The sequence below is a fragment of the Agelaius tricolor genome, unplaced genomic scaffold (assembly GCF_023055355.1).
Source record: "Agelaius tricolor isolate 1412-34295 unplaced genomic scaffold, bAgeTri1.0.p SCAF_17, whole genome shotgun sequence".
In the NCBI taxonomy this organism is placed as follows: Eukaryota; Metazoa; Chordata; class Aves; order Passeriformes; family Icteridae; genus Agelaius; species Agelaius tricolor.
The window spans coordinates 9639066-9867586 of record NW_027269277.1 but is presented as its reverse complement, the minus strand read 5'-3'; the positions used below and the strand labels follow the sequence as shown (position 1 = coordinate 9867586).

Below are 228521 nucleotides of genomic sequence, written 5' to 3'. Positions count from 1 at the left end.
GACAGAAGACCCTCCCTGTAGGGAAGAATGGCAGCTAGGAACAAGGCTGTCAGGATTGCCAGTCCATAGCTGTCCCAAAAAATCCCTGTATGCATGAATTATCTGAAACGTTAAACTCCTCACAAAGGCACAGAAAGGCAAAATAAAACTGAATTCTTCATGAATTTCTAGTCATCATCTATTCCCAAGACCAAATTCAACCATAAAAAATAGCAAAATTAATGTTAGATTCATAATTAACAAACTGTAATCTATACAAACAATAGATTTTATTTTCTCTCAGATTAAAATATATTCATTATCCTTAATAACACTCAGGTTAAATTAATAAGTTTAATTACAAAACAAAAAACAACAGAAAGCAGCCTTCTGGTTTTTTTTAATGTGAGACTCAAATACACTGATCAAGGAACATCTGGGTTGCACTTTATTTTAAATATTCATACCATTAAGCAGCAGAGATTTGAAAAATAGAAAAAGTAGATAATATATTTCTGTGTATTTAAAACTTTAATAATATGAAAAACTATGTTCTGTATATTCTATATTCTAAACCTTAGTGTGTAGAACTCAAAAATATATACACAGAATGTATCAATAGTTCCACAAAATAAGGAAGTGACATAATCAAGCAGTGATCATAAAACAGCTGTACTTAAATACAAAGCTGTGATACTTTCAAAATCAGAAATGGAGGATCAGTCCAGCAAGAAATAATTTAAATACTTTAAGGTGGCTCTCATTAGAATAGTTCTTAACTTTTAAATTTAAGTGCTGCAAACTGACATGAACAAAAATGAAAGATTTCTAATACTGCTAGGGAATTTTAAAAAAGCATTTTCTAGGAGATAAAGTTTAATCTTCTTCTACGAAAATATAAGTTATGAAGCAAAGTATTAGCAGATAAATCAGTTAGGATGACACTGTGTTACAAAAAAACCAAACAAGAAAAATGTCAAACTAAACATCTTTTTGTGTAAAGGGCAAATTTAAAATGAGCCTCCTCTCACAAAGGGCACAGGGTACATAAAATCTCCTTAATTTCTTGAGTTTCCTTTTAATCAATAAAATTAATGTACATTTTATATAAAGATGGAACTTTGTGAAAAACAGACATCTAAAACCAGCTGACTGAAGACAATTTACACATCTGAACCAGAAAAATAGAATAGGGAGATGGGAATTAAATTGAAACAGACAAACCTAAAATGTAGCAGAAGTAACCATAAGGTTACAGCAGCAGGCTTATGTGTATTGTCTGAATTATGTTACAACCAAAGTTACAGGAAAAAAAAGACTATTTTCAATCCTGCATAATATTTTTAAGAAGCTAAAATCTCAGGTATAATATACATGTATACAATTATATTTTTAATTAACTTATTTACAAATTTTATATAGGGACAGGCTCTTTGTACAAATTCTATTTGCACAAACTTCAGTCATACAGAGTCCTACCAAAGTGAAGCAAAGCAATGATCACATAAATAAAGGTTTACATTACTTGGGCTTTCCCATATCAGGTCTATGAACTGAAATTACAAAATATACATATTTGCCTTTTATACATATTGATTTTTACATACAAAAAATTCACTTAAGGAAAATAAGTTGTAAAGTATTAAAATGTGTAGTTTGACAGCAGAAAATCCAAGTCCTGCCATATGGTTACAGTCTGGAATTAACTGCATTTTTTCCATTATGTTACACGTTTTTAAAGTAATAAAACAGGAAACATTTGCATCCATAGTGCTGTGTATTTCACTAATACAGAAAAATTTCCTGTATTTTCATAATATCTTTACGACACAGAGGGCATTCATTAAGCAATTGAGCACATTCCTTACAGGCAACTAGGTGACCACAGGGAATGAAGACAACAGATACATCCTTATCCATACAGATTTTACAGAGCTTTTCTTCCTGCAAACGTCTTAACTTCTCTTCAGTACTGAGGTCTAAGGAAAATAGACACATAAAAACAAGTTAACATACTTACTACCATTGAATCTCTTTTTTATTTTTTTGTTCTCTTTACACACAAGGACAAGGTGTTCTTCATATGATTTAAAGGTCACACCCTTAAAAAGAACCAAGAAGAACTACAAGAGAGGAATCCTAGCTGCAACATGAAATCCTCTTTTTTTATTTCCCCTTTTTATCCCATTACATCTCCCAGGCCAATGCAAGCAGGGAGTACATCTATCTGTATTGGTAAGAGCTTGAAATACCTATAGAATTTAGGATATGCATATTTCAATCAGGAACCATTCTTTTCACAGACTTCTCTCTGACAAAATTTCCCCAAAATTTGAGCAGAAGGTGAAAGAAAGGCTCATTGCTACTGGTTAAGTCATTTGGATTTTATTTCTTTTTCTGAGTTTTCCCAATGAGAAAATGAGGATTCGACTTCCTTCCCTGTCCCCATTTTCAAAATGCCCATACTTCAAAAAGCTTAAAATCTGTAACACAGAAAGAGTCAATCTGGCACTGTACATGAGCTCTTTATTATTCCAATATGCCCCATTTGAAAATATAAAATCCAGACACCTTCCCCTGCCACTTGGGGGAAGCTCTGCACAGCCAACCACCAAAATAAGGTCCAGTTGCACTGCAAGCTCCTCTTCCCCCATAATGCCCTGTTAAAAATCTTATTAAAAAGAGTGGGTTGGTAAGATCTCAGCTTATCATGCCAACCAGATGGTCTTTGCCCTCCCTATGAATTAACCCATAGGCTTGTCTTAAATTACAGGTCTCCTGAATCAGAACTCCTGCATTTGGTCTATCTGGAGAGTGCACCACAAGAGCTTTCTGAGCATGACTTGCATGTCCCAGCAAAGGTGGAACATAAATAACTCAATAGAAACACCATTTAGATGCACACTTGTTCTTATTGGCCAAGAACAAAAATACTTCTACCCCAAGCAAAATGATATACTGTAAATAAATGCCCCCCCTCTGTGACCTTTTCACATTGAATACACCAAATACAGCAGCGTGTCCCTGGGTCTATTTCACTTTGCCACATCTATAGTTCATCTTATAACTATATTCTTGCTTTTATTTTTAAATATTATTGTCACAACAACTTTGGCTTTTTTTAGCACACACAACCTTTACCAGAAGCACACTAGTCTGTCACTGTTACACACCTGTGAGATACCAATACTACTTATTTTAGAGGTGATATTTATAAATGCTGCTACACTCAAATATTTCAACACTCTGTTTGTTCAGGTTTTGTTGGTTTTTTTTTTAATGTCCCAAACCAAATGTCTCTAAATTTAATTTACAATACTGTAAATTTATCATAGGTAAGACTGGGATCAGAGGGTAGAATAAACAGATAACATTAAAAAATATTTCACAGACTAAAGAACTGATATGAAAGTACACACAGAGGTTTTGTAACTGAATAAGCTCATCTTGCTCAACTGGGATTTCATTTGGTTCTTCATCCCTTGTATTTTCTTTTTGAGCACTTAAGTCTGCTACCAGATCCTCAACAGATGTGTGACTTTCTCCAGTCATCTGCAATCTCTTTTCCATGGTGTTCCTAATCTCAGACAAACTGAAACCCATGGCTATGGCACTTTGTACCAAAGGATTCTGTAAGAGACCATCTAAAACAAGAAATTAAAAACAAAACAAAAACACTTTAAGAACGATGAATCTGATTATCTGACAGCATTGACTACAGTACTCTAAGACACATATTTGCAAACAAATATGTAATCAAAGGAACCATATTTCCAATTTGAGAATTTTGCTAATTGTAAAGACAGCAGATTTGAGGTTTTTTTCTATCCTAGCTTTCCCAGTCTCCCCTCATCTATTTATATTATAGAAATCCTCCTAAATTTGCTATTAAAATCAACTACTTCAAAATAAATAACATGTCTTATATAACTACCATCACAAATTTTGTAGCTGAATGTTAAATGACACTCATCCAAAAAGGCACAACAGATAAGTCACATTACATCAATTTTAAATCAGTTCAGAGAAGGAAAAAATCCTCATACATGTGTTGAGAGAAACCAATAAATAATTTGAATTTATAAAACCAAAACACAGCACCAGCAACAAGCAAGCAGGTTTATCCATGGCAAGACACAACATCAATTTGAGAAACCACTTGTTGGGCCTTCCCCTTCCTTTTACTTATCAACATTGTTCAAATAGCAAAACTTTTGAATTTTTAATTTTTAAAAACAAAAACTTTTTTTTAAAAAAAAGGTTCCTTTGTTTTAACTCTCATAAATGAGCAGTATGGGAGAGATTTCTAAGCAGGTTTTGTGTAGCCACTCTTACTATCAATAGCTCCCATTCCCTGGGATAAAGCTGCTTGACTGGCCTCCTCCTACCCTTTTGACTGTTTTGTCTTTTTATTGCTTGGTATTTGTGAAAAGCATTGCAGGAATGTGTAATTCTGGAAGACATAATAAACTACTTCAGCTTGCTCAGCTTCCTGGTCCTTGCCACTGGACAGACCAACTCTTCCTGCCCATGAAGAAGGGCTGTTTCTGGTCAGTATTTAGTATTCATCCCACAGCACTACTAATTCCATACTTGATGCACACTCATTAGCTCTAAGACTTAAAATTAACCATTCCTGTCACTATACATTCAAATATGGATATTCCAAAACAGGGGGAAGCCGTTTGTTTTAAACAGATACCTTTAGGAATTATTGTCCTTTCAGCAGCTTCAGTCTAAAAGTGAAATATAAAGAAACAAAATTACAATTCTGGAGAAAGTAGAAGGAAATACATACAGTTACAAAATTAAAAAATAGCTATTTGATCTCAAGTTATTTTAGTGACTAAAACTATTTCATCTGCTCTGAACAACATGATCAGTATTTTGTATAATTTTAACCCATCTCTGCAATAACCGTATGTACACAATTCTTCGTCTACAAAAGAATTCTAAAACATTATCAGTTTTACATTTTAGTGACTATACACAAGTTTAACAATGTTCTACCAACAAGAAAAGAAAATGTATCTGCTATTATTCATCATTAACCTTAGGCTCCCAGGCTATAAAACAAATGGCACCTGTTCAGTATCCAATATCCAACGTTCCCAAGGTGCCCTGGCTGTCATCCATAACCCAGGCTAGGGAGAACTGGGAGATGGCTACACTCTGATTGACAGAGCCAAAACACACTGCAATTCTTTCACTTCCTGCCAATCAAAGTGGCAGCAGGTGGATTAAATGATAGGCATGTAATTAAAAGGTAACTTCATATAAAAATCATGTTTATTTTTTCTATTTTAACAAAACTATTAATAAGCAAGAAACTTACTGTTGAATCCCTACATCCATCTTTTAAGTGAACGTTATTTATAAATTCTATCCCCTTTTCATTCCTCACAAATCTGCACCTAAAAATAAGAATATTTAGATTTAATAGAGCTGCATTAGCAACAAAAATTTGTTACATAACTATGGAAGCTTTGACAAATTTCCTACATCATACAGATTGCCTGCTTTTAAAATCTCTAAATGTTTAGTCAACCTCTGTGATGTCACTGTAATATTTCTAAGAACACTTCAACACTTAAGCAATACTCATCTTTCCCACATTTTTGGTGAAAAAGAAAGCTTAAGAGTTGTTGGCCATGACAGCTCATTACGGATTTCTAAACGTAAAGGCTCACTCAAATGAAAAACAAACATGATGTGAAAAAGCTGGTTCCTTTAGTCTTTCACAATCCAAGCAAACAGTCACTGGTGAAACAGGTGCCTTCCATGCTTTTTTTCATTATTTTCCAGCCAGCCTTAGCCACTGGGCAGAGCTCTTCCCTAGCAGAAGATTTAGGGAATGCCATAACTCCTTGACAAGAGTTCTCCAGCTCCAGCAGTTACTTCACCTTCAGGAACAGAGAGCTGCTGTCAGACTGAACCCTGCCACTGAGGCTGATGTGCAAAACCTCAAAACAGATTTTAGACAATATTGGCAGTCTTTCTAAAAACTACTTCTGCTGCTGCTACTACTACTATTACTACTACTACTATTACTACTGTCTGAAATCCTTAATCCTTTCAAATTAGAGAGAACTATATTCTATATTCCATGCCACTAACCCACTTCTTCAGGTTTGTTTGCTCTGTGGCAGCTGTTTAGTCATTTTGTATCTTGTATAAGTTACAAACTTTTACATATACAAAGCTATTAAAATAACCATTACAATGTAGCACTTTGACAACAAGCAAAACCCCTCAGATACATATTGACAAAACCACACAATTCTTGCTGACAAAGCAAACATCAGTTAATCCAGACACATATCTTCCCTTTAATACTGCTACAAATAAGACAAAATTATTTGCATAAATCTAAACAGTATTAAACCATAATCAACCTTCTCAAGCCTTTATTAGTGTGCTCTGTCATTAAAGTGCAATATACTGTAAATAAGACTCAGACACACACAGGGGACACCTTACCCAGGAAACCATTTGGCATGTTGATCCCAAGGGTCTTCATTTTCCTTCCATTCTTGCAATCCTCCACCACAGTGGAAACACACAACATGATCACCATTACCTGAGGAAACACACAAAAATAAAGTTGCATACTTTGTGCAGGCATAATACCAAGTTTTCAACTACAATGTTACGTTAAGAAAAGAAGTATTTCTTTTACTGATTTACAATTTCAATTGAAAATAACTCCATTTTAACAGGGGACAACACACATGAGTTGAAACAAATGTTCAGGGGAGAACTGAGCTTAAAGAAACACAAAGTAAGAGAAACAAATTTCCTGAATTTTATTTTAGTAAGTAATTATACAGATAAAAAAACAAAAGCTGAAAATAATCTGTTATCATGGAGTTCAATCCAATGGTAAACAAGGTCTGAAGATGTCTGCCACAAAGAATGAGAGATGTTTACATGGCTTTTTGTGGTCCTCTATTTCCCATTAAGATCAACAGGCCCTAACCAGCAATAGCAAAACCAGCTGAGGAGAACTGCATCCTCTCTGTTCTAGCACTGTGCCTACTTGTGATCCAAGACTGCCCCAGAAACTGCTTAAATATTGTTTTTATTGAATGAGGACAGCACACATGATGTGAAACAAATGTTCAGGGGAGAACTGAGCTTAAAGAAACACAAAATAAGAGAAGCAAATTTCCTGAATTTTATTTTAGTAAGTAATTATAAAAAAACAAAAGCTGAAAATAATCTGGATTATTTTCACTTTATAATAAATAATTTATTATTATTTATTATATGAATGAGAGGAGGTATGGATAGTGTTTCCACAGAGAGTTAAATTCTTCTCAGGCCACAGGGAACAGTTTTCACAGAAGTCACCTGAAGAGCCATCAGTCTGATAAGCTGGTAGCCAGTTAGTGCAACTCCACCATACAGATCTTTTGGTACTTTCATGAACCCAAGGAGAAATCAATGAAATAGTTCCAGTGGGTACAAATATTGCCCATTTATAACCTACACCGGAATATAGCAAAGATTTTATTTATGGCCACAAGTAAAATAGACAGAATCATACCACAAAGTTCTGAGACCTACTAAGAGAGAGGTCAAGTAGGATGAGAGCAAGAAATTACCCCAGCTAATCCCCTTTTCCTTGTGACTGAGTCAGAGCAACACTTTGCCCTTGTACAGTATCTCTCAGTGTGGAATTTCAAAGGGCTTTAACGGTACTGGGCAATTCCATCTAATTTAGAAACCAATGCACAGAGAGGGTGTCTTATCCAAATCAAACACTACATGTCAAAGAGTAAAAGCTCTTCTACTGGTACCACTGTCTTCATAAAGTAGCCACCAGTGGTATTTGCTGGGTTTGGGTGTCCACATGCCATGATAATGCAAACTCCTGTTAACTAAAATGGCACAACCACCTGGATTCTGGATTGTCTTGTTCACAGGCTTTTGTACAGACCACAGGCCCATTCCTTACACCCAAGGTCTGGAGGACAGCACTTTGTTTCTTAAAAATTATTAACTCAAATAATTGTCATTGTGAAAGACATATTATAAAGGTTTTAACAGGCAAAAAACCATACTTGGTTGTTTTACTGCTAATAAATATATGATCAAGTCCACACTTTGCTAGTAAACACACTCGATACAATGTATGCAATTTTACATAAGAACTGTAAAAAGTAGATAAAAGAGTAAAGAGATTCTGGCAAATTGTTTTGTTGGACAATGCCCTTTTCTGACCCACAGATGGGGCAACTGAGAGGCATTTTAAAGACTTTTATTCCATTTTCAGTCTCATGAGAAGGGTGAGACAATACAGATGTTATAATTCATGCTATCACAATCAAAAGCCAGCTATTTCTTCTTTACAAACCTATTTCCCACATTGTTCCATATATAAATTTTTAAAACTGGGGTTTTTTTCCATAACAAGACACTTCCTCACGTACAATTTCTTTGTAAAAGATATTAGTCATTTCAGGGTCTGGCTTACCTGTGCTATAGAACCCAGCTTCTGCAAGTTGCTCCTTGTCAACAGGATATATCCAAGATAAAAACGTTTGTAAACGTTTTCCATATTTTGCCATAGAGGGATTCCTTGGGTGCTGTGCATTGTTCAGACCACTTATACCAAGGTCAGAAGAAATAGATTCACTTGAAACATTTCCTACATCCCGGCCCAGGACAAAAAGGCATTTGGGAAAATGCCTCCTGTGTTCTGACCAAGCCCTGTCACCGGGTTCCCAGTTCTTCAATTTTCCACCACAACAAAAACATGCCACTTGGTCACCAACACCTGTATAATAAAATCCAGCATTAGCTAATTCCTGTGGTGTCAGCTGGCCATTGAGGGGCCAGTTGTGAAAAGACTTTAATCTTGTTTCTTCACTGCACATAGCAGGATTTTTAGGATACAAACTATCTGACATATCCAGAACCTGCCTAGTTCTCAAAAGGTAATCTGCCTCCACATCAGAGTCATCCAGAGCACACGGGAGGGCTGAATTGCTGGTACCATTTTCAGTTCTATTCTGGTAGTTCTGGGTAACAGGATCCATGTCACTTTCCAGAAAAGCAGATTCAGTAATAAACTTGCAGTTGGGGGCAAGCTGTTTGTGTCTCTCAGCTGGAGAATCCCCAGGCACCCATCCTTCAACAGTTGTATGGCAACTGAAGCACTTCACTTTGTCACCTTCTCCAGTATAAACAAAGCCAGCTTGGGCTAGAGCCAGCACAGAAACAGGACAGTCCTGTGGAAATCCCACAAAAGTTCCCCGTCGCTCCCGTTCCTGTGCCCATTCCTGGGCCCCGTTGGTGTCCGCAGAGGCTCCCGAGCTCTGGGGGACATTACACATCATCTCTTCACAGGCAGGGCTCCCCTGCAGGGCTCCTAAACAAAGAATAGATGTTTGAATTTCCCAGACAGGAGGATGGATCATACCCATATACAACCCTGGAAAATGGCTACAATCAATTACCATCCTTTATGTATTAAAATAACAACTCCTCCTCTTCTCCCCCATTTCACCCTTGCCTGCATTACCTGCCACACAGAGGCAAACACCAAGGTATTAAAACCAAAATAACAAAAAGTTTGTAAAGAAAAGCAGAAAGATCAAGATGTCTTAGAGGCCTTTAAACATTTACCTGGAGAACACACAGGTTTATAGCTTCAAAAGTATGTTCTATTTCTTAAGAAAGATTGCAAGAATGAAATCAACAAAATACTAATAAAAGTTCTGGCCAAAATCATGCCAAAAGGCTTCTGAACCTGAAATACAAAGTTACTAAATTTAAAATACTGATCTGAGCTAGACCATAGTTGCAAGATTTTAGAGCTCAATTCTCAAACACAACTATATATTAACCTCATATGAAGGCCATCACATCCCTGCCCATTACAGGTGGGCAGACACTGGTGAAACAGTAATCAAAAAGAAAAAAGCTTTTTTACTTTTCTTATATTGCAAAGACACACCTCAATTTATATTTTAGCAAAGTATCTTGTGAAATTAACTATCAGATATTTCACTGACCAAAGTGCTGGGCATTGCTGTAAAGATCAGTGTGTTGGGGCTCCCCAGCACCAGTGCTCATGTCCAGCATTCTGCTTCCACTTTTCCACACGCTGCCTACACCCTCTAGAGAAACTCCTGGGCCTCTGCCATCACCCCAGCTTTTCCTCCCTTCCCTACCTGAAGGAATGTCATTCTTCTTAGCACTTGTCACACATTCCTACCCCTGCCTATACTTTTCCAGGGTGAGTACCAACTACCAGTTCTGCCTCATGTCCCTTTTGTGCCAGAAGGCTGCTCAGAGCACTTGGACAAGCCCCATCTTTGCTGAGGATGAAACAAAGCAACTTGGCTACAGCAGGTCTTGTGCAAGAACCACAAATTGACCGAGTCATCACCTTCATCCCAACATGGATGAAGTCAAAGCACAGTAAACATTCATCTCTTGTCCTGACAAGTGCAGTGATACTATTAACTTTAAAAGTCTTGGCTATTGCTGATACACATCTTAAAGTGGTAAATTAAATTATGAGACTGCCCAAATAAACTTCATAGAACAAAGCACTAATAGTTCAGCAATTAGCAAAAGAAAGGCATGTAAGGAAGAACAGAGTATGTACTTAACTGAACAAGTGTTCTTCTCTATTTTCTATAAGAAGCCTGAAATATATCTATTTCCAGTCTGTATAAGGTAGGCCAGCACACAAAAATACAGCTTCCTCAAAACTTGCATTAATATTGATTATACATTCTGGAACGTCAATGCAGATGTCACAATGATTACTTCTATAACACCACATTTAGCTTCTACAAAACCTTTTTCAGGTTTCAAAAAGGGGAGGAGGAAATTAAAATGCCTGTGTATTGCAGGATTGCTGCATCCTCTGCCAAGATGACAAAGATAATTAGGCTATGAGCAGGTGAAGAAAACGTGACATCAGACACCTGGCATGGCTGCTTCATATAATCATGGATCCACAACTGAGCACCAGCCTCAGTTCCTTCTGTCTGTCAGTTCATGACTAATGTAATAACACTACAAATTATACTGTGGCTTTCTGTTTTAGCAAATTCAAAAATAGCATCTGAATAAATTGCACTGACTGACCTACAAATCTGACCTATATGCTTGTTTCGACTTTGAAGGGTAAAGAAACCCAAACCAGGAATTATATTTAGTAATATGAAAGGTGCCATAAAACATGTGTTTTTATATACATACATCTATTGAAAACAATTGTTTTTTTAAAATAAAATCTTAAAAGCTTTTATGTTTATTGTTAATGTTTATTTCCTTATAAAACCTTACTTTAAAGCCTCTAGAACTGTTCCTGTAAAGATCTCAAATGACCTTAAGCATCTATCACTACTACACTGCATTCATGAAAGAATTGGTATTACTCAAAACCAGTGAGCTGCACAGTAATTTCCTTATCTGTGTGCCTGAAAGACTTTCTACAAGAACACAAACAAAACCTACCTCACATCCTTCAAAGACTCCTTCTCAAACTGTCCATTGAAAAAACCAAAACAAATGTATATGGCTTTTGCTGTATGAATAGCAGTATACCTCTATTTCTATTGTATGTATATAGAAACGAGTTCTGAAACAGTGAAAAAAAACTTCCTACTTAATTTTTTTACATTTTGTTTTTTTATTTTATGTACATTAGTTTTTTCTACAATGCCATGAATACTTCAAAAATCCTTCTGTTAACATGGTGAATAAAAAAGAAATTATGCCCTCCCCATGGTGATAATGAAAATATTTGCCACATTTGGATTCTCTGGAGTCAGTCCTCACAATCAAAACAGTATGAAAAGCATGTACCAAGAGAGCAATAAGTACTGACACAGAAGGTACAATCACAACAGATCAATTCCTTAATATGAACTAGCTGCTTTTTCAAATTATATCAACCACATAATTTAATCATGATCACTTGGAGCAGAAAGGTTCAAGTATCATTCTAAAAGCCTCATCTAACTCCTGCAATGACAGAAGCAGGGCCAGTCCCTCCCAGGAAGAGGCAAGGTTTGACAATGCTCCAGCCACACCATGAAGCCTTCCCTTCCAACAGCCCTTGAAACATGGCTGGTTTACATTTCACTGTAGTTTTATCTATGAGAAACATCTTTATCAAGCATTGAGGCAAATTCCTTGCCTGTGTAACTACTGTTTTATATAAAACATTAGTACTACCTTAAATAAAGTATCATGTTCAATTATTTTTATTTCAAACAACTTTTAAAAGCAACAACTCAAAGTGTAAAATTACAGCTAGCTTAGGAAGACTACTTCTGCACATGTTTTTTAGCAGCTGCATAACTCCAGTTAGTTGGAATAATGATCTAGAACAATATCTGGCACCATAACAGCACTCAGACAGATATTAACTGTAGCAGAAAAATGAGTGAGGGTAATTTTTTTAATAGTTTACAGCTAAGAAACATAAACTCACAAAAACCTGCCACCTAAGATGGGCACACAAGACTTTACAATATATACCAGTAGCCAACCTGAGATGAGAGTATACTCCATGCATACTGAAGTTAATGAAGCCATTTTGCATAGGTCTTAATCAACCACATGTGAATTAAAGGTAGAAGCTCCAGAAATGTTAAAGATCATCTTCACTTATAAAAGCTAGATATTTCAACTATTATTGAAGCATTATATATATTTTTATACTTGAGTAAACAAGTCAATTTTAGCCTGAAGGGCTTCCAGAAGCTAAGCCAAGCTTAATCCTGATTTTACACATCTGAAGGCTATTTGCCACAAGACACTTTCAACCTGAATTGGCAATCTATATAGCCTACTGATTATGTTTCAGAAGAAAAAGTACAGACAAAAATATATAGCAAAAATGTTAACTTATTCAAAATGCAAAATTGTACATTGTGGATCTGCAAAACAAACATGTTTAATTCAGCTTTAAAAATATTAAGAGGTATTGATTTTATGCAAAAAATACAACATGATCATATTACCTAGATTTGAAAAGCTTCAAAGGAAATGTACAAAACTCACTTTTCCCTTTTAAGTATATTTCACTAGATGTGATTATTTCCATCCTAACCCCAAACTAGACTGGCATTACAAGGAGTTATTTTTAATTCATTTACATGACTAGCACGGCAGTAACCTCCAAGTCAGAAATCTCCTTGCACAGCCTCATGTTCCTGACCAAAGGGTACATGCTAGTATTTACTGTTGGCTGAATTTTGAAATGTGAGTAGTGCACCGAGTAAATATCAAACAGAACATACTGTACCAGCTGACACACAGATTATGCATATGTCACTTCAATGAACTTCAATTTCTGCTTGCTCAGCTGCAATTAGATCAAGGAAGGTGCATGCTGCTAACTGAACACCTACTTATAAAGATTAAAATTACCACAAACATGATATATTTAAACAGTTTAAAAATTTCAGGGTATTTATATAATTATCAAGAGCCATTTAAAAAAAAAGTTCTGTTTAGATATTTTTGATTTATTTTAGAAAGAGGGTGTGTATCTACAGAATGCCTCCTGACTCAATGCCAAAGCTTACATAACCCTATCAGCTCAGCTTTATTTGTCTGTTCTTCCAACAGGTCCTGCTTAGCCTCCCATCAGGGTTTGTCATCACAGGAAATCAGTCAGCTGCTCAAGGTTCTAGTAGGCTATTATATCCTCCTAATTTTTGACTTAAGTCACAAAGACTTTCATGCTCTCCCTGTCTTCAAAATGTACATAACCAGGCCAACAGGAACATACTATTCTGAGAACTATTTACACACTGTGATTTTCTTCATGAAGAAGTCCTACGGGTATGGAATAGAGAAATAAACAAAAAAGATGACTTCATGGCTGCTAAGGGCGGAGAAAGAAAATCCTTTTGGAGAACTTCCAAGTTAAATGTCATCAGAACTTTAGCTGTATGTATGAGAGGGAAGGAGTAAATACCAGCTTCTATAGGAAAAACTGGCATGCTCTAGCCCAAGTAAGATACTGCTCTTGTGGCTAAGAAACAAAAAAAACCCCACTGAGTCAACAGGGGTTATTAAAAAGAACAGCCATCAGTAAAAAATGCCTATTAGAACCTGCAGTGCCCTGAGATGCACCTTTCCTGATGAACTGAACTATGGCTTTTAGTGCTACATCCTTGTTTCACAAATAATTTAAATTTCTAGTTGAAGAAAACCATGGAAAAAGAGGGCGTTTTTCATCAGGGAGATATTATGATAAGAAACAGCAACATGATTCATGCCACAGCAGAACTGCTGAATCTCCTGGGTTCTAAGGCAAAGCTGGAGAAGCACCGGGCAGGCACCTCCGGCCTCAGCCTCTGGCGAGGGCGTTCCCTGCCCCGCCCGTGCCGCCACCCGCAGCAGCCGCGCTGCGCTCATGGCTCAGACACGGAGCTGCTCTGGGGGAGAACAGCACCCCGATACTCAGCTGTACTGGGGGAAACAGCACCCCGATACTCAGCTGTACTGGGGGACAACAGCACCCCGATACTCACTAGCACTGGGGGACAACAGCACCCCCATACTCACTAGCACTGGGGGAGAACAGCACCCTGATGCTCACTAGCACTGGGGGACAACAGCACCCCGATACTCACTAGCACTGGGGGAGAACAGCACCCCGATACTCACTAGCACTGAGGGAGAACAGCACCCTGATATTCACTAGTACTGGGGGAGAACAGCACCCTGATATTCACTAGCACTGAGGGAGAACAGCACCCTGATATTCACTAGCACTGGGGGACAACAGCACCCCGATACTCACTAGCACTGGGGGACAACAGCACCCTGATATTCACTAGCACTGAGGGAGAACAGCACCCCAATACTCACTAGTACTGGGGGAGAACAGCACCCTGATACCTTCTGGGGTCACAGCAGGAATGCTGCGCTATTAGAATAGGAAGAATCTGCATATATACATATACATACATCCATATGTAAACTGTATTTACACACACATAGCCCTCATCATCTTGTAAACTTGGAAATCTCTCTTGGATTATCCATTATATTTTACTTTTATCCATTATAATTTACTTTTAACTTTGACTTCTAAGGAACACATTCTGGGGAACTAATTCTAATATTTTACCCAAAACAAAATATGAAAGTTGTTCCTGTTGAAAATACTCTGCTTGCCTTTTTATTTAATAAGAAACTCTTCAAATCATTGAAAGGGAAGGGCAATAATCTGCAAGACATGTGCAGCTTCATTTTACATTTGATACGATAGCAGTGACACTCAGTTCAAGCTTTGCAGCATGCCTTCTTCATCTTAACAGCCTTTCAGGCTTCACGCACAGCTATATTTTTCATGTTTAAAAATCTTGTGGTTTCTTGAGCTTGACTTTAAATCATCATGCTCAGAATATCTTGGATTAGAACTCTGTAAAAAAGACCCCATGCTATGAAAAAAAAAAGCAGCAAAGGACTGGACACTGTTAAACAAAACAATACAAAAGGTACTCACAACAGTTTTCCCTAAGGAATTAGTATCCAATCAGACCAAGTATATTAATGGACTAATCAAAGCAGATACTGATTTCATTGCTCTTTTCCACCAATCTTTAGAACAAAGTCCAATATTTACATTCCTGTTGGTAGAAAAAAAAAAGAGGTTAGAAACCTCTTTCACATAACCTTCAGCATTGTTTGTGAAGCCACAACTTCAAAGCTATGCCCAAAAAAACCATTTTAAAATTCTGTCCCTTGGACAAGTAATCCAAATTAAAACAATCTAAAGCTGAAAGAGTCTGAGGTCAGGGAAACTCTGAAATGTTGTTAGATGTTTTACCAAAACTAGTAAGGGACATAAATTGGGGATACTCCTTAACATCCAAAGAACAAAACAAAATCCTGTAATTAAAAACTAGAGGGCAGCAAAAAGGAGAAAAAATGTAAAGCAGACAGTTAAATCCCATGATCCAGACTTCTCTCTCCTAGGAAATTCTGTGTTTGATTATAAACTGGATTTCTGGAACTCTTCAGCTCCCTGCAGCTGTACCACCTATCTTGGGAGGACAGCAACAGAGAGAAGTCCTATCACAGGTACACACTGGCAGAAATGAAATCCATTTTCATACTTCTAAAACTGAGATATGAACACACATTTCCTTCTTTTCTGATAACAAATGCAAGTCTGTTTCATATCAGTGGGAGCAGTCAAAAAAACCCACACCAATCATCCTCATCATCTTTCTTTTATTTTTGCTGCTGACTGCAAAGGGCAAGGTCAGAGGAGATGAAGAACAATCATTAACTTATTCCTTTGCCCTTCTTGGCCCTTGCTGTAGGTGCCAAGCTTTTCATAACAGGAAGTACTTGGGATTCTTTAAAGGACCTCAAAGAAAACTGCAAACCAGTCAAGTAGATAGCAAAAGGAAGCAATTAAAAAAATTAAAAATATCCAGATAAAAGCTTAACCAGCCAATTCATCACACAAAAACTTGCTTTCTTAGAGACAATACTTCACTGTTCTCTGTTACGTGAGTGATTTACTTCAATGAGTAATTACATAAATCTGTACCCTACTGCTCTTTGTCCAGGTATTAGATTAAAAAAAGGTATTTGACAAAAAGGTAAAAGAGGTTTTTTCCTGCAGTTGGTTGCTTTTCCTTCAAAATTGGTCTACTGTAAGATCTTGTAGTTTCTAGATGTTCATTTAGGAAACTAAATTCTCCCAGTTAGCTACATGAAGTATTTGCATTAAAATTGCAATTTAAGAATGTAGCAGTAAAGGGATAATGAAAGTAGTGCTGCAAACACGTCTGCATTTTGCAGTAGGTACAGATTAAAAACAGTGCAAAAATTACCCAAACCAAAATGCATACTTACACCCATTTATAGGGCTTTCAGCAGGAAGACAGAAGCATCAGACAAGTAGTACAGAAGCAGAAATACACTTACTGTTAAAGAGAAATATATAAGCATATAATCAAAGACATTGTGCAAAAGAGAACTGCTTGAACTTAAATTACCACTGAAAAAAAATTACTTTGAATGAACTTGTCCCTATAGAATTCTTAATAACTGCTGTAATCGAACAAAACTGCATTTTTATTAACAAGAAGCAGTTCTAGAAAGTGATCGGCCGAATAAAAATTAAAATAATAAAAGAGTGGGCAAGGAGAGATAATATTCAAATATGTCAAAAGAACCACAGAGACCACAGAAGCGCTTATTAGCATAGAACATTTTTCATCCACTTTTGCCAAGAGCAGCACTGAAGGTTCGAGCCGGAGCACGGCTCGGGACGGGGTCTGGGCTCCGCCGGGGCAGCCCCGGCCCGGCCCGGCCCGGCCGCTCCGGCGGGCGGCGGCGCGCCCGTCCCCATGGCAACGCTTCACCGGCCGGGACCTCCCGCCCGCGCCGGCAGCGCCCGGGGGCAGCGGCGGCCGCACCGGCCCTCGGCATCCCCGGCACCGCCGTGAGGGCAGAACCGAGGGACCGAGCCCCCCGCTCCACGCGGAGAGCCCCGCCGAGCCGCCCGAAGTAGAGAAAGCCCCCATCGCGGACAGCCAGGGAACCCGGCCCGCCTCCGGGTCCCACCGCCGCCGCCCCGGTCCCGCCGCTGCCGCGGCACTCACCGAACGCATCCCATCCTGTCCGGTCCGGTCCCCGGCACCGGAGCCGCTCTCGGCAGCGCTGTCATCAGAAGATGGCGGCTCCCGGCAGGCTCAGCGCCTGGGGTGGAGCAGCGCCCCCTGCCGGGCCGGTGGGGGCACGGCGGGCGGGCTCCCGCCGGCGGAGGGCGGCGCGTGGCGGCAGCGGGAGGGAGTGCAGAGCGGCGCCTCAACCCGCGGCCCCTCAGCACCGCTCCGCGTTCCCCTCAGCCCCCGCAGCCCCTTCGGTCCCCACTGCCCCGCTTCTCATTCCACTCAGCCGCCACAACCCCCTCAGCTTCCTCGGCCCCACTCCTCAGCTCCTTCCGTTTGTCCGTCCGTTGAGTGCCTCACTTCCCAGCGCTCCCGGCTCCGTGCCGGCCTCGCCTCTCCTCCCTCAGCGCCTCCAGCAGCCCTTTCATGTCACACCAGCTTCTCCAAATGCTCATCCCAGCGCTCTCCTTGCTCTCACCTCTTGTCCCCGCAGAATTACAGATTGTTGTGATTTAAATCTGTTAAACCATAATTTTTTTGAGACTTGAATTTTCCAAATCAGACAGAAACCTCAGGCTATTTTCTTTGGTAGCTGTAGCCAAAAATCATCTAATTATTCTCATGGCTAAGACTAAGGTGGTCCTGAACATTAAAATGTCGCTTTAACCTTTTTCTGGTTTTTAAAATCTCAGGTGAGCTCATTGCTGACCCAGCACATTTAACATAGCCAGGGTACTTGGCTGTATGTTGGGGACCTGCTATCCTCAGGAAAACCCAGCGACTTGGAATAATATTCTCAAACTTTTTTGGTTTTCCCCTCATGCATGTCAACAGTAGGAACTCACTTTTTGCAGACCATATATCCCCAAAGACTTGTGGCAGATAGTGTGGACAATTTCAGGAGAAGCAGTGTAATCATACAATGTATTAGAGTGTTTGCAGATTCCAGAGCTTACACTGAAAGCCCTTTTGAGTAAGGATTGCTTTTCACTTTCTTTTCCAGCACCTACTGGGACCACAGTTTGATTCAAAGCCTGTAGTTATTACAAGTAACTATAGTATAAGGTAAGTAATGAAAGAGTGACAAACTCACTTTGATTGATCAGAAAAAACATGTAATGATTATTCAGTAATCAAAAACAATACTTAATAACTTAGGATGCAATTCCACATACCACTTGCTCTTTTTTCAGAAAAGAATGACCTGCAATCTAGAACATAATATTTAGTGATGCAGCACAGTGCTGATGCTGAGCCTATAAGAAATAAAGAGCTCTATTGCAGTACTGAGTCACATCCATCTAAACTTATTCCACATCTGTCCAAAGCCAAGATTATTTATTTAAGAATCTCTGGCACAATAAGAGGTTTGCACCTTAACACTACAATGTGAACATGAATATTTAATCCCCTAAGTCCTTGTCATACCACATTATTAATACATTCATTAGCAGTGATTTTCACAAAGGGCCTTGCTCTGTTGAGGTTTGATATTTGTCCAAATGAAGCAGATTGTTTTCAGAGGTCACAAAGTGGTTTTGCAAGTACCCCTTTTCAGGTTTTGATGTCTAAATCAAGAACTATGGTAAAAATTTAAATTGAAAAGCTCTCACCCCTGCAGGAGCTTGGATTAGATCGCCTCCCGAAAACCTTTCCATCAAAAAATATGAGATAAAAGAACTGAAAAAATCAGATCATACCAAAAGTACAGTCTCTTTGAAATTTTCTTTACACAATCATGCTAAAATTTTCAATCAGTTACAACCTGTTTGAGTCAGATAAACATAAACTGGACTTAGCACACAGTTCTTTGACACAAACTGTTTAGCCAACAATGGGTCAAGAGTCACAGAGGTTCATACGGGAAGCTGTGTTTGTTGCCATAATCCCTAAGAAATTAATGTAATTTATTTCCTACTCATCTAATTGACTTATCAAATGGACCATTAGTACCAAATTAATGAATGGAGTGAAAAAAGCTATGCAATCCAGAGCTGGGATTTCAGAAGTGCAGCAAAGAAGAAAATCAAATATGGAAAAATCACGAAATGACAACTTGACAAGGAACATTTTCTTGTGAATATGACAATAGAAAATTGAGTAACTAATAAGTAACAGATGTCTGAAGCTGTCTTTTCCTTTGAATTATATCCAGTGCTTTCAGTACCATTGGAAGAAGTGATTCAGCCATTTGATAGGAAAGCCATGCATTTCTATGCTGGTCCACAGAAAATCAAATCTAATTCTCTCTTCCAAAACAGTACAACATTCTTTTTCTTTATCCACAGCATTTACTATTACAGCACATTCTTTCTTTCTTTTTGTTGCAAGCAGGTGATAAACGTCATTCTTGTTACATTTTCATGAAGGCAGTGGAAGAGTCTGAAGGGAAGTTTGAGAAAAATAGAGGCATAATTACAGTACAGAAACAGGAAAAGCTGAAAAAAACCTGATGAGCCTTTTCAACTTCAGCAATGAAATCTTATGCAGCACAAACATTCCTATAACTCCCAAATCCATTGTTGTCAGACAATGCAATAAATTACCTTCTCATTAAAACTAAAACATCAAATAATGGCAACAGTACTGAACTTGATAATAACTTTTCCCTGTGGGAAAGTTACATCTAAACATGTAAAAACTGAATCTTCTTTTAATGACAGTATGCTGCTGCTGCTGAAACTACTTCGAAGTTCACTTCAGGGTGATGTCAAATCAGAGACAGACTGTTTACATTCTTTCACAATCCACTGAGCTAAGATAAATGCCAAATGAAGAGGAAAATGCAACTAGTGATTTATCTTAGTTCTGTTTGAACTGATTAATGCAAGAAATAATTATCTAGAACTGGGACTTTGGACTTAGCAAGCATGTGACATATGACTACATGCATGGTTTTCTATTCATAATTCCTTATGCTGGAATATTAGTTCTGGCACATAGGTACTATGTAAGTCTGATATAATATGTAGAAAAATGGCAAGCTCAAGGCAATGCTTGCCTATTCCCTGCATGTTTCCATATGTATGCCCTGACAGGAGAAAAGAGAGAGAGAGGAGCAAAGAGGAATGCTGTGGTTAACAAACATGTCCTTTTAACTGATCACTTTGTTCATTAATTATCCCCACATCCTGTTGATGGTGTCTGAGTTCTTCTATATGTGGGCAACTCAACATGACCATCCAAATCTTAGCAGAGTAAGTTTATTAAATGTTTTATATTGCTGTAGAAACTTAAAAAATATATTCTTCACATGTCAAAGGCAGATGTATTTCATTAAGGATCCTCCAACCTTGAACTCACACAAACTATCAGAAAGAGATGCAGCAGCAGAACAGAGAGCAATGGACAGAGAGCAGATAATAAAGTTGTGCCTTGCCACATGAATTCCATGGAACTGGTTAATACAGAGGAAATGAGCTGTTGGATGTTTTATTTCTTTTGCTTTTGTACATTTCCAGCTCTCCCAATGGATGTCTGTAGCATTTATTTAGAAAACCAAGAATAAATACATTTTTATAAGATCCAATTACTGCTGATATTTTTCTAGCTATGTATTTGCTGGATAATGTACTACATCCTTGAAAACCTTGTATTCACTGTTCACTTAAATAACTTCCTGCTGCTATCCAGCTGTTACCATAGTGGTGACACAGGCATTTCCTTTAATGCAGCTGGGACAAAGCCTTCAGAGTACTTCTTTATTCAGGCAGGAAGCACAGTAGGTGACTTAAGACTGTGCTGTGACATATCCTGCCTTTGCAGGCATCATTCTTCCTTCTTTTCAAAATTTGATTTTATTCCATTATTTAGAAAGGTAAATGTCAACCTGTAGAAATAACAGAAAGAAACACAAAATTGTCGTGGCTTTTAACAAGGTTCTCTGACTCGTTTATACAAATCTTAGGATGCCCAGGATGCTTTTTCTAGCACACAAAAGCCTCATGAAAAGATGAAGAATAAACTATAAAGGCTGTTATAGAGCTAAAATATAAGTCTTATTTCTTAACCTATGAATTCCTCACAATTCAACTAACATCAGGTGGTACTGAGAAACTAATTTCACTATATAAAGATGTCCACCACAAAAGCAAGGATTAGTCAAAAGTAAATATGATTTTATAGCCTGGAACAAAGACTACTCTGGGTCAAAAATATATTATTCTGAGGAGGAATTGGTACATACTTATTTTAAAAATATTTTGCTTTGCCTACATTACTTCATTAAAATGCATGACTGTCTATGTTTTAGAGCTTATATGTCATATACATAATTAATATTAATTAAGTAGAGTATATTTTATATAAATTCTACCACTAAATGTTTTGCATAGTACCATAGAAATACTGTGGATTCTTCTCAGAGCAGATTTTAAAACTGGTTCTGTCACATATATTTCTACATTGCATGTACTATTTTTTATTTTCAGCCTGTCCCAGTCCCTAACTAATATACTTCAAGAAAGAAGTGGTTTAGATTCCTTAAGTAAACTTGGCATTTAACCTGTTGGTCCTGCAATGACTTGATGGCTTTATTCTACTGCATTTCTCCATGACTGTCTCTTCCTCTTGATCATGAAGGCAAAATCTCCCATTTTTACATCCAGACCTTATGTAGCTATTCCTACATACATCCTTGCACCTAATATATTTTGCTAGATTCTTGTTTTCTGTTTCTGTGTCTGTTAGGCTTATATTCTAAATAGACTTATTGCATTTGCTTATAATACCCCCTCATGTTATTCCTCAGGCCTGCAATTCTGTGCCTCTTATCATCCACACATGTTTTAAATATATTTATTGAGTTTTTATTTTTAAAATAACCTATCATAAATAAATTAGGCATTCGTAAACTGAGTGTATCTTCTGTCACACTGCATATGGTATCCTGGAATGTGGTCTGTATCTAATTAAAAATGTAAGTATGAGAAGCAGAGACTCTGCCTCCTTTACTACTTGTGTTAGTGCAGAGTTTAGGGGCTGTAAGGGATCCCCTTGAAGAAGGTGTTGCTCATAGGGCCCAAGAACAGCAGCATCCTGCACAACATACAGCTTGTGGGAACTGGCTGAGAATGATCATTGAAACAAACACTATTCCCTCTCTCAGGCAGAGTTATGCAGATTTGCTGAAAGGCCAGCATTTCTGAGCAGAGCTATTTAGCGAGGGGAAAGCTTTACACCAAAGGCTGGCAAGGTGATTCACTTCAGCGTGGAGAACAGAGCGCAAGGCAGCGAGCACAGCAGGGCTGGTACCGAGCACAGGGGCACTGAGGCCTCACCTTGAGATTTCATTTCAATTTCCCCGTTTTCTGAAGTTCCATCGTATTTGTGAAACAATTTACAATACTAGAGGAGTAGAGGAGGAAGCATGCACAAGACTCAGAAGACTGAGACTTGAGAGGAAAGAGAAATGTCTGAAAAGACTAAAAACATGTGCTGCCCGACGAAATAAAGTATTTCAACCCTAATATCCCAATTAGCAACTGAAGGGAACACAGAACAGCTTGGGGAAACTTAATGGGGACAAGGGATATGTAATAAAATAGGCACAGGCATGAGGGGTGACACGCGGAATACGGCATCCATACAACTGTTTGCCCTAAGTGCTTGTATCGGAACGACCATTTACACGTGTCACAGCAAGTTTTATGCAAGACCTTTTTTAGCCGCTTATTCAAACGCTTTACCGTTCTGTCCACGGTACTCGGGGCTGGCGGCGCCCCACGCACGCGCGCAAGACTCGGCGACCGGAACGCACATGCGCACACGCGCCCCGCTGTACTAACGCACACGCCACACGCGGGGCGCCCCGCCCCACGCCTCTGGCGCGCACACCGCGGCTCCAACGCGCGCGCGCACGCGCGCACACACACACACACACACACACACACACACACACACCGCTACCGCAGGGCTCTAAGGCCCGCGCGCGCGCACACGCGCACACACGCACACACCCACACCGCCACACGGCTCTAACGCGCGTGCACGCGCACACGCACACCGCCACACGGCTCTAACGCGCGTGCACGCGCACACGCACCACCACACCGCTCTGACACGCACGCGCACGGCACCCTACGCCCCCGGGACTTCAGTGCGCACGCGTGGAAGGCGCCGCGCCCCGCCCCGCCCCTCCCCGCTGTTGTAACGCACACGCGCGGCCGTGGCACCGCCCCGCGGCCCCCGCGCGCAGGCGCAGTCCGCACCGCCGCCTCCCCGCACGGCGCGGCCGCGTCCCGCGGTTTCTCGCGGCCCATCCGTCCCCTCTGACCCGGCGCCGCCGCTGCTCCATCCGGGCCCTCGGCGCTGCACGGGGAAGATGGCGGCGCTGCTCCCGGCCGAGTGGATAAAGAACTGGGAGAAAGGCGGCAAGAGCGAGTTGTGAGTGCGGGCCCTCGCCGTGGGGATGGATGGGCGCTGCGGCCTGCGGGAGGGGGGCGAGGGCGCCCGGGCCTCGCCAGCCCGGGGAGGCTGGGGGGCGGCGGGGAGGACGTCGGTCAGGGCTCCGTCCTTGCTGCTGGGCGTAGGGTCGAAGCCATGGTCGGGATGAGGGCCTGGGCCGCTCTCCCGTCCGCTTCGGCCGGGTGCTGCCGCCCTCCGCCGACGCTCGGCCGCCGTAGCTGGGCTCGGCTTTCCCGGCGCCCCGAGCGCCCCCTTCCAGCCTCGGGGCCAGGTTTGTCGGGGGTCGAGCTCATCTTCAGCCGCCCCCCGTGGTAATACGGACCCTGAAGCGCTTCTGTGTCGCTGGCTCTACAGTACTGACCCTTTTGGCAGAGGCCCCAGCCCCCGTTCCCACTTTTTTACCGATTCTGATAGGACTGGCCCCGTATTCTTTGACCCAGGCAAAATACGATCAGGTAGTCACGCTTGTTCTATCCCACAAAGTAACCTTTGTGCACGGAGGGGTCCGGTTGCAACCTCTCAAATTAATCCAGGTGTACCAGAGCTTTCTGTTTTGGGCCTGTGTCTGTTTTAAGCCATTTTAATATGGCAGGTTCACTAAATGTTGTGTTTCAGGAGTACAGCTCTTCAAGGGATATTTCACTAGTTTGGTCATTTCATGTTTCTCTGGTAGTTTAAACAGGGGTGTTCTCTGCACTAACTATATGTTTTTATGTGCTCTTATTTTAATTCTTCCATGTGCTTTTGTTTTTTGTTGTAAGTAACAACAAAACTTCAAATTTTGCTGTTTTAAATATGGATGTTGCAGGAATCACTTAGAGAAACACTTCTTGATAATCGCACATTTTATTATTTTCTTTTGTTCTTGTTTTCTGAATGGTTGTGCAGATTTGCCAATGAATCTTCCTTGTGCATGAGAGAAACGGCAGTGGGTTGGAGATTAGAGAATGTAGAGAATCCTGCACAAAACACTGTTATTTCCAGAGCCACTATTTTGTAATGAAGGGCCCCCCCTTTATGGCCATGTAATTTTTGGTTTGAATTATGCTGGAACCATTATTGTGTTAATATGCAAGCTGAACACGTTGAGAGGCCCTGTGGAGTTTGCAAGAGAACAGACATTTCCTGGCTGATCACAGAATGGCAACTGCACTGTGTTGGTTGGGTTCTCAGCACTCTGAGCTTTGTAAGAGGCAGCTTACATGGCTTTTGACCATGATAAAACCTTCTAGGATTCTTCTCTCCCCTCGGAGCAGTACTTCTTAAACAGGATGGGAGGAGAGTGTTCATCTGCCATGGGACCAATAAAACAAAATGATTAGCTGGATTCCTGTATTTGTGGTACTTGTACTTCATTTGGGAGAATACTTAAATGATGTTCCAGGCATGACTTACAGAGCAGTTTGCAGATGAGGCCATATGCTTTAAAAGGAATGCAGTTGTGTCTGGATAGCAGTTGTCAGGTTTTGCAGTGGTAGCTTTATAAATTCGAGGAATATGCATGAACTTATTTTCTAGAATCTAAGGTGTATACCTGTAGACAATATTTAGAGAACTTATTAGGAAGCCAGTTTTATTGGGAGAGTCTTCAGTGCCTAACTTCTTGTTTCTTTTTCCAAAACTTCCTATCCCCTGACTAATTAGAGGAAAACAGAGCTAGGATGCTATCATTTCAGAATTTCAGAGTGAAACACATGAAATGTTTTTAAGCATTAAAGTAAAAAAGGAATAAATGCAGTAACACTACTTATTTTTATTGAATTATTTGTCTAATACTAGTATGCCCAAGAATAAAAATCAGGTCTAGTCCTAAGTTCACTCTTGGTCTTTGTGGTCAAAGTGAGGACAACTCATTGTAATAATGTTAGAAAAGTGGGGAGGGGAAGGATGCTGCAGAATGGCAAAACTGACATTACTAGCAAATAGAAGAATTACAAAAATTTAGAAGGCTTTTGGTAGGCATTTTAAGGAGATAAAACCCCTTCATAATTACTAGAAAAGATTAGTTCTTATGGGAAAAATATTTACTTGCTGGAGCGTGAAATGGCTTACATGATCTGGCTAGATCAGTTGAGATAGTATTTTGGCAGTAGTGGTTACCTAAATGAAAACACATTTCTGTGTTTTGGGGAAAGAGAGAAGAAACTAAAATTGAGAGAAGAAAATGGTTTGTTTTAATTTGGCATTTCAATTTCTACTGGGATTAATAATGGATGCTTAAGATAATTGCTCTGGGTTTTTTTGTTTTGTTGGGGTTTGGTTGTTGTTGTTGTTGGGGTTGGTTTTTTTTTGAATGGTGTGATATTTTTGTGTGATCAACTAGTCATTATTAACAGTACTATCCAGAAATCAGAAGGTAAGGATTTTGTATGTCTTAAGAATGTCATAATGTTAATTAGTAATGCAGTGGTGACCATTTGCTTCTAAGACATTGTTCAGAGACATTGGTCAAAACTGTACAAGCTTTGAGTTTATTTAATCAAGCTACTAATTTGTAATTGTGTCTAATAAAAATACATAAATGTGGTAGTTTCAAGTGTATGTAGCTGCCAAAACTACATTGGTCAGGATGTGGTCATCTTACGTGTCACTTTTTTGTTCAGATGCTTCTCTATCTAAGTACACTTGACTAAATTGTGTTCATTTGTTTGCTACTGGCAGATACTGGTGTGCAAATGAAGTTGGAGTCTGAGGGTGACTACTTATGCTGCTCAGTCTGGTCTCCTTGTGGACCTACTTGTGTGTACTGTCTTGGTAGGACAATGGTTGTGTTTTCCACAAGATGCTGGTCTATGACTGCAGCCCACGTGGACACTTAGAGCACCCTTAGTAACTGGTACCTTACCTTGTTCTGTGAGACATTCAGCACATCAAGGAGCCTTTAGTGTGGACGGAGGACTTTATTATAAAGTACCTGCCTGGCAGTTCATGCAATGTAGGCCTCAAGATAAACTGAAGCATTTAACATTCTGTGAATGTAAAATTTTGAGACTCGATCTTTCAGGCACTTCCAGCTTGTTTGTTACTTTAACCCAACACTGTAACATTGCTCATGCAAGTGAGGGGCTGGGAATCATCTAGAGAGTTTGGTGTAGTTGTGCCATCCTGACTGCAAAATGCAATTGTTTGTACTTTATCTCAACTAAAGAACTACCTGCATCAGTTAAGGTATGCATATACTTAAATGTGGGCAGGCACGTGCACTTTGTGATAATTACTGCTTTAACCCGTGTGTGGGAGTGGAATGGAGGTTATAGGACATGGTGTATGACTTGGGAGGTCTCAGTTCTGCTGCTGCCTCTGCCATGCAAACTTGTTCACGCTGCTTCAGAATTGGTGTTCTCAGCAAATCTATCCCATCACAATCCAAAATAAATTCAATTTTGAAACTGTGTTTTTTCAAAAGTGATTGTGTGTTATTTTAAAAATATTTTTTACAGTTTTACTTTCAGATGAAGAGATGTAGGTTTTAGTAGAGCAAGGAAGTTCTCCATCCTAAGCTTGTAGCAATGAGCTACCAGGTCAGAGTAATAAGTCAAATGAACACTTACCAGATTGTGTCTGGTGAAGGTGCAGCTGTTTTGATTTCAATTTCATGCACTCAGGTGAGACTAGATGGACTAATCTCTTGTTGTTACTGGAAAGGAGGGTTTCTGCCATGTCTTCAGTCACAGGGTGCCTCTGTGGCCTCCTGAGAAGTGCTTGAACTTGCAGAAGTGGCTTAGACTTGGGTTTTGACCAGTTTTCCACCAGGGTTGTCAGTTGCACTGATGTAACTGATGGGGGCTAAAACTGCTGCTGAGAAGGGAGGAAGTGTTTGTGAATGTCCCATTTCTGCAGTAACAAACCATTAAATCAATGCAGCTGTACTGCCTGGCAGCACCTACAGGAAAGGTGGTCTTGCTTTGAGAGAATGCCTCTAGAAAAGAATAGAATCATAGGAAGAAATACTTCTGCCTTTTGTTTTTTTTTGTCCAGTTTAATAATTCGGGGGCTCTAATTGCAAAAATTAAGCCTGTTGTTTTGCAGATCATCTTAGAGTTTTTTACTGTATTGATCAAACAGATTTGTGTCTTAAAGTAATGTGGTGTTGTTAATAATATTTTAATACTCCTGGAAAGGGAATGGGAAGGTCTTGAAGCTCTGATTTTGCATTAAGATGTACTTAAAAGAACTCATCAATCCAAGCAGACAGGGTTGTTGCTTTTGTAACCTGGTTGAGGATACCATCTTAGGACATAGGGGCCATAGTGTCGATCTCTGAAAATTTTTTTTGGCAGCTGATGTTTCACTTTACTGTTACTAGTATAGAGAATTTAGAAATGAGTGCTTATAGGGTACCTGCTTTATGAAGAAGTAATTAAAATTTAAGAAAATTGATTTTTATTGAATTGATACACTCTTTGGGGACAGCTGGGGGAAGAAATCTATTCTTTAAAAAAACGTTAACTTACCATTAATGAAAAATAAAATACCTATTCCCCTGTTTTGCTGTCTCTATTCTGGTTATTTCCAAATATATTGCATTCTCTTCAATAGTGTTTAGGACATCTTAGCCATATCTTTGCTTTTTGCTGAGGTTCTATGTTTCTGCTGATTGTTATGTGTGAAACTCCCTAGTTTCCAGTTGTCTAAAGGGTGTGTATACCTTATATTTGCTAATTATAATCCTTTGATTGCTAGAACAGCTGTTTAGTCTTGCTAGAGAAGTGATAATCTATATAGGATGCAAATAGAATGAGTAATGGATTGCTACAGAACTATTTTTTACTGTTATTTTTCATGATGAGCCTCTGTAACAATTGCACATAACTGCCTTATTTGAGACAGCTTAAAATGGCTCCCACAGCAAACTGTAGTCTTGCCATCTTATGTAGGACTGAGACATAGCTCTGATACCCTCCTCAGTTTCTGCATGTGAAAGATACTTTGAAAAATATGTAAACTTCTGGCTGAAAATGTGCAAATGTGACAAAAATTCTTAAAATATTCCCTGGTGTCTGTTATGATAAAGATAAATCACTACCTTTGTTAAATACTGTCACTTTTAAATAGGAAACTCCTTTTGAAACCTCTTGCTGGGGTGACAGTGGTGGCAGAGAAGAGGGCAGATCGTTATATCTTGGAAACATGTCCATTTCCAAGCTGTCAGTGTAGTGGAGAAACATTCCTTTTCTAACACAGGGAACTATTAATTTCTCTCATGGCACAGTTTGCACAGTACTTGGAGTGCTTTTTGCATATGGCTCTTTGGTTGAGGGAGCCCTGGGAGCAGCCAGTCACAATGCAACATGACAGGTTTCTGCTTCCTAGAGTGGATTTTTTTAGGGACTAGAATAAAGAAAAATTCTGTCTTACTCTTGGTGAAACAGTGCATGAGAAAATCATGCACATATTTTAATGTTAAAAGTTTTTTACAAGCAGGAGTTTGAAAACTACCATAGTTACAGTAATTCTATGAGAAGCATTTCCTCATTGGATAATGACAGTAGGTTATTGCTGGGACTTCCATGCTTCCACATTGCCTCATGTTCTTACTTTTCTCAATGTTAGGAAGAATATTTATATGTGTATGAGATCTATTTGGAATCTTGTGTTTCTTTGCTGTTGTAAGTTCTCTGAATTAGGGTTTATTTTGTCATCATCCATTTAAACCGCCCAAATCTAAAACTGTTTTAGCCAGAGCATCAAAAAAAAAAAAACCCAAAACATTTGTATCCTAATATCTAATGATTGTTTTTAAAACATTTGTTTTATTTTAGTGTGCAGCTGTGTCGTGCTCTCAGTGAAAACAAAAATCATGATGTGGGTTTCAGAGGTAAGTTGAGTGGTTTGTTTGTTGGTTTTATTTAAATAGAAAACAAGCCTGGAAACAGTTGATTATGGTACCTTTGCATGTATGTGCTTGGAATGTTCATGTATGGTGACCATTAGTGGGTGCTAAAGGTGAATACTACAAACACAAACATCTACTACCAGGATTACTTTCAGACATCCAGGGGGTTTTTTTGGCAGCATTGTCCAATGTTTGATCTGTGCTATAGAAAATGGAATTCCATTTTGCAAACTCAACATAAAATTAGATTTTAATGTAAAAGTTAAATATATGAACCCTATGGTATGCAAGTGTGAAAGTATCCTATCTGTGTTAAAAATAAATTGTTCTAATTCACCCACAGTGGTCTGTAGTCCCACATTACTGATTGTGTGATTTAAGGCATTAAGATCTCTGTAACTTGTTATTGAATTTAGTTTTTTGAGCAAACCACACAGCAAAGTGTGGTGAAAGTACAAGGTGAAAACATTGTTATTATTCATATAGTAAAAACACAACATTTTTGTGTATTATTTAAGAACATTACAGGTTTCTCACAGCTGATTTTACAGCCACCCTGTTTACATTTTGCAAGGTTTTTCTCAACTGGAATACCTCTGTTTAGTGCTTCAGCTTATTGCAAGCATTTTTAAGGTTACATTCTTGAGTTATAGGAGACTTTCCTTAGACAAATGAAGAAATAATCCTTATCAAGCATCTTTTCTTCAATTAAATTTTACTTTCTCCTAGAGAAATGGGTTTTGAGAGTGTATCTGTCATGAGGCATGACTAGAAAGTACTGTAATATTTTCTTATGTGTGTGTAATATGATAATATGTGTGTATAATATGACATTGATGTGAATTAGAAGGTAAGGGTGTCTTTGTTAAGTCACCTATCAAGACTCAGGTCACTGTATGCAGGATGGTAATTTTTCTTCCCATTTTACTGTTATTCCATGGACTCTGCAGAGAAAGTGGATCATCGCTCACTTTATGCTTGTGTGAAATCTTAGATTTTGATGATCAGTTTTAATCTATTATCAATAACAAGGTAATCCCCTTTACTGGTGAGGGAAACATCTCTCCTTTACTTGTCTGATGTCTGCAGCATTACTGTAAACGTTGCTTTAACAGACAAAGGATTAGCTAATGTGTTCCTTCGTCATCTCTTGTCTTTCAACAGATATTCAGCAGGCTTTGTATGAGCTTGCTTACCACGTTGTCAGAGGAAACTTAAAGCATGATCAAGCTTCTAATGTTCTTGGTGATGTCATAGTAAGTATATATTTGTAACAACTGCATACTTACTAAAATCTTTCTTATAAAAGCCAAGATGACATCCAAGCAGGAAAATATTCAAGAGATTTTTCTTTGACATGTCTAAAAAAGTCATTCTTGTCAAATTCTTCATTTGTGTACACTTGATATATATGTAGACTGGAAGGGTTTCATTTTTTCCCCTCTACTTTTCATGGTGAGGAATAGATGTTTCAGCATAAATTGAAAGTTAAGTCACTTTTAAAGGGCACATGAAGACTGAAGTTGTTAATAAATGCTAGAAACAAAAGTTACTTGCTCATGCAGCGCATCTGTGATGCCACCTTCTGGTTTTTACAAGTGTGACAATATTCCACTTTATTGTTGGGATATCCAAGTTCTGTGATGCCCTTGAAATAATGCATTAGACATACTTTTGTTTGAAAAAGATTTTTCTTAAAATGCTTTGAATAAGTGGAGAAAATAAGGAAGAGAGTAATTTCATCTGAACTTTCGATCTTACCAAATATCAGTTAAGATGGTGAACTAGGAAAAATACGTTAAAAAGCTTTTAGAAATGATTTCTTAATTTTGCTAAGTTGCTGTTTTGAGATGTGTGTGGAACATTAAGGAAAAATGTGTTGCAATAATCTAGTGTATCCTTTTTGGTTTTTTTGAACTTGGGCATTGGTGTTGAGGGAAGGCAAGGCTGTAGGGCACCTTGCTGTTGGGGTGGCATGAGAAATGTTGGATCTTTGGTTGCTGTAGGAAATCATAATCTGTTTGGTGCCTGAGAAACTGCAGGTCACTTTCTGGGCTCCTGCTCCTCACACAGAGATAAAGGAGGCAGAGGTGGGCCAAGGAGGTGAAGGGATTAACAAGGTGGTTTTGTCCCTGGTCACAAAATACACTTAAATTACATTTCAAGGTTACAGGGTTTCACTACATATCAATAGTTAGTACAGCACTTACATTAGATATTAGTCACTAATTAAACATCTGCATTATTAATATGAATTATTAATAATATAAATAATATGCATTACTAATTGACCTGAACTTTATGATGAAGCATTATTTTATATAATTCAAACACTTTCTAAGCTTGCATATTGGAATTTCTGCGTTCATTAAATGAGATCTTGTTTCCTAGGAATTCCGAGAAGACATGCCTTCAATCCTAGCTGATGTATTCTGCATATTAGGTAAGTTGGGTTCCCTTCCTTTCATTGCATTGCAACAGATTTGGAGAAATTCAAGTTATGTGTATCTGCTTGTTGACTTCTTCAGGAAATTTCATTAAATCTGTTAAGTATGATTCCTCTTTACAAAGCATGTGTTGATTCTTCCTCACTGTATCTGTACTTCACTTGTTAATGTCTTTTCATTCTGCTTTGTTCTGTTATAGTTTCCAGAAGTTTGCCTATTAAAGGCAGTGGAAGTTGATCTGCCAAGAATAGTTAAAGGAGCTAGCTTGTAAGAGTGTTGGATGTTAGCTAATGGCATCAGTGACTTAGTGATGTTATCATTCTTAAATATTTTTAATAAAAGTTGACTCACTGGTAGGTAGATCCTTTCTCCTCAGAATGTGTTCTGTAAATATTTTTGTCTGCACAGTCAGTGTTAGTGAAATGGAGCTGATTTTCCAGAAATCTAAGGGCAAATGGCATTGAGCCACTATCTGCCAGCTGAGCAGGCTTTAAAGGTTGCATGTCTTATTCTGGTGATAACTTCTGGATTTTTATGTTGTAATATTGATCCAAAGCTGTTGCTCTCAAGTCTTCCAGCTTTAACTGCCTGCAGTTTGTCTTGCTCCATGTCTATGTTTTTCAACAAATTTCAGAAAATTCTTTTGCTGGTCTGCTCATCACAGATCCTGTGTGTTGAGTGTATTGAGGAGTGAGGCATCTCTTGTGCTGTGCTTGCCTGTGAAGAGAGGCACCTCATTAAATTTGCATGTGCAGCCTTGGTTTTGTACATCTGAATGATAAATTTTGACTTTTTTTTGGAATTGTTTCATTCTGTGTACTTGTATAATCATTTTGTAATAACTAGTAATAATTAGTTTTCATAATGCAGTGTTACACTGATGTCCTTTTATAATCTGCATTAGAAGACTTGAATTAGCTGCTTCTTGAACAACTTGAATAACTGAAACTAGTGTATCTGTCTGCCTTTTTCTATTTATTGTTCTTTTCCCTCTTTCTATTAAGTTAGTGTGTAGCCAAATGCCATGCTTTCACTAGTAGCAGAGAATAGTGTGGCTAAGGAGCTGGCTTTCAAACTTTGGGACAAAGGACGTTTGACAATTTCTTGCTTGTTTCCTCTAACTCTGTTTCTACTCTAATCAATATTTGCTACTATCAGGATTTTTTCCCAATTGCATGTGTTTCAGTATATGAGAATTTTGATTTGTCCACTCATCCACATAGGGAAAAAAATTTATTGGAGCTTGTTCTTTGGCTTGGAGTCTTGGCTGCTGAGGTCCAGGCTGATCTGGCTGGTCTGTTGTCTCCACTTCTACCCTGCTACAATCACTGGTTTTCAGTCTCTTTAGAGTCTTCTTTCTGACATATTTGTTGCTGATGTTTTCTCTGTGGGTATGTGTGGTGGGGTTTTTGTTGGTTTGTTTATTGTAAGGCCTGTCTTGCATTCTGTTACGGAGTTTTCTACTCCTTGTGCAGCTCCTTACTTCCTGTAATGATGTGCTTTTTTAAAACTGCTTTCTTTAGAAGATTTGCTTCCCTGGCCAGTGTTCCATGGCCTGTCTTCCCATAGGAGTGAATTGCTTTCAGTAGTTGACAATACAGAAAGCATTAATGGTAATAGAGAACCACAGCTGGTAAGAGACTGCAGACAGACAGTAAATGGTTGTTCTCTGAAGCCACAGGGAAAAAGATGAGAACATTACCTTAAGGCCAGGGTCCTGCAGTTCTCTTCACTGGTTTGTATTTCTGGTTTTGTGCTATTATTCATCTTTAATGGTTGCCATAAACATTATTGCAACAAAGAGAATGGCAAGAAAAATTATTGCAGCATTCTTCTGGTTTCTGTTTTACCTTTTCATGAGACTTTTGGATGTGTGAGAATTGTCATCAAAATATTATATGAACCCCATGGGGGATGAGTGGGTGGGAAGTGGCAAGAAACTGCCATACTATCAATAAGTTCCTTTGCCTTGTGTTATCATTAGTATTTATCAGAATAGTTACTGAAAGAAGAAACTCTCAAAATTTCACAAGTAAAAATTGCTTTCCTCCCCCCATCTTCTTTTGTAGATATTGAAACAAGTTGTTTAGAAGAAAAAAATAAGAGGGATCATTTTACACAACTGGTATTGGCCTGTTTGGTAAGTTATACCTGGAAAAATTGCATGTCAAAATTTGACAAGGAAAATACGAGTATTGAAGGTTGATTTTATTTTTCTCCAGAAAAGACTATAAGAGTGTTTTCCTAATGCCTAAATAATTTAACAATTCATCTCCAAAGTGTTGTGATAGAAGAGTATAGTACAGCTCCCTCTTGAGTTCTTTAAAGAGTTTTGAGAGAACTTAAATTTTTCCACCTGTAAGTTTAGCAGAAATTTTTCTTCTGAAGTATGCCTTGAGTTGCACTTCTTTATGTAACCTCCTCTTGTGTTTAGAGGTAGCATTCCTAAATGCATGGGATAAGCTTGATTTGTAGGAAAGTTCAGCATATGAAAATAAGACTTCTTAAAAAATAAAGAATACTCTTTGTAAATATGCTTTTCTTGGTAGTAATGTCCCTAGATGCTATGAGATGTAACCAGCAAGTAGACTCTAGGGCTTGTTTCTTCAGGGTGCTCTTGTATATAAAATCTACCACTGTAAAATTCCAGTTTCAGTTAATAGTGTGTCAGCTTTGTCTGCTTCTGTGTTTGAAGCAAAATGCAAACTTTTTTCTGTTGTAGTCAGAAAGCACATGCAGCATAAAACAGTAATTGTGTGGTTTCTAGGTCTTTGTAACTGACAGATTTGGTGTATGTTTTTGGTGTTTTTTAGTACCTTGTATCTGACACTGTCCTAAAGGAGCGTTTAGATCCAGAGACACTGGAGTCATTGGGACTCATCAAGCAGTCTCAACAGTTCAATCAAAAATCTGTTAAAATAAAGACAAAACTATTGTAAGTCTTGGGGCAAGGGTTGTCTGGGGAGTGGGTGGGGAGGGGCAATGATGATTAGTCTGGTAATAATGTTTTCTACCAAGTGCTCAGTTTTCTTTGGGAAATATGTTTTGTTGCACTTTAACTTGCCATTGACAAAAGAATTCTGTTTGCCCTTAGTTTTCGAACTCTTGAGAAGTATAAAATCTTTCTCATGTTATCTATGGCTTTTGCTACAGGGATTCCATATACAGATATGTGAATTTACAAAGTATAACTAAATTAATTATTGCTCTTGCATCAGTTAAGAATAGGTTTTGTTTTCATAACTAGGCAAACATAGTTATTTTAGTTTGGGCAACACGGGTTATGTTTTTTTTGGTGTATGTTTGGTTTCTGTCTCTGCATCCAATGTTTCACTGTCAAAGAACATCACATGAAACAGGAATAGATTCTTAAGCATGGACTGCCACAGAGCAGTTCTCCAGAGCAGTGTGTAGAACAAGCTTTCCTGTTAAGTGTAAGTCTAATCTTTTTAATTGTCTGCATTTGAAATAAGAGCTGGATTTGTTTGGAGAGTGCATGCTACATTACGGGTATTCATATACTGCCTTTAATAGTTTTTGCAACAGCTCAGGTTAATAACGAGTTCTTAAAAATGTCTTCAAAATTAGCATTTTGTATAACAAATTGCTAAGAGCATAAGTAAGCTTCACTGGATGGATGTTACACAACAGTATTTAATTTCTCTTTATTTGCAGTTATAAGCAACAGAAGTTTAATTTGCTAAGAGAAGAGAATGAAGGTTATGCAAAGCTTATTGCAGAATTGGGTCAAGACTTATCTGGAAATATCACTAGTGATTTAATCCTTGAAAATATCAAATCTTTAATAGGTAAGGAATTTATTGAAAGAATATGAGCATTGGTTTTCCTGTATGATCTTATGACTACATAAAGTAGATCAGCTTGGATAGAATTATGGTATCTTGAAGTTCCCATTTCTGTGGAAAAATGAATTTTGGGAATGTTGTGTAGGTACACTTAACTTAAAATACTGAATTTATGGTGTAGCCTTAGATATGCATGCTGTGATTTTAACATCTTTCGAAGATGTGCTTGTCAGGTAGATAGGAGCATAACAAAGTAATGCTTTTTACTATTGAATATATCAGTTCAATGCATGAGCATTCTTTTATTCTTGAAGATACTGAATGAGTGATTCCTCGTGAAGAGAAATGCAAAGTAGGAAATGTTCTTCCTTTATCTAGTTCTTTTAGTGGTTTTTCCGTATTTCTAAGTTGAGTGATAAAACAGGAAATACCTGTAATTACCCTTGTTTTACACTTCCTTTTTGAATAAAGAATTCTTTACAATATATTGATGCTTGCACCAGTGCCTGTCTCATATGGTGCCAGTGTAGTAATGAGCAAAAGGCTGTGCTGCCATTTTATTAAAAAAGCGCTTGCTCCCCTTTTGATAAAAAAAACTCTTCTCTCTTTGCTGGCAATAATGCTGAACTGACAGGGCAGGACCACCAGGAGGTTCAGGGTCTAGCTCAAACCAGAACAGCTTTTGGATTGTAAAGTAATTACTAGCTGGCTGATTTGTGACTGAATGAATGTGTGGTAGCACAAGAGAAGAAGCAGCAGCTCATGACTTTTGCTGGCCCTGTGGTGTTGATGAGGTCAGGTTTTTAACTATTAAATGTTCCCTTTAAGCTGTTAAATTCTACTTTTGCTGTAATCTGGGTTGGAAGTCCTGTTTAGTGTTTTTGTGTAGTTCAATATTTGACAAATCAAAATGATTGGTGCTGTATTTATAGGTGATCCAGATTATTTTGTTACTGATAAATCAGGTTCAAGTTTAACTGAGAAGAATTAATTTTAAAAGTTACTGCATTTGTATTTTAGAAACAGAGTGAAGATGAAAATTAAGCTTTTCTGCTCTCTTCTCCACTAGGATGTTTCAATCTTGATCCTAACAGAGTTTTGGATATCATCCTAGAAGTCTATGAGTGCAGGCCTGAGTATGATGATTTCTTTGTACCACTGATAGAGTCTTACATGTACATGTGTGAACCTCAAACTCTATGCCATATCCTTGGGTTCAAATTCAAATTTTATCAGGTAATGTATTTCCATTATTAGTTCTTGGGTTTTGTGGTTGGTGGTTGAACTGCAGTCAGTAATAACAGATTTTCTGCAGCTGTTTGTTTTTTTTGTTTTGTCTTTTCTTTGTTTTTTTTTTTTTGTGTTGGGTTTTTGTTTTTTTTTACACATAGAAATCAGTTTTTAAGTTGAAAAATTCTGGTATTGAAAGCAATAATTTCATTATTTGAGTGGGAGTCTCTTACCATATTTTACAGGAGAATGCTTCATGTTCTCTTAAAAGAGCTGAAAACAATCTTGGTACCTTCCACTTGAACTTGTAGAGTTATGTAAGGACTGGCATGAACAAAGGGACTGTACATTATAAACAGGACTTATCCCCAGGAGTGAGGAGCATGTTTGCAGGAGAGTCATGGTTAATATTTGATAAAATACTCAGGGTTTTTTTTTTTAAATGCATAGTTAGGAATTGCATACAAGAACCATAGGGTGTGAAGGTAAAGGTTTTGTTTCTGAAAATACTGAATGTATTACAGTAAAGTCCAGTGACTTGGAAGTGATAGCTGTTAAATAACATGGTAACAAGGAGAACTGTGGGTTAATATGTTTCATCTGAACAGAAATTGAGTGGTTCCTGTTTTATAATCTTCTGCTGTGGTCTGATTACTTTTTTCTTATATTTTGATGTTGTCCATTTTAGGATCCAAGTGGTGAGACCCCTTCCTCCTTATACAGAGTTGCTGCTGTCCTTTTGCAACATAATCTCATAGATTTGGAAGATCTTTATGTTCATGTAAGTGACAGTACTATGCTGCTAGATGCCAAAGCCAAGGACATTTTAAAAAAAGAAAATCAGATATACTTTATCCTGTTTCTAAATTTTCAAGCTCATGATATTCTGTGTAATACCTGTAAGTGTACAATATTTAGTGATTCTTAAAATTTTCAGTGCTTTCTTTATGCCACATATTCAAATAAGGACACATTGAAGTATAAATGCTGATAAACTTTATTTGAATTATCTGTGTAACATTCTCCAGATTTTCTACCTTCTGGCAGAGTAGGAAGTTGGAGATAAATGCCTAAGTAACCTTTGTTAGGAATTAGACCCATCGAGTTCTGCTTCACAAGATCAGTTTTTGAGAAAACTGCTAGGACAATCAGCTCCAAACATTGTTCTAGTTTAATAGCAGGGTTATTTTTTAAAAATGCTTGCAGGTTCCTGAATAGGCCTCTCATTCTCTACAAGAATTCTGACCGTTTATTAGGTTGAAAGAAGGAAATGAACTTAGGTGTTCACATATAATCAGAGACTTATTTCTTTATAAACCAACATTCCAGTTTGATGAATGGTTAACAGAATGTTGTAGTTATCAAATAAATTTTACATTATATAAGAATTTTTAATTTCAGAATATCCATGGATAGTCTTAAGAAATTAAAGATTCAACTCTTCCACTGAAATCGAGGGAAGAGTTATAGTTACATCTGTGGAAGGTTTGGAATGTAGTCCTGCCATTAATTTGTGTAGCATTTCCTAGCCTTAGTCACAAACTGATCAATATTGACTTGCTAATAACTGTCCCTGGCTTCATAGGATTATTTTGGCTGAAAATGTGTTGGGTGGAGCAAGAGTAGGAGTGCATGTCTCAGATAATTGGTGTGGAGTGAGGAATGTGTGGTGATAAAGCTTGTTTTTAAGAGAACGTTTGTAAGCTTACAAAACATGCTTAAACTTGGGGTTACAGTTGCCTGTGCAATCTCAGCTCAGACTTGTGCAGGTATGGGCATGTTTTATCCCAGTCTCAGGCTCGAGGGTCCCTGCAGTCATCTGCACTGTTCACCTGCATGGTGGGGATTCTCAGTCTCATTCCAGGATCTCTCTGCATGTTTGATGTGGTGTATTTTTTTAAATCTCTTTTCAGTTCAGGTTTAATTTAATTTGCTATGGAAGTTTCTATTGAATAGCATGTAGGTGTTGAGTCTGGAGGGGTGTTCATTGTGTGGCTCCCATAGGAGAGCACTGCCAGGATTATCACTCATATTTAGAATGTTCTCCCCACCTCTGCCCTCCCTGGACTTCCAAGCCTGTAAAAACTGTTCTCAGTCAGTGTGTATATACACACAGCTATATAATGCATGGCATCCTAAAGATACAATTTACCCATTGAAATTCCACACTAGCTGCTTCTTGGTGAAGCTTATTTCTGTGAAATGGAGGAGTTCTTTCCTCCTTCAATGATCAGTTTGAGCAAAGAAAAACCAAGAAAAATCTTCTCTGGTTAAAACCATTAGAAGAAGAGATGAGTGCGTCAAAGAGGTCATGGCTCTGCAGTAAGTTGATTACTTACTTGCAGGGAAAGTGTCATTTTGGTTTCAGGAGCTAAATTGAAGTTTGGCTTTGTCAGAAAAGGAGTTTTTCTTTTGTCTCACAACTTGACCTTTTAATCACTGAGTTTAGGTTTATATTCCTCGCCGTGATTATTCTTAAGTACAAGACTGTGCTGAGGTTTTTTACATACTAGGTACTTTATTTAAGATGGTTTTTAAAGAACATATATAACATGTGTTTAATCCACATTGCTCATAAATAAAAAATTAGGTACACTTTAAATTTATTATTTCTTTAAAATAAATGTGGAATGAGAGTGTGTTGCTAAGTAGGTTACCCAGTTTTCCTTGGTGATTAAATTTTTCTTCCCTATAGATAAGCAATATTTTGAATATTCACTTGGATTAAAGGCTCTGAGTTGTGTTAATGTTATCATGAATTATGTGTGTAATTGTCACCACAAAGCTATAGCTGGATGGTAAACTGAAGGGCAGGGGGGTCACAAATGGTTGTGAAGAAGTAGAGTGGTATTATTTCTCATGAGTCCTTGATTTCAGAATGGTCTGCTGTTAGTGTAATTCCCAGTTTGGCAGCAAGGAAAAGAAGCCAGTACCCTGAAACACTGTCAGATTAGTAACAAGAAGGGCCAAAGTTCTTCTCCAAGCTCAGGTGATCCACAGTAGGAGTTGGTCACTTCAATTTTGAGTTATAATGTTCTGTTTTTTCAGCTTCTACCAGGGGATAATGCCATCATTGAGGAACACAAGCGAGAGATAGTGGAAGCTAAACAAATTGTCAGAAAACTTACCATGGTTGTCTTATCATCTGAAAAGACTGAGGAAAAGGAGAAAGAAAAGGAAAAAGAGGAGGAGAAAACGGAAAAGGTGACTGAGTAGCTTTCTTTTCAGTAATATTATTTGAATTACATTAAACAAAACAATTGTTATAAAAACATACTTAAATTTATTTGAAAAATAGTTACATGCTCCTTGGATGACTTGTTTGTTCTGGATTTCTGTACATAAAATATTCTTGGTTCTATGGCTAATTGATTTCTTCCTTCCCTTTTTGTTGTATCAGCTCCACTAAGTATGCCCCAGCATTTATACACTTCACAGCCTTTAACAGCTGCACTTCTCGGATTCATGATAGCATAATCCTAGTTGATTTCATAAAAATAAGGATGTTAGTTCTCTCAATCAAGAATTGGGACATAAAGAATTGCCAGACTTAGGAATGTTGGTATAATTATCCTGAATTGTAGAAAAAGCTTATAACTGAGGATTTCTACTTGTAACTGCTCACTGTGCTTTCTTTTAAGCCTGTATCTCCATATGTGTAAATTTAACTCTTCATTTAAGGTCCTACTAAGTCAGATTTATGTTGCCCCTAGGTCTAATTTGATTTAGTGTGTCCAAGCCTTATTTAAGAAACAAAGTTATTTGATCTCATAGAGGCTATTCTGTTATCTTCATTTGAGTGCTTAAGTACTTCTTAAACACCTTATTTAAAACATAAAAAAGAAAAATAAATGCTTGATATATGCATTTTTAAGTTGCTTGCTGGAGTGAGGGGAGGGATCCATCAGTCTTGGTGGTTTCTGTTCTTGAATTTCTGTATTCTGCTGTATTCCTTATCAATCTGGCTTGTCTACCAATTCCTACTTCTGCTACACCACCTTGATTCTGGTAATCTCTGACCTCCCTTTCTCCTTTCATTTTGCTTTCCTGGCTTGAAAAATCTAATTCCATTTTCTTCCCTCAGGCACCTGCTGCAGTTGCTGACCTCTGACTCTCAACTGCAGCCACAGCTGCTGCCTATTTCTTTCACTCACTTTAAATTTCTGATCCCTCCCTTTTGCTTACACCACGTTGCTTTGGCCCACCTTCTCTGCTGTCAGCTGGGGCTGCCCAGAATCTTCTGAAGTGTGATTGTCACCCTCTTCTGATGGAAAAATAAACTCTTGATGGGACATGCGGAGTGTATGCATTGCAAGTCATGTCAGAGGAATTAAGACAGCTTTCATGACTAAGCTTTAGAATTAAGAACTAGGGAATTTTAATCTTTAGCAGAAACTGCAGCATTTTTCTGAAGGATTAAAATGACAAAGTCTGTGCCTGTGTGATGGGAAAATTAAGAGCTGTACTTAACAGAAACCAATTTCTGTGACTGCACACACTGTTATGCAATGCATGCTGTTTCTTAAAAAGCTTCTTTCTGTGTTAAAAGTACTTTTGTATGTGCTTAGCTGTGCACTTCATGGCAGTTAGGGGAGTAACTACATGTGAAAGGCGTTGTCAGCCTAAGTTTAGGCACATTGTATCCAGCACATCATTTCATGTTCTATTTTTGATACAGTATCATGGAATAAATGCCTGCATAAGGAAAGCAGTGTTTACAAAGTATTGACCTGACTCTTTTTTAGAGCCACAATGTGCTTATTCTGTGTGGTTAAAATTCATTATTATCTAATGACTCTAATATGAATAATTTAGTCTTGACAAATGTGCTGCCTGCTTTTGCCTTTTAAGGTGCATTTGCCATAACTGTGATAGGACATGCAGACAGGTCAGAGTGTGGGCAGCAGGAGTGGGTTTGACAGCAGTTCCAGACTGACCCCTCTGTGCCAGACATGTCTTGGCTTTTGCCTCATGTCAGAACTTGCTTACCCAGAAGTCAAGCAGTGTGTGAGCTCCATAAGTTCAGCATGAGTAAAGACCTGACTTGGCTTTACTGTGGAGCTTTCCTGTGCATGTTACCATGTGCTGTGCTGTTTTCTATTTTCAAAACTATCAGAAAAATATTTGCCAGTGTTAAAGTTTTAAAAAGGAAAAAAAACCCACTAAAACCATGCAAACTGTAGAAACAAAGGAGTGTCTGTTTTGTAAGCAATTACTGTTCTTGTCAGTCTGCCTTCTCTGCTTGTGTGGTTTAAATAAAATTATACTTTGCTTTAAAATAATAAAACCATTTTGTCCTAGACTTGTAATCTTCCTTCCCTGGCTGTAAATGTCATCTTGGGCTTGTAGTTACTTACAGCTAGTTTTCCTTACTGTTAGTCACTTACAAATAGACTTTTACCTTGGGGGCCAGAGAAAACCAATTTATAACAAGAAAATATATCAATACCATGCTCCTGGAAAAGTGTTTCAAGGCATGACCTTAGAGTCCTGTTTCCTCTTATGCCTGTTTTGCAAAGGGAATTTTGGAAAAACTTTGTATAGACTTGCACTTAAGTCTAGAGTCTCCTAGAATAGGTGCTAATGTGACACTTACTGTACAGGCACACTAGGATGGAGAAAGGGTTTGAGTGTGGCTTAGCTTTTTTTTTTTTAATTCTAATCTGCTTTTGCAAGAGAAGTTTGTGCTTTTAAACTCAGAAAAACACACATTCTCAAGTTGTATTGTTCTTAAATTGTCCTGTAAGGAAATAAGCTGCAATAGATTGTGACAGTTTGAAAAAAGACGTGATCAGACATACATCAGACAACTTCATAAATTTCTGTTTTATTTTTAATTTTTTCTTTGATCTAGATGTTAAATTCTACATGGATTGGTTTATAACTTCTTTTGAAGTTTTCTTACTGCCTAAATGTCTAGCAAAGTTTTATTTTGCATGTGTTTTTATTACAGGGTTGATATCCAAGGCTTTTTCCTCTAGCTGTGGATTGCAGCTGCTTAAGGAGAAGTATTATGGAGATTTTATGAACACGCTTTTTCTTTATTATCTTGCAGCCTCCTGATAATCAAAAACTTGGCTTATTGGAAGCCTTATTAAAAATTGGTGATTGGCACCATGCACAAAGCATTATGGATCAGATGCCTCCGTTTTACTCGACTTCGCACAAGCCGATCGCCATCGCGCTTTGCCAGCTTGTCCATGTGACCATTGAGCCTCTGTACCGCAGGTAAAGGGACAGCCACAGTTCTGCTGCTGCACAGGGGAAAAACAATTTCCTTACAGCCTAATAACAAATACATTTCTAAAGTTTTCTATTTCATGTGGAATGCTGCACATTTTATTTTTCAGAGTTGGTGTACCTAAAGGAGCTAAAGGGTCACCAATTTCCTCTTTGCCAAACAAGAGAGCACCAAAACAAGCAGAGAGCTTTGAGGAATTGAGAAAGGAAGTGTTCAACATGCTTTGTTACCTTGGTCCTCATCTGTCCCACGATCCTATTCTATTTGCAAAAGTAGTGCGCCTTGGAAAAGCATTTATGAAAGAGGTTGGTATGCCATAATAGCTGCTCAAAACATGAAAAATACCAATTACTCTGATGTCAAAAAATGCTTGTCTTGCCAATTGTGTGATATTCAAATGCTGAAACAGAATATGATCTTGACTAAGGACAAACTTGGAGAATCTTATTTTAGTTTTTGATCAGTTTTATGATCTATAAACATCTTTATGAACAACTTAAGGCACTTTAGGTTTATAACCACAAATATTTAGTGATGTTTAATTTCCTGTTATGGTATTCATATTTTAAAATATTTTCTGTGTGTATAAGTAAAAAACCCAACAGACATATGGTACTGATGTCTGGAAGTCATTTACATTATTACAGCAACAATGTAGTCAGCAAGGACTGATGAGCTAATATACGTGCAGTACAAATAATTTCAGCTTTCTGTTCCAGCTGTTAGGTTACTTGGGAAACAGGGGATGTTGCATCCTTTTACTTCATCTTTTTTCCCCTCTTCTGCCTAGTTAAAATGCTGCTGGTATTGATCTTGTGTCAGTGACAAATCTTTAGATGCTGCTAAGGATGAGTTTGATGTGGAAATCACTTCAAGTTGCCAACTTCAGAAATTAACTGATCTCTTGAGATGGGTTACTGTCTTTGACCATGTGTCTATTGAAGGATTGGCAGTATAACCTGTTTCAGAAGGCTGAAAGTTGAATTTATATTCTGAACTCACTTAAAATGTACTCAGTAGTTCAGATTGAGGCTAATGAGTTGTTCTGCTGCTTTGCTGGCAGTTTGCCATTTACCTGGCAGTTTCTGGTTTATTCTCAAGTCAACAATAGGGGGTTTAATTTTTTTTTTAAACAGCAGCTCAAAGAAACTTTGAAATAAATAATTTTTAAATTGCTATTAGCAATGAACAACCAGTCCACCTCCTCAAAACTTAAAAACCAGGGGCTTTGTTGCCCAGCATTTTATTTTAACTTATGACAGAAAATGGGAGAGGTTGATTGATCTAAGTGGTACTGGAGGAGAAGTTTTCTAGTTTATAACTTTTTTTTTCCTTAAAAATATTTTTATTTCAACTGCAACTAACAAATATTGAAATACTCATAATTTGTATACCATCTGAGGGGAGGCTTTCATGTCCAGCTGTACTTGATGATGCAGAGCTAAGAACACAGATAATTCTTGGGATTGAAGATGTTTTTGTTCAAAATAGCTGATTTTGTCAAGAGAATTTATTCTTGTTAGGTTCCAAGACGCTGTGATAGGGTTAGAGACCTACAATAACTTTGGGTTCCATGTAGTCTTTGTAATAAAATCAGGGAAGGCTTCACCTATTTCCCTACTTCCATATCTCTGTATAATTTCTTGGCATCTTCTCATCCGGAATGGTAAGATTTCCCAGTGGTAAATAATCCGATTTCATAGCATGCTCATTTCTTGCTGGCCAGTAAAAAGACTGATATCACTTTAGTGATAGCTATTTTGCACTGACAGTGCAGTTAAGTGGGAAATTACAATTTTAAGGGACTAATGCATTTTATTGCTGTCAGCAGACTCTTAGGACTACTTTGTAATTGAAATATTGAAGGTTTGTGAGAAAGCCCTGTTACTGAGGATATGTACACTGGGATGGAGATTACGTGGGTATAGGAATCTCTTGTGCAGGTTTACTGTAAATATACTTATATGACAGTTTAATGTATTTCTGACAAGAATGAGCAACATTTTAGCTATTTGCTCTAGGTTGGAACTGTGAAGAAATTCGTCAGTGACAGAGTGGTTAAGGTAACATAGGGAAAGTTATTTTTAATGCATTGTTGCCATCAGCATGTTCTAGTTGTGAAACTACATTTAACACATAGTAGAAATACTTGTAACTGAAGGTAATTTGACTCTAAGTTAACCCATACAGTAGTTAAAAAGTTAGACTACTAACATTGCACTGCAGCTTTCATGCTAAAGTGTACCTTTAAAATAATTGTGCACTTACTGGTGTGATAGCTTAATATGCTTTTCATGGTGAGTGGAGCAAGCAGAGAGAAAAAGTAATTTAATAAAGAAGGCTAAAAGCTTAAGAGGGTGTTACTGTGAGAGAAAGATGGGGGAAATAATCTATGGCTGTTGGTAACTGCATTGGAAGTCCTCAGATTTTTTAGGTAGAAGGTTAATGCTTAGGCATTTTTTTCCTCTCCAGTAAGAAAATTCAATATTTCACATGTAATAGCAAGTTTCCTTGTATCTCTAGCTATTATTTCTTTTTGGACAAAATTGTACAAAGCCTCTCTTAATGTAAGGAATGTTTCATCCATGCATTTGAATTTCTGTTTAAAAATACTTTAATGCTGGCAGATATGGCAAATTAAACACTTAAGGGATGCTTGGCCCTTCAGGTTTATGCTTTTGCTGAGTAGCTCTTTTCTGAAACTGTATCTGTTACATTAACTGTGCTACAATTAACATGGTTGTCTTTGTTACAGTTTCAGTCTGATGGAAGCAAACAGGAAGATAAAGAGAAAATGGTGAGTTTTGGAGGAAGGTGTTTTTATGCAAGATTGTAATGGTGACCAAATGTGCATTTTTACTACTTATTTGCTTGGAATGAGCTGGAAATCCTCCAGCTATTTATTCTATAAATACACTACATGGTGGGGAAAAGCATAGAGAAAAGACAAATTGGAAGCAGGAGAGATGTTTATTGGTACAATGATTTTTTCTTTAATTGCTTAATTTATTTACTTCAGAATTTTCTAATTATTATCAAAATTGTTCACAATGAAATCCAAGTGTTCAGTAGAAATCCAACTTACAAAGACAAGTGTTTGGTTTTTTTTAAAATCAGCAAGTGGGTTTTCAATATGAAGTTTCTGCAGTTTTCATTGTTACTTGTTCCTCTTTCTCACTAATACTGATTTCCTGAATTATTGCAGAGGAAATCCCTTTTGGGTTTTGTGTTTTGTTTTGGTTGTTTTTCATTGCTGTTATAGTTATTCTAAAATAGCTCAGTGGAAAAGAGAAAAGTTTAAGAAAGTTTGAGGGTGGTAGGACACTGAAAACATGGAAATTGGAAATATGTATTATGAACATGTATAACACTTTTGGGCTTTTATCTGAAATTTTGAAAATGGAAGTAAAGATGAGGAATACCTTAATATATTGAAGGCAGTTGCCAAAATGAATTTTTTCCTGTGTTGCACTTCATGCAAGACCACACAATATCCATTTTTTAATGGTTTGATTCAAAAATGAGTGCAACCTGCTGAAGATTTCAGCAGCTTTGTTCTAGTATCTTATATAGTATAGGCAGATAAAATATTGACAGTATCTGTAGTCCATAAATTATTTACTGAATTATTTACGATGGGAGATATTTTTAGGTCCTATTAGATTTTTGTTCTGGAAGTCTTAATCTTGTGGTGTACTTGTTTTTTTAGCACCTTTTCCATTTGTATATCTGTGCACTGCATGTATAATGCTGCTTCTGGGGCACTTCCTGACAGTTACCTTGGGTTTTGTCTTTATCCCAGGAAACACTGTTCAGCTGTTTGTTGAGTATTACTGATCAAGTCTTGCTTCCATCTCTTTCCTTGATGGACTGCAATGCATGCATGTCTGAGGAATTATGGGGAATGTTCAAAACCTTTCCATACCAGTATCGGTGAGTAGAATGATTTGTTTCCATCCTTCAGAATGTGCTGCTGAATTGTCAGTTCTGAAATTCCTTTTCCTGTGTAACGTTTCCAGGTACCGCCTCTATGGGCAATGGAAGAATGAAACATACAACAGTCACCCACTGCTTGTGAAAGTTAAAGCCCAAACCATAGATAGAGCCAAATACATCATGAAGTAAGTAGTCAATTCCCATAAATAATTATGAACTGTAGTACAGTCTATTGCATATCACCAGCTGGAGAAAAAAAAAACTTGACAAATGCATTCCCTGTCTAATGACTTAGTAATTTCCCAAATAGTTCTTGTTCATAAAGCATTTAATGTATTGTGGTTAAAAACCAAAAACTTACTGGTGACAAATTTGTCACCAATAAGGGTGTATAATGTCTGAAAAATGTCCCATTAAATGACTTAAAACCTTTTCCATGGGTAAAGTTTTTGATAAATTGCTTTGCTTATGACATGTACAAGTGCTACATATTTCCTCTAGGTGTGGAGGCTCTCCTCCGAAGAGTCTCAAGAATCTTGTCATGTTCTCTGTAGATTTGAATGTATGGCAGTGAGTTGAACAGAATGATTTATTCTCACCCTCAAGTGGGCTCACAGCAATTCCAGATTTACCTCACATTTGATGTCACCATCAGGGAATTAGGTTCTCCATTTGCCAAAAGCAGATGGTGTGGTGTTACAATGTGGATAATCAGAACCCTTCCATATAGGCAAGACACTAATTGTTTCTGGGTAAAAGACTTTGCACTCAGAGCTGTGAAAGCTAGAAAAACTGTTTTGATTCCCTTCTGACTTGCTGCAGACACCATAGACCTTTCCCCCCTTCCCCTGTACAATGGATTTCAGTTGTGCAGGTGAACCACGGTGCTGTCAGCTGTTGAAGGTCAACAGCTATGTGTACAATTTACTGTCAGCTTCAGGTTTCAGGCTGAGCTCAAATCTTCAGTAGGAAATGCTGACAGTGGAGCTGTAACAGAAAGAAATACTGTTTTTCAGTGAACTGAATGCAACAAAAAATGACTGATCTGTGGCTCAGCTAAATTTCCAGTAGCAACTAACAGCATCAAATGGTAGTTTGGTGTATGTGCTACAGGTTTCACAGACAACTTCTGAAATGTTCAAAGTTGAAGCTAGAATATGGTCCATAGTAACAGAGGGACAGCTGGACTGGGTGTACTTTCTGCATCTTGGAGGATTTCTCAATTTCCAGTTTTCAATGGATTAGCATCTCTATGCTGAGATGTCTTGAAAACACATTTGCTAGTCAGAATTTAGTCTCTGAGACTAACAAAGATGTTTCTTCACTGAAACTGACCTGTTATTTTAATATTCTTCTAGCTTGTCTTTTGTAATAAACTGTGTCCTCTTTTACAGGCGTTTAACTAAGGAAAATGTGAAACCCTCTGGAAGACAAATTGGGAAGCTCAGCCACAGCAATCCTACAATTTTATTTGATTACGTATGTAGTTACATGTATTTAATGCTCAACCTGACAACACATAATTGAAGCTCAGAAAGGGGCCTGCAGTTCTAATTTCATTTTTTTTACTTTTTATGCAAATTTTAAAATATAGTAGTTTTTTAATAGTGCACATAGTAAGATACTAAATATGACTTAAAAAAAATTAGTGACATATTAAATGTGCAAACATGTCTTGAATAACCAACTGCAGAAAAAAATTAATTTGAGATAGCAAAGGTGGATCTCAGGTACAGGGATTGCTGATCACGTTATGCAGAATGCAAATTCAGGTTAAGTTGCTCTGACAGCTGTCTGTGAGTAGGGTGGAGAAAGATCAGAGTCTTCCATTTAGAAGAAAACTTAAAGCTTTGAAGTCTGAAATACACTTACGAAGTTGGGAAGGATTTTTATGATTGCTTAGTGCTGCAGAGTGCTGGAGAGGTGTAAAAATGTGTTGATGGGCCTCCACCTTATTCACAAATGTGACCTAAGAGTATGGATTAACCTGTTTTTAGATTGTACTTGAAGAAATTACTGCTGCAGTGTACACACATCTGTGTCATGTACCAAAGAGAACCTCCTAGAACTTGATTAATGCAGTTTACTTGTAGTCTTTCATGACCTAACTTCATGGAGTTGTTTTTTTTTTTTTTTAATAGTCTTTTGTTACTGTATGTAGCAACAGGAAATCCTGCTGCTAAGGATTCTTAAGAAATATTAGGAAAAAATGTTTTTGTTATTTTATTTGCTAATAATTGGAAAGAGAAATTATAAGGAATTGTTTTTACATGTTAGAGACATGTTCCACTGGTATCTTTAAGGTACTACTAGGTTTATGAGCTTTTTACTTTTTACTTTACTTTACTTTACTTTTTTTGAGGCTATTTACTTTGACAGTTGTTTAGGATCTTTGAAAAAATTAATTTTAAGCATGTTTTCTGTAGGTTTTGAAGACAAGTATTGTTAAATGCTTTTATTATGTGAAAGATAAGGAATACTGTCCCTGTTCAGCTGAATGTCTGTTGTACCTTGCAGATTTTATCACAAATACAAAAATATGATAACTTGATAACTCCGGTTGTTGATTCGCTGAAATACCTCACTTCCCTGAACTATGATGTCTTGGCATGTATCCTTTGATTTAAATTACTGCATCACTTATTGATTGAATATGTTATCTGTGAGTAAATATTGCCTCTGTTTTCTCTTCTTGCTGCTTTTTGCTGAAAATCTTCCTGAAGTTTACAAATACCTTTGCACGTGTAGTGGGTCATGGAACCCTCTCTATTATTCTTTCACACTATGAAAATTATTCTTTGTTTTTACTGCTTTCAATCTTGAGGCATAGTGATCTTGTAAATAGTGAGGTAAATACTGCTTTTAGGTTACTATTTCATGGTTTTATATTTTTCAAACCATAGTTATGTTAGTGATCGCTGTACTTTTATATTGTGTTCATATATTACAAAAGCCAGAAACGCAAGTCCTTGTAACTTGTGTGTTTGTAAGTTGAGGAAAAATACTCTCGTTAACTCCACTAAAGATTGTATCATTGAAGCATTGGCAAACCCTGAGAAGGAGAGAATGAAGCATGATGACACTACAATCTCAAGCTGGCTGCAGAGTTAGTATTCTTGTTTTATTTATTACAATAATGTTTAAAATATTTCACCTCCCCCATGATCTATTCAACCATCAATCATTATGATCAATATTTCACTTGCACCTACTGGCTAATATTTTAAGCAACATGGAGAGCTGTCAAGTTTAATCAATAGGAATTTTTTCCCCTTTGTGTTCCAGAAATGCATGTATTGCTAAGATGCCATATGCAGTTTGTTAATGTTTGTTTAATACACAGGTGCAGTCATAGCTGTTTGTCTTTGCTTTAGGTCTGGCAAGTTTCTGTGGTGCTGTTTTCCGAAAATACCCAATTGAACTCGCAGGCCTGCTGCAGTATGTAGCCAACCAGCTGAAAGCTGGCAAAAGGCAAGTATTGCACAATGGATCCTTATAAACTCAGTTTATAGGAAGTGTTATTTAGGTGCTTGCTGATACACAGGCACTCAATGTAGTTGTTGCTCTAGCAGTGGCAAACTCCATGCAGAGCACTGGGAAGGTTAAATAGTAGAAAGAAAGAATGATACACTCTTTAGTACATTGCTTTTCCTCTAATTGTATAGCTGTGACATTCTTGAAGCACTGATTTTTCATCTTTAACTTATTTTAATGGTTTTCTTAACAGCTAACCAGATAGGGGAAAAAACCTTCCAGTGTGTTATTTCATCATACACATTATTGTACATTATTTAAAAAATAAGTATCCATTATATAAAGCAGTGTGACTGTTACAGTTTTTCTTTTCTCATAATGTCTTCTCTGCAGGGATGGCTCTTAACATTTTAATATTATTTAAATACTTTATCCAGTTTATTTAGTGGTAATTGAATTGCTTCTTCATGTGTCAATGTCAATCATAACTCAAAACAAGGTTTCCAATTAGACTTTTCCTTTTGTCTTTCCATTGTCATCACTTAGTATTATTGTTTCATTTACTTACTTAATTTTAATTTTATCACATAGGTGAGTATCAACCTTTTTCTATTAGAAATCCCCATATGGCTACTGAGAGGCACCTTGGTGATAACACAGCATGTTATTTTAGGGTAGTTATGTTGAGAAATGTAGTTTTTTCCCCTTCCCTGCAATGTAGACATTCAGTCTCATATGCTCCTCTGTCCCTACATTTTGTTCTGATGATGGCAATCACATTGAGCTACAGAGGAAGGGTAAGTAATGTTTATTGTCTTTCCTCAAAATCACAACTGTAAGTATTTTGGGGAAAAAAAGCCAGTATAGTACTCGGGATCATAAAAATGAAATGGATTTTCTGGTATGGCCAGTTTCATAGGACTGCAATATTCAGGTATTGGAGCTTATGCTGTTATTGCACAGTTCCTAGACAGAAAACATATTTATGGTTGTTGGAACAGCAAACAAAAATATAAGCCATATGAATTAGTTAAAGATGAAACTTTGTTTTGCAAGGCATGGGTAAATGATTTTCTAAGTTAGTCACACAACTTTCTGGAAGTTAACTGGAAAACATTTCTGCTTTGTGTGATTGGGATATAATTAACTATACTTCTGTTGAGTAAAAATCATTGTCCTTATGGAGTTCAGAGCAGGAAGTAAAACCTTGTCTCTAGGCAGGATGGTTATTGGAATGTTTTATACATTCTGTGGTTTTTTTTACTGTGTTTCAAGTAAAAATAGGATGTTTTCCATGTTTCCAAGTAACCTCTCCAGACTAACTTTGCCAGTACATTTCTAAAGCTGTGTACTATTCTAGAAACCCTTAACAAAATATAAAATACTCGTGAAATAACTATATAGATACAGTTTGAAACATGGAAAGCAACAAAAGGGAACAATAAACTTTGATTAATCTGCTGATACTTAATAGCACCACATTCACTACCATCTTCAAATCCAACTGTTGAATGACTGCATTACTTTTAAGTACAAGTTTTTTACTTGCAATAAAGAAATCCTTGTGCTTGACATACCAGTTTCTTCTTGAAAAAAGAATGAAAATGTTGTTTAGCACTCATTGTGGTGCTGCTTTTGTAATATGTATTGAATGTCATAGCTTCTGGTTCTTAAACAAATTGTCTTGTTTTTACTCCACTTTTCTGTTTTCTTTGCAGCTTTGATTTGCTTATTTTAAAAGAGGTAGTGCAGAAAATGGCAGGGATAGAAATTACTGAAGAAATGACCATGGAGCAGTTGGAAGCCATGACTGGTGGAGAACAGCTGAAAGCTGAGGTGAGCTTGTGTTAAATTTAATAATAACTATTGCGTTTTGGTGGTGGTTCTAAAGACTCTGGTTCAAGAGCTCTGGCAGCACAGCTGAGAAAGGTGTGTGCTTTATCAGAGCTGCCCCCTCTTCTGAGTTTACAGGCCTTGAGACAGGCAGCCAAAGCAGTGTAGATGTGAACCTTAGTTCTTGTGCATCACAGCCTCTCATATTCAGGAGAGTGTTACATGACAGACCTGTGCATTCCAGCAGCCACTGAGCTTGCATGTGCTGCAGGCTCAGGCCTCCTCAGGGGGAACAGCAAAAACTGATTAAAGCAGGCAAGACTGGTTAGTTGCTGATTCTTCTACACATGCATTGAAGTACAGGATCCAGAGAGTTTCACTGCTGGACAGGAAACTCTACTGCTGTTAATTCATCAGTAATTCTGCAGTCAGCTCACACAGATTCCATTCCTGATGCACTGTTTTCCAGCTTGGGTAACTTTTTCTGTCCTGTGCAGGGTGGATACTTTGGCCAAATCAGGAATACAAAGAAATCATCTCAGAGATTAAAAGATGCATTATTGGACCATGATCTTGCCCTCCCACTGTGCCTGCTTATGGCTCAACAGAGAAATGGTGTTGTCTTTCAAGAAGGAGGGGAAAAACATCTGAAGCTGGTGGGAAAACTGTATGATCAGGCAAGTGAAAACACCTGTATTTATGAGGTTCACTTCTAGTGTATCAGCACAATATGTGAGGATTCAGCACATAAGTAACAAAATTATTTATGAGACTCTAGTACAATAAAACAAATACATAGGATTTTTAAAACTAATTGCAGGATTGTTCTATTAAAATATATAGGTGTATTAAAAGTATATTATATAGACAAGTGACCTCTGAGTAGAAGAGCAAAGCATCCTTTATCATAAAAAGTTAAATTCTTATTTTTTAAGTGTCCACTGTGTTTTTCTAATCTTACTTAAATAGCGAAACCTCCTTTTTTTAAAAAATAATTCTGTTGCTGCCTTAGGCAGTAGGAACTAATTGCATTCCATTCTGGTAGAATAGAATGTTCTTGAGTTCTGCTGGTTTTTTTTTAGGTGGGGTTCTTTATTTTATTGTTCTTCCCCAATGAGAAATTTTTTGCTCTACTGTTTGGTGTTAGCATTTTTTACAAGAAACAAAAAGGAAAAAAGGCAAGCTTTGAAACTCTCCCTAACTGAATTGTTGAACAAAATAATAATGTTTGCTAACTTTTTATGTTTTTTACTTTTGCAGTGCCATGATACCCTGGTACAATTTGGTGGGTTTTTAGCATCCAATCTAAGCACAGAGGATTACATTAAGCGAGTGCCTTCTATTGATGTTCTCTGTAATGAGTTTCACACACCTCATGATGCTGCATTTTTCCTCTCAAGACCCATGTATGCACACCACATTTCAGTGAGTACAACTCTTCTATGTGTCTGCTCGTAGTGCTGCTCTGGTACCTGTTACCAGTACAGCTGGCAGGTTCCAGATTAAGTTTGTTGGCTAAATAAAACTTGCCAAGTTTTATTAGTAGAGTTAGAAATAGAAGCTGTGGGCTGGGACAGGTTGTCCTTAATTTTCTTAGGAAATGTGGCCCATGTGTCAACTTGCACAACTGACAGGAGTCATAGCTCATAAAGTCACTTTGAATATTTTGGGTTATCAGTAGGAATTCTCTCCCTCCCTCTTCCCTCAAAGGTGTAAGTTCTTCTGCAGGTGTTTTAGATGGATTTTTGCTGTGGAGGAAAGTGTTGCAGCTGCCAAATGGTGTGCTATCTCAGGAAGTGTCAGAAATGAATTTGTTCCTGCATCTAAAAAGTTTGATATGGAGAGCAGTTTTTACTTGGTGTAGCATAATGTGTTACTATAACAGGTAGCAGCATCAGTGAAAAAAGATAAATCCATCCAGTGAGGATGAAGATTAAAGTTCTGTATGAGGTTCTTCAGTGTTTTATGTACTGACATTTCACAAGCAAATGTTGTGTAGAAAAGTTTTAAATGATATTATTAAATTTAATTTTTGTATATATAGATTACAGTTTTTTATTTTTTTATCCACAGTCCAAGTATGATGAACTAAAAAAAGCTGAGAAGGGAAATAAACAGCAGCACAAAGTTCACAAATACATTACATCATGTGAGTTGGTGATGGCTCCTGTTCATGAAGCTGTGATTTCTCTGCACCTCCCTAAAGTCTGGGATGACATCAGCCCTCAGTTTTATGCTACATTCTGGTCTTTAACAATGTATGACCTTGCTGTGCCACACAGCAGCTATGACAGAGAAGTCAATAAACTTAAAGTCCAGATGAAAGCCATAGATGACAATCAGGAAATGGTATGTTGATATAATTTTGTGGTCCAATTTAAACTTTCTAGCCTTGAAAGAGTTTCTTTTAATGAAGTATTCTCTTGAGCTTGTTTAGATCTGGGAAGTTTTGTCACCTGGTTAATTCATTCTGACTTGCCACATTAACATAATTTGGATTGACTTTCCTTCATAGTTCCCATGTTAAAAGTACTAGTGACTCCACTAAGTGAAAATTACTGAAAAATCAGTTTCAGAAAGCAGTATCTCCTTCAGACACCTGTATCTATGGTTTGTCTGTTCACTCTTAACTATAGCCAGTGTTCATAACATCGGTTGATTGTTAGAGCAGAACATTTTTGACTGAAAAGTTTTTCAAGTATTCTTTAGTATTACCAGGAACTTATTGCTCTGTCTATAGCAAGTTTAGATATAATACTAAATGAGTTATGCTGACATTTTATAGCCTCCAAATAAAAAGAAGAAAGAAAAAGAACGTTGCACAGCTCTGCAGGACAAGCTTCTTGAAGAGGAGAAGAAGCAGTTGGAGCATGTGCAGAGGGTTCTACAGAGACTGAAACTAGAGAAAGATAACTGGCTTCTGGCAAGTAAGTGTCTCTACAGGAAATGATGTGGATGTTTTTGTAGTTGTCAGAACTTCCTTGCACTAATGCTCTTAATGTTTATTTGAAAATTTGGTTTTTTATATGTTGAGGTCTGTTATAGCAAGGTATAATTTTTGTTAGAATGTGATGTGTCTTTGCAAATGCTGAGTAATTGCTTTTCATAGAGAAGTTTTTTTGTTTCTTGTCATGTCAAGACCTTTTAAATTTTGCCCTAATTTAGAAAATAAGTTAGAGATTGACCAATTCAGTGGAAACTTGTAATTGCAAGCTGGCTTGTACTTGCTAACTGCATTTAGAATGCTGCTAAATTAGTATAATTGCTACAGGACAAAAAATAGGCATGTAATGTCTCAATGATTCGTTTGAGTTAACTTACTTTGTTTTAGTCCTGTGATTAGGAGCAATGTTCCAGGGTTTGGGTGGTGGCATAAACCCTGTTCCAATGACAAGATAAGTGTTGTGCCAGCCTAACAGCCCCATGCAGTGAAACAGCATGCACATGTTTCATAGAGCAGATATGCAGCAAGCAGAATCAAGTCTTTTCTCTTACAAAACATCTGTAATGTTTCATGTTGCTTGTGAACTCTGCTGGTATGGTTAATCTGAAATGTTTTTCTCTGGTCAGTTTTCTTCTCTGGATGCACTTTGAGTTTGTAACTGGAAGTAGTAGTTCGTCTGTCCCAAGAAGCCTAGCATAATCCAGTGGAAAAGAGTTTTGTTGTCCAACTCATGTAAGATCCATCCAACTGGCTTAATGAAGAAACACTATTCCCTATAAGTATTTAATGTACTGTAGCAAATGAACTACAAGAAATTACTGGTTGAAAAGTTACTGCCTGATTAAAACTTGGTCTAGAGGTGACTTGGTAGATTTGTCTACTTAAAGAAGCACCCAAAAGTGTGTAGAAAGTAATTTACATAGATGTACATGTAACTCTTTGTGGGGTACTGGGAATAGCTTATTGTTGGCTCTTGTGCTTGGGCTTCAGCTGAAGGAAGTTTCCCAGCTGTATCCAGAGACAAGCTTACTATTTCAGCAGTTTGCCCATTAAAATAAGTAATCTGTAATTGCACCACATGAGCAACTAGAACAGCACATCCACTGTAGTAGTAGGGTTTATTATTATTTTTTAAATAACTGATATTTAATTTATTTTTTTAAGACTGGCTTCCTGTCTACAAACTTTTGGTAGTGTTTGTACCCTTGAGAATAGGTTAATTTTGGCAGAGTTACCTGGTAGCTATAGCAATTGGAGAGTACCTGTTCTGACTGGCTGTTGACTTGCTTTGTTTGTACACTTCTGAAGCAACACACACTTGATTGTCCTATGAACTGTGTTTCCTTGACAGATTTTTTCTTTTTTTTAGGGACCAAATGTTTGTTATAATCTTTGAGGGGTAGATACTAAAATTAAACAAAGTCAACATCAAGTTTTAACAGTCCTTTCTTGAGCAAACTTTATTCCATGAGCATCGCAAAACTGAAGCAAGTAAACCCTGGGTATCATGACTGTGCAAAACCAGCAGTGGCCCTTGTGAGGATCATGACTCTTCTTCCTTTGAAGGCATTCACTGCAGTCTTTAGTTCTGTATTTCCCTCTGACCTTGCCTTCATGCTGTACATTCCTCTCAACTTGTTTTTATGCTCATTGTTGCCATGGGACCAGTTTGGGTATGTGTTAGGCTTTGAGTTTGCCAGCCTGTGGTTGGTCAAACAGAAACAGCTAACTCTTGAACTTGATACAGTGCAGTCTTTCACTCAGTAGTAGAATGTAACTTTCACAAAACGTGTGTGTATTGGGATGGTGGTTTATTGAAGGCTATTCTTTACATTCCTCTATGTGTTTGATTAATTGGAAAAATGATTAATAATGGATTATAGAGACACCATGTTCTTCAGTTTAGAAGGAGGCCAAACTAAAATTCAGCCCCATGCAGAAAGATTAAAGAAGGTGTTCTAGGGAAATAGCAGGTGGTGTTTGCTTTGCAGCTGTGCACAATTTGAGCAGGTGGAGAAGTTTACTGAAGCTTTCCCATAACCTGTTTTTAGCCCCATTATGTGAAAGAAGAATTTTGCTAATAAGAAATAAACATTTGCTCCATCCACCCTGCTGTTCTTTCCCCACCCTCAAACAGTTGCACTTCTATTGACCTTTTCTGATCAATGCCAAGGATGTGTCTGAAATCAAACACCAGAGTATGGATCTGTCATACTGAACTTCTTGGGAAGAGAGTAGCTGAATGATAAAGCATTAATTTACTTTATTTTTCTTTTCTTTTTTCCCTTCTCAACTTTTGTTTTTTGAAGAATCTACCAAAAATGAGACTATCACCAAATTTTTACAGTTGTGTATATTTCCTCGCTGCATTTTTTCGGCAATTGATGCAGTTTACTGTGCTCACTTTGTTGAACTGGTGCATCAGCAGAAAACACCCAATTTCTCCACACTTCTCTGCTATGACCGAGTAAGTAGCTACAATTGTGTTTGTAATTTCATCATTACCACTGCAAACATCCCAAACTAGTGTCTCCCCTGCCTCCCAAAAGAGGTAAACAAGATGCTGTGACAATCAGAGGTTCACTTTTGTACTTCACATCTTCTGACCAAAGCTTTCTTAAAGCTTCAAGGGTTTATTTTCAAGAAATGTTGTTGGTGTTTTACCCTAATGGGTCTGGAGTTTGAGCACAAAGTCATTAGCTGTCATGGGAGTTGTTTTCAGGTTTTGTAACCTTTAAGTAATCTGCATTTCCATGGCCTGCTCTCATCCTCCCATTTTAGCTGTGTGTGACCTTCTCTGTGGACCCAGTTTTCTTACCCCCACCAGCAACATCCTTGGGACCCTCCTGACCCTGGAATTGGTGCTACAGACAGTGGGCTTGTTAGTGTCACTGCACCTGCTCTGATTTCATGTGTCCAAAAGAGCATTTCTACTCAAGTAGCCCTAGCTGATGGACCCGTGTGAGCCAGGGAAAAAAAACTTTTTTGCATCAGCTTGGTTGGATGTTTACTTCTACCAGCTCAAATCATTATTAATTTGAAAATAAAACACTTATGTCAGTGAAGACACTTGAACTATCAGTTTGTCAGCAGCAGCTGTGTGCTTGGATTCTGGGCTAAGTGTGAAGGACCAGCACTTGGGAAAAAAACAGTATTTTATAAGCAGTCTCTGTTGTATTTAGAAACCATCTTAATGGTGGTTTAGATGAGAGAAATTTATAATTTTTGTTGGGTTTTTTGCTTTTGTAATTCAGTAAGGTCATAGTAATGTTTTCTTGCTCTATTCACAGGTTTTCTCTGATATTATATATACAGTTGCAAGTTGCACAGAAAATGAAGCCAGTAGATATGGCAGGTTTTTATGCTGTATGCTGGAGACTGTGACCAGATGGCACAGTGACAGAGTCATATATGAAAAGGTATATGAAATTATTAGAATGAGTTTGCTCATTAGAATGTGTACTAACCATTTGTGTAATTCAGCCCAGTAAAAATGGATTTAGTGAAACTGTTAGATTTAAAAACAGTGTGATTGGATTTTTCTGATGGCATAATCATAAAATTGACTTATATTTTACTATAATTCATGTAGTTTTGGTAGAAGTAATTTTGTATGATGTTAAAAATATAATTTAATTATAATAATAATGTATTTTACATTATATTATAATATATATTTATTATATTAAATACACTTTAACTATAATATTAGTTAATAATATAATTTACTTAAAAAACCCTTTCCATTTCTGATTTTCACATAGCTTACCTTGAAGATAATTTAGGGAGCATATGGAAACTCTCTTACTCCTTGCACCAGCTAGTTAAATTATGAATAATCTTTTCTCTCACCCACAACTAAAATTTCAACATAAATTAGCTTAAAAAAGTGGATCTTTTAAAGTGTGATTGTGTCTCATCCTTTAGAGTTTAGGGTTTAGAATTACTGGTTTTGTTTCACAAAAAATAACTTTTTCCTATTTATTGATGTGCATGTAGGAATGTGGCAACTATCCAGGTTTCCTAACTATATTACGAGCAACTGGATTTGATGGTGGAAATAAGGCTGATCAGTTGGATTATGAGAATTTTAGACATGTGGTACACAAATGGCACTATAAATTAACTAAGGTAAATAGAGATGCCAAAAACCTCATGTTTTTTGAATGCTTTAAAAAAAAAAAACCAACTTCATTAGATTTAATTTATGTTTCAGGCTTCTGTGCACTGTCTGGAAACAGGTGAATATACGCATATCAGAAACATCCTGATTGTGCTGACCAAAATCCTTCCATGGTATCCAAAAGTGCTGAACCTGGGTCAAGCCTTGGAAAGAAGAGTACACAAGATATGTCAGGAAGAGAAAGAGAAGAGACCTGATCTATATGCATTGGCTATGGGGTAACAACAACTTATTTAAGAAAGTGGTTAAAAGTGGATCATGAAAGGCATCTAAAGACTCGGAACTGTTACAGTCCTAACATTTGATTTTTACCTTATCACAGAAGATTTCGCTATCCTGCATCTCGGTGCTGGCAGTGTGAATGAAAACATTCATTTTGTGCTGGATGATCACTAATTTCCTTTACAAGACTCTAGTAAAACCCTTAAAATAGTAAAGATTTCTACTCACAAGAGCATAGCTTAATTTTAGAGAAATAATATAGCAGCAAGGAGATAGGAGGGATAGTAACAGGAGGAAAGCCAAGGGCTATTACTGCAAGACTGTTTAGATATTGAAAGTGCATATGATTCTAAAATGCTTAGTTACATGTTACATCTTCCTGTGGCGAATGTGGAATCATCCTTGTATGCCTGAGGGGCAGTTCAGGTTGCCCGAACAGTTTGAAGTTTTGTCAGCAGTCAGTTTGTTCTGTGTGTTTGGCCAGGGGTGTGTGTGTGTGTGGTGGTGAGAAGAGGATGTGGAGGTAGGGCTGCTTCTGTGTCTAGTGGGTTTGTTTGTTTTTCTTTTTCTTTTGAGCTCATCAATATAGGGGGAAGAAACTGCGTATCAGTTAGGAAAAACTGTGAAATAAATAACAGATGAACTGTTAGATTAGATCCACAGTTAAGATTCAACCCATGTTTTGCTTTATGTTTGTGCATATTTAACAATCTGTGCGACTTGCAGCTATTCTGGACAGTTGAAAAGTAGGAAGCCTTTCATGATACCTGAAAATGAATTTCACCACAAAGACCCACCTGCCAGGAATGCTGTACCTGCAACAGTACAAAATGGGCCAGGTGGTGCTGGGATGCCTACGTCTCTCACAATAAATACAGTTAGACTGGAAGAGGGCGCTACTGAGGAGACTGGTAAACACACCTATGATTATTATATGTTTATTTTTTAGAAGAATTTTTCTGACATTACAGGCTTCTCTCAAAATTTGCCTCATTAAGCTAAAAGAAAAAAATATGAATGTGATGCTAAATAGGATCAGTGTGTGTTCTTTATTTTTACTTGGTTTTGGGAGACAGGATCTGCTGCCTGTTTTAGCTGTTAGCTACATATGACCTGACATGAATATGCTCAGCTACTTGTTGTATTTTAACCAGTAGGTTATAGATTAACTTGTTGAAATAGAGCTGTTCTTTCTTTTTTTAAGCAGATAAACTAAAGGAGAAGTCTCAGGGTGTGGTGAAAGTTATTAATAAAACTGTCAACGCTACACCGAAGGTGACAACAAGCAATGGAAACAGTGCATCTAATAGGTGAGAAAAACTATTCTTACACATTCTCTATTTTCTTCCTTCCAAGCCACAGAAATACACTTGGAAATGACCTGGCTTTTAATTCTAGTTCTGGGTTCTGTGTAAATAGTTCCTATTTCTTTAAAGTTTAAAAAATGACATTATTTCTCTCAAAATACACAGTTTTACTGATAAATGCATTTCATTTTAGCTACAAAAAGTTAAATTAGAATATTTCCTCGTTGCTGTTGTGATAAAGGAACAGCAAATCTGAAATCTTAGACTGTCTGCTCCAGGAAATTTTGTCAAACATTCAGAAGTAAAACTTCTGTGATAAAGCTAGAGCTGTGTTTTGTATCCGTGCTAATTGGCCGGTTTTTTTTGATTCAGCAAAATTATTAAAGAGAAAGATGATAAAGAAAAAAGCGGGAAGGAAAAAGATAAAGAAAAGAAAGACAAGACTCCAGCTGCCACTCCGGAGATGAAGGCACTTGGGAAAGATGGGAAAGATAAACCGAAGGAAGAACGGGCAAACAAAGAGGAGAAAGCAAGAGAGATCAAGGAGAAAACGCCAAAATCTGACAAAGAGAAGGAAAAGGTGAAGAAAGAAGAAAAAGCTTCAAAAGAAGAAAAGTCCAAGACGGTTGTTACCATCATTGAGTCAAAGTCAACTGCAGAAAAGGAGAGAGAAAAGGAGCCATCCAGAGAAAGAGATCTAGCAAAGGAAATGAAATCCAAGGAAAATGCTAAAGGAGGAGAAAAGGTGCCAGTAGCTGGGTCCTTGAAGTCACCTGTTCCCCGATCAGAAACATCAGAATCTGAAAGGGGTAAGCTTGAATATTTAGTTTCTGTTCTTGTCCAGAAAAATAGAATATGTCACTTGAAAATCACTGAATGTCAAAAAATGCTAGAGAAGTTGAGAGAGAATAGTTACATAATAAATAAGATTTTGGCACTGGCTTTTCAATACAGTCAATAGTTAAAGAAGGTGGTCAGAGTTTTTCCAAAAGGCAAACTATGGGAATTGTGTGAAGGTCACACATCTCCAGTGAATGCCTGTTCTCACAAAGCCTGCCATTTTTTTAATGTTAGTCTAAATCGTCTTTTATTAAAATATGTTAGTATAACTGAGATGCAACTTTTGTAAAAGTGTAATGCAAAAACTTTGTATGTAATTTGAGAGCTTCATGACAACCTTTGAATTGGAAGAAAACAGGAAAATGAAAGATATTGGCCTTTACATCCTTAAGAAGGATGCAGAAAGCTTTATCAGTCCCCTCTTACATTAAGGGTGAGCAAATCGTTAAGTTATTATTTGAGGCTATAATGTTGAGTTTTATATTTGTTCTGCTTAAGGCAAACCCCATAAGGGAGAACTGTAATGCTTTTCATAGGGTTCACCTGTTCAGGGTCTTCATAGAAATTCTGAAATTCAGATGCTGACTTCTATAAAATGGAAGTTTGGAGTGAGCATAATTTTGCAGCAGTTTGTTCACAATACGCTTTTGCTGCAACTTTCATAAAGATGGTCAAGGTGTGCTGCTAACTCTAGACAGCTTAAGGAAAACAAAATTCACATAGTGGTAAGAAATCTAGCTGTAATTGTGTTGGTACTTCAGAAAGTTATATTATTTGATTCTCAAACTCTTTAAACTGTTTCAATAATGCCATTGTTCTGTTCTTTCCTCAGAACAAAAACGCCGCAAAGTTGATACACATTCTTCTCCGTCACATTCCTCAACAGTAAAGGTTAGTATAGCCTGAGGAAGGCAGCACCCATGTTAGGCTCACGAGTTTGGGATGCCAGTATTCGACTTCCTTCAAGTTTTGTGCCAAGTATACACTGGAACCACTGGAGGTTTTATGTTGCATTAGAAAATGCATTCCTTTTCTTTATTGGCGGACTGTCTTTTTTTCTATAAAAATATTTTTTAATTAACCAAAATAATGCTTCAAGGACCTAGCACAAATTTTGTAAAATAGTGTTTGGAAATTTCAAGAGAATTTTTACACAGAAGTGCCTCATTGCTTTAAGCAGTCAGTTTTTTTGGAGTGCAATGGTAGCTACAAGCAAATGAGTCTTTGCAACAGAGTGGAGCATATTTTTCTGCACTTCTTTGAAGAATCTATAGCACTGAAGATTCCTGGATGATACGGGATGTACGATACCTCTGAATTCATCAGGCTTCTTGATGAGCATCATACCGATATGTGCCTTCTAAGGAGGAGTCTTGAAAGGAGTTCCATTTTAAAGTCTCCTTGGTGATCAGTTCTCCTGTAGTTGTGTATATTCAGTGCGCATGCAGCTTCTGTTGTACCTTCCCTTCGAGGTTTGTTTATTTCCAATGGGTTCCCACCGTGTTGAGCCCTGCGTTACGATAAAACCAGATGTGGCCACCAAGCCTCCTACCCAGCAAAGAGAAACCCCAAGCACTCAAGCGCAGCACAAAACCATGGGCGTAGCCTACTTGAAGACTCAGGGTAGCCATTCCTTGCTCCATATTTATATTATTTCTAAACCATCTATGTTCATGGAATCTTTGAATTTGCAGTACGTTGAACATTTAAAACTGTAAGTTACCAATACTTCATCGAGAGCACTGTGATGGATTATGTGGGTCTTTAAACTTCACCATCTTACCAGCTTTAGAACAAGCTCTTCTCTTTTTTCTTTTTTTTTTCAAATTACATCTTTTTCTATGTAAAATTTACTTGAAATATTTAACTTAATTTTGGAGAATTCAAATAGCTTTTATTAGTTTTGAGGAAACAGGTGACAGTGATAACTACTCAGTGATGACATTTTTTATAAATAGCAGTGTAAGGTCATTCTAGAGTGACTTCTACCACATTTAACTGAAAGTGGAGAAGATACAGGTTTACAAGTATTTAAAACCTGTTTCACCTCTTGTTCAGCTATATTTAGAGTTGACTACTTTATATTTTTGTCTAGCCAGGAGAGTGTGTTTTCATTGTTTTAGGAAAAATTAGATTATTTTGTAGTTTATTTAACAGCAAAGTCTAGAGAATAGATAAGGACTGTCTTCCCTCCCCCCCTCTTTCTTTTAAAAAAGTATTTCAGTTTCTAGCTTTATTCAAAGTATGGTATTAACATAAGATTTATTCCAGAAGGAGTAGCTGTTTTTTGTTTCAAGGGCACGGCCATGCTTCCCAAAGTCCCTCTGGTTTCTGAAAACTATTCCAGCTCACGTGTCATCTCCGTTCATTTTCTACAGGACAACCTCAACGAACTCAAGGAATCTTCAGCAAAGGTTTGAATCTTTTAGAAACCAGCCAAGTTTATTTTCATGTTTTGTTGCAGAGAGAAGTTATCTTTTGCTCTTATGGCAAACTCCCATCAGAAATTCAAATTGCACTCCAGTAAATACTGGCATAGTAATAGAGGGATGGAGTTTTTTTGTCCTGGTGTGTAAATCCTCTGTACAGGAGAGATGGTGTATAATATAGAAGCAATGTAACAAAAATCCCCTGAATTTACCTTTCTGTCAATATTTTGAAGAGATGTCATATGTCAGTGTCTCTTCTATTCCTCTCTAAAATTTTTGAATACACAGAAATGTCCTTATGATTAAGCCATTTGTTTGGCTGAAGAGCTAATGGAGTAGCTAAAATAGTTCTTAGAATTGTTTGAGGGGTTTTGAATATACCAATTAAAGAACAGTAGTTAAAGAATATTTGACATGCCTCTGGAATATTGATACTCTTTCCCCTTACAACTGTATTCATGTTCTAGTACTACAGTATTGTGTTTCTAAGCATTACAGACAGCCTCCCGAATTATCATCTCTACATATTTGCTTCCTGTAAATTCCCTTCAGTTTCATTATCTTAGGAGAAGGGAATGCTCTCAAGGGTTCATAGAATCAGAATCCCAGGTTGGAAGAGGCTTCAAGGCTCAGCTAGTCCAGGCTTTTTGGCAAAAACGTGGTATAGGCAGGCTGGCCCAGCACCCTGTCTAGCCACATCTTCCAAGTGCCCAAGGTTGGGGAATCCATCACTTCCCTGAGGAAATACTCCAATGGCTGATTGTTCTTGGTGTGAAGTGTTTCCCTCTTGTGTCCAATTGGAATCTTCCCAGGAATAACTTGTATCCATTACCCATTATTTTTCCATGTTAAAAGGGCATCTCCCTTGGTAGCCACCCTTTAAATACTGACACATGGTGCTGAGGTCTCCCCTAAACCTTCTCATGGCTGAGCAAACCCTGTTCACCCTGCCTTCCCTCTCAGGTCAGGCCTCCCAAGCCTGGGATGACCTTTGTGACCCTTCTGTGCACCATCTCCAGCCTGTCCACATCCTTCTTGTACAGCAGGGACCCAAACTGAGCAGGGTGTTCTGGGTGTGGCCTAACCAGACTGAGAATGTTGTATTTTAGACAGATTCTGTAACTATTTTGTTGCTCTTTTTAGAACTCAAGCACATTGTAACTGTGATACGGTAACAGTCACAGGCACTGCACACCTGCTGATACATCAGGGGATGTGACAAATCTTCTAAAGTTGCTGTTACAGTCTTTGGTTACATAATAGGAACCAGAGTGTAACTAAACTGTGCAAAGGTTTATCCCCGGGAAAATGCTGACCATGTGGACTTTTTGGACACTTTTTGGGTTTACCTAGGATTACTTATATACACTTAATTTTAAAATGTGTTATGGATTTCCATATTCTGTATTTACACTGTTGTTTAGTTGTAGTTAGCTTTATGGAAAGTGTTCAGAACACTTTGTACATTTTAAGTCAAAATAGCTAAAATAGCTGTGATTCTTTAATGGACATTGCAGGTGGATTTTTTGTTTTTAATTGAATCTTTCCAATACCAACTGTATCTGATTATGGGGATAGTGTATATGGGAAACATCCTTTAGTCTTACCATGGATGAAACTACAGTGTCTGTAGATTGAATCTAGATACTTTCATAAATCATCAACATATCTGGTATATGTAATTTTTCTTAATTAGAAAAGTATAGTATTTGTCTTGAGCTTACCTCTGCCTGAAGGGTGGTATATGGGAATCTGTAAAAGCTCACTTTTCCCTTCCTTACTGTATGAGTCAAGATTCAGTTGGTTAATTGAAATTTTGCTTATGTTTTCATTCCTTAAGCTAAAGTTTTATTTAAAAGTATTTATTTTACTTATTAGCACATTGATTTAATTAAGCAGGCAGTGGAACTGTTTGTAATCAAATTAACAGCAAACAGCTTTATTTTTCTAGTTAATTTGAAAAGTTATGTTTTAGAACTAGCTGTAATGTGTTTGTGTAGACTTAGCTGGAAGTGTATTGCAGTTGTGTGACCTTTTAATGGATTTATTCTTTAAGTGTTTGGGAAACTGGGGGGGTGTCCAACCCATTCCTTTCTTTTCTAAATGTTCTTTTCTAATCTTTCTCACTTAATGAACTAATCTCACTCTTCAGTGCCGTCTAACAGACTTAAAGCAGTTCATCATAATGTTCCCTGTACATGGTGTAAGACAAGTTAAATGTTCTTTACTTCCATGTACTTATTTGGGGAAGGGATGGGATGTTCAGATGCCTGTAAGATTTATGAGTTCAGTTTCCACTAAAAGTTAAAAGTCTAGTGCTGTTGTCTGCTTACAGACTTTCTTTATTCCTGACTTTGCTCAGTTTCTGGAGCCAGACAATAAATACTGGTTTACACTGCAGGTTATAAAATGAATGGTGCCAGACTTGAGTTAGGGTTTGTTTGTTTTTTTTCTTGCTTTGGCATTTGTCCAAGTTACAAACTGCACCAAAGCACCCAAAATCTGACATGTCATCAGCTGGCAGCAAGTTGATAAAGTCCTTCTGGTAAAGGAGATGGGGGTGGATGGATGTAGTTTTCCAAAACTCTGCATTGGAATGGTAGAGGAGCAGTGGAATCTGTCATGAACAGCCATGAGAACACAAGAAATGGAATAGGAGAAAGCAGAGCCATGAGGTTCTTTTTTCCCCTGTGGAAAGCAGCTCTAGGAGACAACTGAATGGGGCTGTTTAGAGAAAACACATTTGCATGTCATTGTCAGCAAAGAAGAGAGCAGGAATAAATTTACTTGTGGAATGGCATTGTAAGAAATTGAATAAGAAAAGAGGAGTGAGCGAAAAGCAAAAAGAAATACCTAGTGCAAGAAGTATTGAAGGTTCAGTCTGTTATAGGAGAATAAAATTCCAGTGAAATAAAGGGAAAGAGACCTAAATTTTGTCAGTGTGACATTTAACATAGAATCACTAACATCAGGTTTTGGTAAGTTAAACATTTACTGAAACTGGAGAAGGATCCTTGGGATTACTTTAATTTTGAAAGTTGAAACACTGATTGGTTTGGTTCAAGTGTTATCTTGATTGTTTTAAACTAATTTTCCACTTCCCTCTTTTGTTGGTATCCTTTTAAGTAGGGTGTCTCTCTAAAAAGAAATACAGAGCATATTTTAGTAAAGATGTTTTTGTCCCCAAATAAAATTATTAACTTGTGAAACTGGGGAAAGAATGAAGTATACTGATTTAAATCTGGTGCTGGTGTAACTTAAATACCAAGGAAAGTGGTTTTAATTTAAAATGTGCTCTTAATATTTTTTAGATCTAACTATATAATTGTTTTGAAAAAGACACGTATAATTACTGTAATGTGTCCATATTTATAATAACAGATGTGCTGCCTGTTTTATGGAGCTTACCAGAATTGGTTAGAAGAGATAGTGGAATAACAATCTAGAACATATTAGAGAAATGAACAATTATTTTCTATGTTTAGCTGGTTTTTCTTATTTGAAGGTTAGAAATTAGATTAAAAGACGTTATTCAAAGTATTGTCTTAAATACTTTGTTGATAAAGATTATTCTTTAAAAATGAATTATAGCTTGTTTAAGCAGTTGATTCCATTCATTCCTCCTGGGCAAGACTGCAGGTGTTAATTTAGTCCAGTAACCTCCATATCCTGTTTCTTTAGCCCTGTGTCTGATTTGTGTTCTTGCATCCAACAGTCCTGGTGTTGTGTGTATTTAATATAAATGTTTCAGTTAAGAGAAAATATTCTTGAATTGAGTAAATTGTGTAAATAAGCTGTAGGTTAAATTATAGATTACGAGTTTGAACATGTCTTCAATCCCTCTGTTTTGTTAATAAAGTATTTATCTTTAATATTTGATCTAGGTCTGAGATGTTAGAATAAGACTTCTTTTTATTTACATGTCTAGGAATACATATTAATATTTGGTGATGTTGCCTTAATTTAACAGCACTACATAAACCACACTACTCCAACACTGTCCAAGAGTAAGGAGAGAGAAGTGGAGAAGAAAGATTTGGACAAGTCAAGGGAGAGATCCAGAGAGAGAGAGAAGAAAGATGAAAAGGACAGGAAAGATCGAAAAAGGGTTGGTGCCATTTTTAATGAACTGGTTTAGACAGTTGGTTTGTCCTTGGAAAGCTTTCTGTTGCAAGCCCTTGCAGTAATAATTGGCTGTCCAGCCCATTTGAGCAGAAGTGATCTATATCAGAGGTGGCTTTTTTCTTCTGCTACTCTTTCAAGGGTTGGTTTGCAGTAACGTTTTCAAACCTCTGCTCCCTCCAAACTGATCTCCAGAAACTTCACACGAGATGTAACAGCTCAGTTACATTCTAAGTATTCAAAAATGAGTTCTCCAAAAGAAGAATACAAGCAGGTGCTAGTTCAGGAGTATGTTTTAGTCTGCTAACATCTGCATAATTGTATTTGGTGCCAGGATCATTCAAACAGTGACCGAGAGGTGCCCCAGGATTCAACTAAACGACGCAAAGAGGAAAATGGCACAAGTATGTATTTTCCTTCCTGTGTGAGTGTTTGTCAGGCTTTTACTTGTTGTGAATTACAACTTTGTGTTCTGTTTTTAGCTGGTTCTTCAAAACATAGCAAAAGTGAAAGTCCTTCTGATTCCCCTCGCTTAAATGAAAAAGAGAAGGAGAAAAACAAATCAAAGTCTTCAGGAAAAGAGAAAGGTGATTCAATCAAGGCAGAAAAGATGGAGAAGAGCTCCTCTGGTAGCAAAAAGGTAAAATAACCTCTTCTCTTGTTTGTTTGTTGTTGTTGCTCACAGAACAAGCTGGTATTTTTTTCCTAAAACTTATAGCTGCTTTATAGCCTAAATTTAAAAGATGCACTGCGAATGTGTAAGAAAACGCTTCTGAAACTTCTGGGATCTTGTGGTTTTAAATATCTGAGCAGTCACTTCCTGCAGGAGCAGGATGGTTTGGAGGACTAGTTCATTTTGGCAGTAGCCAGGAAAATTCAGAACTTACAGGTTCTGAATAATCTAAAATATTTGCAGACTGCTCTTAACTTACATATAAACTAGCCTGTAATTCAGATTTCCACATGCATGTGTCAGCACAGCTTCTTTTGGTGAAAGCAAGTGTGTTGCAGTTATATTTGTATTCACCAAACTATGGTTCCCACTTGCAGCTCTGCTGCTGGCACTAACCAGGGAACTGGATAAGAAAGATGAAATAATATCAGAAATCACAGAAGCTCAGTACTGTCATTTTGAGTGATTGTTTTGTGTTTTTTTTTTTTTTAGCTGTGTTCAGTTATAATGTTAAATGTTACAGTCTTCCTAAATGTCCTGTACAATGGGTACCATAATAAGCTATTCTCCATATGTGTATTTTTAAAGGAATCAAGACATGATAAAGAAAAAACAGAGAAGAAAGAAAAGCGGGACAGTACTGGGGGGAAAGAAGAAAAGAAACAATATCCTTTTAAACACTGATATTTCAGAAAATTTCTGCAAATGAGCTTCCTTTTATTATATGTAGCACAATACATATTTTTTTCCTTAACAACAAATTTACTCATAAATCTTCAGACAAGCATAGATAATGAAGATTCTTTCAGGAAAGGTAAAAATGTTTGTTATTTAATTTCTTTGATTTGGTATCTCCCATGGGCCCTATTGACTGGTAATGGATATACAGACAAAACAGCCCTAAAATCAGCCAGGATGGTTGGGTGGTGTTTTGGGGGGTTTTTGGTTGTGTTGTGGGGATTTTTTTTTTTTGATTGATGGTGTTTCATTATTTGGGGATTTTTGTGGGTATGGGTGGTTTTAGCTTGGGTTTTTAAAATAGTATTATTATTTATATTTTTAAAATATTATTAGTATTTTAAATTTTTATTACTGCTTGAGGAGAAAAATATTTCCCTGTCATCATCACAGAGATGATATAGATGCTCAGATTATTTTGTTTTTTTGGAAAAAGAAGAGGCAGAGGATGTGGTGTGTCAGCAGTGGTTGGTGGAGTTGCATCTTTGTTGCTTTTTCTAACAAAAGTTACCATACAAAAGCAGAGGTGGATTTATGCAATTCTGATAATCTGTGTGTTACTTAGCAAAATCTTGCCTAATATGTAGCAAACTCAAGTTTTGTATCTTCATCTTGCTTCAACAAAAGCAGTAGCTTTTAAACCACAATGCTGCATGGTGCAGTTGGTCAGCTCATGGTCTCTGCGTAATCTTTTATCTGGTCTGATCTGAGGAACAGGATAAAGGAAAACTTTGGCATGGAAACATGGACTATTTAAAGAAAGAAAAGGAACTTTGGAGTATTTTGAGTAACCCTTATTCAGACTGGATCTTCTGGAAAAATCAATTTTCTTTGTAGTCGATGGGGCTCTGAGTGGTTGGGGCTTTTTTCAGACCTGTGGAGCTATGTGGACACTTAAGTTTTGTATTATGGTTATGAGGGTAGGCATTTTTTCTCTTCTACATTGAACCATTTTAAGAGTTTTAAAGTGTTCTGTTTTCAGCTATTTGGGAAGGAAAGTGTCCCAGAGAACTTAAATTAGTTCACCTGATTTATCCAACTTCTGTCACAGACTGCTGTTAATCTTTATACATAAGGCAGTGTACAATTTTACACTTTAAGGAAAAGAAAAAAAGAAAAAAAAATTTTTTTGAATGTCTGAGAAAAGTCTCCACTCCTGGATTGTGACCTCAGAGCAAAGGGGGCTTATTTGAAAAAGGATCTTGTGTTCCATTTGGTGTCAGGACTCATTCAGCCATGGCAGTTGAGGGCACCTAAGTGAGGGGGTTTGGGTAACAAAGTTTGTGCTGATACCAGATGCTCTTTGGTGGTAAAAAGATGGGAGTTCAGGTTATTGCTTCTTAGTACAATTTCTTTTTATCTGCTTGAAATAATGGAAGATATTTCTGTGAATATTTTCTAAACTGAAAATTATGAGCATTCTCTGGGAAGAATTTGCTGGAATTTTCATGGCTCTTTTTCCTTCATAGCTGTTATTATCTGATCACTATAGAGGAATCCCACCTTGTTCCCTATTCTTTTAAATGCTGCTTTGGAGCAGAAGGAAAAAGGCAGTCTTGGTAAATGAAGTTCACTACTGAGCACTTATAGCTTCTTTAATAATAAAATACAAAGTTTTGTCTTGACTAGCAATTCAATACAGAGTGAGGATTTAAGGATATAAAGTCATTAGTTAAAAAAGCACAACTATGTTCTGCTGAGTGTAAATAACAAGTGCTCAGGTAAATGTCAGTTGTACTGTGGAATTCACATCCAGCTGTGTAATGGGCTGGAGCTTCTGGCCTGGAACACTGACAGCACCCCACTGTGTGCATAGTGCAGTATGAAAAAGTGCTTTGTATAGCAGCACAGTTGTGGAATCTCATCCTGTGCTCCTGCTAAATCTTTGATATCGTTCTCCTTAATGTACAGTGTCTGATTGGCTGCATTTATTTCTTGCCTAATTTAGAGATAGTAAGATTTTGAGGGGGTTGCACTTCTGAAGGAGTTTCTACCCTCACAAGTGACTACTTGTTTGCTATTTGTATGTTTAAATTAGCATTTCACTACTTACAGGGCAGTGTTCACAGTAATGTACTTCTTGCTGTGGAATGAGCTACAGTTAGGGAATGATAAAAATAGTTTTATTCCCCCCTCATTCTTTGAGTTGTGAATGGAATAAAATGTAAAGTTGTGAGATCAGTGTTCATTTGAACATCTAATTCTAATTATGTACACCTTTGTTGCAGGTGACATTGAAATGGGAAGATATCCAGCTGTGACCAGAAATGTATTTTCCAGACTATAGATTGCACAGAAAATTGTGAATGAAGAGGACCCATCTGCATCTCCTTAAATTATTCAGTTCTCTGCTTTATTTCCCCATGCTAAGGACTTAATTGTTAAGTTGTACATTACTGTATTTTTAACTTGTTGCTTAGTTTCTTATACATTTATTTTCAGTACCTGGCTGAAAGTGTTACCTATTCCATATTTTAGCACAATGTGCTGCAAACAAACAGTTGCCATAGTGCAAATGAGGTTTCATGTGTACATAGTTCCACTTTAGTTTGTCAAAAATACTGCCTGAGTGTAGTAATTCTTTCAATTTGAAATTGCATTCTTTTAGATGTTTGAAAACCACAAATAAACAGTTATTGAACCTTTTTGGATTTACCTCATTTAAACTCAGTTTTTATTTATTACTTGGCCTGTTTTTAATATCGGTAACTAAAAAAAAACAAAGTTAAGTGGGAGCACTGTTTTCATGCAATGCTTAGGGAATATTTGTATATTGTGTATAACGTTGACTTGTTTAAAAAAACAATGAATGAACCCTGTCCCATCCCAATCTAAACCTGTGCTCAGTTGTCCCTTGTCACACCTTTTGTTTGTCATGTTGTTTTTAGATTGATTGGAAATGCTCTCTTCAAAACTGAAATAAATTAAGTTTCAGTTACAGCTACAGGAGCTTTGTATTGCTGAACTTTAGTCTGAAAATTTCACAATGACATTTTTAAAAAAAGAAAAAAAAAGAATTTTTTTATCTGCTAAATTCTACCAGTGTAACCTTTTTTCTAAATAAACAATAGTTTTCTCAATGGGTCGTAAATCATTCTCTGTGTGGTCACTTTATTACTTCTCTGGACTATGAAAATTGGATGTTAGTTGGAATCAGGGCGGGGATGGTTCCTGACCCTCTGTCCCTGCCCTTTTTTAGATGCCAGGGGCTGGTTGTGGACTGTGGTGCCTGCTGTGCAGTGACAGATGTGCTGCCCTTGTCCAGTGGTTTCCAGGAGCTCTGGGTTTGCCTTCCTGCATTCAGCCAAGTTTCACCTTTCTTTTGAGCCGTTTGTCCCTTGTCCAAATGCCATTAAAATCTCATTTTTCTATCAAATATTGATACTATTAAACATAGGGACTTGTCTCTTGAATATTTTGGGGTTTTGGTTTGTTGTGGTGTTGGTGGGATTTTAATACAGTATAAAGGGAATTTTGATCAAAAGTTGAGCATCCCTGGTGCTGTATTCTTTCATTAATCTGAGATTTGGAACAGATGCATGTTCTCTTGCTGCGTGTATTTGAAATACTAAATATTAAGAAATTGTAGTGCTTATAGACTTGGTTAGTAAAACTCTCCTGGTTATCTTTGTTCTGATTACTGAGTGAATCATAGAAGATTGCTAATCCTGGCCCTGCAGTGGAAGAAGGACACAGACAAATTGGGAAGAGAATTGGGTAAGAGTTATCCAGCTAATTGGAGGTGAGAAATAATTAAAGAACTAAAAAGAAGAGTAACTAAGCTAAATACTCAGGTCCTTTTAATTACCTCATTGGGGCAGTCTGAAATTAAACACTTCTATCAAAGTCACTCCAGTCCCTGGGCTTTACTGAGATGTGAATGAGGTGGGGCCTTGGGCAGGGCTGCAGGAGCAAAGAAGGTCACTGCAGGGCTCCCTGAATACCGTGTGATCTCTGAAGATCAGGAACCCACCTGTGATCCCAGACACTGCCAGGGAAACGGGACCAGTGATTCAGAATGCAGCTTGGAGGAAGCTGTGCCTGCCCTGGCAGGAGGATTTTGGTGCCGCGGGCACGGCAGGAGCAGCGCGGGGTTCGCACATCCCTGAAGCAGCAGGGGGAGGAGAAGGGGTGTGGGATGTTACACTGACCTGTCGTGGGTCTGGCCAGTGCCCTCAAAAGAGAAGGATTAAATTTTTTTCTGTGGCTGGGATAACTTGGATGTGCTTTGCAATGTCCTGATTTCCTGAGAGGGGGCACGGGAACAGTTTCTGTGGCTGGGATAACTTGGATGTGCTTTGCAATGTCCTGATTTCCTGAGAGGGGGCACGAGTTCATGCCTGTTGGGAGGGTTTTCTCTCCCAAATACATTGCAGAAGACAGCTGATCCTTCTGATCCTTCTTCCTTTTGTGGGTCTCTGCAGGGACTCAGGTGCATTTGTGGAGACAGCAGTGAGGGTTTGGTGATGGGAGTTGTATACAGAGTACAGGCATGGGGAATCAGTGAGGGCTGGAGAAGGCACAGAGCTGGCTGGGTTGTGTGGCTGTGCAGGCCACTGGCACGCCCATTGACTTGGTGCCCAGGTGGCTGAGAATGCCAAGGACATCCTGGCCTTTATCAAGGAGTGTGGCCAGCAGAACCAGGCACTGACCATCCTGTGCTGGGGAGCCCACACCTCAAATCCTTTGTCCAGCTCTGGGCCTCCCATGGCTGAAGTGCTCTCACTGAAGTGCTGGAACCTGTCCAGAGAAGGGCAACAGAGCTGGGGAAAGGTCTGGGGGAAGGGTCTGAGGAGAAACAGCTGAGGGAGCTCGGATGTTCAGAAAGCTGGAGAAAATGGGGCTTGGAGTCAACTTTCTACCTCTCCCTGGAAGGAGATTGTTGCCGGCTGGGGTCAGTCTGCTCTCCCCGGCAACAAGCAACAGAACAAGAGGAAACAGCCTCAAGTTGCTCCAGGGGAGGTTTAGATTGGATACCAGGGAAAGCTTCTGCCCTGAAAGGTTGATCAGGCATTGGAATAGGCTGCCCAGGGCAGCGGTGAAGCCACCATCCCTGGAAGTGTTCAAAAGAGGTGTGAACGTGACACTTAAGGCCGGGTATTAGTGGTGATCACGGCAGCGCTGGGTTAAGGGTTGAACTCAATGGTAAATCCTTCCCAGCCTAAATGTTTTTATGATTTGAGAGGATTGTGGGGAAGAACAGACAGAGCTGGGAAGGTGGGCAAGCAGCCCTCCCCTGGTCCTGGCCCATGGTCCTGCGGGAAAATCTGGTACCCAGGATCCATTAATTAAGCTCTAATGTGATGTTCTAATTGCTCTGTATAATCTGCAGCATATGTGATAGGTCACTGCTTCAGCAATTTCATAAAAAGGTGTTTTCCCTCAACACTGGCAAACGTCCCTTGTTTAAAGGTCAGGGGAATATTAAATAAACACCATTTATATTTATTTGCCTCGGATCAAATCACGGCTCTTACATTAATTTTGGAGGATTTTTTGGGCAATTAGACTGCTCAGGCCATATTTGGAAATCAAATGCAATATTTATCGAAAGGCTTGGGATGACATTCAAAGCCAGCTTCAGCAGAGAGCAGGGGCAGGAGGACGCTCGGCGGGCGGCTGCCGCTGCATGTCAGTGTTGCACCGAGCACGGCAGAGCGAGCCCGCCCCTCCCTCCCCAATCCGCGGCGCTACGGAGCTGCAGGACGCTCTGGGTTCCATGGGACCATGGAGATCACCCCGTTCCAACCCTCTGCCGTGGTGGGGATGCCGTCCCTAGACCAGGTTGCTCCGAGACGTGAGTGCTTCCAGGGGTGGGGCAGCCGCGGCTTTTCTGGGCAGCCTGTGCAAGCGCCTCAGCACCTTCACAGGGAAGAATTTTCCCCACATATTCAATCTAAGCCTACCCTCTTTCAATTTAAAGCCACTGCCCCTTGTCCTATCACTCCATGACTTGTAAAAAGTCCTTCTGCAGCTCTTTTGTGGTCCCTTTAGACTGGAAGGTGCTCTGAGGTCCCACCAGTGCCTTCTCTTCTGTGGGCAGAACAGTCCCAGCTCTGGGGCTGTTTCCAGAGGAGAGTGGCTCCAGTCCCCTGAGTTTCTTTGTGGCCCCTCTGGACTCACTCCAGCAGGTCCATGTCCCTGTGTTGTGACCTCCAAAGCTGGACACCGCTCCCGGTGGGATCTCAGAAGAGCAGAGTAGAGAGAGTACAATAATCTGCCTTGACCTGCTGGCCATGGTTCTTGTGATGCTGCCCAGGATGGTGTTCTGGGCTGTAAGTGAATATAAGTAAGTTATCCCACAGTTATCCCCTTTCCCACACTGCCCTCGATGCCCCCCTCTGGCCCTGCAGGAGGCACCAAGCCCTTGTCCCCTGTCCCTGCTCTCGTGGCCCTGCCCCAAACCTGCCCACACCAACTGGCCCAGGGCCCAGGCCCTGCTCTGCCACACTCTGCCCTGCTCCTGTATTCCTTTAATCAATGTCGGGTGTTCCATCACACCCTTCCCTACTTGTTACAGCATATCAAGCATCTGCCACATGCTCATTAATTGGTCAATTACTTTATTTATGTGCTAAACATTATCTAAAGCACCAGTCATTACCAGCATCGTGGCTTTGGTTTGTGTTGTATATTTTTTACAGGCTTTAAGTGATTTAACTTCTTCTTGCCATGAGGGCTGGGGTGCGTGCCTGTACCTTTGTTAACCCTTTGTGGTCCAGTCACCAGCTCAGAGCCATTCCTGAGCCCTGTGCTGGTCCCCACTCTGAGAGGGCAGGTCAGTAATCACTGCCAAGTTTCCCAGCCCTTCCTCAGAGCCATTTCTCTTTGGATTTACCTTGTTTTCTACTGCTGCCTTCAACTCCTCCCTGCCTGAAATTAGGATGCAGTAAGAAAACCGTGAAATCACAAAATACAGATGATGGGAGAATCCCCCATAACCATCTGCTGGGGCAGGCCAGGTGCCACCACACATCCTGGCTTTGATCTGCTGCTACAAATCAGCTCTGGGTTCACCCTGAGGTCTCAGCTCTGCCTGTTAGCTTGGAGTGCCAACAGCCTTCTCACCAGTGGGAAATGGCTGCAGAGCAGGATCTTGTCCTCTTGCTCTGCTGTAAGATGTGCTGTCATTCTCCAAATGACAGCATAAATGATGGCATAAATTATTAAAGGCTATAACACTTCAGTGATAGAAACAGCAATAAATAAACACTTGGTGTGTGCACCAAGGCTTTGTTATCCTGCCCTTGGTGTCAGCCCATGGAGGCACCACAATCCAGCACATCAGTCAGCCACTGCCATGGTGTCCAGCTCTGCAGGAGCTTCCAGTGAGCTCTCCCAGCTGCACCAGGGAAGGGCAGAGGTTTTATTGCTGCACTGGCTGGAGGCTGTGTGGTGTGTGTGGCAGCTCCTGTGCTCACACTCCTCTCTGGGTGCTGCTCCTTGCCTGGTGGGGCAGCTGCTGCCTGTGCCTGCACCCAGGGCAAGCTGGAAACCATTTCTGTCAATGCTGGTGCAGTGATGATGACATATTACAAACCACCCTCAGTAATTTCTCTGTAGGTAACTGATGAAATAAAGACAAGAAAGCCCAAGCACAGAGTCAGAGCAGGACTGGGATGTTGATGGGCAGATTTTGGTCAAACCTGCCTCTCACAGGGCACACATAAGAGAAGTGTCCCTGTCGTGGTGCTGGGGCTGCAGCCTGGGGCTCCTGGGCGGGGACAGATGCAGCAGGGGGTGCCCTGGCCCCACTGGGGCTGTCCCATGGTGTAATTCCAGCCTGGGCCCTTCCTGTGCTGCAGGAACAGGGTGCTGCTGCTCCTGGGGACACTGTGCTCCCTGATACCAGTTTCAGATGTATTATATTCTTAGTAAATGCTACTATGAAATTTATAATATCCATGCAAATATTATCTCTGTACTTAAATTCTTTAGGTTAATTGAATAGAGCTATCATTATCCAGATCTTGTTTATGTATTGCTGCCTGCAAAATAGAGCCCATTTTCCAGACTGAAATGATGAATATGGGCACCAAAGACATTTTGTAATGTAATTGCAATATCCATGACATAATATTATTTTAATAACCATAAAGAACAATTGTTTTTGAAAAAATAAATGTTACAGTGCTTTGCACAAAACCTTTGAAGGAAAAACTATGCCACAATGATAAAGTATTTATTTTATTTTGTTAGGTGTGGTGTGCCATGGGAAAGAGCTGCTATTGGTTTGGAGTTTTAGGCTCAAACCTGAGCACTGTTGAGGTCCTTTTGCTGCCACTGATGGCTCTTGCAATTTGAAGCTTTACTCTGAATTTTTCCTTGTATTATTAGACCTTCAGAAGTCTAGAACAAGGTCATGCTGGGGTGTGCTGCAGCCCAGCATTCCAGGGGTGCTGTGCAGCCCTGCTGCCATTGCTGTGGTCTGTGTAGCAGCCAGGTTTTGGCCCAAAGTGCACTGCCCTTGTGGCCCAGGGAGGCTCCAGATCAGAGCATCTCCTGCCTCTCATTGAGTGGCCACAGACCCATGTGAGGCCATCCCCCAGCCCATCCCAGCTGGCCAGGCTCTCCCAGCTCACTGGGTGCAGCTGTGCCACTTTGCCACAGCCCTAATTGCCCTGTTTCACCTGACACACATTTATTAGAAAAACTTAACACCCCTGGTAGGGCAGCAGGGCAGTGACTGCTCACTCAGGGCAGAGCTGGCATCAGCCTGGCCCTGGCCTTTGGCTGGGCACACAGAGCCCTCCTTGCAGACACATTTTGGCAGCTCTGGGGGAAGGCAGCACAACTCACCCCCATGGCTGGTGCAGGGCTGTGTGTGGCTGTCAGGCAGCAGGGAGTGGGTCAAGAGAGCTCTCTAGAAAAATGCAATCTGCTTATGTTGGCCTCGATGTTAAGCATGAAATGAAAGCTGAAGGACAGAACAATATTTTTTCCATGCCTCCCTGTGTTTATTGTGTGAGCACTTCACACATAAATAGGCTCATTCAGAGGGGCCTCCCTGTGCCCTGTGGGAAGTGAGGTCCCACATGGAGCCCAGTGTGCTCAGCACAGCACACAGCACACTGTTATCCTGCTTACACCCAGGACAACCTGGCACCTTCGTCCTTGTAGGGTGGTTTAGGGTTGAATGATTGTTGTTTATTGCTCTGATTTACTCATTGCTTATTCCTGAGCTTACCTGCAGTTGCTGAAACCTTGGCTGAAGACCCAGGGTAGGCTCAGCACACGTCCCCCCCTGCACTCATGTACAATGAGCTCCAGTGGCAGCTCCACAGGGATTGGGTTCATAGTTGGGACCCACTGCCAGGCACCAGGTGCTGTTCTGGGAAAGGTACCAGTGACTGCCAGTACATTTTTCCTGTTTCCCTTGCAGCCAGAGGCAGGGCCACAGGGACACTCCAGGCATCTCCTGTTTTGTAGGGTGTGTTTTGGCCAGCAGATACCAAACCACCCAGGTCCATGCCCACCTGCTCTGCAGCAGTGCTACTGCCCAAGACCTCCACTGAGGGAATTTTTATTTTTCAGAGGCTGATCTTCTCATCCCCAGCTGTCCAAGAGAAGCCTGGTGCTGCTCCAGCCCAGCCCCAGAGGCCCTGGGTGCTAACAGCAGTGTCACCCTCAGTGGTCCCTGGAGGGAGCCCAGGGACCTGTTCCTGATGGGGACCATGTGGGTGCTGTGGGCAGGGGTAGCCCCACAGAGGTGCTGGGGTATGGTTTGGGTACACCCCAGTTCATAGTTTGGGGTGACTTGGAAAAACTACACTGTGGGTGAAGCAAACTTAATAAATTAGAGCTGGGATTAGCTGCAATGTTGGGTGAAAGGATTGTTTTTTCCTTAAAGAAACATTGCTGAAAAGCTGGGAATTGCAGGAAAATACATCTGTGAAGAGAATACTTAAGGAATTTATTTGCCTACACTTCTGCCCACTGCAGTGGCAGGACAGAGCCTCTCCCACCCTGGGTGCAGCCCTGAGGCTTCTCCCCTGCTCCTCACAGGGTGCTCCTTGCATCTTGCAGGATCAACCAGTTTCCATCATCAAGAAAATTAAAAATTGGTTGGCTTGCAGGTTACCAAACCAGGAATACCCAGCAGCATCCTCAGTTCAGTGTGGGGGCCCCTGAACTGCCAGGCTGGAAAGGCTTTGAGAAACCTGGTGTAGAGAAAGGGTTCCTGCCCATGGTGGGGCTGCTGGAACTGGGTGATCCTTCCAACCCAAAGCTTTCCAAAGTTCTGTGGTAAACATCTGAGGAGCATCCCAGGCTGGACAAAGGGAGCACAGGAGGGAAGGGCTCTTTCTCCTCTGAAGAAAAGAGAAGAAAGCTCTTTAATTTTTTTCTTTACAGTTTTATTTACAAAATGTATTAAAACTCTTTGTACAACACCTCATCAAAATGAGGCTCAGTAATTGATGTCCACACATGCAGTTTATGCTTTTACAGCCATTAGTTTGCTTGGCAATTTTTCTGCTCACTCAAGTGCAGCTTCAACGACCAAAAATAGGAACTTAAATTACCAAAAAAACAAAAAAGAGGAGAAAAAAAAGAAAAAGGAGAGAACCCCCCCAAAGCCCCTGAAGCAAAACAAATTAAAAAAAATATACCAAAACAAATCATCATGAGACTACTGCCAAACTTCTGATAGCTTGAAGTTGGTAGCCAGAATTGGTAAGCACTCAACACATTTTAGATTTACATGCAAGTTTAAAAAATATCGAACCATTTACCAAACTCCCTTCACTGGTGTGAAGCCTCCACTCTTAAAAATTGATCTGATAAACATACATATTTTATACAGCTTTTAAGAAAAATGTTTGTTTTAAATACAACTCATAACTGCACAGCTTTAGCTCACCCTTGCTGGGGACGTGATCGTGTTCAGAAGTTGAAAAAAAATCAGAGTTTCATGAAAAGAAAATGAAAACAAAACAATTTTTTGTCAATATCTCGTTAAAAACTTGAACAATAAATTATTCTCCTATGAGCTTTTAAAATGATTTTATATTACATTTTGTCGGAAATACATATTTTTAACAAGACTTTTCTTTTTATTATTTTTTTTGTTTTTTGTTTGTTTTTAAATCCTATTAAAAGTTCAAATCTATCATCAGCAAACTAAATGCCTAAGGGTCAGACTGGTTTAAATGAGTTTCTTTTTCACTGTATGTTATTGACGAAATAAAACTCTATCATAAACTACGGAAAATACATATTGTCGATTAGAGGTAATTAGTAAGCAGATATTCCATTGAACATTTCCCATGTGATTGACAATATGTTTAAAGTTTTGTGGATTTTTTTTTTCTTTTTCTTTTTTTTTTTTTTTAATTTTTATTTTTATTTTAGAGATGAAGTTAAGTAGTTTCCAGGCAGAGGTTCAAGGCTGAAATGCTGCTGTCTAAGATGTTGGATGTGAGTAACAGTGAGCTCCTCCTGGAGCGCGGCGTCCTCCTCACAGAGAGGCAGGGACAGAGCATCCTCTCACCAGGCATGAAACAAGAGCTGGCAGGAGCTGATAGAGTATAACAGTACTAGCAGGAGTCATGTTAGATCGCTTACTATTACTCTGGAACTGCAGCTAAACTGGAGTTTCTGTCCTCTTTCCTTGCTTCTGTTTTACAAGGACCGATACTGAGGAGCGTTAGCTGAGCACGGTGCTGGGTGGGAGAACTGGGGAGAAGCAGAAGCAGGCCTGGGAAAAACTAACCTGCCTTTCTCTTGCTTCATTGCTTGATATTAAACAGTGAATTAAAATGCAAATGCACAGCAAGAAAAGATATATATGGTCTGAATTTAAACAGCAAGTAGCTTTTCCTTTTTGTCTTTTAATTTTAAAAGCCACCCAATGTCATTTTAATAAAGCACCTGTAGGTATGCCTGATGATAGAACAAAAAAAAAGGAATGCAATATTTTCTTCCTGCACTTTAGCTACCTTGTCAAGAAATTAATTTACTGATCTGGAAGCAAGACATGCAGTCCCACAAATTACTTTCTTTTGGATTTACAGATTCACAGTCATTGACCTTAATTGGTTTGAATGCACGGATTCTTTCCCTCCTTTTGCTGCTATACAGAATTGCTCAAATTAGCCGGAGAGGTTAAAGTGGCTCAGAAAAAAAATAAAATGACACCACTGTAAGTAAATACTGAAACATCTTGACATCAGCTCATACAAGCAGTGGCAGGCCAGTCCGCGTTTGCACGCAGCAGATTTCTGAGGCTTTGTGTCAGGAGCAGTTTCATAATTTGATACGATTGGGGTGGCTGATGAAACCAGCTGCAGCTGCTTTCAGGACACAAGTTCAGTTACTGTGCAGTGGTATCAAAGAATGGCTTTTGTTGCACTGATCTTTTTTTACAAGAATTTTTTTTTCACATACCAATATCTTTTTACCAGTCCTTTTCTTTTCCCCTTTCATTTGTTTCTTTTTTTCTTTTATTTTTCTTTTCTTTTCCTCTCTTCTTTTACTTCTTTGAAGCAAAGCAAGAATATTTCAGTGATGGTTTGCATTGTTGTGAGTCTCAGAGTCTTCCATAAGGCACTGAAGGAAAAAATACCAGTTTTTCCTATTAAAAGTACATTGCACCATCATCAATGCGTGTCATGCCTGACACCTCGGAGAGAGTACAACTGGCTCAGATGGTCCAAATCCATGAAGTAGCCACATTCTCTGCTGCTTTTTGTCTTGCATGCTGTCAGGGTGAAGATCTAAAATAAAACCAGAGAGATTTCATCACTGCCTGGCAGCGAGGGGCAGGGGAGCTCAGCCCATGGAGAGGCACAGATTGTGGGCAAGGGGCTAACCAGGCCTTTTCAGAATAATTTGTCAGAAATTCAGCTCTACTTTTCCTGCTTTAGAAATCATGAATTCTAGTGTAGAAGGTTTCTTTGTATTGCAAGTTTTTTTTGAAATTTCCTAAAAGCACTTACCTGATCTGATTATAGCTTACAAAACAAAGAGGAAGAGATTGGTGACAAGAGAGATGAGAATTCTGATTATAGTGATTTTTAAAGCAATTAACAAAATACTTTCATTTGAACTCGCATGATGCTGGAGAGAGGAGTTACTCACTTCAGCACAAAGCCAGCTACCTCTGTGTATAAAACAGAATTGTACCTTTCTGATCCTACTTCTGATCAGGGAAGAAATTTAAATGACTCAAAAACTGCCACAAGATGGTGTTTCAAAAGCCTCTTGCAGCAGCCCCTGGTGCACACAACAGAACAGCACAGACAGCTAAAACAAAGGGCAGCAAAAGAACAGGCAGAGGGTTCCTCCCGGCCCGCAGCCGTACCCCTAGATTTTCACACTCTCTGTGCCGTACACGTTGTAGCCTTCCCTGTAGGTAGCATAATTCTGGGTGTTGGTGGCAGGAGCAGGTTTGAAGTTCTGCGTGTTCTTGGTGAGCTTCATTCTCTTGGACTCGGCCCGAGACTTGTAGCAGAACTCGATCAGTGCCACCATCATGGCCAGCCCCAGGCCTCCCACAAGGATATAGAACACGCCCGCAACATTGCTCAGGCTCAGAGCGCTCGTCTTGTCCTAAGAGAAACCAGCCACGCTGTTAGCTCTGCTGAGAGCAGCAGACACACAGACAGACAGACAGACAACAGGCTATTTGCATTAGGCCTAGCTGGAATAGCTACACTCATGGTGCTCAGTGTCTGGCCCACGGACCAGGGCTGTCCCCCCATCCCCGCAGCCTGGGGCTGCACAGCAGTGACTGCTCTGCCCTCCACCCTGTGCTGGGTGAAACCCTGGCTCACTCCAAGGCAATGAGGGTTTTTTGGCCACTGACTTCCCCAGGCCTTTGGTGTCCCAGAGCAAGGTTGCCTATGGCTGAGCAGGTGGCAAAGGCACTGGGGGAAAGTTGTGCTGGTGGCTGCATAAAACAGCAGGATTTACAGAAGGCCATGACAAAACTAGAAAAAGAAAAAGCCAAACCACTACACACTTGGGTTTGGTCAATGTAGGTAAAACTCTTGAGATGCTGCTGAACTTAACTACCTTTTTTCAACAGTTAGGAAAAAAAAAAAACACCTTAGATAGATGGTCAGTTACTTAGAGGTCAAGTAGCAGAGCCCTGAGCTAAACTAGCACCTTCTGGAGAGTGAGTTATTGAATGGAACCAGACAATGTAACACAAAAATCATTGGTCAGGGTTTATCTTCCTTCAATACATGTCAGATGGGGGAGAAGCTTGCATTTTTTAAAACAAGGTTATGGAATGGCATTAAATAGAGCTGCAACCCTTCTGCTGCTGCATGGGTGGGTGGCTGTGGGCAGGAACAGCTCCTGGCTGGCACAGCTGGCTGGGCTGCCACACCACACTGGCCCAGGTGGACGGGCAGGTGCCAAAGAAACTTGTCTGTGCCCAGAGAAGGCACTGCTGACAGAGCTCAGTTAACGATTCTCTCTAGGGAGAGCTGAATTTGCATATAGTCAGAGTGAAATATGATTTACCTTGTGTCTGTGTGTTTCACAGACAGTTTGGATACATGTGATTGCAGCAAACAAGCTGCCATTTACACTAAAGATCTTAATCATTTATACCTCTTTTTGATCACACTTCCCTTTGGCAGCTGCTGTGTATTTAGATATCCCATGATCCCAAATTTATCTGACACAACAGCTACTGGGCTGTGCCCTAAGCAACTTCCAGTCCTACTGAAATCAATGAAATTTTATTATTGGCTTCACCAGAACTTGAAATTGTCCTCCAACACTGAAAGGGTGCTCTGAAATTATAGTTTTCTGTTTGAATGATTACAGAGAGCACTTCCAAAGGCACCAAAGGAGTTAGGCACTCAACTGCGACCGATTTCAGCTGGAGCTGGATTCCTCCTCCTCTTGGTGCCTTTGAAAATGTCCTTCACTTCAACAAGCCCAGCACTTTTACAGAGTTTTTCTCCCCAATGGGTCTATAAGCATAAAAAATAAAAGTCCTTCTTTTAACTGAATGGTGTAAATAAATATTCCCTACAATTTAAATGTGCAGCTACTGGGCCAATGCATCTCAGGGGTGGGACCTGCCCTGGGGTCTACAGTGGTCCTGCATGAGGCTGGACAGCCCCACAGCACAGCTGGTGGATGACAGGACAGTACAGCAGCAAAATGGTTCAAAGCAGTATAAAAAAGAATATACAATATTTAGGTAATGATTCACCATTAGTATTTCTAGATTTTTTTAAATCCAATCAATTTTAAAATGAATTGGCAAATAGGGGAGGAAAGGTTTTTTCCTTATCAGCTGTCTGTCCTAAAAATTTGTGCCCTTAGCAAGCATGTGACCATTTCCCAAACTGACATGTAGAGAACTTAAGTAATAATTTTGAAACAAAAATGGGCTTTTTCAATAAAAATAAGAAAAGATGCTGGCCTGAATAATAGACAGTGACTGTGCTGAAACTTGCACATTTAAATAAAGACACCAGCTTGGGAGGCTTTAGGGGCTTCTCTTAGCATGTTTCTAGCAAAATACTCACACAGAAATATACTTACAACTACAGTCTGCTACTGCACATAAGAAAAATGCTGTCATGTTCTGAGACTTACTTATTTTTTTCTACTCTTTTCTTTCAACCTTCAAAATGTAAATAGCAATTTTTGAAAGTCATTCTTGGTATAAACAAACAGTGGGTCAAAATGTGATTGCTAATCAGTACAAAAAGACCTTCAGCGACTGACCTTACTTCCGGAGTCCTTGGCTCCACATTCACCCTTATCGTACCACCATTTGTTTTTCAGCTTGTCTAAGATGCCTTGTTCACTGAGTTTCAATACTGCAAGGTTTACAGGAGTTCTTCACGTGGGAAATAACATAAATAACATTATATTATGTTATTTTATGTTATTCAATCTTTAAACTACTTTAAAACTATACAAAGCGATAAAGCAGGGTTCCTGGCCACAAAGTATTTACACTGCAGGCAACTGGATCATCCCCTTAAGTTAAGGCTAGAGCATCTCTACATTACCAGGTCCTGCCCATATCGCTTTGAGTAATCGGCACTCACTGTTAAATGAAGGCAGTAGAAACAAAGCAAGGCCAATCTCCCACTTTGGTGTGCCACAGGCACTTGCAGTAGCTTTACACATCTGGGTGGGTTTGATCCAGCAGGACCCCCCTATTGCACTGACAGACAGACAGACAGAAGCCCCCACACCGGCCACTGTGGCTGCCCATGGTGGAACAACGCTTGTAGCCCCTGATCCCCAGCAGCCCCCGTGCCCGGCGGGTCTCTGTGCACATCTGCAAAGCAAAAACCCCCAGGCTGGATCCCTGGAGGGGGATTTCGTGGCTGCCACAGGATTTTGCAGCCATCACAGGATTTTGCAGCCATCACAGGATTTTGTGGCCATCACAGGATTTTGTGGCCATCATAGCCCTTTCCCCCGCGCTGCCTCCTCCAGCTCCCGCGGCCGGCGCTGCAGGGGCTGCGCTCGGAGGCACCACACTCGGCTGCGCTCCCTGGAATGCTGCATCTCCAACTCCCCCAGTCCAGGGAACTGCAGCAGAAAATAAGCAAATGCAGACCTCTATGAAGCAAACTGATGAATATGGAAATGCCCAGGGTGGGAAATGTTGGCAGGATAAATGGAGTTGCTGACTCGTGCTGCCAAGAGCCCACAGCCCAGGGGGGCTGAGCTCATCTGCCCTTCCATGTGGGAAAGCAGCACCTGAGGAGCTCTCAGTTAGGTTTTGTCATTTCCACTTCCTCCTTGTGTGAAGTCTTGGTTTTTTTCCTGCCTATTTCCATCAGACAGGCTCCCTGTGTAAGGGACATCAGCTCCTGCTCCTGGTTGAACAGCTCTGATCCCTGCTCCACGGCCGTACAGGGCTGGGCTCTTATTCCCAGCAATGCTGTGCCACTTTGCACGGGATGGCACCAGGCAGACGTGTGCACAGCCTGCTTTGGGTCCGTTCAGGCCTGCTGTCAGCAGAGGAGACACAGGAGATGCCCACGCCTCCCCCAGTGCCAGCCTCATGTCCGGGTCTTGCTGCTCTCTGCCTTTCTCCCACCCCTGCCCTAAGTGTCTGATTCTCTGCAGAGCAGAAGAGACTCAGGAGAAAGAGCAGCAAGACCTATACAAAACACCTTAAATATAAGCTAAATTGCACACTGGCATTTAGGGAAACATCCCCAGACTGGGAGGGCTCACAACTCTGAGCAACAGGAATGGCTGAGCCCTGCCATGCCTGGGGCAGGGCAAGATGCTGGAAGAAGTAGCAGGTAAAGAAAAGCCCTGTTCCCTCATCTGCCATGAAGCTGCTTTTGGGATGGCTGTGAGACTGTTGGTGGCTGATGCTGGGAAGAGTTGCTCTCAGAGATGCTCCGTGCTCTTTGGCAGGAGGGTGGCAGCCAAGCCCAGGAACCTTGTGGGCTATCATGAGAAAAATGATTGTATTCAGGAGCTCCTGAGCTGAATGCTCCATGGCTGCTCCAACATGACCCTGTGTAGTGTCACCAGGCCAGCAGGGAGGCAAGAGCAGGGGAAAGCCAGCAAGGTGGGGACAACTCCTGGTCCCAGTGGCAGCACTGCCAGCACCGCCTGCGGAGCTGCCTGGCTGTCCAGGCAGAGGCAGCACCGCTCACTCCTGGCCTGCACAGGGCTCAGTTTGACACCAGCCAAGACTTTATTTTTATAAAATGGCTATTTTTAAGCAGCAGCTGTAATCTAATTAAGTATCAATCAGATCTGGCTGTACACACTCAGCTGGACACAGCCAACGGGTGGCAGTGACAAGCCACATGAGACAGACCGTGCCTGCTGGCCCGGCACTGGCAGCAGGCTGAGCTCCTCCACCAGGAGCCAGAGGCATCCTAAAAAGCCAGCTGTGCTGCAGCTCGCCCGCATCCTCCTGCAGGTGGGCTGTAAAACATGAACGGGATCAAAGCACGCCCCGGGACCTGCCACCAGCCCGGGGGCAGGGAACACTCCTGCCCCTCTCGGTCACACCGATGGGCAGCAGCCAGGTCCTGGCCAAGCCACCACCACGGACCCTCCGGGGCAGCTGGGCTGTGCCGAGACCCCCGGTGACCCCCGGACAAACACACTACGAACAGCTGTGCATGCCTGCAATGCCAGCCAGTGAAAACTCAGCGCCTTTACCTTCCCCTTACAAGTCCCAGCAGAGAGCAGGGTGAATTATTGCTCAGAGAACAGTACTCTCATTTTAAATTTCATTTTAAAACTATCCAATTTGGAGAGATTTTATGCAATACATCTCTCAGCTTTGAAAAGCATTGTGCAGCTGAGAATACACAAACAATAGGAAGAAGGTTATAAACACCTTTCCTCCTACCTGCATATTTTATTGTGCAAATTTTCCCCTCCCCCCAGTCCTATTCCAAGGCACTATTTTTAATTTGCATGCCTTTGTAAACCCCATACGGAGTACTGAGAATTTGCATAACATCCAATACATTATAGATTAGCTTTCACAACATTATACAGTATTGGGAAATGAGGAGGCTTAATATGCTAATTAGGGTGCTTTATTTTTTTTAAGCCAAGATTGCAGCTAATTGTGCACACGCAACTGCCAAAAAAAAAAAAAAAAAAGAAAAAGTAGTAAACTAAAATTATCTTAACTAAACAGATGGGAATTTGCCTAAACTGGGGTTTTCATTACCATTTGTCACAGTCCTGTTTGCCAGGTGAGGTACCACATTCCCTCAGCCTGGGTAGGAGATAGGTGATTTGGTTTCATCAAAGTCCTAAGGAACAATTTTGCCTGCTTCCAGGAAATAAATCCCAAAACCTCCCAATGCATGAGCTGTTTCTTTTGCAGCAGGATTTGAGAAAGCTTATAGTGGGAGAAGGCCTGATGCCTCTGCAACCCCTGGTCCAGCACTTCAGGAATGCAGTATGAGCAGGTGTAGGATGGACTCCTCAAATCCCAAATTCCCAAGCTAAGTAGATATATTGGAAAGTGAGCCTTGTTGCTGATACATTTTCCCATTGCTCATCTCTGAGTAGCTGTCTAGCCTGGTTCAATTAAACAGTCAGAGTCAGTCATGGCTTTGGCTGAGATTCTGATGGAAGTGCAGAGAGCCATGTCTGGATCTTGGCATTTTTCACTGAGTGCTCAGCAGTGCCCATGGAACACAAATCCTCTGTGTCACCCTCAGCTCACACTGAGCTGGTCCTTGGGCAGTGCCAGCACCCTGCCTGGGCCAGCCAGCCCAAGGCCACCAAGCTGCAAAGTGTTCTGATGGTTGTTAGAGGGGGAACTGCAAGGTTCTTCCAGGAGTGGTGCCTGCTGGGTCCAGGAAGGGGATTTGTCACTGCTTTTCCTGGGACTGCTTGACTGAGGGGGGATATTTAGAATTGCCTCAGAGGCAGAGGAATGGAGACACTAAATGGCTTGTCTGGGTCCCATGGGAAGGCTGTGTCACCAGCCACCTGCTTCTCTCACTGTCCACTTCAGAGGATGATTTCCTCATTTTCTGGGGCTCTGTCTCAAAGGACTTCAATTTCCTTGTAGTTTTCTTGAGATACTTTTGTGCTTTCCAGTTGTTGTTTTTTTTTTTTTTTTATTTTTTTTTATTATGTTTCTGTTGTTGAGCTGTATGGGATATTCTATGAAGTCCTCAGCCCTTTCCTAGGTGGTTTTCCACTGTTTTTCCATGCTTTAATTTCTGATGGGATTCTTTTTCATCTCCCCTGTGTGGTTTCCAGACCTCTCTCTGTTAGCTTGGTTGCTTTGATAAAAGTAAAATGTTCAGAGGTTTGAGAGCTTGTGTTCTCTTGTTGTGCTCTCTATGCCAAGAAAATGAGATGAGGCCATCTGGATTGGGATGTCAGCATTTTGGATTCCACAGGATGGTATTCTTGTCCAGAAACTTGCAGTCTTTTTCTTCCTTCCCACAACTGAAGGATTTTGTTGTTTCCTTGCTTTTGTTTTTTCATCCAGTATGATCTGAGTCATACAGGCTTAAACCTGTGAGGTTGGTTCTCTTGGGCAGCTTTACCAAACCCTGCTAAGATTTTTTTTCTACAAATGATTGGAAGACTTCAGTTTAGAGAAACAATACCAGGAGCCTCATAAGGGATAGTACTGCCCTTAGAGGGGAATTAAGCCATCTGCAATGATTGTTTCTTTTAAGAGCAGCATGACTGTAAGATCAATGCCCACCTGTTTTATAGGCTTTACAGAGACTGCCACAAACACGATTTTATACCTTGACAGAAGTGGGGTTTATTGGTGTTTCAGCTGTTTTGTTTCTCTGCCACCCTGTTAGGAGACTCCGTTCAGGTGCTGGCAGCATAACCTTCCCCTCTTCAGCCATCAGCTACAGCTACAAAACAAGCTGTGCCAGCCCTTTTCCAGATTTAATATGACACCATCCCAAAGGGGACCTCCTTTTCCTTTTGCTGTGGGGCCCTGGGGCCTCCTCCCTGCTGCACTTCAGCCCATCTGGGTGCAGGACACCAGAACCAGAAGCTCTTTGCAGCCTTTGCTGCTGCTGGTCCCAGAGGACAGCATGATACTGATGGAATGAACTGATTTTTGAAAAACAAACTCATTAAAATCTCACCCCTGAGCTGCATCCCCAAAGTTTCAGGTTCAATTTAAAAACTTGGGCCATCTCTTCCTCAAATTCAGGAGGTGCTACAACACTTTGTCATGCAGGTTGATCCTGTACAAAACATGGCATTGTTTCCAGGCTGAGTATGTTCACCATGCAGATGCTCTTTCTCAGAAGAAGGAGCTGCTATGTGTTTTTTGCAAAGCATTTATTACATTTATATTTCATTATTACCCATCTTCTAGTAATGCAATTAATATAAAAAAGAGAGAGCACAATGACTCAGAGGCCATCCACTCTCTCCTCTTCTCTTGGAGACAGCCTTACCTGTCTGAGGGATTTCTTGGCTTGCCTCCTCTTACCAAAGCCCCAGTTTCAGGTTAGTTGCAGTAAATGTTATCTCCACTGAAAAAACTGGTGGTGTTATAATACTTCTTTCCATTCATTCTGGTCAGAACAAGCTTGAAGTAGAAGACAAGTAATTTAATCATCGACGAAGTAGATCTTTATTAGTCCTGAAAGTGGGAAGGTAGAACTTCTGACCCTCTCAAACTATAAATCATAACAGGTTTTTAGTGGTGTGATTAATGGCTTTTTAGGTTAATTGTCATGGTTTCACCTGCACCTGTTTAAAGAAGATAACCCCAAACCAGATGTTCCACCTACTGCCATCACTAACTTCTACCAGCTTAAGACACATGCCCAGCAGGCTGCAGTCCCACAGATGACTGCAAAGGCTGGCCAGTCTGCTCCTTTTGGCAGGTGGGTTCCAGTTATTGGCCATCATGATTGTGTGCTAGTGCTGTAAACAGGACCCCTTCCTGAAGGAACTTGGACTGCAGTGAAGAATCTGAGCAGTTTCTTGGAAAAGCGCTGTTAATTTATGAAAAGAACATTGTGATCTTGCCAGGAAAGGGCCATTTTCCAGGAAAGATGCCAGTGCCTTTGCAGCCAGTGTTTGGGTTGGTCCTCAAAGTTGCAGCAGGTGATACAAGGAGTCAATGCCCACTAGAGGTGAGAAATGTGAACAGAAGTCACTTTAGGACTTGAACAACTTACCCAATAATCTGCAGACTTTTTTCAGCTCTGTCTAACTGGTGTTTGAGTGGCATGAAGTCTCAGCAACACTGTAGTTATGTTTATTACTTGCAATCTAAAAAAGATTTAAGTGATGATTGGAACAGCTTTGGATAATTCACATCCCATTCCATGCTCTAATGGATGTAATATAAATGTTATACCCAAACCCAATCACTGCCAAGGAGAGTGAATGAACTCGGCAGACGGCACGCTGCTCCTTTCAAACCAGACAAACCATTGCTCAGAATTCATTTACAAGTTTTAGATGCAATCTTTCAGGAAAGCAAGCTGCAAAGTAAAGGTGCAACAAGCAAGGCTCTTCAAAGCACCAGTTAAAGGGCTTCCTCGGGGTGGCACAGGATGGGGAGCGCAGTGCATGGACTGTCCTGGCACCTCTCACTACCTGGGTTTTACAGCTGCAAGTGTTCCTTCACTCACCATCAGCTGGTTCCTGATTTTCTGTAGAGTAACAGGTGTACAGTGTGGCATTTTCACAACAGTGTTGCTTGCAGCATCTTGAGAATCCAAACATAGCTTTTTTGGGGGTAGAGCATAAAGAAATCACCCATGAAGGAAGGCCAGAATAACATTCAGCATTGAGAGCTCCTCTCTGGTCTTGAACACATCCTCTTTTCTTGTGTGCCTGGGGCTGTAGCTCAGGATAGCAGAGCACAAGGTGCAGCAGACCTGATCAGCACTTCAGCCAGGGAGGGATGCCTGGCTGGCTCAGGAGATGTCAAACACTGGGCAAGAACTCCAACCACTGCAGCTTCACTGCTCAGGAGTGGCCCCTGCACAGGAGAGCTCCACAGGCTTCTGCAGGGCTACTTGGCCAGGACATCCATGTCCCCAGCAGCACTGTGGAGGGACGTGGGCCATCTCACCCAGCAATACAGAGTTCATTTAGAGGTGAAGCAAAGCAATTTAAGGCCAGTGGCAGTGGGGATCCTTCTCACAAAAGCAGATGGATGCTGGCTCCAAACAGCAAATATGGTCACCAGAACTGTCCTTGGCTAACAGACCTCCCTCTGTATTTAACACTGCAGCTACCACAATGCACAATCCTGTGTGTTGCCAACATGTCCTCATTCATTTTTCCCAGCAGTACAACAGCAGACAACCAATTCCTCTGGTTAGAGAAGTGTCATGGAAATGCAGGCACACATCCCTTGGGATGCAGCACTTACAGCAAAGCTGTTTGTGATTCCCTGTACTTGGTACTGGTCCTTTGGGTGCACAGGAGAAAGTGAAATCACAGTGCCAAAGACAACCCCGGGCTCTGGCTGTGTCACACTGCATGGCACAGAACAGCTGTAAATCTGCTCTAGTATCTGGCTAGGCCAGATTTATTGCTGATTTGTGGCATCAGAGCAACATAAAGCCACAGGAGGCTTCTGGCAAATCTGTCCCTCCTAAGAGTCCAAATTTGTCCTTCCTAATGAAAGGTGACATCCTCCCTCTGCATCAGAGTTCTGACCTGGCCAAGCCCCATGGTCAGACCAAGGGCTCAGCCTCTGCAAAGGGCTCATTGCCCTCCTGTCCAAATCTCAGTGATGTGAAGGACGTGAGAGCCCATGGTGGTACCACATCTTGATTAGTACATTATAAAGTGGTTTTTTACTTGTTTATCATTAAATAATAATAAACTTGTTTTATAATTAAATAATCTCTGTTGGTTTTGCCTAATCCTTTTAGTTTAGGAATCTGACATATTTGGAGCACTCTCCCTTTTACAGCAAGAAATGTCTTCCTTTGTTCCTTATGACCAGAGCCGCTCCTTATGAACATCCCTGGGATTGCTGACATCAGCTCAACCCAACCAAAACCATTATAACATCAGACAGTTCAGATGTTAAACACTTGGGTTTCTAAAATCCACCTCACAGTGTCAGAGAAAGGCAAGAAGAATAAGGTACAAACAAGTAAGCATTTTCTAAATCCAAAACCCTTCCTAAAATCCTCTTGGACAAAACTACTGAAAACACTGAATTAATTGTTCCTGCTGGTGTCACTGGCTAATCCCCCCTAACTTCAGTGAAAGCACAGAGGGCAGCTTGCTGTGACATGTGGGACACGCCACATTTACCATGCTCTGAGAGGCAAATACCTGAAGACCACAGAGATTACAGAATAACAAAACATTCTGAGCTGGAAGGGACCCACAAGGACCAGTGAGTCCAGCTCTGAAATGAAAGGTCTATACAGGGATTGAACCCACAATCTTGGTCTTATCAGCACCCTGCTTTGACCAACTGAGCTACCCTCAGTGTGACCCTGAACAATGGCACCACTGCCTGGCAGTGCTTCCAGCCAAGCAGAGAAATCCTTCACTCCTACACATCACACAGAACCACCAGTCTTCCCTGCCCTGCTGGCAGGAGGAGAGGAGGTGATGCTGAATGCAGCCTCCAGTGCTGTTGACCGGAGCTGAGTGGGCCAGAAGGCAAGTGGCCACTGCTGCATCCCTGAGCCAGCCTGCACAGGCACAGGGCTGTGCAGGGACTGACAAAGGCAGAAATCAAGTCCAGGCCCTCTGCTTAATTTGACAGGATACCATAAAAAATATCACTAACAACCATCTTGGTATCATTAAAATATAAAGATAGAAACAATCTAGGAAGATACACCAAGTCCAGCACTACTCTCTAGAGGGCATAGCTCGAGGTTAAAGACCCATCTAAATCAAATAAGGCACTTTATTCCCCCAAGCTGTATAAATCCCAGCCTGATCTGTAACTATTGAATGGACTTTTTGTCAGATCTTGTTACTGAAATAACTTCTGAATAGATACAAAACCTGCGGGTGAGTGCATCGTCCAAGGGCTCTGCCCTTGCTCAGATCAGATCATCCAGCTGCCTGTTGCAATTTACCAATTTAGCAATGTCTCTGTGCCATGGCTTCATGTTTTGTGACACACCCACACTGAGGGATGGGGAAGACTTTGCTTGGGCTCGTTATCCAAACCCAGTATGTTTGTTTAAACACTACAGTTGCCTGGTACCTCAAGGAGGAGTGAAGAGCCCTGAAAATACAGGCAAAAACCCACATGGTCAATCCCTGTTCCTTCTTGTCAATCACTACTACCTACCTTCTGTCTCAAAAAGTGATTTTTGGTATTCCACACTAAACATTCAATATTCAATGAAAAAATGCAAAAAGCACTGGGCATTTCTTTTTTAAATAATGAGCTCTTGGTTGCTCTTTGCTATCATTTCAGACCCACACCACTTTTCCCCTGCCCCGTGTTACCAGCAGCTGCACATTTCCAAGAGTCAACATTTGAGGGATTGAAATGCTTTATGGGTGGGCAGAGGAAGGGATAAAAGGGAAAGCCATCTAGCTGGGAAAGACAAAGAGCTTGCACAATTAGAAAATTTAAAACTCAGCACCTCAAGCCCTATATATCCCCCAGCCACCTAAGAAATATGCTGCATGTTGATGACTGGGGTAGTGCTTGGAGGCAGAGCAATAAATCCCCTGGCAGAGGATGCCAGCAGCAGTTCCCTTTGCTCAAGGCCCCGGGGTCCTGAGTGATGGTGAGGAGCATCCTGGGGCTGCAGCTCCCTCGCTGCCAGCAGATGGATTTAACTCCTGCTGAGCACTCAGTAGCTGCAATAGTTGTCCATAACAGAACTTTGATATAGTCTCCATTACTGGGAGGAGTAACCTGCCATTACAGGTTGGAGCATCCAGTTTATCCTTGTGGAATGTGAAGCATTTTTCCTTTGGTCACCAGGTATACATTTTAAATTAGGCTGTTTGAGTGCATGATGTCATTGTATCATCTACAGACACTGTGCACACCTCTACAGAGCCACATGTGTTACCAGCTGAGGCTGCAGGTTCTTCTGCTCTCCGCAGAGTCTGCAGCCTGTGTTTGACAGCAGCAGTGTCTCTATGAAAGAATATTTACACGTTTCACAAATGTAGCTCAAACAAATTAAACTCTGTACTAACAGGATCATAATTTAAGAGAAGTGCCAAGTGCTAATGCAATAATACAGGCTGATTGGATTAGGAAATACAAGCCATAGCAAGTCACTGCAGCTCGTTCACAGCAGTGCCCGATACCTGAGGTACAGATGTGGTGAGAGAATGGAAGAAGAGCAAAGGAGGGCAGGTGCCCAACATCGCGCTCAAACCTACAACATCTGAGAGAGCAGCATGGACCTTTCCTGCCACTGCTTGGGTCTTTTCTAACCTGGATGGTATGAGCAAGAGACTCAACTTACCTTGCATGCTGGCTATCCCCTCACCTTCTCTTTCTCTTGTCTCTAGGCACATCCATTTCCCCCCATCTTTATTTTCCTCTTGAAACGGCTTCTTCTGTGACTCCTGCTCTTGGCTTCTCAGCAGGCTGCAGGTGGGTGCTGCTTAGTCCAAAGGCTAGTCCACAAGACATTCGAGGAACAGCTACGTTGTGTACAAAAGCTAGAGGCATTCAGCCCATGGTTACAGTGCCAGCAGCACAGAGAAGTCCACAGAGCAGCACCAGTGCCTGTGTCCACGTGAGCAGAATGCTGAAACGTTAGAGTCACTTTGAAGAAGAAGAAAGGCATTTACTTTTCCCTTTGTATTTTAAATGACAGCAGCTAGTATTAAAGAGAAACAACCAAGCCCAGACCCCCAGGGAGACATACAAAGGAAGGGCCCTGCTCCTGCTGTTGGGAGCTCCACTTCCAGCTGTTGGGTTTCCTTTTTTCCTTTTCCAGTACCACAAAGCCTTCTGCCTTGACTTTTCCCATACTGATACTTACAGTGCAGGAGAAATGACTCATGTAAACAATCTATGGAAATTAACTGTTAAGCACCACAGATATTATCAAAAGGAGTGCATAATTAACAAGTCTTTAAGATTTCTTGTGGCCATAAAGGCAGGACATGGCGTCCAGGCAGGAGCCCCAGGTCTGCCCCAATTAATGCTGCACAAACAGGTCTCCTTGCACACTCAGGTCTTGAGCTGGCTTTGGCAAGGCAGCAAAGACAGTCTCCATGATGCTAAAGGTTATACTGGCAAAACTAAACAGTTCCAATTCTTGGACACCAGTGGTTCTGACTCCACCAACTCCTTTCCAGCATAGGCAACCTACTCTTCCCAAATTATTGTGCTGCTTCTCCCAGTTCCATCTCCAGGGAAATACCCTCAACAATCTGCACAACAGCACCGCTGTTTCTGCAAACCAGAGCAGGCTCTCTGCCCTCCTTAGCAGTGCTCTGAGATGCTCCAATGAACTCCTAGAGCATTAAGACTTCATCACTGCCACAAAACATACACAGTATTATTTCTTAATATGCTATAAAGTAATAGCTGTCAATTAAACCAATATTCTGGTGTCTTCCTTTTAAAGCATTATTTTGCTTTGTCACTAATTTGCACAATACAGTAATTTCATATTACTTTCCCAGCTCTGAGCATGAATTAGCTCTGTGTTACTGTCACTGGCTCTGATCAGCCATTTTATCTTTTTCCAGCTCATAACACAGGCCTATAGTATGGATGACAAGGAAATTCATGCTGATGAACATAATTTCAAACAAATGGCTCAAATAAATCGTGCTGCATCTTTTTAAGATAGCCATTTCCCCAAATGTTCTCTTTTATGCACGACGTGTTTGGCAATGGTGCTCTTTAGGCATCAGGTATCATCTAAAATAAAGCATAACAGATTTCTTCTAAAAATATGCTACTTAAAAAAATTATGCTGCAAATGCTAACGGCTGTGCTGAAAATGTATCAAACCAAAACAGCACACAGACACGGGGGAACAGATCCCATCTGCTAATGGCCACACTCACAGCTCCGAAGATCTTGGGAATGGGATATTGTAGGAGCACAGCTCTGAGGGCAGAACTCAACTAGCACACTGGAAAAGTAATTCTATGATTAAAAAGAAACAATTGGAAAATGAAATAATTTACATTGTACGTCATTTCTCTGATGTAGTCCAAAAGAGGTATCAGCCTAAGAAAGAATATATTAAAGAAATTAAGTCAAATAATTAGCAGGGAATCTTGGCAGGTAAAGTTGATGAGAAGCTGCATTCAAACATTCTCCTTCCACGTTGATTGTCATTAAATGTTACCATGAAGGTATAAGAATACAAGAAATTTATCAACAGCAGAACTATGGAAATTTATCTTAGCAGGAAATTGTTCCTATGCAACTGAATAATTAGTTTCACTTAAGTCACTCAGGCTGTGACCGCCATCTGCATCCCCTTTTGTCTGATTCTTGTTAAATCCCTATTCAGCCATAACTCAGCTCCAAGATTATAGGACTGTATAATAAACAAAATAATTAGTTTCCAAACTTGTAATACACTGCAACATATTTCCTGGAATATGTTTTTTTTACAACTGCTATTTTGTATTCTCTCATGATTGAGAACTCAGCTTGCATGTATAAGAGCATTTGAAGAGAGAATAATTTTGCCATGAAACTAAATTCAAGCTCATTTAGGAGAGCTAAGTGAATGAGTCTTGATGCATGTACCAGAACGTCTGCATCAGCCAAGTCAGCCCACATGTATTGACATGCATCCCAGAGAAATTAGGTATGGATGGACCATATTCCCCTTCAGACTTGTTAAATAAGGACCACTACTGAAATTGGGTCATTCCCTTTGCCAGGGCAGTACCAACACTGGCACCCTCTGCTCCACACCAGCACTGGCACAGACTGGTAGCACTGAAAACAAGACATATGTCAGCTGAGGCCTTAAAACAAACTCATTAAAATGGCACAATCTCTTCAGTCTTGAATTACAAGTGAATTCCAGGAGCATGGAATGACCACAGGCCTAACCTTGCACTCTGTAAACCAAGAGATTCAAAGTCTGCAGAAAGCCAATTGAATACCTTTTCTTTTTCCCTCTGCAAGACCCAAAATCCTTGTGAAAATGGAAGTCACTGTTTAATTTTCCAGAGGCAGTGAGATAGGGTAACAAGAGACAAACTCACAACTCAGAACGATTCCTCTCAGAGCATGGGCACACCGCATGCCAGAGCGCAGGGAGCACGAGCAGGGGAGGGTGGCCGGGTCCTTTGCAGTACAATGATGGCCACTGGCACAAGCAAACAGGCTCATACTCACCTCTGGCTTTCAGCAAGAGCTAAAGTATCAGTCACAGAGGAACTCAGCTTAAGAAACCGGCACCAGCAGTCTGCCATGACTCACATCTACACACAACCCATTGCACAACCCACTGCCAGGAGGCAGGAGGTGGCTGATTGCCGACTGGGGGCAGCGATTTCCCAAGCCCGGGTCTCTACTGGGGAAGCTGAGAGAGGAGTCTGTCAGCTCAGCCAGTAGAGAGAGCTGCCCCAAGTGAGCAATGGTTGAGATGGAGGGCAAGGTCTGTATCTGCACCTCAGGCACCTTCACCACCCCATCCTGATTCCCCCAGCTGCCACCTCCTTTAAGGTAAAAGGGAAAAAAAAAACCAGTTTGCAGTGACTCCTCTGAATGATCTACAAATGAAGCCGTGCTCATATAAACAATTAACTGGAGAGATGGGATGAGATGATGGGGGCAGCTTCTGGTGGGAGGACAGTGAGGAGAGAGAGGCCAGCAAGACTCTTGGAGCTGCAGTGCACAAGGGGCAGCACCAGAACTCATCTTTCCTGAGAGGGCAGTGGGGCTCCTGCTGGGCTGGGGCAGGGCCTGGCCAGTGATGGGGATGTGCTGCGAAGGCTCTGCCTGTCTGCAGCAATGGAGCCACACTGCAGTCTGCAGGGCTCAGGACCTACAGAACTACCTCAAAGGAAGAGCCACTTTGCAACAAAAAAGCCCTTTGATTTACCACACCTCTAGAAACAGCCACTAACCCCTTCCCCACCTCTCAGCTTAGTCTTCTGCGGGAGGTCTTCTACATCCCATGGTCTCCTCTCTGGGGACTTCTGCCAGCTGAGCTGTGCCCCAAGAGCTGGTGACTATAGCTCAAACAAGTCCTTCACCACAGTGTGTTACAACAAACTGCAGACAGACATCACTTGGGACTAAACCAGCAAAACACACATTATTGTGTTTGCTCCCCTTCCCTCTTCTCTGGGTACCAACTCATGTTACCCCAGACTCCACTCCCTCAACGTTGCCTGACCGGGCCAAGGGCCTGCCAAATAGAGAGCACTGCTCTTTGCAAAACATCTTCCAGCACAAGCAAAAATAGAAGGATGGCCCTGCCCTAATTGTGACCATCTAAAAAGCCCTCTTTAGCTTCCTTAGGGCTGTAAGTGTTATTGGCTGGGTTTAATTCAATGAACTTGAAGCAATGAAGTTCATTGAAGCTGGTTTGTATGAAGAGTTTTTTTTCAGGGAGGCAGCATTAGACAATGAGGTGCTGGATCCCAGGAGGATATTAAACATGTAATATACTGGCAAATATGACATATAAAAATGTTTTGTGAAGGATGAGCAGCAGAGCTAAAAAGCATAAAAAAGCTTGTGCTCATCTCCAGGCTGCTGCTGAGCACTGCAGACCTCCAGCTACTAAATCAATCCAAATTCAAGAGCTTTTCCTTCCTTTAATATTACACAGTGGCTTTTGCTAGCAGTAGACATGACGAGCTGAGCAATTTCCTATGTAGCCAACTGTATGCAACTCTTATGAATAGATTGTAGCAGTAATTTGCAGTAATTGTCCAAAACTGCAGTTTACTGTTATTATTGATTTTGGACCAAATCTGAAGCATTTTTATTGGAGAGATTAGGAGTTATTGCTCCCTAAAGATCTGGTTTTACTAGATGTAGGAGAGTGTCACTATAAAAATGAATTTCAGTACTTTTCAGTATAACAATGTCATTTAAATTAATTTTCTTGGTAATTCCTGCACCCACAGTGACCAACGACACCCAGCCAACTCCAGCTATAGCTTATCCTCGCTGGGTTAAAGACTGCAGAAAAGGACTGCCAGTCCTACAGGGCAAAGTTGGCAGGAGGAAAGCAGACTAGTTAACATTTGCAATACATGAGCTCACTGAAGTAACTTTGTGAAGGTGCAGTACAGGCTGCCTGGAAGGCTGGGGGAAGCCTCAGCTCAGCAGAAGGCAGTAAAAGGCTGGCACGGCTGCCACTGGAGCCAGATTTGAGTCCACATCTGTATCAAAGGCATGTCAAACACAGACACAGGGCTCCTGCACAGGAGCGTGCAGGAGACTGATCAGTGCTGTACAAAAGGTGACGTTTGAATGCTCCAGGCAACATTTCCAAAACCTTCCCAAAAGGCCAAAGGAAACAGGAGCTCTTTCATCCTCAGGTCTGTGGTGGCACAGCTGGTCCTGGCAAAAAAAGTCTCATAAAGCCTTGCTCTCAAGGGTTGGGACAGTGACCAGAGGTGATCACCAGTTTCTTGTACAGTTACCTCACTGACTTACTCTGCGTCGGTCCCACCAACACTAAACTTTCTATCTGTTAGTTAAATAAGGTTTCCAAGCTCGAACAAACCCGCTGATGAAATTAAATAAGACTGTTTCTTTGAAAGAGCTACTGAACAAGAAAACAGAGGTTTTTTTCCCCACCACAATTAGTGAAATAATTTTCATCTGCTTTCTTTTTGAGGTTTTTTTTCTTGAGAAGCAAAATAACAGCCTTGCCGATTACTCTTTGCTAAGGTACCCGATTGTGGTGACATTGAGGCTGACCTTGGAGTCACCTCCCCCGCTGCCGCACTCTCCTTTGTCGTACCACCATTTGTTTTTCAATTTGTCCAAGAGGCCTTGCTCATTCAGTTTTAATACTGCCAGGTTAACAGCATTTCTTGAAACGATAAAACATAACTTGTAAGAAAAAATGCACAAATGCTTAGGAAATCGTAACGTATAAAAAAAGGAGCACAAGAGGACAAATTGGCTAAAATTTCACAGAACGTGGAGCTATCAAAATGTCTGTACAGCAAATACAGGGTTAAATATTGGAGGTGGCATGGAGGATAACATTTGCTCAAAACTGAAGTGTGCGGGATGGGGAAATTGTCTTTGAGAAAAAAAGTAACAACACCACATCATGCAGTTAACATTCGTCACATATGGCAGGTTAACTTGGCTTTTACCATTTAAATTGAAAAAGCCATTGAACTGTAAAATTAAAACAGCAACAAACAATCAGAGAGGACAACACGAAGAGAACACAAAAAATGGATGCATTAAATAAATGAAACCATAATTTACCGTCTTATTTAACTCCATGGAATATTGAAGATTTTAAACTTTTAAGTTACCTCAAAATCCACAAGAAAGAAAATGACAACACAATACATCAGGGTAGGTGGAATACTATAACAACATGGATATTGTTATATTATTCCACCCACCTTAATGCTGAGCCTTTGGGAGTTGCTACACCATAGCCCTTGGAATCCAGGTTGCCTCCAACTTTCATGGTGTCGCAGGGCTTGCGCTGCTCGATGTACTCGTTCATCGTGGACTCCAGCAGGAAGGCAAACTTGCCCTTGGACTTCCTCACTCTGGCCACCCCGTCCGCCGTCGTCTTGGTGAACACCGAGGGCTCGGCCGACTTCATGTACGACCACATTTTCTCATAGACAGCTATTTTTGACCTCTGGGAGAGATGAAAGGAGGGAAATGAAGAGTCATGATGGCAAGACTGAGCTCCTTGGGCTTAGCTGGCTTAGAGGTATAATGACACCCTGTAACTGATTAGGGCTAACAGACCAAAAAAGTCAAGGTAGCGTGGAGACAGATACACTGCCCCCCTGAACAAAGACCAAACCACAAAATGTTTGGCGAGGGAGAAGCAAATCTCAGACATTTATTTACTGATTGCTGAGTAAGTGGCAGCCTCAGAATGAGCAACGGCGTGTGCCCGTCCCAGCCTCGGCTCCTATTCTGTGCTGGGTTTATCCGCCTGTATGCGGCTCTGCTACCGAGCCAGAGGGAGGATGAGAAATCCCAGGTCATCCATCTTGGCCAACAGATGCCAAAGGAGCCCCTCCTCTTCACACAAATCCTCAGCATTGTTTTTTTTTTTTTACACTAACTGCTGCTAGGAAGGGTTGGCAGTTGCTTATTACAAGTTTTTAGCAAGGCAGGAGTGTGTTTTTCACAGTGGCAATGCAAGTCTATGATACAGGAGACCATGACATTCTAGTGGCTGCCAACAGAGATGCTCAAACAAGGGATATAAACAGTGACTACAAAATCTTTTATGAATCAATAATCAAATATTCAAAATTTGGTTTCCCATTTCCTAAAAGACAGCAAATACAAATATGGGCAGTAAGCTGAAAAAATCACTGGTTAACTGCCTGTCAGCCATCCATATTTTTTCCTGATTTCCCTGTTCTGAGACTGAGCAAAACCTAACAGCCTCTAGCTCAGCATACAAGCTTTGTAAACCTTGAAATGTTGAGGAATGTGTTACTTCCCCTTCTCACTCTTTCCCACCAGTAACATTTAAGCCACCCTCAGATCTCAAAGCCACCTCCAGACTGTCATGAATTTGTATCCTGGACTACCGGTTATACTTTCCTGCTTGGTCAACAGAAGGCAGTAATGCCAACTGCATTTCTCCAAAGTCTAGAAATCCCAAAGATTTATATAAGGCTTTCAGTCCAAGTTGTGGGTACCTTGAATTTATGCCTCATATTCCTTGCCAGTTCCCTGTCCACAGCTTTCCTTGCAGAATAGGAATGAAGGAGGCAGTAGCTAAATCTAGTTCAAATTTAGCAACCTTGTGGTGGAAGACTGCTAATGTCCATCAGCTTGATGATCGAGACATGCTTCCTCCTCATCCAGGACAATTTAATGCATTTTGAATAATGTAATGCTTAACAGCCAGCCTCCAAACACTTCACAGGGAGTAAGCCCTGCCTGCACTGCTCCTCAGATTAACATGCTCAGCTGGTGCTGCTACAGTGGATAGAGAGGAGCACGGAGGGCAGCATTTTATTTTATCCTTCCTGATGAACTGAAAAACAACTGAAAATGCAAAGCAATTAAAATCAGCCCATGTGACAACAGGAAATCAGAGAGACAACAATCAAGAGGGGCTGGCTGGGTGGTGGGTGGGTGAAAAACAAGTCAGAGAGAATCTCCTAACTAAAGAGGGGCTGTACAGCTTTGTTTGTTCAGCATCAGGACAAAGAGGATGTAACTGGGGTATGAAATGGTCCTTACACAGTTGAAAGAAGGAATCTGGATTTTCCTGACCTTCCCTGCAACAGCAAACACTGAATAGCCTGAGATGAGGGCAGTGGCTCTGAATTTGAGTGGGGAGTGTGGCAGCTCAGCCCCTGCATGGAGTGCTAAGCCTCAGCTGACTGCAGGACCATGGATCCTGCCCAAGGAGGGAATCTCACTGGGGCTCAGGGCCAGGCTCCCATGGGCTGGTAGCCAGAACACCCTGATAGCCACACCCTGATAATCACTGCCTGCTCAAGGTGCCCTCTGCGAGCACACTGACTTGGTGCTCCTGCTTTTCCAACAACCCACTTAATGGATGTGGGCATTTCCTCATCTCCTGCCCTGCTGGGAGCTGCCCAGGGCACTGCATGGCTCCCAGGAACCTGCCAGAGGGGCTGTGGGGATTCCAGGGATACCAGAAGTGGTGTCTCCCTGTGCCCTGTGGGCAGCAGAGCAGGTGACAGCTGTGCACCTATGCAGGTGGCAGTGCAGGCAGTGTCCCAGGCAGTGCCCCTGGCCAGCCTGCCAGCCCTTCCTGTGCAGCTCTCTTGGGCACAAAGGGAAATAAAACAGCCTGGATGGCCAACACAGAGACTGCAGGAGCAGTGGCAATCCTGGCGTGTCTTAGTTACAAGGTTCTCTTCCTTACAACCTTCATCTTCTTTTAACATAAATAATACAAACACACCTGGCCATTTATATTTGCAAACAGGCACCCAAAGGACAAAAAGAAGGTAGAAAACCATCTTTACTCTTTATGCCTCTCAGCAAGCTGAAGTCGTGTGCCTTCCAAATTGTGCATGCACTACGAATGCTTTTGCTTGTTTTCCTCTGCAGAGTGTGCCTTTAATTATCCAGATAAACCAGAATTTCTTTTCCTTTCAGTCTTTTAACTCACGTGTGAGTACCTGTCTGTCATAAGTTCTTTCATACTCTTTCCACCTGGCCTGACTACCTGAAAGCAATGGCCAGTACATCTGTGCATTGTTAATAATCACAGTTATCTGGTGAGTGCCAACAGCATGCACAGGGCTGCATATGGTCCACAAAGCATGTTCCCTGCTCCAAGGGCAAAGGGTGAATATCATCATTCATGCTTCAGAAAACCAAATTCTACAACTGAAAACCTGCTCTCTTTTCAACTTCAACAAATAGCCTAAGCTTTATAGTCTGTTGCCTTCATTTAACTCTTCTGGATGATGTAGTTAAAAATCAGTTCCCATTTCTACATGGTCATTGCCCACCTCTTCTTCTGCCAAGTGGGATTTTCATAATATCTTGTTATCATCAAATTAACTAAATAAGTATAGCGATCTGACCTAGTAGAAGTAGACAAAAATTCAAGCTAGAAACAAACAAAGCATGTGTTGACTGGAAAAGGTTAATCTAAAATGCATCAGGCATGTATTGGCTGAGGATCTCAGGGATCCTGAGAGAGAGGACCAGGGATGTGATGGGCTCTGGCCATTGAGTCCTGCTTGGTTAGTGCTAATTTTTGCAGCCATTCACCCAAATTCCTAATAAGGTGAAAGTAATTACCTATGATGAGGCTGCTTGGAGAAAGGGATAGTTTTCTGCTCCTAGAGCCATATTTTAAACCTGCTCACTGCCATGAAACTACCAGTTGATTAAAGCTGGTCAAAGATGCAACAGGATGAAATGACAGATGGTAGTTTTAGTAAATTTTTTTTTCCAATTTTCCAATTGCCTCAACAAAACCCAACCACCCCAGAAGCCCCTAAAAGACTTTCAGAAAAGAAAAATGTCTTTCCAAACTATAAAGCTCCAAATTCTGTGTTGAAAGAACATTCTTACCCATCTGTCCCCCTCTGCAGACATTCACACTGCCTCTCCCAGCCCCCCTAGGAGTCTGACACCCATAAAAGGGGCCAGACAGCAGAAGCAACCACAGAGAAAGGATTTACACTCCTAAGTAAGGCAAGGTCTGACAGATCTGCACTGTTGCTAGAGTTCAGTGGCAGTAAAACATTCTCCCTGTCAATAAAGTGTTACTTTTAAAGAGATCCTTAGGAAAAAACCCCAAAACTTAAAAGCAAAGATTTAAGCCAATTCAAAGCCCATAACTGTAGTAACTCCCTGCGCTCTGCAACTCCTATTTCTTTGATATTGCTCTCCAGAAGTCCGCCACCCACATTTCCTCAGGATTTCAAGGGGATATTATTATAATTTTTTTCTTAAAAGCAACATTTTCAGTGTTTCATCTAGGCCCTGAGACACATTAAAGCGTCTTCATTATCGCAGCCTTACTGTAGATATAAATAGAACTGGCCTTTGCTTTGTCAATAATGCTGGCTTTTTTTTTTCTTTATTTGGATATGTTTATGCAGAAATATAAGCCACAAACACCCCAGCCAAGGGTGCAGGCAGCTCCCTTCCATGTCAGCAGAGCCAGCAGCTCTCGTGCCAAGGACTCTCTTCACTTGGCCTGTTACTAATCAGCACCTAAATAGACATTTCTTCTGGGTAGCAATGCACTCATTTGAAAAGAAGATGCCAATCCCATCAGTCCACAATTTTAACACTGTCTTTCATTCTAATTCTCCTAGTTTTGCTGTGTGGTTGACTCCAGCAGTGAAATGAAAAATCAGCCAGAGTGTGTGGTGGCATCTAAAAGAGTGGCCAGTCAGGGCTGGGTGAGTGACACAGGCAAGGGAAGGAGGCAGGTTTGCCTCTCACTTGCATCTATTTCTTCAATCCAGCAACTACAAATGTGGCTCCAGCTGGGCTAGACCTGGTGCCTTGGTTTCACTTTTGCACATTCCAAATCACCTAGAGATCTAGCAGACCCCAGCACACCTTGGACAATTCCTTGACATTGGTTAAATTTAGCTCTAAAATATGAAGCCTTCTCCCAACGACTGAATTCCCTTCCCCCTCTGCAGACATCTGTCTCACACTTCTGCTAAAAGTGACATTGTGTCACCTCCTCCACTACTGAGTAGGGGTGAGGTTGCTGTATTTGAAGGAAGCAACGCTTCTCCTTTCTACTTTAAGTATGTTACAGAGATGCCCTTTACCTATTTTAGAATATTCAACTCTCCCTACCACCTCCTCCACAACTTGAAGGTCTTCTTCAAAATGTCTCCTTGTGCACCCTGTTGGGATATTTTACTAAAAATTACTAAAATGGTCCTTAATTTCTTATGACAGGGACCAGGAAGTGATTTCCCAGCAGTCAAGCTCAAATTGTTCTCCTATAGGTGAGAGCTGTTGATCATCCAGTCATGAGCCACAAATAATCAAATAAATGCTATTTTAAAAATCCAGTTATATATTTTATAACTGTATAACTCTGTTTTATACTTCAAGAAATTTCAGGTAATACTGATTTTTTAACCTCTGCCTTCAAAACTAAGAGGGATAAACAAAGTGTAGCAAAATAAAAAAGCATGTGGAGCATCCTGACTGCAGCACACACATAAAGGTAGGCAGAGACATCAATAAAGGTCCTAAAGCAGCAGACCTACCACTCTCCTCTGCTGCATGGGCCCTATGACCACATTATAGCTCCTTAACAAGGGAGATTTACAGCCCTTAAGTCAGACAGATGTTGCTGATACAAAACACAACGGTCCATACTAAAATCAGTGCAGGTATTTAATGTGAGTAATACATGCTGCCTTTCTACAGATCACACCTCACTTTGTATGGAGGCACACCTCACTGGAATGAACTTGGGCAGTTAAGTGTGAACCATAGCTTCATTATCATCACTCATCGCTTTTCCTCCATGTGTGCAATTAGCTCTTCTGCAGCAGCTAATGAGTCCAGCAGCTTATGAACCATTTAAAAGCAAGCTACTAAACAGGAATGAAAAAACTGCCAAGAGACAGCCTTAGTACTGCTGCTGCTGCCTGGCTTGGGCCCCACTGATATCCACAGGGTTTAGGCAGTTGCTTAACTGAACTTCTACTATGGCAAATTGCAATGGAGTGGCACCACTGTGTTTGCTGTTTGGATATGGCTTTGGTTTGGTGCCTTTCCACTCCCTCTAAGCCTCATGTTGAGTCATCCCTGGCAGAGCTGCCTCTGGGGGGGAGTGAGGGACACTGGTGGGAGCCCTCAGCCTAATCTCACCCCTGGAGCACATGGAGGCCAGCCTAATGATGATGCTACATAAGAACATGATAAATATTATTAGTAAGGTCCCTCTGCCTGAGATTTCCAGGCTCTTTACTGAGAAAGTAAAAATAGGTCTCATGAAGGCCAGAGGGCACCATTAGTCCCCTTTCCCCAGAGAGGACATGAAAGCAGAGATGCCATTTACTGAAGGTCATAGGGCAGAGTCTAATAGATCAATGTCACAGCTTTTAGCCACAGATAACTTGTGATGCCAGCAATTTACTTACCTATATGGACAGAAAAATCAATCCCATCATTACATGAACCTCTTGCTTTTATTACATTCTCGGCAGAAGAAAGTAGGTCAGGGCATTTCTCTTCCAGCAAGGCCAAACCCCAAGTCCACCAATCTTTACCCACAGTTTATGAATTTATGAGATGCCACAGAAAAGCCAGGTTCAAGCATGCACATGTAAACTAGTCTGTATTGTAGGAGCACACAAATCTTTAAGAGTGCATGCACACACGTAAAAGAAAGGGTGATCTGGTGACTAATAATATTTTACAGCCAAGCATATGATGGGAGACATTGTCATGTTGGTTTATTGCTCAAATGATAACTTAGGCTTTAGAAATGGTATTTTTCTTTCCCAGTTGGGTCAAACGAAGCCCAGAGAGCAGAAAGATTAGGCCTGCAAACCCCTGGGCTGCTGCTTTTCTCTAGAATCCTCTATGCCAAGATGCAGACTACCCCTGCATGGGGCTGAGGGATGGGGAGTCCAGCAGGAGGCTGGTGGAGGTGGTGATGGTGGGGAAGGACAGTCCACAGCAGTGCTGCTACCCAAACAGCTGGGGAAGCAGCTTAATAAAGCCCCTCCAGGCTTCAGCACCATTAGTTTTTCCACACCTGACACAGAAAGTGGCCTGATTACAAAAGGAAATGTCTTACAGAAATACTACAATATTTCAGGAGGTGTGTTTTGAGACTTCCTCTCTGTATATCATGGTTCTTTTTAAAGTGTGACCTTTGGCAGCAGGGGGGTGATGTGCTGTAGCTGCTTTTTAACAGGCAGCTCTTCTGCAGCGAGCTCTGCTCGCACAGACAAGCAGAGTCACTCCGGCTGCAGCCAGACGCTGCTGACATGTCAGTAACAGTCTGAGCAGCAGAATGTAAATCAAGGTTTTAAAATGCCCTTTCCTGGCACAACACTGAACTTCAGACTATATTCATCTCCTCACTTTATTGCTGCCTTTACTCCTCCTTGTTGCAATGCTGATTGGGAAATTAAAATGAAAGTCTTTTCCAGAGACAAGCTGCCTTTGTAAATCCTCTGCGACTCAGGGCCAGAGCCAGCGCTCGGGCAGTGCTCGCCCTGGGGAAGCAGTGCTGGGGGTGACAGGGGCTGGGTGGCACATACCAGGGATCTGGACAGCTGTGCTGGGTAAACCTGTCTGTCTGTCTGTCTGTCTGACTGTCTGTCCGGGGAGCAGGAGCAGCACACACTCAAGCTGGCTGGAGGGAGGCTTACGTCAGCCTTCAGGCTAAGGGGCATCTTTCCAGCAGTGACATATTCAGCAGAGTTGTCTTGTCTGGGCAACTGAGCAGCACAACCAGCCCTGCTCTGGATTTGGCCCGTAATAAATTAACAGAGAGCGGCATTTCCAGCACATGATCTGAACACTGTCAGGTCTAATGAGTTTTCAGCTCCAGACAGAAAAGGCCAATATACAGGCAATGATGGAGAAATCCCAGTGGACTGCAAGAGGGGATGTTTCATATTCACATCATTAGAGTTTCTAAACCTTCATGTATTTCCTAATTATGCAAAAGTAACAGTAGCAGTGCTGTGAGTCATTTATCAGCACCCATGTATTTTAAATGAATCTCTAATAAGCATGTACTAATGTGACACAGCAGCATTACATAAAGTAGTAGAGACTTGAAAAACCAGGGTCCTCGCTGTCTTGGGCAATGTCATTATCATTATCATAGAGCTTCTCTCCAAAAAGTAGAGCATTCAAACAGCAAGTGATTTTCCCCCCAGGCACTCTCTGCTTGCCTCTGTGGTACAGACACAGTTACAGTGTTAACCCACTGTGAGCTGCTGTGTCTGGCTTCCCACAGGCTGCAGCCCCTCTGTGTCCAGCTTCCCATGAGCTGCAGCCTCTCTCACTACCTGGTCCCCAGAACCCACAGCTCTGCTCTTACAGAAGGTGACTGCTGGGTGGTATGGAGATAGAGGTGAGCTGGAAAGCCTGAACCACAAACACAAGAGCTATAGACAAATGCCACCTGTTATTGAAGATAATGGGGAGATTTATTCAAATATTTGTTAGTAAGTGTTGACTGAAAGCTTTGCTAAATCTTGACTTGCCTGCTGAAATTAGTAAAATGGCTCAGCCACCTTAAGCCCAGCTCCATTCAAATGCTTCCTTTCCAAGAAGTAGATGATGGATGAGCTGTTAATTTTAGTTCCTGTAAGGATACATTTTCCTCTCCAATCTACAGCCTAAAGACATTAGATCACCTCATGGGAAACCATTTCTTTTGCAATTATGTCACATTTGATTTCCTGTTGCCTTTAAAACTGCCTGTTGGCCATGTGATAGAAAGGAGGTTCAAGAGATAAACAAACCCCACCAGCAGACCATCTATCATCCATGCAATGGAGAGGCTCTGATCTCTCTGCATGCATACAGCCACCTTTTAATATTTGTACATGCTCCCACCTATATCAAACAGGGGAAGAGAGAGAAAATATATAGGTGAATAAAATTTTCACACCTTCTGTGTTTAAAAACAGTTAAACTACAGTACTTTTTATGATTAACAACTGCCACATTGAATATCTCAGATCTATAAAACTCATCTTTGAAGCTACCACTTTTCTGTGATGTTCTATTCTTTAATGTTCATAAATAAAATCACACTTCAATATTTTTGTCAGGAATTTTTTATGATGACTGTGTTGTTTAGCTCGATGTCAAGTGCACAGAAACCTCCAAACTGCTAATCATAGTTTTATCCTAAGGCAAAAGCAAAGCACTTGTATGACTGCAGTGCTAAAAACAAGTCCTTCATCTTCACTAGCAAAATAAATTTTGAAATTAAAAATCAAAGAGTTTAACTACAGATGAAACCCTTAGTGCTGCGTTCACAGAGTTCACAGTGATGTTTTTAATAGCCTCTAATGATGATCTCAATATCGTTTGATTGCACAGAATGCATAAAAATCATATGGCAGCTAGGGGTGTAGAACCCAAGGCTTCTCCTTACCTAAACAGCTTGCTCGTGGAATTTATTTCCCTCTCGTCTTCACACAAGCTTATCATCAGAGGAAAGCAATGAGCTCTTTAACTCATAATGGGTGTAACACACTGGTGCTTCTGAACACATTATGGACATAATTCCTCGCTCTCTCCTGAGGCTCTGCCATGGAGCTGTGCTCCTCCTTGGCTGCCTGACTGGCACTGGCCTCACCTGACACTGTCAGAGGCACCTGAATGGGGAACCTTCTCTGCATGCTGCCAGCTGGGGGGGTGAGTGGCACTTGGCTGTTTGGAGCCAGGAGGGACCCACTGGTGCCACCACAGCCCCTCCTCACACAGCCCAACACAAGGCTCTATGGAACAGGTCTGAGTTAACCTACGTGCTTTTAGCTGAGGATGTTTCTAAATCCTTTTGATGGGTTAAAGGAATGTTTTCTTTTAATTTCAATAGTATTTGGAGTTTGTTCTTTCAGAGAAGTGTTAATTTTCTGTTTTGGTGTTAATCTGCCTGGTGTTTTTTTCTTTGCTTTCCAACGAATTTTTTTCTTTGTTACCTTTAGTTTTACCAGCTTGACAATTTGGTACTTAAGTTTCTTTTCAAGAGATACCTCACCAATCTCCTTCCCACTTACTGCTTTTTCTGGTAGCTGTTTGCATGCACCTCTCCTCAGTATGGGCAAGCAGAAATGCAAAGCCTTATGCCAGCGCATCTCATGCTTTTCTATCTGTCCCTGCTGAACTATTCTGATTTCAGAATAGTTTCAAAATGGGAAACATTTTAAGAGGCCATCCTTAGTATGACTTCCTGTGTCTTAAAAACTGTGGGTTTATACATATTTTGTGTATAGACAAAGTCCAGAAAGGACTCACATCTGAATTTGGTTTGCAAAGAACCACTTTTTGAGGAAAACCAACTGTAAGAGCTGGAACAACCATCATGCCCAAAGGACCTTCAGTCTTTCTACTGAAATTCCAAACAGATCTGATAATTAATGGCATTTACAGGAGGAAAAATCAGGAACTGACTTCAGGGCAAGTCATTCCACCTGAGGCATGGGAAAGCCACTCAGTAGCTGAGTTGTTCGGTTTGGGACATCCTTAAACTTGTGCTGAGAAATATACAAAGAAAAAATTCTAAAGTAAAGTAACATTCATTGGAGATCTTCTTTTCTCCTTAATTTTGTGAACAGTGATTAACTACATAAGTTCTCAGTGAAGTGTACTAGCAGGTCAGCTGTGTTTGTCAATGATCAAACACACACTTGGCAAGGTATTTTGCAGGAGCCTCTTAACAGAGATATCTGCTATTAATTAAAAAAAAAACAACCATAAATTCAAGGGCAATTTATATTTCTAAATGTCTACAAACATGTCCTGCTGAAGTTTAAATACAGCCAAGTTTAGACAAGAATCACTAACTGATTGTAAAGGTCATGCCTTTTGAATATATGCATATTGGAGGTGAAGTATTAGAGTGTGGTATTATACTTAGGCTCAGTGCTAAATTTGGATTAAATGGCATTATATTGATTTGATAAGCTGCTCAGATATGCTGAACCTTTAATTGAATGTATTAGAAGATGTTAATTCCAACAGATAGACCTTTAAAAGTAGCTTAGGGATTTGAAACTTCTTTCTCATACAGGCCTTCACCAACCTTCAAGAAAGAGAAAGAGGAATTTTGGAGTCCTTAATCTAAGTCCATGTGTTAATAAATATCTCAGGAGAGGTTCTTTCTTTTCAATATGGATGAGTGCCCTTTGAAAGTCAAAAGGGAATTGATGTAATCTATTGATTGCCATTTAAACGCCTTTATAAGCTAATTAGTGCAAAATGTAAGATGTTTCTGAGCAGAAACAAGCAACAGCCATGAGAATAAAGGAAGGTTCCTCTGAATCTTAGATATACTGGGAGGACAAATGCCCTTATGCAGAGAATCACCAACAAGTGAGAAGTGTAAACAGTGTCTGCTGTGAAACTGTTAGAAAATATCAGCTTTGGCTGGAATTGTGAGAGCAGTGTTGGAACTGTGAGAGCAGTGTTGGCATTGTGAGAGCAGTGCTGGGACTGTGAGAGCAGTGTCACGCCAAAGCAGCCGCTGTGCAAGCCTCAGGCAGCAGTGGTGTATCCAGCTTAACCCCATAGCTGGGACAGCCTCTGCCCAGGAGGCACTGCCACGTTTAGGGAAACTGCCAAGACTGGAAAATAGGTCATGAGCTGGAGTCTGCCCAGGTCTGAAGTGGCTCAAAGTCATTACCATCTGTTCATCTGAATTGAGAGGCTGGTATCAGTCCAGTTTCAGGTATTCACACTGTAAAAAAAACCCTTCAAAAGTGATGCTGTCTGGAAATGGGGCTGGCAGAAGGGAGCCATGGCCTGGAGAAGCTCCTTCTAGCACATGCAGACAAGATGGTGGGGATCTGAAGTTATCCCTTTATGATGTATCAGGAGGCAATTTTTCCTTTCTACTGTCAGCCTGGCACCTTCCACTGACCAGCAGTGATTAAGATCAGGATCTGGCTAGTATCTTTGAGAAACATTTTAGCCTTACAGCTCTAGAAAGAGATATACCCATACAAGCTTCTTAATGGGATCTTGGAGAGATTGTCCTGAACCTCCTCCTGTGGGAAGCCATGGCCCAGCTATAAAGCCAAGTTACTCCTTTCTCACTGAGTAAATGATCATGAGCCACTCAGCTGACCGCTGTTTAAACTAGCAAAATGCTGGGGGAAAATAGGTGGAAGATATTTCCCTTACACAGGGGATAAGCATCATCCTGTACTCAAGAGAACTCATGGCTTTTTCCAACTCAGAGCACTGTCCCTTCCACTGCTGCCTTTGGCAGCAGAGTGGAAAGAGATGCCAAGGGAGAACAAGTATCCTAAAACACAGAGAGGTGCAGTCTGTGCTGCAGGATCTCGGAAAGCAAGAGTCCTCTAAGTTAATTGAAGTTTCAGACACCTTTACTGTCTTATTAAGTAACTAATAAGACTGTACAACAAAGTATTTATGTGAACTAACACATTTGTTCTAAGGCAAAGCTTTTGCCCTTTTCAAATCAACTGAAGAAGACTCTAATTACAACACTTTCATGGATGCATCACTCTATTCAAATTAATCACTCTGCAGAAGTTAATACAACTGAAATTATGTTGTGTGCCTTGAGAATGCCAAAGAGAGAGAAGCACACTTAGGGCTCATTCTTCCCATTTGGCCCATACAGCCTTGCTCCACACTGCTGGGGCTCTGCTCTTGTCCATCCCCACCCAACTCTTGTCCTGGCCTGATGGAGCTGGCAGCTCCTGACAGATCAGCTCATTTACAACCCTGCTTTTCCCAGCACCAGCAGAGAGACACAGCTCATCTCAAGATTATTAGCAGCACAACAAAGCATTCCTACATTTACCAGACTTTGTATCCTTTCACATGAAACACTCATTCCTTTGATCTCTCCGTGAGAAGGGGTTTGCTTGTTGTGTCAAACTATTAAGGAAATGAAGGAACATCCCCATACAATTCCTCTTTCTATATGAACTGTAACAAGATAGTCAAAAGAAGGCATTTTCCCCCCTAAGATCAGTATAGTGACTATAAACAGCACCAATATTTCTGAACAAGTTGAGCTACCTCTTTTGACAGGTTCACTCAACTAATTTTTGTTGTAGACATAATACTGCCTTGGGTTGATGATTAAGTAGAATAATTTTTTTTATACACTAATGTCACCCTTACAAGGTCAGTGCTTATTTCACAGGATTTTAACACAAACCAAAGCTGCTGTAATGTACCTGCTACCACAGTTAATTAAGAACCACTGAGTATCTCTTTTAATATAAAGACATTACAGGCAGAGTGCAAAAGCTTCAAAAAATACCTCTGCATTCTCTTTCAGGTTTACATCAGATGTCTGTGTCATGCATTGAAATTTTAAGTAAATTCAAGGAGCCCTGAGTATTTCTCCAAGGAGCCCTCAGTATTTCATCAACCTACAGCAGCAAGGGGTTTTTTGTCTCCCTCCTCCTAGCACCTGGCCAGTATGCATGACAGGCAGTAATTAGTCCTGCAGCACTGGCCACTCTTCTATACAAAAAAATGTTGGTTTGAATGGCATCTGATTGGCACTGCTGAGAGAGAACCAAGAGCTCCCTGAAAGGCCTGAGCATTCCAGTTCACCCTTGGAAAGAAATAAGAGCTTTTCAGGATGACATTTTCAGAGACATAAAAGTGGACTGAGATAATATTTAGAGTTCCTAATGCCTCTCACCAAACTGTCTGCAGTTCAGTCTGTGGCTTGGCAAGAGGAGAAAGGAAGGATGATCTTAAATAAAAGTGTGCACCTGCCCCTACCCCCAAATGTTGCAAACCCCACACCTCCCTAAGCAAGGTGAAAAACAACCAGAGCTCTGGGGAACAAAATTTTTACCTGACTGTCAGATACAGCCACAGCCAGATGCTGGTGAGCACTGAAGACACAACAATGGCAGCAATCAATGCTCCACCAGGAATGAGCAGCACACAGGCCTCCCGTCCCCCTTCATTCTGGCAAGTGAGCACGGCCATCGGATGGCATTACTGGCTGCCAGCTGGGCACGCACTGCAAGTAGGTCAAGAGCATCACTCCTTGCAAGAGTTTTCTCTGCTAAATATTGTGCCAACCACTGCATTATTGCTCATCAGACCAAGGCTCTGAAACTGGTGTTACAAAACCCTTCCCATGACAGCAGAGGTTGGGTTTTCCATCTTGCGATGTTTCAGGTTAAGCAAAACCAGCCATTTTTGATAAAATGCCTTTTGATATTAAAATCTGCACTCAGGCTTGTCCTGATTGCACAAAGCATAGGATGGCTATTACAGCTGCATAAAATCAAACAACTGAAACTCATAAACTAGGCACTTAAAGGAGATTTAACAGACTTACTCTAAAGAATTCTTTGGTTGAGCCTGAATCCAAAGTGCCATAGGCTATTTCAGTTTGTTTAGCCAGGTCCTCTGCACTCTCTATGGGTGAAACCATCCTTTCCACCGTAAGGAAGGCAGCAAGATTAGCAGTGTAGGAAGAGATAATGATGAGAGTGAAGAACCACCAGACTCCTCCGACAATTCGCCCTGAGAGAGATCTAGGGAAAAACACATATCATTAAATTGCTTTGAAGACAATCCTTGATTATTTTTCTTACTTGACTGAGGAGAAATCCACATGCACAACCCTTTTGTCCAGATCTTCCAGGTATCTGTGAATAGGTGGAGTGTGAGCCAGCTCCTGATAAACTCCCTCAGGAGTGAAAACCTGGTCTTACCAGGTCCTACCTGGTCTTACCTAGTGCAACTCTTTTTGCATTCTTTCAATGGAAACAAGAACAGTAAATTAAGAGATAATTCATTTGAGGAGAGAAATAAACTCTCCTGACTTCCACAAATCCTTTGCTGGAAAAGGCTTTTCCCAGGAGATTTTTGCTGTCTCCGTGTGTCCAACCTTTCTCTGTACTGGACATGCTGGGATATGCCAGCATCATGTCCCTTTGCCCAGCTTAGAGGACATAAATGCACCTTTTACTGCATCCACTCCCAAAATGTAACATACAGTAAACCGCAAAAAGGAATCTGAGTAAACATGCAAAAGAATGTACCAAAAATGATCCAGTATCCTTCTCTCATCACAACCTAGCAGGAATTACAAATTGAATCTGCATATTGAAGTGAGAAGAGAGGCTGGTTTGGTTTATGTTTTATGTTAATTAAAATTTGCATGTTGCACTCTTCCAAGTCAAGCATATCCCTGCTTTATAAGCATCAGAGCAACAGAGAAGGAAACAGAAAAAACCCATGTTTAGTTTTTAATGGCAGTCTTTGGTTTTTGTTTTTTTAAAGGAATTCCATAAGGACTTAAGAAAAAAGCCTATTTGCAAGCACATAATTATAAAATGCCTAATGGTCAGAAGGTCTGGATCTTGTCAGCAAGAGCTCTTGACGCTTTATAGCAACTGAACATCAGCCTCAAGGTATTTGGTCTGGGCTGAAGGATGGCAGTGACACGTCACTGAGCTGGGTGGGGAATTTCATTGCCATGTACATTGCTTGTTCTTCAAATACAGCATGTTGACCAAGAATCATTTCAACTGCTGAGACAAAGCTATTTCATGATTTCCCTTAGCTCTACTGATACCATTGGAGGAAGAATCAATCCCAGACACATCTGTGGAACCTGGGTGCTGTAATCCTCGGTTTGTGCCAAGAAAAGAAACAGAAAACTCTTACCTGTTTATTTGTTTCCTTCAAGCCCCTCAGTGCCATCCCTAGACAGTGGGTACAAGTTGTCCTACCAACAGATGGAGATAGGCAAAAACCAAAAGTCTCATCATGCGCCCCCACCCCACCCACACAGAGGGGTTTGCTGGTAAACTGCCCAGTCTTGGCCAGAGCCTGAGATTGCCTGAGCCATTAAAAAATTGCCATTTAATTATTCAGAAAAAAAAAATTAAAAAATGTATCCATCCAACATTAAAGACCATAAAAAAAAATCACCAACACAATAAAAACAGAGAGCTCAATCTGAAATATGTGAGAGGAATGTGGGAAAAGGTGAAGCACTACTGTTCTCTACTCTCCTCTGCCCAAGGAGCAGCAGCTCCCACTGAGAGGGCAGATGAAGGCTGGTTCCTCAGAGTAGACACACATCCACCAGATCACCCAGTGGATGATCTGGTGGAGGAGGCCTCCCTGCCTGTCTTGATGGACTCCCAAGAGGGTAAGAGGCTTCCAGGTTTCAGCTTGGGCTGTGGAGCTGTTGTGCTCACTAACACAAGGCTACTGAGCTGCTGCAAAGGGAATTTGCAGCAATACAAATACAGAATAATGCCTTCAGTCAAGGAATCTATCTACCTTACTCTACTTCCTTTGTAGGTATCACGTGAACGGGATTTCAGGGAGGGCTGCAGGCCTTTTTGGCCAGCTTCCTTAACAGGTAGGGTTGTGGCTTTAGCTATTTGGTAACATTTGATACCCTCTTACTTGGGCTGACACAATTTTCTCCAACTACAAATCAGCCTGCTGAACTTGTCACATAAGGCTTCCTTTGGAGCCAGCAGAGAAAGAGAGAAGAGCCTGACACCCTCAGAAGAGATTTATCTCACTTGCTGTAGTGTGGGATAAATCTAAAGTTGTCCATCTGTCTCATAACTTCGGAGAGAACAAAGATGCCTCACTAAAAACCACAGTCTATTGCTTTCAGATGGCTGTGTCAGGTGAAATTCATCCTCCTTTAACTCCTTTCTTCACTACACACTTTCCATCTTCAGAGAAGACCTGGAGTTGAACTTCTCCTCCCTGCAGTGATGTGGACATTTTCAGAGACAGATGGAGGAGGGGTTTGGCTAGCAGGCCCAGCAGATGAAACATCTCCTTCCCTACTGCAAGACAAGCTCTGTCTGGAGTTTCCAGGTTCCCAAGGCCCTCTTGCTTTAAGGTAGGTCTTGAAATAGGGAGAGGAAAAAAAAACTTATCAGGGTGTTCTGATAAATGCAGTGGAAGCATTGGGAATAAAATAGTATATGTTCATTTTCCCTACAGTTTCCCACAGGAAATCTCTTACTTGCATTGGTAGCTGCCCCTTCTGTTGGTAGGACAGATGGGTTGCTAGGATGGAGATGTGCAGAAGAGAAGTGTTTTCCAAACCAGTGAAACGTCAAGTTGCCATTGCTGCAACAATAAAAGGTTTGTGCCAGGCTGTATGTTCAGACAGCATCCTACACACTGAGAAAGGTAAAAATACCTCACCCCAGAGGTCTGGAAACCTGCATGAACCAAGTCAGACAGATACAGCACAAAGACCACCTGAGAGGCAGGAGAAGATGGGAACAGGGGGATCCCTTGATGAAAAAGGCACTTCCCCGAGGGTCCTACGTGCAAGAGAGGGGTCTTGCTAGATGGGGACCAGGGCTGTTCTCAGAAGAATTGAGGTCACTTCAAAGAAAACTGGATGTCACTAGAGTTGTTTCTCCCAGAGTCTTCCAAGGAGCACAGAAAGAAGGATTAAACAGCAGCTATTACACGGAGCAGTCTGGGCTGACATAGCTGTCACTTGGTGTCACAGAAAGAGGCAAAAGAAAATCAAATAAACCACAAAGTTGACACTGAAAGAAAGACAGACAGCAAGATGAAGAACAAAAACATGGACAAGCATGGCCTGGCAGCCTCCTTGACCAAAGAACCCCAGTTTGCCCCATCCATCTGCTCAAATGAAGACTCCTTATACCCACTGCAGGGGCTGGTGTAGAGGGAGAAAAGGGTTAGTATAGGAACACTGGGCTGGTAATCAGAGAGTGCTGTTTGGTTTATACTGTGAACCACAGAAATGTTTTTCTATTACTCAGATAATAATTATAGAAAACCCAGTCAAGCTTCTAATACCAGCACCATTGTTTCTGATGCAAGCCATACCTGTCCAAATGTGCAATAATGTAATTAAAAACAATCAATTAATGCTTTAGCTTAATATAGTCTTCCAAATCACCTCAAATTGTATGGCATTATTTTAAAGTGAATTAGAGCGCTAACAAATGAGAGGAGCAACACAGGTCTGGAACAACAGGATTATAACTCAATTGTCAAAACAAAGTCAGATGGTGATTTCAAAAGCAAGTAAATAGGAAGAGCGCATACCTTGAGAGGAAATTTAAAAGGAAGCATGGAGTCAAATGAGAGCAAATTAGTAACAAGAGAAAAAACAAAATAAACATTGAAATTCACATTCAGTTTCCAGGAGAACAATACATATAATACATTCAAACAAAACTTCATTTATGAAAATAGCTTGCATTTTGTTTCTGCTCAAGGCCATAAAAGATATTTGATTTCCTATATTACAGATACATAACAAGCTTCTCACGCTACTCCATTTCTTATTGGGCTCTTTGGATCGATAGAAGACAGTTGTTATGCTGACAAATAACCCTGAACACCTGTCCTAGTGTGGAGCCATGGATCCCTGAGCACAGCTCAGCTGGTGCCCCCAGGCTCTGGGCCCAGCCCTGTGCTCGCACACCCAGCCAGCCTCGGCCTCGGGGACACGAGGGGCACACACAGCATCTGAAGCACTGGCTTGAGATGCTCCAGCACAGGAATGGCAATGGGAGTTTCAGGAATGTCAGGTTACCCTCTCATTGCTACTCTGAAAATCCCACAAAGACATTCCCATGGCCTTTAATAGGAGTCTCTTGAGTCTTCTGCTGTGAGAGCAGGGACCTAGAAATACACCCTCTAAATGACCACCAACCTCGAGATAGTTTTTGATAACCCCCCTGTCTTTTTCCATCGGCAATTAATTAATGTAGCCTCTTTGTTCCACATGAATAAAGAGCACAACGAAAATACATGCTCTCATAGAGATTTCAAAGATACTTTTGCTCAGAACAGTGTTACAAATTTGACTGTGTTTTTTCCTGATTCCATTTGCTGTATGCATCATACATAAAAGTAAGTTTAATAATCTACTTTTGATCCCTCAAAAGTGAATTTTCAATGCTTTAGCTCACTATGCAAAAACACAGCAGCCTTTGATAGCAGAACAAAACTGCTGAAATAAATGTTGCTTACATCAAGGGATGCACTAGCCCTCAGCCTTTGGCTGCTCTCTGATTCTGTTTAGACGACTCCTATTAAATACAGAGAGGAGAGTATAGGGATATATCCTCTGGAATATCCACACAGCATACTCACCGAGGATAGATCTAACTAGTCATTAGATGTCACAGCTGTTCCACACAAAGGCAGCTGAAAGAGCCTTTACCAGCAAGTACAAAAGTGATCTCTCCAGACTGCTTGTCGGCATCTCTCTACGAGTGCTGTACGCTCTCATATAAGAAATTTATTCAGACAAAACTCACAATGGAAAAATGAAGCCCCTTTTAGTGGCAATAAAATAGTATGAAACATTCATATAGTCAATGTACTGTGAATGGTGTAACCTTACAAAGATACAGATTAAGAATGGAATACTTGGGAATAGTCCCTTCCACGGAAAAGAAATTTGACATTTTAATCAACCTAAATCAACATATCAGTCAGAGGAACAGTGTTTCTGGAATTTAAACCAAAGTATTACATTTCTCTTTTTTCCCTGTAACAATGCATATAACTGCCTGGAATGTTATCATGGAAGATAACAAAGTAACTGGACAACATCTTCAAATGAGGGCCATATATTAATACTGAGCTAATAGCTTCTGATGGACAGATAAAATAAACAGATATACTGCTGTCTCTCTCCTTTTTTTTTTTTTGGTAGGTATTTCCAAGGCACTTATTGTGGTTGTATTGAAAAAATCCAGTGCATTCCACTTGTTATATAAGGTAAATGGCTGACCATGCCAAAGAGTCACATGAGAGCTTCCCAGAAATCCTGTGCACTTTTATTTAACTGTCAATAACCAGCCCTAGCAGAAATGCCCACAGCTTTCCATGTGATGTCCCAGTGCTTATTTCCCGGTCCTTTATATTGGTACACACATGGTCAACAGCAATTTAAATGTTATCACTGCTCATCCCCGTTAACAGCAAGCACTGGGGCAAAGTGTCAGTGCAGGTTTGAGGCATAAGGCAGAAACAGGGAGTGCAAACAGGGGGAGGAGGCCAACAGCTGTCACTGCACAGGGAGCAGCACACCCAGACACCAGGAACTGGGGACACTGACAAACACAAATTTATAGGATGATTATTGCACTCTAACAGACAAAATCACGATCCTTCCCAAGAAACTTCATAGATATTTTGTCACTTGCTTCAGTGAGGTAACTCAAGACTCCTAATGCTATATGGACCAGGAAAACCTGGCACCTTTTCAATGATTGAGGTATCGAAAAAAGGCAGCATGGAGATCAAAAAGGTGCATTTTGAATGTCAGTACTTAGGGAAAAGATCTCTCTCTTCCTCTAAATAGCAATTTTGTTAAATGGAAAACTGCATTCTGTTTGTCTCAGCAGGTGTTCTTAATAAATAAAATAGCTGGAAACTAGTTATTAAATTATTGTCATACATAAAAGAATTATTGCTCCATCACTAAGAAACTAGATAATTTTACTGCTTATAACAGCACATCACCAAAGTATTTTACTGGTGTAAATGCAGAAACATGATAAATGTTATTAAAAAAAATAAATCTGTGGTATGCATTGTTCAATTAGAGGGAGCTTCACTATTTTAATCTGGTTTTTAAAATACTTCTATAAAAAGAAATATAATTCTACAATAGTTAATAGCAGTGCTCTCTGTTAAAATTGGTACTAATATAAATCATACTTCACTACAGCCTTATCCAGAAGGAACATCTTCATGAATAAGAAAAATCTTTATGGAAACTGGCAGTGCTTATTAGACCATATTGACTACGAACAGAGGGACAGCAGATTAGACTGGACTGAAATAGCAATACACACAGAGGACAGTAGCACAGTACATCTGGAGACATGAACATGTGCAAAATGGTGGCAAGCAGAAGGATGAAAAGATGGTTCAAGAAGAACAAAACTGGAGAAATTAGGCTCAAAAGAAAGTAAAAAGAGTAGCAGAAGGCTTGATGGGAGTGGAGATGCTTTAAAGTGCTGTTGCACGTGACTTTTAAAAAGAAATCTTATTTTGCAAAGCAGAATGTGTTATGTGCACCAAGGAGATGACCGTAAAATGAGATATGCAGCAAAAACACGGTAGCCCTCCAAGCATTGCTGAAAACAGAAACCCTATGCATTTTACAGCCTCAACATGGTGAATATAAGTTTGGCAGAAATGCATAATTGGCATTATAAGCAATGCACTTACTCTGGAGGCAAATGTTAGCAAACATGGTGGCTTGATGAGGATGCTGAATATTGAATGGAAATGTCAAAATAAAAAAATTGGAATTAAAAAGAAATTTGAGAAAGTAACATATATGCACTGTGGAATTAAAAAGAAATTTGAGAAAGTAACATATATGCACCATGGTATCAGAAAATGACCATAAAATGCAAAAAGGTGATGGAGTGATATGGAACAAACCTTGGAGAAATATCGCATCCTTGCTGCATAAAGGCACCCAGGGAAAACCAAAGGCTGTTAAATATTCCAAACTCATTTGGAGGGTCAGGAGGATTCTGAGGGTCACGTGGTTCTTCAGTGTTGTCTTCCAAGTGCCACTCATAAGGGCTGAATCTGCTGACTAGGAAAAGAACTACGCTGACTCCAATGTAAGCAAAGACTATACACATCCAAATTTCATAAGCCAAAGGATCCAGGAAAGAGAACACGCCTGGTTTAGATTTCTGAGGCTTCTTGATCATGATGGAGATGCCCAGGCTCATAAAGGGTTTGGAAAAGTCTATGACTTCTTCTCGTACCAATGTTATGGTGAGGGGGGCAACAGCTATGTCTGCTCTCTGAAAAGGGAAAACAAACCCAAGTTAGTTACAAGTCAGACACAACAGAATCAGAATCTAGAGTCTCAGGCTAATGAATCAGATGATAAATTACAAGAGTGAGTGGAAATAAATTCTTTGCAGGCTATTTTGCAGTCATTGTTTAAGGACTACATGATATTAACAAAAAATTATTAACAAGTAAAATTATAATCAAATCTGTGCAAGGGGCTCATGACAGCAGCAGATATTTCTATTAAGTTAAAATGGATGAATAAACACTACACAAATTGGACAGTGAGATGGCAACCAACACAATGTCATTTTCTAGTGATGGTCTGTAACCACCCATTTGTCTTGAAGACTTTGGACAAATTCTGTGTTTGCTATGTTTTAATTTTCTCTTTTCCATTCTTTCAGCAAGTTCTCTTGCCTTACTGATTAGTTCAAGATCTTTAAAAGGAACCCATGAGAAGTAATCCATCACTGAATTTCAGCTGCACTTGGGTGCTGCTACTTGCATGCTCCTTTAAAACTCCACTGCAGTAAGGGACAGAAGGGGGAGAAGAACCAGACACACCCTTTCTGTGGTCACTGAAGAACAGTTAACACAGATTTCTGAATCCCTGAGGAGTAAATAGCCTGGATAATCTGAGGAGAATGCAGTGTCATGTCTGCCCTCCTATCATAGAGACCTTGGCTCTACAGGCCTGTAACAGACTGTGCTCTGGGGCTGTGACACCTGGAAGCACATTGGAATCTATTGCACCATCCATCATTCACCTGCGTGCTGGTGAACCAATACCCTTCCCTTCAATCTATACATCCTTGCTGGATTCCATGAGTTGGCAGGCATGGAAAAACAAATTACTTAGTTTCCTGATTAAAAATAACATTCCAGAATAGATTTTCAACATATTTAACTGCACCTGTATTTCTATGCTATAAAGATTCAAGTCATACTACTTAGATACCCTAGCCTTGATCCAGCCAAGTACTCAAGCAGGTGTATTTGTATGAGAGTGGAATGGAATGCTAAAAAAAGAGCCCTTTTCATTTGAAGAGTGTTATGAGAGCCTACATACCTCTAAAACACTCTAAATATTCATGTTATTGATATTTTTAAAGAAGGTCTTTCATTCGTAATTAAGAATTTCAGAAAGAAAAAATGGTTCTTAGGGAAACCTTGACTTATCAGTACCTAAACCACTGTGCACCTTTTAAACAGAGTTTTTTCCCCACTAGTAAATAGGCATCTCTTTCTGGTGGAAAAATAAAACCTGATTAAGTGGAAGTTTGAATAAAAGTTAATGGGAAGTGTTAATATGACAGGATTAAAATCTGTGCCATAAAATAATTGAATATGCCTTTATGTAAATCTGATGGTGATGTACGTGACTGTCATTTATATCTGGTCTGCTCCTCCTCCCAGCTATTGGTTTGGGTTTTATATTTGATAAGCAGAAATGGCAAAGGCTTCTCATACAGCTGATCAGAGCACCATGGGCTTGGTGCCTGCTGGTGCTCAGCAGCGCCGTGCAGCCATCCTGGAGCACTGCTCAGGGTTTGCAGACCAAGGCCAGTGACAGCCTTGTCAGATGAGGGCTGGCCCTCCCCACAGCTGCCTCTCTCTGCAGGGCACCCATTTGCACACACAAACCCAAGGTTTGCTCCAGCCACCCAGGAATATCTCTCGACAGCTCCTGCCAGCATGTACAGCTACAAGGTACATGCACAAGTTCACTGCTTGGAATAATCTGATAAAACCATGCCTGTGCATGTAAGGAAGCCACTTGGAAATCATGGCCCTGGGTGCCCCCTCTGACAGCCCTGCTCAGTCCCTTTTGACAGTCATGTGTACTGGGACACTGCCTTTCCCCTTGAGTAGCCCTTTCCTCAAGGAGAAAACTTCAGCTGATTTGTGGTCACTTACTGCAAAAATCTATCTGAACGTGGCTTGAATATAAAAACTGAAAATGCCTTTGGATGCCTGGATGTTTCCTGGCTTTGCAGATGAATGTGTTCATCACCTAAGTAATGGAGAGACTGGAGGGGAGGATATGGGTAGAGTGAGGTAACATCTTTGCAAGATGTTGGAACTTGTTCACTGAGGAATTCCCCCAAAACATGTATTTCTCTCACAGCTGATGGTTGTTGAGCTCCTGCTAAATGCCAGATGTCTGCAGTCAGGGTGAGATTCACACAGAATATAATTTTTAAATATAGTCAGAGTCCACAGCCAGCTGGAAGACTAAGCACTTTGACCATGCCACTGTACTTCCTGTTGAACTAATGAGGTACTTACAAATTAATCCTTATTAAAGCAAGCCTAATGGATCAGGACCCCTGTGGAGACTTAGCAGTGGCTCCATGCGAAGTGAAGCTTAGGTGGGAGGCAGGTGCACATGGACTGCCAGCCTTAGAACACCCCATCAAGGGCGGGAAAGGTGCTTCAGCTGTAAGAGCATTTAGTTTCTGGAGCTTTTTCATGGACTTGGAGAATTTTAATTCTCCCAAAGTAATATTTTACTTGCTAAAGTAGACATGTGGAACTTTTCCTAAGTGCTGATGCAGCATGCAATGTCTGTATCTCCTTCATGCCCAGCTGAGTTCATGCAGGATGTTCCTGTGGGGGGATGAAGCTGATGCTGAAGCACAGACAAATCACTTGTTAAAGCCCTGATTGTTACCATGTTCATATCATACAGAGCAGATTTCTTTGTAAATAATTTCGAACTGCCTTATAATATTAAATGGGATACAAATACTAATTTTCTGATACATCTCAGTCTTCCTGCTTTCCTACCATCCCTACCAAAGGCATTCACTGTATTGGAAAGACCATCCTTTCTGTTTCTGCAGAGGGAACAAGCATGGCCACACAGGGTCTTGGGAAACCAGGGCACTCTCAAGTGGACCAGCTACAATCCAACACCCAAACCTGGATGCTCACCACTTCCCTGAATATTAGCTGCACTAGGGAGGTTAAAAAACAGTTCTCTCTTTGCTTATTTATTTAGAGATACAGTATTTGAAATGGAGAGCTTATGGAGAGCTCTAAGCACCCTAAGGGATCATTAATAACTGCAGCACTGTTGAGAATTTCCCTCCCTGTTATGGCTGCAGATAAGCAGAACCCATACAAATTGAGCTCGATTAAAAAGAACACAACCACAAACATGTCCTTCTTCGTACAGAACTGGAGAGGGGTTTAAGAACCTCAACAACTGAGCTTTGCTAATCACTCATGACTAATGGTGTTTCAAACATCATCTTCACTGCATTTGAGCCGGGCAAGAAATGTCATGGATTCCTCTGAGGCTTGTTCTGTCTTTGCCTACTAGTGTGGGAGGGATGGATTTAGAGAGGACAGGCAGCACAGAGGCGCTGCCCACTCTGCTCAAAGATGACCCCAGGGAGCTGCAAACCTCCAGACTCTTATGGGGAGGGAGAAAAAAATAGCAAATGGAAATATCCTTCTACATGGAGAATGAAAAATGATAAGATGTTCCACCTCTGTAATCCAAAAGGAGGAATGGGATTCTTCTGCCTACAGACCTACTGATGACTCTCCCAAATCCAAAGCTGTGCACTAGAGACAGTGAGATCTGGGCTGTGCTCCTGCTTGCAGAACTGAACACCTCCTTTGCTCAAGGGTCACTTTTCAAGAAGTGGGTCTGGACTGCAGTCACTTTGTGTGACAGGAAGCCAGGCAGAACCCCAGCTCTGTGCAGACTCCAGCAGAGGGACACTGACTGACGTCCACCAGCAGCCAAACCTCTGGGCACCCCAAAAGTGCTGAATGCAGGTACACAGGGGCACCTGAAGGGACTGTGCTGCAATGGTGACTGTCTCTGAGCATGTTTTAACACTTCTCAGTGCAGTCTGAGGTTTCCAGGTAGCAGAAAAGAGTGTCAGACCGAGCAACACATCACCTGTGGTATCAGCTGGTAAGAGCTACCTTTGTAAAGGCAGTCCAATATCCCCAAGGATATTCAGGGTGTGTTGAGAGGCCAGGTCATGGGGGCAATGTGGTTTTAACACATTAGCTCACACTTATTTAAAGCCAACAGGTCATACCTGACTAGCAACATGCTGCATTGAAGCCTTAATGCGCCCTACTGAGCAGTGTAAAAAGGCATTAAGGTGTTAAAATGGCAGTGGGCCCCATCTGCCACAGTTTGTCAAAGTTAAGTCCATTTGTGATTTCTGTGGATGCTCACAGCTCATCCTGACACACTCCTGCCATTCACAGATGGAGACATAAAGGGTACATCTGCTTTTGGGGCTGTGGACATATGTGTACTCTCTCTGCCTGTGCTTGGACTCAGGTCAGCCAAAGCCCAGGACCATGGCAGCGTGGCTCTGTGCCAGGGCTGTGCTCCTGTCCCCCACCACAGCTCAGCCTGGCCAGGGACCCCACATCTCCCCATGAGTACAGGGCAAGGGTCTGCCTGAGCTGCAGGGCAGCAGCATCACACAGCTGCCTTTGGGGACCTGTACCTGGGCTTCCCTCCTGCAGAAACCAGGAGTGAGGAGCAAAGGACAGGCTTCACCCACTCATGGCATGGTCAGGCTCTGCCACAGACTCAGAGCATGTGGGAGATTTAAGGAAAAGTAGGGATCAAATTAGTCTGCCTCTCTGCTCTGATTCAAAGGCTGTATGTGCCATCTTTAGTATTTCTGCATGCTGCTGGCACAGCCAGAGGCCAGCCCCACACAGGGTGGGTTGGTCTGCTCAAGGCAGGGGATGTGTCGGCCGTCCCTCTCTGACAGACTGCAGAGGCTGCTGTGTTCCAGGGACTGCCTGTCCCTTACATCCCTGCTTCACTCCTTTGTGCTATTTTACATATTGAGAGGTTTTTATAAAGGCTTGTTTCAACCTGAGCAGAGTTTTAAAGGCAGTAAGGTCTGGCTGCTCTTTTCATTCCCAAAGCATTTGTAGTTACAATTAAGATCTGTGTTAAAAGTACTGTCAATTAGCCTCAGCGCTGTGAAAAGCACCAGGCCCGGGGAGGGATGGCTTCCCCTGGCTGAACAGGGAAGGAAGAACAGCAGCCTGCTTTAAAAGGGGAAGGAGAAATAAAAGCCTACAGAAAGAGGCTGACCCCAGAGAAGAGAAAAGACGACTGTCTAGTGCTCAGCAGCTGGTGGGTACAGAGCCCCGAGCACAGGGGCCGAGGGAGCTGCTGCTGCTGCTCTGCCCCAGCCAAGGGCACGTCCTCAGCCCCTGGGTCACTGCAGGACAGCACTTGCCTAGCTGGATTGCTCTGCTGGTTAGATTTAAATAGCAATTCAGTCTCCTGGACTAAGAATGATTTAGCTACTACCCTTCTGAAATGTCCAGGAAAAAAGCTTTACCTATTTTCTATTTTTATTCTGTTTAAAATTTCCACTGTTCTTTGGAAATTTCTCTTAGCTTAAAAAAATAACAGTGCTTGAATGGGTATCTGGTAGGATGAAGAGTTTTATTTTGACATATCGGAGTGAAAGAGCAAAATTAAGGGGTTTTTTTCAGCCTGAACTGACACTTTTTGATTTATGAAAAATCAAATACATTTCCTTTTATACCAAATTTCATTATGATTATTAATTAGTATTAAAATTATCATTACTACTGCTATCACTAACATTTAAAAATTGCTAACAAACCACAAAGCTCTGTTATTCCCTCTCCACCAAGCCTTCTGGGTTCTCCTGCCTGAAGCAAAGGAGTTTGGAAATATCTGCTCAGGCAGAATTCCCTGCCTCCAGGGCTGCCATCCTTCTGTAACCAAGTGCATGGGCATAGCCCTTTGCAAAACTACAAGGCCCAAGGGACACAGCTGAGATTGTCCTTGACTTCAGGGACCCTACAGTACAGCAGACTTTTATACCCTCCAACCAGACCGGATGTGATATGAGACAGGGGAGGGAGAATTTCTAATGGGAAGCATTTCAGTGTGTAAATGTCAGTGTGTAACTCTAGGGACTGCTCCAGTCAGCCCAGCTGATGCCGACCTCCAGTGAGTCCTTCACTGGAGTCAGGGCTGTGCCCCCCTCCAGAGCTGCAGCAGGGTGACACAGCCCCCCGGGTGCTTTGGGATCAGCTCAGTGCAGACTGGGGCCCTCCCCTCCAATGCAGAGTCTGGAGGCTGCCCTTTCTCCCTGACTCTGGACTGCATTCCACAGAAATGGAGAGCAACAGTAACAATCAACTAGCCCAACCTAAACATTAAATACAGTTAATTACGGTTTTAACATTAAAATGACAAGTCATTCATTTCCTATGATTGTGCCAAGAGCAATTTTAGAAAAGAGTTGCATGCATGGGGCTATGCAAAAAAGGGCTCAGTATTCAAAAAACTGGCTGAGATGCTCCAGCAGTGCCAGGTGGTGTCAAGGAGGCTGCTGGGTCAGGAATATGCAGTATTTGACAAATGACTAGTCACTACTTATCACTTGAGACAAATGCAATCTAAAGGATTGTGTTTCTGCCACAGCTCAGCTGAGCTGCTGGGTAACTGGTACCAAAACCAATCAGGCTCCTTTCATCCTACCAAGTCTATCTTCCACAGATGCTAACAAAGGTACTTAAAATCTAATCTGCCTCTTGTCTTCCCAAAACGGAATCCAGAGGAGCCAAATTTGAGTAATTTTGCTGACAAGATTCACAGGGGCATTATGTTAACATAGTTTTAGTTCCCTAATAGAGTTTTAAGCCCGTGAGAGATAAAGGAAAGTTAGCACGTAAATGAGGCGCTTGCTCCAAATAATTAGCACTTCTGGAGTACTTCTCATCTTCAAAGGGCTTAGTGCACATCCTTGTGTGGTACCCAGCCCCCTCTCAAGGGATGGAGAAAGAGGCCAAGGGTATTTCACAATGTTTGCAAATAGAGCTGGGAAAAGGTCTGGAGGGCTGGTGAGGTTTGAACTTGGAGTTCAGGGGCTGTTTTCCCTGCTCCCAGAAAGCCAGGTGGGTTTCCATGCAGCTTGCAAGCTCGGTTCAGCTGGGCAGGTTGGGGAGCTGGCTCAGCAGCACGGGGCTGGAAGCATTAACTTGAGTCTGCACTCAAACCTCAAGGGACACATCTGACCTTTGAATAATTGAGCATTGCAGTGGAGAGGCTTCAGTAACAGAGCTCACAGCATGAGAGCAGGAACTGTTGGGGGTCAGGGAGGGAAACATTCCTCAATTTTTCATTAACGAGAAAACACAGATGAAAACTCTGCTCAGAGTACAAAGGAACTGACCTTTTTGCAGGGGAAAAGGAGAATGGTGGGTGGTTTTGGGGTTAAGGAATGGTCTGTGGTGCCTGCAGGGCTGGTTTTGCTGGTGTGGAAAGGTCACAAGTATGATTAGGGGTAAGTTTGATGCTAAGGAGGCAGAGCTCTCTTGAGCTAGGCTGGTCCCAAGAGGCTGTGGAAAAGGCAGCTGCAGCCAAACTGCTTATCACACACTGGTTTGGGTTGGAAAGGACATTTAAAGATCATCTAGTTCAACCTCCCTGCAGTAAGAAGGGACATCTTCCACTAGATCAGGGTGTTTAGAGCCCTGTCCAGCCTGACCTTCAATGTTTCCAGGGATAGAGCATCCACTGCTTCTGTGGGCAACTTGGGCCAGGTCCTCAGCACCCTCACAATGAAGAATTTCTTTCTAACAACTAATCTGAATCTGCCTTCTTTCAGTTTAAAGCCATTCCTCCTTGTCTTATCACTACATGACCTTCTAAAACATCCCTCTCCATTTATCTTACAGCCCCTTCAGGTATTGGAAGGTGCTCTAAGGTCTCTTTGGAGCCTTCATCAGGCTGAAGAGTCTCAACTCTCTCAGCCCTTCCTCACAGGACAGGTGTTCCAGCCCTCAGAACATCTTTGAGGCCCTTTATGCAGGGATCTTATATGGCAGCTGCACAGACTAATCTGACTGGGCTCAAGACACAAAAGCTGTAGCCCACATCACACCTTTCTCCCCCAGTGTACACAGCCCCTGGGCTCTGACTGTGAGCAGCAATTTCAGCTTCTCTTTTGCCATGCTTTTTCCACATGGTATGGTTATTTTATAAGTGAATGAACAAGTTTCATTGCTTGTCACTTGCAAGTACATCAAAAGGACCCAATTACAGCTGATACTCTTGATATTTCTTGAACCACACACAGAGCAACTGAGGGTATAGGTTTCCAGTGCAGTGTAATTTGCTTGGAACTAAACTAAACCTTTGCTTCAGAGGTTCTCAATGGACTTGTGCTCTCTAAGAGAGAGAACTTCAGTTTCCCAGATTGCACAACTGAGGCATGCAGAGTTCAGAAGATTTGCATAATGGCAGACCTCAAAGCAACAGGGAAGCAAAGAGGTAATCCAAGGGTCCAGAACCCTGTTTACTTTCTGTAATCAGTAGATTTCCCTCCTTGCCGCAGTACAGTACAACAAAACCATTGTTATTTCTACAAAACATTTTCAAGTTGAGCAGGCTACCAATCACATAATAAGGCATCAGGACTGACTGCTCCAGAGTAAGAAAACTTGTGAAAATCTAGAAATTACTTAAAGACTGATTCATTGGAAAATAATCATCTCACCAAACATTTTGCAAGAATGATGATGCATTATCCCAAGGAAATTTTGAGGTGACTTTTAGAAATCACACTCAGCCACAGAACAAAAGGATGCAATTGAAATATGCACTTCTGCTCAGATATTTTTAATAAAGGGAAGCTTGTTAAAAATAAACTGCAAAAAAGATTTGGGCGGAATCACAAATCATCTCATTAGCATTTGAGGAAAAAAAAGATGAAATATCAGCTTGAGAAGTCTTTTCTGCAAAGCCAATTTTCTCCCCCTTCCATCTGGTTTAACAGTATTCCAAAATTCTCATTTTCAAAGAAAGTTCTAAAATGGCAGTTCCGGACTGTTTTTGTTCTTACTAAACAAAGTGATGTACACCCAATATAGAAATATAAAGAAGAATGCAGTGAATTAGCCTTTTTTTTTTTTTGTCTGACAGTTGATTTTTGAAGCCAAACCCAGGGTTTAAAGAGAAAAAACATATGGATGATTTCCCACCTGCATTGCTTCTTACCCTGAAAAGTAACCATGGAGTTAAATGGATCAAACACAAACCAAGAGCAGTGACCCAGCAAGGCTCAGTATCCCAGATCAGACCTTTAATGAGAGGGACACCCCCCCCAGCATTTAAGAGACTGACACAGAAAAAGGAGATCTGGCAAATGAAGAAGAAGCATATAAAGAACAAACTGGAAATTCTGCTATAAGCAAGAATTTGAAGTTTGCCCAATGCTACTTATCAACATTTTGTGGACTCTGATTTGGAGAACAGCAGTAAAATGTGACACTTTCCTGCAATGAAACAATTAAAAAAGTAGACTATAAAAATGGCAATACAAAGAAATATCTAGAATTTTAAAGGTAGTATTCAAACAGATGATCTTTATTTTGCAGTTTATTAACTTTGAGCATATTATTTTATAAAGAACATTAAAATGAAGGTTAAGAGAAACTTACCCCATAGACCAGTTCACCCACCATGCCATTCCATATCTTAGTCTCAGGGTCCCTAGCTCCATATTTCCCATCTCCAACAATTGACAGTTTGTATTTTATTCCAACATGTTTTGCTATTTCAGAAGCTAAGTCTACACAATATCCTTCATATCTCTCATTCCCTTCTAGTTGTTCATGGTTTTTCTTATACATTACATATGGTGATTCCTTTGAAACAAAAGTAAAGATCAAAAGTCTATGAATGTAAAATACAGCTGTAAACCACACAAAATGAGAGCTGTTATTATCCTTTATGTTACTGGCAAATATTTACAATATTTCCTGCTTTGGTACAGAAATTAGACAGACTTCTGCATAAAACTCCTTGGCTGATCCTACAGCCACACATACTATTGACTGTATTCCTAGTAAGGAGCCATTGAAAACAGCACTTTTTAATACACACATCTGTTTGCAGAATTAGGCCTGATCAGACAGTCAAGTAGCATCATTGTAGCAATAACTCAAATTTTAGTGTTTAAAGACTGACATATTCAACACCTGTACCATCACCACAATTTCCTAAGGCCCCAGTGGCCACAAATGGGGCTCTGAAGGAGATATTTTCAAAGAAACCTAAGGGAAGCTAGGTTGAAATCCTCAGCAGCATTTTTTTGTCACTGAATTCCCTTAGCCTTCTTGGAAAATTCTAGTTGAAATGCTGATTATATCTCACTAAATCCATAGGAGTATAAAATACAATGCTTCAGGAAACAGCATAAAATTAACTCATGCTTAGTAAAACTGTAAAAAGCACAAAAGTCCCAAAGAATGCTGTACAGAGCAGATCTGTAGAGGTGTTGGGACTGACACAGGTGCTGCTGCTCGTGACACACATGAAGAGCTTTGCTCCTTTGAGATTGCACAGGAAAAGGCTGCTTTTCACCCAGTGCTAGAGCAGTTCCAGTTGTCTACAGGCTCCATTGTGCCACCCTTACTCAGTCCACAGGGGCTGAGTTTACAGGAGCTGTACCTGAGTGAGGGGTGCAAGATTTGACTCTACAGCACAAAGGCCAATCAATCTCTGTGCTCATTTACAGGCATGCACAATAACTTCACTTACATGAGGCACTTAATTGAGTTCAAGTGTCTGGGAAGCAGCAAAGCTCAATGGTGAGCTCAGTGAGCTCCTCCTGTGAGCAGACTGACTGATACATACATAAGTTAGCAGGGTCAAGCCCTCAGAACATCTCTGGAAGATACTGAACTTTCCAGTCACTTGAATTCACACAGTATTGAATATCTGCCTCCTGCCAAGGTGTCTAACACACCTCAGGAGTCTCGTGCCTTGTTTCCTAAACACAAACACACTACAAACATAAAACTTACCAAGATGGTAGTAACTACTATGGTTCTGTTCTCCACAGATGAAGTGTCATTAGAGGGCAGCTGATCTAATGCTGGCACATATCTTTCATATTCATTCCAATAACCAGCCTATAAAAATGGAGATTGTTACCTCATTACATACCTTTACAAGGACTCTGGTACCTGATGGTACCTGAATTTGTAAGAGCAATTGTCAAAACCTAAGGCTTTGTAACATTTCTCATTCACTGTTTTTGTCATTAAAGGACTATATTAGCTTTACTTCCATTTCCTGAAAGAAACAATGTTCTCAAGCCCAAGAGCAACTCAGCACAAGCCAAATCTAAGTGAAAATACATATTAAATTCTCCCTATCTCAATTCAGATCAGTGAATAATAATACTGTGGAATAAATTCCCATATATCCACAGTACAAGAACATACTACAGACAAGAAAAGAAACTGCACAGCATTCTGAGTGAAATTCTCTGAATTTGTGATTTTTATCCAATACAGACCTGCAGACCTGCAGACCTGAGCTGGCTTTAGATGCACAGACATCATTGGCAATGCAGGCACAGCTGCATCATCTCCAGTGTGGGACACAAACCCCTCTGTGAGCACGAGGTGGCTTCATCAGCTGCCTGGTGCTGACCTTTGGCTGCATCACTGGGCTATCACAATGGCTTTTGTATTTCTGCACAACACAGGAGTAACACTGTTCTCTGCACCCCCCTGAGTGTCTGGGCCATGTTTAGAGGGACTTGGTTATCAAAGGTGCAGAACTGTTTAAGGAGTCTCAGTGGTGATCAAGCAGGTTAAGAACCTATGTCCAGGTAAAATCAGGGGATTTAAGAGACTCACCCACACACATTCTTCTCTCAGTACTTTTGTGACCATGTCTACCTAATGGTTTTGGACATCTGCCTTAAACTTCTTTTGTAACACCAATCTAGGCAACTATCCCTCTTAGGATTATCCTTTATTTAGCAGACAAGAGAATTATTATGAAATTCTAAATAAAACCAAACTTAATTTGTTCATTTCAGAAGGTTTCACTGATTCCAGCTTCACTGTGGCTCTAAAGCCCAATATGGAGAGGGAGGGAAAGATGGAGAGGAATTTAGAAGATAGGACTAAGCACAGGACCATGACAGCAGGTATTATGCTTGGCAGTGAAAAAGCTCCAGAAGGGTTTAAAGGGAAAAAGTTGTGTTTGAAGATGACATGGAAACCAGTGAAGATGTTCAGCAGGGTGAGTGGTTTAGTCCAGGAACTGAATGCAACAAGGTTCCTGGGATAGGGAAGACAGCATGAAGGGGGCACTCCTCAGGACCCTGCATCTCTGGTATTTTTGAATTTCATTGGTTTGCTGGAATAAATATCTGAGATGATGTGAAATCTGGATCCATGTCTTGAAGCTCACCTTCCGTGACCCAGCAGCTTTCATTTCATACACATCAATTGTGTAATTTGTTCTCCGCCCATAGGTGTCAAACTGGATGTTCCCTGTCATTCCTTGAACTTGCACCTTGAGGGAATAAACAGAAAAGTATTTTAATAAAAGATTCACTTTATTTTTTATCTATGTAAGAGACTTGTACTGCTTCTGACACAGCCAATTGTACTGTTCAAAACAACCCCAGTCCCCATTCTCGAATTCCAGCTGTAAATATTTGTTAGCACTCAGCTGGTGACTCAGAGTGAGCCAGAGTGAGCTGAATTTAAATGAAATTAGCCCTGCAGGTATGTTAAATGTAAGAAAGACTGATCCTGCCATGCTTGGTCACGCTGGGCTCACTGGTACAGAATGGAGCATCAGCAAAGCACAAGCAACAATTAGTGCAGTTAAAGCCCTCACAATATGGCACAGAGTGATCTGCAGTACAGACCAGAATGGCATCTCATTGTTCATTCTGGGAAGTGCTTTATTTTAAGATCAGTCCCAGTGTAGAAGAAAGGAACGAATGTCTTCTCTGAATGAGCACAGACAATTGTCTCTACTGCTTATGGGGTTTTGGTCTCAGGCAGGATGGATGGGTGTACAGACAGTAAGTCATTATCATTACCTACTCACATGAATCATCTGAAGGGGAAGTATAAAGTACTTTGTCTCAAAAAAAAGCCTTTCTTATTTCCCTGTATGAAAGGGTGAGGCATTTTCCTTTATCACTTATCAACACTGACAAGCTGTCATCTCAGGCAGAAAAGGTAACAGTCTCAAACTTCAGTAGGGGAAAATTAGCTTTAATATTTAGCAAAAAATGTAGAAGTTACAGGAAGAGGTGCTAGACTAGTCAAAGGCAAACTGTTCAGGGCTGGTGACTGATCTGCTGGTCACTCTTCAGAGATGAGGTGTGAGTCTACATCAAACAAAAATTCCATGGACCCAAAATTATCCAGTGAGCCAAATTCACACTGCCATATAGGGAGTTTCTTTTTATCAGTAAGTGGATTTGAACCGTCTTTAAAATAGTTTATATCACTACAGAGACCGGAAAAAATCAGAGGTATTCCTGTCTCCAGAAAGCTAGAGAGATGAATTGCACTTTGAAAACCAAATTTGACCCCAAGAGGTCTTATCAACTGTGGACTGAGCAAATGTATTTGTAGGGTAGTTGACACATAAGTTGCATCCAGATGTGAGTTGCTGTGCCTGCCTCTGGCATTTACTGGAAGCTGTCTGGCTACCTTAGCACAGCAGTGACTGGGTGTCCCACAGAGCTTGTTCCACTGGCTCCATCCTGATGCCCATTGAGACATGAGCTTCCTGCACTGGACACCTTTTAGCTTCAAATTTAATTTATTTCTCTTTGGTGGGAAAACTCAGCACTTTGCAAAACCCGGCTGCACCGAGGCAGGAAGGCTTGCCAGGACTCTAACACTTTTGGTGGCAGCATGTGGAGGCAATTGCAGAGTGACTATTTATAAGTGTCCAGCTCTGTCTGTCTAATATAATCAATGCTAACAGGTTTGTTTGAGAGTTATTTGAGCCACATTAAAAGCAGCAACCTTGTCTTTTGTATGTACAAAAACATTATCCAGTTTTTCCTGTAGTCACTTGCTTTAACACAAATAGCAGACTAAAAAGAGTTAAAAAATCAACAATACTAGAGACTTAAGTGAGGTAGGATCCCATGCCATAACTAGTGTTAAGGATATAAAATTTGGCCATGCAGAAGGTAATCTGGCTGAGTGCAAAGTCATGCCAGGAATCAGAACTGGTTGGAGACAAAACTGTTCCTAGGTTCAGGATGGTGCTGATATCTATCAGTACTGCTATGACCAACAACAATTGCTCCACTGTTTTAAACCAACCTGAGTTGACTTTTTACTGGCAAATTATCAAAACTGCGCATGTGCATTTAAGATCACAAACACATCTGTCCCTGAAAGAATTACAACACATGTACCAAAGACCCAGTCTAGTTCTGTTAGTCAGATTTGCAGGCTCACCCTGACTTTACAAACCCCCAGTGCATGTTTGATTGCAAAATGGCTCATGCTTACTCTCCTGGGGAGCTGGGGTCTTACAGGGGAGCTGGGGGATTGTAGGTGCTCTGGTGGGGACAATCAGGCAGCTGCTGCATCAGTACCACAGGGATTTTGGCCAAAGTTTTGAGAGCTAGTATGCTACACCTTACCCTCTACTGAATATATTTTATCCATCCTTTGAAGTTCCTCATTAACTTTGTTTTTACTTCGCTCCCCCTGAGGAGCTGCAGCTGTTTGTGTGAGCACAGAAGCTCTGTGCTCCTGGAGCAGGACACAAGCACTACAGAATTGCTGCTGTTGCTCTCTAGCTGTTATCTTTGCCCTTACCATTTTCAGTGCTCTTTCTATATCAATTCCTTGGCTCCATGGCACTGCAGGGTTAGCCAGGCAGTCTCCAGCACTGCCTCTCCTGGAGACATCCACACGCTGCCTTCGGAGGTACCGGAAAGCCTCAGCTATCACCAGCACTGCATCGTGGGTCAGTGCAGACGTGTACTGCAATTGACACAAAGAAAATACAGCAACAAACTGCAATTTTAGAATTGCCCCAGGCATCACATCAAGTCCTCCTCTTTGTTAGAACAGGAGAATCATGCTTGCTGTTCAGGGCTGGTGACTGATCTGCTGTCACTGTTCAGAGATGAGGTGCAAGGCTACATAAAGCAAAAATTCCATGGACCCAACATTACCAGTGAGCCAAATTCACACTGCCATATAGGGAGTTTCTTTTTATCAGTAAGTGGATTTAAACCTTCTTTAAAATAATTTATATCACTACAGGAGCTGGAAAAATCAGAGGTATTCCTGTCTCCAGAAAGCTAGAGAGATGAATTGTACTTTGAAAACCAAATTTGACCCCATGAGGTCTTATCAACTGTGGACCCTTTGCTTCCTCTCTGTCCTTCAGCTGGTGCTTTGTAACAATTCCACCTATTCCAATTAACAAATTAAAAATATTTTCATTCTGTATAGCATATAGCAGCAAAATAACAATACCAGTTCACAGCTGCATACAATTTCAACTTAATTGGAAACTTGCTCATCTAGATGAGCTTACTACAAATGTCTGCCATTCCATGCTGGACCATACTGATACCAAAGGAAAGCTCATATTTGAGTTTTTGCATTAGGTATGTTTTTTGTTTGTAACAAGATTGCCAAGAGAGCTTTGACTTGAAGTTAACATAAATCATTTCTGTTTGGATCACAGCCCTGATTAGGTAGCATCTGTGGCAAGGAATAGATAAGATTACTTTTCTTAGAAAACAGCTATACAAGCAAGTAATCACAAAATACACTTTAGGAATTACATCACCTTGGTAATTCACCATCTGCCTTCCCTTACTTCATGATAAATCTGCAGAGGGTGGTAAGCTCTGGGGAACAGCAGCTCTGGAACAAAATCCCCAGACAACTTAACTTGTTGCTGTCAACTTCATTCACTGCTTGTTGCATGTTATCTGGTGACACACCCCAATGCTATAAAGTTAGTATCACCTAGAAAATGTCATCAAAGAGGGGGTTTTTTGGTATTTTTTCCATATGTATCTGTTGTCTGAAAGTTCTTCCCTCCTAGAGTGGCCTTGGCTTTGTATATGACACCCCTGGGTTCCACTGGCATTACAGCACACCTGTAATTCCAGGCTCTGTGTAGAGGAGACCCTTTCAGCATGGACCTGCTGGGAGCAATTGAACATACTCAGTCTGTAAGAGCAGATTTCAAGTCCCTTGTAAGTGAACCTCAATTCCTCCACATAATTTGTAAGAGAACAAAGGAAGAAATGGAGAACAGAAGGTGCACCTGCCCTTCTTTTGGCTGTCTGTGGTCCCATAGAGATTCTGCCTCCCAAGGAACCTCGTGCTGGAGCTCAGGCCACAAGACCTGCTGCCCACGTGTGAGTTAGAAAGGCAGAAATCCAAGTTTCAGATGCATGTTCAGCTACTCTCTAACAAGATTTATTATATTCAGAAATTAATTTTATCCTGTAGGGCAGAATAGTAGAACTGGAGGTTCTGCATTTCTTATAACTCAGTATTATCTTACTGCAAGTTCTTCAGTTTGACACAAGCCACAGGAACTCTGCACAGAACAAGGTTTGTCTGCATGTGCAGATCCAGAGAATTGTGTCATAAAAAGGAGTGCAAAGGTAGGGCTGTGAAGAAGGTGATAGAGCAGACATTTCACTGAGCTTTAAATGACAGCAGCTTAAACTCACTGGGAGTGGGTGGTGGTTCCTGCTCTGACTGTACAGCACAGGCACTCTTCTGATCCTGCCCACCTTTACCTCTCCCTGTGATGCTTTGCAATAATCACTCTCTCCTCTTTTAGAAAGTTAACAAAGGTTATATACGTCACAATCCAGACAATAATACAGAACTGGACAGTAATTTTAATGTATTTGTTCCTGTATTAAAAAAAAAAAGTCTTGTATTAGCTGTCCAATCTAGCACTACATAAAACTTACACATTGATAATTTTTTCAGCAGACTGCGTCAATTGTCAGTAACCTTAATGCAGTCCCTTCCAAGCCATGCCAAGAGAGCTATCTAATTTTCTACTTTATTTGAATTCTACTTATAAATGCATGAGCATGCAAAGAGAAAAAAGAGAGAAAGAAGGGAAAGGCTGATAAAATGCAGAATAAATTAAACATCAGGACTTTAATCTCTAGGCAATTTTATTTCCTAATCAAAAATATTGTACATCAATTCTTAAGTATGCTTTTTGTCAGATTGACAAACACTGTGCACATTTCTATAATGAGCTGTACATTTGTGGAAAGGTAATGTAATCTTTGTGTTTCTACCATATACTTAAGATTCTTTTTTAAGGAGGGAGAATAATTTTTTCCTCAAGGTAAATTGCTTTCAAGTGGAATAAAATCATCGCAGGTTAACTTTGTATATTTCAGAGCTTTTAAGATTAGTATGATACTTATCTTCACTTGTGCATCACGGCTAGAAAGCTTTAGAAAGCAGGACTAAGTCCTAATCCACAGGCCACAATACACTAATCCGGTTTTTGTGGGCCTCTGTTTGCCTTCCTCTGCTTCCTCTGAAATGCCAGAAAGGCGTTGGATTAAGAAAATTTTCCTCCCTCACAGAAATGTCATGATGCCAGGAACAGTATCTCCAAATGGCACCAGTCATTAATGAATGGCACTGCCAGAAGGAGCAGACCCTTGTAAGCAGCTCCTTTTCTGTCTGTAGCCCAACCCAGGGCTACTGCCTGCCCTGTTGCCCCCCATGCATGGAACTGGAGTAGATTTTTCCTTCCTATCTAGTATTTTAATGCTTTCCTGAACTTTGTCTTACTCATACTGAGATATTACTCCAGTTTATCAAAGTAATTTTGAATTCTAAATCTGTTCCATCAATTTGCATGCATCCTTCCCAAATCAAACATGAAAGACATGAACTGTCTTGTCAGGGCAGTGATTTTTAGGTTTGGCTGCCCTAAGATACCAGTGTGTATACTACCATACCCAGGTTTCATTCACCTATGCATAGCAGTGAAAAAAAACAGATCTCACCAAAAGAAGAAGAGAAAGAAGGAACATTACTAATATGCAGTGCTCCTAGAAGGTTTTATGACTTCTGTGCCTAGACAGAGTTTCCCTGATGCACTCCTTCACAGGACAGTGAACAGCATCCCCCCTCTATGAAAGAGATGCTGAGGTAGAAAAAAATCTGGGTGAGATAGTAATAGGTTGCAGGTTTCCTGATAACAGGTATATTTACTTAATCTAATCTGTGACAGTTTTGGTGAACCTGGGAATTTAATAAAAAATTTTGAAAAATTGTATTGGTTCCAGTTTTAATAGCCAGACTATTTAAGTAAAGGACAGTGGTGCAAAACAGAGGGTTAGATTATGAGGGTAACTGCCAGCAGTACCTAGGAGGGCAGCAGTGGCTCCTTAGTGAATCCAGAGCTACTTCATTTTGCATGTGAAATTCTCTATTACCATTAAAATGGACTAGTAATCCACATTTTGCATCTAAAATCTAACCTAACTAGCCCCCATATTCAGCCCAAGACTAACTCAAGAAGTTCACATTAGAAGTTCTGATATCCACTGCACAGTGACAGGATTTGCTTCTGAGGAGCTCCCACCATGGTGGGCACTTGGTGCAACAGCCTCTGCCTCTTTCTTCTGGAAGGGCAGTGAATGTTGTGACATATTCTCATTGGGGATCTGTGTCATACTCAAACACATATCTGAGGTTACAAACTCCCAAAGAATTGTTAAAAGCATATCATGTCCATCACTGATAGGTTACAATAAATACCTTTAATGGTGAGTTTTTGGCTTCAGGGAATTCCCTTTCATCAAGCCTCATCCAGCGCTGTAGAAACTGTTGAACCATTGGATTTTCATTATTAACAATCTGGAATCCAGTAATGTTGGCCCCTCCATGCATTACTCTCTCCAGAACAATGTCTGTGAAACCCTGGGAGGACACATGTAGAGAAAAAAGAATCATTGTCATCCAAAGCCACTTTCCTCTGGTTCAGTTTTACCTGCTACAAGTGCAGCACAAAGGACACTGCCTAATGTCCCTCTTGTTATCTGAAATATTCTACCAAGGAGACAACTACTATCACAATTAGGATTTTGATAGTGGCATAGAGTAGAATTTAAAACATCTTCTTGTTTATTGCAATAGAAAACTTCCCTTCTGGGTTGTGGCAATGTGGTAGGTAATATTTGCCAGTCAGAAAGAAAACAGCAGGGGAACTTGAAGTACCATTTCCTCTTTTGTCCTAATCATGGTGAAAACTGGTCAAGGACCTCAAATCCCATTTGTACAGCAAAGTGAACACAAAGGTTCAGGGCTGGGAAAGAAAACCACTCCATCTCTTGCTAGGCAGTTCTCCATAACAGCATCACTCAGCATGTCACGTGCAAGCAGAATGGGATGATTCTCTCCCACTCTGTTGTTATTTATACCTGAGGCAGTAAATTGGAGTCTTTTTGATTAGTATGACTTGATTACAGTCATGTTTATGTGAATGTCAATGGTTACACATACTAAAAGGCAACCCAGAATAAGAACCTCTATTTCTATGCACGAGCTAATCAGTGAGATCACGTCTGCTTCTTATAATGCAAAATGATGCATCTTAAAGTCATACAGTACTTATACTAAATAAGGACATTTTAAAATTTGTCTTTTCTGCTTTAATCACACCAAAACATGGATACAGAGAATCTTTGAGTAATTAGGATTGCCAACTAGAAAGTGAGAGTTTTGGAAAAACTCACATTTTTCTACTCTCAGTATGCACAGAACCTAAAAATGAGTCTTCCTGCAGGATTAATTACAATACAAGACTTTTTGTAAGGAATTTAAATAAATGGTGTTTCAAAAGCATCAGAAACACCCCTGAAAGTCAATCCTACTCTCCAGAAAAAGCTCTGATACAGATAGAAATGTACAGCCTCTTCCTGGTAGGTCAGCACATACACAGGCACAACCCTACACTCTGAAATACAAAAGAAAGGCTAAACAGCCTTGGTGGTTTACTTGATAGAATTGTTCTAATTTGCAGCTTTTTACCACTTATACAGAAACATGCTACAATTATTTTTCCTAGAATGCTAAAATTCAAAATATGTTTATAGAAAATTACAGTCACAATTTATGAGGATAGAAGCATCTAATTTATGAGGATAGAACTTACTGGAAAATATATAAATAATTACTTTAAAATTAGTGGAGGACATGACATTTTCTGACAAAAGAAACTGAGTAGAGATGACATACCAGTTATAGTATTTACTGAAGCAATTTCTCAAAATCTAAGTACTCATCCATGCTTTTCCACTTCCTGATTAAAGTTTCCACAACCTGAACAGAATATTTTACCCCCTAAAATGCAGCTATACTTTCCATGAAGAAAAGTTCTTACCAGGTTAGCCAGCATGTAGTGATAGCCTCTAGAGTGTTTGCCGAGGATTACAACCTGTGTGGAGAAAAACATTACAGATTATTCAGTCGTAAGAAGATGACTCTTAACTAGTGGAAAAGAGACAGAGAATGAACATTTTGATAATCTTCTATGTTCAATCCATGGGCAGCACAAGTATTGCAGATCTGTGGCATTACAGACAAGATGTAGTCCTTTATGTTTTTCGAACACATGGGCAGAGTACAACAAAGAGTAACTCACAGGGCTGGGAAGAGTCTGCTTGCAGAGATGACCTTACCTGGCAAATTCACTCTTGTGGTCAGTGTCCTCCCCGCTGACCAGGTTAATTTTAGTTATCAGTTCAAGTATTTCTGCTCTGAAATGAAGTAACACTGTACCAAAAGTAAACTCCTGTTTACTCTGTTCCTTGTTTGTGGAGTGTAGGAGAGGTGCAGGACACTGCCCAGCCTCTCACTGTGTTTATTAACCTGTACCAGCACAGCAGGGCTGGGCAGGCTCCAAGTTGTACAGGGAGTTCCCTACAAGAACCCTGGCCAAGTCTTTTCATGTATGAATGTCTAAAGTTAAATCCCCAAAGTTATAAGCGGTGACCTTCACTGCCTTTTGACAGGCTCCAAAAGGCCTGAAAACCTGTCATTTCTGGTGCCTCTAAATGGATACATCTGACCTTACAATGTTTTGTCAAAATTGCCACTAAATGTTATGTTGCACATTCCATAAAGCAACATCTCCTGCCCTGGCTGACCTCACTTGGGCATCTCCCTGTACAAACAGTCATTAAATGGAATTGCTAAGGGGCAAGAGGGCAGCAGGATGAACTCAGCAGCTGGATTCTCTGAGGGTAACGGGGAGCAGTGGAGGCAGCACTGTCCGGCAAGCCTGAACTCTGCCATCCTGTGTGCTTCCCCCACTCCAGGAATCCTGTGTTTTTGCAGAAGGAAGGAAAACAAACACTTCCCATGTCTACACAGAGGGCACCTGGCTCACCAGCAATGCCACTTGTGCAAAACCGTGCCCTTGCCTTCAGATTATAACCTCAGAAACATCCATCCAGTCCCACAGCCATCAAATGGAACAACATCCACCAGTAAAATTTAATTTATAATTGTGATGGTTGCACACATGTCAGGACATAATCCATTCTACCCAGGACTGCTGGGTTAAAACCAGTAAACATAATAATAAACAATTATTATTGCAGTATATGTCCTACAAGCAGCTCAAGCAAACAGATGATGCTTTTTGATGAACCATCTGAAAATCTATACATAACCATACAAAGTTACTCCATGATCAGAGAAACACACTCCAAACACCACACTTTAAAAGAAAACATAACCATTTAACATCTTTGCTAAAAACAGATGACATTTGAGTCACTGACTTTAGATATACTGCTGAGCCTGCTCAAGTTCTTGATTAAATTATTAAGTTCCTAATTGCCTCTTTGGGTAGTATTGTCCTTAATAGACGCCATTTCCTTTAAATTCACATTTAATTCTGTAGGAATTTGCATACTTCCAGCAGCCTGAAAATAAACTGTTGTACAGGTCCTCTTGAGAACTGTATGTACACTCTGTTGGTAGAAAGCATCTGCTTTCCTACACTCACATTTGTTTTCTGTGGAAATGTGCAGGCTTCCTTCAGATCATCTGGTGTGCATGCTATTTGCATACTGAATTCTCTGTACATTTTAATTTCACCTTAAAGGCAGGTCAGAGACAAAAAACTTAAGAACAACAATTGTGGTTTTAAGCTTAACAACAAATAAGAAATCTTTTACGTTTCTATGCAGAAATATGTTTATTTAAGAGAAAAATATCATCACAGATGAAGTCGGAGGCTGTAAGAAAAACATACATGGAACTGCTACAGGCCTCAGGAGCAACACTGCAAATAGGAAATGTAGGACTCATTAGCATAGATCAGACTCAACTTTCATCTCATCTGTTGTCATGTCTTCAAAATGACTCTGTTTATTAAACCTTTGAGAGGTCCAACGTACTACAGTCAAGCTGTAATTCATAAAGCATCTTTCAGAAGTGACCTGACAGCATTTCTATTCATACAATCAACCACATTGGCTCATAACTATTGAACTGGATCTTAACAATGTGTTTAAAATTCACAACACACTACACAGCTGTCCTAAATCTTAACAAGTACAACTCTCCTCCTCCCTCACTTTCCACCCTGCACCAACTGTCCAGCATGTTGAAGGGAGCTGCTGGATTAGCAAGCCCAGCAGAAACAATCACAGACATGTGTTACTCCCAGGGGAGCCAAGTGATGGATAAAGCTTTTTTATGAAGAAGGAAAACAGAAGTATAACAGCATAACAGGAGTATAACAAATAAATCTCATCAACTGCTGATATATTGTGAAGCTTATACAGAAAGTGGGATATTGAATAGTGGTGGTGAATAGAAAGCCAGGATTACAGGGCAAGGATTTCACAGAGCTACATGTCTTTCGTAAGTTTGACTTCCGAGACTTAATATTGCTTTCACCTTGACTGAAAGAAAAGCTTATAAGATTTTACACTGAACAAAGGAGAAGAGAAAAAAATAGCTGGAAACCATAATGAATAATTCAGATTTCTGATCCCACATAATTCTTGCTTTGTAGATAAAAAGATCATAATGTCAGGTTTGATATAGAATCAAATAAAGTTTGTATTTTTAATTAACTCTTTATATATTCCAAATTAATTGAGAGAACATCTAGAGGGAACATAATTAAAATGTATCTGCTTTCAAAATAAAAGTAAAACCTGCTGGTCAGCAGCAGGCTTACTTGAAGTCCAGACCTATATGCCCGATTGACAAATTAAATCACCATTGGCAATTTTACTTTTCCTTCTGCCTAGGGGAGTTATTTTTTGAATGCAAGCATAAAGACAATTGTGTTTCCACTGCATCAGTCATCATTATAGCAAGTAGGCAACTACAAATTTTTAACTTTTCAGATTTTTCCTAAATTTTGGAGGATAGAACTAAAGCTATTAACTGGCTAATATTAAGTTGGTATGAACCACTGTGGTATTTCTAGAGCAATAATGACAATTCTGTTATGAGGACACCCATGTCTTTCCTGCACTGGTGAGCTCAGAATTGTACACAGCTCTTCAGATGCAGCCCCACCACAGCAGAGTAAAAAGGAAGAGTCACCTCTAGTGACCTGCTGACATGCTAATCCATTGCAGCCCAGGATGCTGTTGGTCTTCTTTGCTGTGACAGTACAGGGCTGGCTTGTGGTCAGCTCGACTGCCAGGACCCCAAGATCCTTCTCTGCAGAGCTGCTGTCCAGCCAGGGAGCCTCTACCCGGTCTGTACTGGTGCTTGGGGTTGTTCTTTTTCAGGTGCAGGGCTTTGCACTTCCCTTTGCTGAACTTCATGAGGTTCCATTCTTCTCACTTCATCAGCCTATCAAAGTATTATAGCACAACTGCTTGGTGTATCTGCACAACTACTTGGTGTATCACTCCTCTTAATTTGGTATCATCTGCAAACTTGCTGAGACTGCACTCCATCCCACAACCTTCAGATCCCTCAGAGAGAGGTTAAACAGGATTAGCCCCAGGACCCTCAGGGTACCCCTAATAGTAACTAATCTCCAGCTGGCCTCTGTGTTGCTGATTACAACCCTCTAAGCCCAGCAGTTCAGTCATTTTTAAATCCACCTTCCTGCCTCTGTGGGCTTTAATTTCAAAAAGGCATTGAAAAATACAAGCTAAGAGGATATGCTTGCACTTTTACTGAGAGAAGGAGCTATCATGAATTTGGCAGCACTGAAAGGAAAACTACCATGTCCAATTATTACCTGTAAGGAGCATATCTTTCTTACACTTGAATCCACTGCCATCTGGTCAGTTTAGTCTGACCAGGATGTCAGATCAAAGGACATATTATCCTTTATTTACAAATGAGAAAATAAATAAAAAAACTAGATCACAAAAGTACAGATTACCTCATCTACAGCTTGAAACCACAATATTTTATGAGTCTATTAGATCTTTCCATAACATAAAATACTGATGCTGACAGGCAGTATTACCACAAAGAAGGTCTGAATTTTTTTACTGTGCTTTTCATACCTGACAAGTGGAGAAATATGCCACTTTAATGGAATGACAGGCAGAGATCTGACCTGCTGTAATGTGTCTTTCCATTTTGACCATATCTGGGAACAATGAGGCAGTGTTAACTCTAGAGCTCTTCTTTCCTATGTTTTAGTAAGACAGTAGTAAGCAAAATGAAATTTCCCACAAGATCAGAGTTAAAAAGTGTTTTGTTGTTTTTGTTGAGGTTATTTATACATTAATTGGTGTTCCATTGTTACAAAAAGTCTACACTTAAAAAAGAATCTACTGTTTTTCAAGTGTATATGCACATTTCTGAGGACAGGAGAACTTAGCTACCCCCAGTTAGACAGTAATGTGCCTTTACACCTCACTATAGAAATATAATTATGACACCTTTGCCTTCAAAGCAGTGAGTAAATGTCAGAAGTGATCACACACAACTCTTTCTTTCCCACAGCAAACAAGCAAAACTGATAAATGGACTCAGGGATAAAAAAAATTTTAACAGTGTCATCAGGATGAGCTCTCAGTGTTGATTGCACTTCATGGGACCAGAGGGATATCAAGCATAGCAACAACTGTCTGGCAAGCCCAAATTGTTGTGGAGCACACTGTCTTCTCACCTGGCTAGCAGGTCAGGTGTTTTCTAGCTCCTAGCCCTATTGAAAGCATTTCTGTTCTGAGGATGGAGTTACTTGAAGCTTATCTCAGACCTGAGCAGCTCCTACCTACATTGGATTGAATGACTGAAAAGCTGTGCCTGGTGATGCAGCACCCTACTGAACCAGTGCTACCAGCTCAGTTGTCTTCAGGACAAAATGAAGAAAGGAGAGGAACAGAGTATCAGGGTGACCATCCAATTAGTTCAATGAAACTGAAGGCAAGGCCCAAAAAGTTGTCAGGATGTTAGCAAGATGTTTAACCTCTCTTGAGTGCCACCTGCAAGTTCTGCATCTCAGTTCTGTTCCTACCCCTCAGCAGAAGGAGGAACTTCTGCAGCACTGCAGAGTCCTCTCCCTGGCCTGCTGCCCACTCCTGCAGACCCTTCCTGCACTGGGGAGCTGCCTATGGGGTCTGCAGCCATGACACTGCAGTTCTCTGCCTCAGTGCACTACAAACAGCACTGCAGGAGTCACCTCCTGGAGTGTCAGTGACCCTGTGAGCAATGGACAGTAGTACACCATCATTCCTCACTGTGTTTGCTCTGCACAGGTCACCTCTTGTCATGTAAACTTTCCAGACAGGAGTAGGAAAAACAGGAGGAGAACAGAAAATGAAACTTCTATGGGAACAGGACTTTCCTCATCTAACCAGATACCACAGTAAAAATAAGATCCCTTGTAACCCCAGTAGCTCAATTTTACTGTAAGCTGGCAAAGCCCACTCACCTGTTTTCCAATTTACACACAAGCCTCTGAAGGAAGACCATATTCCCTTTGAGGATTATAAACAATAGACAAGGTTCAATGTTCTCTCAGTATATTTATAAAAAAGGGCTTTTTTGAGTCATGATTTTGACTCTATCACATCAACACCATCAGCGCCAATATATGAGGAACCACAATCTCGGGGGACAAAAGATCCATCCCAGCTACTGGTGGTCTGTCACTGCCAAACAAGTGATGCCTGCCCTGCCTTTAATTCTGCACAGACAAAACCATTTCCATATTCTGCAGGAGCTGCTTCCCTCACACAAAGGGTCAAAACCTTGTGACTGTAACTGTAGTGCAAACCCAGGGAAGGCAATTTATCTCTTCACTTGGTATTAATGGGACAGGAATCTGGCCACCAGGGATAGTGATGCTGTAAAATATGCAGTAAACAATGATTTCATTTATATGAAGAATGAGTACTATATTAAATTTGAGTTAAATATTAAATGAAGAATGTGTTAAATATTAAGATGAAGATTCCACACACATATTATTTGTTGGAGATAAAAAATAACTGAATATATATTTGAGATTAATTCATCCACCATTTCAGAGCTTTCCTGCCCTTTAGAGAATGTCACAAATCCACACAGTCCCAAGTGATGTATTTTGTATTTTTGTGCAGTACATGGACCTAAAAATTTCACTTCCATGCTACTGCCACCTTACACATTTGTGCCTACATTTTATAACCAAACCTTCACTTTTTTCAACAGCACAATATCAAGATCATTTGTTTGGGCATATAAAACATTCTTCAAACAGCTTTTGGCTGTTCCGCAGCGAATCTCTCACGGGAGATCCTCTCCTAGAGAACCGGAATCTCCTGGAAGGAGAGGACAAAGATGTGCTTGGAGGAAGCAGGGAATTGATGCCTCTGAAGCACTTCATTAGGTTTTTCCCCCTCTGGCCCCCTTCTCGTGTCCTTCTTTGCCTTGCCTCTCTCCTTCATGATAGTCACATCAAGAGTGAAATTCTGCTTTTAGGCCATCTCCAGAGAGATGGTGGTTGTACATGTTAGTCCTTGGAGGGTAATGAAATGCAACATCTGAAAGATGTGTTGTGCTCCATTCTCCCTCCATATGGCTACAACTTCTTTTCCCATAACTAATCTGACATTTGCTGATTGAAGACTGTGTAGTGGAATACACATTTAATTTGTGCATAAAAGGTTACATTAGAAATTATGTTAAAAAAAAGTATGAACTGCAACATTGGTTCTGAGGGCATGATGCTTTCCCCTAATTTCTTTCACTGTGCTGACAAAATCTTCTGTGCCTTGAAAAAATTTTCTTAAACTCATTTTCCTTGATATGACTTAGCAATATTGTCACATTAATTGATCTGTTGGCACAATTATTGTTAAAGGACATATTCGACTGCAAAACGTCGGATCAAAGCACTCAGAGATGAAGAGTTTTATGATCTCTGGTAACTGCCATTCATAATCACAATTATTTACTCTTAAACGGAAAAAAAATCATCAAATAAACTTTCTATCAAAATTTCTTCTTTGTTCAGACAGACAAAACCAGTGTTATATCTCTCAGGACTGCATCTCTCTTCACAATTCACGTCCTTCAATACAAAGACCTTCATGTCAAAAATAATCAAAACTTAAACTACCTTTCATCACTTGAAGCTAGTTCACTAAAAACATGATCAGATACAAAGGGCTGTTACAACCAAAACAAAAATTCTTTGTGCCATATGAGAAGGATACTGAAAATTGCTGAGACCTTTCCCCCTTATTTTGCCAAGATACCTTCACGGAAAGATACTTGTTCCCAGAGAGCTTCTTTGAAGAGATGTGTCATAAAACTTTTAAATAGTGAATTCTTTAGATTCTTGAGTAAGGGTAATGAACTAAAAATCCAGTTGTGTTCTGGAGGAGTTTTTTTGCAGCTGTATTTATGGGAAGCAAATGAGTTATTACATACACTAACCTGCAGCAGTGGTTTTCACACACAGGTAATTTTAAGGAGATAATATTTAAATTATCTATGCTGTTCTAGTATATTTTTTGAGAAATATCCTCCTTCAAGAAATGATCATGAAAGATGATTTAACATTCAAGGAAGTTCCAGCACTTTTTCAAGCCTCTGTAAAATCCTAGGTTCTTATGAAATTTAAATTTCACCTAAAATTTCCCATGGAGGCTTTAGATCTCACAGAAATCACAGATAAGTTGCTTTCCTAGCAACATTTGTAGTTACATTTCCTTCAATCTACAGTGCAGCCAGCTCCAGTCCTGTTTAACATGGTCCCACCATCCCCACTTCCAGCTTCCCATGCCCTCTCTTTCCTTTTGCTGCCCCCCTGCTCCCCAGCAGCTGTTGGAGAACTACAAGTCCATATCAGGTAGATCAAAACCACCACTACCAAAGCTGACTTCTAGCTTAGTGCTTCCCTAAATTTCACAACATCTGAAGTCACTTTCACAAAGATTGCTAAAAATAGTAATATTACATTTATTCTCAGTTGTCCAAACCTTCAGCAGAAGCCAGCACTGTCCCACAATTTAATGGTGCATCCACATCACTAATAGGCAGCTCTTTAGTGCCCTTTGGACCATGTGCCCAAACCCTGTGGCACAGGAGACACCCAACTGTCCCTTTTGGCTTCCAGTTCCATGAAACCCATGAAACTGTACATCCAACACCCTTCAGAGCACACCCTTGCAATCACAGACGCACATAAACAATGCTCATTTCTTCTTTTCATATCCCACAGCATAAACTTCTTCAGTCTTAGCTGCTCAAAATATAAAAGGATCTATATTCACTGGGGGAAGAAAGGAAGAAATTAGGTAAACTGAGTCACACAGTTTTCATTTTAAAAACACACATTTCTCATTTTCTCCGTACTTCCCATCAGCATGTCAGAGTAAAATCCCAGTGTTATTCCCTGGAATTGGGCAAGAGTCCTTGGATAAAGAATTCTGCTTATATAAACTATTACTGCATGTCAGGATCACTTCAAACTATTATTTGGATATAACCCAGAAGTGTCGCAGTAATTCAGCCCCAGTGCTCACACGAGAATTTTTTGGAAGGGGTTCTGTACTGCAGAGCACTGCTTTCAAGCAGACCAAAAACACTGAATAGTAGCCATTCTTTTTTTTTTTTTTTCCTTTTTTAAGCATTTCCTTTCCTTTTCAAATGCCCTACAAAATTTAGAAAAAATAGTGCAATCTCCTCTAGGAAAGACAAGGTTACTTTTTCTTATTTTTTATTATAAATAGCATTTTACTGTGACTGGAATTGCACTCAATTTGCTTTTTTCAATGCTTTCAAAGAGTCTGAAAGGTTTATTCTGCTTCACTATAAGCAGCACTCTGCAGTATTCCCATATAACTTGGTGCATAAACCATGAACTGAAAAAGATTATGAAGGGTTAATTTATTTTTACTAGATTTTTATGCAGCAGGGCCGCCTGTTTTACTCATATGAGGTAACAGAGATACAGCAATATTTTTCTTTTCTGATTCTTTACATGCATTTTCCCAGGATAGAAGATACTTAAGGTATTTTTTAAGTGTCTATGTATTATGTTGATAGTTTTATTTATTACACATTTTGGAAGACAGAGCTTACAATAATATATACACCATTATACCTCTGCATGCATGACTATGGTGTGACACGAACAAATTTAATTTAGTAACATGGGCTTTTTTTAAGCCATGGAACATTAGTTTTCTCTAAAATTATAACACTGCTTTCCACCTCACTGGTTGGATTCTGTGGGGTAAGTTTGTATTTGAGTTATGTTGATTGATGGGCCTGATTATCTATAAAAATAATCCAAGCTCCCCCTGATGTCTTAAATCTGCTCCCCAGAGGCAGGTGGAATTGCACAGCTAAGAGGGGTTAAGAGACAGGAGTCCCATATGAATGTCCAGCTCCAGCAGTGAGAGCCTGGACTGGGATGTGCTCTGCCATAGAATGCCTGATCCAAACCCAGCCGGACCCTGCAGCAAGCACAGCACAGCTCTTGATCACTCACTGCTCTGGAGCTCACTTCTGGGGATGTCTCCCCACAAGTCTGTAGCTGTGAAATCCCAGGGTGTTCCAGACTGCACCACCAGCACCTGGGCTCAAAAAGCCCAGGGAAGCAGCCCCCATTCTGAAAATCTGAACTGCACTGTAACTGTGCTCTATGAGATGCACTTGGGAACACCTTGGTCCATGAGGGGCCCTGGAAAGCCCCAGTGGTTCCCCTCCTCCCCCAGATACGTGATCCATATCACACTGAAGCCATTAATCCCAGCTTAGTGAGCTGTGAACAAAAGACACACACACTCTTGTGCAGCTTTTCTTTTACTTCTTTCCTTGTAAATGAACTGATGAGACACCAGAACTATCGTGCTGTCTCTGGTGATGTACAAGGCCTGTTTGCACAGTGGTACTGTGCTATCACTATTCATTTTGATAGTGTGTTTCCTTCCTCTCCCTGCAGTTGGTTCATCTGAATTGTCACCAAGATGGTTGGTTGCCTTGGAAACTAATTAAGGAAAGGCTTTGGTTAGAAGCAGAGTTTCAAGCATTAAACTATTTGAGAGACAGATGCAGAAATTAAGGTAATGTCTGCTAAGATGAAAGGGCTTATCCTTTATGTAAAAGGAGAAAGAACCACATTTAAATGCCAGGACTGAAACAAAGCAACTTATATACAAACTGATTTTTAAAGCCTGGAGGAGATGACTGAGTGAGTGGTTTGAAAATCAGTCAGGAGCTTAGAAGAGGTGATAAAGATTCCCAAAGCTATTAGAGACGGAGAGATGTACAAATAGGGAAAGACAAAAACTCAGGGAATCACATGTTGAACAAATTATAGCCAGCTCTCCCTTTCCCTCAAATACTCTGTGTCTTAAAAACACTTCTTGTGAATGTTGTTTTTGAAAAATATCTGTAGAACTAATTAAAGACCAAATCCCCTCCTCCAGTCCAGGTATAGCACAAGAATCATCCATGAGTCCATCTGCTCCCAAAGCTCACCAAATGCAACAGCTGGGAAAGGTGAGGGTCCACAAGGGTAACAACCTGAGCAGCTCACACAGTGTGGACACAGGCTCAGCAGTGAGTGGGACCCTCAGAGGGCTCAGGGCAAAGACATGCATCATTTCTGTGCACTGAAAAGCTGCATAGAAAGATGAGCTATGCAGCATTTGGGCTTTTACAGCTACCAATTAACTGAAGTTAAAGCAAATACAATCTCTGTATGAGCACAGTGATATCAATATAAATATGATCTTCAGGATAATGGTTGACTCTGTACTTGCAACAGCATAACTAAAGAAAGATTTTGGTTCTCTGTACATTTAATGGCAATGCAGAGGTTGCCATGCAAGTATGACTGTAACAGCATAACAGAATACTACAAATATTGTGGTAAAAATATGCAAAGTATTACAAGCAGATGCATGTGTGTGCATTGACATGTGCATAAATAGCCCATAAATTATCATAAAACATAAAATGAGCAACTGTTACAATCACAGAAAAATAAAAACTAATGCTGACTTCAGGTTCATACACCACTGGCACAAGAAACAATAGTTGCTTGGCAGCAAGCTTCCACATACAGAAGCTTCCACATTCACAGGGAGATGTTTCTGGATTAATTATTATTACTACTGATCAGATACATTTAAAACTGTGCTTTAATGTCTTTTGAACACTTTTAAGCTTTGTGTGCCATTACTTCAATCATTCTGCAGAATGACTAATAATGCTCTGATAAATTCCTGTCATTTAGAACCTGGCTTGTTTTATGAAATCTGGATGATGGCTTTGGAGAGACATTCCTTTTTACAAGCTAGAAATTCTTTCCTCAGGTATGTGTGAAATGTGCTGTATGTGGGGCAATTAACCCAAGATGTTACTGTCTCTGCTTTAGCGATTCATCTCCTGCCCTTTGTGAGTTTCTGCTGACAGGAGCAGGCCCTTTAAGCAGATACAGCTGTCACTTTTGACTTATCCCCATTCTCCCTCTTCTGCTGGCCACCTCCTGAGGGTGCCTGACCTAAGTAATTCCCCTTTCCTCCCCATGTGTCCACATGGACTTGGGAGCAGCTGAAACTCTCTGGGTGTGAAGGGAAAGAAGTGACCTTTCATTCTCCTTTACATCCTGGTTTCAACAATACTCATGGGTATCTAATGAAGAAATGTCCTAAATTTTAAGTTTCTAGTTCATTGGAAATGTAAAAATGAACTGTACCAGTTTCAGTGTGATGTTACACAACAGTCTACAAAGCAGATACTCTCTCGGAGCCTCAGCTGAACCCCACTGCTCCACACAGAAGATAAAATCAGCCTGTGACACAGCTGAGCCCTGAGCCCTGGAGAAGGCACACTGCTCTGGAGGGGCTGCTCAGAGCAGGGCAGTGCCTTCAGAGGACATGGCATTGCTGGGCTTCAAAAGCAAAGCAGAAGCTGAAGCTACTCATGGCTCTGCTTCAAGTGGCCCTCTGGATTTGTAAGCAATTGTATTTTAAATTGCTATGGAGAACACAGGCAAACCCCCATCCCCAGACTATCTGTTTATAATGGAACACATAAAGCACAAAGTTTACATGACAGTGGTCTTGAATTTTTTCAATTACAGTTTTCACTATTGTTATTTTTAATGACTGTTCATCAACCCAATACTGCAGTTCTGTGTTTATTCTTATGACACCCTAAATGTGAAAGCTGCTGTGCAGTGAGCTCACTCTGAGATCTGAGCAGCTCTGCAGGGAGATGCAGCTGGGGCTGTATTGAAAACCTGCACACCTCCATCCTAATCTCAGAATTTCAGACTTGAAGGTCGTCATAGTTAGTGCGAGCACAGGACAGAGTTCAGGCAATCAGATTACCCTTCTTAATCCCAAAGAGGTTTCACTTTAAGTTGTCTCTGACAGTCTGGCTGTCATTGTAAAACTTTGGGGACTGCATTCTCTGCTGTAATATTGCTTTTGCTTTGTGAGATGCCTTCACTTAATACAGACACTGCCTTGGAGCCTAACCTTCATGACTAAGTTTGGAGATAGCATCCTTTTGATAAAAGCATGCAGGCTCTGGAATAAACAGGTCTTTTGTAAAGTTTCACCATTTTGATTCTGAATGGAGTTTCTTCCTCCTCGTTTGCCCTCAGGAGATTTTCTTCTAAGTGGACATAAAGCCACTCTGGTCTGAAATACAGCTTATTATCCTGAGAATTAGAAAAACATATTTCTTAACTCAAAAGCATGTCTCTAAATACATGGTTGAACAGGCTAAGGCTTACTGTTAGCTCTCAGAAGAAAATGTTCTTCTGTTTATGAGAACAAAATTTTATATCTATCTGTGAAGAAATACAGAATATTTTAGCATCAAGGGACAAGAAGTGTGGGGAGCTTATGAATTTTGCATGATATAAGTGCTGCTATCTGTATGCCTGAGAGGCCAGTAGATGATTGAATTGGATATAGTTTTGTTGTGCAAGGGGGATATAGATCCACATGCTCATTGGTTATAGAACTACAGGGCAGGTGAACAAACAGATGGCAATTTACAGAATAACTACTGATTTCTCAGCTTCCCTCTATTCTACAGCTGAAGAGGTTAGGGCAGGGTATCCACCTCCAGGACAAAATATAAATCTCATCACAAAATCTTCTGAATGGGGAATGAAAACAAATCAGCCCACAGTATGAAATTTGGCACAAAATAGGTTACTCAGGCAGAGTAGGAGCTGAGGTTCCCTCTTTCCCTGACCTTATATTCACAGCTGGGAAGATCAAGTATCAGAGCCCTGAGAAGAGAAATACTTCATATGACAGGTCTTGGAAATGTAGGGACTCACACACACGTGCCATATGCTAAAGGCATACAGGATACTCAAGGTCACTGACTCACTGGAGGAACGTACAGAATATTCCAGAATGACCTGAAGTCTCAGAAGAAAATCCCCAGATGTGTAATTGTCTTTGGATGAGCCTGAATTTTTGGAAGATATATACACCCTGGTCTGAACTGGTTGAAAAAAGGATCAAAGGAAGAGAAGTGCACACACTGACCAGCCTGACACAGGAAAAGAGGTCACTCTTACTGAATGCAAGCACTAACACAAAGCCATGATACATGGCTCCTGGAGCAGAGCTCTGACAAGCTTGCTGAATGGGCTGGCCAAGAGCCCAAAAGTCTGATAGCAAACTCAGTGCGTGTGTAGACTGTTTAGTGGTTTACAGTCTGTTTATTTCTGCTATGACTTTTCTTCTTGAATAAGTTCTATTTAAGCCTCTGAAATCCAGGGTCACTGGCAAGTGCTGCTGCTGACTCAGAGTAATAGCAGAGTGCCACACAGTAACCACATAAACCCCCTCTCTAGGGGGAGGCAGCACACCCAGAAGTTTATGGGAGGGTTTTGACCTTTGGATTCCTGCTCCTAGGAGGGCAAAAAAGGGAGAGGGATGGAGAGGCAGCTGGGCAGAGGCAGCCTGTACCAGCCCTCTATGGGACACAGTTTGTCCACCAGTGCTCTGACACAGCAGTTCAGACAGGTAGGGTGTCTTGGCTCCCTTTTGTTCTCACTGGGAAAAACAAGCCCACCTGCAAATGTGCATCAGCAAGTGGTACCAGGCTCAGATGTTAGAGCTTCTCAGCTGAGCAGCCTTCCTAAACTCCACACACAGCACTGAATTGACTTTTTAAACTGCAATAAAACGCTAGATTTGAAATATGCAAATCCAGACTTATCTCTCCCTTCAATATTATGCTATCAGCAAACACACTTGGCTGAAAAAAAGACAACTCTCCATTCCCTTGAGCAAACTGGATGGATGGATTTAAATATGACACATGTTTGTGAAAACTTTTAACTACTTTATGAGAAGATAACAGGGTAAGCAGAGGAGATGGAAGGAAAAGCCTACAAACAATAATTGTTCAGCCATCAACCTAGGGTCCATCCACCATTACTGACTTTCCCTGCAGAAATTGAAGTCACTGCTTTTCAGTATCCAATTAAAAACCTCTGGAAATTGTTGACAGAAGGTATTTTTAGCATCGGGTGTACCAGCATGTACTGTAGAGTTTGGGGAAATGTGGAGACCCCAGCAGCAAATTTTTACTTAACCTATGCTAATCACACAGACAGAAGACCAAATCATACATTTAACAAAATTTAAGCTTCAAGAGAGTTGAATTTAGAATAGCAGCAGAAAAAAGAGTCACCGGGTTTTTTTGCTACATGGCTTGCTTGGTATACAGCTTTCCTTGTAGGTACTGAAGTGGTTTGACTTATTTTTCTATTATTTGGACAGTAGAAGAAAAAATGAGAACAAATGTAAATGAAGCCAGATCAAACAAAAGGCTTGCTTCTCATCTCAGCTGAGAGGGGGCCCACAGAGCTCTTTAAGCTTGGCTCAGGAGTGCTCTGCTGCAGCATTTTCAAAAGAGTGGGCTGTGAGTAGGTATGGTGTTTTGCATCTTTTCCAAGAACATGAGCAACCGAAAAAAAAAAAAAAAAAAAAAAAAAAAAAAAAAAAAAAAAAGAAGTTTCTTACACTTTTCAGTATGAATTCCCTTAAAGACAGCACTAACCATATTGCCTAAAAATACAGCATAAAATACAATGCTTGTATTAGCATCACAACCACAGCAGTTGTCAGAGTCGGGGCCAGCACAGCTTGTGCCCTGTTCCCTTCAGCGCCTCCTTCCTTGCTCTGTAATAGCAGCTGTGGCACCTGGCTGTCCCCACAGCCTGACCCTCTGTGATACACCTCAAGGCCTGACAGGAACTGAATATTTTGAGAAGGAACACAGTGAATATATTTTTCATGTTTCCCAGGGTTTATGGCACTGAGGTCAGCTTGTTGCTAGTTTACAACACAACATTTCCAAGAGATATGCTAACGCTTCATGAAATTTAAATGTTATTGATCTATTCCATATTATGAACCCACAGTTAAATTTACAAAGTGGCAGTAATCAGAGGGTTTTTCAGTCTTAATGCAAGTGAATTCCCACATGCCTGTGACTGACCAAGCAGCATGGATTTGGTGCCACACCATCTTTACTGTGAGCCCAGGCAGCAGGGAACTGTCCTGTGTCTGCTACTGACAATTTGTAGCTGTTATTACACCTCTTCAAGCACATTGCACAGCACAGCCAGGGACACAGGCAGAGTGGGCAATACCCTGGGATGGCCAGAGGGTTTGGCCATTCCTCTGGGGCAACCACTGGGAAAGCCATGCAAGAGCAAAACAGTCACTCCAGATGCATCTTGCCCAACAAAGGTGCTTAGACCCCATCACCCACAATTTAGCCCATCAACAGCACTGGCTGTGCAGAGGGGAGGACTTTATGTACCAAAATGTACTAATGGATCATCTGGACTACCAGCTGAATTTTTTATTAGCAGGATTTCCTTCTGGGAATTCTTTAAGATGATTCTGTGATACTTGACTGGCTTTTTATTTCTTGTTTCATGTTCCACCTAAAAAATTGCACCTGTCTTGCAATCCTTACAAGTAGTCTTGATTCCAGTAATATTACTGTGACAGCTGAGGTTCTAGGTTCCTTATCTACTTAAAAATTATTCATTATTAACATTTGGGAAAAAAAATATCACAGTGATATTTCCTGGTAGGTTACATGTAAGTGCTGCCACCAACTATGAGCATCACTGACACATTTTAATTTCAGTAGGTAACTGGCCAGTTACTGGGACTTGAATCTCAAAGGATACTTAATAATCTCTAGAAATAAGCAGTTCTATAAATATTGACAATGTCTGTCACAGAGACATCACAATTTCTGAAAAGCAGATACCTGTTCCAAAATGGTGTTGATTCTGTCTACTTCACAGTCAATTAAGTATCTTTTTTCTTGCCGTCTGTCCATCTCCTCTATAATTCTTCTGAACTCTTGAACATCTTTTATGCTTCCTACAGATCTGGCTGTCACTTGCCAGTTGTTCTGTACTGCTGCTTCCATAATTGCCTGAAGAATGGAAAATCCTGTGGGGGAAGAGACAATACAACCATTTAAAAGCAGAACAAAAATAAAAACTATTTTGAATGTTTGACAAAGGGTTCACAAAAAACTGGCATCATCTAAAGGGACACAGACTAGCTGAGAGCCTGCAAGTGCTTCACTGCTTGAGAAAACAACAGTGTAGGGACCAGTTTCTCCTTTCAGCTATGCCACTGGCAAAGTCACCAACTTCAGCAGAACATCTTGGTGGTATATCAGAATCTGTCCCATATACCATATTATGATCCTTTCGGGGATGTTTATGGTCATGCTGGGGTCTGTGCCAGCTGAGAATAGGAGCCTGCAGCCATTACTTGGGCAGAGGCCCATCAGCCTGAGGAGCAGGACAAAAGGGGTGATTTGCCTGTGCAGACTGCTGCAATGGGTCATTAACTGGCAGGGATCCAAGCACTGCACAAGAATGTCAATTAAGTCATTGTACCCGTCGTTGGAGCCACAGCCACAGGAGAGTACTTTACTGACACTCACTCTGATTTCAAAAAATGTTTTTAAATATGAAGTCTAGCAGCATTAACCACACTTCCAATGTGTTCATTAAGGTAATATCAACTCAGTTAGCATCCTCTACACAGGAGAGAAGCAGCACAGAACAACCAAGGACTACACAGTGGGAAATTACAGAGGCAAGCAGCATTTCAATGTCTTGTGAACAGCCATGCCTCAGCAAAAGGCAGAACCCAAGTCAAGTCCCTAAGTGAAAAGTGGTGGAACTAAAGACAGAATCTCTGCCAAGTCATGCTTATGTAGAAATCATCAGATATTGATTTGCATCCCTTTATTTTAGTATGTAGCTGGGAACCTGTTTTCATTCAGAAAAATTAATTTTGTGCATAGTTCTAATTGTTCCCATTCTGAGCAGATGCCAATCAGAGACAGAAGTCATTCTACTTCAAGCACACCTAGTGGTTTCCAGTAGAGTTCTATTATTCTGAAGCATATCCATATGAGTGCTGTTTCTGTCCAGATAATTTATTTGCAGAACTTTCAGTCCAATTATTTAGTCATGCAGTGGATTTCTTATCCACAGCCAGATTTGAAAAGCTTACACACAACCACATAAACATACAGGATCAACAACCACTTAATTGTGCTCTGTGATAACCAGTTCTCTGAAACTGAAAGGAGTTTGAGCTACAGAGGAACAACATGTTCACTGCTGCAAATTACACCAATAGCTATTCTGAACTCAGACATCCTTGCAGAGATACAACAATAACAAAGAACTTGTGCTGCAGCCTGATCTTCCACAGCCTGCTGTAAATTTGTAGTGGCTGTGTGAAGCCAGAGGAGCTGCACCATTACCTCATTACAGACACAAACAAGAGAAGAATGATTTTCTGGATTACAATTAGATTACCATAATTTATCGTGTGACTTCCTTAGGTCTCACTCAAATGCCCTCACTTTCCCTGTGCAGCCTCCTTGATTCTTAATGCTTTTCTTTGTATGAATGCACTTTACTATCCCATGAAAGGTGGTGACAATTAATATGTACGCTGGTTGAGAATTCTTTCTGGCATCTTCTTTCCTCTGAGACTACTGAAAGAGAGGCATTTACATATGTATAGCACAATGAACTCAGTCTTCCTTAACATCATATTTTACAAAAATGGTTCTGATGTCTGTGACAGCATTGTGATTGCATTACGTGTAGCAGGAAGATCTAAGCCTAAGATACTCAGTTGGCTGCAAATGAGGAATTTTTATGTGGAAGCATAAATACCACTAATGGGGATTTACAAATGCTTTGTGTACAAAGATGTGCTTTTGAAAATACATTATTTCAGTCAGTAATAAATATTTACTTTGTTTCATCATTCATATAACATCTAAGTATGAACCTTGAGCTTGCTGTAAACAACAACAGTCCATAAGCCCAGTTTTTTTTACTCCAGATCAGTTCAAAATATTATGAAAAACCGACACATCAAACATATCTGTAGCTCTGTTTTTTGCTAATGACACATACAAAGCTCATGAACTATCTCAAGGAAAGAAGGAAAATGAATATGTTGGAGCGAAGATGCCATTGCATCCCAGTTTCAGCTAACACTGAGTCAGAATTTGCTTTGTCAAACCTTGACTATCTCAGAAGAAAGTTGGGCAATTTTCCTAATTTTGTGAAATTGCATGTTTGTGTGGGTAAGTATATGTGTATTTTTGTATGCATGTGTATTAGTCAGTGGTTACCATTTCAAGAAAGGCTGCTGAGTATTCTTGCTCTTTCTCCTATGCATGTAAGTACACTTAGAGTAAAATGAGACCAAAAAGTTCCAGAGCTTTGTAATTTCTGTCTTCTCTGCCTCCTCTTTCTCCTTGTCACATCAAATCTTCACCATCATAGTCCCCTCTACCCTTGCTCGTTCTTGAAATCCTCCCTATGGGCACCGTCTGTGCTGTGCCAGCTCCTCTCTCTTGGGCCCTCTCCCATCCTTGCTTTGAGAAGAACCATTTGCCCTTGCTGCAGCAGCTCCTTAGACCAGACCTCTGATGACCTTTACAGAGCCCATTCTCCTGGTTTACTAAAGCTTGGCTCAAACCTCCTGCTCACAGGAAGGTGGCACCTGCATCCTCACTGTTCCAGTCTCAGGTCTCTCCTCATGTCTAATGCCGCCAGCGCCATTTACTGCATTTTACATCATTACCCTTATGTGGTATTTCTGTAAACAACATGTTCCAAGGCTCCAGCTGTACTTTACCATTAAAAGAGCTGTTACATAAGCAATATGATTGTTTAACTAAAAGGACCATTTTATCTTGCAACGTGAACTTTTCTTTCTAGCATAACAATGCAAGCTGTGCCATTTTGGGAGCACTGCTGGGGTAATGGACAGGGAAATGACTTCCCGTGTTGTGTGCACTGTCAGTGACCAGGCCTGCACATGGTGCTTGTCCGCACCCTGCCCTCAGGAAACACATGAATGCTCATCCCTCGGCCCCCTGGAGGTGCAGAACTCTTACAGGTACCTCTCATCTTGCTCCCCCTAAGGGTAAAGGCAGCAGCCAGCCATGGCAACTATCTCCGGTCCCAAGTCTTTGTCTGGTGTGCATCACATTTACTCCAAAACACTAAAGAACTGATAATTCACCACAGGTCTGTGGAGAAGTTGTGCAGGAAGGGATTTCATCAATACTGTTGCCAGTTCATACTATTTCTGTCAAGACAGCCAAAAAATATTAGTTAAGGCAAGAAAAACTTGAGATTATCTTGAAACAGGGACCATAATATCATCACCAAAATTCAGTGGTTGCGCATTCTGTAGTCATCAACACCAATACAGACCACAAGAAAAATTTATTTAGACCCCAATCTGATCTTGCAACCTCTTTTTTTAGTCATAACTTGGACATGAAAAATAGTGGGATGAAAGGCAGGCATTTTTCTGGAAGCACTGTTTCTGAGGTTAGTTCATCTGAAGGCACCACATCCCTTCTCTGCACTATGTTATGAACAAGTTGGCATTACAGATTTAAGAATACTCTGGTCACATGATGGCTGTGGCCATACTTGCCAGGTCATGTTACACACAGGCTGCTCCTGTCATCTTTGAGTGCAATCTCACAGGTCAATCTGATCTGCATCACTAAAAGCTTAGATGATCCTGGCCTTAACATTCAAGTATGCCATTGTCTGGCTTATTTTAAAAATACTGATGAATTCAAATAGCTAGCCATCATCTAAACAGTGCTCAAAATGATTGGGCTGAAGGTAAACATAGTAATAAAACTAAAACCAAACAAACACCTAGCTTGCCTCTCCATGAGCTGAAGCAAGTATTTTGAGTTTTGCAGATTGAAGCTTGCAAAAAAGGAAAACATTCTAAATAAATTTCTCATAAAGCAGTGAAAATCTTATTTGTTGCAATGCTATCTCTGTACTTTAAACAATGCAGATGGAATTACATTCTGGCCAGTCCTCCCTGAAGATGAAATAAGAAACAAATTCAGCCAGTATCTTGCTATTTCTGTCAGGGAAGTGAAGTCTGTGCCTCAGTCTTTCTGATTATTCCTTTGATAAAAGCCTCTCTCCACTGACCCTACTAACTCAAGTGAAGAGGACATTTCACTCTTGCATCTCTGAAAGCTCACAAAACTTCTCCCACAGTCACATAGGCAAAATTCATGTCAGCAGTTTGCTCAGCCATATGAAATTCTATGTGCTACATCACTGACCTTACTCTTGTTTAAATAACAGCAATCATTAATGTGACATGACTAAATGATTACACTGGAACATCTGTAGAATCACATGAGCCCTTGCAGTTGGCACCAAAGTACTTACTGAAAAAAGTTACCACTTATGTAAATCTCTCTTCCTGAATGTTCTTGCTAAGACCTTGGACCTTTCACCTCCTACAGAAATGGAAGAGCACTTGCTCTTCCTTTTGCCTTGCTGAACACCAGCAATCTATGAGGGGTGCATTTTCCTGACATGCAGCATGCTTGTGCCACCTGAATGAACATTGGCTCTGATCTGAACACTTGTGTTTTGAACTATGTATCTGGGACATGATACAGAGATCTACACTTCTGGCCCATCAGTGAACTTCAGGGATTTAAGTGTTGAGCTGTGTTTGTCAAGGGCACAATGAACTCACCAAAAAGGAGGCCATCCAGGCAAGTGATCCCCCATGATAAATACAATTGCTATGATGCCAGCTTACACTTCAAGTGTACCAGAGGTTGGTAAATTGAGATATACTTGGATATTCTGTGTGTTTGGCACTGAACCTAACACTAATTTGAAAGCAAACAGATCACCATGTTAGGCACGAGTTCAAAAACTACTAGCCAACCCCAAAATTCCCCATCATCCAAAATCCCAACGTGTCCGTGGGGCAAGTATGCTTTGCATAACCCAGGTCTGCTTAACAACTTCATAAGCAGGGGAAGAAGCAAGGAACAAGCTACTAAACAGTCACCAGGAAGCAATTCAGTAAATGATGGTGACCCTGGAATGCTCCTTCTGTCTCACACATGTTTAAATTATTAAATAAAATAGAGTAAGTGCAACCCATCTGGTTTTGACCTGATCACTTCTGGCTGGTAACCAACATGTAAAGTGTTACACTCCACTACTCTGGTAGTAGACAACCTTCTAGACCAAGTAGCAAACACATTGTAATGATTTTTTTAAAATTTCTGCTTTTTCTGTTCTGTAAACCTCTAGCTTACTCTGTACATACACTACAGTACTGCAACCTGTCATCCATAAACAGAAAAATATACACAAATAGGTATGACAGCTTGCTTGAGTGAATGTGAAATAGCCTGGCTGTAGAGGAGAATTTACAGGAACCATCTGGTTCATATTTGTTAGGGATGGGATACAGCTAAAACTGCAGAAATTCAGAGCTGCTGAATGCAAGTAAAATACCTGTTTTTCCTCCCTAAATGGCTCTTTCTGAATCCACTTCACCTTGATCTATTTTTTCATAACAACCTTGCATCTAACTTGCCTCTCATTTTACTCCAGTTTTAGGTCAGTGCAACTACATTGCTTTTGAATGAAGCTGTGCCAGTGTAAAATGAGAGCAATGTAGTAAGGGATCAAAGAGTTCAATAACCAAGGACAAGACAAAAAGATGCCGTAAGCAACGCTGTCACTTCCACAGGGGGACTTATTCATATGACTTTCACAATGTTGTGGGCAAATCTGCTGGTGTAGGACAGATAGGGAGACCTCAGTACAAGGATACGATCCAAAGTTTATCAAAAGAGCTGTGCTCTAGTTTTAGCTTTGCTATGCAAATCTTTATTTAAATAATTTTCAAAGGAATAATAATTGAGTGAACAGCTTCTGGATACAGATTGGTAATAGAACAGACAAGATGGAACCACATCAAAACCAGAATACTTTCCACTTGAGGAAAATATAACAGGTAAACAATTGTGAAGAAAAGGTGGACTTAGCACTGAAAATCAGAAAAAGGAATAATGAATTTTGGGAAGTGACAGAAGGTGAAGAGCATTGTGTTGTCCAGTGATATGGGCAGTAGAGTATCCTCTGTACTGATGCTACCAGAGTTGTGAGGGCACTCTGTCACCAGACAGTGCTGAGATCTGGGAGACATGGGTCTAGGAGTAGCAGAGATCTCTCCCAAAGAGAAAATTTTTACATGCAAATTGCAAAATTGTAAAACTACATAAGCATTAAAAGTATTTAGTTTCCAAGATTTAGAATATCTGAATAACAAAAAAATAATTAAAATGGCTAAGTACAGATACTTCACCAGGGAAGCTCTACAGAGTCCAGGGCTTCATCTGTCCAAACCCTAAAACTAGGCAGTAAGCACGGTGCTGTTCCATACACAGTGAGACAGAAATCTATGGAGTTGAAGTCCTATGGTATTTATCACTGACACCAATTTCCCTGAGTGCCCTGAATTCTCCAGCAAGGACATGCTCCAAGTGCCATCAGCAAATCCAGAATAAACCATTTGCTGAGTGTCCTGCATCCTAGTGGTATCAGAAAGCTAACACCATAACTTTAGTACAATACCACAGCCTTACCAAGATGCAGCTTTCTATAGGGGCTTTCCCTTGGATTCTTCACCTTTGATCTCTTCTAGATCACAACCATGGTTTTGCAGCCTCACTTACTGCCTCTTGCATGGAGCAAGCAAGGAGTCTTGCTTGCTTTTCAGCCTTCAGCTGAAAAGCATTTGAATAATACGATCAGATCAGAAGTTTCTTTGGGTAAAAACAGAAGAAACCAAGAAACACAGATATTACCAACCATTTCCTTCAGACCCATCAGGCTTGGTTTGTTTTTTTCATTACCCCTGTGCATAGGTTACTGAAAAAAACAGATCTAGTCACCATGGATAGAAAGTATCGAGCCATAATCCATAATCAGACACAGTGAGCTGACCCTAATGAGGCCTAGGTGGACTTCATCTGCCCTTAACTTCAGGCACACTTGGATGACAGTCTCTTATATTCTCTCTCTAGTCAGGAGAGAGAGAGAGAGAGAGATGCCGTGTAATTTTTCTGTATTTGAAACATGCATGGAAATCAATGGAAGAAAACACATAAAATAACAAAGTTGTGTAAAGCATCATCATCAGATATCACTCACAACCTCTACCTGCAATTGAAAAACAGAACAAAAATCCCAATGTGTTGACTAACACTCAGCCAATGAGGCTGATTTACTGCATGTTGAAAGTACAGACCTAATTGTGTTTACATATTTATCTCAGAAAAAAAAAGATTCTAATTAGGAACCACAGAGTTAATAATCAGTCTAGAAAAGACAACCTGTCTTTACATTCCATGTAAAGCCATGTTCCATCCATATGGCATTTCAGAATGCATTTTTCTCTTATTTACTAGAGCAAGCTGAATAGCTACAGGCTGCCAGTGAGCTGGGATACGGATGGAAACCAATATTTATTATTCCAAGTAAAGTTGCATAATTATGATACAATTACAAATAGAGTTAAAAAGGAAAGTATTGTGTGGAATTATCATCTGAGAAAGGAAACAAAATTAATTCTTTTTAAGCTTAAATAACTTTTTTAGCCAAAAGAGAGAATCACTGCCTTTATTCTGTTAAAGGCAGTAGATGTTCTGAAAAAAGAAACTTACTTATCAACAGGATAGGATTTTGAAAATACCTAAAACTTGGCTTCATATATTCAAAGAATGAAAACCATCACTTCAAAGTATGGTGTAAACTTAAAAATATTGGTAATACAAGTTAGCTCTTTATCATGATACATGAGGGTTTTTAGCACGAGTGTGTACTATTGCTGTCTGCCTTCTCTTAACGTGTTTGGAACTACTGAGTCTAAAAAGTGATAAATATTGTTCCTTTGAAGAAACAATCACAGGAGATTATGGTAATCAGACTATGAATTGAAATACATATTCATCACAAAAAAACCCCTGGATTCACCTCAGATAAATGTCTTGGAAAAAAAATTAATGCTAGTTGAATTGTCCTCAGACATAGCAAAATTATTCTATCTGACCTTCAGTCAATCATGTTAGAAAAATATTTATTCCACTTCCTAACCTTTATCTACACTTTCAGTTTCCAAACTACCTGAGCAAACAGATCTTATGCCTCTGAGAATTTTCATTAACAGATGCTCTCAGCCTTTCAAAGTCTCTCCTCATCAACATCTCACCCTTTAGTAGCCAGCATTTTAATTGCCCTTGCAGCTGGAATGTGTTTCATATCTCAACCCATAAGTTAATTTCCTTTTATTTATTCTGAACAAAAAAAAAAAAAAAAAGAAAAAAAGAAAAAGCAATCAAAGGGTGACTACTGAGCTTAAAACCAATCTGAAATTTAAATGAGTTTTTATGGTAATATGAATGATAATTTATGGATCCATATTCACAGTCTGCATATGTGTTTCAGTTTTGTCACTTAACTGGCTATTTCTACCTTGTTTTTCCTAATAGCTGGCAATATGGAGATTTTATATATCACTATTTCCTATATTTTTCAGTACATTTCTCTTCATAACAATGATGTGTTTGTTAATTACAAGGCTTCATACTAATTCTAAACCAGTGTGTATACTGGCTAACTACTTGGTAATACAGATTTGGTCTGAATTGAGCCTGAACATACAAATATAGTTCACCTGCATTGACCAGAGCACCAAATCTATGATCTGATCTGCTTTAAACTGATTCCTCCTGCAGTGATGCCACAGGATGATAATTTACAAAGTTACTAGAGAATTCACATGGCATCAATAAGCAACACCTGACCCAGCACAAAGCTTGGAGTAACAAGTTACCTTCCAGAACGTTTCACCCAGATGAGGCAGCAGAGTGAGGCTGGACTGGCTCAGTGCTCTGCATCAGTGACCTAACTCTCCTCCTTGCAGCTCTGTGTCTCAAAAAATAACCTGGTTTATTCTGCAGGGTGGTGACACACAACAGGCTCATGTAACCTGCAGATTAGAGACTTCCCACTGCCTCCCAGTCAGGAAATGCCTCTGCCTTCACCTGCTACTCAAGAAAGAGACTAAAGGGGAAACAATGCCTTGCTTTTATATCCAAACTTGTAACAGCATTTGGCTATTGGAAGTCTTTTTCATTGCACCAAAAATCAGACATTTAGCATCAGATATCCCTTCTCTCCTAACACACAGGATATGTTTTGGCTGCTGTGTTTTATTTTGCACCTTTTAAATATAGGGGTTGGAGACAGTAAGCTCAGATGGGGGAAGATACCCCAGATGTGTGTCAGATCTCTGGGCATTTACAACACATGCTGTTCCCAATTTAGCTCAGGAGGGCAGCTCACATCAAATATTACGCTGGATTATGCAGAAATATGCAAACATTTCAGCATAAGGATTCACTAAACAGAGACAGGGATGTGATTCAAACATTTTAGCTCTGGCTTCATCTCTCCCAGTTCCCATGTGCTCAGTTGGGGAAGGAAGCAGAGAGGCATTCTTGGAGTTGGCCCCACAAATCAGCAAAGTCTGGGCTTCAGATCCAGACTTTTCTACAGCTCAAGATACTTAAAAAAATAAGAAAAAAAAGGTAACACTTCTTAGGCATGGGCAGGATTTTTCTAATTTACTGCTCTGATAACTGACAATTGGAAATACCAGTATGACAGGCTTCACAGGGAAACTGGACTCAGGTGACATATATGACTTCAGAGGCAACTTCAGCAGAAGTTCAACCTTACCTTGGGCAAAACTTAGTTCTGCATATAAAGAACCTTTTGACAGACATGCATATGCTCTCAAAATGTGTCCAAAAATTAGTAGAATGGAAGTGTACACCGCTGGATCACCATGAACATAGAATGGTATCAGCAAAAGGTCATGCATTCTTCATTCTTCCTGTCCTCTAGATCTTTGTTAACTGCTGCTGAACTACAGACTCATATCTATGCATGATGCTGCAGTAAAATCACTGAACGTGTAAAACTGTGTCTTAGTTTTATATTATAAATAAATATAAAAGAAACAAGAAAAATGTCTTGTTCTTGCATGTGTACTTGGTAAATAGTAAAGATTCTGTTAAATGATCTAGAAATGGCAATAACCAGAAACAACAAATACGTTTGCCTATGACTAAGAAACAGGCTCATTTCACAGTACAGCAGAGGCAACATTTTCACAGATATCTGTCTTTCATTTCCAAAAGCAACTTGGTTAGGATGGTAGGAGCAGGTTTTCAAAGGCAATGAAGCTGCACATGCTGAAGAACCTCAGCAGGTGAGGTACCTGCATTCCACTGCCTTCAATGACAGCCACACAAAGCTCTCATTGACGTGCTTTTCACAATGTCATTCTCTGTGTGTTGAAAGCCTAAATACCTCTGAAAGACCTGTCCTGTGTGCCTTTGGAAATCACTTACCAAAATAGGATATCTGCATCTCAGGATAAGTACTCTGTGGCCTGCTTAAAAAGTGGCACAGAATTCTCTACAGAATATGCTGTTAATTAGTTATTTCACTGTAACATGTTCAACAAGTGCACAGATAAGGACTGTCTGACTAAATGGGATGTACATATATCTGAGACAGACTATCAATTGTTAGCTTGAAGAAGAAGAGGAAGATAGAAAATTCCACTCCACTCTACTGCAGAGCAGAAGATTAACTATTACAAGAATAGAGTTGCATGTAAACCACATAGCCCCTGTTTTCATAGGTTCAAACCAAATTGTTCTTAATGTTTTCTCAGAATTGCTTTGCTAAATTAGGCAGCTGTAGCAAACACATCCTTGAGACCAAACAGGCTCAGTACTCCAATTATGTTGGGCTTTACACACAATTATGCTGCCAAGTGTTTATTATTATTTAAAATACTTATATGTTATTTGAATATTCAAGCTGATATTCAGTGAAACAAAAGAACACTTTTATTCCATTTGCTTTGATATTATACCAATGCATGACTACTCTTCCATGAATACAAAGCCTCACAAATCTGATTGCATGGTTAGCAAACTACAATGGGTAGCAAACTAAAATATGCAAGAACTTTAGCATTACCTAATCTGAAGGAGAAAATATACAGTAACTGGCATACACAGCTAGAGGCCCAAGCACTGATAGTTCTCCTGATCTCCCAGTTGACCATTACTATAGTCATTCAAGCAAAGCAAGATTTCACAGAACAATGGAGGTCCCTGGTATGAAGAGGGGAAATGTTTTGTGCAAATCAATACTGCAAACCAAAAGGTTCTGATTCTGTCTTTGCCCTCCTGCAACAGGGTGACACTTCTTGTCTACTTCTGTTTTTTACCCCCAAGTAAACTAAGAAAGATTTCTTTAACACTTCCTGCCACTGTAGTTATCTCTGTGCAGGTATGAAATACAAGTTAAAATCAGGTCGGTCGCGCCTGCAAGCAAATGGAGTTGACTTCAATAAGAAATTTCCATCTAACCTTACTAATTATTAATGTACAGATGTTCTAGGCTCAAAATATGATGCCTGTACTAACTCCAGGGAGCTGGTCCCTCCTGATTGTACTCAACACTCTCCCTACAGTGAAATATCAAGCCAACATCTTTCTTTTTACAGCAAAAAGTTCTATTACTGTTTTTTTTTTTTCTAAAAAAAAAAGAAAAGGGCAATAAAAGCACAAACATTTATAAAGTATATTCTTTAAATACTGGCTTATGACTGTGCTATGTAAAATAGTGTAAAAGAGGTGTAGAATCAATTCCAGCTGTACTGCTGTTTAACAGCTCCCACTAAGGTCTTAGCTCTTGGTGCCAGATATTCTTGCTCACTGTTTGGAGCATGGCCCATCACTTCATTGGTTCCTTTTCTTTTTATTCTTTTTAATGCAACAAAATTTTTGTCCCTGTTTTAAAAGGTCCACACTTTACACCTCATTCTTTGGATATCCCTTTTGTCTCTCCTGTAACAGAAGTCTTGTTGTCTTCACTCCTGTCTGTCAGAAATAGCGCTGTTGTCCTCCTCTGCTACACTTCATGGCTTCCACTCGATTTACTTCCCCATTGTGATTTACCTCTGTCACTGTGGATGATGTGGAACTGCGGGATGATTCAAAATAAAGGCACTGTGAAACACAAAGGGCTGAGACCATGGTCCTACAGGCATGCAGTGAAGCACAACCCTGCTACACTTCCATTGATTTTGTTACATCAGTGGTCCAGGTACTCTTGCATGAACCACTTCAGACCTTCACCCTATCATAAGCACAGTCACGAACGCCCTCTGTACTCAGGACTCTGGAGATAAGTGGATTTATCACATTATCTATCCTGAACAGCAGAAGAGAAATAACTTGACTTTCTAATTCCTCAGCCTTCCACATCATACTCCCACTTCATTTTCCACATATAGTAATATTTCATTCTCCCTCTTACACCCTAGAACTATAACACCTTGGGAGTGAAGCAGGAAGAGAGCTAAAGGGTGTATGTTCTAGATCTTGCCCATTTCCTGCCAAGAGTTTTAAAACACTGACAATTAATATTAGCCTAAATATGCTTCAGCTAAAGCCACGTGGAATTTTTCTGGGAATTCAGAGATCATTTGCAATCGTTTCAGCCATATTTCCAAAGACATTGGTGTGCATTATTTCAGAAAGAGTTTATAAAAATACTCAGTTTAGATCTAAGCATCTAACCCTGAATGATGGGAAAGACCCTTTGCCATTCTGAATTTAAAATATATAAAATACATTGGCCAAAGAAGGGAGAAGTGATAATTTGGATTCAAATTTACCCTATTTTAGAAAGTTGCAGAGATCAATTCACAGCCAACTGACATGATATTCAAGCAGTATGGAAAAGGCTAATACACTGGACATACCCCCCACTGACTCCTCCTGGAATTCTGAATGGAGCTGCACATCTTGTGTGGCACAGGAAACCTCTTCCTATTATTTGTATTTTCTTCAATGATTTTCCTCTTAAATAAAATACATTATTGACAATTTGAGAAAGATTTCACTCCCTACTGAAGCTTCAGTTCCTTTGTCCTTCACAGAGTTTCTCAGAGCAACAACACTGAGCATGACCTTCAAACACTCCTGGACCCACTTTTAACACTCCAGTGCCATGGCATTGGTTTGAAATACTCAGGGAGGCTCTGCACCAGCAATTGTCTTTGAAAGAATGACTTAAATTTTCATTTGGCATTTGAAGACCAAAACTGTGCCTTTTCTCCTAAGTGTTCCAGAATAACATTACCAGCACAAAGAGAGGTGGGAGATGAAGACTCTGATATAGCAGACTCAGACTGCATTAAAGCAGTTGTTCCACACTCAGGTGGAATGTGGTGGAAGCCAGCTTCTCCTTACTTTGATGGATCAGACTGCATCCCTCTACACTGCAACACCTGTATCTGACATTCTGACATACACATATTGACCTCAGTGATGCATTGCTAAAAGGCTATTTCAAATATTCTTTCTCCCAAAAGCCACATGAATAATATACTTCATTTCTTTGGATAGAATCCCAAGGAAAAAAAAATAATAGAAAGGGAGACATCTTTAAAGATAAAATATTTCTCTGGTGCCCTTTTTTTTTTTGGCCAGAAGCCATGTAATTCTTTTCTGGCTGGCTTGTTCTGTCACAAACAGAATGACCTTTATTGAGTGGCCAGCAAATGTGATGGTTTTAAAACAGCTACAGTTGTGGTGAAACTGATGCACCATGATTGTACCCTCGCTCACAAAATGCAGAGGCTCTACTGGGTATTGTCAAAGCAACTCACAGCAGCTGAATGCAACAATCTAATTAGTGAAACAAGCACAGTTCATGCATAAAGTCTCTTCCAGGCATTAGAAAACAAGACCCCAATATACCTAGACTTGCCTTTTAAACTACATATTTCTATTAATTTCAGAAGAAAAGAGGATTACCTTGTGGTTTGACTTCTCCAAAAAGACCAGAGGCCTGGAAGGGGCCTTCATATAACACTGTGGTAGAACTGCCTGCTAGAACATAATAGTGTGCAGTGGTCCTTTATGATCAGAGCCACAGCTGATGGTAGAGACATCAACTTCTCCATTCTCCACAAGAAATACAAAATAAGCTTGCTTTCCTAGCAGGGCCATTTTTTGTTATGTAGTTTAATGGATTTTGGAGTCTCTTTCCTGTTTGCTTAGGGTTTTTGCTTTGAAAACAAAATATGATGACAGAAAAGGTCTCAGTTTTAATAGGATTTTCATCCTGGTATTTGTAAGGGCTAGTGTGAGAATGAACAATACATGCCACCAGGACTATAGATAAGAGTCTTAACACTCCATTTTATCTAGGTAATCTACTCCATCTGCAAAAATACTCTCAGCACTAGAAGATGCTACTTTGTACCATGGCTTCATTTGACTCCTGTGGTACCACAAGTACCATTCATCTTGTGTATGAGGCAAGAAAAAATAACATAACTTAGGCTGCTTATCTGGAAAGTAACAGGCAAGAAATACGACTGCAAGCAAACCTGACTGCTCATTGTCTGGTGTTTTTTTTGTCTGGCTAGAACTTACACCTAACACCCATGCCTCTTGAGTAGGTCTTTACAAATAGGCATGGTTCCAGCAAGTTACTGATAATTCCTAACAAAAATACAAACTAACACTTGGGGCAAAGGGAAAGCATCTCTCATTCACATCAATAAAACAACATTTAAGAAGATAAAGCAAGATCATCACTATACAACAGCATGGAAACGTCACGGGAACAAGATGATAGTGAGCAGATAATAAAACAAACATGGAAAAGTTTGCTCTGCACCTGAACAACTGTAACCAAAATTTGCTATATTTGTTGTAGCAAAATGCATTGATTATAATTTCATGCTTTTTATTTAGGATGTGCTCATCAATATCTATAAATGATAAATGAATTTCAAATAACTTTATATAATGCAGAAGGGCAATAATTCCATAATTTAATGAAATAAAAATCATAACTAAATACCTGATTTGATTTTGACTAATTTTAATACAGGAACATATTTACAATATGTTTACAGTATCTTAGCTTCCTTATTTTTAAATAGTTATTAACACAATAAAACCAAGCGTGGATGATAACTACAGGCAGGTATGCGAGTAATTCTAGTCTCACTAAAATGATATTCTTGGACAAAATAATATGATAATATATTTAAATAATATGGGCATATTACTAAAGTCCTGATAAATTTCTCTTCAGCAAAAAAAAAGCAGCATGTTTATTGGTTGTCTTGTTTCCTTTTGTAAAGTGTGGTCAGTGGCCACACTCAAATTTTTGATACCCTGCATACATCCGTGGGGTTATAACTTCACTCACTGTTTATGGGAAGCTCCCATTACCAATTATAGCTTCTTTAATTCAGTAACAAAGCTGGTGACGTTTTTTTCAATTGACATTACATTTATAGGAAGAACAGACTTTTAAGAGAGAAAAGACCACAATGATAAATTAATGCAAGGTTGGCCAAACTGAAATTATAACTCAGGCAGAAGAAAAGGAAGGAAAATATTTTTCAAAATGAAAGTTAATGATGCTTACTTTCAAAACTGAACAAAGATTAAACTAAGAGTTAGGCTTGAAATAGCATGGACCAGATGCCTTGCAGAAAAACTGACATTTTTCAGCTTAGTCCAAAATGAATTTTGTAATTTCTGTTTCACTCAACATTTCCCACTCTTTCTCAGGTTCCACTTGACTTTGAGTTATTCTTTCTAAACTTTAATTCTGTCAGGAAGGAAAGAAAATATACATTTTTTACTTATGTTGAAGAGCCTAGTGCTATGTTATCACAGAATGAAGTACAAATTCCTGGAAAGGAAATGAGAAAAGACTGTGAATAGTTACTTGAGAAGAGGACACTGCATCAAGGAATATTCTGTACAGGACAGTCATTAAGAAAACCTAAAACCAGGGAAATACAACAGCTTTCAGGTTTCTTTAACAAATACGTCCCTAAAAATCCCTGAGGGATCACCAAGAAATCATTATAACATCATTTTTATTAGTTTACAGAAAACCAGTTTCCCTTGTGACACAGCAATTTCCCCTTTTATTGCTCCTAGACTCTGGTCTCTGTGTGACAATTGAGGCGGTGATTCTCCTTACTGTAACTCCCATAAACATACCTCAAGTAATAAAACTGAAGCTAATTCTCAATTTTCTAGCAAAATGTCCACTGAAGCCTCCCCATTTCCCTCCACTCCACTGTAATAATCTGCAATTATTTGTTTAAAGTAGTTCTCAAGAATCCCCATTGTGACAGATGTTGCAGAACCAAGCTAAAATGTATTCCCTCCCCACCTTCAGTAATGACTGTAGGTTAAATACAGTAATTAAGTGAAGTTCTACCATCTGACCTCCAGAGTGGTATAAATCACAACAATCAAAATATTACAAAGTGGTCCACAGCAGAACTTCTCATTATTGATACAATGAACTCATTGTTCTTAAGCAAACATTTTAAATAGCATCCATTATTCATGTGGAGTACAAAAGATTACCTATCTGGGATTTAGAAAAAAGAGCACATTTGAATATCAAAAAATGGCAGATTTTTAAATCTTTTATAAGAATGGTTTTGTACAAGTTTTTATCTCAGTATTACAACTCTGTTGCTTGAAATGGACACGTAAAGAAATTATTTTTAAACACATTAGGTCAAATCTTCACCTGTGCAAATCTGCATAGCTTCACTTCAAAGAAATGCAATGAATGGCTTTTGCTATGCTCTGAGGCATATGCTGGTTTTTACACAACTGAGCAACTTGGTTACATCCAGTAGCAGTCTGAATTCCCTACAGTAAAAGTTTTAATGTTAAAAACATTTTGACAAAATCCAGCTTTTGAGTCAGAGGGAGGTCACTAAAGTCACAGAAACACTATTTGCAGAAAAATGCAAATTAATATCCCATAAAGCAAGAAGATAGCTATGCAATATGAACAGCCCTTAAAACTAAAGAACAAATAACATCATTGCTCACATTATCTTTTTATCCATAATTTTCATAGGAGACCCAATAAAATGTTATGAGGATGCAGCTGGCATCTACAATTCACTATGAGACAGACAATGATGTGCTTACATTGCCTACTGTGGCCAGTTTTTGAAGAAGGTCAACCCAGAGATTATATAAATTAAATCTAAATTGTGATGGTCTACAGCTGCTTACATGCAGTATGTTATATTATTAATGAAAGCTCAGTGTAGTTCTATAACCCTCCAAATTTTGAAGTCACTGTTTTTATTTATGCCTTCAGATGTGCAGTTTCATGATAATTTATTAAAATAATGAAAATTACTACTATATAATTGCAAATTCATAATCAAACAACCAAACTGAATACTTTCCTATAAGGAAATGGTGCTTTAAAACAGAGATATTATGATATGGTCACATCAAAAGGGAAAAATTATTTGGTCTTATATGTTTTGTGCAGTTATACTGTCCTCTGATTTGCAGCATAAGGAAAACATGAAAACCAAATGGGTCACTATTAAACGTCTGCCATTCACATCCGTTTTGTTGTTTTCTTTGGAAAGTGCAGCTAAGTGGTTCCAGAGAACATGACTACAATAATGACTACACTAAAATACTATAGATGTAGACAATTTTCACTTACATCAACATATCTAAAACCCAACAAAAAAGCAGTGAGACGACCCTGCAAAATACTTCAGGGCACCCAAATCCATGTTAAGATGTGGAAAATAAGTCTGCTTTCTTATGACTCTTTTTCTTACTGAAACAGGACAACTACAACATTGTGATGAATGTGTTCCAAAAGTTTTTCTTCAAACTGTCTCCATGATGTGAAATATCTCTTAAAGCACCACAGACACTTGTGTAACAGAGACAGTTCATTGTAAGGCTTTTTAAAATAGCATAGCATGAAACTCAAACTGTCAGTGCATAAATTACTGCTGCCTTGAGGCTGCAATAACTTATGCATCCTTGTATTCCCCCTCAAACACCTCCCCTTTCAAAGAGACGTTCAGCTCTCCACTCCCACCCCCACCTCTCCACCTCCTTGTGGCAACCATTACAAAGCCATTAAAAATCCACAGGCCTGCCCAGGGAACTGTGTAACAAATGGCAGGAAAAAAACCCAGGGGGCTTTACTTTCAAGAAATCTCTGTAAAAACGGTACTGCAATAATTATGTGTTTATATAACTCATTATTATTTGTCTACAGTCAGGCATAATTTGATTTTATTCCTTTAATAAAAACTTGATCTAATTTGAGATTATCACTGTCAGTCCATGGACAAACCCAGCTAATCGATAATGCCAGCACTACTGAGCAATAGGCAATTCTATCTACAGAGCAATTACTGACACTGGTGGAGTCAGCTGAAAGGCTGATCTTGCTGAGCCAAACAATGTTAGGATACTGGCTTCCTTATTTTTCATATCCTTATTTTTGTTCTGTTTTTATTTTTCATTCCCCTTGAAGAAGAATAAAGCCTTATCTTGCTAATAAAAGATGTGCTAAACTACACAAACTGTAGACTAATATTGGCTCCTAAAATCATATCTCCTTTTTTAAGCAGGGGGAAAAAAGCCAGTAAGAACTAAGATTGCAGCAAATAGCACTCTTTGATCTAGAAACACACTTACAGTATCTTCAGTCATAGCAGCAGATCATGACAGAATCCAGTCTATGATGGTGTCATGTATTTATAATGCCAGCAAAATAAATAAATTGCACTGAAAGGACTTCTACTGCAGTTCTGACTTAAACTCATAAAATTAAATTTTTGATGAATTAATGCACATAGACTGAGGTCAATGTAGTATGTGACACTGGCATTTTGTAAAAATGAGCGACAATTATAGACCCTTGGAAATATTTTAGGTGGCTCAGCAGGACATAATGTAACTGAAAATTACATTCAATAGAGTAAAAATACTGTTTATATCACATCTCCATCCAACACTTCAGTTTATTTGATGCATTCATCCATTAGAACCCCACATACTTCTGTATTAAATACTCCACTCCAATTGAAGGGACCCAAGGGTTTTAACAAATCCTTTCCCATGTTAATTCTGAGACTACATTATTTTTACATCACCAAAGGGATCATAATATGAATTTTCAAAGCCATAAATAGCTATAAAAATTACAGTATTATGTCCTCTGAGTGACCTGCATGAAACACTTTTTGCTAAAAAAGACACCTGAAGATGTCCGCATTATTTGCCATACTTATTTAATGGCTTCAGAGTGTCTAAAATATTCTAAGGTACCCTCAGAAAATATTTAATGACCATTGTCATGCATTTTTTTCCTCTGGAAAAGTCCTCTTAACTATGAGATGTAGACAGCTGAAGACCAGCTCAGAGCCACAAGGTCGTGTTTAGATTGCTTTGTACACCATGCCACAAGAACAGGAAAGGAGCAAGGGGGCTTTTCACTGAACAGCCTTTCATTAGGCTAAGACAGAATAACCAGAAGTCTCTTTCACTTTGCAAAGGGAAAAGATGCCCCAGTTAAATGCTTACAACACAGAGGTGCTGATTAAAAAATGCCACCACTGAACAAAGCAATTTGGATGTGTATTAGGCCTGGGCAGGAGGGTTCAATGTGCAGAGTGGTCCTGCTCCTTTACAACCCATTCTCAAGTACAGTTGGGCAGATTATCAAAATGTGAGCTACAAAATGAATTACTGCTCTTCTGAACATGAATAAAGAGTGAAAAAATAACTCAGAGCTTCATAAACAACAGAAGAAATGTTATAAAGATATTAGCACTTTATGCAAATAAGAGCAGTCCTCTTACACCTAATATGTGCACATCCCTGACAATTCACTGCATGTAATTATTACTATCAGCATTGACAAAAATATTCTCTAAGCAAACAACACCTCAGAAGCTCCTAAGAAACCTTACCAACCACTTCTTGTATGTGCTAACCTTTGCAGACTGCTGCTGGTACATGCCAGCCCAGCCCTGGGATGCTCAGAGCCTCCCAAGCACTCACAGCTCCAGCACCAGGCACTTTGCTGGGGCACAGGACAGACTCGAGCTGTGCTCCAGCAGCCACAGCTCTGCCTCATGAAATACTTCACTCTCAGGTGTGCCACACCAGCCCACACAGCTGGGGTCACTACTACTACTAAGCTACAACCTTGGCAAAAGCACCTTACCCAGGCTCTATCCCATGCACCTGGAGGGAGCACAGATGAACCCCACATGCACATCCACACCCAGGGCTAACCTGCACACCTTGGAGAGGTGCATGGGGAACCTGGCCCTAAGTCCTGAAGGAGAAACACTTCAGCATGAAAGGGGATAGTTTGCTGCTGTAAGAGATGACAACTCTGTTCAGTTTAACAAGCTGAAGAGGAGCCCTGAATAATGCTGCTAAGCTGTGCAAATCATTGACTGCTGATTTGTTTCCTTGGGCTGCTGACAACCAAGGTAAGTCAGAAATACTTATAAGTGCAAAGCAACAGCCTGTGAACACGATGAGCTCAGGCTGAGGAGGAATGAAACCTCAGGTCACCTTTCCCTCCCAATGATTCTTTGCATCATGAATCAAAGCAAAAGAGGTGGCCAGGAAAAGCTATGCATCTGGTGTTGAAGAAATGAATAATTACTTGTTATTGAGTATAAAACTCATGTCAAGAAATTTTAACTTTTTTTCTTTAGAGATTAACACTTAATCACTTTATGGAGCTATTTTTCATCCCACTGTACTACCATATCTTATATACCTCCTGAAATGCAGGCTCACAGTGCTGTCCTACTCTGAATTGCAAGAAGGTGAATAAAATAAAAAAAAAAAGAAAAAGGAGGTGTGATATTAAATATCTCAAGAGAAACCAGAGAAAAATCTATCTCTGCAGGAGGAAAAAACCTTTAAAAACTCCTTAACCTAAATACAATACAAGGTCATTTTACCTGCTAGCTGAGTGGGTTTGTCAAATGCATTCACATTTATTCTCCTTCTACAAAGCACTCAAGTAATTTTTATGTTTACTAAAACAGTTGATATTTTCTCGAAAGAAAAAGGCATATGGTCAAACTAGTTTGCTAAATTCTCTGAAGCCTGAAAGAAGAGCCTACATCTAAATTGGCCAAGTGTCATAGATGAAGGAAAGTACTGAATACATCACCAATGGATTTGTTCATATAAACTCCATGGCAAACATCTTTTAATAACTACCTTAAATACAAAGATTCTAAGTAGTCCATGATGACTTTCTTCAAAGGTTCAAGTACTTTTCTAGGTGAAAAGGGAAATTCATGGTAAAACTTAAGGAATTCTTGTGCAGGAACATGAAAAACTGCTTTTCATTAGTAACCATGGCCATTGACTTCCAGCATGACATTCAGCACATCTCTTAAGTAAAAGCTCACAGTGCTTTCAACTCAAAGGTATTTCTGTACATGTAAGCAGATGAAGACCAGGTTGTTAACCTGCTGATCAGTACATCAAATCTTCCATCCTAAAAACAGGACTGGAGCCCCTTGCATACAACATTCTCTCATTGCTCTTTGAGACCATCAAATGAAAAGTACTTCAAAAGCACAAAGGCTTTAACAAAGCTAAATTCTTACACACCATTCACCCAGCATGGTATAGTTCTGTATCAAAAGAAATTCAAACTGCATATGAAGTCTCTTTTAGCAGAGACATGCATATCATTGCTCATCTGAGAAGCTGTTTTGGAGCATCTGAGGCCACTCTATGGAAGGAGAAGCTTTGATTTACTAACTCATTGAGATACTCCATTTTACTCATATATTTCTCAAGCACTGAAGAAATCTCCTTTGTTGGAGATACTTCCAGCTATTACAGTCATTCTATTAAGCTACAACAGCCTATGCTCACTCCACAGAAGTTCTTCACCTGGTGAATGGTTCATTTGCCTGGGCTGAAAACCATCTTCTCACCACCACACCAAGCTCCAAGAAGGGTGTAGTCTCTCCCAGTGTATGCTGCAAACCTGTTCCCTTGTTGTGGATAAAAAGCAACCCTTCTTCCATAAATACCATGGGCCAGCAGCAGCAGCAGTCACTCAGGCTAAGAAAGACCAATTTCTAGGTGAAGAAAGATGCACAGGAAGAGCAAACAGAGTCAAGACCCAGAGAAAGGTGATGACATTTGCAAACTTGTAAGAATACTAACATGCTATGTAACTGCCAGCTTAACTGCACTAAGGAGCAAGGTGTCAAAATGTCCTTCCTTTGGAAAACTTGTGATAGCCAGAACATGCTACTGCACTGAAGCAGGCAAGTTCACATACTAATGTAATGTTACACATCTCTTTTTGGTACACACTTGAAAATGGCTTCGTCTTGACTTTGTATTAAACAGTGCTGCTTTCTTCAGTCCCACTGAGAGTACTGGCTGCCTTATGGAGATTTTAAGTCAGCAAGACAGTTTACTTCCATGGACAGAATCAGCCCAAGTTCCCAGGTGAAGCCAGCCTGCCTTTCTTGGAGCATCCATATGCTAAAGACTCCAAAGACTTTCAGCTTTTAAAGCTGTGCTGCACATATAGATGCAAAGTAACGAACACAAGAAAAATAACTTTCAGACACTCCTAGATCTGCTGGGTGAGATGGATTAAACAAACAGGTTTGATAAAAATTTACCCTCAGTCTTTTGCATACAGGTTTTCTTTTCAACAGACTTCCTTTCTAGTCCAAAAAGTCCTCTCTCCTTCCCAGGATCCACAAATTCCACCTTGTCTCTTCTGGTTCCAGGCAAAGCCTGTCCATCACCTCTAAGGCTTGGCTTTTTGTCAAGTCCTTGCCTTTGGCTCATCGCAAAAGGGCCAACAATGCTTCTCACCTATCCTTTCAGCCCCTCCCTGCTCCACCTCCACCTGGAAACGGTTGAAACTTTGGCTTTGTTTCAGGAAACCTGGAAAAGTGAGATTCTGACCATTTAAGCCTTGTTGTTGCAGACATAAAACCAACTGAGAACAAAAGCATCTGCCACTTAAATTACTTCCGCACAAAATGAAAAAATCAAATGTTACGGCTCTTCCAAAAGTTGATAAAACATGCATATTTATGATAAGATAAATATTTAAAGGCATGCATTTACCCAACTCAGTTTATAAATACAATAATTTGCAGACTTATCTCTGTAAGACATTGGTAAGTAGCAAAAAAACCAATGCGGTAGGAAAACCAATGCTGGTTTTCCTGTAAACTACAGAAGATATTCAGGGCCTCAGCTCATGATCCTGAGGGTTCTGGTTGATTTTATTAGGAGCACAGGGATGGACACATACTTTAGACTTCCAGCCACAAGCTTTAGACTTCCAGCCATCATTTATCCTGAACCTGCCCATTCCTACTCTGTATCCAGACTGTTCTGCCTCAGGTTTATGACACATAAGGTCAAGACAGATTCTGGCACTTTCTCAAACACAACTGGATTCACACTCAGTGTGAATGTGGATACCAGGATACTGTAATACCCTTTCCAATATGAATGGGCTGACACAGTTCCTTATTGTCCGAGGCTCCATGGAGCAATATATACAAATATATTGTATATGAGCAGTTGCTTCTCCTGTTGGAAAATACCGCTGACAATAGTGTGTGTTCCAACAGCTTCAAGGGATGCTCAGGCATGGGGCTCAGGCATCTCCACACCAAACTGAGGCCACTGTGTGTACACAACTGTTGAAAAGAGGCACAAAGCTGCCATACAGAATACCCCCATGAACCCTGTGCTCCTGGTCTTAAGCTGCACCTTGCCAGCATGATACATCTCATGCTGGATGACTTTCAAAGTTGATCCATTCCTCTTGTTCCTAAGCTAGTAAAACGGTTTAAGTGATTACCAGGGTAAGCTAAACAAATAGCAGCTAATGGGAAAGATCAGGAGAAAAATGCTTAAGGCTCTCAGTCCACCTAAAACCCAGCCAACATCCATTCTCCCACACAGGGTCTCAATGTTTGTTTGGGCAAGGATCAGTGAAAGGGCTTTCTTCTGTATCTGTGTACCACAGAGACCAAGATAAAAGGAGTTGGTATGAGACTTCAGAGATTTCCGAAGAAATAAATGGAAAGCGATCATCAAAAGCTAGATTTAACTGTTCAGACTCAGATTATTCCTGAACATATTTAGGCAGTAAAATCAAACAGTAAAGTAATCCTGAAATATTTCAATTAAGGTCCTGGCTTGTTTCCTGAACAGAGCTTTGGTTCATACATTAGACTGTTGAAAGCAATGAAACAATATGCCCTAAATAAGTATGTCAAGGCTTGTCTCCTTGTGAGGTTAAATTACTCACATTTTATACAAACATCTCTAAGCAGTATCTATGACTTTAAACCCTATAAAAACATAAGTTCTAGGTATTATAAGATGGTAAAATCACTCATGCCCAAAAGGCCAATAGTGAAAGAAAAAGATCATTTTCCTATTGCATGTAAGTATATTGAGTATGATTGTTCTTTAAATCTAAATAATGGATATTCTATCAAAAGGATCTTTTACACTGTGTGTGTTCTCTGTTGTAGCAGAGTATGAAAACCTGAAACTACATCACCTCCTTTCAAGCAAAGTCATGCAAAAGATGCCACATTTTGTGGCCATGCTGCAAGTTGGTTTTGACCTAGAAGATAATTTCTGCATGGCAGTTACTGGGGCATGCAAGTCTTAAAGTATAGAGACCTTGACACCTGGTCCTCTGACATGGGAGGTCTTGACAGGATTTGACTCCCTTCACCATGTAAAGTGGGAAAGGAGAATGAGACAGTTTACATCGCCACCTAAATGCCAGCAATTGTTACAGTCTCCATGTCACTCCCATGATCCTGGGCTGCTGCCCAAAACATACCTACAAAGAGCCAAAAAACTCAGAAGAATCAAAGTTTGTAGTAACCCTCCCTTTTGTGGTCACTTTTTTGTAGGCTGTTTTTTATAGGTTACTTTGATTTTATAGGCTCCCAAATAAGCTTTGTATGTTGTTTTATTCTTCATCACACACTGATACTTACAGAAGAAAATGTCAAAATTTCCAAACCTTTCATACTTTTCAAAGTGTAAGCAAAATTCAATGCATCAACCTCACAGGCACAACTGAGAAGAATTAAGCAGGTATAAACATACTACCAAACAAGAATTATAATTTTCAAATGGACCAAGCCCATGTTTAATTCTGAGAAAAATGGAAGCTGGCGTTAATTTCTTTTTTCATTATGTAAGGGATTCAGAGAAGTTTTTCAGCTAGTGGGATAACTCCCCTGCTCTGAAGGATAAACATGTTAATGAACAGCTCAGCTATCAATTCTTTTGACATTTGACTGAACAGCAGGTGCTGAATTCAGGGTTTACTAATGCTGGTGTAGCTACTACCATTATTTTTATTTTTCCTTCATTGAAGAATGATCTTTATAATAAAATAAAACTTCCTGACATGCAGAAAGACAATAGAGAGTCTAAGAAATGAGCTATGTGGAAAGACGAGTTCTTTTGCACCTCTCTGCTGATGGAAGGTGCTTATAAACAGGAGTCAGTCACTCTCTCAGTTTACATTCTTCATTGCTGTTTTCAGGAGAGAGTTGGTCCACCAGAACCCAACATTCTAAAATATCTAGAATGTTGGTACTACCAAGTACTTTTAGATTCCATAAAAATGAATCCTACCCCACATTTTTGGAAAAAAAAAAGTTACATTCTATATATGAGTAGCTTTCAATGCAACTCAATTAAAAAAAATAAAAATCCATCAATTTAATTTTGTGGAAGCTATAATGAGCCTGGTTCTACATACCACTTTTTTTATCAGCTCCAGCTCCCTTTCTCCAGAGAAAGCAGTACAGAAGTGTCTTGTTCTTTGATAGCAATAGATAACTAACCTCATTTTGTAAAAGCAGAACTCAACAGAGTTGTTCTTTGTCTTCAGCAGAAGCAGGGAATCAGACCTCATTGCCTTGCACTGAACCCAATTTAAGGCAATTTGATGCCTTACACATGATCACTGAAAAGCTTCCAGTTGTACCTTTTTCTTCCTCCCCACTCTTTTCATCTGGCATTTCTTTATGCAACAGAGTACCAGGAGGTTTTATATTCAGAAGAAATAGGACTGGTCATGTTTTCTGAACCTATATTTTGAGGCCTTCTGTAGCCTTACCTATCCATTACATTCAAGTCAAATGTTTGTCTTTTGGTAGCAGTAAGGATTAAAGATGCAAGTGCTTTCAAAGCAGACATTTTCAACTCTCTTTAGCCAAATAACCTGGGGCATTAGATTAATATTTCCCTGCCTCAGCCTTCATCTAGCTACTGCTAGCCAATGAGAAAAAGACTACCCAACAATAACCATATTTATTAAGGCTTTTTTCCCTTGACTTTAGGTCTTGCTAGATATCTACTGATAGACTAAATCAAAACCAAATGACAGAATAACTTCAGATTTAGTGAGGGGTTTGGTTACACCCCCCAAAAAAACTTGTGCTGTCTCTATACCTCTGTCCAGACTGAGCTGCCATTGAGTAGGAAGGCACTACACAAAATGCTAAGGACACAGCTTTCCATGTTAAAAACACAGCTGTCCTTTACAGTTGGCCACTTTCCTGTCTTGTAATGACTCCTATGACCTGAAGATGAAGACTTGATGCAAATTACAGAAATCACTTTGTGTGGTTTTGTTTAAATGATCTGCCTGACAGAAATAAGTGTCTTTGTGCACAGTAGGTATGACAAATCAAAATAACTTAGGGAAAAACATCCATGTTACATTGACAGATGGAAAGCAAACAATCTGTACAAAACTGTGTTTCTCTGGCAAAAATAAACCAAAATGTTACTTAACATTATGAAATTTTAAATAAACAAAAGTTTCAGTATTACAGTTCACCATACCATTTTTATAATTAAGAAGTATTTCGCACTTTCAAGCAACAATAAGATGATGATGAAAGCCACAAGTTTACCTCTGCATACACTCACACCTGTGTTACTTCAGTTCACTGAATTCAGTGGAACATCTGATTTAAAGTAAAGCAAGAGAAGAGACAGAGCTGAAGACTGAAAGTAAACCTGAGGGTTTTGATGAAACAATCCTCAGCATGAGATACAAAAGGTGACTTTCCTAAAAAGTGCTACCTAAATTCTTAATAGCTTTCTGTACATAACCTCACCTCATCTCATCCTGACATCATCTTAATTAGCCCTAGTCCTGCTCCAGAGAAGCCCACTGAGGCAGTTAGCACCATACAATTAATCAGATATTTTGCACGCATCACAGCAACCAACAGCGTCAACTTACTGATGTGAGTTAACACAAACAGAAACCAACCCTGCCTTTCACTTTCACATGAACTAAAATCATGTGGCATGGAGTGAACATATGATTGTTTCTTCTACACACCACTTAATGTCCTTTCTTCTCTTAGCAGCCATTTCCTAAGACATCACTGCTCTCTGCAAAGCACATTTTGGGTTTTTCCTGGTGATACTAGAAGAGAAATGTGAATTGGTATTTCTCTTAAAATTCTGTTTCTTCATAGAAGAATAAGTTTAACAACTGAAAATAACAATAAGACGTACTTCTTGCTGGTGAAATTAATGAATCTCACCTTTTTTTTCCTGTGTGCTTTAGCAGTTTTCAAGAAACTGAATTTTACACCTTCACATAAAGATACATTTAGAGCACAATCAGCAGTCATCTCATAGCAACAGAAAATATTATTTTATACTTAAGAATGTAAGTATATACAATGTACACACTCAGCTGATTAAAAGCTCCACCACCTATCTATGTAATTATACATCTTAATTTTATTCTATTGTTTGAGATTTATCTTTTGTCTTCATTGCAGGAGCCAAACATCACAGTATTGTACATAATATCACTGAGGAGGAAACCATGCAATTACACGACTTGATGGCAAAGAACAAAAAGAAAACAATTTTACAAAGCTGCATTTTCCTAAGCTTAAACCAAAAGAGTTCAATAAACCACAAGAAGCTTCACTCAATTTTGTATGGCATGTGTAATATGCGGTGGTATTAATGATATATGCAATGTTTCATACCTGGTGGCTCACTTCAGCAGAATATGGTAAAGCTACTTACATCAGTTCAGTCCATAAATAATACTGAACACAAGAAAGAATAGTCTGATATTTAGTGATTACTCAGGTTCTCAGTGAGTTTATAATATTCCTAGAAATGCACTATTTAAATGAGAGTTTATCTCAGGAAATGACAATTAACTGCTCAACACATTCTCTCTACAGTGTTTGTGCCCCAAAGCAGTTAAGTATCTAAGAAAGGAATTATTAAAAGCTGGGACAGCTCTAGTGTTTGGGTTTCTCAGCAAAAGAACATGCACAGTCTATTCATTACCTGACACAAGCAGTCATTCCCCATTATTACTGTCCAGATTTTGGGGATTTTTTGGTATTTAAAGGTCTATCAGAAGAAATTGGTGAACTTACTGGAATTGCCAAATGTTTCAGGTCACACATGATTACCACTCCTCAAAGGAATCTAACCTCCATTTCTCAGTACCTAATTGCCCTGCATCTCTCCTATAGTAAACTTCCTAATTTATTATAATACTAGAAGAATTAAAACTCTCAATAGGATAGCTACCAAGTTTCTTTGAATTAAACTAAAATAGCAGTAAGTGAGTCTAATAAACTGTTCATTTTTCCCATTTTAGCAAATAGTAGATAGGTTACCAAACAGCAGCAACTAGGATATCATAAGATGTTGTAAGTTTATCCCAAACGACTTAAAGCCCATCACCAAGCTTCCTATATGTACTGATGTTTCTTCCATGCTAAAGACCCAGCTGTCCTTTATCTTCTTGTCCTGTGCTACATTTTATAATCCTACAGTGACCTTCACTGTCATCTCACTCAGATTTGTCACTCTGACAGTCAGAATGGCTGACATGACACAGGGTCAGCCTAACACCATTGTGAGATGCTGGAGGTGCACAACAGGATTTTGGTTAGTCACTGTAAGATGATGAGTAAAGTGTTCCAAAGGGATTAGCCATCATAATAAATTCAGATTGTGTCTACCTAAAGATTGTGCACACTGAGAACTGCAAATAAATGCACGTTTGAGGTTGCAAGTCTCCCCTCCTCCTGACTCCCTTTATTATCTCACTTAGTCCAACAGTCATATTGTCTAGACAAGTTCTAGTGAAACTGTTATTGTTTTGGATGATTTTTCCAGTCTAAAGTGCCAAATTTCTTGAATGAAACTCTTCCCAAAGCAAACTTTATTAGCCTTAATCATGGTAAATTTCATCAGTCCTGGAACTAAGGGCATTTTACTTCATCACACATTCAAAGTTCATTGTATTTGGCCACATCAAATAAGCCTTTTTTTCTCAGACAAATTGTTTATTCACAGGAGCTTTCATTTAAAAGTGGACTAAGCCAGAAAAACAGATTTATGGGTAGTGATTTTACAAGATTTTGGAAGTAATGGCATTCTTAACTTCTCCATATTTTCCTACTAAATCTCACAGCTAGGGTTTTTCAGTGCTAGAAATAGTTAACACCTCCAAATCAGTCAGAAAATTTGAAATGCTTGGCATTCACCTAAATCAGACTGAAAATTACTTTTTCAATACATGAGTTTTTAGGTTTCAGTTGGGTTTTTAGTTGGGTGATGCTACTATTCTTCAGCGTGAAAAGCACACCCACTGAAGGCTTGATCCTTAACAACATGAAGTAGCCTAAGGAAATATTTTCATTGGAGCCAAGAACAAAGTCTAAGCTTCTTTGTCTCTATTGAGATCCTTTGATCTGAAAAATTTCTTGAAGTCGAAAATCATAAAGCTGGTAAGAAGGGCAGTGGCACATCTATTTGATATAAAAAATGCTACCCAGGTGAAATCTGTAACAGAGGAAATTCAGCAAATTCAATACACTCAGAGCAGGTGGCAGCTGAAAGATTCTTCACAGAAAATGGTTTCTGATGTCTAGATCTCTTTTTGACAGATTTTTGAGATTTTTTTTGACAGATTTTGCTACATTTCCTGCTTATTAATAGTTAACAATTAAGTGTGAACACACTGGTTTTAATATGTTTCCACTTAGTTAAACATAACTCTGGTCATTCTTGACATGTATCTCAATTTGTCTCTGGAATGTGAGCTATCTAGAGCATCTCCAGCCCAGCATAGCTGAGTTACATTGTTCCTGTTGCTGGATTAGTATTTGCCTGCTTAGGCAAGAAGCTTTTTCTTACCCCACCTTTTTCTCTGGACTACAGCAGAGATCTTACACACGACACTTAATCATTAATGCTTAGACATCTCCAGAGTGTATCTTAGCATTTATTGCCTTTGTCCAGTGACAGGAGAAATGTGCATTTATGTAAAGTGGTGTGGGATTTGCAATGTCACGCACAGTGGAAGGTCCTGCTTATCAGCCTTTTGCATGGTGTTGACCTTATTTATTTAGCAAGGACTGAAACACCCTGGCAAGTGTGGAGTCTGCAGATCCGTGGAAACCAGGCATGCCAGCTGAATACTTACTCTGCTAGCACTATTCTCAGACAATCTCCTTAAAAGTTATCAGTAACATGAAGATGCCTCCTTCTTATTTATCAACTCATTTTAGCTCCTTCAGAACAAACTCATTTTCTAGGACCATCAGAAAGTTCTACCTCCATTCCAAAGAAAACTGGGTTGCACATACTGATGCTAGCAAGGTGTGAAACAGAAATCAGTCAGAATAATAGTGCTTACCCCGTTCTGTGTCATAGAGGTACACAAACTTTTCCCACTTATAGTAAGTCAAGAGACTCAGGATGGCTCCTTTCAAGGCTGGCCGCATCTGGATGACGAACTGCACATCTGCATCTGTCGGGAAGCTCGGGGTGATGAAGGACGTGTGGAGGGCGCCGCAGAACGACGTCAGGGTGTTCATGGACATCTGGTCATAGAATCCAAAGATGGCATAAACTCCTCTGGAGAACTGTGAACAGACTAAGAAAGACAGACAAGGATGTTAAAATCTGATATATAATGAATACAATCAAACTTTTGAAGTGTATTGGAGGTAAGCCTTCCAACCGTTCTTGAAGTTATTCTGGATGATGCAGCAGATGGAGTGAATTAATGAGATAATATGTACTAATTTCAGTGTAGCAATCAATTGTACCACCTTTGTAGCATTTAAACTGGCCTGAACACATTTATTTTGGGTTGTGTTTTGTCCTGTGTTGCTCCAATCTACTAATCTCTCTTTATTATTTAAAAATAAGCATTACCTGTCTGTAAAATACCTTTCCTTCCTTGAGCAGCACCATGAGAACTCTGTGAGGAGCTACATGACAAATGTCAGGATTACCTTAAAGTCAGAATGTTAAGGGATATTTTTTCCTAGTATCCAAAATTGATTCAGATCTGATTCAAAGAAATCTGGATGTATGATTCATTTATAGTCCACAACTCTGAAATCTCTGTGTGGTCTTTTTCAGTAAGGAATTATGGTGGTTTCTTAACAGAGTGTTAAAATCTTTCAGAGTAATAAAGTCTGTGACTTACTATATGACAACACAAATGAGGAGCACCTATTGTTGCTTCATGGGACTAAAGCTGATATCCCTTAAGCTGAAGGCTCTTATTCATTAACTATTCTGCTGTCCTGATGAACTCATCTTGTACCAGAAAAAAAAAAATCAAAATGCAGACAAAGATGATTTTTTTCAAAATGTACTTATCTGGGAAAATAATGAAGTATTTCCAATCCTTTATAGAGATTGAGCAATGACCATTTTGGACAGAAATGAAAGCATTTCAATTTGTAAACATGGCCAGCTTCACGGGCATTGTAGGAAAAAGAATTTCTTTGTTGTTCAGCTCTGTAGGAAAGGCACAAGGTTCTTTTGACCCTGAGTTCTTTCCATGGAGGGAGTCTGCGTCACAGATAGAGAGGGAGCCTGATCTGTGAGGTGCTGGGGCTCTGGATTATAAAAATACTCTACAACTGCAATACAATACAGCCCAGCAGCACTTCTAATCATACCACTGCTGAACAGGGATGAGCAAGGCCCATTTGTAATGACAAGAGTTTTCCCAGAAGAACGTTCATTCGTTAGCAATTAACAATTTCAGTTGTCAAAACTGGATTTAACAACAATTTACAACCAGCCCCATTGTCTTGGGGTGATTTTATGGTGATATTCTATTCCCTAATCCTCTGCTTTATGCCCAGGAATGGCTGCTGTAGATTTAATATGAACCAGAGGCTGGAGCCTGGGAACCCCAGGTGAAGGCTCTGTTGGAGCTCTTCACAGGGCGTGCTCCATGCACCATGGACCAGGATGTTACATTGCTCCTTTGTTGGATTAGTTTTGCTTGCTTCTGCAAGAAGCTTAATTTCTTTCTTTCCCCACCTTTTTCTCTGGACTCCAGTAGAGATCTTTCAGTGTTTGGTTGTGTTGATTGGTTTTCTTTTTTTTTTTTTTTGTTTTGTTTTGTTTTTTCCATTTGAACTGTTTTGGCCTGTTGGTTTTTTTTCTTCCTCTCCACTCTTGGGAGCCTGTGGGGGCTGTGTTGGACAGTCAGGGCCCCAGGAGAGACCAAGCCAGCAGAGGAAAGGACACCAAAACCCAGCAGCTTTGCCTGCTGTGAGGAGGAGACCAACACCAGAAAGGTTCCCATCTATTCTGCCCAAGTGGCTGCGTGAGCTCCCGTGCTCTCCTTCCCCGAGACAAAGGAGACAGATCCCATCTCTGCCCCCCTGGCCACAGGCCTGGCAGGGGTGGGGGTTAAGGTTTTGAAATTTCAATTTCCAGCATTTATTCAATCCTTTTCTGTGCCTTTTGTGCACCCTTTTTCAGGCTTTTTTCTCCTAAAACTTGTCTCTAAACCAAGACATCCATTAAAAACTTCTGCAAAAACACTGCATATATTTAACTTTGCAAAAAACCAAGTAATTACCAGTAAGGAAGACATGACTTCTACACATAAATGTATAGCTTTGCTACTTCTGAAATACCATCACATTTCCACCATAAATGTTATGATTCAGGATCACTAAAAACTGTAAGAGTAATTTCAAAAAGGATTCTCCACAATATCAGCTCATTGACACAGCATCATGGAGAACATCTAAAATCAGCAGTCAGCTGTGAAAATTTGATTTTCCTCCTGAAGCTCTGGATGCAAAAACTAGAAACGCTGTTAAAGAATTTCCTTAAGTATTTAAGCCACTGGAACAGGACATGACCAGCAGCAAAGAGCAGCTGATGAGACACAGAAAGGAAATAAGAGGTGGCAATTTCTGAAAGGAAAGTTTGCAGAGGTTATCAACCACAGAAAAGAAAAGATATAAAAGAAGTTATAATACAGTAAGAATTTATTCCCAGAGGCATGACTGAGGAATTAAATACGCTGTTTAAAAAGGCATTTCATTAAACTACATACCAGCAGGATATAAAGCAGAAAAGCTACCATAAAAAATTATCTGCTGAAGTAACAAATAAAAAGCATTAACTTACAGATGGAAAAAAGGGAAAAACAAAAATTACATTAGAAAATCTGGCAGCCTCCAAATCATTGAAATGGTGTGTAAATCCTCTAATTCCATAGGAATAATCAGCAAAACGGGATTAATGGAGAGAGTTTCCTCACATACACTGAGCCTCTCCCTCACAGATCAAGCTTCGTTCATGTATGTATTAATGGCATAGTTTTATGTAGATTCTGTACTGCAGACAAAGCAAGTATTCCAGGAATCATCCCTTCTTGCAATGTAAACAAATATTCTCAAAGATCTCCTGATCCAAAAAACCAAGAGCATTTTAAAAGTCCTGGATCCACCCATTATTTCTTATCAGGTGTAAAACTAAGGAATACGTCTGAACTGTGACTCAACTGAGTTAAACTTTGTTTTCACAGCAGATTGTGCTCGTTTATGCAAAGTGCCCATCAACAATTGGTGAATAATCTGAGAAAAAAAACAGACTCTGAACAACCTGACTAAGCAGGACCTTCTCCAAGTAACACCTTGGAGCCAACATGGAGCTGCTGCTTGCATGGAGGTGAGAGCTCTGATTTGATCCTCAGAGTATTTGCAATTATTTTTCCTCCTGATTTTGGAGGATCACCAAAAATATATTCTAACAAATGCAACTACCTCCTGGTTCAGGTTTGTATTCCCAGCAGGTTTTAAAGATTAACCCTTTGATGGACTAGCTTCTACTATTAGCTTATTATTCCTGACTATCTATTCTGCACTGTAGGATGCCAATTTAGTTTTACTGGCCTATTTAAAAGGCAAAATAAACTTTGTTTTTACAAGGAAAAGCGAAAAGGCCAATTATCTTGGTCCTCAATGTTCATTTGCATTTTTTAACTCACAGTTTTGTTAAATTTTTGTAGCATTAGGTCTTCCACACAGTTTGTGACCTAATCTCCTCTGTAATCAGACAAACCTATAGAATATCCATGAACCCAGAGTCATATTTTTACTTGTTTTCCAAAAAACAAATGTGTAATTACATTCATTTTAATTCCACTGTTATTCTAACATCACTGAGCCACAAGAAAAAATTTAAAAAGACTAACTAAGCCTTAGCCTTAAGCTCTTTTTACAAACTACTTTCTACTGACAATTAGAACAACTTTCATGTTTGAGTAAGAATTTTGGTATTTTTCCTTAATTAATCGCACTTGATTTATTGGGTTTTTTTCCTATTTGAAAAAATACAGATGGTCAAACACATACTTTGGCTGTTAAAGAGATTATTTGGACAAGTCCTAGTTCAATCTCATTCCTCAAGAAAAAAAGCAGTTTTTTTGCTGAGCTATGAAACTGCTCTTAATTATGTGGATGCACATCTGTTTCCAAGGACAGCACATAACCAAATTGCTTTATAACCTGATCTGAAAAAGTTTCAATGTCTACAAACAAGGGAGAGAGGTCCTGAGCAGCAGTTTTCCAATGGGAGATCATGATAAGCCATTATTTTGGCATTAGGTGCAAGGTGAGTATTTATTAACGGAGATTTAACACTGGACTTATTCTCAAAGTGAGCTGCCACATGCCATTGTGTGCAGGAGAGAAAGTGATGGTATGACAAGCCTGTGAATTCTCAAGCATGTCAAGAAAAGATAAGAAACTTTCAGGTCATGACAGACTGGTGTTTCCTGCCAAGGAAGGAAAATGCTCAGAGGCAGAGTGATAACAGTAGTAAGCAGAATTAACTTAAAAAAAAATTAAATCCAAAAAAACCACCACACCAGAAACCCCAAAACAAAACAAAAAAACCCCAAAAACCCCAAAAGACTAAACCAACCAAGCAAAAAAAAATCAAAACCAAACCCTAAAAAACCCAAACCCCAAAACCAAATGAACAAAGTGCAACTACTGAAGCCAAATAAATAGAAATCCTCGTTTCCATACTGAATAGCAGCTGAGCCATCCTAAGCATCAGTGTAACCCAATGAACCCAGACATGTTTTACTTGCATTTTCATCCTCCCTCCAGTCAAATCAGGCCCACCACTGAAACTTGCTAAGATTAACCAGCTAAGTTTTTTTTTTGCACTCAGATCCCAGGAAGGCTGCAGGCCAGAATCTCAAAAGATGCCCCACTTAAGTTATTAGATGTTTTATGTATTTTTAAAATTTATTTTTGCTTTCTAATGGTATTTAGTTTTTCTATGTTTTAGTGACTGTGACTATTCCTGACACAACAAGGTTGTATAAGACCTGACATTTCTACTGTCTATTGCCTAGAAGCTAAAGTCAAAACTTCTGACACCTTTTTTTTTTTCTTCCAGTTCTTACTATAAACAACTGAAGCGTTACTAGGAACATTTACAAGTAGGTTTGGATTTTGTTTGTTTAAATACAAGATGTATAAAGCTAACAAAAGAGATATTTTACTGGTGGAATGTAATACATGCTTTTCCACTGGATGATATAATTTATGGCTGAATTGTAAAAGTCAGCAGGATTCTCCCAGGTGTGGCATCCAGTGCACTTCAGCCCAGGATGCAACAGCCTGGCAGTTTTGGAGTCAGGGGTTGGAGGTTACAATACTTCAGACACCATTCCTCCTTCATTACTCTTTTTATGAGCAAGTAATTTCCCCTTTGTCCATTCCAATTTCCTATAAAGTAGGTGTGACACAGTCACCCTGTGTCACAGGGCACTGTCAACCTGTTTCAGTGACACTCCCCCAGCTCTTGGGAGGGAAAGTGCTGTAGGAGTTCTGTCTCAGCTGACATTAGCTCAAGCTGCTTCCTTAGCTTTGTGTTCTGCATTTTCCTCAGCTGTGAAATAATTTTATTCCCTCCACTTCCTTTTGCCAATTGTCTTGGATTCCAGACAACTCTCACTGCCAGCCTCAGCCAACAGACTAATGGGACTACTTTACAATGGAATAAGATGGAGCCTACCTCAGAGCAGTTGCCATTTTCTAGGGCTCCATCCTGACCTCCTCGTTGTAATAAAGCAAGGGTTACCATTAACATTGCCTCTTACAGTAACAATACAGCCTTCCTCTTCGAGAGACAGACAATGCCTCTACTACTTTCTTTTGCTTTCATTTTAATACACAGAATGAAAAGCAACAACTCTCTCTACCTTGAGCCCTGAGGAGCTCAGCACAGCAGTGCCCCTGAATGCAGAATGAGCTACTTTCAGGGGGCTCCAGGCAATCAGACTTGAGAGCTTCCTTTAAAGACAGGCCCATCATATTAAAAATGTAAAATTAAGTGAACTGCATTTACCTATAGCCAATAAAACCCATCTTTTACATTTTAATTAAGACTGAATTCTGTCATGAAGAAAATATTGTTTAAAATTCAGGTGAGAGAAGATGCATTTCTGAAAGCAGCTATTCTTGGAACAGTTAACAGTGAAAATTCCTGGGGGCAGGAGGGAACCAAGGAAGCTACAACTTGAAATTGGATACGAACCTTCCTGAGATACTGGCTATAACATGACTTCCCACCCGACCTAGAAAAAGATATGCCCTCACAAACAAAGAAATGTCCCCTGAAAACAAAAAACCCAACCCAAAACCTCACAGCAGAGCACAAAACAAAACCATTATTTACTCCTGTTACTTCACTTATGGCATCAATTTTCTCAATGATGAAATTGCAATGTTTTATCTAGTTCTTTTTACAAAGAACTACTCAACTTGCTTTGTTCTACCTAATGTCCTCAAATATATACGCTTCAGTTTGCATTTCATTTTAGGAGAGCAAATAAAATAAAAACAGCATGTTCTGGCAGCAGGAGGGGATATTAAATAGTAAATGAAAAGCATAAGGATTAATCCATTCATATTTTAGAAACCATTTACTGGAAAGTAATTCTAAACACATGTTCAGATCCAGGCATCCTTGAACAATCTGGTCAAGATCCTATTGAAGATTACTTCAGTCACCATTTCCTAAGTCCATCACACACTGTTAAAGAAGTTTTTATTTCTTATCTGCTTTCCAAGACGACTTTGGAACTCCAATCACAATTACAGTTCCTTGGTGCTGAGTGCTGTACACATTCATTGCCACAACCTTGGTTTTTTTCAGTGTGCCCAATTGCTTATGACATACTTGACCCATTAAACTTTACACATTATGGCTTTTATAGATATGACTGTGGTCAAATAAAACCCTAACAATGTGCATGAATTTGTTGTGTGTGGGATCTTCTCTTCAAACTGAAATGTTTGTGTGAGTTTTATGAGTGTATGAAAAATGCCAGCTGCCAATGACAAACACAATCCACTTGGGCTGTAACAGTGGGAACACCAGCAGCACCAAGCCTCACACATGCCACAATGGGGGTATTTGTCCATTAGCACAGCTTCAGTCAGATAAAAGTAAACCAGAATAAAAACCCCTCTGGCCCAAACTGCCAATTTGATATATATGCAAATTAAGGCTTTGGTATTTAAAAAACTACCCAATATGTTTAATATGTGAATAAAAAGGGCAATCTTGGGTACCAAACTGTAAGACAGGCTGAACATAACCTTGATTTTACTGAGAAAGCTGTGCTTAACTTTCTGAAAAGTGCTCTAGTCTGAGAAGGTACTGCAGGTAGCCTGAGCATCTGGGAACAGACAACAACACAGTGCTATTATATTGCTATTTTCTACTCACTTCCATTTAGCTCCCAAGCTACATCCAAACTTAAGATGATGTAGAGTCTGAACTAACTCTGTTTTCAGGCTACTGACCAAAAAGCTAAAAAAAACCCCACCAAATATATTTTTTTTCCTGTAAAATCTTGTTAAAACTCAAGCACAAAATGAGTTTTGTACCACAAACCTACCAAATTTTAGTGCACAGTTTTCATTAAAAAAAAAAAAAAAGAAAAATCACTGGCTATTCAGAATCTCTGTAATTATGACATTTCTGATGGTGGAAGAAACCCAGGAGTCAATCCAGCCAAGAAGTATCAGCCTCTTCTCAGGACCACAATATGAAAGGATTTTATTTACCTGCAATCCCTGTTACACACTGATTTCTTTAAAACATACCATTGATTATGAGTACTATTAGAACATTTGAAAGGCTGTGAGTCAGATAATCATGACTCATTCTGAATTATAAACCATTGGAGTTTGAAAGAAATAAAATAGGGGTTTAAGCTTAGAATGGATTAAAGGTGAGAGAAGATATATATATGCCATAAAAATCAACTGATTTTTTTTTTGAAAGATGATTTAAAAAATGTGTTAAATACTTCAGGACTATACTTAGGTACGTGCTGATCAGAATACTACATTATCCTGCTTGTGTCTGTACAAGATGGAGTTCAAGCTCCCAGACCAGGCACCACAGATACAGCCAAGCTTTCTATTCTTAAACCCATCCTGGTCATTCACAATCTACTGTGAACAGAACACTTTTCATCCTGATCTCACCATCCCCACAAGCTGCTCACAAGAAGCATCCATTTTAAAGGAAAGCTATTAAAACATACCACACAGTTTTAAACAAAGAGTTTTAAAAAGAAGACTTTGTAACACTATTATAGAAGTCTGATGTAAATGCTGTGGATTTATGTTATTTGTGACCTCTTCTGCTTTCTGCCTATGGTGGTCTTGACACCAAAGTAGTGCTTGCAGGAGAAGCACAAGAGGCTTCTCTTGGCAGACAGTTAAACTCACTGCTGGAGAGAATGGAAAGACATTGGTATCTGCCTTTCATACCCTGCTGAAGAGATGTTTCTGATCAGCTACTCCAGGATAATCAGTGCATTGCCAACAGCAGCCGTACGTGCAATGCCAATGCTCTGCTCCTGATTGCAGCTCCACCATCCTGCATGCTTAAGATTTATGGCACAGGCCTCACTCAGGTTCAGAGAGTGTTAGGGACTTAATGAGTGGATGTAAAGCAGTTCACTGAGCTCTGACCTGCACAAAAGCTTTAGCCAATCCTACACACATACACACACTCCTCTCTCCATGAACCATGGGAGATGAGCTAACACCTGTGTGAGGGAGCCAGAGGACTGTCAAAGCTTTCTGCAGGAGTCTAAATAGATTCACAGCAAACAGCGATCATTTGCGTTCCTCACATCCAATATCCAGCTCCTGCTTCGTGACTAATCTCTGCAGAAACACGGACAGCGTGCATGCAACACAAATATGTAACACTCACTCAAGTGAAATAACTTGTTTCCATCTGTTGCACCATTTGAAATGCTTTTAATTTAATATGGTATGTCATGCCTGCTTGCTCTGATCACTTTGGATTGTAACTGTAGCTCTTACTTTCCAAAGCAATTTTTCTAAAAATGTTGGTAGGAAGAAAATATGAAAACCCCCATTCTTTCAAAAATTGTCCAGTTATACTAGAAAACTTAATCAGCCATTTATTTACAAGCAGGCAATATATTCTAATAACATGCATATTCTAACAAAAACAGTTACACAAATGTTTCTGTAAATATATTCAGAGTAATAAGAGTTCCACAGGCCATTAAGCATTCTGCCTTGGAACAAAAAGACACGTTCAAAAAAGTGTTTTTAACATGAACTTAACAAGATATGGTAGACCAGGGAGTACTCACTTCACAACTGTTACCTTCTTCATGTACAATCTATCTTAACAATACTTGAAACAACAGGCTAAAGGAAAGCAAGAGCTTTGTGGTATGAAGAAAAAAATAAATCATACCCATCAGAAAAGGGCAGCATTTTGTAGCTGAGGATGTTAGGCAGAATGTAGGGTTGAATCAAGGAGCAGCAGCTGAAGGCAATGCTGTGCCTCAGAGCCGTGAATCAGCAGCTGCCATCTCCAGCACCCCAGTACTCTGAAGGGATTTCTTCTATCACTGGAACATCTCAGTGTGGAGGAAGTAAAAAGGCAGAGGCATCTTATTAAATGTATGCTTGTTCAGCAGATCCTTTCCTAAGTGATTTCAGAAGTTGACTTCATTCTGGGCCACTGTGGTGAGAGGCAATAAATCAAAACAAGGCTCTGGCAGTGTGATGAAAGATGAGCTGAGTCTGCTGAGGTGGTGCCATTTATAGGCCTGTGGGGATATATTACAGAGGATGAGAGAAGAGGCAAAGTGGCCAACACACCTGAAGCACTGAGCTGGGTAAAATTCACCAGGAGGTGAAGGTCACAATTAAGGTTGTTCAAGGAGAAAGGGGATGCAAATGCCAAAACAGCAGCTGTGCAAGCAGCCTCCAGCTCTGGAGGGTTTCCAGTTGGCTCTATGTTTGCAGAGCATGGTGCTGGCTGACAGACAGCCCAGCTTACCCAAAGCAACTGTCCCTCACACTTTCCTGGAGGCTCTGCAATGGTATTCCAGCAAGCACTGTCACTGTAAGTACATCTTGGACCAGTGGACTGGATTTCATATTTCTGTATCTCTTCCCCTCTTCTACTCAAAGTTCATGGGGCTATGCAATTCTCACCCTTGTGTTCAACTGCTGTCAGCTGATCAGTCTGAGAGGCTTCAGATCTGTTAATGCAGAAGCAGAAACAGGATGTCTGTGAAAACTGGCTTCAGGAGCCAGGGAAATTATTTGAAGATGCTCCTTAGGGGTCCAATAAAGCACCCACCAGTACCACTGGAGAAGTTCACATGGAATTCAGTGAAAACTGGACTAGAACTGAGAGACTTATTCACACTGAAAGTGCAAACTACAGAAATACCACATCAACATCCCAACTGCTCTTACAAAACATCCTCCCATCTATTTTTGTTGATATTATTTCTATCTGCCTTAGCCCTCAGAATTCCTCTTGCTACCAGCCTCCTGGACCTTCATGATCACATCTGACAGTATTTCACAGACCAGTACCCTCAGCTAAGCCAGTGCCTTATTTACAGGAAACAACAAGAATATTTTTCTTTATGAATTATGCATAATCACTATTTATCAAGCTGGGTTAATTGGCACATAACAAAAGAGCTGTCTGGTGCACAGCTGAATAATGTGGAAGCCAAAATTGATGGAAATGGTACAGCTAAAGCCTGATTGTGAAAGAAAAGTCACACTGCTACGTGTTAATTCTTAAGTGATTGCTGCCCTTTCAGAGGGGGAAGGGGAGGCCAAGAGAGACAGACCTAGTTTGGAATTATTTATTAATCTCAGAGGGTTTGGACACCATGTCATAGCTTTAAATATTGGTTTAAAATCTGCTCTCAGCCACCTGCATAGCAAAATGTTAACATGGTGCACATACATTTTCTGTGCTCCACAAGATGCTGCTACATTCATAAGCAGAGAACAATCTCATTAATCATTAGCAATAGCATGAGGCTGTGGTCTGCAGGGGCATGAGTGATGCTGATAGAGAAGTGGGGCTCTTCCCACATCTTCCCTTGACAAACAAGAGCTCACTGCCTCATATCAAGGCCAGACTAGCAGCCCTTTGGTTCTAGGATCAAGAGATCCTATAAGTCCTCATCAGAATGCTGGGTGTATCATGACTCAGTGGCAGTGTGGGGCAGCACTTGACTTCCTCTAGAACACACACACCTGAAGAACCACAGCTTAGTTCACCTTGCTCTGCATGCACAGAGGGTTTTACTTAATGTCCTACATGACAAAGCTCTGTGCACAAATTTAAGAACATGCTTCTGTGTTTTGATGGACAGACAGACTGAAGCTCAAGACACTAAATCAGAGCTGAGGGTCAAATCACCATGGTGCTCACTCTGGTGGGCCCCTTCCATGAGGCATTACAGTTGAGCTGTATGAGGGGTTGTCAGATGATTTAGTCTGATTTACACCATTACACTTCAATACTTCCCTGGTCTCTTGTCTACTAATTACTTAGTAAAATCTTTCCTAGCAGTAAAGTGCCTGCAAATTCATGCCTTCAAAATACAGCCCTTCCTTCTCTCTCCTTTACTAGGGGAGCTAACAGAAAACAAGAAGATTCCTGTAACTTCCATTCCTAAGAGTTAGAAACTCTTATTTGCAAACATCGCGCAGGTCAAAGAATCCTCCTGTGATCTTACCATGTTTGTGGTCTTATCAGCATGAAAATGAATGAATGTAGAACCACAGATACTTGAAAAAAAATCTGGATTATGTTATTGCCATTGGAATAACGTGATACAGAAATATGGTTAGCAAACATAAGCTTTCTTCTGAAAATATTTTTTATATTACTTTATTAGAAGTATCAAAAAAAAGATTCTCTGGCTTTTTACAACAATCACTAAATCTGCTAACAACTTGTTTGTACACCCCAATAAATTCCAAGCGTCCTGCAAAACTACTGAGTAAACTTAGAAGGGAGAGGGAAAATGAAGGAGGAGGAAGTCCAAAGCAACAATGTTGCTGCAACACTATCCAAGCCTTTTCTGGTTTTGGGAACAAGAATGCTAATCCTTACAACAGAAGGTAAATATGAATTTCTATAGAGCAATGCTCTGTGGATTCTTCCTTCAGTTAGACACTTCAGCTCCCAAACAGTCTTTGATAACCATTAGGAATTATCCCATTTATTTTTTCAGCCAAGGAACAAGCAGATGAGTCTCACCAGTGTCTGAAACAACTGTGCAACACCCAAATCAGAGTTGGGGGAAGCAGTCTCAAAAGGGCAGTGTGTATCTTTAGGACAGTAGGTCTGACATCCAATTTACCAAACAGCTCAACTGCAGCACTTTGGATGACAGATGGCAATAAATTTCTCTGCCTTAAGGCAATTTCCCACAGGGCTGTACCATTCCCCAAGCTCTGCAGTGAGCTGCAGGATGAGCTCTTTCCAGAAGACCATCATCACCCTGAAGGCCTGCCCCCACTGCTGCTTATCCCTTGTTTGCAGCACCACCTGTTCTGGGAGGTCAAGCATGGAACCAAACTGTGCTAAGGACAGGGACAGTCTCAGTGAGAGATGAGACTGGAGAGAGGCACTGCCAGCCCTGGGTGCCATGAGCAGCCCTTACTCACAGCAGGCACAGACACAGCGATGGGAGGAACCATTTCATGAACTCAATGAACTCAATGAATTTTTCAGCTGCCTGTCACAAAAGCTTTTAAAAAATCAGCTTGCTATGCACAACAGAACAGGAACTGATATGTGACTACAGTTAGAGATTGTAAATAATGCCTTACTTTAATTTAAACGTACCCCTGTCCTACCAAATAAAAACTTATTCAATTACTGCTTTACTAATTTCTTATAAAGTAACACACAATATCCTCCAGTTTTTACAGTTTAATGATTCTGAATTTTAACCTGAAAATTCCACTGCCAATTTCAAAGTAAATTAAAAATATTTGTCTCTTAGAACCTGTGAAATAGTCAAGAGATGCATTCACATCATTCAGCAAAAAGCAGCTCATCACAAAGGTTCCAAAGCAGGAAACCTCTCTGCATCACACACAAATGCATCTCATGCAATCCTATACTGCCTAAGCAGCAGACAGCAGAAAGGGCTATGATAATGTGCCCTTGTACTTGATTTTAAACTGATGCATTGTAGGAACTGATGTTGGGCTGCTGCTACTGAATTTTCCTACTCCAATTCTCAAATCAACTCCCTGACAGAGTCAAGCTTTTTAAAGCGTCCCATCAACAGACTATTTTTGGACTTGAATATTTTGTAGGCCTTGAACAGATTTATTTGTTGAACTCAGGTAGTAAAGCTTTTCAGATAGATTAATGGAGTAAGTGAAGTGTCTCTCCAGACTATACCAGAAGGCTTAAGAGACCTCATTTTCTAAGAAATGTCAGCTATAGGCACAGAAGACTTCTTTGTACTCTGATTTTCTCCATGTATTTTCCATTTGCACGAGCGAGTCCAAGCCCTCCTTCCCACTGGAAATGTTATCAGTGAGACAATACCTTTCTATAACAAAAATAGCACAGAAACTTGCATAAGAAAAATGAATTTGATAACAATAGAATGACTTTCTCATAATAATTTAATAAGTTGAAGACAGGAAGATTTAAATCCTCCAGAAGAGCTGCATAAAAGGGATTGATGAATTCATCAGCTCCTCCAAGCTTCCCAAAGAAGCCCAGACAATATTTCTTACCTCCTGTTCTACAGATATCACCAATAAAAGAAAAGCAGGCATTCAAGTCCCTCTATTATGCTATTCTTTGCCTCTGGGGCTAAACTCACTGTTGAATCTGCTTTAAGTCATTGTGACACATTTAAAAATATTCTGATTTGTTTCTAATCTCTCTCATTAGAATAATACACTCGTAACACCCTTTCTGGTTAGGATCATGGTTCTGAACCCTGAAGTCACCATATGGACATACAGCAAGCTACTGACCTTTTTGGTTTTCTACTAAACCAAGAAAAGTCTGCAAAAACATCACCAGAAATGTAAACACATGCTATCACTAGTTTTAGTTAAGCACTGTCAGTATATTCCAGTATTTCAAGAAGTCCTGAGACCTACAGAAATCATAACAAACTAAATTATGAACTCCATGGACTGAAAAATCATGGACTGCTCAAATTTTTGTATGGATTTAGCAATATACTTTTACATACAGTTCTCTTTTCTTGTTATTGGATAAATAAAAGGAAGACAAAGCGATGGGACTAAAACACAGAAACGTAATACTGTAACAAGTCAGCAATTGCCACCACTTACAAAAACGAGAGAGAAAAAAAGAAGAAATGTTTTCTGGTTGACTGCCATGTTGGTGCTTTGAGAAAGGACAGCAGGAAATAACTTTACACATAGTACACAATTCATAAATTTACCCTGTCCCTTTAAGCACAGAACCTTTGGGATTTTATTGTTTTAACCTGTGTTTGAGAGTAATATTTTATTCTATCAAAATTATTGAGTCATACAAGGATTCAGTGGTAGCCATCTGCTGGGAGCCTCCTCTTCACTCTGGGGGGATAAAAACCAAACTACACTGAATCTTTCATCTGACTCTGTTGAGTTACTATAGGAATAGAAAGAGAGATTGACACTAACAGGATAATTTAGTAACCATGAATAGATGGACTAAAGACTAGTTCCAAATGATTTCATTTCTGTTCTTTAGAAAAAAAACCTTCCTCTTCCATGAAATCTGCCCATGATACAGTAATTAAAAATCTTTCTAGACAGCAAACACACCAAGGTTGTCCCCTAGAAGTGAGTATTTCCAAGCCATCTCACATCTTAGAAAGAAGTGCAACTTAAATCTTGGCTCCAGATCCTTTTCCAAATTGTGGCTTCCCTTCACATACTTGGTCTTGTTCTTCCTCTCTCCCAACACCCAGACCCATTCCCAAATAAAACACATCCTGCTATCACACAATTAACGTTGAATAAAAAACATAAGGAGACTATTACTGCAAATAAAGCAAATCATGGAAATGTCACAATAAAAATATTTTCTTTTACCAAGAGGGTGGTTGAAACAAATGTAAATAAATTCAGTATCTTGGATTTTCATGACTTCAGCTAAGCAGAATAAATGTGCTGGGTCAAGCCAAAAAGTGAAACTAATCATGCTCTACAGAGCTGTAGCCTCCTGACAAGCCATGTTCTGAAGTCTCTTTCTGAAACTGTTTTATCTACAGAGTCCATTCAAACCTCCCAAGTGAGGGCTGGAATCCACAGCACAGTCAGCTAATTAGAGCCAACAATGTGGGAAATGCAAGATAATTAAATTCTTCTCCTAAAAGATTTATTTCTGAATACCAGTTTTGGGATACTAGGGGGGAACAAGTGAGAAATTAATCTCACTCTGGAAAACTTAACTCATCTTTGTGAGACTCTCCCCAGGAATGGAGCAATAATAAGGTGTTGCTTATTAAGAAACAGCACTGATCACAGTACTTTTACACAAAGATGCTGCTGTACACATAATTTTAAAATCTGTGTCCTTGATATCAGCAGATATTGTCTGTACAAGCAGAAGACATACATTCAGTCCATGACACAACTGCAGGATAAATAAAACCAAGTTTGAATCAAAAGAAAAATATAAATAAAACCCAAGAGTTCTTAAAAATAAGAATTGTCAAACACAAGAGGAAGGGTTATTCCGCTACAACAGCATAATCAGAGTTTAAAAATGTAATCACTGCCCAAGATTAGAAAAGGCTACCTGAATGGATGAGTCTGGAAGGAGGGTTCAGGTGAAGAACTTGGGCTTGTGATTAACTAGATCTGAAAAATAACCAGTTATTTAAGCTAAGCAAGCCCACATGTTCTCATTCTCCTGAAAGGCAACACAACTCACCCCAACTGACACCTAACAGAGATTACACAGATTGCCTCTTGCAATGGATTTTGCTACTCACTTAGAACAAAGCTGGGGCCTGAATTAGATATCCACTCAGTGTTTTATACAGCTGAGCAGACTATTGAAATGTAAGTTTGGATATTAGGGTGTTCAGTTTCAACATCCAAGCTCTCCTTATGGACAAGGGCACAGAACACTGAAGAATATTAAATAAGGTGGTTTAGCTACAAGCCCTATACAAGCAACCTGCCAAACGACATTATCACCCTTTCTTATTTCTTCCTCTGCCATTCTTTTCTCAAGAGCTCAGATAACCATCGCAGGTAATCTTTATTACCACAATTGATCTTGTATGTTTAAACCACAAATAGGACAGAAGCAGTCATATTGCAGCTCCACAGAAGAATGAGACAATTCTGCTTAGGGAAGGACATCTTTCCTTACGATTCACAGGACATTTTCCTCTTTACACTAAATTGAACTGTAGAAATGTCACAGTTTTCCATAATTAAAAAAGAAAAAGAGGAGAGATTCATCCCTGTACATTTCTTCACCCTCAGGCTGTCCTTTCTGCAGAAGGCAGCCAGAAAGGCAAAGGTATCTAGTAAAAATACCTGCTTATCACCTCCCAAGCTGGCTTTGTGAGTAACTTGACACTGCAGCTGAACAGTCAAACCCACATCCATGCTTTAATTAGAGGTAAGGGGAGCACCTACTGTTTGCATTTACAGTCTGTGTGGTTCATGAGCAGCAGGAGCAAGTTCAGCCATCACAACTGCTCAGCTTGTGCTGCTCTGATGCATGGTTTCAGCAGGGGAACAATTAAGCAGACCCATTCACAGCTGAAGAGGCCACTAAATTTTGCCAAGTGCAGTCACTAGTGTTTTATCCTTGCTACTGTATCTTGTCAGCCACTGCACCACACAAATTATCAACAGAATCCATCTCTCTCTGCTGACAGCATGGGCATGGGGGTGTCTATTCTCCCATGAACACAGAGGATATTTAGTCTGCTAACTCATCCACTTGTATAGAGATTGAGCATATCCCATCTCATAAGAGGAGATTATTGATGACGTTTTATTCTTAAATTATTTCTCCAAAAATTTAAAGTGGTGGAATTAGAACAGCTTCACTGCAGAGACTGACAAAGGAAAGGCAAGCAGAAGGAAGCAGACAGATAAAAAGTGGCTTGCTAGGATCTGAAAAACCAATGACAAGACAGGCAAATGAAGAGCAAGATTAGTTTCACTTATTTTCTCGTTACAAATTTTACAGATTAAAATGAAGACTACAAAGGAAAAGAAAGAACAAGACAAAAAAACACTTCCTATTCAGGAAATTGGTAATTCATGCTGTGAAAAACCTGGGATTATGGTAAAAATATTCCACTTGAAAGCTATCACAAGTAATGCAAGCTGCGGAAGAACATGACCCTTTGGTAACCAAACAACACACAAATTCATAGCAAATCTGTAAACCCTGTACTGCCAAAAAGAACTGCTAAATATCATTTTAAGAAACATAGTGGCATAGACCTGTTTTTATGAAGCATGAAAGTCAGTCAATTCCAGCTGGAGTGACTTGGACTTAGGTATTTAATGAAACTTTAAATGCAATTATTTAATAAATTGGCTACAATTGCAAACACATTTTAAAACACACCCTAGCATGTTACAGTTACTTCTGTCACTGCTGTGTACTACTGAAGTTATGCTCATTGTACCAATTAGCTCAGGCAAATACAGGGAAAGTCTGCTCTCGGGACAGCAGCTGGAGGCAGTGGTGTTATTTCAGATATAAACACGTAAGAATGAGTAAAACTAAAATAAAAATGCTCTGAGCAGTTAAATGTAAAATCTTAAATCTTTTCAGTCACTGATGGCTACAGAGTAAGACAATGGAAATTTTCAAGCACAGTACTTAAAAATCTATCTAATCTTTATTTAATGATCACACTTTTTCAAAATATCAGTCCTTCAAAGATACTGCAACATATCAATGAGAGAGCACGTTCTCTAAAATGTGAGAGGGGCTTTTATTTCAACTTTTGGGGTTCTAACTCATTCAAGTTAGAAGAACAGATTGTTCCACAGCCAACAGGCCATCTGCTGACCTTGTCTCCAGCAAATCCCACAGAAAAAGACATTGTGATGGAATGACCCAGGCAACTGGGATACACACCATTAAGTAAGAGACAGAATGAAGAATGGAAAACTTTTGAGGGTAACTGTAGACAAACACAATCACTGCATCAATGCATTTTTTAAATAAAAAAATGAGAAAGATGAAGCTATTTGCTCTGAAGCCAGAAGACTACTACTGTATGCCTTGCAAACAGGGTTTCTCAAGGGTTTCTTTGATTTTAAAACAAAACTGTGGTCATAGAGTACACTTAAATAGTCTCTTTTCTATCTGCAACTTCCAAGAAGTTTTTTACTCTTTTAATAAAACAAATGTTCTTCACCTCCACAGCAAAGATTGTATAAGCCGGTTAGTACTCACTGAGTTTTGCTGTGTCACCCCATTTCAACATAAACTTGTTAACTGGTTGTTACTAACAAAGGTACAAAAAAAATATATTCAGAGTCTAATGCTCCATTCTGTATTCCTTCAAGTAACTTTTAGTACTTTTAAATTAGGGTAAGAAAAGTCAATGCAGACACTGCCTGCAAGGACATATAATTCAGTGTATCATTTCATAACCCAGCTGTCAACAGAGACAACATTTTTATAATCCATGTATTGTATGCGTGCCAGTATGAGATGAATAGTCCTGTAACTATAATCAATACCGTTCATTCAAACAACTGGCAGCAGCATTTCAGACAACTGGCAATTTCATCAGTTTCACTGGGCTGCCCAAAAATAAACAGCTTGAGAAGGATGAATGATCTCTGTGGTTATCTATAAATAATACTAATCTCAGTCATTTGTTACAGGGGGTTCATCACTGGGAGCTGCAGAAGTCTCATATCAGTGCAGAAGGCATGGCAGCCTTCAAGAAACTAAAGAAATGCTGATGAATTTTACTGTTGGTTTTTCATTCACACAGTTACTGTATTTACATACAGGCCACACTGAAAGCACCAGGATCCCTCCGGTGCTTCCACAGTTCCAGCTTTGCAGGAAACTCACACGATCTCAAGGACTGGTAAACACCTCAAAAGTCAAACTGGATTCACAGAAAGCTCCAGTGATCTGAGCAAACCCAGCCTGGGTGGTGACTAATGTCACTTAAAAGGAAATGTGACCAAGTTTGGGGTTTTTAACTACTTCAGTGTGAAACTTGCCCACTCCAAAAGAGTTATTGAGAGAAAACAAACCCAACAGCTCCATGTGAGTGAGACTAATGCCAAGGCTGATGGGCGCGAGGTGAACCCAGGCAGACGGGGAACAGAAGGCGCCATTCACAGTCCCGTTCACTGTCTCTGGGAAGTGAAATAGCTCTTTTTTTTATTTTTAAATTATGCTCTTATCTATAAAAGCAAAGCAAGAACAGAGAACATAGAATAAGGAATAAAGACAGCTGACTAAAGGGAAAAACCACATCCCTGTGGAGTACCGATCCCAAAGAAAGCTTCTAAAGCCCTGAAGGGAAAAAGATCCAGTTGCTGTGGTTGTAGTGAGTCTCTCCCTGGAGCCTTGCAGGGCTGTGAACAAGGTACTGCAGCATCACTGCTGTCTAACATTGACCCTGCACATTGGTGGGTCACCAGCCCTGGGCTGAGGCACATATCTCCAGTTCCTTCAGGAAAATCTCTTAACCACCTGGAATTCTAACAAGGTTTTCTACCCTATTTCACTGTAAGAATTACAAGCTGCCTGGTGTGTGCTCTAGCGAAAACAGAGGAAAGATCAGTTCTACCAAAAACCTAGAGGTTGGCACTCCTTGGCTTCCAGACAGGATTTGTGGTGCCATGAGCCACCACTGCAGAGAGCTCAATACACCACTAGACTGCAGCAATTCTTTTCTGCAGATATCATGAATGGGAGCCAAGGCCATCACCTCAGCTCCTTCACATGGAGTGTAATACTCCAAAGGAAATCCATCAGATGAGCTCTGCAGAAGTACCCAAGCCCTCTGAACACAGTCTGAGCAGGAAGCAACAGCACATCTGTGTGTGTTGATCTGTTTAATTACCCAGGTAATCAAACTACTGCTGCACCCAGCTTCAAAAGTCACATTGCTCCATCTACATCCAAAAATCACCTTTCAGCCTTAAAGCCTGTTGCTCAGAAAGGTTAGATCCTGGCAATTAAAATAGTCTTCAACTTGTATCATTATCCAATTTACAAGCTTATTGCTAGTTTAATGACAATCAGCATGCCCAGCCACACTAAGGCAGCATTGCAATGGGATGTTTTCAGCATAACCACCAACAGCAAAAGAATTAATGGCACCAACTTCTCTGAAAAGGGAACACTCACCAGTAGACAAACAGGGGAACCTCACAACTGCTACACCTCTGAGAAATTAATTAAATTTCTTAATTAAGAAATTAAGGTTGTGGCTGTTTTAAAATGAAAGCCTTGACTTTATTGTTAAAGTAAAATTGTCTGTAGGGCATTCATAAAGAAAAGCCAGCTTTTAAGAATGGGTGAATTTATCAAGCTGCACATCTTTGATCATCAATATTTTAAGGTTGCTACTTTTTATTCTATATTGCCAATAAATCTCTACACACTGTAACTGTAATCATCACAGCACGACATGATCCACTTCTCCTGGAGATTTAAAGTTGGACTCAGTTGCAAAAAGCACCTGAACTAGGTAGGAGGATGGCTAAACTGGTAAAATAATCTCTCAGTTTCAGGTAAATTATGAGGTAGCAGCATGCACTGTTATTAACCTGAAGTTCATAATGAGAGCTTAAATGAACAGTTCTCAGTGGACACAGGCCTTTGTAAGGGAGCTGCACTCCTGCAGTTGGCACTAATTGATCCTTTTGCTGGCAGGCTCAGTGGAAAAGGCAGCAGCAGCAGGAACCGCAGGCCCTTCTCTGTCACGCAGAACAAAGTCACAGTCCTGATTATCCAGGAGGTTTGATCTCAATGCTCTACACTTCTACAGCTGCTTTCATGCAGGAATGAGGCAGCCAGGATAGCAGGGGAGACTGTCATGCTGCTTTTGCCCTTCTCACACCCATTTTGCAGAAGGTCTCCCGTTTTTGGGGTTTTCAGATACTTTTTCAAGTGTACTCCATACACATTCAGTTACAGAGCTGAACCTCTGAGAAACTGAAATGATTCATATCTCATACACAGCTTTCCCCAGGTTTCTTGAAAACACAAACAATTTTGATTTTAATCCCCCTATAGAGAATTTTGCCATAAACTGAAATCAACCCAGCATATACAAGAAATAGACTGGGCTGATATAATCAGTTTTAGAGACAACATAGTAAAAAGCAGAATTTTGTCTAGAAAGATGCCATTTTAAAATTCATGTGGAGATCCTGACTAAGGCAGACTATTCCAGTGCAGCAGATTCTGGAATCAATTAACAAAACAATTCTTATTAACACAGCGAATCTCCAGACAGTACCAAGGAAGCACAGAATCTTTGCAGAAAAGCCCGCAAGGAAAATATACTTTAATATCAAATTGTATCCTCCAGTGTATGCAGAGATTGCCTCAAATCTCAAAAGCATCTTATGTGAAACAGGGGCTAGCACTGCAGAACAACACAATAAGAATTTAAGACAGGAAGTGCAGATAATTTATCTAAATAAAGCTTTCAGGAGAATAACTGATTTATGTTGATACTGATCCAAGCTGGAACCTGACCAGGATGCAGGAGTTAGCATCACTACCCACAATAGGTTCCCCATTTATGAAAAACAACAGTGTGTTTTTACACATGAAAATAAATTAAAATGCTAGCTTTATGCTTCTGCCAAAAGACCCTGTTCTACCAGAGACTTGTTCTTGAATTAGCTATAGAAAGACTCAGAAAAAGGTGCAATATTTTCAGTCAAGACTGTCACTATTCTTGCAAGCACCTAAGAGACACAAGGAGTTAAATTTCACAGAAGAGTCTACAGTCTTTAATGTCACACACCCTCTATTCATAAAAGAAATGCAAAATACATAAACTGATGCAGAAAAAAAGTAGTGAAAGCTTCACAGCTACAAAAAATATACCTGTAGTTGGGAAAGGGGGGAAAAAAAAGGAAATCTGAAAGTAGATATGGTATAAGTGACTTCTGCTAAAAGCAGGGTCAGCACTTTCCACTGGAGACCATTTGATTTACACTATTTTGTTTCAACTGAAAAAACCAGATCTTTCCTTGGCAGATTCTGCTCTACAGAGTCTATTACAGATACTTCTGAGATACCCAGCATCATTTATAAGGGGACACTTACTGCTGCTGAACGTGATCATTTTGCTAAATTTCCTAAAGTTCCAGAAGGAAACAACATGCAATGCAACACAAGAGTGCATTCAGCTGCTGAAGTCAAGGGTCTGGACAACCTGCAGAGCCCTGGAAAGATGTGCTATTGATTAAGATGTTCAGGTTTTCCCCTGAAGAATCCATTGGCTGTCCTGGACCCACAGTCCCTTCTTAGAGCCAGGAACACCCCAGGAGAGACCACTCTGCTTTTAGCCTTTAGTGATTTCAACAGCTACTCCAAATCTACCCTGGTGTAAATCACATCAGAGGAAGACCCCAGCATGTATCTTGACTGTCACAGCATACATCACAGCTGAGACAGCCACAATACACAGAGTGCCAGTACACAATTTCAGAAGGCTTTAAGCATTCACCCAGAGGAACACCTCACCACACCAGAAGGCTTCAGGCACCTGCCCACACAGAACAGCATCAGGGCACTTCAGAAGGCTGCAAGCATCTGCCCCTCTTGTTCTTCAGCCCAGCCTTTTATACCCTCCCGTTCATGCATTGCACCTGTGCCCCCTCTGCTCCCTTTGGTGGTTGGTCAGTGCCCCTGGGCACTCCATGGCTCCTTGTGTCAATGCTGCTCCCCTGCTTTTCACAGCTGTGCCCACTGGGGATGAGGCTCAGCCCCACTCCCAACTAACACAAACTGTGCACCCACATTGACTGCCCCTATTTATTCTAATGGGATACAAGGGCTTTTTTTTTTCTTTTTTTGAGGGTAGAACAATGAAGCACTAAACACTAGGTCCCAGTGGCCACTGCAGATATGCATTACTAAGTATCACCACTTGCAACTTCTTTTTGTGTTATATAGAACAAAAATAACTGTCAGTAAAGCACACCTAACACATATGAACACACACCTTTGAAGCAGGACACTGCAGCTGTAGAAACCTTCACAACATTTACTGCCCTCTGCATTTAGAAAGCTACACTGATCCATGCTTTAGAGCAGCTTCTGCACCTAGAGCACCAAACCGGAGTAGTGGAAAACTTCAGGAGGGTTAACTGGTCTCATTTGGATCAATTTTGGGCTTATCTCATTGCCTCTCCAGGTAATAAAGTAAATTCCCTGTAGATGGTGTGGAAAGACATGCTATACATACTTTGACTGACAAAAGTCGTCTATCCATAAAATCCATCACAAGCAGTTTGTACTATATACCCTGAAAAAAAGCAGGATTTCCTCCAAATCACACACAATTTTATATTCACATCCATAATCTATATGTTGTTATAAAAATTGGACAGAATAGGTGTTTTTATATGAAAAAAAGCAGATTCATGCCTGCAGAAACATCTTGCTAACTTGGATAAGCTTCACCAAATTGTTTCAACCAGGAAAAAAATGCACAAAACAGAAATAATAATTTCCAAAACAAATTACTAGACTTCAACTGAAGCTGAGTAATTTTTTTTAGGTCTGAAACTATTTTAAAAAGCTTTTATTTTTAATTCTCACATTTTCTGGTTGATCCTAATCTAAATCTTTAAAACCTTTTTGGAACTACATCTGAAATGACAGATTAGCAAGTCACATAGCTCCCATCATTTCAATCAAGATATTCTGGGATATACAATTAGTTTCTGGGATGCACAGAGCAGTGGGATAATGGTTCTATAGAGGAAGTAGGTCTGAGCTGGCCGAGGCATTCAATATAAATATATAAAAACTATCATTAGTCATGAGAATCACTCTGCTGACATGGCTGAAATAGGAAAGAAATAGGATTAGCTGGCACATTATGATCATGTACCTTTTTTCTCTTTAGCCCAATTTTCTATTCATCAAGAAGTCATAAGCAAATAGGCACAAAAAGCAAGTTTTAAAAAAGAAATTCAGAGTTGGATAGTAGGTATTATGCAGAATGTTTGCTCATTCAGCACTTCCTTATGTTCAAGTGCTTTTCACATATTCCACAACAGTAGTGAAGCCACTCTGGAGATGCTACTTGACCACTGCACAAACACTTCAGAGAAAGATGGGCGAGTACATTAAACTTGCTAGATAATTTAGAATCCCCCTAACAGTTTTGAGTCAATTCAGGGTTAGAGATGGGGTCAGTCCTTTGCAAATCAATAGACACTAATTAGCTCTCATCTAACTGCTGGGAAAAAAAGAACGCATGAACTTGAGTTTTCTGACCAGCAGACTTCATTAGAATTCAAACTTGGTGACACAAGAGGTAAAGTCTAAGAAGACAAAACCTCTGTAACTGGTAAAAAACAGTGTTTCCCCATGCTCTCCTGTAGAAAGACTACAAAAAGTTCATCACCTGAAAAAACTTTCCTATTACTACTTCTCTGCAGGCCATCTTCCTCCTTGCAGCACCCCCTCAGCAGAAAACCACAAATTACAACAATGACAACCACCAAAAAGTTTTAGGGAATTTAGCATGCACAGCTGAGTACAAAGACAAATCAAGATGTGTGTCATGATGCAGCAACCCTGTGATCCACAAGACCTGATCCATGTTCACTAAGTGGACTGCAGCACCCAAATCAGAGTAAGATCTCTGAAATGGAAATGAGACAAAGAAATCACAGGAGGCAGCAACCCCTGAAACGCACTGCTGCACATCTCTTGGAAAAGCTAGCAGCTGTGAGATACTGATTACAGCACACCTCACTGGGAGAAACCAACAGACAGCAACACTTCTGCTAAAGACAGGTCTTTCTCCATCACTCAAAGAGTGTGGGGTCAGGTAGGCAAGAATTGGGCATTTGCTGTACTGCAGTACTATGGACCAGACCTATTATAAAGACCCAAAGGGCATAACAGACAAAAAACTTTTCAGTATCAAATATTTTTTCTCTCCAACAGCTTTGCTTATTTCAGGTAAAGAGCTGAAAACTCCTCCTTAGCCAAGTGATAGATTGGCTTGCTGTATGGCTGTGACACATGTTCTCCCAGGTCCATCAGTGGGAATGAACATCTTCTTACAGCAAGGACAGCAAATTTGTAATTGCCAATTTCAATTCATCTCTCAACAGGATCAAAAGTAGGCTGGATTTTGGTGGGGATTTTTTTTCCTTCTTTTTTTTTTCTCATTTTGTTGGTTGTTTTTTGGTTTTGGGTTTGTCTTTTTTAGGAAGTGGAAGAAGTGATCAATAAATCAAAGAAGGTTTTGTTAGCCTAAGCTTTCCAAGTTTTTTACTGGAAACAGCCTTGCAGTACCTCTGAGACAGAGGTAAATTTTACTATTCTTGTGTAAGAGAGAGCAAAACCGTGCTATTACAGGACAATCTAACTTACTCCAAATCATGCTATGAGCCTCCAGAGGATTCCACCACTTCCCAAGTTCAGTCCCTTAACCAGACAGACCAGGCCAAATGCTTGATGTTTGCATGTGACAAAACCACCCATGGTGAAATCAGCAAGCACAATTCCACACATCAGCCCAGGAAAAAGATATATGAAAATAATGAAGTATACACAAAATGAGTGACTATGCACAGACTATACACCATCAGACACTAGCTACCTCTTACCCAGATGGCTGCATATAATTTTAAAGACAGTCCTTTTACTAAAAAACTCTCAAGCTATTGAAGCACCCATACAGCCCTACATATTTTTTAAATTCTTGACCAGAATTTCAAAAATTACATTTGAACAAGCTCCAGCAAATATCAGCCCAACACAAGGGCAGGACCAAGCATCCAAAGCCAATCACTTAAGTTATAGGTGGACTGAAAGCAAACATGTAAATTGCACTTGAAACAAAACAAGCAAAAAAACTTCCGGCATATCTGAAACATCCAAACACTCTAGCAAAATAATGACATACAAGTGACCAGATAGGTCACTCCATTCCAGCAGAAGAGTGCTCACCTGCACTATTATCCATTCCAGGAAAGCAATTCACCCTTTCTACAAATGCCTGGGCAAGTTATCCACAGCACTGTGTCTCTGCAGATTGATCCTCATGCATTAAAGGCTTCTGTGCCTCCTGCGTGGTGTTTGTGTCAGGGTTGCACATTGCCACTTGCTATTTTAGAAACAGTTAAGATGATAAAATAGATCCAGAGCCTCAGACACAAAGGCAAGGATATGCAGGAATGACTGCTCAGTGGATTCTGACATAACTCGTTCCTAGTTCACTCTTTCTCTTTACACAGAAACCCCATCACCTGTTTCTCTCTTGCTCTGTGCATACACAATAGTATCACCACTAACACACCTTTGTGAGACCAGCTGAAAGGGTACTCAGTGCCTTTGAATAGTTCATATATTGCTGTGCACTAATAAAATGAACTCTGCATTCTGTATCTGCTGATATAGAAATGTCTCCAAACTTCCCAACAGAGTCAGGCTGGAGTGTGCACTGTGAGGCTGTGTGGTAGTTATTAGTGTCCAGCTGCAATGGCTACAAGCAGCAGAGCAGGAGTGTCTACCCTGGAGTCTCCATCAGGTGGCTGCACATGAAAACTCAAAGATTATTTCAAATTTGACGTTTCAAAGGCATCTGATATTCTGAAGATCAACAATAATGTAAAGCAGGTGATACAACAGAGGGGAGCCTCTGGCTCTGACAGGAAATATAATGCATACATATTTAGAAGAAAAGAATCTCCATGGGTGAAATTTGGAAATTGCTTCACTGCAGTGATCATCACAGCTTCACAGAAAGTGATTTTATCTACATCAATAATTTCTAAATTTTTGGCTTTAGATCACCACGTTGTTCCAGTGGAAGTACAAGCCTTCATATAGCAAACCTCCTGACAATAGGTACAGAGCTTTTAGGCTGCCTTATGAGTTTCCTTAGAAAAGGGGTGATGGCCTTCCAGTGATCTCTGCTCTCCAGCAGCACAGAAAGTACTGCTCTCAGGTTGTAACTTAAATGCCAAAAACCAATTCACATAACACCTTTCTCACAATAAATGAACACAGGTTTTCATTTATATGGGTTGGCTGGGTTTGAAATGAATGATGAAAACAGTGTTGATGGTTCAAAAATAACATATTCTAAAACATTTTAAGGATGCCAAACTAAATCAAAATTAGCATTCTAAAACCGGTAATGATAAAAAATGTACTTTAAATGGAAAATGTTAAATTGATGGTTTGTGACAATAAAGAAACACTGAAAATACATCAGCTCTCATTTCACACCTTCTTGCATAACAGTCCTACACTGGCAGTAGGATGGCCTCCCACCTCCCAGACACTGAACACAGTGAACCCAGAGGAAAGAAACCCACTGTTTTCTGCAGCTCTTGGACAAGCTCCCGAATCAGCCTTCAACAAAACTGTGGGGCTTTTTTTGTGGTTGTTAAAAGCTTCTGTCACAGGCTAGTTTCCCATCATGGCATCTCCATTTCCTCCCAGAGATAAACTCCAGCTGTTATACATTTCATGGGAAGGTGTAGTTAATCAGTAGCTCTCCAACCTGCCCTAATAGCCCCATGGGTTCTCCAGGCCCAATGCTATATAGAAAAACAGAACAATTTCATATCTGCATCTGCACAAAATCTTTCCAAAACTAAACAAGTAAATGGCACTCTTTACCATGCTTTACTCTTTATTCATTTGGTGAACTCAGAGTTTCTCAAAAAAGTGTCCATCCATGTAATGGAACCCTAGCATCTAAACAGTACATCAATGTAATGTACATAGCAGAGGAGACTAAGTTTATTCTGAAATTAATTTCAGAAATAATAAAACATAGTTTGAAAGTGGTGTGGTTCCTTCTGCTAAGGCTGAGATCACATTAAGTTTAATGACAAATCATCTGCTCTGCCAGGAAGTGGAAACAAATGTTAGTTGGAACACACCTTTCAGGTTTCAGCCTAGACCCAATAATGCAAAAGCTTTGACCCCTAAACTGAAGCCAGCCACTTTTCTTGGTCATACAGCAGTTACACACGATACTTGAGCGCATTTTGCAGCATGAATGGCATTTTCAGTGGTCTGTAATGAGTAGAGCTGTGTAGAAAGCACATTTCCAGGTGTTTTAACACAGAACACCGGAGAAACCAGAGTATATTCCATATTGGGAGAGTTCAGGCATCTCCCCTGTGCTCGCTGCACCCGCAGAACCAGCAGTACCCAGCCCAAACTTGGCAATGCTTTCAGCAACACATGCTTATGCTTTTGGCAGAAGGGAGCTGACCACTTGCAGCATCAGTGTCCTTTGCCAGCTGGCCAAAGAGCACACAGATGCAAGGGAAGCAAATTATCTGCCCACTGGCAAAAAGAAATGCTGAACAGCACCTAAAGAAAACGTGGGCCTGTGCACGTGCGCGCGAGCGAGGCTGCGAGCGAGCTCACACACCCCCACACCTGGGCCCTGGGACAGGGAGCAGCTCAGTCAAACTGCAAAAACCGCCCGCTACTACTCCTGAGGTATCATTTTCTGCAACACTCTCACAACAATGAACATGCACTTTTCCCACTAAAATCTTCCAAGCTGAATTTTTAGGATCAAACACAAGGACTGCAAGGATGCTAAAGTAAATTTTTATAAGTCTGAAATCAGACCCCTTCAAGAAACTGCTGATACAACCACCTACAGGATTTTAGCAGCCTAAGGTTAGCATGTCTTTGCATCCTCCCTCTTTTTTTTTTGGTCTCTTGAAAAATGAATGCTCATGAAAAAAAACCAAACCAAACCACTACATATCTATGTTTGGTAAAATACAGAAAGCTTTCTGGATTTAGAAGATACATAAGAAAAAAACTCGGAAAAATTAATGGGAAAAGAATTCGCAGCTGATAGGTTAGATTTAGCTGAGAGACGGAATCTGTAGATTAATTAGATTCTACAATCACAGCCCCTTTTCATCTGCACACATCCCACCACTGTCATTACATGATCAACAGATTTTAATGAAAACCATGCTTTTCACTAAAAAATGCTTTGAGATATTCAAGAGAGACTATACATAAGGTTTAGTTTACTTTTCTAAATATTTCTTGAATATTGTACATAAGGCAAGTGCACATTTGTTGGCTGTAAAGGTGTACAACAGCAATTTTTTGCAATGACAGTGCAGAGAGGGAATATGAGATCTGTGTGCTAATGAGCTGACACTGCAGAGGCTGGAGCAGTGTTAGTGTAGTGCACTACAAGTGCAGAGCACAACGACAGACGTGGGCTATTTCTAGGGAATGTGATCTCCAGAACTATACACACAACTCAACATTAACACCAACATCCTTCATCAGATTATGAGCAATGCATGGGAGATATTGCTTCAGTGACAAATTTATATATTTGAGTTGTCATATTCATATTGTTCTGAAACAGCTAGCTCACTCCCTACATGAGCATTTTTAAAGAAAATATAACCTGATTTTGATTTTATAAATTCATAGGTCAAGTCAGCTTGCTTTCTGTTTCTATTGATAGGAAAAAGCTGCATATTTTAAGAAATGTAATAATTTCCCTGGAGCCAACTGATAAACTTCAATTCACCTTTAAATACACTGGAATTTTCATCTGTGTTTGCATTTGTTCTCTGTTAAGATATCATACAGCTAAATAAATAAGTGGGCAGATAAATACAGAGTGGATAAATACTGTATGAATGTGTGTAAATTAAATATACAGAGAGAGGCTTGGTGCTAGCAGCGAAGCAGGGAATACATGTACATAAATCAGATTATGCATCATTTAACTGAAAAAGAAATGAGAGGGAGGGGCTTAAGGCAGGAATTTTCTTCTGCTTCTAAACAAGTTTGTTCCCAGGTTGGGATATTGCCAAATCTGCCGTAGCAGAGGTGGGCTATTTTTCTCAGGCTCATGAGAATACTTCAGAAGAGGTTTTTTTTCTCCTCTGGAATGCACCAGATTGCATCAAACGGGATGTGCAGCTGCACAGTAAGAACCTAAGTCTTTCTGAGCAGAGCCCCCTCAATCCCTGCACACAGAAACACTTACTACAGTCATTATCATACAAATCAATGCAAAAGAGAATGAAAAGTATTATTTTATGGATACTGACTAGTACAGGCACTAGGCTCAGGCTGCACATGCTCTTTCCTTCAATTTCCTCTCAGCTCCTGTACCTATCCCACCACAAAGTCAGCCTCAGCCTCCCTCCCCAGTGAAGGCAGAGTCACTGCAGGTTTCTCTCCCATGGAACCCTGCCAATTGCAAATATTGATCAAACGGCTGTGTGACAGCACTGGAGACAACATATGCTTATCTCCAAGTGAGGTAAAAATGTTGTGGAAAGAATTCCTTCATGGGTATGGCAGCACACTGAAATTATCTCCCACTCCCATAGGAAATGAGGATATGGTTAAAGGCTGGAATTTTGGTCAGGTAGTGTAAGGAGCTATTAATTCATCCTAATGCATTGATACATATAAGTGTTCTGACTTTCAAAGAAAATTGATTCAAAAGAATCAATTCAAAAGAATTCAAAATAAGGTACCAGATTCAAAAGAATAACTGTTCTGATGGGGGTTTTTGTATTTTGAGCTGCTGAAGCTTATGACTGGTGACTTGGACTCGCCGTATTCTTTTCTTATCAACAGTATTATGAGATGGTTGACACAGTACAGACAAGGTCACCTTTTCATTTTCTTTCGTCTGTTTCTTTTTTCACATCTTCTGCTTTTAAATAGGTTACTGTAGGTACATCTTCTTTGGTCTACAGTTTCTCCAGAGATTCAAATTTTCCCAATTTTACTATACTGGTAATATGGGTGTTGGAACAAGCAGCTCTGTACTACAGAAAACCATCCCACTTTACTAAAATTGCCACAGCTTTTAATAAGCATTGACAAAAACCATTAGATGTCAGAAGATGAGTAGAACACTGACTAAATATACTGAACAAGTGTGTGGATCACTTCTGTTGGTGGGGGAAGAGCTGGTAACAACTTTTAAAAAACAATTAATAATTAATCACCCAAGCAGTTCAATGTATTTAGTTTAAATCCATATAATTGATATTTAGGAAACTGTGCTTGAGATGCAGCCTCTTGAAGGGATTACACTGATTAAGGATTAATAGTCTGATGTTTGTTGTAAGAGCTGTTGAAGCTGGATAGGATTAGTAAAATAAGATGCAAAGTAGAGACACGATTTTATGTACCATTTTTTCCCACTTTACCAAGTATTTTTATTTTATATTACATAATTAACCCCCCTGCAAAAGTTTTAAAGGTTCTACTTCAAAGTCCTTTGGAGAGTGTAACACTGCACTACCAAGAAGCAGTCACATGGGGGATATGTTAGAATATGAATCCAAAATTTGTCCAGTATTTCCTTACTGTATATTTTTTAACCATCTACTTTCTCAGAATATACAGTGGGACAGGAATGTAAGAACTATCCTATCTCCTGCAAATAAAAAAATAAATAAGTTATTCAAAACATATAATTGTTTTAAAGCAAAAATTACTATTTTTCTGTGTTCCAGTACTTCATTATTTCAGTACAATGCTTCCTCTTTGACCATTTTACACTGTGAGTATAAACCTGCAAACTGTGAGAAGTAACCTGTTCATAATGTGAAGTTCGTACATTGCATTCAGCAGTCCATGATCTAATGTGCAGACATATATCTCCACATTGCAAACTGCATTTGCTAGCTTGGAAGAGGACTCCTTTCATTTTTAATAATTTACAATAAAATTTGTACAGAATCAAATTTGGATACTTCAGTAAAAGTATCCTTTACTATTGGTAAAGGAATGCTTTTTAAAATGCAGAACATGCACAAGTCTTTCTGAAAGAGATTTTGCATCTTAACACCACATTAGCAATACTCAAAGTTCTATTTTGCATCTTCTGTTAATAAAAGCTCAAATTGTATGTGTGCACTGCTTGTGCAGAGCTATTTCTCCTAATGCCAAGTGTTCTGATTCCATTTTCTCTCCCCTCAGCTCTAACAGTATGTGTCAGTTTACAGTCTCCTCAGCTTTTCACAGGACTCTCACTGTAAAAAAACAACTCAGTATTTCAAGGCAGATGAGGCAAGTAAGCCCCTCTAGCCTTGTCCCTCTCAAGGTCACTTCTAAACAGTGGTTTCTGGTTTTTCCCTACATAGTATATCATTTGCAAATTATGCCTTTTCACAGAGCTAGGTTGTAGCCTCAACAGAAAAGGGATCTTCAGCAGCAATTCACTGATTGCAGCTACACAGCACTGCTGTATCAACAACATGGTTGTTTTCCTGAAACACAAAACTAAGGGGATGAGGTGGTAAAAGAACTTTCCTAAGATATTCCATATAATGCTGCAAATCTACTAAAGCTCCAGTCACTACACACATTTGTTGCACTATATTGTATGACCAAGAACTCTAGGCTATCAGGAAGGAACTGAATGCAGGATAGATAACAAATTAATATATTTTTTAAAACCAGGTATTTACTTACAAGCATTTGTCACTGAAAAACTGTTGGAAGAGTCCAAGTGATCTACGTGATAGTTCAAATGGAAGGGCTTTTCTGTGGTATTTTGGTTTGTGTTGTATAGCTGCACAGCAAATCGAAATGCACTGTGCTCCTGAACAGTGTTCCTCATGAAAAGTCCACCTAGGTGAGGAGAAAAAGAAAAAAGGAAAAAAGGAAAAAGGTATTTCAGAATTAATTTTGAGGAGAAACAGTGGTAATAAGTTATATTTGCCTGCTACACACTGCAGGAGAGAATGAACAGGAGCAGCCTGAATGTGAGCACATAACTCTGACAGTGCACCTACATGAAATACATATTCCAAGTCCAAAGTTGGGCTTTTAAAGCCACACACCACATCCAGGTGCCCCCTGAGCAATGAGAGTCGCTTGGAGCTGCAGGTGCACCTTGAAAACCAGGCCACTTCTACACGGATGCCCACACAGAGATTTAAAAGTCTAACTTGGGGAACCGTGGCACCTAAATCCTGTCCAGACTACCGAAATATCGCCGCTGTAGTTATGTGCGGGGACACGGCGGCGTGCGGCGTGGCAAACGTGCGGTTTCACGGTCTGCTGGAGCGATAGCGCGGCCGAGGGAAATGATGCTCCGAGGGACGGCAGGGAACAGCCCCCGCTGCACTCGCTGCCCTGAGCCTCACGGCTCGCTCGGCCCCGGCTTTCGGGCACGTCGCTACAGATTCACGCCACGACTCTCTCACATTATGTGCTCCACGGGATGCGCTGCTCCAGGGCACGGTTCCGCAGAGCGCGGACCCGATCCCCGCCGCTCGGAGGGGCGCGGGCAGCCCGGCGCCGCTCGCAGCCGCCCGCCGGCGCAGCCCGGGCACCGCCGCTGCCTCTCGCCCCCAGAAAGGGGAACGAAGCGGAGCAGGGCTGGCTCCCTCCCCGCGGCGCCCGGGCTCGCCCCCCGCTCCCCTCCTCACAACTTCCCCCCGGCTGGCGGGGAAGGCGCGGGTCGCGGTGCCGCGGCGGGCGCTTACCTATACTGATGGTGTTGGGGAACCCCGCCAGAGCCTCCCCCAGCAGCCCCGCCAGCAGCAGCAGGAGGGTCCGGGGCGCGCTCTGCCCCATTTTCTTCAGCCCCTGCGGTTCAGCCCCTAAACCGAAACTGGCGGCACAGGCATGGGCGCAACTGGAGACTCGGAGCGGTGTCAACGGTGGTGGCGATGCTGGCGGAGGTGGTGGGGAGGATGGTCCCCCTCCTTTCGTCTCTTTTTTTTTTATTCTTTCCTTCCCCAAATCCCTCTGCTCTCGTCTTCACCCCAGTCTAGCAGGGCTCATTGGCTGCGAGATTGCCTTTCTCCCCCGTCGCCAGCAGCCCCCCCCGAACGCAGGGACTTCCCCCAAAGATGGTGGGTAGCGGAGCCGCCGAGGCTGCTCCGCCCGGGCCGGGAGGGGGTTATCGATCAAACTTGGCGTGAGACGGGCTGGCAGCCGCTCCGCTCCGCTCCGCTCGGCCCGCCCGCCCAGCCCCGGCGGCTCCGGCCGCGGCTCAGCGCTCGGGGCTGCGGTCGGCGGGAGCGCACCGGCCTCACGTGGGGCGGCCCCCGGACTGCAGCTGCCCCTTTAAAGCTGCATCGGCTCGATGTGTGTGTGTGTGTGTATGTGAGAGAGAGTGCGGTGCGTGCGCCTGTGGGCGGGCGGGGGAGGGAGCGGGGAAAGGAAGGAGGGGCGGGGAGCCGAGCCGAGCCGAGCCGAGCCGGGGCCGGCAGAGGAGGCCGGGGTGGTGGGGAGGTGGCCGCGTCCTGCCCGTGCCAGTGCCCGTGCCCGGTGGGCGCTGCGGGCGCCCCAGAACTTGCGGGGCCGGGAGGCAGCAGAGGCGGCTCGGGGCCGTGGGCAGGAGGCCTGGTGATGGCCGGGGCAGGCGGGTGCCGCTGGGCCCCTCTTGAGGGGAGAGGGCTGGGGACAGACGTGAGCGCAGGGACTGGCGAGGGAGGGCTGGAAGGGGACACAGAAAGGGATGCCGAGGGACCGTGCGTCTCCCGAAGGGGCTGCCGGCCCTGCGCCCGAGTTCTCCCCATCCCTCCTCCAGTGCCAGCGCATCAGCAGGGAAGCATCATCCGCCCACAGCGCTGTGAAGTGAAGAAAGACAAGAAGAGTTGAATCCCACACGAGGGAATGTTAGGTCCTTCCCAACCTCCTCTAAAGGAAGGAACTCAAAGTCTCCTCGTTTCATCCTTGATGCTGGAAAAAGACACAACATGTGTGTCAGCTGATTAGCTGCCCCAGCACAGCACACAGGGCAGGGCCAGCCTGGTGGTCGCAGGGGGATGGGTGGCAGACATCCCGTGTGTCTTGAACACCAGCCCTGAGACGCCCTCATATGCACAGGGAGCTGCTCTGTGTCTGCCTCAGTCAGGTTCTCTGTGGTCTTTCACCCATCTCCTTGACACTTCGTTGTATGGATCCTACAGTGCTTTTCTTTTTGCTGCTTTGGGGCTCACAGAACCGTACAAAATGGAGACAGAGAAGCAATACTAGGTGGAGTTGTCCATCTCATAGGCCTAGCAAAGACTGTTCTTTCCTTAATATTTGTTTTTCCTCTGATTTCAGCAGGTGACTTTACCTTGGTGCTCCTCTGCTTTTTTTTTTTTTTTTTGTCTTAATCTTAGACTGTGGCATTATTTGGGTCAATGTTCAGTTCAGTTAGGGTTAATATTAAATGCAGTTGGCTTTGCATTTCTAAAATAATCAACCAGTGCCACTGGCTGTAGCATCATGTAAGTAGTCAAGGTGTAAGATTGAAGATTGCTGCAGATTACTGCACAAATGCTGATGAACAACATCAGAGATTCAAACCATTATTTTTAAAGGAAGCCAGAGGCAGAGGTGAAGAGCAGGGCACCACAGTCATGATGCAGGAGTGTAACACATGCTTTTAGTGACATGTGTGACACCTGCTCACTCCAAGGTGCATGCTTTGGTTGCTTCATGTTGTGCTCCTTTATGAGAATCAATCCCAGAAGATGGAGACTGTTCTAGTTCAGGCAGAGTAGGGATCAGGCTGCAGGGTGGATGGTAATGTTCCCTATTTAGATTGAGATGGCAGTTGCCACTTTATCTCTTTAAAGAAATGGTTTTCTGTATGGACAGGTGGAGTATAAGGTCCATGATTATATCTGTATCACTCCTCAAGCTCAAAGCCCTTACACATATTACCTATGAATCCTGTAAGCATCCCCTTGAGGCCTGATTATATTCTTCTTTCAGAGATATAAAAATTTAAAAATCAGAGAGAGCCACTGGCCCAGCTCACCTAACCAGGAAGTTTCAGACCCAGAATTAGCATCTTGAGCAGCAGCCTGGCTTTGCTGTAGAGCGCTCTGCTCACAAATGTCTTTTGGTAAGGACAGCAGATCTGAAAGCTACAGACAGGTACAGGAAGTTTAGACATTAAGGACAGTTGTCAGAAGCATGTTCCTCTTAGCAAATAATTTCTCTGTCTTGTTCCAAACTACTTACCTTTTCCTATTCTACACACCTCCAGCCTATTTCTAATGTATTCTCTACAAAGTCCTGCTGTCCTCTTTTTTTTGGTGTGCTTTGCTAGCAGTCCTTTCTTCCTGTTTACTTGCTCTTGCAAAGTTCTCTCTATCTCTGCAGCTAAGGATTGCAGGCTGATGGCCACCTGCCACACTGACAGCTGATGGTGCACTGAAAAAATTATTAAAGAAATTATGTATAACATTCTAGGTGTTAGAACAAGGGAGGAGATAAAATAGCCATGAATGAATGTGGCATGTGTCAGTTTCACACACTGCCAGCAGGGTGGGTACCTTGTCTCCAATAAAATGGTGCTTCACAGTCTAATCTACAAATGGACAGTCTTGTGGTGATCCAAAATATATCTGTGCTGAGAGACAAATTTCCATTATCACCCACATTCTACCTTCTGAAGTCCCTCACATGTTGTTGTTATTATTCTCATTAGCATTTGGAATGTGCAGTTTGCTTTTTTTGTTTATGCAGTTACCCTTATGGCATGATTAGCAGGTAGAAATGGCACAACACCCATTCCATGTGGACTTTGGAGAAATCCAGAGACCTCATCCCAGTTTATCTTTCTTACAGTGAACCCAGAGTGTCCTGGGACAAAGTGGGAGATTACTTGCCTTTATGTGGATATCAATGCTATGGAAATATTTTATTTATTTTGCTAGGGATGCTCAGTGACTTGAATTAATGAGTTCCGTGGTAACTGAGGCCATGCCAGATGCTTTCCCAAACCTTCCCTTACTAAATACAACCAAGATTTTAGAGGATAATCAAGCTTCATGTTTAGATGATTTATAGTGTTCTGGGACACTGGGGATTCACAGTATCTACCTGAGCAGAAGAAGGTAATGATTTATAATTAGCTAATGTGTTTTCATTGTAATGTCTATTAGTGGATTAGAAAAATGCTCTGGAATTTGGGACACAGCATTCTCGCTGTGCTTTCTGATGTTACCAGGCTAAACCCATAGTGTTAGCATAAAGTCATGGCAGAATCTACAGGATTCTGTTACTGAAGCTTCACCCTAACTGCACTAAGCAGACTTTATTACTTTTGTCATTCCTATTTCTAATTGCAAGAGAGAAGCTCAGGCAGAGAGATTCT

At 40.4% G+C, this 228521-nt stretch overlaps 3 protein-coding genes and 1 long non-coding RNA gene across 21 annotated transcripts; 1 reads left to right on the top strand and 3 right to left on the bottom strand.

The window, feature by feature from the left end:
* Positions 1-249: 249 nt before the first annotated feature.
* XIAP (X-linked inhibitor of apoptosis) lies at positions 250-17741 on the bottom strand. Of its 6 annotated transcripts, XM_071442425.1 has the most exons (9): positions 17592-17723; positions 16840-16910; positions 15476-15599; positions 8459-9355; positions 6460-6559; positions 5315-5393; positions 4682-4715; positions 3399-3623; positions 250-1958 (listed from the first exon to the last, which is right to left on the bottom strand). In XM_071442425.1, exons 4-9 carry the CDS (start codon positions 9321-9323, stop codon positions 1765-1767), a joined length of 1497 nt encoding a protein of 498 aa, XP_071298526.1. In that variant the 5' UTR covers positions 9324-9355; positions 15476-15599; positions 16840-16910; positions 17592-17723; the 3' UTR covers positions 250-1764. The 6 variants fall into 6 exon arrangements, with proteins under 6 accessions (XP_071298526.1, XP_071298529.1, XP_071298528.1 ...); XM_071442428.1 differs by lacking the exon at positions 15476-15599 and having other exon boundaries at positions 17592-17724; XM_071442427.1 differs by lacking the exon at positions 16840-16910 and having other exon boundaries at positions 17592-17722.
* A 1180-nt stretch (positions 17742-18921) lies between these two features.
* On the bottom strand, positions 18922-23673 carry LOC139597286 (uncharacterized). Of its 2 annotated transcripts, XR_011681571.1 has the most exons (3): positions 23288-23673; positions 22880-22946; positions 18922-21429 (listed from the first exon to the last, which is right to left on the bottom strand). It is a non-coding gene; the product is annotated as an uncharacterized lncRNA (long non-coding RNA). The 2 variants fall into 2 exon arrangements; XR_011681570.1 differs by having other exon boundaries at positions 22880-23673.
* A 119-nt stretch (positions 23674-23792) lies between these two features.
* Positions 23793-73357, top strand: THOC2 (THO complex subunit 2). Of its 7 annotated transcripts, none has more exons than XM_071442412.1 (39): positions 23794-23984; positions 29768-29823; positions 31006-31097; positions 32233-32284; positions 34358-34428; positions 35102-35223; positions 35964-36097; positions 37164-37330; positions 38013-38105; positions 40373-40528; positions 43380-43552; positions 43675-43870; positions 46321-46362; positions 47368-47498; positions 47585-47686; positions 48896-48980; positions 50019-50112; positions 50527-50607; positions 50876-50972; positions 52694-52811; positions 53306-53485; positions 54069-54233; positions 54882-55157; positions 55594-55735; positions 58062-58219; positions 59043-59171; positions 59752-59883; positions 59969-60153; positions 60884-61068; positions 61365-61467; positions 61837-62273; positions 63137-63195; positions 64602-64718; positions 68704-68841; positions 69190-69259; positions 69338-69495; positions 70117-70193; positions 70295-70342; positions 72495-73357. In XM_071442412.1, exons 1-38 carry the CDS (start codon positions 23923-23925, stop codon positions 70320-70322), a joined length of 4863 nt encoding a protein of 1620 aa, XP_071298513.1. In that variant the 5' UTR covers positions 23794-23922; the 3' UTR covers positions 70323-70342; positions 72495-73357. The 7 variants fall into 7 exon arrangements, 4 of the variants coding, with proteins under 4 accessions (XP_071298513.1, XP_071298512.1, XP_071298516.1 ...); XM_071442411.1 differs by having other exon boundaries at positions 61362-61467; XM_071442415.1 differs by having other exon boundaries at positions 23795-23984; positions 64683-64718.
* Positions 73358-80599: 7242 nt separating this feature from the next.
* Positions 80600-225939, bottom strand: GRIA3 (glutamate ionotropic receptor AMPA type subunit 3). 6 transcript variants are annotated; one of them, XM_071442407.1, is made up of 16 exons: positions 224902-225935; positions 223883-224041; positions 191220-191459; positions 160361-160548; positions 144027-144080; positions 142403-142564; positions 138440-138607; positions 136044-136148; positions 134639-134746; positions 133271-133477; positions 123413-123789; positions 116304-116502; positions 102202-102449; positions 85963-86077; positions 83570-83817; positions 80600-82982 (listed from the first exon to the last, which is right to left on the bottom strand). In XM_071442407.1, the coding sequence occupies exons 1-15, from the start codon at positions 224990-224992 to the stop codon at positions 83572-83574; spliced, it is 2667 nt and encodes an 888-aa protein (XP_071298508.1). In that variant the 5' UTR covers positions 224993-225935; the 3' UTR covers positions 80600-82982; positions 83570-83571. The 6 variants fall into 6 exon arrangements, 5 of the variants coding, with proteins under 5 accessions (XP_071298508.1, XP_071298507.1, XP_071298509.1 ...); XM_071442406.1 differs by lacking the exon at positions 85963-86077 and adding an exon at positions 101534-101648 and having other exon boundaries at positions 224902-225934; XR_011681565.1 differs by lacking the exon at positions 80600-82982 and adding an exon at positions 101534-101648 and having other exon boundaries at positions 83656-83817; positions 224902-225938.
* Positions 225940-228521: the final 2582 nt, after the last annotated feature.

Coding starts and splice junctions, on each gene's coding strand:
- XIAP (XM_071442423.1), bottom strand. CDS start 9,410: ATGGGTATGATCCATCCTCCTGTCTGGGAAATTCAAACATCTATTCTT. Junction 6,560..8,458: donor AGCTGGGTTCTATAGCACAG/GTAAGCCAGACC, acceptor GTGTTTCCTCAG/GTAATGGTGATCATGTTGTG. Junction 5,394..6,459: donor CATGCCAAATGGTTTCCTGG/GTAAGGTGTCCC, acceptor TCTTATTTTTAG/GTGCAGATTTGTGAGGAATG.
- THOC2 (XM_071442411.1), top strand. CDS start 23,923: ATGGCGGCGCTGCTCCCGGCCGAGTGGATAAAGAACTGGGAGAAAGGC. Junction 35,224..35,963: donor AAAATAAAGACAAAACTATT/GTAAGTCTTGGG, acceptor CTTTATTTGCAG/TTATAAGCAACAGAAGTTTA. Junction 59,172..59,751: donor ACAGAGTCATATATGAAAAG/GTATATGAAATT, acceptor ATGTGCATGTAG/GAATGTGGCAACTATCCAGG.
- GRIA3 (XM_071442408.1), bottom strand. CDS start 224,992: ATGGGGCAGAGCGCGCCCCGGACCCTCCTGCTGCTGCTGGCGGGGCTG. Junction 224,042..224,901: donor CCCCAACACCATCAGTATAG/GTAAGCGCCCGC, acceptor CTCCTCACCTAG/GTGGACTTTTCATGAGGAAC. Junction 144,081..160,360: donor TCAACACCATTTTGGAACAG/GTATCTGCTTTT, acceptor TTCTCCACACAG/GTTGTAATCCTCGGCAAACA.